At 38.8% G+C, this 288,358-nt stretch overlaps 5 protein-coding genes across 5 annotated transcripts; 2 read left to right on the top strand and 3 right to left on the bottom strand.

Moving 5' to 3' along the window:
• The first annotated feature begins 52,013 nt into the window (after window positions 1-52,013).
• Window positions 52,014-204,011, top strand: LOC137260909 (twitchin-like). Its single transcript, XM_067798445.1, has 98 exons — window positions 52,014-52,168; window positions 76,831-77,161; window positions 86,073-86,088; window positions 93,578-93,726; window positions 94,000-94,155; window positions 96,330-96,635; window positions 96,932-96,947; window positions 97,255-97,471; window positions 97,640-97,730; window positions 100,795-101,012; window positions 101,505-101,596; window positions 102,055-102,268; window positions 102,413-102,500; window positions 102,743-102,801; window positions 103,566-103,809; window positions 104,966-105,025; window positions 109,381-109,797; window positions 111,518-111,610; window positions 113,439-113,449; window positions 121,521-121,614; window positions 121,865-122,104; window positions 122,664-122,709; window positions 123,803-123,861; window positions 128,079-128,176; window positions 131,551-131,733; window positions 134,358-134,625; window positions 135,390-135,529; window positions 141,563-141,701; window positions 142,386-142,507; window positions 144,817-144,961; window positions 145,152-145,293; window positions 145,582-145,709; window positions 146,550-146,642; window positions 147,292-147,486; window positions 147,626-147,766; window positions 148,136-148,294; window positions 148,994-149,145; window positions 149,494-149,644; window positions 150,003-150,130; window positions 152,709-152,726; window positions 155,930-156,101; window positions 156,662-156,767; window positions 157,250-157,443; window positions 158,023-158,195; window positions 158,735-158,864; window positions 159,441-159,589; window positions 160,037-160,280; window positions 161,095-161,286; window positions 161,858-161,962; window positions 162,255-162,449; window positions 163,033-163,335; window positions 163,763-163,920; window positions 164,659-164,682; window positions 167,160-167,283; window positions 167,640-167,942; window positions 168,576-168,726; window positions 169,383-169,534; window positions 169,992-170,110; window positions 170,199-170,364; window positions 170,825-170,907; window positions 171,362-171,581; window positions 172,173-172,361; window positions 172,720-172,833; window positions 173,130-173,234; window positions 173,767-173,964; window positions 174,305-174,416; window positions 174,731-174,903; window positions 175,456-175,644; window positions 175,839-175,928; window positions 176,139-176,311; window positions 176,759-176,888; window positions 177,289-177,591; window positions 178,020-178,131; window positions 178,465-178,637; window positions 179,292-179,576; window positions 179,997-180,162; window positions 180,336-180,493; window positions 180,897-180,962; window positions 181,080-181,173; window positions 181,513-181,716; window positions 182,198-182,339; window positions 182,813-183,012; window positions 183,144-183,296; window positions 183,637-183,682; window positions 184,239-184,316; window positions 186,657-186,759; window positions 187,075-187,192; window positions 187,953-188,125; window positions 188,290-188,341; window positions 188,734-188,878; window positions 189,440-189,620; window positions 190,237-190,458; window positions 190,610-190,740; window positions 191,060-191,216; window positions 199,986-200,108; window positions 200,822-201,130; window positions 201,511-201,746; window positions 202,247-204,011. Exons 2-98 carry the CDS (start codon window positions 76,849-76,851, stop codon window positions 202,247-202,249), a joined length of 14,670 nt encoding a protein of 4,889 aa, XP_067654546.1. The 5' UTR covers window positions 52,014-52,168; window positions 76,831-76,848; the 3' UTR covers window positions 202,250-204,011.
• LOC137261962 (uncharacterized) lies at window positions 137,626-140,308 on the bottom strand. Its single transcript, XM_067799770.1, has 2 exons — window positions 140,240-140,308; window positions 137,626-139,839 (listed from the first exon to the last, which is right to left on the bottom strand). Exons 1-2 carry the CDS (start codon window positions 140,306-140,308, stop codon window positions 137,626-137,628), a joined length of 2,283 nt encoding a protein of 760 aa, XP_067655871.1.
• Window positions 204,012-205,433: 1,422 nt separating the features above from the next.
• Window positions 205,434-221,138, bottom strand: LOC137261690 (protein FAM199X-B-like). Its single transcript, XM_067799470.1, has 7 exons — window positions 220,910-221,138; window positions 218,503-218,598; window positions 217,240-217,430; window positions 216,113-216,455; window positions 214,761-214,912; window positions 211,960-212,090; window positions 205,434-209,176 (listed from the first exon to the last, which is right to left on the bottom strand). The coding sequence occupies exons 1-7, from the start codon at window positions 220,939-220,941 to the stop codon at window positions 209,003-209,005; spliced, it is 1,119 nt and encodes a 372-aa protein (XP_067655571.1). The 5' UTR covers window positions 220,942-221,138; the 3' UTR covers window positions 205,434-209,002.
• Window positions 221,139-229,768: 8,630 nt separating this feature from the next.
• Window positions 229,769-238,408, bottom strand: LOC137261989 (protein Hikeshi-like). The gene is made up of 4 exons (XM_067799793.1): window positions 238,246-238,408; window positions 236,187-236,316; window positions 234,414-234,518; window positions 229,769-233,255 (listed from the first exon to the last, which is right to left on the bottom strand). The coding sequence occupies exons 1-4, from the start codon at window positions 238,273-238,275 to the stop codon at window positions 232,933-232,935; spliced, it is 588 nt and encodes a 195-aa protein (XP_067655894.1). The 5' UTR covers window positions 238,276-238,408; the 3' UTR covers window positions 229,769-232,932.
• Window positions 238,409-282,644: 44,236 nt separating this feature from the next.
• LOC137260862 (uncharacterized) lies at window positions 282,645-283,217 on the top strand. Its single transcript, XM_067798415.1, has one exon. The coding sequence runs from the start codon at window positions 282,645-282,647 to the stop codon at window positions 283,215-283,217; it is 573 nt and encodes a 190-aa protein (XP_067654516.1).
• Window positions 283,218-288,358: the final 5,141 nt, after the last annotated feature.

Below are 288,358 nucleotides of genomic sequence, written 5' to 3'. Positions count from 1 at the left end.
TGTCCGCATGTTGATTAAATTGTCTCCATTCGATAAATATGCAACGGAAAATTATACAGAAATTATGTGATTGTAGGTAAGATGACTCCCCACAAATGTGCAAAATTTAACTTGGGTCTTACGAAAACTATATTCATGAAAATTATTCATGCTACCCTAAATTACCATGTAAGTCTATGGAAATTACGTCAAGTGTCGGAATATTTTTTGCATGGGTCTGTAGAACAATTCTGTCAAGGATACGTCAGGTAAGGAGGGAGGTAATTTGAACAGAGTCATGCGTCAGACAATTATGACGTGACGTAATTTGTACGTAACTCAGAGTACTGTGGGTTCCTTTGATCTTTCAGCAAAGCAGCTCAGAATGTGTTATACTCTACTTTAAAAGAGCGGGCATGTGACTGATAAAGATACACAGAAAAAAATAGGTATTTATTTATATATTCCGAAATTGTTTTGTTCCTCAGATTCGTCCTTGTAAAAACTACGCCTCATCAGTCCATTATCAGCATCATTGTCGCATTGCAGACATCCTGGGGCGAGAAAACACACCATCAGCTTAATGAACAGAATGCGAAACCAAATGCTTCTGGTTGCTCTTTCTTACAGTTCTCGTTTCCCCAGTGACGGTTACAAGGAATGCATCTGTTCTGTAGAACGTGCATGTCATGTTGGTGCACGCGTGCAACCCGTGTAATACCTGCACACCTCAACACCTCAGACCTACTCACATGTTGGCGCTATCACAATGGCTAGGCGATGCGGCAAACACAGCAGCGTCTGTATCTGCGTCTCTGGGTGTGGCGTTCACAGCACTCAAGACAAGCACAGATTGGCGCTTCACTTAATGCGTTGTGCAAGGAAAATAAAACATTCCTTATCTTATTTGAAATCTTTTTTTAAAAGAATGTTTAAAAGATATGCGGTTAATGGCATAAACCTGATGTCCTAGTCTAAGTAAGTTCCCTCATGGCGTCTACTGGAGAAGCGATCTCAAAATACCTTATCTTTTACAAAATGCTTCAGTTTTCCAAAGGCTGCACAGAGGCTCTGAGACTTGGCTTGCTGAATGCGAGGCTTTATAAAGTCTTTGTCAGCTGCGTATCAAATGGTATATTAATGATCAGATATATTTCGGCAAACAGAACAACGATACGCTCTATCATATTAATTAGGACGGTAATGACTGTGAGGCTGTTTCCCAAGGTCATGGTTAAGCTGTATGGAGGTGAAGGTCAAAGAGCATTCACGATGCTAGAAGATGCTATCGTGTTCAAAGGTAAAGGAACTAAAACAGGACGTGAGTCAGTCGGATTTTGTGCCGCTTCTTGCAGTATTCCAGTGAGTGAGTTTAGTTTTACGCCGCACTTGGCAATATTCCAGCCATATAGCATGGGCATCGATTTGCGAAATTGGGAACAAGCATGGGTTGCTGAAGGCCTATTCGACCCCGGACCTTCACGGGGAGCAGTATTCCAGAACAAATTAAGACCGGAGATACCTTAAAAAGCTTTCATGCATTTTTCCCAGTTTGGAAATCGAATCCGGTTACTTGGCGCTTTAACCACGAGCGTCAGAGACCATTAGGCGCATTATGTATGTTTGTATTACGTACACCGCTTTTCCAGTTTCCAGGATGCATCATAGGATGCAAATTAACCACTAGGGACCATATTTCTGCAGTCATCACAGTGAGCAGGTATTCTTCTCTTGATAAAAATGGAAATATAAACTGACTATTCCTCTGCCATCAAGTATCGACAACAGCCAATCGTTACCGCAGATGGTGTAGTGAGTTTGACGCCGCGGTTAGCCACTTTCCAGCCGTATCATATCGGGGAACACTGAAATTGTCATTTTTTGCATTCTCCTCGAGTGGAGAGTCGAACCTGGATCTTCAGCGTGACGAGTAAACTGTATACCCTCTGATACCGTGGTGATCGAACATCAGAAAGACCTTCAAATGCCTACAATAAGGGTAATGTTAATTAAGTAATTGATCAACCACTCACAAATCATCGCAGTGCAGGTATTGTAGAACTGCACATAGAGAACTGGAACTTTCTGCGGAGTGAACAGGGCAAGCCTAAGGCTTCCTCACTTCCATAGATTCCTGTTTATTTTTTCTCGTGAGATGTGACTTCCGTTTATGCAGACCCTGATTTTGTTTAGCCATCATGGATGAAATTTGGGTTCACTACTGTTGAACACTAAGGGACAGTTAAATAGTGGAAACACACACAGTCTCTTCAAAGAACGCAGAGTCTCCTACATGAGCTTGTAACGTGAGGACATTTGTCTCCTTAGGTATCTTACTAGCGGTTTACCTCCAATCCTGCCAGACTGTTAACTGTCAGTATTTCCTATTCTGCTTTGGCAACTGCGGGGAAATGTGAGGGCTTCGAGTCGTGTAGAAATCATTACAGAAGAGTGGTTCCAGGACAATGTTCTCGTGCACACTTGCGTCGTCGTGGCTTTGGCTTTGAACTAATTTGAACATCTCCCGTCTTAAGAAGATAGACACAGTCATTTTGTTATCTCCTCCATGATTTGAAGAGACACCTTTTTGCAAACTTTGTGTAAATGGTGACGCCAGTTCTGTCATTGAGAGGAGACATTATTTGTTTGTTGTTTGACTGTGCACTTACCAACAATTCATTTATATGGTGGCGAACCGTAAATAATCGATCCTGGACCAGACAATCCAGTGATCAAATTGAGCATCGATGTACGATGTAGGATACTTTGGCATTGTGTCAATAAGTCAGCGAGCCTGACTACCTGATGGCAAGCGCAGGTTGCTGAAGACCTATTCTACCCAGGATCTTGAAGACAATGAAGATAAACGAGTGTGTTTGAGTCACATCAGTCACGTTGCTATACCTTGGGAAAATCTAATATGACTAAATGATGACCGGTATCACGGAAGGACGGCAACTGAAGAAAAGTGACAAAATTGTTCGACATGGGCATTAATAACAAATTCAGCCAACATCGGATGATGAAACCTAAACTGAGTCGCGATCTCTTTACCAGAACAAACCTGCGTTGGGGTGCTTGATTAGCGAGCTTACCACGTCACTCATCCTCGCCAGAATCCCCGATGATATTTATGCTTTGTCATAGTCTTGTACCTCGGTCTTCTGTCTTTCCTCCCACAATTTGATGAAGGGTTTTTTATTTATTATTTGTTTTTGTTTTTAAATATTTTTTATCTGTTTTTTAAAAACCTTAGTTATGCATGTAGTTACAACAAGCATGTTTTCTTCCAAGTATATACTTTAGTATTTAAAATTTACCATTCTATAAATACTGTGGATTAAAGATGATAAAATGGAAACGAAGATGCCACGGAGGAACCACAGATTATGAAAGGAAATGTAGGGAAAATGGGACAATTTATTCCAGTCCTCTTGAAATGTTACATCTATATGGATATATATTACTTGCACTGGCTAGTGGTATGCTCGAAAAATGGAATATCACCTATTTGTAATTTATATACAAAATTACTAGTACGCGATGCTATACTGCGTCTTCAGGAACATCGACTACCTCTGTCATGTAAGGCGTCGTTGTTTTTTGTGCACCCCTCAGGCACGCCAAAAACTGTGCTCATGAGTTCGAATCCCGGTTCGACTAAATTATGTTTCATGGATATCGTCAGCAAACCATTCTAGTGGGTTCATCAAAGTGGAATCGTCTAAAACCTCATATAACTGGAATGCTGTTCAAAGCGACATTACACTCACTTACTCACTCGCTCACTTACTCACTCGCTCACTTACTCACTCGCTCACTCACTCACTCGCTCACTCACTCGACAAGTATACGTTTGCTCTTTTACCTGTTATATCCAGTACTAACACGTACTAACAATAAGTACTAACGATATCAAGCATAGCCTATTTGTAATCAAAATATTAATGTATTCACAAATATATATATTTTTTTATTTATAAAGAATGGTTATTCAAATATCAACAAAAATAAAACCCCTTAAAATCATAATAGGAGTGTTTCTTTGGCTTGACTTCTTTTCACACTTTACACACGCTGTTAGCAGCTGTGATATGTGCATTCGGACACAATTTAAAACACATAAAAATCCTAAGATTTTTACCAGTGGTCTATATTTCCTTCACCACGTTCAGGTGCGTATAGACGCACATGCGAAAGGGCATAATTCTATCTTACATTTATTTTGAGGCCAGCTTATAACATGAATAAATATCACAGTATGTATCCACAATGATTGATAAAAAGATGACACCTGTCAGTCAGTTAAAGAAAATATCGAATTCATCTCTAGACCACTACTTTTGTAAACAACCGGAAGTACTATTTTCTCCCCTTTATCAAAGGAGAATTCCTCAAGGAAGGTAATAAATTACACAACCGTGTCACCGGATTGGTATTTTCACCTGTCAGTCGTCTCAAATTTCCTCGGACTCAGATGCAATAGCGCCCTCTCGTGGTGTGTTAGATGTTTGTAGGAATTACAGGTGTTATCGGCTGATAGCGGAAAGTTTGTTTTCTCAGGACGAAGCTTGTTGTGGAGTCACCATGTATTCCCTATCGGCGAGACTCATATGAAAACTTGGGATGAAAATAATCATGTTTTCATAAACACAGAGTCCACGTGAGCATCACATCATGAGAAATAACCTATAGAATTACATTTTATGAGTTTATTAGCCTCGTAGATATTGGATTGAATAGAGGGCTGAGTTTTTCACTCGGACACAAACGTATATGCGATGTAGACGGTAGATGCTTAATTGTATAATTCCAGTTATGGTTATCGTCTCCTCATGCAATGTGATAACCCTGAACAGTTTCTAAATATTGCCCGACAGGCGCCCAGGAATCATCCCAATCATCCCAATCTCAACATCGCTTCCAATTTAATTTGAGACCCGTTTTCATCATACATACCGGTGTATGTAAATGCTGACATACACTGTAAGGTTGCTCAATGTGGAATCAGACATTTACTTATGAATGAGTTGGGTTGTACGCCGCTTAACAATATTCCAGCAATATCACGACAGGAGGCACCATAACTTGTATCAGACATTGTACCCATGTGGGGAGTCGAACCCTGGCCGAGCGAACCCTTGAACAACTAGGCTACCCGACTGCCTCTTCCAAAAGGAATGACACGTTGATTAATAGTTTTATATAGCAAGTTAATCGCATTGCCTGCACAGGACTTGAATAACGAGGACATGGCAATTGAGGCATGTTTGATTTTGTCTTGAGTTGAATTAACTGTAAATATTAATCGACATGTCATGACATGCCAGAAATGGGCCTCTCACATCGTAGCTGTTTGATAATTTGAGTCCGAAACCTTCGCATGACAAGCGAACGCTTTAACATCAAAGCAGCCCCACCGTCCCCTGTGAATGAACAAACTTATCATCTTATGTTGTTTTGGCTTTTTTTTAAATTTCAATGTTTTTATTGTTTGAAGGTCCCTGTTGCACAGGGTCACCCCCAGGATAAGAGTGATTCTGTACTTTAGGTATGAATTGTTACTGGTGGACAATTTGACACTTTCTAAGGAAAACAGAAACTCAGTCACGATCACATTCATATCCACACTGTTGCGAGTATAAAATAAAACTGTTAGCTTTTACTATGTGTCTGCGTTCATTTACTTAAGTTAGACTAGTGAAACAGTATTATGTTTCAACTTGTAGTCCTATTCGTGAGTGAGTTTAGTGCTACACCGTACCCAGCAATATTCCAGCTAGATGGTGGCGGTCTGTAAATAATCGAGTCTGGACCAGACAGTCAAATGATCAACAGCATAAGAATCGATCTGCGCCACTGGGAACCGATGACATGTATCAACAAAGTCAGCGAGCCTGACCACCCGATCTCGTTAGTCGCCTCTTACGACAAGCATAGTCACCTTTTATGGTAAGCATGGGTTGCTGAAGGCCTATTCTACCCCGGACCTTCACGGGTCGGTAGTTCTACGGTGTCATGCAGCCATATTTTAGAATGGTGGTCTAATATAGGTAAACATTTTTGAATGTGCATTTGCAATGTGTGTGTTCCGTTCAACTTCATTTACGTATTCATCGACAATGGTTAAGCTCATCTTCAAATTAATTTGAAATGATGCATAAGGTAGCTTTTTTTACATTTTTAAATACATTTCCATGATATATGAGATATATGATGTATTTTTTGACAAACCACAAAACAGTCATTATCATCACACTAAAGACTCGTTAATTCATGCCAGTCTTTGATCAGAAGCAAGCATTTCTACTACACTGTGTGCAGGCAATAAAATGCATAGTTGTCGTCGTTGTCACTGTTGTTGTAGCTGTTGCTGTAGCTGTTGCTGTAGCTGTTGTTCTTGTTATTGTCAGATTTAAAAGCCGTTACAGCCACTTGATATCACATTTCCGTCGAACAGAAAAAGAGTTACTGTCCTCAACGCCAATATTTCTAGTACACTAGCCAAGAGTTGAACCAAATTACAAAAGAACGGATCGAAAGATAAAGATATCAGCAGTTGATATGTTCCGGCCTACCTATATGCCATTCTCCTCTTCAACAGGCAGTCTACCACATATCTATAGATACCTGTTGGGCTATATATATAATATTAACCTCAAACACAGTATGCCTATTTACCATTTCGGAGACAGAGACACACAAATATTTTTCAAAATGAATGGAAATGTAAATAATTTAATGTATTTCACTTTGAGTTTATTGTTAGTTATGCTATCTGTCGAACATCAGCGAACATTGTTTTGAAGTCAGCTCCAGTTTACACAAACACATAAGGAGGAGGTATGGAGATGCGAGTGTACTTAGACATCTTACAGGAAAACAGTTGAGGCACTGAGAGACTGATGAAGAAGAGAAACATTACCAACCTTCACTGTGATAGTATCTGTCGGCTAAGTCTCCATAGACTCGCGATTGTTCTGGCAGATCAGTCTGTGAGGAAAACACACAAGTAGCACACGCTATGTGGTTTTGTAAGCACATCCATTCCTGATTCTCCGCTTACTCGCATACATACCAGCAGACAGGTAATTTTGACAATGGTTATACCCTTCTGCCGGCCTACACATCTACCAGTCCGTGTTAGAGAAGCAGCGCAGAATGTACCATGCTTTCTTCAACGTTTACGGGTATTAAGTACGATACGTTTCTTCTTACAAACTGTATCTGTATTAAACACACTGACAGAATATTTTGAAGACATGACGGTGACCAGATTCATGATAATTTACATGAATAAAAAACTCCTTCATTCTTTACAGCGTCCTTCCAGAACACTAAATTAAATAAAAAGGTGTTTGTTGATATATTTGAAGCACACCCAGTATACGCTAATTAGGTGGGCTGTTCGTCTCTCCTAGTGACTGGATAATTTTGTTGAATTTCCATGGTTTCTTGAAGATTCTATTTTATTTTCTATGTTATTTCTTTCTTTTTCTCAAAGAGACTAAGTTTCTGCCCACAAGCGGTATGTATGGCTGACACAATGCCGATGCGACGTAAGACTCAAACATGTGATATCGTGTATTCACACTCGTGAAGATCTGGTCGAATTGGTCTTCCACCATGGTTGTCGCAAGAGACGACTGACGGGATAAGATGGTCAGGCTCACTGACTGGGTTGACACGTCATCGAATCCCAATTGTGTAGATCAATGCTCACGATGTTCAGATCATTGGATTGTCATATCCAGTCTCCAGTATTTACAGACCGTCGCCCTATCGCTAGAGTATTCCAGAATTAATCAACAAATAAACAACATTTCCAACTTCAAAATGACTTTGTTGTCGCTGTTCATGAAGGTGATCATAACTGGGTGACGTGAGTATTTACGTGGTTATGAAACAGACCTCATTCTGTTGAGCAATTTATGAACATGTCAAACTCTTGGTTAATCTTTTTCAGGCAGAGACTAAACAACAACCAAAGCAGTCACAAAGTGTATAACAGTTTCTTCCACCGCAAAAGGAGGTATGATCTTCTCCCACTTAGTTGTTCATTTCACAGCCAATGCAATAAGGATTCTTCTTCCGACAAGGAAGGTCTGGGGTTGCGATATCCCACTTCGTTGTTCTGGGAAACCTACTGGTGGGCGAACCCAATGAAATCCGATCCCCTTTAGTACTAACATTTTGTTTATATGTACAGGCAATTGCTTCAATATATCGGGGTAAAATGTCGTGAAAAGATCATTGAAGACTCTGAACATTCTACCGATTTTGCGTCGTCAGTGTTGCCTCGCGTAGATTACCACCTCGTCCCAAGCAAGCATTATGCGACATATGGTGTCGTCACGTCTCCTGTGATGAACTCTCTGCACCAAAATAGGAATCCATTCGCATCAATGAGAACCAGGAACTACAGCATCGTTGGCAAAAGTTGGGGAACCTTAAATGCGATTATATAGTAACTAGTCTCAGAACTGTGAGTCATCATTGTATCAACTCTGCATATTGAATTGCTTTGTGTTTCACACATTTGTTTCTTATGTGATTCAGCACCTGTGGTCTATTTCTGTTAGCTGTGTTTAAAGGGTAATTAATAAATATTATGTAGAACCCATTAAAGGAATCATTGTTGTTGAGTTCAGAAATCATTGTTTAAATTATCGTTAACAGAGGTGGAGCGGGATACGTCCACCTTTCTGCAAAGCGCTATGTCACAGCGATTCATAAACTCATACTCTTTCATCGTATCGCATGGTGACAATTATTGGAGTGAGTGAGTGAGTGAGTGAGTGAGTTTAGTTTTACGCCGCACTCAGCAATATTCCAGCTATATGGCGGCGGTCTGTAAATAATCGAATCTGGACCAGACAATCCAGTGATCAGCAACATGAGCATCGATCTGCGCAATTGGGAACCGATGACATGTGTCAACCAAGTCAGCGAGCCTGACCACCCGGTCGCCTCTTACGACAAGCTGAGTCGCCCTTTATGGCAAGCATGGGTTGCTGAAGGCCTATTCTACCCCGGGACCTTCACGGGTCGACAATTATTGGAATGTCTGATTCAGACACGATTTGTTTACAAACAAACATCATACAGCTGTTATACTGCTGAAACAAATGGATGCTCATGATATCGTCACAACTGTACAATCGACCCTGCTTTTGGTAGAGATTTCTTAAGAATGTGAAAAGAGTTTTGTCGCTATTTCCTATTTCTGAAACATAAATTTACCATACCTTTGTTACGCATGCCAGCACTACTGTTTTGAATGGCTATATATATAGAACTCATAATGCTGAGTATGTGACTTGCATTACTCGCTCGCCAGGTGTTCTGTATTAACAAGAGGAATCAGCAGAAATATTCAGGCATTGCACAATCTACCTGTTACCTGCTATATGGCGCTGTTTGTTTGCCCTGTCCCTACCACGTGCGGCCAGATGAACATACTTCTAGATCTTTTTGGAACCGGAACAGGAATAGGTTTGTCCAAACACTTCCTTGTTCTTCCAATTTCAGAAGTCTTGAAGTCACGGAATATCACAGGACGTTTCAGGAAGTGAAACTCCAAGGTATTTCTGTGTGAATAACGCAGTAGTTCTCTTGCTAGTCACGAGGAAAGGATTACAGGCTGCAGTCAACTGGACTGGATAAATGAAAATAGCTGACGCCGGTGAAGACTTTGGACAGAGTTTGAAACACTGAATGAGTCACTTTGTTTTTGCGAATGAATGTTTGAAGGCGCGCGCGCTCGCGCGTCTGTGTGTGTGTGTGCGCGAGCGCGCGTAGAGTCGCTGTCTGTATGCCTGTGTTTGCGTCAGTGTGTGTTTGTGCGCTTTTTCCTTTTGTTTTCTTGTGTTGATGCGTATATATGTGTCCGTGTGTGAGAGAGAAATGGATGTTGAGTGAGCATGGATACTCTGGGTCTACCTGTTTGTCTGTAATTGCGCGTGTGAATGTGTGTGTTTGTACGAGTGAATGTTCGTGGGAGGGTGGATTGGGCTTTTATGGGTCTCTGTGTGCATGTGCGTGTCCGTGTCCGTGTGCAAATTCAATCGACCAACCAATCAATTCATATGAAGACATTTCATTGGTTCGTTTTGTAATACGATTTCACCCAGTTAGTGCCATCAGCAATTCATGTGAAATGTTTGTTTCCTTACACGTAAATGTAAACATTTTGCATGAGTCATTAATGAGTATATTCGGTACGCATAGATATTAGCTGCCTAACGTCACCCTGATTATGATCCATGGTTTGAGAGAATCAGTGCTCAGCATCCGTTCGACCAGTGTTCGACTTCTACCTCGTGTATCATTTAACACTGACCATATATTAGTAAATATTTTGCCCAATCTGCTATTGATCTGCACATACATAAGAAGAATTATCAAAATTCATTGAGGCCATTCCTTTTATTCCATTTTTCTGGACTTACACACTTTCAGGGATTTTTATGTTTTAAAACGTGGAAGAATATCCATGTCCTTGTTTCTTTCTTTGTTTTGGTTTATTTGTTTATTTTATGTTGCTGAAGTAGACGTATTTATATGACCAGACACTCCTTTCTGACATGACACTCTACAGGTGTCTCGTTCAACAACAATGGGTGACTGAAGACCAATTCTAACATGCAGTTCGAACTAATGTCGTGTGTTTCCTATACACAACGAAAACGACTAACCTGTAACGAATGTAGGCGTGAGAGAATGTGCCTCACGTCACGGTCACCAAGGCAACGCGCATGTCCAGTACGACAGGAAGTAAACTATTTCTAGGCATGGCCTCTTTAACAGCACTTCGGAATGTGCACATTTTTATCGCTACTCAGGGGCGTATCCAAGCATCACTTAAACCTTGTTGATAAGTGCCATAAATGAAAACACGTATCTTTGTAGCGCTTCTCTCATCTGCTCTATTTGAAGGTACATCCTCCCGATCTTAACTGATCTTGGCCAGATGGAGACGTTAGTTTCAGCACTGTGCCTTGCATTGGTGATGTTGATGGGATTGTGGCAAGCTAAGCTCCTCTTTTATCCAGCCTAATTTATTTTCCTGCAATTAATTATTGCAGAAAACACTAACACCAGTATTAGATGTGACACTTGGAATGTCTTATCATTTGTTTTAATTACTGCCACTGTTTGTTCGAAATCTCGTTCCTAGTCTCGCTGTCGGCAGTGCTGCGGATACACTTGCCATGCTTGTTTTCTCAAGGCCATGTGGTTTTCAGGCTTGGTAATCTTGGTATTGTCTCGGTGGTTTTGAAGAAGTCAAAATATCCACTATGGAGGATGTTCTAAATGCGGTGTTGACTTTATCCGGAATCCGGAAGTGAGCGTGTCAGGGTGTGCTGTTTTTGTCAAAGAGCATGCGCAGTAACAACGCTATAGTATACGACTGGATGACGAATTTGCGTACGATGGGGAATTTAGTATCTTTTGGATTGTGTCTGATATGGAAGATTTTAAAATCAATGAGATTGTGTATTATATTTGGAAATGTATACGACATTAACAGTTTTAAATCTGTGAAAATCTGCATTTTGTATATGCAGCAAATTGCTCACGGTATGGAGCAACGAAATCGAGTCGTCGATATTATGGTAAACTGGCACGAGTGAGTGAGTGCGTACGGTTAGTTTGTATGCTATTACAGCTCCTTTGGCCCACTACACTGCCAGTGCGTATATGCATAAGTGAGAGCTGTTTTACGCCGTACTCAGCGATATTCCAGCTATATAGCAGCAGTCTGTAAATAATTGGTCTGTCTGCACCAGACAATACAGAGATCAACAGCATGAGCATCGATCTACGCAACTGAGATCCCATAGCATGTGTCATGACCATCAGATCCCTTCAGTCACCTCTTCCGACAAGCATGGGTTACTGAAGATCAGTTCCAATCCGGATTTTTAAGGGTTACACTGACGATACAGGAAAATATCATTTTGGAAGAATGAATTTTTCACTTAATTGACAAAAAATGTTTGCAGACTATATTCAGAATCTTGTTTGGTGATTATATAGACAGATAAACACTGTTAATCAGTAAACACTGTTAATGTACACTCACACACTGAATACGACCAATACGTATACCCACATGCATAAATACGGCCACGGTCCACTTACGCACATGCATAAGTCTTCCTTATACATTTTCTTGCTCACACCCATGCACACGCAAATTCATACGCCTACCTGTATCCATTTGGACTCCCTCCAACCTTAACGAGCACGCTTACATACATGTGTACATCGATTATCAGGGTAAATCACAAACGTACTGAACAAACTCAACAAAAACGCACCTATTTGTCTAGTTCCATTAAAACTTCTCACAATTACCCCCCGACTGTAGACCCATTGATGCAGTAAATCACCCCTATCGCCGACAATGCCCCTGTCTCTCCCATCTTCCCTCCCTGTCCGCCCCATGGTCTAGATACAGCTGCAGTTCCGCACGGTAACCTGACCCCCGGGAGATATAGGAAACACGGTTATGCCAATTACCTCAGTAATTACTGGGTTCTATGTGGTCTGGGTTAAAGCTGAACATCAGATGCAATCACTGACATATGTTTGCAGTCAATGGTTTCAAAATATTGTTTTTGCCATTTCCATGCGCGTAGATAAGAATTTCTTGTTGGCGGTAGTCACTGTTGAAAGGAGGTATATTGAAGTTGTTTATGTCAATTTTTATGCAATACAAACCAATTCCGTTGTACACCTGTTGTATTCTGTGCCCGTAGGGTTGGCTGGTAGTCACTGTTGAAAGGAGGTATATTGAAGTTGTTTATGTCAATTTTTATGCAATACAAACCAATTCCGTTGTACACCTGTTGTATTCTGTGCCCGTAGGGTTGGCTGGTCGTTCCACCCCATACTCATTAATTCTCCATCTATATAATTCTGTATATACCTGCAAATAAAGTTGTCCGGGCCAGATAAACCTGTGATTGAAACAATGAACGACGGTTCATGCTGGCACGTAGATGAGGTCTCTCCCCGAGACCATAACTGCATTGGTTATCCCTAGCTTGTCGTAAGAGGCGACTACCAGGATCGGGTAGTGAGGCTTGCTTAACTCATATAATCGTAACCGAATAAATAGGTTGATGCTCATGCTTTTGACCACTGGATTGTCTTGTCCAGACTCTTATTTACAGACATGTTGGAATATTGCTGAGTGTGACGTTAAACATCAAAGAAAACCAATAAGCCATCTATTCAACTTCGATCTTCAGACAAACCAGTGACTGAAATAATAAGCAACAAATCCATGCTAACAAATGTGATGACACGCCATTAAAAAGCATAATGTTCCATTATATCACACCTCACGACAATAATCGGGGTCAGATCGAACCTGGATTCTGGAAAGGATCAATTTATGCCGTACTATGTCAAATACACAGATCAATACATAACACACGTTATTCTGTACCAATACTGAAGGATATTTAATGTTTCACTGGTCTCTTTTTGCAGTCCTGAGTAAATATGTAGTACTTTACTCCATATAACTGAACATAGTGACCAAATTGGTTGATACTAACAGGCATTAGCTTGTTGTGTTTAACATGGTTTAGACAGGCGCGTTATGCAAATTGATTTGGGTTGACAATATAATCCATGTCTTCAGTCTGCGGCATATTTGTTTGTTATGAAAATGAAAAACGTGTTATTTTACCGTAACGAGATCTTTAACTGCTATAATTAGGCCTTGGCATAGCATAATTGGGTCAGCAGGTCCCTGGACGGATTACTGGATGGAGGGCTCCCCATGGCGTCCCTGTGTCCCGGTAATGTTAACGACTGTATAGTGTCGAACTGGACTCCTTAGAATTGTTTTGCTCTTTTAGGAACGTTTACGTATTGAAAGAGCAACTTAATGAACACGGGTTTGAAGCTTAATGCAATAGGGGGTTGATGCGCCACATCAAGATATCAAATATTCAAGAATAGACTAATGGTGACGAAAAACTTTATTGACTGCAACCTATTCGTCTCCCCTCGCCGCCATCTTTGATGATATTTATGCCGTTTCGGGATGGTATGGTTGCCGTTTTTGGATGTCTGTGACATTCTATGACTGCCGTTTTGTGCGCTCGGCGACCGTTCTCGGGCACTGTTGTAGCTGACATGAGAGTTTTGTTTCCATGTCAAACGATTAGTTTCCGTTACAGAGGGTTTGTTTCGGTTTTAGAGGACATTGTGGCAGTTTCTGGTGATGTTTGTTCTTTTTGGTGTATGTGAGTTTAGTTTTGATGATTTGTTCACCGTTTGTATGGTAGGCCCGATGAATAGGACTGAAAGCTTGTGTGAGTAGAGTGAGTGAGGGTGGTGAGTATTCCAGCAATATCATGACGGGAGACAACCGAAATAGGCTTCACACCTTGTGCCCATGGGAGAGAAATCAAACCCGTGTTTTCGGCGTCACGTGCGAACGCTGTACCTACTCCCACTAGTGTGGGAGGAACGCCCTGAGGGATGTTAAATATCCACCACGTCAATGCACAGGATTGTCCATAGACTAAAGCTTAGTCTCTGAATATATATAATTCGGACAGTAAAGTAATTTTAATTCAAAAGGAGACCAATGGAGACCAGAGATTCAGAACCTCAGGAAATCTAGACTTGCTTCATTTAAGGCTTTGCGACTACAGAGAAGGCTTGGTATTAGGCAAAATAATGTGGTTCAGGGACTGTGAGCCAGACTAGATTGTTCACGAACAAGGTCAGGAATGTATAACAACGATGTTTGCAAAGCAACAAGTAAATAACAGAGGAAGTACGGAGTAACTATTCACACGAAGAAGGGTAAAATACCAAACAGTCCTGAATAACAGAGGAACTACGGTAATATACCAAACAGTCCTGAATAACAGAGGAACTACGGTATAACTATTAACACGAAGAAGGCTAAAATACCAAACAGTCCTAAATAACAGAGGAACTACGGTATAACTATTAACTGAGTGAGTTTAGTTTTACGCCGCATTCAGCAATATTCCAGCTAGATGGCGGCGATTTGTAAATAATCGAGTCTGGACCAGACAATCCAGTGATCAACAACATGAGCATCGATCTGCCAAATGGGAACCGATAACATGTGTCAACCAAGTCAACGAGCCTGACCACCCGATCCCTTCAGTCGCCTCTTACGACAAGCACAGTTGCCTTTTATGGCAAGCATGAGTTGCTAAAGGCCTATTCTACCCCGGGACCTTCCCGGGCGGTATAACTATTGACACGAATAAGGGTAAAATACCAAACAGTCCTAAATAACAGAGGAAGTACGATAAAACAATTAACACGAAGAGGGATAAAATTCCAAACAGTCCTAAATAACAGAGGAAGTACGGTAAAAATACCAAACAGAGCTAAATAACAGAAGAAGTACGAAATAACTATTGACACGAAGAAGGGTAAAATGCCAAACAGTTCTAAATAACAGAGGAACTACTGTCAGTCTTGCCATAATCTTTATCATCGTTACGGAATAGATAACAAACTGTCGTTAAATATAGATAATACGGTTTAATTAAACAGGCAAAGACTGTGAGGAGACTCCAACCATCAATGTTCCTTGTTTCAAAGTAAGATTATTTGAGATCGACGTTGATATGAATTGTACGGTAGTTCAACAACATAGTTCTGTACGGGAATGTACCCATAAGTTGTGGAAGCGCTCTAATCGCCTGATCGTAGGGACCAGTAATTATTTCCGGCTGCCACACCTGGTTACGCCTCTATTCGCTCCATCACGTTTCACTACTAAACAACTGACTAATGAATGCTCCCACGTAATGTCAACCACTAATGAATGTTTTCAAGAAATATCTTCCTCCCTGCCTTAACCGCTTACAGTAGATTCACAGTGTAGTTGTACTGGATTAAGCAACCCCAAAGCAACAGTGAACCTTGTAAACATGGCACAAACACAGATAACAGAAACAAAAACTGACAAAATAAATCAGAAATACACAGTAAGGCTCGAGTTCTCTTGTCAGGTTCAGAAACACATGCACATTCAAACCCCAACACTGTCTTGCCTGAAGGTAGTGATGCTAGCGAGTGGATAAGGTTTTAAGCCGCCTTTAGCAAGGTTCCAGCAATATCATGGCGGGCCACCACTAACGGGCTCCACATTGGTGTAATGTGCGGATTTTTTATATTAAACAAGATAATTATGAAGTCCATACGCAAACGAATTTTTTTTAGAGACAACAAATAACACATAAATGTTATACAATAGAGAACGGCATCATAACGGCCCAGTCTTACAAATCAGTGCAACGTGTTGTTGATCACCGAATTGTCTGGTCAAGATTATTTACAGACCGCCGCGATGTAGCTACAATATTGCTGGGGGCGGCGTAAATCTAATCTCACTCACTTATGCATACATGCAAATGGCAGTATAGTGGCAATATATAGGAGCTGTAATTGCGACACAGTAGTCAAGCTTATGAAATAGTGAGTGAGTGAGTATGGTTTTACGCCGCTTATACCAATGTTCTAGCACGATCATAGTGGGGAGGGACACTAAGAATCGGCCTCACACATTGTACCCATGTGGGAATCGAACACGGAACATCGGCGTGACGTGCGAACGCTTACAGCACTAGGCTACCAAACCACCCCCTTACAGAATAACATAAGCTTGATATCTAGAGCAAAATCAACACGATTACTGGTTCTCCATTATTAGCACGAGCTTGTCCACTTTTATAGGGAAATACGTTCCAGATTCGTCCACAGACTTGATTGTTTTCATGAAAAGTTTTACCAAAGTCTAGATTATACGACACTAAAAGCATCAAAATGCAGTAACTTCCTCAGCACTATTTACATTTGATTGTTAAAAGAGAACGATGTGAATTTGTACGAAATCTCAAAAGAAATAATGCAATATAATTACAGCATTGTTGAACAATACACTACACTGTTGTACATGAGTCTATAATCGCACATTCTAAACAGTTCTCTCCCTTTCAAGTTCATGGCACATATATACACTCCAAACCCCGTGCTTTCGGGCCCTTATACGTATTTACACACTCAGACATCGCTTTAATCCACCCTCAAGGCTTATGATCTAACTCACTGGATTGTCTGGTCGAGACTCGATTACATACAGAACGCCGCCACAATGTTAACATTGCTGAATGCGACATAAACAACTAACAAACAAACAAATACGTTGCTAAGGTATCATAAACGTGCCATTTCTATTACACCGACAACCACTGGTCGACTGGCATTATTACTTCTATGTTTGTTAGAGCGATTGTGCGTTTATCCTTTACATTACAAAGTCATGCTAAACGTCTTTGCACTAATATCAACCTAAAAACTATTCAGTCCCATGGAAGAAGCTATCCAGGATTAAAAGCAGAACAGTTGTTAATGGTACTTGACAGAATCAGTTAATCACCGGCAAGCACATTTAACTTGGTATGACTGCAGACTCCAAGCGAGGTCGACGTAATGTTATATCAGACACACACGAGCTGAATCCGTGACCTTGACCCACAAAGGTCAGAGGTAGATAGTTGTGCCAAGAATGCACTTACAATGTGCACAAGTTGTCATATTGAATGTTCCTTGACGTTTGTCATGGTGATAAGTGACCCTTTTGGTGATTAACCGTTGGTTACTGATACCTTGCTGAAAACGTGCACCACTTCTGGGAAGACATCATATTGCAACCTACTAAGTACTTGTAAAGCAATCGCCCAGCATCACATGGTTTCGTGATACAGACAACCTGTAGTTCTTTTAACACCAAATGTTCCCAAGCACTGACTGCAGGCACTGAAGGGTTTACCGTGATTAAGCAGAGGTTAATGTGCCGAGGAACATCATTCTGCAAGGTTTGGATATTCTCAAGGTCACGCATACGGTAAACTATCTTGCTAAACCTGGAGAAGAACAAAAAGGTTGTTCAGTTATCTGCAGTTCGTCAGATTCCATTGGCTGTAATAGTGCTCATGAGGCAGCATTATTATTTACCCTGGCAATGGTTTATTCTGCTTTCGTTTGCCATGCTTAGGTCCTGAAGGCCCGAAAAAGATAATACCACAGGATCCTACCGGGTACCCATTCATAACTGTCTGAAAATATTTTCATGTCCGAGGAGACACCTCGTTTTATAACTATTCTTTTGCCTCATCCGTTACTCATACTGATAAGTAACGTCTAGACGAACTATTACGAAGAAACATTTACTTCGCGTGGTTTTCAAATGGATACGACCATCTGTAATCGGTTATCTCTGTGTTTCTCGTGTCGAGATGACATGTGGATATCGCTTCAGGCATATCAATTAGGGGAATATCAACCATGTAATACAGGCATACCTGTGTCAGGAATAAAACCCTTGTGCGTGACGGGCAAACGCGCTACCGCTATGCTACCATGCCCTGAGGATGATTATATATTTCAGGAATTACCTGTGGACTCTGTAACAGGTCTCAACGCGCTTGGTATTTGTCGCAGGAATGCGAGAAAGATCGTATATCGTACTTCGTGTTGGCAGGTACTGATGTACTTAGCCTGAACTCGATTAATTTCAAATTTGCATAACAGCAACAAAAACAATGATAACAAAGAACTAACTAGAATCACCCTGGAGTCTACAGAATATGGTCCACACCGGCCATATATCTCAGCTAATTTCCGTGGCCACATTACAGATCAGGAGTATGACAGGGTTCTCTGTTGGGAGCTTAGGACTTCTGATATTGTAGGACCACCCAACATCTCTGCGCTGAATTATTTTTAAATCTGCAAATCATTACGATCTAAACAACCACAAACCACAAACCACAAAATATCCCAAAGCATTACAAATCTACCAAGGTATAGAAACCAGAGAGCACTCGACTTTCTTCTCCAGCTGACAGACCTTAAAGCTTCATGTCCTTGAGAGGATGAAAATTTATTATCATTATTTTTTATATGACACCCGACTCGAAATTTTTCACAGTGCACGCAGCATGATGTACTTAACTGTGAAGCATTTCGAGAATTAAAATCTTGCATCCGCGCAAAGACACGGGTACCTGTGCATTAGCTCTCCATAGCTGAAGCTCTAGAAGATTTACAACCAGTTTACACTTTCATCCCATCGGGTACCCTTTCACTAGTAGGTGAACAGAGGCATCAGTACAAAGAGATGCAGCACACGCCTCAAAGTAGTTCATGACCAAAGAAAAGAAAGCTCTAAGAAGTCAGGCTGCCTAATACGGTCACAGATCGCAACCACCCTCCTTGCCTGTGTGTCTTGTGTAATAGGTATAATACTGTCAACTACGGCGACAAATTAGATTCATTCTGATCCATACATCGCTGGCACAGCCTATTGGCATGTTCCCACTGACAATTGACAGTAACATTAATCTTGCAGATAGCTGCATTGCGACATAACTGCTGTAAACGATACAACTGGCATTTGGTTTGTATTTGCCTCGTCCAGGAACAGAAGTTCCTTTGTTTCGCTACCACAAGAATTTGACTGGCAGCGACACCGACGTTACTGCCACAGTCTCAGGTTGGAGAATAAATTATTTCACAGTAAAGTTTTTTTCCAACTCCAGATGAGCACATCTATGACATTCAAATGATCTTGACGGAATACTTTCACCTATTCTACTGCGTATATATGTGTGTAGCAATCTTGGTATGCCTGTATTTTAAAAATACTTTGTACTGAGCAAAAAGCATCGTTACAGTCAAGTTCACTTCTCCTTCTGTTACAAAACGCACCTTCGTCTTCTCTGAGAGGAAGTTCAATGGTAGGATTTCCGGTCATGTCATACAAAACGACGGAATAATTTGGCACTTGTTGTTACCGCGTCTGAGGCTTGGTTTTAAATGGATGAAGTATATGCTGGTGGCGTTGGTGGGGATCAGGACATGCTGGATCAATCATGCAGCTTGTATGACGCTGATCAGTACATGATGTGATAGATATGACGATGGTAAATTATAAGATGCAACAGAGGTGACGCTGATGAATGATGTGACATGGTAAATATGATCACACTGAAGGACGATGTGTGGCAAAGGTGACGGAGATGAATGACGAGATGTGGATGATGTGACGGTGATGAATGATGTGATGTGGCAAATGGGACAATGGTGAATAGTGACACGTTTCAGATGTTACGATGTATAGTAGAGATATGTGGCAGAGATGACGACGTTGAATGTGAGATGTGATAATGTTGAATTGAGATGACGATGGTGAACGGAGAAATGTCACAATGCTGAATGGCAAGACGTGGTAGATATGACAGACATGACACATGTTTTTGGTAGGGTAGATGTGACGACGTTGAATGGCTAGATGTGGCAGAGCAAAAGACAGTGTTAAATAATGAGATGTTGGCAACTCTGACCGAAAAGTAGAATGAGTGTGCATGTGTGGACAGTGTATCCACGTGACAACCAGTCGTCATATAACAAAAATAATGTTACAAGCAACTCACTCATAGGTAGATAATAAATTCAATCATTAATCACCGTCACAGAAAGCACCTGGTGTCCACATTTACTGCCATGTTTCCATAGCAATAAAACAATATTCGTTCAGGTCAGTGTCCTTCAAGGAATGTCGAGTGAGTGAGTGAGTTTAGTTTTACGCCGCACTCGGCAATATTCCAGTCATATGGCGGTGGTCTGTAAATAATCGAGTCTGGACCAGACAATACAGTGATCAACAACATGAGCATCGATCTGCGCAATTGGGAACCGATGATCGTCAACCAAGTCAAGCCAAGCCTCCTACGACAAGCATAGTCGCCTTTTATGGCAAGCGTGGGTTGCTGAAGGCCTATTCTACCCCGGGACCTTCACGGGTCAAGGAATGTTGAACAAAGCCAACTGACATAACATCAAACTCAGATACCATGCCGAATATCAATCTATTGCACAATCCCTTATAACGGTAGATGGCGAAAAAGTGCAACCAGTGCTGGTGTGTGTGAAGAATGGAAAGCACGAGTAGCAAGTATTAAACTAATGCAAGATTCCTTGAGCTTGTACTGGTCCAACCAACCCAAGTATACTATATTAAATGTATATATAATCTCTAGGTCAGACCGTGTTGACATAGTGTGGAATGTAATCAGTGTAAATGTTACGTTAAATGGTGCAAGGACACATTAGCGGATTGTTGTAGCGTCGACTAGTACTGGGTTTCATTGCCATGTACTTGTATGTTCTAGACAGACACGTAACAGCGGCTTCATTCACCATTAGCGAAATCTTCACCAGGGCGGGGAACATATGTCTACAGCATGGCGACTAGGTTACCATAATATGTAATTATACGTGGAGATAATACGGCATACCAGTCATGCTGAATTTGGGGATTTATTTGGAGGATGAGGGTAACTTCTATTTTTTTAGACGCACAAGCGACTGGAATAACATCTTTATCCGTGAGTTCGAAATCCCTGTGAGTTCCCCTTCCCCTTTAGCACAAAGGTAGCGATCATCACCACAATTTCGAATGACGTCTTTTATACTGTGACCTCATTCAGACCTGACGTAACGCCAAGTTTCGAATGACGTCACGTGCAGTCAGTCTGACGGAAACAATGTAGAGATGAACGATAATACCTGCTCTTGAATACGCACAAGGTATATTTCTTTTGTACAAAGTCTTAACTATTCTTCGGGGGCAATGCAAAATAGAAACTGGTTCCTTGAGCGTTTCTAGTGATATTTCATTGGCTCATACCAACCAAACAGTAAAAAGGAATTCGAGTTGTCTTATGTTGTTTTTCAAATTCATATTGCGAATAAGCACAGCTTCAAATCTTCGTATTGTATGCAGTATGCAGGTATGTATTTGATGTTCCCCAAAATGCCATTTCCCAGCATCCCATTGCCGTGGTGATTGTAGCTCTTGCTCGAGTTGCAAGTAAACACCTGCTGTCATTTAAGTCGTGACGGAGGAAAGACAAAGTACGAAGTATCCGGGAATAGACATCTGTCGTGAAACTATTAAATCGCGAGGTCGGGGAATTGGCTTGCTTGGCAAGAGGTGTGACTATACCTACCCACACAGCACCTGAGTAAAACAAACAAGGAGTTTAATACACAGCAGTCACAGGATGACTTTTACATGATAAAAAACTATGTTACAATTATAGTTATTAATCAACTTTCAAAGCGTATAGACATCATACATAGATTCCTTATACATAGTACATCAATTACGATACACATTCAAAAGTATACAACATAGTGTCATTGTCTACACATCAAGCCAGAGGGCGTTTACACAATCTACATTGTGCACAGTTACAAACCAGCATTGTATTCACAATGCAATACAACGGATACAATTTACTAGACAGCCACCCCCTGATTTGTGACTGTCATTATATATCTATTCCAGCTATCGCAGATAATCGCGTTTACAGATAAAACCTCCGATAACGTTGTTGAGATTATGTCATTTAGATGGACCAAGGCATCGATGACCAGTCTTGAGTATGCCACAAAGGTATACGTGACACGCACGTGATTTGACCAGTGTGAGCTACAAACAGCCGTAAAGACAGGTACATGCATTGGACCTTGGTTCTGTTAGCTTTACAGATACTGGTCACGGATTAAGTCCGATGCTCGTGATCACTGTGGCCCTTAATAGGTTTCACATAGAGGAACGTGGTCAGTTGGTCTATAAATTTCCAGTTTTCAGTAACCGTTATAAAATATTCCTAAAACTTTGTCCAATTTTCCCGTGTTAATAAAACTATGCCTGTTCTGACAGAAGTCTGAAAGATTCGTGACATGATTACACAAATGCTGTGAAAAGAGGCCTCTTGATAATCTAGAAAAACTATTTCCTGTACGAATATCGGATCCCCGTACTTTTGATTGTTTGTATGTTTGTCATTTGTTTTTGTTTTTGACGCCGCACTCAGCAATATTCCAGCTATATGGCAGCTTTCTGTAAATAATCGAATCTGAACCAGACAATCCAGTGATCAACAACGTGATGACGTGATACAATGACACGTGTCAGCTAAGTCAGTGAGCCTAACCACCTGATCCCCTTAGTCGCCTGTTGCATGGGTTGCTGAAGATCAATCCGGATCCGCACGGGCCGCACCGTAAAAGAAGAAAGAACGTGAATTTCATGCGTTACGGGATATTACAACTATTCTAAAGCTTTCGTCCGAGGGTTTCACGTGCAAGGAACGTTTCGGGAAGCTAAAATAATTTATCATTGTCGTTGTGACAAACACAGAAATTCATTTTTCTCGTCATTCAAAATTGCTTCTGCCTTGAATAGACGCCGGTTGTAAGACGTGTTTATTCATGTATTTACGGTAAACTTTCAACAGTGTCAAGCACGAAGGCTGACATTTTCAGAAAAGAATTTTCACTCTTAGGTAACTGTTTTCAAGACAGAAATAATGCATGTTTGTTGTTAGACGTCGCTTGCTGCGCCTCCGGATACAACGTGCAGTTGACATACAATGTTTGCAATCTTAGGAATAGAACCCACTGTCTGTGGCGAGCAGGTTTCCTACCGTCCCACCAGGCAAGGAATCGTTGGAGAATCGGTACACACAAATGCAAATGACGTGCTTTCCTTTCTATTTTTACACAATGATTAGTTGATTAGCGTTTACGGCTATGCAGAAATCTAATCATTTTTTCATGTACTTCTTCTGTGTTCCGTCTTAGCGTTCGTCATTCATTTAAGGCTATTTCCTAGAAGATTAAATCTCATCTAACCACCACGTTCATTAACATCTCACCGGTGCAAAATGGAAGTGTGCCTTAAAAAGTGTAAAAAATAGTTCTATTGTAGCGCGAAAGCTTTTCATCAACAGCTGGCGTAAAGAGGTCCATCACACAGTTTTCCGACGGACTTCTTTCCGCCCAATTAAGATATTTCCGAAGCACTGAGGCGGTTGGTAGGATAGCTAGGCACACATCAGTGTTAAAGGCACACTGCCACACTTTATATATATCGGGGCAAATGTACTCTCTTTAGCTTCCTCTTGGTGCGACAAATGTCGTATTATCCCTTACGATCTGCCTGAAATAAACTAAAAGGAGAACGACTTCCAAACAGACAACACTCGCAATATATGGAACGTAAACCATTGCTCCGTACATCGACAGCTGTGTCGACGTGGTGTCGTCGGTGTTTGTCGAACTGGCCTCAATCACAAGTTGCGTTATAGGATATTCGTAAATAGGGCACCAAGGGACATAATTCGCTTGAAATAGAGTTCGGTCGATAGACGGCGCGGGAGTCGATTTGATAGAACGCTGCATTAATTCATTCCAACTAACGAGATCGGGTTGTCAGGACTTGGTTGGCATTGTGATCGGTTCCCAATTACACAGATCGATGCTCATATTGTTGATCACTGGTTTGTCTGGTCCAGACTCCATTATTTACAGACCGCCACCATATGGCTGGAATATTGCTGAGTGCGGCGTAAAACTCAAATCACTCACTCACCCCTTGGGGGATGGTAGTTCATATTTATGGGTGAATTGCATTGATATTTAGAGAAGAATGGCGTGCTAGCGTGCCTTTAAAGTCATCTAGAAGCTTTGAACGAGGCTCCTCAGATACTCGCCTGTAAAGGCGTCTACAGATAGCGGTTAACAAACAGCACTACATAGTAATGAGGTGAAGACTTCAGAGGTAGGTGGATGGTTATTGTTGTACACTCTTTGTCTTGGAAATCCAGGGCAGTTTCGTGTCGAGTTTCAGAATTTACGACCGAGAACATACATCTGCAGGCACGAGGTCAAGTGGGTGAAAGAGCAAAGGCAGTTGCTGTCTTCACGTAATTAACCGCGCGGTATTGACCTAGCAACTCCTCTAAGAAGACCTAAAAGCAAATACTCTTTGTGTCGTTATTCTGAAAGATACTACCGGACAAAAGAAATATACACTTCAAAATGGATGTGGCAAAAAGCCCCGAACAGACGAAATTTGGTTATCATTACAATCTTCATGGTTGTAATGTTTTTCTGAAATAAACCACATGGCACAATGCTTTAAACCTGTATTTGCCCCCCAAATAACAAATGCTAATTAGCATGAAGGTCCAAGATAGGGCCTCACAATACAGTATTAATTACCATCGTTGTTAGGTATGCTATTCTGAAATAAACTACAGTCGAAAGAAATATGCACATTTAAACCGGAAAGTGGCCTCAAAATAACTAACGTTATTTAAGATAAAGGTCTAAAACAAGGTAAAAAAATATAGTAGGTCTATGGTTTATACGTAAATCTATGTATCATCGTAGGTCCATGGTACACTCGTAGATCTATATGTAGTCGTAGGTCCATGGTGTACTCGTGGATCTGTATATAATCGTAGGTCCATGGTGCACTCGTGGATCTGTATATAATCGTAGGTCCATGGTGCACTCGTGGATCTGTATATAATCGTAGGTCCATGGTGCACTCGTGGATCTGTATATAATCGTAGGTCCATGGTGCACTCGTGGATCTGTATATAATCGTAGGTCCATGGTGCATTCGTGGATCTGTATATAATCGTAGATCCGTGGTGCACTCGTGGATCTGTATATAATCGTAGGTCCATGGTGCACTCGTGGATCTGTATATAATCGTAGGTCCATGGTGCACTCGTGGATCTGTATATAATCGTAGGTCCATGGTGCACTCGTGGATCTGTATATAATCGTAGGTCCATGGTGCACTCGTGGATCTGTATATAATCGTAGATCCGTGGTGCACTCGTGGATCTGTATATAATCGTAGGTCCGTGGTGCACTCGTGGATCTGTATATAATCGTAGGTCCGTGGTGCACTCGTAGATCAGTATATAATTGTAAGTCCATCGTGCACTCATATATCTATGTATAATCGTAGATCCATGTTGCACTCATAAGTTTATACATAAATGTAGATCCATGGTGCCTCCGTAGATGTCTATATAGTCTTAGATCCACGGTGCGCTCAGATGTATATACAGTCTTCGGTCCATGGTGCACGCGTAGATGTATACACAGTCGTAGGTCCATGGTGCATGCGTAAATCCACGAAGACGTGAATTCACGCCACAGCCTGCAGCCCAAAAAACTCCAACTTGCACATTTGCAATATACCTATCAGTACAGATTCTTTCTTCTTCACAGAATCAGTCAGTGTCGATTTTGCCTCTTGTGCAAGTTGGCAGTTAGCGTACAAAGTTGTTCACACTAAAACAGCCAGTATTTACACCAGCGTAATTAACAAACAAACATCAAGTCACAAATGTTTTAAACGTCTTTCCACGAGGTGACTCACAGTAGCCGCTACTTGTCAGTTACTTAACTAACTGTATGATGTTTAATTTCCAATATTTCTTCTCTTTTTTTGTCGTTTTCTTACCTTATTGTTTAATCTTCACTTCTTTTTTTCGCAGCTGGAATGTTTACCTGTCAGGAAAATAACACATTTCTTTGGCAAGAGATAATTTGTTTCAAATACCATCGCTCTAGCCTTTCGACAAGACCCTCGAAACAAAGTAATGCCTTAGAAAAAGATAGAACATCCGAATTTAACTACTGAAAAATACGTATTCTCTCTTGGCACTTCAGGGTCATTGGCAAACGAAGAGTAACAGCAACACTGTTGCCAAAGTTCTCTGTAACAGCTGCACTGTCAACATTAATCAGCTTCTCGCCTGCGGCTTATCCAAGTTGTCTTGCAATGTATCTGTTATACATGAACACTGACCTTTATCTTACCTCACACATAAAAGTCGCTGTCTGTTTGCGAATGGAAATCGATGGAAGGGAGATTACTCTAAATCTGTTTTTTTTTCTGGTGTCGTCCGCAAAATCTAGGGTTGGCCAAGAAAACATTTGACCCTCCAATACATAAACTGTGACAAAACGTTCAAATGTAGTCCCTGCAAATATTAAGAAGGGGAATTACGTCGTGGCGACTTTACTGAGACAATGCCTGCGGGAAAACACACTCAGCAAGATGCAAGATTCAAACCGTTTGATTCACACAGGTAGGCTGAAGTGTATGATCCAATACCCATGCTTCAAACAGTTCAAAATTAACATTGAAGTGTTCGCTTGAGGTACCCTTGTGGCCAGTGAACAACTTATATTGTCCAAGCCTTTACTGAACGGCACTGCATAGATAGTAATTCAATCCTCATAATAAACGAGTCTAGTTAAGGACGCCAGTCTCTTATAGGACCAACTTGTTCGTATTATTTATGTGATCTAGTCAATATGATTTAACCAATAATCACTCTGCCTTGGAGACTTCTGCGGTACTGGGATTGTCCCTTTAAGTAATACAAAGCAGTAGTGTCACTGCGGGATAGGAAACTGGCTCCGGTTCTAGGTCAAGAACGATAACCCGGGATAATACCTAACTTGTACAGCGTTATCTGTTGGAATGTTCTTGTTATGTTAACGTAAGGCAAGATCTTAAAGGTCCTGTGTTCGTGAAAATGAAACCCATGTTCGACGGTTCAATTCAGAAGGCATTACTGGAGCACTTGATTGCACTGGGCAAGTATAAAAAGCTACAGTACTGGTATTAATGCATGTATATCAGCATTTAATGTGTGTGGCACCAATAAGGTATACCGCACGCACGCGTTGTAAAACAGCATGTCAGCCATGATGTTTCGTCATAGGTGCTTAAATTATGCAACAGTTTTTTCACCAATTCACCGATAAGAGATAATAAAATTTGGTTATTGAATTGTCTTGTTCTTCCTAAAACAATGCATGTAAAACGATTCATGGATATAAATTAAGTTTAATTCGGACATGAAGATCTATATAATTGTAATCAATCGTAGGTTTTTTATGTTTGCGTTAGTTTTGTACATAAAAACTGGCAAAAGAAAATGGGCGATAGAAGGTATTTGGAAAGCATATTTGGTTTGGTTTCTTGTTTTGTTAACGCTGCATTCAGCAATTGGCCAGCCATGTGGCGGCGGTATGTAAATAGTCGAGTCTATACCAGACAATCCAGTGACCAGCAGCATAAGCATCAATTTACGCAGCTTGGATGCGATGATGTGTATCAACCAAGTCAGCGAGTCTGACCACCTGTTCATTGAGGTCCAAGTTGAAATATTTCTGAGTAAGACGTAAAACAACAAACAAAATTAAATCCTAAAAAACCAACAGCTTTAATATTAGGTATCAGTGTTTACTTCTTTGACGTGCGTGTGAGGTAGTAAAGAACGATGATAATTTTTATAGATATAAATAAAACTTCTTTCATTCTTTAAAATCCGTCGTTTCTCACTTGCTCAAGAGAAGAAACGTGGAAACGTCCCCTTTAAAAAATAAAAGATGTTGTATATCCATAAAAATTTGATATCAATGAAAAATGTCATCACTCTCTCGCTGCAGTTTGAATATTACGAAATCTGAAATCGTCTGAAATCGTACCAAATCTGTTCACGATTTTATGAGGTGATCTAGTAATCTTTAGATTGCAGCTTACATTTTACAACACCACCTTCAGTCTTGTGACGTCACCTTACACTATCTGATATCACACATCTGTGGTCCTTATTGTACATAAACAATGTCAAGAAATGTAAACAAACAAACAACTATGATGACATCATATAGGAGTTTCCTCAAAACGCGCAGTTTCACCTGCAGTTCAATACGGAGATTATTCTCTTCAGGACCCCGCAAACTGTCTTGACGGTCGTCTCTCCACCGATGATGCCGGGCAGGGTGAATCGTGTTTTAATTGATTCTGTAAAGAAACATATGTAGAAGACGGAAATGGGGATATTTTCGCAACCAGTTATCCAGAAAATGAAAACACGCTGGCGGTGTCCTGTTACTAGGGTAGAATTGATGGAGGCAACATGCTCACTGAAGGCTGCAACACCATAGGCATGGACGCTCCTTCATCGCATGTCAAAAGCATTTTAACAGTAACGGTTTTAGATTGTGATTGGTAGCTCTTTAACGCCTCAGCGATGTTCCATATATGAGAGTAAGACTAATAAGTGAATGTAGAGCAGATAATCCAGAAATCCAGATCATATGATGCAGTTATTTGAGGCACGATGGCACGCCATGAAGTCATCGATTTGAGCACAATCCTGTATTTTTAGTAAGACTTTTCACCGATGGTTTGCGTTACAGAGGACCATCTCAAGTCAGCACTTGAAGAACGTTGAGTCCTGACGCTACCTGTATTTTGTTTGTAGCAATTTTCCGACATTATCAGAATTGTGTTCATTTACCATTTTCACTTATATATAGATACATATAGGTACAGTACATGTACTCAATGTGTGACGTTGGTACAATTGTGCCGATATACAAGGTAAACAAAACAATCACTGATGTTTCTACAGGAAAAAGTCCTCAAAATGCCATTTGATAGCACCACTTACATACATACATACATACATACGTATTCAAGACTAGCGGATACTGATATCATGTAAATACAAACAGAGTGCCTTTATCTACTCATACATTGCCCTTAATCCTGAGCGAAAATATTCCCTTGTTTTTCAAAACTGGTAAAAATTGCTTGTTTCTCGGTGTTTCCACACGTTTTTGTTTCTCGTTTGTTTGTTTTTGTTGGGGTTTTTTCCACCATTGCCAGATTATACATAATAACGATGTATCAAAATGTCCGAAATGACATCATTACAGCCTACATTAGCGGTAACTGCTTGAAACTTTGGCATATAGAGAATGCAAGAAAACATAAATATCCTGTAAAAATATGCTAATGATAAGAACATCCCACTGTAGAGCCATGGAAAACACATGTTCGTGAACACGTCCGTGAACTGATGATAAAGACACACGTTTATAATCACTGCACCTGACCAGGGGGAGCAGTTCCATGTACTCCTGAAGGTTGCATGGCAGTTGCCCCATTCGGCACTGGTGGCGTCACTGTAAAGTTAAGCGTGCGGTAACTGCAAATACAGTTACTATCGCTCCTGGCACAGGTGTGGAGTTCACCTGGATATTTATTACACATGTCCAGAGGACTGGGTCGGGGTGGAATATTGCTGTTCAGTTTTGCCGTGGAGAACAACACCAGAGTCGGTTATTTGTGTATCAGATGTAATCGAGGCACCTCGACTGTATGAAGTTAGCAAGAGTTGCCATTTTGAGACTGAATGTTAAGACCTAAGTCGATAAATTCTTGCAAATACTTGTTCAACATAATTCTCTAAGAGGCCCACGCGGGTTCTGCCAGTGATGCTTGGATGTCCTGATTATCAGAATATATGAGTGGGTGAGCAATTACATCAATCCCTAAATTATTCAAGTCTTGGACATTTATCACTTTTAACATTACATACGAACTCAGGTATGGTTAGGACAAACCTAGAAACATAAACCAGCAGATCTGGTTCCGAACCCACAATCATACTCACAATCTGACGTGCCCGAGGGAGGCCACACAGCGCAGCGAATACTGGCTCCTGGGTCTCCAAGAGTAGTGTTAATACTACTCCAAGACAAGATCTACACACAAACAAAACCATGGAGGCAACATCGTTGCGATTCTGCGTGTAATCAATGGGCCGCAACTCTGCACAGGGAACTGAGCGACCTTTGACGACTCCGTTTCCCTTGACCCTTGGCGGACCTAGGGGCCAATGACGTAGATCACATCCCTATAGTAACGTTAAACAATCCCCTTCTTATGTACTGCTGGCGTGATCTCCAAATTGCATTGCTCTTCATAAAATGTTGATTTCATAACATTCATCCTGTGCACGGTATCTTACAGAAAGGGAGTGGATTAATCTCTGTTGCAAAGTCTCGAACTATCTCTGTGCATATAACCCCTAACTCACTCTTACTATTCATATCAACACAGCAGTAGCTTCTGTGATAACTTTAATAACTGCATTCATGATAAGATTCTCCACAAAGGCAATGTACTATCAATTACAAAGGGAAGCAGCACGATCCTTGCCAGATACCTATTTTCGCAATCCAAAGAAGTCGATAAATACGGAGATGGTCAATGTGTTGAAGCCCACAAGGACGCTTCATGAAGAGCCTTGGCGACAGACTTCGCTTGTGAAGAAGCACTCCTTTAATGAGTCTGCGTTGGAGTTAGTCCTTGCAGATGAAATGAAAACTGAAATTTTAGTAGTGGGTGTGAATTCAGATATAAGTGAGGCACAAGCTGTGCGTCAATGTACGAGTGTCTTGATGTGTTCACGGATACTTGGAGACACATCCACACATTCACATAAATGGTTTATCCACACAGAATGATGAGGTCATGATGACCTTAATCACAAATCGGTCATCTGACCAAGGTCATCGGCTATTTTTGCTCAGACACACGTCAAGTGTCTGTACATTTGCTTCTTGTAAACACAATGTAGATCAGCCATATCGGCTGCTATTATCCGACCAAACCTCCCTAATGTTGTCGAAATGCTACGTTTAAAACACCTTGTAAATTAAACAATGTATATCGGATAAAGGAGTTGATCTATTCAGCTGCGTGAAGTTTGAGAGGATGTTTACATGGAAAGCTTCTCACAAATCACAACGCTCGCAAGCCAGTAAATCCCTCCACACCCCTAGAACACAGGTAGCAGGCACCTGCACTGTGATCTCACAAAGATCACCTGTTGGACATGGGAATGTTCAATTGTTGTTTGTCTTATTAGGTCATCACAAAGATGTTGATTCAAGAACCCAAAAAAGATACAAATTTGTTTGATGTAAAATCCAGTGTTTTTTTTTCCTTTTCTCTGTAAAGAGTTCACGTATGTTCCCTGGATGGTTCCAGATCGGACCACGTCCTAATATGGATCTTGATGTGACTGCATGAAGGGTTCTGGAGAAACAGTGAGCAAGCTCTAAAGTCGAATGTCTGGAACTACAAGGGAGAAGGTTGGTGTTCTTAATATCAACCACTGGTTTGTCTTTTCCTGTCCTACGTTCACGTCCTCATGGACAGATTCTTAAGTTATGTTTTGTTTTGTTTTATTTTGTTTGTTTGTTTGATTTCTTTTTATTTATTTTAGTATTTGTATTGATGTACATTTTTCAAACAGTCTTGGTATCATTAAATGTTTCAAACTGAGGCCGGTTAAAATGAAAATATGATAAATTGAACTGCATGTGAGTGTTAAGCTTTCCTTATGGGACAATGCATTTGCTGTCTTATTACTAACACTGTGGGTGTAAATGGATGCAGACATCCGCTGAAAAGGGAATTTAAAAGTTCGCTCTCTTACTCGTCATGTCCCTTGCCGTGACCTGGGGCAGCGGGGTAGTCTTCACTTCTCATGCGGAAGTCCGGGGTTCCATTCCACAAATGGGTACCTATTGTAAACCCAACATCTCGCTTCCACCCGCGGTGATATTACCAGAATGTTCCTAAGAGCGACGTAAAACTCAATCACCGTTGCCGTGATACAAGTAGTCCTCGCGAAAGCATCCTTTGCTTTTACAAACGTTACCATAACTGACCTACAGCGCAGTATCAATGTGAACTATTGACATTTAACTTAACTTTGATAACAACTATACGCCTTGTGATCCTACATAACATTCAAGCCATATATGGTGACTGTGACATAACGTGTATGAACTGGTTCGCAGTGTGTGCATGATATGTTCGTAAATAGACACAGCTACCTACACCTGTTTATCTTTTTGCAGCTCACCTCCTCCTAATACCTATAAATATTTAAGAAATTTTTAAAGCACTTGTTTAATTTAGAAAGGGCGAACCCATCCTGTTTCCTTTTGTAAACGCCATGTCTGAGGCATTCCAAAATAGCTGGTTATTTTAACAAAGAAGCACTCATATATCTTATGTTCTCACCCGATGATGAATGAATTCAATTTAGAACGTCTAAATATTTTGCTGTTATCTAACGGATAATACAGCCCACGTGGTACAAACGACAAACACGCCATCGCCTGGACAGGATGCATTCGGTGCAATATTGCCATTTTGTGGTGGGATGCTGAAACATATTTAAAATTTGTTTTGCTGTTGTTTGCTGCTATTGTGTTTTATTTTTCGCGAGAAAACTGTGTCGTCAAATATTTGACTGGATTCAGAAGATGCTATTTGATGAACATTGAGATTTTTCTGGACTACATATTTTTAACACTTGTTTTACCTGATGATGGTGCCAAGAAGCCTTGAAACGTTGTAGTCAAGAGTAAAAAGATGTAACCCAGAACAATATATATGTTGAACAGTGTTATCATTGACTTTTAGTGAACAAGTTAAATAGTTTTCACTACTATTTCTGTCCTGTACACCAAACGAAATTGGTTTCTCAGGATAGTGAAGACAAGATAGTGATTCATTGCACTGATATTTTATCTATCGTTTTTATTTATTTACATGCTGACCTTTTATTCCTTTATCCTTATTCCTTATAATGTTCTGCTGTGTTTCAATTATTGTGGCGGTGGGATGGCTATTTAGGCTAACAACTAGTCTGAAATGTTCATATTTTACTGAAGATAGTTCATAGTAAAAAAATAACATCATGAAATCGAGCACTGAGACTTCCTTCACTTTCAGAAATCTAGATTTGCCACATTTTCTAGACTTGTGTTGGCTTTCTTGAATATATTTGCTTCAGCGTCTGAGCGACAGACTAGGTGGCTTTGTGGTCAAGGTATTCGCTCGTCAAGCCGAGTATTGCTGAAAACGAAATGGTGTAAAACCTCACTCACTCACTCAGCCACTCAGTCACTCAGCCATCCACCCACTCACTCACTCAGCCACTCACTCATTCATTCACTCACTCACCCACTCACTCATCCACTCACTCACTCATCCACTCACTCACCTACCCACCCACCCACCGACTCACTCACTCACTCACTCACAATATGGAAATGCACTACTGGGATTTGTAGTCTACAGGAAATGTGCATTGTTTCCTGTTGTTTTCCAAGCTAAAGGTCGGTTGTTCGTTGTTGTTCGTTCGTTCGTCATGCTGAAGATGCCGTTTCGTCTCCCTACATGGGTGAAATGAGTGAATTGTTATGGTTGGCACAGGCAGGAAAGTGCATAATGGTACTGACACATGTGACGAATGTGAGCCAGATTTATGGTCAATAATGAACCCAAGTTTAAACGAGCCGTAGGTGACTGAACTTCAACAGCTGAGCTACTTATGACTTCACGTAACAACGGGTTTCATAATGGTCAAGCATTTTGCGGGCATTATCAAGTTTTATAGCTAAAATGGATAGAAGTATCATAACAATTGTTCCATAAATGACAACACACAGCCATGAAAATATCGACTTGAAGTCTAACGTTGTTGATCACTGAAAACAATGGCGGCTGGTAGTGTGAGCAAAGGTCAAGGTCGAATGTCACCACTCTCAATAGTGACGTCATCTGTGTTGTTCTATGGTGTGTCTATATTTGCAAAATATGTGTCAGTGACCTCCGTCGTTTTGTTGTTGGTAGTAAATGCTTCTAAACCGATGCCGCTGTTTATATTCTTATTTTATTAAATATTCTATTCGTTTTAGCTATAATAACGGTAACGCTATTTTTCAGGGCATTGTCATTTGCAGAAACCTGAGGTCTTTCATTAACTGCCCAACGAAGGAGGGCAGTTGAAAAGACCTCGGGCTTCTGCAAATGACAATGCCCTGAAAAATAGCGTTCCCCTTATAACAGTCGCCCGCTCATTTCTGATGACGTGCGGTCGTTTTAATGATAATTCTATATACTTTAGCTACAATATAAAGTTTTAGTATCACCCTCTCTTTCGTTCGTTTGATAAAAAATCCTTAACTCGTTTAATAATAATGACATTACTCTGAAGGTCGTTTAGTATCCTGCATTTATCATCCAAAACAGTGTTCCACTGAAGATATTGCTTGTGTTGGATCAAACGATGTCCACGTGTCTAATGGCAGTACCGCAGTACAAATTTCATTGAAAAAATGGTTTTTGATGATGAATAGAATCTTTCCTGAGTGTTTCCTGAGCCTAGAGCATTTGTAACTTTATCAACTCGTGTTGATATAACTGATATCACTAGACACTTGGGTGAGATTCACTATGTTCAGGTGGTTTGCATGCATCAAGTTTGACTACGTGATTAGCTGCATCATGCATTGCAACAGCAACTGCGGCTCCAGACAGGACACGTGAGTGGCGATAGCGACGTTTCTACCTATAGCAACAAACAACATTCACACAAAACAGAATGCAAAGACATGTCAGGTTATCTGCTATCGATCGTGAGTTTCCAGTATACGGTATAGGAATGTTCGGGGGTTCAAGGCAGCACATTCTTCCCATAAAACCAGACCTCGCCGAGGAATTATTTTTGTGGTTTTGCTTTTATAGGATTACCACTCTAGGATTGCTTGCCACAAATACCTGGTTGTTCAGAAAATAAACAGGTATCGAAAAGATCGGGCTAGTGAAGTGTTCTGAGGGAAAGGTAAAGCTTCCGCTGCGGTACTTTGTATTCTCAAAGGGGTGTGTAGTGCGTTCCAGAGCTAGTTCAGCAGCAACTGATGTCGATATTGCCGGCTACGGAATCCTGCCTGAGTTTATTTATTCGCGTTTAGATGGTAATCCCATTCCGCTTGACTTTCAGATTGGGTTTTCCGTGCATTCCAACTTTTTAGTTCACCTTCAGATCGGAAGTGTATGTGAGTGACACGTAGATAGGTAAAAATACAGTCAAATCCGTCTGTTGAAGGGACTTACGTAAATACTTATGTTCGACACATCCACAAAATGACTAAACCAGGATTTGCAGGAGCAAAACTTTTACTTCTAGGCTGAATTTAGTAAGACATACTAAGAGAAGGTACTGTGCCTCATTGTTACGAAAATCCGACCTTTCGTTATTGTCTGTGGCGAAAGACGAGAAACTTTGACCGCCCTGTCTTTAAGAAGGATGGGGACTTTTTGAGCCAATCACACGTGTGTAATAAGTAGGACCTGCGAAGATCTCAGTTAGATCTTAGAAGTCGGATTGTAACTACAGCAAAATATGATATTCTTGAGATTCGACCAACGGGTGGTCAGACCAGGTTGATGTCTGTCATCGTATCACATTTGCTCATGATGTCACTCACAGGATTATATAGTCCAGACTCGTTTACTTACAGGCTGAAGCCATTGACAATAGTAGTGGTCAAATGGCTTCAGTCTTCATTCAACCATTTTTAAAAACACAAATATCAGCAAAGTTTTACAAACTATTGCATCAAATAGCAATGGTTAAATGGACACAATGCATAAAAAACTCAGTATACTTTCTTTTGCCCATTAGGATACTTTGGGGTGGCTCTCATAAACAGGATGGTGCTCGGGTTTGGTCTGACCATTCCAAGCCAGTAAGGACATTCGCAGACCCCGATTTGGCATTGTTTCTTCTTTAGAAGCTTGAGTATTGCACCGCTGCATTCACCATTTCTTTTAACTCACTGAAGACGGGTTCCAAACCACTTCTCAAAAAGAAAAAGAAAATTCTTCCCGAGAATGCTTATTGAACATAAAGAATGCATCTTAAGATCTGTTTGGATATATCGATAGCATTGTAGACTTCAGCACACCACCTGTTCCAGGTGGACATCTAGATGTGTAAGCAACGGCACCTCCAGCATCGCAAAAACACAACTTATGTATCTTTCCTTGCCAAAAGGAACGTTTGGACTTCAGAGGTAGGAGTAGCTTCAGGCTCATCCCATGATGGGGTCCAATGGCGGGGGTCAAGTCTGGTTGCATTGTGCTTACTCATATTGCACATCTGTTGGCTGTTTCAGTGCATCTTGCATTCTTTCACCACACAGAAATCCCAGGTTCGAATCCCACTAATTATACTGGAGGTAAATTCCGTCTGGGTGGTTCTTTACAACAGCGATGTTAAATCCACGAGAAGGTAAACGAAATATTGATACATGGATGTTATTTTGTCTTTTACGGTAACTGAGTCAAGGTGGTTCTTTACAATAACAATGTTAAACCTCTGAGAAGGGAGACCAAATATTTCTACATGAATGATTTAATATATTGTTTCAATTTCACATTTCACCGTTGTGAATACATCAATGTTTTCCTACCGTTTTAGGTGATGTTGTGTTAACTGACTTTGTCCCGTTGTTTCGCAGAGTTGGTATTTGTTTAAGCGATTCAGGGGGTCTTTGAAAGGTCTTGTTTCATCTACGTGAGATACAAAAGTCGTTTTTCAGTTAACTGTTTATTTTGGTTCATATTTTGTTTGTGCAATTACAAGTGTGTTCCTTTTGTAAACATATCATACACTTGTTCAGTAAACAGCAACGAACTGGCTGATATTGTGTTTGTGTTCCGTGGTGCGTGAAACTGTCACCCAGCCAAGTATGCATCTATGGTACTTGCATGAAGTAGACTTGGGGCAAAGGTTTGCTGGAAATGATCTTCTTATGATCTTGAATGATCTCAAACGTCTTATCAATTGGTAGGATTGAATTTATGTGAAAAAATGTTCTTCGTAAACTGTCGTGAAATTTAAGGGAGACAAAATGATGTGAATAAACTATAAATACTGCTAAACGTTCATGGGTTGTAGGCTGAAAACAGTGCATCATTGGATACATGACATATGGCTAATGTAAGATCCAAAACCGATCTATGATTGAAACACCATCGAATAAATAACCGATTTTGGGGTTTTTGTGGTGGGCTATTTTATGTTTCTGTTTTTGGGGTCAAGGTGCAGACGAGACAAGCCACTGGGTTAACGTGTTGACCAGACAAGCTGGGTCAATGGCGAGACAAACCAATCCAGTGGGCCTATGTCTAGACTAGACAAGCCAGTGGGTCAGTGTCTAAACAAGGCAATGCGGTGGGACGGTTTCTAGACGAGACAAGACAGAGGGACAAGGTCTGACCAGACAAGTCAGTGGGTCTCTGCATTGACGAGTCAAGTGAGATGGCAGACAACACGTTGTCCCATCACTGTCATCTCCACGTGTGTCCCCTCACACCAACATCACCAATCAGATAGCAGACAGCATCTCGTGCCAGAACTGTCACTTCTGCGTGTGCCCCAAGACGCTGACTCCAACAGATTGTCCCAACAGATTGTACCTACACTGTCACCAGCCTCATCATCGCTTCCCTCCATATTGTGCAATACGCCAGTCTTATTAAATACTATACCGCATGTGTTACTTGTGTGGCTGCCAGCATCGACGAGCTGAGAATACTAACGGAGATAGTATTTTGGCCATCATAGTTTAACATAGAGACGCAGTACCCATAGCTGAAATACAGAGTATCTGTTAAGTAAATGCTCATACGCAATTTGTTTGAATGCGTTGGTAGGTATTTCTGTCGGCCAGGGAAGGAATGACGTTGCTATGTTGATGGTGATTATCTAGATGTTAAATCTCGACAGTTATCAAATCATTGATAGAAAAATATGTAGTGTAAATGTGAAGCATATGTTTCAAGTAAATACACGAGGAAGGTCTAAGACACTTTACTTAGGCGGTGGGGTAGCCTAGTGGTTAAAGCGTTCGCTCGTCACGCCGAAGACCCGGGTTCGATTCCCCACATGGGTACAATGAGTGAAGCCCATTTTCTGGTGTCCCCCGCCGTGATATTGCTGGAATATTGCTAAAAGCGGCGTAGAATTAAACTCACTCACTCACACTTGTAATATCGTCATAGATGATTTTGTTCAGCGTTAGCAAATTGTGAGTTATGTGTCGACAGTTTTCATTTGGCCGTTTCTTCGACTTTGTCACAATATGAAGCTTGGAATCGAACCGACTGCCAGCGAATAGTGTAAATAGCAAAGGAATATACCTGTGTTAGGCAACATATCTTCATACACGACACTGCTCTGATGTTATCAATCATTCATACGTAAGTGAGTTTGGTTTAACGATGTTGTTTATGTGAAAGGAAAGCCCAAAATCCATATCTCAAGCATATAACAAGCCTAAAACACAGTCAGCGTGAATCAGGATTCGAACAAACGAACATAGATTCTGGGGGCAACTCTGCACAGACACTCCTCAAGAAACATTTACAACAAGATACAGTCTCTAGTCATTCTGCGTTATTAAGTTTGATTATGTACTGAACAGCAAAAGAAACGCGACGTTATTTTTCAATAGAAAACATAAAACTGAACGCTTACTTTCATGAGATTTCTTTTGGTGTTCACTAAATATCTGTTGACGTAGCACGAAGTCATTTAACTGATGAAGTGATGAGCATCGATTTAGACAATCGATGAGAAACGATGACACTTTAGTTACTGTGTCCACTAACCTGGCCATTCCAATAATCACCGGCTCCTGCTGGTACATATACACTTACCCGTGATAATGTAATCGGGGAGTTCCAAATGACATAAAGCTATTAAATTACAGTGGACATTCAATAGGTCCTGTCGTTTCTGGTCGAAATGGAAACAACACCCGAAAGGATCACCATGACAATTAGTCTGCTCATGAGGCGGTGGGGTAGCCTGGTGGTTCGCTGGAGGCTCGGGTTCGATTCCCTACATGGGGACAATGCGAAGCCTATTTCCGGTGTCGTTGCTGGAATATTGCATAAAATAATATTCATTCACTCACTAATCAGCACATTTGGATACAAGTCACCGGAACCTACCAGCAGATACAAACGTCGCATCTTTCGACAAGCACGCTGTCTATACTTCATAACCCAATACGGTTGTGTTATCATCCAGCAATATCGACTATTGGCAAGTGTGATAATGCCGATTGCGCAAGGGGCATAACTATAAGGCAGTGCCAGCATTCTGGAGCTCCCTACCTCATCAACAATGACTAATCGGCCTACAGTCAGATCATGGTGCGGCTATGGGAGTATTTGTAAAGCCTATACACAGTCAAGCTCCATGCATCGTTCAGCGTTGTGCATTGCAGTCAGATATCTGGAGAAGATTAACCCATGTGTGTTTGGTTTCTAAAAATACGTGGCAAAATACCAATGTCAGATATCTGAAACAAAGACGATAACACCCTTTACTTACAACTTCTGGAAATAATGTGTTGTTTTAGGAAAAGAATCAGCCGACGGAAATACTGGGTGCTTTTGATCTATATTTTTGTAGTGTTCATATTTTCAAATGCGTCATTGTACAAAAGTATTATTAGCGAGTGAGAGAGTAACTGAGGTAATATGGGTTCTCGCCCCTTTTAGCACCATGCAGCAATAATCGAAGTGAATGAATGAATCTGTTTAGTTTTACGCCGTTTTTAGCCATATTCCGGCAATATCACGGTGGGGGGCACCAGAAATGGGTTTCACATATTGTGCCGATATTTGGAATCGAGGTCAGTGTTTGTCACGGGTCAATGCTTTAACCACTAGGCTATACATCACAGTCCCGAAGGTATTGACAATATATAGCATATATATAGAAATTGCCATAGAATGTTGATTCCGGTACTTCTCATTTAGGTATGACAGGTGGCAGTGTTCGCATGAAATCAGTTAGCGTCTTATACTAGGCTAATCAGCTGAATTTTGACCTTGTAAATTTATAATCTGTTGGCTACATCCTGTTTCCAGATGTTGTGAAGAGCAGTTTGATTCAAACATGTCGAAATGAATGTCTATTTGTCTGCATATATTCTCATTGCGGCTAGACGTAAGCTCGCATTTACAGATCTAAAGTTAGAGGGTCGGTGGGATAGCCTAGCTGTTAAAGCATTCGCTCGTTACGCTGAAGATCCAGGTTCTATTACCCACATGCGTACAAGGTGTGAAGCTCATTTTTGGTATTCCCCGCCGTGATATTGCTGGAATATTGCTGAAAGCGGCGTAAAATCATACTCATTCACTCATTCCCCATGGCCTTGAATGTTGTAACTGAGAACACTGACACCTGCCGTGAATCAACACTGGATCGCATGTTGCTGTGGTTTTGCGTGTATCATCTTTACATCGGTTTGTCTGCTGCAGGCGAGCATTTTCGCCCTATACGAAAGGTTCGATTCCATGGCCACGATAGAGCAATGATATGTCTACAAACATGGTCAAGTTGGATCGTTCACTACGATTTGAGCCATTTCGGTCCTGTACATGACGACATTCTTGAAAGAATGATGAAGTTTCTACAGTGAGGGGAAAAGAAATGTGTTTACCCCCAGAAATACAAACATTAAATAATCCCTTTCCTCGTCTTTGATATCCTTCGGCAGACACTGCGAGATAGCATTTGTTTTCCACGCTGCCGGCGCAGATACATGTAAAAACAGTACAGCTATTTTTAACCTGTGATTTCGAAAGCCAAGACAACGAAAAGTGTCATCTTCCTGTGAGGATAACTCTTTTGTCAGTTTTTCAAAAGTGTTTCAATTTCTTCAAAACTGTGTAAGTATTTGAGTTGTGGAGATCTCATTTTCTGAAGTTACTCCTTCCGCGTTTTTCATTGTGTCAAACCATTTTAAGGTATTTACCAAGTGCGCATAATGTCACGAAAAAGCAACTACTATTTTGTATTCTTATTCGGAGAGGGAGGTGGAGAGAGGAGAGTGTAGAGAGAGAAAGAAGACAGGCAGGAGAGACAGAGGGAGAGAGGGGAGAGATAAAGAGAGGCGGAAAGACGAGAGAGTGATAGGAAAAGAGAGGGGGAGGAAGAGGAGAGTGCGAGAGAGAGAGTAGAGAGAGAAAGAGGAGAGATGGGGAGAGAGAGTGGAGAGAGGCGAAATACATAACTCTATATAGAGAAGGAGGGAGAGGGGGAAAGAGAGAGACAGAGAGAGGAACGGCTATTCTTCTATAGCTGCGTAGTGCAAAAAGCTTGCGATTCTTCACTTTTCTTGAAAACATCCAGATTAAACTGAAAATTAAATATTTTAAAAACCACTGTGTCCTTGAACTTTAATCGAAACATAGTCCAATGTCATCTAATCGTCGTACCTTTCATGGGCAGACAGGAGACGTCCTCAACAAAAGAAAAGGTAAGATAAATGCCGTTTCAGAATAATCACGTGGAGGAATTTCTCGTCACTGTGACACATCCAACACGCCAGTGTGTGACTGTGTACGTGTGATATGCGAACGGCATGTGCTCCTACTTGTATATATACTCCTAACAAACCTCTACATAAAGTGCATCTTGGAGATTTCTCAGAATATGCATGCGCATCAGGGAACGCGAGGCGTAACCTTCACATCTGTTGCTGCACGGCTGACCCGTGACCTCACACACGTCATCGCTGTGATCTAGAACAACCTCCACACTTTAAATAGATGGGCATGATTAGAGAGTGGTTGACTGGGTTTCTGCTTACCTTACGGCTCAAGTTGTTGCTTCACGTGTTGCAAGTAGGGAAACTAGTCTTGGGTCAGGTGGAATACCTAGCTGTCCGGTGTAGTTCATTAGCGTTAAGGAACCGCAATGTGGAGGAACCGGAGTTTGTAGGTTCGAATGCTTGTTAATTATAATCATGGTTGTTGACACCATACCTGCGCGCGTCACAATATGGTTAACATCTAACAACTGACACGCGGATTTTCTGCTTCAGAAAGACAGTGTACATCACTGCTGACGTAAACTGCAAAAGAAAGTGTCTGGATTTCGTCGAAACATTGAAAAATTTACTAGACATAAAACAGCCAGCTGTTGTGGGACTTCCACCAATAGGATGCATGTAATATCACTATACTTACATAGTTACGTGAAGGTATTAGTAGTTGAGAATGGTTTCATGTCGCTTTCAGCAATATCATGACTGGGGGCAGTGGACTTCATACATAATCATACATCGGGAATCGAACCCTACGAGCATACGCCTTATCCACTAGGCTACCCCGTGGGCCTTAAGAAGTCATTGGTTGATTAGTCTTGGAGCTGTCATTCAATCTGACTGATCTTCAGGAACCCATCGGGCACACAGATTTGACACGCAAATTTGTATGCAGAATTGTATCTTTTGACCCACACGGAAAACATCTGGTTTGCATCTGTAAATTGTCTAGGGCTCAGTAAAATGTGCTGAACGGCATCAAAGTTTCTTCTGAATCCGAACGAACAATCATTTTCCATCAAGTTTTGTTTTCAGTGTTAATAATAAGGAGAGGGGCACCTCATAGTCAAAGTGAATCGACCCTAGTCTTTGGCGGGACGAACGAATGCTTTAACCGAAACAGCATCAAAACAGCCTGAATGTGAGAGGGCTATTTGCTGCAGTCGTTTGAGATTGACATCTCATGTCTGTTAAGCCTGCTGCCTACTGGGATCCTGTATATTCACCTGTGAGTTTAGTTTTACGCCGCATTCAGCTATATTCCAGCTATATGGTGGCGATCGATTATGGTAATTAATCGAGTGTGGACCAGACAATCCAGTGATCAACAACATGCGCAATGAACCACGCGATGACATGTGTCAACCAAGTCACCGAGTCTGACCATCTGATCCCATTAGTCACCTCTTACGACAAGCATAGTCGCCTTTTCTGGCAAGTATGGGTTACTTAATTATGACAATGTTGGATAATAAACTTGAGTCCAAAGTACCCTATCGTGTTACATAGTCATACCCGTGACGATTCGGGTTAGAACTGATCTTCAATAACCCATGATTGTCGTAAAAAGACTGACGGGATCGGGTGGTCATGCTGGCTGACTTGGCTGACTCATGTCACCGTACCTCAGTTCCATAGATCGAGGCTCATGACGCTGATCACCGGATTATTTTGTGCAGCCTGTTGCAATATAGGTATACTATTTGCAGATTGCGGCGTTAAATACCTGATAAATATAAAATTTGTAAATAGTTATTATTCCTCCGAAAACTACACTGGAACACTGGTTCGAATCTCTGTATGGTTACAGTATGTAACTATGTTGTATTCTAAGTGAAGTACCATTGACAAAATGCTCACAGCTGAGTTACAGCTCACATGCTCATTTTACATCTTGCTTCACGTCACAAGTATACTCGAATAAGCCGGAAACGTTAAGCCGGCCTGCCGCTCTAACAAGTTATTGAGAGTCGGGTTATGGCACTAAACCGACAAGTATTTCATTGCCTGTATAAACGTACACAACGTCATGTCAGGGATAAACAAAATACACTGTGGCGTTTCCGAATGGTCTATAACCCAACGTAATCTCCGAGTGTTGGGCGAACATGGTGTATTGACATACGGAACGGGAATTTCCGATGTTTCGCGATGTCTGCGGAGGGATATGGCTCCGAGCTGATGCTCGTCCTCGACATGCATGTTGGCTTATGGGTTTCTCGTCTGGCCCTGTTGGCAGGTATATAGACGCTGTAAAAAGTTCAAGTTAATGAAGTCGAACATGACGCGAAAATACTGGAGACTTTCTTTGAATTGTTGTAGCGGCCGACATATGCGTCTCTCGTCTTAGTAAGCCCCATGTCTGTGGATCCGTCAGTAGCCTCACGGTCTAAGTGTTTGTTTGTTGCGCTGAAGTACTAGGTTCAAATTCCACATATGGACACTATAAGTTGCCCACTGCTCACGAGGGGGCCCTGGGCTCATGTACCCTCGGGGTTTGTTTATATTCCTCGAGCCCGCAGTACATGAGCCCATGGCCCCCGAGGGACCAGCGAACAACGTATTTATCTTACCGAACACCTGAATGTTAATTTTAAACTATTTGAAGCGCTTCTGTCGAATGCGAGGCGAATCGCCATTTTGCAGACGACACAAGATAAACAGATTTAGAGTTATCTCCCTTCCATCGATTTTCAATCGCAAAACATCGGTAATTTCCGTGCTTCATGCGTGATTCAATGTTATTCGAGACAAAGAAGTACTACCATGAAGCACCAGATGAGTTCGGAATTCCCAGCGGTGTACATTGAAAATAATACATCGCCTGTAAGCGGGGTACATTGGAAATAATAGAATAGAGCTTAGCCAATCAGAAAGCGACAATCATGTGTGAGGTAAGATAAAACATGTTGGACAGTGCAACTGTTATTCTGAACCACTTCTACATGTGGACACAACATGTTGGACAGTGCAGCTGTTATTCTCAACCACTTCCACATGTGGACACAACATGTTGGACAGTACAGCTCTTATTCTGATCCACTTCCACATGTGGACACAACATTGTGGACAGTGCAGCTGTTATTCTGAACCACTTCTACATGTGGACACAACATGTTGGGCAGTGCAGTTGTTATTCTGAACCACTTCCACATGTGGACACAACATGTTGGGCAGTGCAGCTGTTATTTTGAACCACTTCCACATGTGGACACAACCTGTTGGGCAGTGCAGCTGTTATTCTGAACCACTTCTACATGTGGACACAACCTGTTGGACAGTGCAGCTGTTATTCTGAACCACTTCCACATGTGGACACAACCTGTTGGACAGTGCAGCTGTTATTCTGAACCACTTCCACATGTGGACACAACATGTTGGGCAGTGCAGCTGTTATTCTGAACCACTTCTACATGTGGACACAACATGTTGGGCAGTGCAGCTGTTATTTTCAACCACTTCCACATGTGGACAAAACATGTTGGACAGTGCAGCTGTTATTTTGAACCACTTCCACATGTGGACAAAACATGTTGGACAGTGCAGTTGTTATTCTGAACCACTTCCACATGTGGACACAACACGTTGAACAGTGCGGCTGTTATTCTGAACCACTTCCACATGTGGACACAACATGTTGGACAGTGCAGCTGTTATTCTGAACCACTTCCACATGTGGACACAACATGTTGGACAGTGCAGCTGTTATTCTGAACCATTTCCACATGTGGACACAACACGTTGAACAGTGCAGCTGTTATTCTGAACCACTTCTACATATAGACACAACATGTTGGACAGTGTAGCTGTTATTCCACATGTGGACACAACATGTTGGGCAGTGCAGCTGTTATTCTGAACCACTTCTACATGTGGACACAACATGTTGGACAGTGCAGTTGTTATTCTGAACCACTTCTACATGTGGACACAACATGTTGGACAGTGCAGCTGTTATTCTGAACCACTTCCTCATGTGAACACAACCTGTTGGACAGTGCAGCTGTTATTCTGAACCACTTCCACATGTGAACACAACCTCTTGGACAGTGCAGCTGTTATTCTGAACCACTTCCACATGTGGACACAACATGCTGGGCAGTGCAGCTGTTATTCTGAACCACTTCTACATGTGGACACAACATGTTGGGCAGTGCAGTTGTTATTCTGAACCACTTCCACATGTGGACACAACATGTTGGGCAGTGCAGCTGTTATTTTGAACCACTTCCACATGTGGACACAACCTGTTGGGAGGTGCAGCTGTTATTCGGAACCACTTCTACAAGTGGACACAACCTGTTGGACAGTGCAGCTGTTATTCTATACCACTTCCACATGTGGACACAACCTGTTGGACAGTGCAGCTGTTATTCTGAACCACTTCCACATGTGGACACAACCTGTTGGGCAGTGCAGCTGTTTTTCTGAACCACTTCTACATGTGGACACAACATGTTGGGCAGTGCAGCTGTTATTTTGAACCACTTCCACATGTGGACAAAACATGTTGGACAGTGCAGCTGTTATTTTGAACCACTTCCACATGTGGACAAAACATGTTGGACAGTGCAGTTGTTATTCTGAACCACTTCCACATGTGGACACAACACGTTGAACAGTGCGGCTGTTATTCTGAACCACTTCCACATGTGGACACAACATGTTGGACAGTGCAGCTGTTATTCTGAACCACTTCTACATGTGGACACAACATGTTGGACAGTGCAGCTGTTATTCTGAACCACTTCCACATGTGGACACAACACGTTGAACAGTGCAGCTGTTATTCTGAACCACTTCTACATATAGACACAACATGTTGGACAGTGTAGCTGTTATTCCACATGTGGACACAACATGTTGGGCAGTGCAGCTGTTATTCTGAACCACTTCTTCATGTGGACACAACATGTTGGACAGTGCAGCTGTTATTCTGAACCACTTCCTCATGTGAACACAACCTGTTGGACAGTGCAGCTGTTATTCTGAACAACTTCCACATGTGAACACAACCTGTTGGACAGTGCAGCTGTTATTCTGAACCACTTCCACATGTGGACACAACATGTTGGGCAGTGCAGCTGTTATTCTGAACCACTTCTACATGTGGACACAACATGTTGGGCAGTGCAGTTGTTTTTCTGAACCACTTCCACATGTGGACACAACATGTTGGGCAGTGCAGCTGTTATTTTGAACCACTTCCACATGTGGACACAACCTGTTGGGCAGTGCAGCTGTTATTCTGAACCACTTCTACATGTGGACACAACATGTTGGACAGTGCAGCTGTTATTCTGAACCACTTCCACATGTGGACACAACATGTTGGGCAGTGCAGCTGTTATTTTGAACCACTTCCACATGTGGACACAACCTGTTGGGCAGTGCAGCTGTTATTCTGAACCACTTCTACATGTGGACACAACCTGTTGGACAGTGCAGCTGTTATTTTGAACCACTTCCACATGTGGACACAACATGTTGGGCAGTGCAGCTGTTATTTTGAACCACTTCCACATGTGGACACAACATGTTGGACAGTGCAGCTGTTATTTTGAACCACTTCCACATGTGGACAAAACATGTTGGACAGTGCAGTTGTTGTTCTGAACCACTTCCACATGTGGACACAACACGTTGAACAGTGTGGCTGTTTTTCTGAACCACTTCCACATGTGGACACAACATGTTGGGCAGTGCAGCTGTTATTCTGAACCACTTCTACATATAGACACAACATGTTGGACAGTGCAGCTGTTATTCTGAACCACTTCCACATGTGGACAAAACATGTTGGACAGTGCAGCTCTTATTCTGAACCACTTCCACATATGGACAAAACATGTTGGACAGTGCAGTTGTTATTCTGAACCACTTCCACATGTGGACACAACACGTTGAACAGTGCAGCTGTTATTCTGAACCACTTCTACATATAGACACAACATGTTGGACAGTGCAGCTGTTATTCTGAACCACTTCTACATATAGACACAACATGTTGGACAGTGTAGCTGTTATTCCACACGTGGACACAACATGTTGGGCAGTGCAGCTGTTATTCTGAACCACTTCCACATATGGACACAACATTGTGGACAGTGCAGTTGCTATTCTGAACCACTTCCTCATGTGGACACAACATTGTGGACAGTGCAGTTGTTATTCTGAACCACTTCCTCATGTGGACAAAACATGTTGGACAGTGCAGCTGTTATTCTGAACCACTTCCACATATGGACACAACATGTTGGGCAGTGCAGCTGTTACTCTGAACCACTTCCACATGTGGACACAACACGTTAGACAGTGCAGCTGTTATTCTGAACCACTTCTACAGACCCTTAACCTTATTACTGGTATGGTCCTTATTTCCCTAAGCTTCAGCTCTAAATGAAGAAAGTTGAGACGTTCCATGTCAGTTTAATTGCTGCCTCAATTGGTGCTCTTTTTCAGTGTTAATGTAGTTATGTTTCTATCGACATTAGAGACTAAATGTAACTTTAGTAGAAGTAGAGTTAGGTCAGTGTGTTGGAACATCTCTCGTTTGTTTGTTTCTTATTTCTCTTGATCCATGTGTTGTTGTAGTACACAAATCGCGCCATGATGCAGCTGTTATAGAGTACACAGAATAACTGATTTCCCACCGAGTTTAGTTTTACGCCGCTTTAAAGGTGTGTGTGTGTATGTGGAGAGAGTCTCAACGAGCTGTTATCATCTGCAAGAAAACTAACTTATTTTAGGGGTCAATATACAAAGTAAATTCTGAATTTCCCACTGGGACTCCTCTTCAGTTTAAATGTGTTTATTTGTTACCACAAAATAATATATATTCAGAGACGAAGCGTCAGTCTAGGGTCCATGTTGTAGTGTTGAGTTTTAAAGTGGTTGTAAATGCGACTATCACATTAACGGCCGAAACTTGATCCGACCCAAGCACCAGCAGATAAAGGGCGGTGACTTGTACTTCTGAGATTATAAGTGAGTGATAGCTCAATATACATGAATCTCACATTAAACTGGATATACAAACATTTGAGATCGAATTACCCTCGGCCACAGCACGGCCGACAAAGCGTCAGAGGGCGAAGTAGCTAGACAACAGCACTCTCGTCAGTGCATCACATGGTACAGGCAGTTTACTCTGGATATGTAATTAGGACGCGCTAACTGTGCCGCTAATTACCGTGTTTTCCCGGTGTATTACCTAATATTACTACGCTGATCATCACTGCTGATATAATTGCACCGTCTGATGTGGTCATGGAACAATCATGAACTACCAGCTCAATTTAGTTTGAAGATGATGTAACATTTCAAAATAAACATGATAATTATATGTACTTTGATGTACTAATTTAGAGCAAAGGCAGAGGTTAATGTGTTGGCAAGACCATGTTATATTGAGTGAGATGGATATACGTTTTCTTGCAATGAATGTCTATTCTTGTACCAGACAGGTAAAAATATCAAATCAAATCAAATCAAACAGCAGAACCTTATGTTCTTGTACTCTCGTGAAACACGAGATATCAACAAAGATGGCGGGCGACGGGCAACAAATTCCTATGAATATTTTTCTTAATCAACACCTATATCCACTACATGTTCCCGTATGATGCAAGACTGTCGGGTAGCGTAGTGCGTTCGCCCGTTTCGCAATAAAACCGGGTTCGATTCCCATTGTCCTCCATGATGTTCTTGAATTATTAAACCTTTATACTAAGTATTAATACGTAAAAGTAAAAGTACATACTTCCCTACTCATTAAACGCAGTCCATCTTTATCGAAGTGGACGAAGGCTATTGGTTGTTCTTGTCCGTAGAACGGTGCTCATGATGTTAATCACCGGTTTGTCAGCTCAAATATAAATTATTTACAGATCGACATCATTTGGAAGTTTACCTATTAGAAAGAACGTTCTACAGTGAGCAAATCCTATTTAAAGACATGTTCATTGGGATAGTCATATTGGTAACGAGTTTGATCTTTGCATCGGTTCCCCTGGTTTAATTCCGCATATGTCTTGCCTTACACCGTATTCAAGTCGTTGAGGCACACCGTCTGTCGTACAGGCAGCGCAGAATATCAGCCTGACTCAAACATGATTACACGTATCTCGGTGTGCAAACTTGTATCCCGTTATCTTGAAATACGAGAGATCAAAGTAGCATGTGAATAAACAAAATACATATCATCTAGTCTTTTAATTAGTATTCTAGTAATTAGAAATGCCAGATTTGGTAGCAATGATGAAAGTTTACTATCTGAAAATATCTAATTTTGACTAAAATATGCTATTGAAAATGGACCTCGGTGAAATCGGAGATGCTGAACCCTTGAAAAATACATTCTTGCTTCATTTAGGGTAGTATAGTAAGGGCTGGGCGGAGAGAGAAATAATATAGTACCGCGTGAAGGTTATTGCAACACTTCTCAACTGTCGGGTTATGCCATTCCTGATGTTCCTGTAATATTGCTAGAATATTGCTAAAAGCGGCGTAAGATTCACTCGCTCACTCACCCGTACTATCCGCAGGCAACGTCACTCATCTCAACAATAGACGTTGTATGTGTAGAGAATCTACAGAATCAGAGCAGATGTAATTCAGTGGACGTTACGAAACAGTGATTCTATCAACTTCGAATCCAAGACTGACAAAACTATAAAAAAAATAATAACAAACTATTACACAAGAAATAATCATAGACATAAAATTTGATTGTGGAACTAAAACAAGAATAATAAGAAGTAAGTACTGTCCACGGAGCTAGGATAGGCGACAAGAATATAGCTTGTCCTTCTGTATTATTAGTTGAAACGGGAATGCGGGAGGACGGCTTTGATGAACACATATCACGAGTGGCGTGCATCTCTGAGCCTTACGTCCGAAGTGATATGTTATGTTAGGAGCATTATTACCCTGGTTTATGTTCGAACTGTTTTTTGTATTGGAGTAGTCTGTCATACAGATCATGAAGCAAATATATATGTATAAAAACCTGCATGTCTCAATTATATCGCAAGTCTAGATTTCCACAGATTCGGAAAATGAAGAAAGTATGTTGCATGGCTCCTTTTTATTATATTTTATGATTTTATTATTTTAATTTGAGAATGGTTTTTCTGTAAATTATGTTCATTTCAGATACAAGATATTAGTGTAGTATTGGAGCTATCAATAGACTAACGCTTAGCCTCTGAATATGTATATTTTGGTACCGAAATAACGGATTCCGGTTAAATTGAAAGAAATAGCTTGTTGAAAGTTGAAACTGAACCCGTAGGAGATCCAGCCATTTATAATATGAGCTTTTATTGTTACAGTAAGGATTGGGATTAGCGAAAAATAATCTGGTTCAAGGAACATGAGGCTGACTAAGATGGCAGTGGCATCGTTTCTACGAAAAGCGAGGATTTCAGCGCTTTAATTTGAACCCTTGACATGTTTGTTTTGTCAGTGAAGAGGGTATATTGCTGCTACGAATAAACTCTGACATCTAACAAAGTTAATCCCCGGCCTGAACAGGTCTATCCAAGACTGACGTTTCCAGTGACCCACATCAAGTAGTTTTTAAACAGACAACCCTACAATGCTGAGAGACCGATTACAAACATAGTCTGGAGAATATTTAACCGAAGAGGTCTCGGTGTACGCGCAAGTGTAAACAGATCCTTCCAAAACGCAGAGTGTCGTCTGCTCGATCCATCTCGTCTCGCTACGTCCGTCAACAGTCCTTGCAAACTCTCACACGCGTTGAAGTTGTTTCTCACATGGAACGCTCCGTGTCCTAGCTCGTAGAGATGAGCACTGCACTGCACATGTGTGTAAAAGCTTGCTCCTCCTAGGAAACCGTTATCTCTCCCTATTGGCCGAGCCCGTCTCTTTATATGGAAACGGGGTGCTATGCCCTGTCTTTTTATTGATCAATGCTGCAAGGAGTGCTGGTTACATATATGGCGAGCGTGGAGCTAAGATTCGGTTTCCCCAACTCCGTACGGATTTTTTGCATATTTGTAATATCTCTTGCTTTGGAGGCTATGGCCGACACTCGCGGCTGATCAACGAGAGACGCGGAGATTTGTTTAGTTCTGTTCTATGGGAATTGCAGCTATCGTGTTTTAGGTAGGTGACCATTTGTAACATTTCCACATTATATGTCACAGTGGGGTCATGAAAATATCATCCATTGAAAATTATTTGCAAAATTACAGTTTTGTTACTAAACCGCAACCAAAGTCGTCTGCTATAAGCTACACCGGAAGCGCCCCACGCGTGACTCCTTCCGTTGCTGTGCCGTGCGCATGAATGCCGGCACGCGACTATCAGACAACTACAAACAGACGACATTTTATCAATCTTAACCAAATGTCTCCTCTGAAGAAAATTTGCCAGATGGCGGGGTATTTACCAACAAAATCTGCGTTGCCTCCCATATATACCTCTTGACCTTCATGGCACGCATCCACGTGGGCCCCATACTGTGGGCAGACGATATCTATTTACCGTCTGATTTCTTCCAAATTGTATAACCCCTACTGACTCTAAAAGACAATACAATGGGTCAAATGACAACATTAGTGTACGTATTGTTACAGTTCATGTGTGATGAGTAATGTTTGCATAACTGGTATTGTATTTCACGCACAGACAATTGCTGTATGATGCCATGTAACTTTGGACAACGAGCGGCAATTAATTTACATGTTATAGATGTAATTACTTAATTACCGACACATGGCCGTTAATGCTTGCGTTATGGGAACAATAACCTCTTAAGTATGTTTTACCATAAAGCATATGCAAGAAAGGTAGAAACCAATACAAAGTATAGTTGCACACTGGAAAATTAGTCATCTGAATGTTTTTTCTCACTCCTTGCTTGCTTTTTACTAAGGTTTATTTCTTCGGGTTAAAGATCACGTTACAAACTCAATAAGTATATTGTTAATTGATTTCGTCAAAATTTGCAGATGCTTGAAATTGTTAATCAACAATGAAAAATATACGTATTTTTTATCATGTGATGAATATGCCAAAGAGTATGGATTTCCTACGTTTCGAAAGAACAGAATAGGTGTGCTCTCGTCAGTAGTTCTGTTATTGTATTCTAATTAGCCTGTTTCAATCACGGTGATATGCAACACGTTGTATCTGACGCAATTCAGTATTTTCTCATAAGAGTTTGGTGTATTTTTTTCAAAGGAATGTTAGAAAACAAGTCATGATATTTCTTCGGACTTGGACATAGATGTATGTACAGACACAATTTACGAATGTACGTTTTCGAATATGTATGTCTTAACATGGAGTGGATCGATGGGTGCATTATGTCGGTAGTCAGAACTGTGTTCAAAATAATCGTCCCTGACATCTGAATCTCCTGACGTCATCACGAGCACCTGTTGGATCTGTTCCTCCAAGGTCAAACAGAACCCGACATCTTTGGGAAAAAACACTGACATTGCATTTTATGAGTGCCCCTTAGGTTTTCCTGGGACCTAATTTCTGATAAGGATGAAACTTTATATTCGACACAAGGATAATAGATTAATGAATAAAATGCCTGTATTGGTCATGATGTATGATACAGAGGACTGGTATTTGATTAAATATGAAAATAATAATCACCATAGTCATCTTTAGGACTGTTATAGTTACTAAAATTGTTAGAATTACTGACTTCCTGGGAAAGGGCATTTATAAAACAATTAATTAAAATACGTGAATTAATTAAAACATTAACGGTTTATGTCCTAAGACTCTTGTACGTATGAGGATGATGTCAGTCGTAGAACCAAACCCCGGAGAAAACAATATTTCTTTAAGTTTACATTTTCAACATTTACCATCCATTCTGAAAACTAAGGCTGTAAAGGCCACATGTCGGTATATGTAAGACCCCCAGCAGATAAATATCATTAAGTAATTTCTAATGATGTACCCCCTGCCCACCCGGAAGTTAGCCACGGATGAGCACGGCATCATGACGTCACTGCACGTGCGCACGCGGGTTATGTAATGACTGTAGTATCCTCTAGCCTCCACAACCGAGACCCACACAATCTCTCTACCGTCTTGCCAGTTGGATTACTTTTCGAGCCACGCTTGTTCAGGAAAAGGTACGTTATTTATAGCAGACATCACCTTATACATTCAATAGTGGAGCTATTGCGGTGGAGACCGCTGCCTGTTCTATGACGACTTGGTTCATGGTTGATAGTGTGCTTTATGTTCTGCCTGGTGTTCTATACGATTTTGTACGGGTTGATACGCTAGATCGACAAAACAGTGATCTACATGTTTTTGATGTTTCTGTCCTGTCAAAGATGATGACGTTTCATTCGTACACACGTTTCAAAGCACCCCTTCATTTTTCCATATCTGTCATTGCTGGGTCCTGCATCTTCGGTACCATTATCCTTGTAGAAGAAGCCTAAATCTTTGGATGTCATTATTTGTGGGATTATCACATGAAGGAAACCCAGAGAGCAGTAGGAAGCATTTAAGGTGATGATCTTCAGATTGTAGCAAGCATTATAGGCAAACTGTCGATTAACACAGCGAGAATCCCTCAGATTACCTCCTTATCTACTTCGACCGTTTTGCAATAAGAAAGATAAGCTGGATTCATGTTCAAAATTTACGATCACGAATCGCGGGGAATCTTCGAAAGGTTAACATGACCTACCTTAAAAACGAAATTTATGTACGAGAACAAGCAGAAGTTGGCGAAGAGGAATGTTTGCACAGCATGTCTCAAAATCATCTGGCTTTTATCAAACAGATATTCATTTCTAATCAAACGTCAGAGAAATGAGTAATCAAATATCACACAGTGAGATCAAACGCATTAGTTAGCCATCACAGGTTGGGTCTGTGCGTGATATGGCCATCAGTAACGGTACTCCAGGGGCTTTTATGCTTTTAATTCTGATATCTGTGAAAAGCAATTAAGAATTATATAATGAGAAATGGCAGGCCCTATGGACTACGAGATATCTTTCATTTTCTAATGAAGAAGAGATTAACGAGATTAAACGATGTTCAGGTGGGTGTCGTACTCTATTTATATCGTACGATTGTACTGCCGCGTCTCGAGATCAGTACTGACTATTGTCAACATGGGACCATATTTAGTGAAAGTTCTACTGTTTACCATAGACTACTGTCAACATAGTGTTTAGCATAGACTATTATCAACATAGGGCATAATGCATTGTAGGTCCCAGTGTTCCCTACGGACTTTTATCAACATAGGTCATGTGCACTGCAGCCCCTAGGATTCTTCATAGATCATTGTCAACATGGGACCAATTACTCTGCAGTCCATAGTGTTCTTCATAGATTATTGTCAACATGGGACCAAGTACTCTGCAGCCCGTGGTGTTCTTCATAGATTATTGTCAACATGGGACCAAGTACTCAGCAGCCCGTAGTGTTCTTCATAGATTATTGTCAACATGGGACCAAGTACTCTGCAGCCCGTAGTGTTCTTCATAGATTATTGTCAGCATAGGACCAAGTGTACTGCAACTCCTAGACTTCCTCATAGATGATTATCAACATAGGACCAAGTGCATTGCAGGGCCTATTGTTGTCCATAGATTATTGTCAACATGGGAACAAGTGCGCTGCAACCCCTAGCGTTCTTCATAGATTATTGTGAGCATAGGAACAGGTGCACTGCAGCCCCTAGTGTTCAGCACAGTTTGTTTCCTAGATAGGACTATTAATCCAGGGTTCCCAGTTTTTTCTGCATGGACAACGCATCTTTGCAATCGTTGAAGACAAACTTTGAGCTTTATTGGATGGTTCCTATTAACAGCTTCAACAAACACAATCGATCGCAGGTTTGAGAAGCATCATTGGACATATGGTTAGACAGACACCCATAGCTGTAAAATAGTGTCAAAGATCACCAAAGGCTGTGCTGTATCACCCATACAGGATTAAGTTTTGAACAAAACAGATTTCATCCAAATATTCCGAAAGGCCATGTGGAATGCTTGAGTCCAAATCAGGGTCAGATTAGGCAGAACTTTGCAACTCGAACAAGGTGTGATAAGATTTTGAAGTCAAATTAGGAGCGACAAGGAAGATAAACATCCCATGTTGCTTTTCTGTCTCTCTTCTCGCGCAGGTAGAGATAGAAAAGATAAATAGTTTATCATGACCAGAGTAGGTCACTAAATTGATGTGCTCCAGCGTTTCCTTCCATCAGGCAACGACCATAGGAGATACTGAACAGAAATGCCCATTAATCCCAAAGAACTAGGTCTTTGAACAGGTTGCCCTAGAACTTAGATCACATAGGGGAATAGGTATTTGAAGTATGTCAGTGTGACCTATATAAGCTACAATGGACAGCTGGATTTAAGAACAGCCAAGAGAGGTCATTGAACGGCAGCTTTATCAGTACAATCTGGACATAGATCTGGATACACCTTGAGGTCCTGACAACAACCCTTTATTTATGGTAAACACAACTGCTTCTCGTTCTCTAATTTGCTCCCAGAATGCATCATTCCAGTTTTGTAGGTCATGGACCAGGTACCATATGCTAGATTGTATGGCAGTATGAGCACCAAGCAACATTGCACCAAAACAAGGTTTAGTTAGGAAATATCAGAAGGCACCTACGGGAAACAACATATTGACGATGTCAACAACATTAAAGCCACATTTCACCAAAACAACGGCTTAGTTAGGAAACATTAGAAGATAACTATGTCAAACAACATACTGACACCATCAACATTTAAGTAATAGGTCACCAAAATGATTCCGTGGTATTTGGTTTTGTTGTTTTACGCCGCGCTCAGCAATATAACAACTATATGCTGGCGGGCTCTAACTAATCGAGTCTGGACCAGACAGTCCAGTGATCAGCAACATGAGCACCAGTCTTTGCATTTGGGATACGATGACATGTACCACCCAAGTCAGCGAGACTGACCAACCGATCCCGTTCGCTGCCTCTTCCGGCAAGCATGTGTTACTGATGACCACTGCTTCACGGGCCGCTTCCATTGGGCAATTCCGTTAGAAGGCAAATACTCATGCCTATTCTTTTCCAGACAATGATGTTTGACATGATGTTGTAGTCAGCCTCTACTTTTCTATCCGGAAGTGTATTGTCATGGAGTTTCTGATAACATTTCTTTAGATAGAGTGGTTTTATCAAGGTTGTGTACCGGGTACATATACAATATGATCTTCAGACAGACAATATCTAGTTATTTCTTCTTAGATATAAAGAGCTGGACTTAAATATATCATGAAAGTATATCTGGAAAAATGGACCTACGGTCATATTTAAGTCAAGTCTGTTTGAAGGTATATCAGCCTAATACATTTACTACGGTTTACGTTGATGCAGTAATATATATTCCAGTTTATAAGAAACTTCATGCATTAGTCAAGACGTGCTCTAGACAATTCTATACAAGGATATCTGTCTCCTTTGAGAATGTTAATAGCAGGAACATATGGAGACTGTTGTCTTATTTTCTTGTTTGTAATAAACCATCACTTTACGCCAAAGACAGATCATTATACAACCTGGTTGGGTCAAACCCTAGAAGCTTTTAGCGTGCATGTCATGATGTAACATGTCTGCCTTAACGCGAAAGGCATACAGATTATATTAACGTCCATTTAAGCAAGGGGGGGTGGGGGTGGGGGTGGGTCGATTAGGCGTTTAAGTAAGCAAATATAAGGAACGAGTGGTATACACAATGTTTCGTCGGTTCATACCGGATTGTAGTTTAGACATCACTGGCTGTGAAGAGGTAGAATGAAACAATAAGGTGTTATTGTTTTCACGTTTAGTGTATCTATGCACAGGCTGCTCATGATAAGATAAGGGAATACGTTTTGCAAATAGTTTAAGAACAGATTCAGTGTGAAGAACAGGATACGTAAAAAATAAAGTAACATTCAATAAGGAATAAATGCAAAAATTAAGCGATGAAGACGTAGATATGAAGATATATGATTTAAATCCAGAAATTGTAAACATGAAACGTAATAAGATTGATTCGGGTGATCATATTCTTTGAGACGATATATTAGAAAGGCTACCTTTGTTGAACAGTTTATTATTGTAGCGTGGAGACATATTCAGCTGATTTATTCCCTCTCTGGCAACCTGGTGCACTATTACGAAACAACCATCTTCCGTGCATACCTTCCATGGTTTGGACTACACAAATACAAACGGTATTAGAGGTCTATGTACACTACACGTGTACCGTCAGTGGGGGGCGCCATAAACATCTGCAGATGCAAGCAGGTCAAGCAATGCACGGTTAATGGGGGGCGTGAAACCCGACCCTGCCTTGACCATCGCTGGTCCTCCACCCAGACTTGGCCCCCTGCTGCTCAGAGCTTTTAGTGAGTGGTCAAACACTTCACAGACATGTGTCTGGAAGAATTTATCATCTTCTGCTGGTATTTCGTGCAAGACAGAAGAGAAACAAATTGCTGCACTGATCGTTCTACCATTCGCAATGCTCTCTGATGACCATTGTGGGACATGATGGACACCAAGGATGTGAGAGCGCCCGTGTGCCCATATAGGTCATGCTTCTGTCATTAACTGCTGAAACATTGTGTCTCCCTGTCGATTTGCAAGTTTACTGATATACACTTTGTGTATTATGATGTATACACAAAGTTCTGTAATACACACACGTTCCCATATGTACGTCGGTCGATGTGTGATGAACTTGATCAAGACTCGAAATTCAAGAAACAGAGTGATTGTGCTCTTGCGTCCTGTTCATGTGTTGATTTAAAATACATCTGTGCTTTTGGCTTATTTGGGTATATTCTGTTACGTAAAGACCAATAAATGCAAAGACCTTCAATTACAATGAAGAAAAAGTATTTAGACAGGCACTAAACGGCAACAGTTGACCAGAGTATCAAATATTGTTGGACGAAAAAGCTTAGATGGACAAAATGTTATGTCTGATAATGCGGCACCAAGCGAAAGAGTGCATCGCCATCAAGGTCAAGGTCATGGAACCCGATACACCACGTGACACCTCCCTCATTTTGGCTTCTGTCCACCTGGAGACAACGAACAATACCATTATATGCTTGGAACTAAAAATAGTGTCATGCGCAATGAAAGTCCTGGGCATGTGGAATTTTCTTGTAATAATCTGCAGGACTTTCAGCACGTATCTGCTTAGAAAATATCATATGTTCAATACATGCAGTGCAAATACAACTGAAACTGTACGCTTCATGTATTATCCAGAGTTACTAATTCATGACACAATGACCTTGGAACCTGAAGGTCAGGCACATTAATGAGTTTCACAGACATGTAGAGTGATAGTTTTTTTCACTGACGCTGTATAGCTTACATTTCATTTGAACGTGCAGTTAAGATCGTTGTTTGTCTTAGAGATTTTGAATTCCGACATTGTGAATGTGCACCATAAAATATTTGATGATGCTTAAAACATGAAAGGTCATATTACTAACACACACGTACGTTAATATACTTCTCATATGAAGCTAAGAAATAGATTCGTTCATATTTCGATTGTTCACAACTTGTATGATAGGCATGTGTTCCTGTCACTCCAGAACAGATTACCCCCAGTGATGTGACAGAATGGGTTCCTAACTTCTTAGTTAGTTGAGCATCTCTGTTGAAGCACTACTTTCAGAATCAGAACGTCTGGTAGTTGATTCTTTGTGTACCGCTTACATTAGAGATCAACACTGATTAAACTCTGTACTTTTTACTATTGGTTAAAATGCGACCATTTACCAAAGAGAACAACAATATGGTATGTGTTCTGTTGCTACTTACAATAAATGAGGTGATACTCCGACAGCGCCGTAGAATACATCGATTGGGTATTACTAGTATTCATTAGCACCCCAAAATTTACATTCAACCATATCCTTTCGTTTTTCAGACTGAATACAGTTTTAAAACATGGGTGTTCTGTAACTAATTTTGATGAGAATATATCATATGTATATGAGATCTGGTTGTAATGAAAAGTCTCTTTGTACTTGAAGGATAATGATGCGGAATTATACAAATAATTGCTTCTGGCACTGAAACAGAAGCTGGATGTTTTAAACCACACGCATGGTTAAACGGAATTATGTTTCGTGTTCCAAAATCGGTACATCGAAATCCTCCTACAGTAATTGGTTTGAATCACTAGGCAGATATGTTAAATAACTCCTTCATATTCAGTTTGGTTATTTCTAGTGTGGAAGGTACATATAAAGCCATCTCATACACCACCAGTTCTTGAAGAATAACTTGGAATATAAGCAAGAATACTAAATTATATTTATTTTGGCATTTCTCTGATAACACTTATCTCACTGCTGAAGTATAGTGGTTTAGTAAGTCACCGTATTTGGTATTAACATGGATTCCTACTGTTGGTATGTCTCTAGCAAGATTTATTCCATAATGTTAAAACAATAATAATCACACCGTGAGCAGTCACTTCTCCTCGTTAGCCTGGAACGCTCAACGTTGGATATGATCATATCATCTGTGTGTATCTACCATTCCATGTACATGGCTTGTATTGATTGGAGTTATCACCCGAACGCAGCATGTCTCCTTCTTTGATGCACATCAAAGAATTTTCATATTTGTAGCATTCTCTTTGATTGGTGTACTGAATCCTTGCCAAGTAAAACAAGGAAATGTCTCCGACGCCATCTTGCTTACTCTCTAACCAGTTGCATTTTGGTTATTATATGTAAGCAATGTGTAACAACAAGGGGATCGTTGACTCGTTTGGCACCAATGTAGAAATGTGCTGATTCAGCAGATTTCTTGGCAAACCTGCTCAAACAGTTCATACATATGTCAGTATATATGTCTGTTTGTTTATTCTGAATATGAAGTGATGAAGTCATTTTCCAATTAGTAATTTTTTTCCTTCCGAGTGTAAGACCTACAACAAAATATTTCAAAATACAATGCGACACAATGGTCCCTTAAATATCAGTCTCCCCGATTGTGTCTACTCGTGTTATTTCTTTGAACAAAATTTGGTACAACACAGAAGATAGACGCAGAGACTGCTGGTGGGACCAATTAGCGCAACTTATCATTAAGATCTAAGTCTCCACACACCAAACCTACAAGCAAGGAGTCAAGATAGACGTCCGGTAGGAGTGCTCACGTTTTAAATCTTCACAAGAATCCCATTACCATGGGATTCGTCAAGACAGAACAGCAAATTATTATAAGCAGGTACAAGAGGAGTGAAGTAGTAACATATAGCTGCAGCCGGTGCAGATGTATATCTCAGTCAGAGGAATGCTGGACTTAAAGGCATGGCTAGAGTTACCTGTAGATGGAGGTGTACGTTGACCTCCAAGAACGCGAGTAGGATCTTCTAGGTTAGTGGTAGGCGATTCCAGGCCGGACCTCTCCAGCGGATAATTTTCGTGTCGGCGTTTACTTTGAGAGAAGACTGACGTGTTCTCTGTACCTTGTTCCAACTTTTATAATGCTTGTTCTCGAAGCTATTTCTTCATTATCAGTGTAGCTAACATGGATACTGTTGTAATACAAAGTCTGGGTCTCGAAGCTATTTCTTCATAACCAATGTAGCTGACTTGGACACTACTGTAATACCTGTTCTCGAAGCTATTTCTTCATTATCAGTGTAGTTGACTTGGCCGTTGAAATTACGATTACGCTCTCTGAAACGATATGGTAATGCAATACATATCAGGTATCTTCAGCAGACACTTCACCACAATCACCCATCTCAGAATATTTAACACTCACTCTCCTTGAGATGTATGAAGCCGAATGATCACAATGTTTAATAAACATGAGATATGTTATCTTCTACAAGATACAATTTAGCTATGGTATGGAAACCAGTCGTATATCGCTTCAGGTAAATATATTTTATAAAGCACAGTCAAGATGATTTGTTTAAGGTTTCAGTTTTCTACAGCGTTTTAAACATTTTTTGAAAGCTCTTCAAGGTTGAGTCAACACCCAGCTGCTCTTTTCCCCTCTTCATCACCATTACGTAAACATTTTGCAGACCTTATCTGCTCCTGTCTTTTGAGCCTAGTAGCTGTAGGTTTTTACGTTTCTCCCTGTGCCATCTGATTGTTGAGGTTTCCCAGACACAGACCAAGGGAACCCACAAAGTGCTGAAGATGCATCTTAGCGGCGCAGGCATGTCAATTTATTCGCATTAAATTGAAATATTTTCTCTAATTGAGCTCTGAATACGAATTGTAAATTTTCTGACAGTCATCTTCACTGGATGCGATAAGTGTGTTTGTTGACGCATAGACATTTGGGCCTTTTTCCATGTACCGCAGTGATATCGAAAATTAACATGTCACAATGCATCAATCCGGGAACCAGACCCCTTGACATTCTTCATATTACTTCAGCAACTCGACTACCCTCCAAACAGTAACAACCTGTAGAAGACTCTTCGGGCCTTGTTCGCAATGTCCCAAGCTAGGCCATAGAGACATTTACCATTCATTACTGGCATCGTATTATCAGGAACTCTTGTGAACTTATCTGGAACTTTGGAGTATAATAGTTCACACTGATGTCCATCATCAGCAAAATATTGAATAACAACACACTGGTGGTTTTACATGTGGCAAATGCCTGTATTTTGCTGTACCACTATGTGATATGTTCCTGGTTGAATAACTGTAGGGACTGCTATGGTGGCACAACACATCATGGCTACCCACACGAAACTCCCATCCTCCCCACAACCAGAAATACCTCATCCTGTAGGGTTGTCAGATTAGCGCCCAGCTGGATTCATCTTTTAACACGTGGTTTCATTTCTCATGTGATAATCCTATTGTGATCACATGACTGAAGGCTGATACACAATGCATTGAAATGGTCAATCTATTATATAAAATTATCCATTATCATGGTACACATCTATGGTGTTAAGACCTGAATATGATAATTCGTGTCTACGTCTGTTTCCATCAATTTCATCTTCATGACTATACATTGGTAAACATGTCAGATGACTTCAGTCATTAGTCTCCTCTCAAAGGATGACGTGTATCGGTGCTCTCAAGAGTGATGATCTCAAGATTGATGAGGCTCTCGTAGTACCCTTTTCCCGCCGTGTACACCTACCAGAACCTGCCTATGGGTATCTGCACCATTCTTCACTTCATCATCGTCCCATCGTCTACACACCTCAACGTGGGTCGCGTTCAGAAAGTGACTCAGGGCTGGGGATTACCCAATGGCCGATAACGTATACCACGTGTGTCTGTGTGTCGGTTGTATCGGTTAGTGTCACGCTACAAATATCATCCTAGAGGTAACCCTGGAGCTATCCAGTGTATCCCAAGTCTGTTTGCGGACTTCTAGGCTTCAGGTGTCTCTGTAAAGGTCAGTGGTTATTTTGGTGGGTGTTTGGTGGCACTGTTGACTCATATTAACAACACATCCAAAGGATATGACTAGATTTGTGCACCTTGGTGGAATTTGGGGTTATTCTTGTGGTTAGGAAATATTTCATGAAGTTCATGTTGGTGTATTGAAAGCGCCATTCCTAGGAGCCGCAGTGTTGAACAAGAGAGTAAAGTTGTGTCTCTTGCTACATGACACATATCATATCATATAGGGCATTATCCCAGTCATGAGATGAATTCATGTGACATATATCGTTGAAATATGCAGCAAGGTTGTTCATTCTCTACTTAATTTGTTAGTGTTTGATTATTGTTCATTAACGCCCTGCTCAGCAATATTCCAAATGAATTATGACGGTTCTACAAATTAGTGCATCGTAAATTAGAATATGTTATTTCGTTAACAACTCTAGTGTCACGACCTTCCATGGAAACGTGTTCGCTTTTGTCAGTCGCTTCCTCAGTGTTTGAGAACATACGAGTCACCAACGCGTGTTTATTCCTAGCGTCGAATGCAGCAACATCATTGATATAAAAGCGGTCTGCATATATTCTACATAATATCTTTGGGCATTAAAGTTCTCCCTTTCAGAGGCAGCATCTACAGGTGCATTTGAGTGCCAGAAAATATCAGAATATTACAATGTTACAAGGTTCTTGGCAACGTATGGGTACCTTGGTCATTTCAGTGACTTCGGTGAGCGTTGACACATCAGGGCTACATGATATTTTTGACACTATCCAAGAATGACTCACCGTTAGCTTTTGATCACATAATCAGTTGATGATTGCAGTATTTAGTGCGATGCATATTCTCACTAAAGATTTACAAACCTTTTTTTCCGAAACGAGGATCTGAGGACTTTAATCCAAACTAAAGCACAAAAACGTCACTTCCGATATGACAAAGCAATGTATTCTTCGTTCAAGTCACTTTTCCATGCTACTGTTTGCGCAGCACACGTCGTTTGAACCTGGGTTAGTTTTTTTGTGTCAATAATTGGAGTTTAATTCCGGCCTCCCCACCAGGGGGCGCTGCTCGAGCAGTTACGTGTCAGTCTGGAGAGGCAGTAAGGATTAGAGCAACGTTCTTTTTTCTTTGAAATTATGCAAACTGCTGCAGCAGCTCTTGCCTCATCAGTACTGATAATGATGCTGAAGGGGCAGTTGTAAATTCAGAGGGCCCGTTTCATATTTCTTTCAATCTCACCAAGATTCCCATACTCTATATTACACCGTGTAATGTTGTTGTTCCTAGACATATTATCTCATATCGCCTGGCATAGCGCAATTCTTCGGCCCCACCTTTCAGCACTAGTGAATAAAACGGATCTTTGGCACGATGGCCGGGCAGAATGGCATGGGTATCTCGATAAACTTACTCAAATATTTGACACGGAGTTATGATAAAATATTTGATGTTTTTAACATATGTATGAGCTATGAACTGTTGGGAAAATGATACGGCATCCCGCGGACTGTCGATCGCCACGAGAGACTGTCATTTCCTTGCCTACAACGTACATACAATACCATATATTCTCGGAACCGTATTGAATGTTTCATTTCGAGCGGCATAAACGTACTTAAGGTCTGTGTAAGGAACTAGTTTCATGTAGACTTTGGCAAAGCCATGATAGTACTGATAGTCTTTAAAAGAGGTTCAGCATCTGTGTATGCAGTTTAATGTACAGCTTCTCATATATCTGATTATGTCTACAGCTTGGGCCAGGCATTTGACAGAGTATACAACTAGCACTCTCCCATAATTCCATTTTTGCACCAGTGGTTCAGACCAACCAGTGCGTCTACATCACAGTAAGGTCATCCGCACGAACGCCGGAGGTAAAATTGCGTGGGGAATGACTGTACTATTCTTTTCCGCGGCTTGACACAGCGCATATGCTTGCGTGTTGGCGGAGGAATTCCCTGGCAGTAGTCCCGGTTCCTTGGAAAAGAGAAATGTATTCATTTGTTATGATATGGGTGATGATTGACTTATATGAGACAACGCTTTCTGACATTTTCTGTAGGAGTACGTGTGTACGTTTGGAATAGTTTTATTGTAACAAACACAACCTTTAATAGGAATGTCAAAAAAGTATAGGAGTATCAAAGAAGACCTATATTGTTTCATATAAGCCATGAAAGGAGACACTAGAGAGAGAGAGAGAGAGACTACAATAAATATTATTAAATACGGGCTATAACGAGAGAAAGAGAGAGGGAGAAAGAAATATTAACATACTCACAAAACACACACACACACACACACACACACACACACACACACACACACACACACACACACACACACATACATACATACATACATGGCAGGGTATTTGTTCACTTGGTACGATAGTGTCCCCGATGTTAAGAGCTGCGTCAAACCATGCTCACTTACATGTTTGGAATTCTATGAATTTACATGTTGATATATAGTATAAAGATTATAGACGGAGAGAAACAGATAAATGAGTGTATATATGTACATCAACGAAAGCAGGTTACCTCTAGAATTCCGAAGCAGGTTGCTAGGCAGTGTGTCATTGATTTGACCTCCAGGAGAGTCTGCCAGGCAGCTATTGATAGATTAAACAGTCCCAAGCATCTGTAAACCCCCCTCCCCTCTCCATCCTCGATCCGGCATATCCAAGGTCAGTCATATCAACCTGTATAACAATAGCTCGTACATCTGCACTCTATCTGAAGAAAATAGATTCTACCTTTAGTGAACCAGACATTGATATGTTTCCCGAACCTTCAGTCGAGTTGAGCGCTGTCCGCCATGATTATTTTGCTCTGTGTGGATGATACTCATTCAAACCAGCGAATACTCAGCATATCTGTATTCGCTGTTTCCGTATTCGCCGGAAGTTATGTTTTTTTATAAACCCGATATCACGACAAGATACCTTCACTGATAATGAAACCAATACTCATTGTAAATATGTTTACATGGCGCAGGAACATTACTTACTGTTTGTTTAACCATCGAGGAACATTTGATCTGACAAACAGCTATAAAACAGCTCGAAATAATTATATTTTTACTTCGTTTCATAAACATTTTTACTGCATTTGCATGTTTTAAACACAAATATATGTTCTAGATATTTCTATTGGACAATGCAGCAGCCACGATCCCTATGAATATGATCTCGAGGCAGATACCACCTGTTGAATACTAGTATATACCATTCAAAAAAGTGGGTGATATTCCAATTTGCGAGCATACCGTCATCCAATGCTAATGCACATATGAAAATTAATTAATATATATATCCATGCATATATAATCACTTTTTTGCAAATAGACAGTTTATATTCAGTAGAAATGCCTTCGCCAATAATACAATCAGACTGACATATTCAGTAAGTGCGCAAAACAGCTCTGCAGCTCTATGTCCTTGAGCTTAAATATCAATTTCTGCACATAGTATAAATTTAGGCCAACATTGCATATAACAGCATCATTCTTGCTTTGCAAAAGATTCATAACAGAGTAATAAGTAAGTGGTTCTTTAGTAAACTTTGTTATGTATATCGTTCTAAGTGTATCACAGGCATTACAGATAAATAGTATATGCTATTCATTTTCGTATGTGATATTCATTTTCTTTGAGTCCTCTGCAAATTTCAGTTTTACATTCCTATCCGATTCTGTTTATGCAAAAAGTATTTTGCTTTGAATATCGGTGATGAATTCATAGTGTTTTCACTTCCGATATGATCACTCCACCTTTGGGTATATTTTTGAGTTTGAGGTATTTCCATACATAACATGTGTCATTTTTTGGTTTTATACCTCTTTTTGAAAACGTTTCTATTCTAAATAGTTCATGTCTGTAAGGGGCGTCGTTTTGCATGTCTACACTACATAAAATATGCATTTCTATTTCTAATTTTGATAGTTAACACATGCAAGATGGGATCGGTTTGCATGTTTTTGCTGCATAATATGTGTATTTCGGTATAGACAATTCAGATTGGCCAGAAACCAAAATTATGCCAACGCCTTTCAAAATATACTCGAAAATTATTGGTTTTGTTTTGATGGATAAGATTTTAGATATCAGTTTCCAGTGATTTTTACTTAAACTGCCATATTTGTTCTTTGAAATTCTGGCGTTTTACACCTGCTTGTCTGCTTTGGCAGGCTGAATACGGGGGCCGAAAATATTCATTTAATGCTCTTTCAAGGTAGGGGCTTTGTATATTTGTTGTCAAAACTATATTATCAAACAAGTGCTTACATGATACCTTTTAAATAATCAAACTTGGAAACTGTAATGGGATCACATAAACATCTTGTCGTAAATATGTATAATGCTTCAAACTATAATTGTTTATGTACGATGAGAATGGTTTGTTGAATTTTGTATTAATTTTGTAGTTTTTATTGAACTGTGCAGTGATATCTTATGAATGGAATCACAGACTACAAATACCTGACACATTTCAAAGCGTGGAACTAAGGTAGAATGCGTCACATAAGCCAAGTAGAGTTACGATCCTTCATGCCAAGAGACCCATTGTCGCGTTCGAATCACGCTTCGACCCCTAGCACCGTGACCTAGCTCTCTTAACCTCTCGCTTACCATTTTCAGCCGACACTGTAATAAAACTGTTCAAAACAACATTAAACTAAAAAAAACCTCAAGAGTTTTCTATGTACTCCATGAAGAAAATTAAAACGATTTCACATAAGCGTGTCGTAAAAACAAATTAGATAAATGCGTCAGGTTGTTTACAAATCAATTACACACTGGAACCGTTCGCAAAGACACCGTATGCCCAAGTGGTATCAGAACATTCTTGGGGAGTATAGCACCACCTCGAAGATGGTCGTGCAGGGATGGGTACCAATTCCATCGACACGAGGATCCAAAGTCTTGTAAATGTTATTGTTCTAAGATAAATGTGCCCATTTTGCTAACTGTGTATTTAGGCAGATAGCATGTGGGCGGGATGGGAAGATGAGGGAGAGGTGGTCGCTCCTTGCTGCAGCCGAGCCTGATAAGATATCCAGTCAGGTGTTGAGACGGGAATTAGCCAAGGAATTCGAGAGCGGGGTTAACACCCAAGGAAGATATTGTTTCCTATGCGATACGTGTTCTTACCATACTTCATCTCACGATTTAGAGAAGCGAGAAGGACATACACGCTTCATGGGGAGATTAGGGTTTGTACCTTGTGTCCTGGAAGCTAAGGATCTTGGCTGACGTACTAAGGTAATCACTTAATGCTCTAACTGAACCCAGTCTATTTCGCTCTGCAGGATTACACATTTTGCATGGTCCAACACCTGTCACAATGCTGTGACCACTGATGAGGACTTTGGAAGGCTACATTCCGTTACGTTTCATACCATTTTCAGATCCAATGTTCTTTCAACGTACCTTCAATTTTTCTTTGATCTAAGTTATTTCTGCAACAACCACGTCTAGTGTATATTAAAATAGGGGCGGTGGGGTATCCTAATGGTTAGAGAATTCGCTTCACCGAAGACACGAGTTCGATTCTCCACATCGGCAAAATGTGTGAAGCACATGTCTGGTGTCCTCTGAAGTGATATTGCTGAAATGTTGCTAAAAGCAATAATAGCAGTAAAACCAAACTCAATCACTCACTCAGATTTAAATACGCAATATACTAGTGTTTTTTCATTAAATACTATTGTCTCTTATTTCCGCCTACTGAACTGCAGGGGTTTGGGAAGATCTATATCCAACAAAGTAACCCATACGTAATATTATTAAGACACCACTAGTCCTGTTTCCTTCGTATTGGTGTAGGTCAGGTAAGATAAAGCAGGAGGTTAATGGATTCACTTTGGTTATTGACTAAATCCGATTAGTACAAAGATGCACTGGTCATATTTTAGACCAAATTTGCAATGCACTTTTTATTACCCAACATGATAAGGCTTCTGAATTCTTGCAACATTTCTGACGAATCACCAGCTTCCTTTACCTTTACTTATAACTCCCCCAGGTCTTCATGCAACGTAACCCTAGTGTGTATCAAACGTGGAATCTTCTTTCGCCAGTTTTACAGATGTTTGGTCACACTTGACTCGAGTTCGGCCTCAACATCAGCAGGCTTCAAATACACAAGGGTTTACCCTGCTGCCCATCCAAGGCAAGCCCCGGGAAGACTCGTCAAAAACTAGGTTTTATGTGTCACCTGACACCTCTTACAGATACCAGTATATAATTTATTTTTGAAGTTTCCCCAAGGGGCGGTCACCAGAACCACCATGCCTTGTCCAACCACTCTTGCTACGCGTGTTCTCACTTACTCACTCACTCAGCCTCAAGACAAAGTCCAGACTCGTCTTACTGTCTGCCACCCGTTCCCATCGTCACTCTTGCCCAGTTTATTTCCCTAGATGTAAGCTTGACTGAAATGATCGATAATCGGAAATACCGTCGATAGAAATTTTTATTCATCGTTATCGATATGGAAATTGGGTATCGTTATTTTCGTGCATTAACTTTTGTGATAGAATAAAGTTTTAGTTTACTCATGCAATATAGGAACGTATGTTTTTGTTCATGGGCTGTTTTCAAATTTTGATTATGTTCTCGACACTGTTTAGCTAGAAATGCATGTATAAACGTATCGGGATCGGCTGCAGCAGAGACCACCTCTCCCTTATCTTCTCCAAACCGATCTTCCCATAGCACCCACATGCAGTCAGTGATGAGAAGTATACAAAAACACAAGTGTTTTAATTTCATTCAAACGCTTTGAACATTTTCGCCCAAAGTTACTTCTCCGATAGTTATGGATAATCGATCGATATTTAGTTAACGGATATCGATCTCCACGATCGACAGAGATAGCCAGTTCTACCTAGAACCATAGCAGCAACCTACTCCAACAAGTCTGACCTGAAACACACGGAACCTCCCCTCCCCAACTCAAACCCCTCTCCTCCCAGCTGGCACTGATGAGCCTGGGGATTAACCGAGATTGTATCCTGTGATGTATCTCCATGGACTAGTGACGCGTGTTATTGGTGCTGGGAGCACAAGCCTCTTGGTGATGCCTACACGCAGATGCAGTCCCGGTGAACCAGATACACAAGATGGCCAGTGTTCCGTCTCCAGATCGCTGGAAGTATGTCAGCACTGGTGGTCGTATATGTTGCTTCTTCAGAACTCACGTGGCACATCTGATAAAGACGTCTTCCCCATTAGCAGTTGTTATAGAGGGGCACGTGCAACGGGTTACACGTTTTATGGTAGTTGAATCGGCAGCTACAGCAGCAGCAGCAGTAGTAGTAGTAGTAGTGGCAATGGTAGTGGTAGTGGTAGTGGTGGTAGTAGTAGCAGCAGAAATAGTTCTGACGGCGGGGTGCAAATAATGGAGTCTGGACCCGATAAGCCAGTGATCAACAACATGTGCATTGAATTGCGGTACGATGACATGTGTCAAGCAAGTCAGCTAGCCTAAGCATAAGATCTCGTTAGTCGCCTCTTCCGACAATAATGGGTTAGTGAAGACAGTAATAGTAGTAGTGGCAGTAAGTGACTGAGTTTAGTTGTACCTCACACTCAACAATATTCCAGCCATATGGTGGCGGTGTGTAAATAATATCTAGACCAGAGAATCCAATAATCAACCGTATAAGTAGTAGTAGTAGTAGTAGCAGCAGCAGCAGCAGCAGCAGTAGTAGTAGTAGTAGTAGCAGCAGCAGTAGTAGTAGTAGTAGTAGTAGTAGTAGGGGAAGAGGAGGAGGTTTTGAAGTACTAGTAGTCTTCACGTGTACTTCCGCCATATTCCACCCCAATAATTGTGCTCTCAATATATTCGAACTTTTTGACACTCTTCTCCTTTTACAGGCACCTTCTTGGAGTCTTGTGTTATAAAAATGTATTTGTGTGGATTATCCGACAGTGATTAACGCTTCAGATTTCAGTAGGAGACCATACTAAAATATCTTTGTTTCATATTTTCGGAGACCCTTAAAGGTTGTTGGGATGCAATTATCATGTTGGGCCGATTAGGTAAATCGCGGATATTTCCTACATGTTGTAGCTGAGAATAGTACTTGCAAAGCTTGGAGAGTGATGATGTTACAATATGAACACAGCGGGCGTATAATCCTTAAACCCTACCAATTCCAAGACTGGTGGAATTGCAGGTACTCAGTCCGCACCATTGGTGCCGATGTTATACACAGTTGGCTCCGACTCTGACTGTTGTGCTGTTATAATTATATAGGTATACACAGCGTGAATATAATCATGATATTGCGCACACTGTGGATGGTTATGGAGAACTGCAGGGATCGGCAATGCCAGCAGTGCTAATATTGGTAAGGTGTAAGTGGTCTTCTGGTGCCCTGGAATTGGTTGATGGTCACACCAGATCTTGGTGGGCCACTGTTCGTCAGTGATGGGTGGTGTCACCTTACATGTGTGGGCGTTGCGTCGAAGAATGATGGATCAAGTTATTTCGGGTACATTCCAAACGGCAGGTGCTATTTTACCACGTCGTCACTCGCTCCTCTTGGTGAATGTTGAATGCTTCCATATGCAGGTGAATTAGCCAACGCGGGATCTTGGCCTCTGGTAGCGTACTCCACTTTTAGGATCTAACGTAGAATGTCTTCGACATTTCATTGCTTTAGAGCAGGGTTGGGTAGCTGGATGTTCAAGCCTGTTTACTGGGTCCATTGCTTGTTGGTGATGTTGTTCATGCAATCCATCACTTTTTTAATTTGTCCACACTCAGTTATGCATTTATGTGGTGCCGGTAGAATAACGTTGCGGAAGACAGCATAACAAAATGCTGAAATTTCTGAAAATTGCCAACCTATGCATTTTCCCGTGAAATAGGTTTTCCATTCCTGGTCTACATTCAATAACGATCATTGTCAGGAATCACCAATATTCTTCTTGTATAGAGCCAAACCTTTGCCTCTTGCATCAGCACGCTAACACGTGAGAACACCTACCGCCAAAGACGCATTCGGGAATGCCATAACACTGAGCAAAACAGCTTAGACACAGATTTATTGGAACCTTAACATGTGTATGATATCTGTAGTTATTGACGTGCTATTTCGGACAGCTGTTACTGAATGGAGATGTGTATTTAGTCTGGAGTAGAGATTTACTATTGTACGATGGAGTCACGAGGGTGAGGGGGTAAGAGATAGTCAGTCAGGGAATTGTTCCCAGTTGAATTACAAGATGAGTGTCCATGGAGGTAAACAGAAGCACCTAAGTTAACATCTTGGGCTCCATAGTTCTTTTCTTATCTCATCAACATACACCACACAAGCCAAGGGACTTAAACCAAGATCACATATACCCGGGTTTAGCAGCATGTTGCTCATAACAGAGGCTAAAAATGAAATAAAACATATCCTGCATTTATAAACGATCCTGTACCAACACTAAACCTATAAGGGTTTGTTCTCTAGAGTGACCCTTGGCCTAGCCAAAGTCCTTCTTGACCTATCAAATGTCAAATAACTACCATAATGCTTCTACAAAATGTAAGACTAGTCTAGTAACGGTCTTGAGCAGCAGCCACCCTCCTCCTCTTGACCTTCTGATTAGTCTAATGAACTTGACATTCAGCCATCAGGAGACATACGTTGTGAAGAGGCTGTTGCAGCAAGCACGTCGACACTCCCTTGAGAAGGAGCTCTTGGTGTACCTAAGTAGAGTTGTTAGTGGAGCATCCATCTGCATCAAAGGCTACTCCTGGTGGGCACAGTGAGGAACATAGAAAGAAGAAATTGAATTTTAACTGCATAACATCTCGGAAAGGATATTATACTTTCGTGTGGTGAGATAATGTGCTCTCCTAATTAGCCGAGATAAAACCCTGACAGTCGTGTCTGATGAAGATTTAAAAAGTCGTCTACTATTTAATCACTTCGGCGTCTCTGGATTTGCGTGGGTTTGTGAAATGGAATATTATACAAACTGAAAGTATATATGAGAACAGAGCAGCATGGGTTGACGTTCACTGATACAGAAGATAGAGGTTCTAATGTCAATACTTTGTGTACTCTGGACTCTAGCACGGACCCTGCCTCCAATAAAGCAACGTGAAAAACACTAAATTTTATCTCCGTCTTCTGGAAGTAACCTGACACATACCATCTCCTTTAGTGAGCAGTTTTATGGGGAACATACATGGTTGATGCACTCAACATATTGCCATCGGGCAGAGCAGTAGTCACCCTCAGTGTGTGTTTTGATTGTATATCCGAAAGAAACGTTTTATTCAGTTGTAAGTAATTGTGATAAGATAGGTAAATTTTATCACATTAACGACCCATCTGTTATCGTCAAATGTCACGGCTCTGCATATGTTCAGAGTAGTAATAAAATACCTATATCCATCTGAGAATCCTGAGAAGTAATCTCGAAAAGTATCCAAAGAGATAACCAGGCAGATGGTGCGGAGTCATATAGTAAGACCCTTGAACGAAGCATCTTTCCTCCTTAGTCTCCCTGGTTGTGGACTACAATCAATTACCATTGGCAAAAAGACTGTGTTTTTTCTGTGTTTTACAAAAGACCATGTCAAAGCGTTCCAGCTATGGTGGTTCCAGGAAACATTCCTCAGGGTTTTGGCAGAGCAAGTGACTCGGCACACGCTTCATCTACTGCAGCAGACGATACTGCAAGCAGACGACTCCCTTTTCCATTCGCCCGCCAAATTAGTCAGCTGCTGTGCGTGCATCGTTGTTGCCGAGTTAGCACTTTCTACCTCAGCCGGTACCGCTCTGAACAAATAAAGTCAACGTAGGAAAGCCACGGTTGGCATTTCATGGTTCTTATGCGATATGTCTTTGGTTCTTGTAGACCTTGCCCGAGGCATGTCTGTAGGTGATGCATGAATCTTTTCCACGGTATCCAACAGGCTGTCATGTTTCATTATCGGAATATATTGTTAACGTTCAGCTGAACTGTCGTCTTCCCGTTGTCTGATTAACTACCTCAGTTTCTTGGGTTACTATGTCGTTGTAGAGTCTGAAGCAAATATGGATCGTGGTGTGTTTCTTTGTCCGCTTGATGACAAATAGTAACACTGAAAACATACTAAATTTGTTCTCGCGTGTATTTTCACACTGTTGCATTAAAACAACATATGTTCAGATTTACTTTCTGATTCCCATCGAGAATCACCTTGCATCTTATGGCGTCAGTGCAGTTGGCTGAGTCAGCGTTTTTCCCCGCCATTTTGTTGGAAGACCTTCAGGCAAACGTCTTTAGGTTCATTTTGTTTGACGAAATGCAAAACGGTAATGTGTTTTAGAAAATTCTACTTTTTTAATGGAATACCTTTTCAATAATAGTTTTTACTTAGAATGCAATCCACACAGCTTTAGAAGGGCGTGTTGAGATTCTCAAAGATCTCAAGGAAGGTAAAAGAGATACGTGTGTTCAAGTATAGTACGTCGAGGGAGTATCATTAAATAGCGATAAAATATATCTATGTGACGTACAATCTCATAAATACACAAACCAGAGTTTAATTGGGGCTATTTGGAAATCTTCCAAGGTCACTGCCAGATTTGATAATGGATAATGGCATGCTACTCGTTCACCCTGTCTAGTGTTTCACTGGCATGAGGCTAGTTTTATCGTGGGTATCGTGATCCTATGTTGTGTTCATTCTTACAATTACCAATCTTTTGTCTGTGTATTTAATTATGTTTTCTTTGTTTACCTTCCGCGTATGAAAAACCCCTGAGTTAATTCCTACTTCACGTCAAGTACCTTATATCTTTTGGACTGTTTGGAAGTTTTGAATGGATGACGCCAATTCTGCACCTGCAAGCTTCAAAAATGTGCATTTAAATCTTAGTTTGACGGCAACACCCAAACATTGGCCGACATGCCTCTTCTGAAATAATGGTTTTATTCATTTTATGTTCGAAGTTTGTCTAATGGATGGTATGGGTGGGTCTCAAATGGACATTCAGTTGGAACGTCGTCCACCAGCGTTCATCTCAATTACCCGAGTTCCAGAATGACTGGCGAGATGAGAACAATTGATGGTACATAAACAGGAGTTATCTGTCCCGGAATACAATCAGCAGGGCATTCGTGTGGGATCACCCGCCGGTTTAATACGTGGATTTGAAGGAGACTCTGTATTACTGTCACTCACATTGCTAGTTATAGGTGTACCTGCTGAAGAATGGATGATTGTTTAGAACTGTCTGAAGCTCAAGCAGGAAATTACTTCTAGGCGTGACAAGTTGTAATACTTAATGGCCCGATAGGTTGAAGGGAATTCGCTTGAGAATGCCAAATCATGTGGAAAATTCCATTTATTAATGCTTAATAACCGGTTATAATCACATTATAGTAATCGACATTCTCCTTTAAATTATCACAGCTCGTTTAACATAATTATTGTTCATTATAACGCTCTAACGTGCGGGATCTGATGACACGACGATCGCGATTTCAATACTTAAAACATTGTTTTTTTCGAGTCGGAGGACATGATTGATAGGTACTCATAAACAGGGGCTAGTGATACAGTTCGACTTGTAACGCCGACTCTGTTTTTAGCAGACATTTCATTTACACCATGTGATCTCAGTTTTTACAATCATTAGTATCATCATCAGTTTTCAAGACACTGGTCTTTAGATATCCGTAGAGTCCTCTTCCATGGAGTTCAAGGGAGGTTGCTGCACGCTGTATAGTACGGAAAGAATCTCCACCGATCCCATTATACAAGGCTCATCATGGTTCATTTGTTCGGGCACACCTATTGCGATGTTGAAATATTCTTTCACTAACCTCAGAAGAACATCCTTCGCAGTATCCACGTTTTTTTTGTGTCTTTTATGTTAGATTGTCTTTCTATACACATGTGCAAACAATGTTCAACATACAGTTTAAACTGTGTTAGGAATCATGTTGATATTCAACTTCTCAATGTAAAATACAAAGTTATGCTAGCATCTTCTTTTCTATAACCGGGTTAGAATTGACCCAGTGCGTCATAAAAGGCGACTAACGTAAGTGGGTGATCAGGCTCGCTGACTTTGTTGACATATGTCGCCGTATCCCAATCGCGTAGATCGGTGCTCATGCTGCTGATCACTGGGTAGTCTGGTTCTGAAGTGATTATTTACAGACCGCCGCCATATAGCTGGAATAGTGCTGAGTGGGGCATGAACCAACAAACCACCCGACCAACTCATGACATTGATCTCTGGATTGTCTGGAAAAGACTGAATTATCTACAAAGCTGGAATATTGTGTGGCGTTAAACAAGAAACGAGTATCATATTCCAAATATTCTGACATTTACGATTTTAACAAACCCTGTCTCTGTTCCAGGTAGCTAGCGGGCGATATCATCATGGGGGTGGGAGACGACGTGGCCCCCCGCTTCACTCAGAAACCGTCACTAAGACAGGCGGACAATGGACAACGACTTATATTTGAGTGCGCCCTGGAGGCTTCTCCTAAACCGGACATCTCCTGGTTTCGGGGTACAACAGCCATTACAGGATCAGACAGGATTAAAATGCGGGTAGACCCCGCCGGTGGAAGTGCATTCAAAGTGATTATGGAAATAGTGAACGTGACACAGGGAGATGCTGGTACTTACAAGGTTGTAGCCAAGAACAGACTGGGAGAGGTCTCAGCTTCCATAAACCTGAATTTCAGCGGTAAGGTACTTTGTGCTTCTCGTGTGATAGGGGGAATGTTGTGTCGGGTACGTTAGTGGTTAGAAAGCTCGTCGACACGTCGAAAACCTGGGTTCAATTCTCGACATGGGTACAGTGATTCTGGTGTTCCCCGCCGTGATATTCCCGACGCTTAATGTGTGTGGGACGTTTTACATCGGTTTTAGCAAATTTCCAGCAGTACAATGGTGCACCAGAAATTAAGATTAATGTGTTCGCTTGTCATGCTATTCATCCCAAAGGTACCCCGCTGTCTGTACACGACACCTTAATATTGCTGGAATGTTGTTAAAAGCGGTTTAAAATTATACTCACTCACTCTTCGTCTGAATATCCGAGTGTGGCGGTATGCATTTCCCAAAATTACGCACGTTTGGGGAGAATTTATTCACACACTCTTACGAACGTGATACGATTCTTCTCAAATGTTGTTTTATCAGGGTTGCACCTTTCACATTCTTAGACAGCACTTGTTTTTGAACGTCTTTGAAAAGGATACATTGATCTTTTCACGAACACTTGGTGTCATCACATCCTATACATATTCATGAACACATGTGTACTGATATGTATATATAAAAACTGAAATATCCTGAACAGCAAAAAACGCAACTCTGGCTTTTTCTCAAGTGTTTAAACAGAAGACATAAACATGAACGCTTACTTCTAAGATTTTCATTTTTCATTGTTTCGAAAATTGCATTTCTTTTTGCTGTCAGTATACTTGATCCGCATCCGTTTCAAAGAAATTAGTCTTGTCGTGAAAGAGACAGAAATTCATGAAATATCAACAATGATATATTTATGCCAATGGCGTTTACTCTGAATTGACTTCTCTTCTTAGTATGCTATTCCGTATAGCTCTGCAATGCTCAGCCTGAAATAAGAAGGGATGGGTATTATTATCAGTGATCAAGACAAATAGTTATTACTGTAGTTTAGTGTAGTTAGTGGACAAATGTAGGAACAAAAAAAAAACTAAATCACATTCGGCTCATCGATCGCAGTAAGTCTTAGCGTTAACCGGGAGCAGTACCGCATTAAATAGAGTTTTACGAAATTGCGGACTGTTTTTTCCAGTCTTAGTGGTATCCTATATTTACCAGAAAGTATTACAAAACTAAAACTGAATAAATCACTTTCGGCTCATAGATCGCATTAAGTTTTAGTGTTAACAGGGAGCAGTACCGCAGTAAATAGGGTTTTACGAAATTACGGACTGTTTATCTCAGTTTTGGTGGTATCCCATATTTACCAGACAGTATTACAATCAACTCAAATGGGGATGTGCTGCAATCTGTGATGGTGTATGGAACGTCGTCAAGGCTTTACGTAATGTCTCATACAAAAACAGCGCCAGTGTTTCGCGTGAGATGTATCGGGTGATAGGCGTCTGGTATATGTGCTGGGCTCATTGCACGAAGCATCTTACGACTATCGCAAGTCAGTATTAGGTAAAAGAGTTACGAACGCCTTAGCGTCAGATCGCTTTGTGGAACGCCCCTTGGGTCACATAAACAGAAAAACGTCAAGTTTTCTCGAGCAAGCTGGAATAATCAGCGGGCAATGGCGACTCCCGTTCACCGGAAATGAATCAAATGATTAAATTCGATTCACTGCCCATCTGTGTTATCGCGCCACGCAATACCGCCAAATATGACAGAGAGATATCTATCATGGTAATTGCAAGACTGCGTTATCTGACGTTATTCCTGAAGGGTTAAAAACATTATATACATGATAATTTGGCCCATTGCCAGCCAACAACAGCTGTATTTTTTACGACGCTGCACAAATTCCTATCGCGAATTGTTTTTAGTATCGTCTGTCGGCTCTGGTAGGGTGTTTTTAACCGGAAGCCGTCTGCCACGGTTATGGCGCAGTTTTATAGGAACCTGACGTAACAGAAAGCATATTTTTATGTTTCGTCAACCTTGCCCTTCATAATAAACAGCAATTTAGTCCCTCGGAGCAGGTTTATTGAATAATTGAACCGTGTTTACTCGTGGATATATAAACACACACCACGCCCAGTATGGAATTATGAGCTTGCACATCGTTGTGGATAGGTGTGCAGCCGTGTTGTATATGGTGTGAAGGACACGTTATCAACGCTGCAAGTAGCCAAAGTGCTAAGCGAAGTGATTAACCAATCTTTTGCCTTGGCAAAAAAAGCCCGAAGAGTTTTGATACTGAGCATTAGCAAGATTCAGATCGTCCCTCCCGATCATTTTCATGACATGTTGACAGAATTAATCTTTCGATATTTATTGTACATATTCCAAAAGATACAGGCGATGAAAGATCCAAATGAATGAAATCAAGCAGGATTTCTTGCCAAGACAAGTGCGCGCAGTATCAAGGCCATCGACGAACTAGGATACCCATACCGTTATTCAATAGACCCGTATCCTTGACCAGACTGGTTTTGTACTCCCACAGGTTAATTGGTTCAGATACTGTCGACCCTTGAAGACGGCAGGCTTTCGAATCTTTAAACTTGCAATGGGACTTAAGTACTTAGCTGCTTTAGGAGTCTTGGGGCATATGTTTTGAAGTGTATGGATGAAAGAGGATCGTAACCAGTTAAGTGATGTACCGAGCACCTGCTGCGTTTGGTTGAAAATCTGGCTGTGATTTGAAGCTGCTGACCACAGTCGTGTGGGTTCTCCTTTAATAAATATATATGCGCCGTCTTTGTATCATGAATAAAACACTTCCAAGTAGATTCCAACTTAAGTTTCTTACCTTAACCTAAGCATGTGCTGATGAAATATTCACCAGTAACACCCGTCAAAATGTGAAATGCAATCATGTCACAACCTTAGTTCCCTTTGTCTTCAAGAGGACTGAAACACGTTTGTAAATCTGTTTGTTTCTGATGAATACTTTGGCCTTGGTTACTTGTGAAACAAACCTTTGTAACACGATTTGCTAAATGCGATCACCCCGCTGAAACATGGTATGTTACAAATGTCGTGGACTGATGGAAATGAATTAATGGATGGATGGTTGGATGGGTGGATGGGTGGGTAGATGGATGAATTAATGGATGGATGGATGGAAGGATGGATGGATGAATTAATGGATGGATGGATGCCTTAATTTTCTGAAACACGACCTGGAAATAATATAATTAGCTGATCGTAACCATAATCTTAAAGCACAAATGTAAACATCTTGAACCCATGCTCTAAGAGAATTCATGATTATGTACACTCGCGACTCAGATAAAGACATTATTATCCAACAGCATCTTTGACTTATATTCATCACTTCAATATTCCCTTCAAAGAACTATTGTAAGACCTCTGATTGTAATGATGAGAATTACTGTCAATACAAATAGGTCTGAGTTAGAAACTGATCCTTGGCACTGTCTAATTCACCTTTAAATAATGAGTCTCGTAACGTTAGCTCAAGGCCTTCAAATTCAAAAAGACGTCACAGTTTAATAAGTGCCAGATATTCTTCGACATCCTAATTATCTTCAACTACACAAACATGTGCCGGTGTATGTAATATTAGAGAACTGTTTACTAGTGTCCCGTAACGTGGTGATTATATGTGCACATGCCGCACAGGACGTTTGCCTCGCGCGAAAGTAAAATATTTTATACGGCTCAAGAGTAAATCTTTGATGACAAGCGATCCTTTTACACGTTCAGCCACTCAGTGAAATCTGGAGGCCTTTGATAAACGTGTATCGGAGAAAGCAGTGTTGCAGGCCCACCTAGACTTCTCGATAAATCTTTGTAACGATAGCCCAAGAACAACCTCGTACATAGCTTGAATTCTCAAACGGATTGGCAAGTGGATTTTAGGACAAGCTCCGCGCAGTGTCAAACTCCGTGCTGCTGTTATTTATGATGATGTTTCGACCATGTGTAGGAGCTTGAACTGAACGTTATCTTTGCGGCGTTTCTCCCGACAGGAAGATAGATGGCACCATGGCCCACCACCCATATACACTGACCCTTCGCTGATAAATGATGACAGTATTTCTGTGTTGTCATTACACCCATACTACAGTCCCTGTAGTATTTGTGTAGAGTGGTAGCACAGTGGATGACGCGTTCGCTCACAACAGAACATTCAGGTTCGATTCCGAAAAGGGTGCATTATTTATGTCCATTTCGGAAGTCCTCATCCCCAGCTGGTGATGTATTGCTGAAGAACCCGCTCCCTAAAGTACAGGTGTAGATGTGCACTTCAAGTACTTGTGAACGGCATTATCTGCTTACTCTGGAACGAGATCTTTAGATCTTCCGTTGTGAAAATATATTTAACGAATTTCCGACGCACGTGACAACAGAAATACGAAATTGGATGGCTAAATAAAAACGTTCGAAACTTACTTTACTGTAAAATGTATTTTCGTTAAAGTAATTTATTGTGTTTTTCTTACTTCCAGGTATATTCCTTTAAAATTATTTGTGATATATACTCGTATATTCAATTCCAACGCGCCTGCTAGAGCATGAAATATAAACTTTGGTAACCGACACACACCCATGGGTAGCATTGTTAGGTAATCTACTTCATTTTGAATGCATTGCTTACTAAATATCTTATCTCAGAATAGGTGATTGCAGAAAGACAATTGCATCTAAAATATGAATTCGCTTCCAAATTGGAAATCAAAGGTCTACCACATGTGTAATTATTAAAAAAACATCTTACGGGCACCTGTTGCGCAATGCCAAGTACGCGGAAGAAACGTACCGTCTCATCTTGCAGAGTATCTCAGTCGGATGAATAAACAAACCGCATCCATGAAAACTCAATTGTTAGTGAAAAGTACACATTGTTTAAAGGGGCACCTGTTCTTCTGACAGGATACAGAGCTCTGCAGTACACTTAGTGTATTTACACTAACCGCTTGAGGGTTTCCAGAACACTATAGGCATTTATACTCAAACTATGAGGTTAACCCTTAGTCTTGGAGCCAAAGATCTCAACAGTCTGGTCTATGGCCTCGAAATTTACTTTGTGTTAATATGGGTTAAAGTGATATTATTTGTATAATTTCGATTCAGTCTTCAATGACTAAAGAAAATTATGATTTTTCTTAAATGTTTTTTCGTTTGAAATGTGGCTTTGGTGCATTTTCAAGGGACATGGGTTATCCATGTGCTTAAAACCATCGCTCATCACGCCGATGACCCTTGTTCGATTCCCAATATGGATGCAGTGTGTGAAACTGCTTAGTGGTGTCCCCAGCTATGATCGGGCTGGAACATTGCCATAAACGGCGTAAAACTAAACTCACTTATTCTTCATCTGAATATTAGAGTGTAAGAATTTCCCAACACGTGTTAGATACAACGTGTGTACATAAAGTACACGTGATAAATCGTTGTCATCGAGTTAAAGAGATCATTACAATACAAAAAGAACGAACAACTGTATCCCGGAGGAATTAAACCCGAACGCTTGCCATAAATGCCAAACCTCAAATCACAATAACCATAACTCGAGAAAATCCTTGCGGAACCTTGTCTTTGCAACATATATAAGTAAAATAGCCATAACTTGAGAGAATTCTTGTGGAACCTTGTCTTTGCAACATATATAAGTAAAATAACCATAACTTGAGAGAATTCTTGTGGAACCTTGTCTTTGCAACATATATAAGTAAAATAGCCATAACTTGAGAGAATTCTTGTGGAACCTTGTCTTTGCAACATATATAAGTAAAATAACCATAACTTGAGAGAATTCTTGTGGAACCTTGTCTTTGCAACATATATAAGTAAAATAGCCATAACTTGAGAGAATTCTTGTGGAACCTTGTCTTTGCAACATATATAAGTAAAATAACCATAACTTGAGAGAATTCTTGCGGAACCTTGTCTTTGCAACATATATAAGTAAAATAACCATAACTTGAGAAAATTCTTGTGGAACCTTGTCTTTGCAACATATATAAGTAAAATAACCATAACTTGAGAGAATTCTTGTGGAACCTTGTCTTTGCAACATATATAAGTAAAATAACCATACCTTGAGAGAATTCTTGCGGAACCTTGTCTTTGCAACATATATAAGTAAAATAACCATAACTTGAGAAAATTCTTGCGGAACCTTGTCTTTGCAACATATATAAGTAAAATAACCATAACTTGAGAAAATTCTTGTGGAACCTTGTCTTTGCAACATATATAAGTAAAATAGCCATAACTTGAGAGAATTCTTGTGGAACCTTGTCTTTGCAACATATATAAGTAAAATAGCCATAACTTGAGAGAATTCTTGCGGAACCTTGCATTTGCAACATATATAAGTAAAATAGCCATAACTTGAGAAAATTCTTGTGGAACCTTGTCTTTGCAACATATATAAGTAAAATAGCCATAACTTGAGAGAATTCTTGTGGAACCTTGTCTTTGCAACATATATAAGTAAAATAACCATAACTTGAGAAAATTCTTGTGGAACCTTGTCTTTGCAACATATATAAGTAAAATAGCCATAACTTGAGAGAATTCTTATGGAACCTTGTCTTTGCAACATATATAAGTAAAATAACCATAACTTGAGAGAATTCTTGTGGAACCTTGTCTTTGCAACATATATAAGTAAAATAGCCATAACTTGAGAGAATTCTTGCGGAACCTTGCCTTTGCAACATATATAAGTAAAATAACCATACCTTGAGAGAATTCTTGCGGAACCTTGTCTTTGCAACATATATAAGTAAAATAGCCATAACTTGAGAAAATTCTTGTGGAACCTTGTCTTTGCAACATATATAAGTAAAATAACCATAACTTGAGAGAATTCTTGCGGAACCTTGTCTTTGCAACATATATAAGTAAAATAGCCATAACTTGAGAGAATTCTTGTGGAACCTTGCCTTTGCAACATATATAAGTAAAATAACCATAACTTGAGAAAATTCTTGTGGAACCTTGCCTTTGCAACATATATAAGTAAAATAACCATACCTTGAGAGAATTCTTGTGGAACCTTGCCTTTGCAACATATATAAGTAAAATAGCCATAACTTGAGAGAATTCTTGCGGAACCTTGTCTTTGCAACATATATAAGTAAAATAACCATAACTTGAGAGAATTCTTGCGGAACCTTGTCTTTCAACATATATAAGTAAAATAGCCATAACTTGAGAGAATTCTTGCGGAACCTTGCCTTTGCAACATATATAAGTAAAATAGCCATAACTTGAGAGAATTCTTATGGAACCTTGTCTTTGCAACATATATAAGTAAAATAGCCATAACTTGAGAAAATTCTTGTGGAACCTTGTCTTTGCAACATATATAAGTAAAATAGCCATAACTTGAGAGAATTCTTGTGGAACCTTGTCTTTGCAACATATATAAGTAAAATAACCATAACTTGAGAAAATTCTTGTGGAACCTTGTCTTTGCAACATATATAAGTAAAATAGCCATAACTTGAGAAAATTCTTGTGGAACCTTGTCTTTGCAACATATATAAGTAAAATAACCATAACTTGAGAGAATTCTTGTGGAACCTTGTCTTTGCAACATATATAAGTAAAATAGCCATAACTTGAGAAAATTCTTGTGGAACCTTGTCTTTGCAACATATATAAGTAAAATAACCATAACTTGAGAGAATTCTTGCGGAACCTTGTCTTTGCAACATATATAAGTAAAATAGCCATAACTTGAGAGAATTCTTGCGGAACCTTGTCTTTGCAACATATATAAGTAAAATAGCCATAACTTGAGAGAATTCTTGCGGAACCTTGCCTTTGCAACATATATAAGTAAAATAACCATAACTTGAGAGAATTCTTGCGGAACCTTGCCTTTGCAACATATATAAGTAAAATAACCATAACTTGAGAAAATTCTTGTGGAACCTTGTCTTTGCAACATATATAAGTAAAATAGCCATAACTTGAGAGAATTCTTGCAGAACCTTGTCTTTGCAACATATATAAGTAAAATAGCCATAACTTGAGAGAATTCTTGCGGAACCTTGCCTTTGCAACATATATAAGTAAAATAACCATAACTTGAGAGAATTCTTGCGGAACCTTGCCTTTGCAACATATATAAGTAAAATAACCATAACTTGAGAGAATTCTTGCGGAACCTTGTCTTTGCAACATATATAAGTAAAATAGCCATAACTTGAGAGAATTCTTGTGGAACCTTGCCTTTGCAACATATATATGTAAAATAACCATAACTTGAGAAAATTCTTGTGGAACCTTGTCTTTGCAACATATATAAGTAAAATAACCATAACTTGAGAAAATTCTTGCGGAACCTTGTCTTTGCAACATATATAAGTAAAATAACCATAACTTGAGAGAATTCTTGTGGAACCTTGTCTTTGCAACATATATAAGTAAAATAACCATAACTTGAGACAATTCTTGTGGAACCTTGTCTTTGCAACATATATAAGTAAAATAACCATAACTTGAGAGAATTCTTGTGGAACCTTGTCTTTGCAACATATATAAGTAAAATAGCCATAACTTGAGAGAATTCTTGTGGAACCTTGTCTTTGCAACATATATAAGTAAAACTGATCTTTGAAACAGGTGGGGGCGTTCAATCACTTACACTGCAATGCATTTCTGCATTTAAACTGCAATATATTTTCACACTTAGGGTTTATCCCTCCATTTGACAGTTTAGATTATGTACTGGAAATTCAGACAGCATGGCGATGAGTTATGGCTCTTCTTCCCTTTTGAGCAAAAGCATACGTGATAATTGCTGAATTACACGATGATAGAAGCATTAGAGAGCAGCGTTATGTAATAAGACACCAAGTTCTTTCCATGTTTCCTGGATGTGTTTGTGTTTATGTGAAATGGCATTTTACGTCAGAAAAATCAGAATTTTGTGGATTTTACTAAAACTGTATTTTTGTCTTTTTCAGCTGGTCAGCAAAAACAGTAAGTTTTTTTCACTCTTCTTATTTCTTTAGATAGTTGCCGGCGGTTATCATAAAACCCGTCTTAATTAAAAACGTTTGGTTCTTTTCCCTCCCACTTTACCACTTTCATGTTTGTGACATCATATGACATTCGTTATTGCCCTTACATCAACCAGTCCCTCGGCCAACTTTCATACAATTACTGCGTACGGCTTGTGTATATTGCTTTCTGAGAATTATCCCGAGGGTCTATGTTCCTCATGCGTACATGCAGTGTTTCAGCTGATGAGAATAACATTGCGCATTTGTCTGTGCATAAAGGTGAGATGCAGAATGAAATCCACATGTATATATGTCGTCGGTGTTCATCTCGGCTGATGTCTTATATTCGTTCCCCTATAGATGGTTGTGAAGGTATTTAGCGAAGACGAACCCAGGGAGTCCTTAGGTCAATATGTTCTGCACCTGTTATGAACTGACCCCCTACTCCTCGCCCAGCACATAACATACGCTTACAGTCCATTTTGATTGGATGTAATACAAGAAAAACAGTGTTTGTTTCATACGAGGGGCCATCCCAAAGACTTCTAGAAAGGTCATCGCTGGAGAGAGAAAAAATGAACATATATGAGCACATATCCGGCACGAACTGTTATCTGAACAAACCAATATCACCTGAAACACAAAAACGGTATTTTGTCAATGTAGTCGGATATTTGAAAGATTATGAGAGTTTTAACACGTTTTTTTTTAACTTTTAAAGCAAACTCCACTGCTTGCATCTCGATGCATATCATCTTACACTTCCTTCACCAGAAAGTCCTTGGTATCTACAGTTTTAGATTTTTTCTACCCACAAAAAGCTACCGGTCTTAAGTTGAAGTGGTGATTATGCCTCAGTAATCCCGTGCTGATTATGTGCTTTTGCCGAGGTGCGCGGGCAATAGACAGCCTGTGCGCTGTACTATCGCGTATCACCTTCCCTTCTACGGTAAGCGGGTCTCACTGTCTGGGTGCAGGAGCGAGGCTTGCAACGAGGGGAAAGAGGTAGGGTAATTGCTCCACAGCTGAGCTCGCTCTCTGTGCATTTACCAGGTGCAGTTGTTGTAGATGTCGCTCACACCTCAGCAGGGGTTGAACGCTGCACATGAAATGTGTTGATTGTAGGTGTCGCCTAACCACACAGGTTTGGCCTGTAATATGTCTTAAGTGAAGGTGTGATGTATTGTGACGGAACATAAAGTTTATGTTATATGAAGGTGTTGGAGGGATCAATTAATGAGAATTGATGAGATCAGTGTACTTACTTGGAGCATGGTTAGTTCGGTGGGTTATGTGCACAGTATCGCAAATTATCAGAGGGGTTTTCATACCTGCAGTTATTTTTGTCACATGAATAAGGGAATGCACATATGCATTCTGTTAAGTAGATGAATATAAGCATATGATTAACCGGATGGGTGAATAAGTAGGTGACTATCAGCATATCATATGGGTGACTATTAACGGAGCACGAAACGATGAATATTAGCATAACATGAAGACGGTGAATATTTGCTGGAGTTGAAATAGTGAATACTAAAATAACATGAAGATGGTGAACATTTTTAGGACTGAAGATTGAGAATATTAATATGGCACGAAGATGGTGAATAATAGCCGGACTTGAAGTGGTGAATATTAACAAAACATGAGGGTGAATATTAGGAGGACTGAAGATGGTGAATATTAACAAAACATGAGGGTGAATATTAGCAGGACTGAAGATGGTGAATATTAGCAGAATATGAAGTGGGTGAATATTACCACGACTTGAAGTGGGTGAATATTACCACGACTTGAAGTGGGTGAATATTACCACGACTTGAAGTGGGTGACTATTATCATAGCATGGAGTGGGTGAATTAACATTAAATGGACGGATATACCGGCATCATAAAGTAGGTGGATATCAGTACAACATTAAAAGGAATATGAGCCCAGCATCGAGTGGTTGAATATTGGCATAACGTTGAGAGGAGAAATGTGATCATACATGTGAGTGGGTGAATATTGCCGTAACATTAAGTGGATTGATGTTGGCTTAGGATTAAATGGGTAAATGCGAGTAAAGAAATAGGATTATCATTAGCGTAGCATTGCGTTGGTAGTATTAGTGGGTAAATAATTTAAGAACATCTGGTAAGACAATAGCCATATAACGTCATGGGGCTAATATAAGCATAACGTTGAGTGGTGGGACATTAATGTACCATCAAACCAATGAATCTTTGAACCTTTGATCATTAACTCGAGGAATATTATCTGAGAATGTGAATATTAGTATTACATTAATTGGCTGAATATCTTTACGGGATTATATGGACCAACATTTATATGCCGTTAAGGAGAGCCAACTTATGCATGGCATTGGGGGGCAATATTTACATAACATTAAGTGGACCAACCTTAACATTACATCAAGTGGACCAACTTTACATGGCATTAAGGGGGCCGATATTTACATGACATTAAGTAGACCAACTTTACATGACAATAAGGAGACAGGTATTTACATGACATTAAGTGGTGAACACCACCTATTATGAAGCGGGTGAACGTAAGAAAAACACCCGGGGGATAACACTGAAGTCTAATATTACGGAAGTACATGGGCGTGTATAAAGCAAGGTATACATATTCACAACACCATACGGCCAAGAAGATTACTGACGTAATGTGACAGGAATGCATACGATAGCAAAAAACAAATATAAGCAGCAAATATACACATCAACTGATGGTACGGCACAGTTGTACAGTCCTGAAGACACGAATGCAAAGAAACAAAATAACATGAATATTAACAGGATTTTCAAACAAAATCTTAAGGTTATGTGCATAAGCAGTTCAAGTACGTTTTTCACATTTTGATCGACAGGCGAGAAATTGTAAAACATGTGTTCGGTTCTTATATTACAGGAAATGGGTTTTTACTTCGCGGACACCAAGGTCACGTGACACGTAAACTCTTCTTTAACTTTACTGGTATGCAATATCCAGTTAGTTCCCTCCCTAAATATGCCCATATGGTTTTACTGCGTGTTCTCCAGATGGGAAATGAAAAATAATATGTTTTTGTTGATCCTGTTTGCTTCGAATTATTTCCACAAAACTTGTAAGAACCAACCAAAATACGTTCTACTGTTGCTGTCATAAGATCTGAGAGAAGAACAGTTTATCTCTTTGCATTTGCATCACACGTTTAGTAAAATATCTGTGTGTATGGGTTTCATACAACATTAATGCTAATTATACATGCGGAAAGAAAATGTTCGAGATATGCATGTGTGTATGTAGTAAACTGGTTATAACGAACTAAGCTGGACCACTCATTTTAGTTCGGCATATCCGTAGTTCTTGTAGATAGATAGGTAAAGGTATATATCCACATAGATATACAAGTGACAGGGACTGAAAACAGTTCGATATATCTGTCAGTTCGACATAACGGTAATGCTTTATAGGTATATGCATGTTTCGACATAGACATACATGTACATGTGGCAGGGACCGAAAACAATTCGATATATCCTTCAGTTTACGTTGTTAAAATGGAATGGAATATACTTCATAAGCATGTTCGATATAAACGGAGATTACTATACGCTCTTCAAAATATGTCTTAGTTTAATCCCTGAAACATATAAATGCTATCAACATCACTGAATGAGCCAGTTCTCAAGTAAGTCAAGGATCTGACAGTGACACGTATTATCAGTTATCAGTGTTATCAATGGTAACAGGTTTTATCACGGCATAAGCACCTGTCTGTGAATCAACCGCCCCCTTCAGACAATCCCAACACTATAGAGAGCAGCATGTGCTGTTGCCTCAGATACAGACCCCCTCTGTCAATGTCATGGGTTGGGGCTGGGGGGTAACGTGGGTGTCGGCAGGGGTCCTACAATATCTTATCACCCAAGTTGTATGGTCATCTTGTAAATATGAGTGATATCGCCGAATGAAAGCTATTAACCCCCCAAAAGTGATATATGGTTTGTTTTAATAGACATCACGTCTGCCTAGCTGCGGGGTACATGGACGTATATGCCACACCCACTGCATGTAATTATATCAGTTTTCAAGTCTATTTCGCATGATGCCAAGATTGTCTAATTTACTTGATGTGATTGTAAAGAGAAGTTTAAAATATCATGGGTTGGAACGGTTTATACAAACAAACAACCTTTGAAACTGATTAAGGATAATTCCTCTGTGGGCATTTTTAATAAATCTATTCGTGGACTCACGAACAGCATTCCTTTTCCTATATTTTGACCTGTTTTTGAAAGACAAACTTGAAAGACTAGATACAGATGAATAAAGAGTGCGACTAACAGAATCAGGCCAGACTTGGTGACATGGGGGATATCATTCTTTCCCAGCTACATCCCAAGATCATGATAAGCACTGGACTATGTACAGACAACCGTTATAAGAGGAGTACTGTCAATGTTAAAAAACAACAACAAACAAACAAATAAAGAGATAAATAAGTTGAGACGTACGGCAGGATTACAGTAAAGATTTCGTCAATAATTAAGCATATTTCGTTGGAAAATGTACCATGACAGTATGACTGAACAGAAAGAAAAAGAAACGTAATTTCAAAATCTTAATATTGTGATTTCGTTTAGTCATTTTACTCAGTGCTTCAATCAGCACCACCACCTTAACATCTCTAATGTTCCCTGCACATACCTTGGAATCTAAACTGAATTTGAGAGTGGCGCTTACCCACTGAACTGCCTAAACACTAGAATTGATTACAAGAACACTCAGATGTAGTATTGATGTAAATTACCAAAGGAAGGTTTAAATTTAAACCAATTCAATAGCGGGCAGTCATGCCTGCTGGAAGAGATAGCGTCCAGATCCCATCACGTACATGCCATCATAATGTTTTTCAAGACAACTTGTAGCAACAGCAACATCGAATTTATTTATCTAGTCATTGAAACAAAATTCACAAACAACATCCGAGTGACAGTTTCGCCATTTGCTTCACAGATAACTTAATTAAAACAGTAGTTGTTGGTTTAATGTCAAACACCTGTCTGAAGGTAAATAAATGATCTGAAATTAAATTACATCTGCTGTGGCACTTTTCCAGTGCAAGTGCTCAATGCGAGTCAAGCCTTCAACGCCAAGTCATCCTTCAACACTCACTAACTGCTTAATGCGAGTCGTTCTTTCCAATCGAAATGATGCCATCTTAATGATTATGTGCAAATTAGTTTTCGTGTTTATTGTAAGTCAGTCTGTCAAACCCTGATCTCATCTAATGTAAACTTATGTCAGTGCTTACTGCAAGTCGATCCTTTAAATCCTTTGACACATGACTGACAGTGTTGTTTACAAGTCAGTCCTTCAAATCCTGATGTCATCTATCATAAATTAATGTTACTGCTTACAGCAAGTCGACTTTTTATATCCAGATGTCATCTTAAACACATGGCTGACATGCTGAATATAAGCCTTTCAAATTCTTGTGCCACCGCATACATTTAATATACGAAGGTTAGTAATCGTTGTGTTTCAACATTTCATCCTGACGTCCAAATTCACAGTGTTAGAGTATTGGAATACAGGTCTACGAACATATGAAATGGAACCAAACGTTTGAAAAAAACAGGCAACAGCATTGACAGAACCAGAGCTTATTCCATTATGGCAATATGCAATATAAATCGGTTCACTATAACATAAATTTCAAAGATATATTTGAAATGCTGCACAGCAAGGAGCCCAAGGCCGGATGTCTAGAATATTGGCCACCTGCTGGAGGTAACTTGCACTCGTGTATATCATGGTCAAACACTGGCCAAAGTCGAGGTCCTGCCCACAGGGCACAGTGTACCTTCAACTCGCTCTTGGAATTCCTAGGACTCAGACCAGGTCTTGTTTCTGTATATAGTTAACATTCTGGCATATGATACTGGCTCTCACTTTGACGAGTAAAGGATAAACTTTGGGACCTGACACCTTCTGAGAAGGTCTTCATCCTTACACGGGATCAGTTACGGTCGATGAATGCTTGCTATGGGTGTTTCATGTTGACCATGATCTTCACACAGAGTAAATGTTTTCGGTAGAAAGAAATATTTCTTTCCGTTTCATGGACGGAAGCGTGATTACTTTGGTTGAGAAATGTGAAGAATACATCGTTTCAATTGGTTTGGATGAAAGCTCTCAGGTTTGATGGTCACTAAAATTTTGATGCGGCTTGACCCTTAATTGTTGAAAATTGCAATTGGGCAAACCTCCACCCTAAGTTAAATAGGTTCCTTGCAAAAGCAGTCTTTTCAGTTCCTAGATACCAGTGAGTCCGAGAGGGCTGACGTTTTGTTGCCAGACGATTGACCAACTATATGTACAGGGTGTATGTCTGTTGATGTGGAGTCACCCTTCAGCACAAATTAAAATATATAATGATTCACATCTTCCACCTTCAAACAATTTGATCATTATCAACCAGGATCAGTCTTCCTGTCTCATAAACCCCAATTCCCATGTTTCTCGTCTGTCCCTTAGATTCTTCCCACTAGCATCATTCATCATCTTTACTCTAACTAATCCCCGACCACTACCATTTCAATCTTCCACCACCCTCCCTCTTTCAACATCAAAGCGCCAGGTGCTCACCCAGTCATGTTGGCCTTCCAGAACATACAAGAAAACAAGTTTACATATGTTCAGTGAAGGGATATCTCCCGGCTCATCTTATCTAGACCCCACAATGTAAAACAACATTTCTTTCCGAAAATTATGTTTTTGTCTGTGTACATTCTTCAGTGTTGGGTTTTTCGCGTGATTGTGTGTTGGTTACCTATTGGGATTTCAAACGTAGACGTTCCCAGCTGTAATTTCACACAGGGTGATAAGACATGAAGTGTGAGTACTTTTCATGAGTAAGAAGACGACAGTTGGAGATCTCATTAGGGGGTGCTTTTAGAATAGGAGAATCTGCGTAGGAATTAGGGATTCTTTAGTCTGAGCCAGCGTCTAGAGAAGAAAGAGGAACGTAAACAAGATCATTGTTTTTCACATGATTGAAATAATTGTTGGCAACGATTGATGGACGTATTTATTACAAAAGCTATTTGTTTCTTATCAGTGTATTGTTTCCAAATCCATTAACGAATTCAAAAATAATTAATAATTTCCTTTGTTTATTTGATGTAAACAGGTTTTGATCATAAATATGTTTTCTCTATGAAAGTGCAATTTAATATTTTATGAAAATATTCTACTTCTTCGAACTGGTTCATGAAAAGCAAAAAAGGGAAAATATTGGTATCTTAGAGATTGAATTTTAAACGGCTAAATAAGATAAAAGCCAACAAAACAGCCACAGCAACTTATAAGAAGAAATGTATGTATATTTAAACAAATAAACGTCTCTTCTGAATCCAAAGCACCAGTGTTTTGCAAGGAGCTTCAAATTGAGACATTTTCTATTGCAGACAAGAAGGAATAGCTCCAAACTTCACCCAGAAGCCAGTAACAAGACAGGAAAACAATGGACAGAAGTTGTTGTTTGAGTGTCTTCTGACAGCTGACCCTGCCCCGGCTATCAGTTGGTTCAGGGATTCAACGCCCATCCAACAAGGGGGTGGGTTTTACACGTAAACATAAACACAATAGTATATAAGACGATTCCAATGAAGAACAAATGTTCCTGAGACAGATGGTTTGATGGCTGATTGTGATTGGTTTATGAAAATATGACATAATCGTACATTCAGCTCAGTACAATAGGACATTTTGCATGAATATTGAATCAGGTAAACTTGCTTTGATGACCTTTGTAACTTTGGTCTTTGTCACGCATAGCTGATACTGTATAATATGACTGATGTTAAAAGCTGTGTGACTGTTGTTTTAGGCCGCTTCAATCTGAAGACTCAGCCCAGAGACAAGAAAACCTACTTTGTTGTACTGGAGATCAACGGAGTGTCGGCCCAAGATGCAGGAAACTACAAAGTGACAGCCAAAAACGCACTGGGCGAGAGCAATGCCACTATTAGACTTAACTTTGACAGTAAGTTGTCACTTTTCACTTTTGTATTATTATCTTTTTAGATACAGGTTTCACTCATTACACAACGAAGCAGGATGTGTTGAACCTGTATCATCACTGTTTGATAGGGTTTCATACGCACATGCATGTGATATAGCAAGAATCGTACCAGGACTGTACGATTAACGTTGAAATTAAATGATATACAAGAATGGACACATACATTGTAACATTAGGTAACATATCCTTGTTATGATCCTGGGACAGAGAAAGGTATTCGGCCATCGACACTGAGTTCTTTATTGGTTAGTGACAGTGGTTTGTGGTTAATGTATTCACTTGTCACGCAAAAGACAAAGGGTCGCTGCCCTACATTGGTACACTATCGTTTGTTCCCTGAACTTGATATTGCAGGAATGTTGATACTCACCCATAGTCACTCCTAAACACTGTTGGTGCCCTCTTCACTGACTTCACTGAAATATTGCTAAAAGTTATCCTATACTCGCTCATTCACACTTTTGGTGCCCACTGTCTTCAGGCTGCTGGAATATTAGAAAAGGTTACGTCAACCCATATCCACTCATTCGCTTTAGAGAATTAAAATGACGTCTACGGTTTTTGATAAAAATGAATGGCCAAGAGAAGGCAAACCTTATTCTTAAGTCTTCCTTTTGCATAACACATGATTGATGTATTTCAGATCTTAAACCAGGTAAGTAGTGGAGTGCCCGCTACTCGACTTACACCACGTGGATAAATATTATTACTACAGTGCTTCATACAATACACTAACACTCATTTTCATCTTTTTATCACTAAAAGATCATGTTGTGGCTGACCTAGGATAAAATTAACTTTAACTGTAATACTGTTATTTTCTGTCTTTTTATTTTTTAAATATTTTCAAAACGCAATTAAACTGTGTACCAAAGGACATGTAAACTTTATTCGATTTATGGTCATTCCATTTGGTTATTCTGTGCAGAAATATATATCATTCAATCACAGGAAGTATGTTTTAATAATTTCGTTTTACTTATGAATTTGTTTAGGTCCATCCTCTTCGGACATGTTTGGAAGTGTATTTATTTGAACCGAATCCATATGAATCATTTATCACAACTGAAAACATCACGTTATATTCACTTGGTAGCAGATTGCATTTCTCATCTCATTGCTTAGATGTTCTTTTCTTGCTGACAATTATTTTGCTGAGAAATAATACTACAAAAATGCAAATGAACTGTGTGGCAAATTTATTCATTCAAATTCCCTTGTTTCTTTCTTTCACATTTTCCAGCTGCTGTTGACATTTTGCAATAATATTTGCTTTGAGTATTTTTGTATGATTAGCCATACATCTTTTATTTTCTTCAGTGATAATAATCTTGGTTTCTTATACAAATGTGTGTGTTTTCTCGATGTTTAGGTAGACACAATGTATATATTTTAGTTGAGATTATTTCTTTAGAATTTTACCTTGTTTTCTGAAGTCTGTGTTGTGATAAAAACATCAGTAATGTATCACAGAAGCAAACATTTTCTCACAATTCTCTATTTGTTGTTTCCTAACATTAAAACCGTGTATACTTAGACATACTTTGAAACCGTTAACGTAGTATCAAGAAATTGTGTGCAAGAAAAATCGGAATCAGTCATTTAGTTCTGTAATATGACATAGCACAGGTTAGAGAGTGAGGGCTGATGTCGTTAAATTATATTATTCTTAAACATATTTCATTTAATGATTTAACCGTAGAATCTTTTAAGTATATTAACTACGATGATGATGATGATGATGATGATGATGATGATGAAGAAGATGATGATGATATAGATAATGAAATGCGACATGGTGTTACGATGGTGTCTTCATCAAGTGTGATATAGAAAGTTGGGACATTGAACATTGAGTTAAAGTATATTTTAAATGAGATTATGTTTGTAATGAAGTTCTGTTGTATTCAGTAAAAATGTTTGTCGTATAATCAAATGGGTCTAAGTAAACGAGGTGGGGGTGGAAGGTGGGTTTAGGATTCGTCATGAATGTGTTACCCATTCGTAGGAAACATCACTCTTGGTCATTATGAATGGCTACATCTCATTACTGTCATTTCACCATTCATATGTGTTTGGCATCGGTTCCAAGTTCAAAAACCATGTTCTATAACATTATGTTAACCTTTTTTCAGTTGAAGAACCCGGAAAAGGAGGTCGCCCAGTGTTTACACAAAAACCATCAATTCGCCAAGTTGGGGATAAAATAGTTATAGACTGCAAGCTCACTGGTGACCCTAAGCCTACCATACAATGGTTCCAAGGGGGGAAGGAGATATTCCCCGGAGGAAGAATCAACATGATCCATAATACCACCGGCAATAACCATGCTGTGTCCCTAGAGATTTCTCAGGTCGGAGCACAGGATGGTGGTGAATACAAAGCCATTGCTAAAAACAAGCATGGAGACGCCACAGCAACAATTACCCTCAACTTTGAAGGTGAGCTTCAGTGTCTTCAGTTTTGTAATCTGTTAAGGATAATGATTGGTCAAGATTTCATCGAGGTGTACGTTTCCATTATAGGACAATACGATTATAGTCGAAAACGTCTCCGTTCACTTTGTATTACACTTTATGATCTCTTGTGTATCCAGTTTTCTGATACGAATGTTCGATTTTAACAATTATATAGTTTCTTTTGATTCAAACATCAGAAACTGTTCTTATTACTAGTTTATTGTCATCAATATCATGAAAGCATTAATGTTATTACCATGTTTCTATTCTCACTGCAGGTGGAAAGAAACCAAAGTAAGTATAATTATTATCAGTAACATTAAAAAAAGGTTAAGGTGTCAACAAAGTTTGCAAACAGCTGTAGAGAGGCTTGTGGGTTTAGGATATATACAAGTAGTTTTATGGCGTTTTCCCGATTGACATTCTTATTTCATAATTCATTATCACTGATGGATATTTGTCTCTTTAAGTTTTTATTTTTCTTTGTTAGCTTCAATAAGGTTCATCGGGCCATAGAGCCATCTCAAGGTGTCATGCTACTGTGAGTATTGATGGCGAGAATGAGTAGAGAATGAGTATAGATGATTTCCAATGGTTTCAGACTGCCAGAAGGAAAAGCACCCCACTTTCTTCAGAAGCCATCCATCAAACAGCAAGCGAAGCTGTTGGTGATGTCGTGCCTCCTGGAAGCGAAGCCGACACCCCAGATCCGCTGGTTCCAAGACACGAAGGAAGTTGGAGAGGGGGGACGGTTTAACATCACTCTAAACAGGGAGGGTAGCTCACCCGATACATACCTCGCTGTTCTGCAGATCAAGGTAACAAATAACGCTAAATGACAATGATTAGTAGTCCCTAACCTCACGAACATTAATACTGTGGCATGCATAAAGTTACAAACCTATTATGGTCTGAAAAGTATCCAACGATTCCGTGCTAAATTTGGGCCATTTTCCCGCTGATGAAAAAATCTTATTTTCGTCTAGGATCCCACACTGAGCGATGGCGGAACGTACAAGTGCACAGCCGCCAACGATCTAGGAGAATCTAATGCTAACATAACACTGAACTTCCAAGGTAGGTCCTCTAAAGATCAGCACTGGTCTCATTATACATGTGCTGAACATGCACAAGGGATCTGTCCAAACACTCATTGCTGGTCGCACTGCATCGCACTGCTCTGCACATGTGCACCATTGCACATTGTTGCACTTGATTTTGGATGAAGTGAGGCACAACCCTATAACTTCCATCCCCTTCAAATTGCTACCGCATGAACCCCGATGATGAGTGGACCTTCTCTACGGATGGAGATATACTGAACAGCAAAAGAAACGCATGAAAAGGAAAAATGAAATCTCGCAAAAGCAAGCATTCATGTTTATGTCCTCTATATAAAACCTTGACAAGAGCCAGAGTTGCGTTTCCTTTAATGGTCAGCATATCTCAAAGTCAGAAATCAGCAGGAAGACTTGTCAGTATCTTTCATGCAGAATTTAGTGGATTCAAATGAACAGTTAAACCTTTTTGTATAGATAGATATTATAATGAATACATATGAAACTTTTTTTTTATGAAAACGGCATCTTGAAGTGTACACGACTTTCCATATTTGGTGCAAGTAATATATTGACAATACAATTAGTTTCAATTCCATGAGATTGGGGGTGTCTAGTAGCACCACGTCTCTTTTCTACAAAGCCGAAGTAGTTGGAATTACCTGCCAGCCATGTTTTCTTCCTATCCAGCAACAACAAATCTGTCTTAATATTCACTTTTTAACAAGATCACACCTGTCACATTCAGTGTGAGAAATGTGTGTTTCAGCATATGAAGCTCTTATTATTCGTTGTAAGCATTTTCAGTGGTATCATGTTATTCTTCAAGTGACAAAATATTATTTAGCACAATTCTGTCGCTGGTGGTAGCATTTTCCAAATACCTCTGCTTCTCCTTTCCAAGACACTTTCACAACTGACTTGATGTATTTCAGATCTACAACCCGGTAAGTAACATGTTGCCAACTTCTATTGACCAGTCAGGCAACAGTGTTAGAATGGTGCTAATGTTTGTTTTGGACTAATCTAATATAATTCAAACATTTGTTACAATTTGCTTTAATGTTCAGACAAACGTAAACATTTTAAGATCAAGCGGAAATTGTTCTTAAAATGTCCGTTCAGTATTATACGAAAGACTGATACGAATATATACATTTAACTAGTATTGTGACGTCATTGCGTTCATGACGTCATAGGATTGTCAGGGTATAATACAGAGATGTCGCATGATCTCTCACAAGCAATATCTCCCGTTGACCACAGGTATGGATTCTAAATAATCTGAACAAGTTGATACATATATTATAGAAAACATATACCAGTGGTGATTTCAGCTCAGGATACATTACACACACACACACACACACACACACACACACACACACACACACACACACACACACACACACACACACACACACACACACACACACACACACACACACACACACACACACACACACACACACACACACACATATATATATTTGTTAAAGTTACGAATTTGAAGAAACCTATGTTTATTATCAAAATAATATTAACAATGGTTTTCGAATGAATCAGCATTGTGAGGAACATGTTTGTAGAAGCAGTTAAGTGCAACAGTAAGCAACGTACTATTTCGGTTCACTTATGCAGGGATTTCATTAAGTAGACACTAACGAGACGCAGCTGAGGGTGTCACTTAGTGCAGCAATTATTGTCTTCATCCTGTGGATGGTGATGCATAGGTCGATTCATTTGTCTAGACATTATTTTTCTCAATTTGGATTGTCAGAGAATATGTAAAAGAAGTGAAAACAATATATATTCTTTCAAAATATCTTTACATTGTAAAGCACATATATCCCGAAATACTTTTAAGTTTAAGATTGTCTAGAAGAACTTATGTCAAGTAGAACTGACATATGCATAACGAAATATTATTAAGTTACCAGTTACCTGTAAATGTTCCCTCACTGTTACATGTGATCCTGAAAGTATGTCATTTATGAACCAGTAATTGAAAAAAAAAGAAATACGGTATTTTGTATTTGAAATGACAATTTTATGTTAAAAGATTTATAAATGTTTATAATCTAACTCACACTGTTACATTAAAACTAATAACATATTTCGAATCATAGTTCTATGGACTAAAGTTTTGATAATTCATTATAATGTATAGATTATGCTTGAAAGTTTGTTTCATTTATGAAACTTGATCATTTCAGTTTTGTTTCTTACTAGTTGCTTTTCAGTTGTTGATGCTTTTAGCAAATCTTAAAAGTATTTGTAAATCAACAATCATGTTTGATAGAAGTTAAACTAAACCTTTTAAATTATACATCTGGCCTATTTTGTTGGTACATGACAAATAAGTACTGTGTATTGTTATCGTTGAATACAGTTGAAAACACAATGTCTTTTGGCCATGGTAGATAATATTTTGCTTAAGTGATTCTTTAATTTGACAGTATCTAGACATTTGGAATCAACATCTTTTGCACGACGATCCCATGCTCTGTCGAGCCCTGTGACTCTCAAATCCGACTATATTCTTGTTTTGGTCGAGTCAACACAGTACTTGATTAGTCATAAGAGCCTGTATAAACAACTTGGGCATTACAGATTAAGTCATACAGTATGAGTGACAGACTACTCTAGTGTTTTCATTGTGTTACAATTATCACAGATATAGTCATTATTTCATAACATGTGCTCAAAGTCGAAATCAGTGGACTTTAGTAGATATCCTTTTTATACAGAAATATTTTTGTGTTAAAGTGAACTACCCGAGGAGGCATCTTGGTGTGGACTATGCTTGCAGGGTGGTGTGAAATATTCTTAGGACAGTAAACCGTACGAGGAATTTAGAAATATTTATATGTATGATGTACCTGTTTCTCTTTTCAAATGTCATTATTCATCTGCACCGATAAACTGGAATGTGTGTGTGTGTGTGAGTGTGTGTGTGTGTGTGTGTGTGTGTGTGTGTGTGTGTGTGTGTATTTGTTTAGCAATATCTTAATTTTTTTGGAGTGAAATTGTTCTATTTAGTGCCAATGCTGTCTTGTGATACATATGTATGTGTTTTGTAGGGGGCGAGAAGAAAGCACCTGGAATGGCACCAGTTTTCAAAGAAAAACCAAAGGTCGTCCAAGAAGCTGGTAAAATCGTCATGGAATGCAAGTGCACAGCTAGTCCAAAGCCCGCCATCACCTGGTTCAAGGGCACACAACAACTGGCAGCAGGACCTCGCCACAAACAGACTGTGACTGAAAACGGGAATGACTACACTCTCAGAATGGAAATTTCAGTAAGTGCTCCTTGTCAGCTGCAAGTGTAACACAGCAAGGAATGAGTTAATTGTATGTTGCTTCAATCTCCAACGTTATCACTGTATAGAAATCCTTTCGAGTGAGTGATGAGTGATTTAGTTTTACGCCGGTTTAGCAATAGTCCAGCAATATCACGACAGGGGACACAACAATCCTTTGGACATTGCAAGTGTGAGGAACGGATGTCATCAGTCCACTGACAAGAATATAACTAAAGGATATAAGGAATGATTTTTTCTCTTGATTCGTCATTGCCAAACTCAGGTCATATTGATTAAGAACACAATTCAAGCAGCTCGACATGTTTTGCCAGAAAATGATCTTTTCATAGATGCAGGGAAGAAAATAAAGAAATATGGTCTGCTTGGTGTAGTTATGCAGTTTCTGACGAGGTTATGGTATATCATTGCAAACGTAGTAATAAGTTGATGAAGTTCTGCTAACGTTTTATTGGCCTGTATTTTGTACAGAACTTTACCAAAGATGATGGAGGTGTGTACAAAGTCACGGCCAAGAATGAAGCTGGAGAAGGAAGCGCCAACATCACCTTGAACCTGGAACCGTATGTGACAATATTAAGTTTAACTAAACCTTATTGGATATTTAAGAATATGTACTGTTTGTGTGTTGCACGCCAGCAGATATTGTCTGCATGAAGACACTTGAAGTCTTTCAAATAGATTGAGAACAGATAAGTATTGACTTCTTTAATGGGCATTTTAGAAGCTGCGTTGATGAAAAATTATGACAGTTTTATGGATATACAGCTTCTTTTTCATCTTTTATATGTCGCCTTCACAGAATAAAAAAGGTTGTATATCCACGAAATTGTCATATGTTTTTAGATTTGTCATATTGACAACTCCTATTATCTGGTAGCTATGTATCCAGTCATACCTCAAAGCAGTAGTTTGATTGCCAAACATTCTACCATTCCTGATCCCGTTGCATTGTTAATATTACCCAAAACGACCATTGACTTTGACCATGTCACAGACAACTTGTCCCCAACTGTTTCAGACCGAAGCCAGCACCACCGAAACTTGAAGGGAAACCTTCTATCCGTCTTGAGGAGAAGGATCAAGTGATCGTGATGGAACAGCCCATCTCCTCTCCCGTCAAACCCACCGCCATGTGGTACTTCAACGGCCAGCCACTGAAACCAGGCGGCCGTTACATTATGGACATGCCCGAAGAAAAGGGACTGTACTATCCCACCCTCGAGATCGAAGATGTAAGTTCGATCTTTCAGAGCTGCTGATTCAAAGTCAAAAGATTTAAAGAGGCACAAGATTCGGCCAAATGGTAAACCGTGTTTACTATGGACACCAGGTTCCATTTAAAACTAATAGTGCTGACTGTATGATGTTTGTTTCAGTTCAATGACAAGGACTCAGGTAACTACAAGCTGGTCATACAGAATCCTGGCGGTGAGATCAGCGTGCCCATGGCTCTCAATGTTGCTGGTGAGTCTCCAGACACAGGAACCATTGAAAACAGCGACTTTGGTTTAAATCAGAACCAATCGCAATTAGTATTTGGTTTGTTTGATTGGTACATTGGACGCTGAAAAGACATGATATATTTCTTTCCTATTTTATTTGTTGCCGGGTGAAAAGGGTTTCATTTATCCAATGGAAAGAACTAAAGGTATAGTTCATAAGTGCTTACATATCAGAAATTTATCTTTATGACATGTCCATTTCAGCCTTGAGGCCAAAGGTAAAAGGAGAAGCACCAAAGTTCACACAGAAGCTTTCTCCCAAGGTGAGACGAAGGATGCATTTTTCCTAGTCATTTAACTACCGCAAGATTTCCTTATTACTAAAACATTCATGACACTTGACTTGCCTATTCGTGTATTTCTGATGATATTCACCGATGGGGCAAGGAATACTCACCTTCTTCCTGACTGCCTGGTATCGTCAATTTGACAGCGATTCATAAACACATCCTTCTAGTATAGTCCAAATCGACTATTGCTTATGGATTATGTTTGTGTACATTAAGAAGAAAACGTTGTATTACTAATATTAAACATCAAACATCAGTGTACTCGGAAATGAAAACGTCTCACCGAGCATCTCATAATGCACGACAGTGGAGGGGCCATACTGTTCAACCGTCTTTGTGCAACAGGCTTATGCCGATCTCGGGGGGTACACCGTGCTTAATGACTCTTCTTCACTGTTGACATTAGCACGACGCCCCGTCGGGAATATCAAGGCAACAGAGAACTGTGCTTGTAATATGGCGAAGAAGGATCGAAACGCAGGAAATCTAGCAACATGCAATGATTGTTTCAAGGCTACCCATGAGCACTGACCTCAAGTGACCCCCGCCTTGCCAAGTCGTTACACCAAACATTTACGGGGAAACTGGAGGCGGTCCGTGATTACAAAACCATGATGCAACTCTGACGAATGGCAGTTTTTCATCTGTGTTCTATGTTTAGGTAATAAATGAACTGACTTACCGCCAAATCTATGTAACTGTGAAGAAACAATAACATATAACTCTTTCCTTTTCAGACTGCTATTGACGGGGATGCTGTAGACTTTGTGGCCAAAATCACTGGCACCGAGCCTATCACCACGACGTGGTCGAAGGACAAGAAGGTGCTGAAAAATTCCGAAGTCCACAACATCACCTACGATAAAGGAAACTGTAGGCTATACATTCCTGAAGTGTTCCCCGAGGATGCCGGAAACTACAGCATTGAAATAAAAAATAAATTTGGCTCTGCCAGTTCAATGGCGAGTCTTCAAGTGAAAGGTGAGAAAAGCCTCAATAAAGAACAATATCACAAAGCAGTTAGCAAGTGCCATATTTTCTGAAACATTTAATTTCCTATTTCAAAATTATCAAAAGGAAAAGTGCTAAAATAAACATTTGAGTTGAATGAAAAAGATGTTTCGACCTTAGATGGAAATGCTTTTTTCACAGAGACAAAACAGAACAAGAAGTTGCAAACTATCTCTTGGAAAATGAATATTCAAGCAACCAATTATACGTGTAGTCATTACTTAGAACATTATGAGTTGTATTTGATAAGGCGTACCCGTTCAGAACACGGGTGTCTACCCTTAAGAAAACCTTAAACAATCATTCTGCAACCAGCCACTGTGTATGACGCAAATGGAACAATCCTCATCTCAAGTACACTGAACATGCTAGCCTCCAACGACTGCTTCACAATATATCACATAAAATGTGTTAATGAGAACTCCTGCCTTTCTTCAAGGACCCATAAATCACAAATCAAATCTCTCAGGTTAAGAAACCGATTTATAAGTATCTTTATCAACACCGGTGGACGTATTATTGCCACCCCTGGTTATGGGCAAAGATACTAAAATAGCGAAGTGAATGTTAACTTGTTTAAATGATGGTGCCTTGGCAATAAGGCCTAACCGAACCGGTATATGATGAGGATTCCGCAAATGTTTTACCTCCTGGTCCATAGAAACGTCTACCTCAGCTATATTAGGTGCAAGCTCCATTTCCTTGCTTACTCGGGTCGGTGGCATGCACTGGGATGGGTTGGCTTCTTTAAGGAGTCGAATGAAATCTTTCGAAATTAAAGTCAGGTGTTAGGATATGCAAGACCGGTGTTTACGATTTCGCAAAAGACAAAAGTGATTTGGAAACGGATGCAATGACTTTCTTGTATGTGCTTGAAATGGAGGGGAGCCCTTTTTGTGGACTTACTGTTTCGGTTCAGTGCCATGGTGGATGTTATGTGTATGTATGTGATGCAGTGAGTTTATTATCAACAAAATGATTCAGCTTCAACTTCATGAACTATGCCTTTGCAATGATTTTTTTCAATAGATGTTTTGGCCTTTTTTACTAAGAATCGTCACCAATACCATCGTGTAAACAATCAGTCTTTTTGTCCTTTATTTATTGAATTAAGTGATTATTCCAGAAAACGAGAAAAAGAAACAGGAGATGAAAGTTGAGGAGAAACTGGAACAACAAAAGGTAGGTGTCAAATGTTACAGTAAAGGCTGGTGTAATCAGTGTTACTGTAAAGGCTGCCAGCTGTAACTAATGTTTCTGTGAAGGCTGTCAGCTGTAACTAATGTTACTGTGAAGGCTGTCAGCTGTAACCAGTGTTACTCTGAAGACTGCTAGCTGTAACCAGTGTTACTTTGAATGCTGCCAGCTGTAACCAATGTTATTGTGAAGGCTGCCAGCTGTAAGCAGTGTTACTGTGTAAAGGCTGTCAGATGTAACCAATGTTACTGTAACGGCTGGTGTAACCAGTGTTACGTTACACACTACCAGTTGCAACCAATGTTACTGTAAATGCTGCCTCTTGTAACCAGTGTTACAGCTGACACTGTAACCAGTGTAACTGCAAAGGTGGTTAGCCATGACCAGTGTTAAACCGAGGTTGTCAGCATCTGTGATAAGTCTGTCAGATGTAACCTGTGTTACTGTCAGTCTGTTACCCCAGTCCTCCAGTGTCATGACTTGGTGGTTTGTCTGGGATTGTACGAACCCATTGTTGTTGGGAAAATGGACGGTGCGAGGATTTGCCGATGATGGGGTTGTGGTGCTCAGATGGTCAGCCAAAGGATTGTTTCTTGTCTCAAATTGTGTAAACCAATCAGTCTTTGGGTCGTATAACATATGGATAACATATATACAAGTGTGCACCCAACGGTGTTTACGGGAAGAAAAAAATGACACAGTTTGGCCTCCCTAAATAATTGTAAGAAAACACATTACCTCTTCCAATACTGAGTAGTTAGGAAAATACTCCCTGAACTCATATAAAATTGCTCTGGGGAGGGTGGAAATGTAGAAACACCCATTCCATTTCATGATACCTAGTATCTCTTGGCCATGTTCACAAGAGAAGATGAACGTACACCTCCATGGAATGTGTACATCGGTATATATCTTGCCACCGTCACTATTCCTTCTCGAAATAAATCAACTGCCAAAAATATATTTATCTTTACATTATGATCTTTTTACCCAAAGTGTAGGGTAGGAAAGTTTTGAAACATTCCATCATTCTGCTGGATGAATCATCTGACTGAGCTTGTGAGCTGTAAGACGGCAGTGTTAACAGTAATGGGCCCAGGATCATCTTATGTTAGGCTTAAATGTAGCGAATCATTGCTTCAGAAAGGTACCTCTGTACAAGGGATGGACGTTGTAGCACAAACTAGAACCACAGTGACGGTTATGGAAATTCCGGTGTCAGATGCAGATGTGTTCTTCCTGTCTGAGCAATGCATGCTGGGTATGGGAGTGACCTTGTTCGCTTCCCTTGTCAAGGTCGTTTGAGATAGCGTTGTGTCAGAGGACATGGACTGAACCTGTGATCTGCGTTTGTTTAAGTGAGATTTGAGATTTGAAACACCCAGTCATAAAACTCTACACAGGACTATGTTATGATTTAGTGTCGGATAGGCAGGTGACATGTTATCATTGATTTTGTCTGAATATGGAGTGAGTAGGGATGTTGTCTTTCGTGGTAACATATGGTATGTAAGACGACTCTTAGAAATGATTGGAAATATGCCTAATCGAAGATATTTATTATTTAGGAAGGTGTAATTGATGGGATGAGATGCATTGAGTTTAGCTTCTCGCTATATGAACGACATTTTCTGATTGTGTGAATGAAAGAAATTCCATCTACCATTAACGGTTCAAAGATTCAAAGATTCTATTAAGAAGTTAACAGCGATTGCTTCTGTCGGAACCATAAAAGACGTATGTTCTTGAGACCAGTTCTTTGAGTCTGGCATAGATGCAAAGAGAAGCTATTTCAGGAACCATGAATTCTCTCGCTCTCTTCTTCCAGGCTTGCAGGGTCATTTGAGCCAAGTTAGTAATGCTTACTTATAGATAGCAATTTCATATGGAGGCTTCAAAACGCGGAGGCATCACTAGGATACGGAGAACTAGGTGATGCAGTTTTTGCCAAAGGTTCTTTCATTCAGGATTTCGACTTTTTCCAAGTCTCTTCTTTGGTCTCAGACAAGTTTTTTGTGGAATAATTGATGAATGCAGACACACAGTTGACTTGTCCGAGGATATCCGTACTGTTGACGTAGAGTATTAAACATAACCAGCTTCCTTGTAACATTGTGTAAACTGGACGTATAATGAATGTTGTCAGTTACAGGATTAAGGTGTACTATGGTGTCTCGGCAGGTATAATATGAGATGTACTAGGTACATCATGAAAGGGTCTTGATCATGCTCTAGGTTTTCATTTACCCTGGTAACCATAGCAGAATGTACTTGGAGAAAGGATACCGTATGCCTCATAATCTCTGAGGATATTCTTGTTAGTGGTATAGTCAGTGAGTTGTTGATTTGTTGCTTTTCATTTTGGTAAGTGGCAGGTGCGCTTGTGTACAGATGTGGCTTGATTGTGGTATCTGTGCAATGGAAATTCCAACTTCAGGAATACCTTTTGTCATGGATGTCAGCACTGCGATAGGATCCACTCTTCATTTTGCGGAAACTCGGTGTCATTATTTTGTGATGGTTCATAAAACTGAACACGTAAAGGCTAGACAATAATCATTTTCGATTATCCACCCAACAGACTCCACGGGAAGCCAAATATGAAAATTACACAAAGGCATAACACGATTAGACATGACACTGGATGTTCGGGAAAGGTTCATGCGTCCCGTCCTGCTATTAGCACCCTTCATTTCGAATCTTGGAGATCAAACAGACGTTTTCTTGATGAAAAGAACCAGGATCCCCATCCACTAAGTGTTCGCATCGTTACGACCTTCGGAACTCTATAGCTTAGTGCGACGAACGCTTTGAGGATCGGGCTCCAGGATGTCAATGTCATAACCTACCTCTATACAAAACGTACTTGTCCTTGGCCTAAGGCTTGAAGCGCACAGATTTGATATGTAACATTGAATTTAATGTATTTTCAGTAATTGTAATACTAACATATATTTTCATGTTCTGTTTCAGAAACAAGCAGGTATGTATTGGAGGTGTTTCTTATTCAAGCGTTTTGGGTGATATAATTTAGAGAATTAGAGCACACAAAATTCCCGAGCACACAAATTTGAGGCAGTTTACCCCGAATTCATGATACTACGTCTGTACTTCTAATCATGTACAGGACAATGCATGTTACTGTGTTAATCTGCTGTGTCAATACAGAATAACTATATCAATATGAAAAGCTTGAGTCATCCTCAACTTGAGAACATAATTATTGGTATAGTTGGTCAGGTTGATCGTGAGACACAATCTTCATTATCTAGTATTCGATAACTGTTGTCATTAAAATAATTGTGGAAAAGGAATTGTAATCTGAAATTTGAAGTTGTTAATTTTCTATCAAAGGGACCTTACTCTTATTACACATTCGAGCTATTTTTTTGTATCTGAAAAATGTTCAGAAACATAAGCCACATTTTTTTAAAAAAATGAAAATGTGACCACGCGTTTGTGAAGAAGCTGAGAGTAAAAGAATTATGAGATTATTTGGCAACACAACTCTTTTTCCTGAGGTGTGAACTCTTGCTGTATGGAGAGCAAATTACTAGCATATTCTGGTAATTATCCTAATTCATAAGTGCACTTACACTGTATAATTAGGAAATCATTATCCATGAGGGGTATCCTGTTTCATACAACCAAAGCAGGTTCGGTTACCGAATTTGTTTACTGCATGTCGAGAACTCAAATAGATGCCCTGACAAAATGCATTGTCTTCCTTGAAAATCATAATAGTTTGTGTGCTGTGTAAAATAACTTGTAAGTTAGCCCTTTACAGAAAATGCCTCTTGGTAACATCAGTGCTTTAGCTTTGAAAATGGACAATATTCTTTGCTAAGATTGCAGTTTCCCTCATATTATAGAGAGAGATTAGATTACTTCTGACCTCTGTAGATATTTTAGTTTTTTAATGAATCATCAAAATGTTTCAAAAATTATTTTTACACTTTCTTTGTAATATTTTCAAAGAATTATAAACATCTGTCTGCTAATTCTATAGCATTTCTGATGATTCATCTACATAAATGAAGTAAACAGCCTTTGGCAAATTGTGGTGTATTTTGCAAATGCAAGTGCTGAAATAATTTAGTTTCAAGAAGGATTTATTCTTGAAACTGTTTATTTCATGGACAACTACACTTTGCCAAGAACAGTTCATTTTGCAGACAAGCAAAACCTGTGGCTGGTTACTATCATACCCTTTTTGACAAAGGAGCACGTTGTGCGTGCTCTTTAGTATAGGACTGCTTCAGCCAATATAATGGCTTCTGATAGATATATCCGTAGACCTTGACCTTGCACCTGTAGTTGACCTCTCTCTCCCAACCTGCACAGAACCCAAACAAGAACCCAAACCACAACCCAAAGAAGAACCCAAACCACAACCCAAAGAAGAACCCAAACCACAACCTAAAGAAGAACCTAAGCCTGAGCCCAAAAAAGATCCTAAACAAGAAGCAAAGAAAGAGCCAGAAAAGAAGGAGCCTGCTAAGAAAGTCGAACCTAAACCTGAGGAAAAGAAAGCAGCTCTCAAAAAGGAACCTTCTCCTAAAAAGGAGCCCTCTCCTAAAAAAGAGCCTCCCAAACCTCCCACTATTGTTGAACCTGAAGAACCCCAGAAGAAAGAGGCCAAAGGTAAAAAGGAAGACATGAATGACACAAATAGTAATAATAGCCCGAGTAGGAGTGGAAAAGCAGGTAAAGGAAAGCAGCGCGCTTACCAGAAGAAGCCAACAACCATTCTTGAGGAAGGTGAGGTATTGCGGGAGTTCTCTCCCCTACATGTTGTCACGTTCGGTCCGCTCGTCTTATATCCGTATATACTGACAAAACTTAAACCTCGAGGTCCCAGTGAAAAATATGTCAAGAGAAGTCATTTGAGTGATAAGTACGATCTCTGTGCGTCACGGAATTCAAAAATAACTATTCTGCCACGAACATCAAGCGAACTGACGATTCATTCCAAATAACTATTGGTACCAATGATTGGTACCGGTACAGTCATTGGTACATATCTTTCTTCCATAGTGGCGATCGTTGTCTTAAAAGCTAGATGGTAACAAGGATCTGTCAGCGTTTATTGACCATTGTTGCCAATTTGTCTTAAACAACTGATTGAACCCTCTCGATCCAGAAACTAGGAAACAAAGTGTTGAGCAGCCTTGACAGTCAAACCATGGAGAGGTTCATTTATTTACCAAAACCTGTCCCACTGAAGACATGATCCTTACGGTTAATATGAAGTGTCCATGTTTTGACTGTCCTCAGTGTTGTCTCCCGACGTATACTGAGGTGGTAATCATTATAACCAGCTGTACACATCTAACACAGTTCCTCACGAAGCTGTATGTGGCTGTTGCATATTTCACTGTTATACCTCAGTCTACTGCAGGAGAGTTATCTTGCCTTAACCACGTGTCTGTCTATGTTGTCCATCACATGTCTCAGATTCACTTCCTGAAATGGTTAAGAAGTTTCAAGGCATCTCCCTTTTTGATAACCATACTTTTATTGGTTAATGCGAGATTTAAAAAATAGTTTGTGGACGAAGATGAGTACACTTGTGAAAATTGTTGGCTTTTCTTGTATTTGGTTTCGCATACTTTCACAAAATTCCAAACAATTATTCAAATTGGTTTGAGACATGTTTTTGTGTTGTGTATTGTCTTCAGGCCAATAACTTGAACAGATATAAAAAAATTCTTAAATCATTAACGAATTATTCAAATATTTCTAACCAACTCACCCAAGCACATTCAACCACTTGTAGACATCCCATTTTACACAGTGAATACATGAAACTCACAACCCTAGAACCTCTAACTACCTAGATTTCCAAAATTCCATCGGTGTATCATAATATTGTATTTGTACAATTATTGTCATAGCAACGTCCTCAACACAGCTGTGGCATTCATTGTAACATGTACTTAGCCTCCTTTCTCACAGAACTACTGCAAGCAACATAATTGTTTAATAAACATAATTGTTTAATAACTTAAAACTACGCAAATGTACCTATATGTGGCTAACATGGCATAACTCGGCATAACATATTACAACTAATGTTTTGAAAGCTCAGATTTGCATATATGTGTGTCAATGCAAACATTTATATTTGTATTAACTAGCTTCGATGTTTAGAGTAACAGTTTTTACACTATAAATGATTTTTTCTTGTGACACAGATCCTTTAAAGAATTATCCCTACAAAGGATTGATTGTACAAGGATTCTGCCTTTAGGAATATGAACATTATTTCTGTCGGTGTCATCCCCGCACTTATGTATTCACCATATGAATACATGTGTAATTTATTATGAAACTATCTCGATTTCTTGCTTCTTGTTCTGTGTCTACACTTTCCATATCATTTCAACCTGCACACAATTTAAAGACACACTTCTAGGGTTGGCCATGTCTATGTGATGCATGCTTCTGTTTGTCTTCATGTCCTCTATCCCATTATAAGATGATGAAGAACACAAGGATGACGGTTACGAAGCTGATGTTGATCGTCCCGTTGCCCCGGATATCAGCATAAATGACTATGATGAGGATGATGGTAGGTTTTTACAGGAAAACCGTTTCACAGAAAAACGAAAAAAAATCCTTGCAACAAAACAACATTTCTCACAAAATTGTCAATTCTAATTGGATCTGGTTCTGAAATTTCATTAAAATGACAATATTGTTTACATTATCAAACATTTAAAACATTTTAAAAACATTTTAAAAACTTACATTAATAGCTACATTTTATAAATTTCCTATAAAAGGTCTCATGAAAGTAAACGTTTGATTGCGGCATTTCTTTAATTCTAATTTAAATTTGGATTCATGATCTATTTCTTAATGTACTTTCTGTATGAACTAACTCATGTGATAAATTGTCAATGACATGATCTTAACCTTACGAAATTACATCCTTTAACCTTCTGCATGCACCACCATTGACAGGTTTTCATGACTACTGAAACTAAAGTTAATGCACTATATATTAACAAATCTTCAAAACTAAAATAACACTCTATATAAGCATAATTCAACACAAGCTAAACTCTAAAACTCGAGGCAGGTAAGAGTGTTCTGTTTATTGAGAGAGGTCAAGACACTGAGTGGAATTCCTATATAAAAGGTAAGTCTGTTACACGATGAAGCTTTCCGGGGAATGAAAAATAACTAATTTGATACTGTTTGATCCTGTTTTGATACCAATTTGATGACACTATTTGAAAACTATCGTGATATTACTTTGATCCCTCACTGTCCTATTTTGAATCTGAATACTACGTCGATGCTATTTTAGTCAGTGTTGATACAGTTTTGTTTTTATTCTGTATGAAAGGAATACCAGTATATCATAAAAGATGCACCAAGAATATTTTGCTCAAGTGAATTTTGCTGACGAGAAAAGCAGAAAAGCACAAAACTATAGATTTCATAGGAAAACTGAACTGATGTTCAAGTAAACAAGTTCAATATTGTCATAGGCAGTGCGATTTGGTGTTGTACAAGAACATCGGACAAATATTTTCACAAGATGACAGATTTGGCGTTCAAAAAGAACCCAGACCTGGCTCGTCTTGCTTCACCCATATGTAAACATCGCAGATTACTTTGTCATTCCTCAGAAGGCTTTGTCGGAGCCGGTGTATACGTAAGTTGTGAGGTGTCCATGGTGACGTGCTTCACCCAGTACTGTCTTCAGCACCGTGAGCTACTATTGTTTACCAGTGCTGTCGTTATCTGCTGCTGTTACTGCTGCTGCGTCAATATACTTTTTTTCAGGTAATTCATTGCACCTGAAGGACATAAAAATCTATTAAAAAAATTCCAAAATCGAAGATAAATCCCTTAAGAATAAAATGTCTCACGTAGAGCCAAAAAATATATTCGAGCAATGTCCATTTTGACATGCATTTCACTAAGAGTGCATTTCCTGATACTTTCACATGTCCTTCAGGTGAGGTGGTATTCTTCATGTGTCTAATATTTCACTTCATTTTCAGCACAAATTGTTCTTCTTGCACTGAACACCATAGCATGGTAAATGTAGATAGATAGACCCGTAAAGCTTAGTCAGCGTTAGCTATGCTTGGACTAGTTGTAGCTTGTAGATAGTAAACATAACTGAAGACGATCAAGTATTTCTACAATATTCATAAACTTTTCATATTAACCATATTTTAATGCACATGCTATGCAATACTATAAAACATTAATTGATTTTATGAGCATGTATGTAACGACTCTTAAGGTTAATAGTTTCCTGGTTGACATTAATTGATGCTTTATGTGTAGTCTAAATTTAACACCAAACAATAAATAACTTTAATATTATCATGTCTACCTCTGAAACTAATCATGTTCTTTTTTCTCTGTTTTCACAGGAAAAGCAGCGGTAAGTGATTTCTTATTACCCATTAATTGTATAATAATATGATCACGTCCTCCTTAGAAACGTATACACTGAATAGAAATAACTTATAATTTGAATACTGTGGATTTAGTAGAGCACAAAGAGAAAAGCTGAAAATTGTTATGAAACTGAATATACTAACAGACCGACCATATGTCTTTGATATCAAAGGTAACGAACGACTCATCAATCGTTTCGCAAGATGAAAAGAAATCAATGCAATAACGAATTATTGTAAATAATAGTTGCGCTGTCACCATGAACGCAATGTTAAACAACAGTTCACCTGCCCTTTCATTAATAATACAGAAAATAATATTATGTCATTCATGATGACTAGCTGTAAAATTAACCCAAATCGTATTACCTATTATTTTTTAGTTGTAAGGGATTCTCAATACCTTTTCTTTCATTTTCTCCTGTTTTAAGCAATTCCCAATACCGTATGACTATCATCACCACCAGTAATATTACTTATTTGTTAATGGTTGTAAGGAACACACGTTTTACCCATCACTAGATGTATAGAATAACCGATGTTCTTTGTGAGAATGACCATACTTGGTCTTGGTAAAACAAACATTGGCAACCGTTCAGCATTAAGCATTTTTTTTTTTCAAACTGGGGACTTTTACAAACTGATATTTCTCCATGCTAAGGGAGAAGATATATAATCCTGCAATTGTGTGCCATCTCCTTCAGTGTTCTCCAACTTCAGCCAGTGTTGGACATCCACGGATTCTTCTTTCAATTTTCATGGATTCAGTGTTCAGGTTTCATGGATTCATCAGTCAGTTTTCATGGAATCAGACAATAGTTTACATGGATACAACAGTCAATTTCACGGATCCTCAATTCAGTCTTCATGGATGCAATATTTAGTTTTCATGGATTCATCAATCAGTTTTAATGGATTCAGTAGTCAGTTTTCATGGATTCATCATTCACATTCATGGATTTTCATTTTCATGGAACATTCTTCATACGTCACACACCATCCTGCACTAAAACACCGTGTCCCAGGAAGACCTAAGCCCCTGCAAAGGGCATAGTGGAGCGCATGCGTGCCTTACCTAGCTATGATGGCAGCTGCGATAGGTGCAAGAAGATCGCAATACAATCAGTTGGCACGTTATTCAAGACTCAGCATGGTGATAATAACTGACTGTCTATGGAGAATCTCGTGCCTTGCGTGTTGCCGTTGCCAGATAACATAAATGATTTGAACTTTTTCTCCTGCAGTGTGCAATAGTAATTGAATATTTCTGAAGATATGCTACTAATCATCTGAGTGTCAAGTTTTGAGACTGTAATCTGTTTAGGTGTTTTAGTTTTTTGTTGATGTAGGTTATTCTCGGTATCTCAATTTGGCAGATAGTGATATAGTTATACCAGTGGATTCACCTGCACAAAACATGATTTCATTCAAAGTCACCAATACATTCCATTCAGCCAACATAATGCAGTGGTGAAGTTTCATTTTCGAGACAGGAACTATATTTATGAGTGAAAGGAGACAGAAATACCTTTGGCACCACGGGTAATTTCATATTTTGTATATTTCCAGGAGTCCGTAGATGTTTTGGATGGCATCATCATTTACTAATTATATGTTTAAGGACAAGTGCTGAGAACCCTTTCTGAATATTCTAGTCAAATGATTGCTATGGTTTAATCATAATTCTAATCATCCACGCGTATTTTGAAAATGCATCATTAAAGACAAATCCTGTTTCCTTTTGTGTATCCCCTGACTTGGTAAAAAAAGGTTATCTCAGCGATACAATTAGTTGAGCAATACATTTATGTGCGGCAATAGGACAAGACCTCTTCACAATCCATTAAGGATACATTAAGGAACTTCACGCATTTGTTGGATGTGTGACTATATTTGTTGCTATTCATCACCAGTCGTCTTAAAACACCAACAGCAGACAAGTACACTTCAGAACAGATGTTAAAAGGCGTGAGTTCACCATCGTGAAAGTTTAGAATATAGCTGCCATCGGGTTGTTGCACATTAAAGCCTCTCAAAATTACGAGTATGTTTTAATACAGTGTTTTCCTCCGTTGACGACTGTTCATGGTGCAAGTCATTTCTATGAGGTATTCTCGTTATAAAAATGAAAGTTACGGAACATGAAAATATAAGAAGATGGCAGAAACCTTTCAAACCCATCCATCAATGCTGATTTTTGTACCTCAGTGACGTAATTACGTCAAGAACTACCGCTATTATATCGCTGCTTGAGATAACTTATTCTGCATATTTACATCTTGTTCAGAAGCACACATAAGACATGAAGAACCAGATCTAAGGTTTAATTTGGTAGCTCTAAATATCCTCATTGCGAAGTGTCTCTTAGTTGCATTGTGTCAGGATCCTCACTGAAAACACACTGGATACACAACTGCCGTGACTTGTATATTATGCATCGAAGTACACACACATATGATTTAAGTGTTACCATGACACACAGCTTTAATGGCTTGCCTAATATCTAGAAGGTGCCACACTTACACGATGGTGTTCTTTCTTTGAACTTAGAATTTGTTGTCATGGTAACACAGACTAAATGTTTGTTTTAAGCGAAAGAAAACAACTCAATCATTGAAATACCAAGTGCCAAGACAAGGGACTAAAATATGAAGGAAAGGATCGCCAATATGTGTTCTTTGCCTGTCGCCATAAAAGATGAACTTTACATTTGTGACGTCAGAAAACAGTCTCTTCGTCCAACATCTATACTCGGATCTTTCACACACTCGTAGACAGACGCCTCTTCTATGTTTCCTTTAGTTCCCGAACGAGAATAGTGTCTTGAAAGAACTATCCTTCGTAGTTCATCCTTTCTGTTTTTAGTCCAGTTCCTAAAGGTCTACTTGCTATTTTCTTAGGTTTGGATACCTGTGGGTGTCATCCACTCTTGTACGACCATCTTGGATTTATTGCCACATTGAAGCTACCTGTGATTATATGATGGGTTTCGTGATGAATGAAGATACCTGTATCCTGTCATCTTGTTACTGGCGTAAAGTGTGAATTGTTAACGTATTGGAGTATTGTGTTGCCAAGTGTTACACAGACGGATCGTAACTGGATGTATTCCATTCTATAATTGCTAGACAAGAAGGTCATTTCTACTGGAATTTGTCTCAGTGTTAAAGAACCGGAATATTTCATCCAGTCAGCATTACAGCAGCACTGTAAGAAGATGTACCCACAAATCAAAATTCATCATGTTCAGGTAATGTCTCTTTTCGTTTATGAACCTGTCCTTTTTAGGGTAGACTTTTATGCTTGAAGCTCTTGAAGAAGCAGAATAGGAGCATTGCCTTGTTTCTCAATGGATGTACGCCACACTGAGCAAGTGGAAGATGTGGATACAGAGGCATCTGACCAGTGATGTATGCAGTCATTGACCATGCAATCAATCATCGTCTTCAGCATGACATTTGCTTAACACGTTCATTGTCACATAGAACTAATTCTTCTCAGTCATCTAGCTCTTTTGCAGTTCAAAGATATTGTGCCAACTCACTGCATAATGTTGAATGATAAATTCTGGTTGGTTTAGATCGACTTGTCCATATGTGGCCTCCATACTTTACTTCTTTCCTTTCGTAAATAAAACAAGGAACATCAGAAAGAAAACCATCCCTTTATCTTATGGCATCTTCAAATTAAGACCTCTTGGGTCAACAGGTCTAATTACCTTTCGTATCTGATATCATCAGAGTATTAAGTCCTTTCGTACATAAATCAAGCAACATCAGAAACAAAACCATCCCTTTAGCTTATGGCATCTTCAAAGTAAGGCCTCTTTGGTCAACAGGTCTAATTACCTTTCGTATCTGATATCATTAGAGTATCAGGTCCCTTCGTACATAAAACAAGGAACATCAGAAAGAAAACCACCCCTTTAGCTTATGGCATCTTCAAATTAAGACCTCTTGGGTCAACAAATCCAATCACCTTTCGTATCTGATATCATCAGAGTATCAGGTCATTAGATATTCACCCCTACGTGTATGGTGTTCTAAGACTTTTACCATGCTGGGACAACGGGTTCCCTCAATGTTTGTATATGGTATCTTCAGACTAGGTCATCAAGTAAGCTCCTCTTTTGTGTGTGGCCCCTAGGACTAAAGTCTACCTGACATTCCCTCTTGTACTATATTAACAACATACTTATGCTGACTATAGGATTTCTTTAAATTCTGGTGTTTGAATCCTTGAGAACCTTCTTCAATCCCTGGCCCTTTTGTAGTTCCTGCTCATTCACCCTTCATGTGCTCGGCATAGGCATTGTCAGAAATTTAAGCACCTGTGGATTGACAACTGAGCAGAGAATGGGTTAATTCATCTGAGAAGGGTCTTCCTTGGCCTCAGTGAACCTCAGGAACAAAGCCACTTATTCCAGCAGTCATTCGACAGCATTTTCTCTTAATGGATCATAAATGTAATTTCTTGAAACGGCTCGGAGTAACATAACACCATCCATATATGCTCCACCGTAGGCTTGGAACATGAGATGGTTCATTGCAGCTAGAAGGGCATATACATCCCTGGCTAAACTCCCTCATCTAATGAGGAAGACATATTCTGGTGTTCTAGAACAGTTTGGAAAATGGGTGTTCTAAAAAAGTCTGTACCTCAGTCTTTCTCGGTACAAGTGACGCAGAACAGTACCCAAGGAATGTGGTTCCATCTGAACACTGAAACTATCTTTGGATAATGTTTGAGTTCATCTCAGTTCCAATTACGCCTGGCAGATTGGGGAAAAAACATGCTTTTAAAAAGATGAGGACTTGCGTCATATTGCATCTAGTTGTCGATGTTAATCATGATTGTTTGGAGTGTTTGGCAAGGAGCATTTGGACATATTCATCTATATTTCCTTCGTTGTCATTAACGTATCCAACCCTGACAAAGTGATATGCAGCTTAGCAATGACGATTTCAGGGATTAGGAACAACCCAGTTTATAATGGGCTCTTTCAGTGATAAATATTAATGACATCCCTAAGTAGTGAATAACTGCTGAGTCAAGGATTTGTTTAGGTCATGTTGACCCAAGTGAAAAGTACTTGTATACCTTACCTGCAACATGAATTAGAAAATTGTTATAACAATACATTATATATGAGATACATCCAGTCTAAACCTGTTTTTGTTTCTAGACCATCTTTCCGTAATTATTCACTCTTTGGTCATTTAATACGGGGTGTTTTTAATTAATGATTCAGATGCTATAAACGCTCATTATAGTTGGGATTTCAAATGACTATAGAAATGTGTTTGCTGTGTCGCTTTTGCAAAATGATAGGGACTGATTTATATCTGCACGAATATATCAAGAAAATAGTGTCTTATCAAATGACTGCAAAACACTTTTAAGCCAAAACTATTAAATATTTTATTCGCTATGCATACTTATTGGATCAATGTACTGGTTAAGGAACAAATGCAGATAACTTAGTTTCTTGATCTTTATCACATACATGAGTATATGGTTTCCGTTTATCTAATAACCTAATACGATTACAATATCACTAGTATTTCTGTATATCAACTATGTATATGATCGGAATAGAAAGCCTGCTGGTATGACAAGGATTATTGGCCTGGGAATACTATAAATGACTGTAACTCCCATTCTCCAGCATGGGCTAAGATAGCCGTAGTGCTAAGATCGCTTTGTGCACCTGGGCCCTGTTTAGTTTCTACCAAATCTACAAACAAAAACACCAGAAAAACAAAAATATAGGAATCACGAAAGAACGTCAACTTCCATAAGTATCGGATCAATATTAGTAAGTGGAGCGATGGATAAAGCTTTAGCCACCTTTCGAATGTGTGAATTTCCATGTTACATCGAAAGGATTAAACACTAACTCGTTGCCACTGAAAACCAGGCTTTTGTGCAAAAAGAGGAGTTGGTGGGTTGAGAAAAAATGATAAACCATTTATTGCTTTCAGCAACATTAGGTATTGCTAATGACATGTTTAGCCATCGAGATGAATATGTATGAATGGAAACACTAATTAATATGAACATAATTAAGCTGGCGTTATAAGGAGGCCATGCATGCAAGTGTGTGTGGAGTCTGTGGCTGTTCTGGCTTGGCTTCAAGAATGCGGGCGCTTGTGGTCTCGATCAGACTATATCTGTCTTGCCTTCACATCACAAGTACGATTTCTTAACAAGGGAAACATGTGCTACCTTCCTGAAACCAAATTATTCTTGACATTATAGACCTGAAATGTACTAAATGATACCTAACGGGGATGAATAATTGTTAAACTCTGCATGCACAATTATGTTGATGTAACAATAGTGACGTTTTGTTAGGTAACAGAATAAAACGGAACTGAATGTCAAAGCATCATTGAATGTGTCAGTGAATAATGATGCAAGGTTTGTGATGTGAAAGACCAAAGTTAGTGAAAAAACACAATTATTCCCACGATATTAAACTGTTATCATGATTACTTATAGTGTGAAATTCTTCCAGCAAAGATTCATCAAAAATGAATAATGTAATCATGTTTCTGTGTTATAATTAGTTTAAAATTCTCAGCCTTTATTTTTCTAAACATAGGACTAGTTGAAAGCTTTATGGCATTTTAGCATTGTTTTAAATTCTGTGGCCAAGAAAAAGGTATTTTGAAGCTCTTATGATCCGTTATGTTGAGAATGTTGTTTGTGGGATGGATGCTTAACAAGACGAATTAATTAGTCAACACACAAGCCTCTTGTGGATTTTAGCTTTCAAAGAAAAATATGTTTTTGATTACTTTTGCACCCACAGACTTCACTGCCTTTTACATATCCTATTCCAGAAACACTACTCTTAGTAACATATAAGCAAACATTGATACGATTTGGACTTGTGCCCAGCTGGGGTCCACATAATTCATTTTACAGATATAATCAGTTCTTAAGAATATATTACCAATGGTTTGTAGGAGACCAAAATGTCTGTCTCACAAAAACTTCACCAATCATTTAGATGCTCCAATCTCTACATGGCAAAGTAGTCGATTTTCTCAGCAATGTTCTCCACGCTGGTTATAGAATCAACAAACCAAATGCTGCTTTCCTGCCAACGTCTTATAGGAGTATCAGTTACCTACAGGTACCAGAAATATCTCGTATTTTCCACACAACTCCCTTCACAAATACCAAGACTGTTTGTCAAAGGCTCCAGTTCCATGCGGTAGTTTTTGTAAGGTATGAAAACCCATATATATATTATTTTATCAAGCATTAAATGTGAAAGTTGAAACAAGATTTGTTTTGCTTTTGTAAAGCACAACAGAGACTGCAATAGGTATCAGATCAGTGAGGGTTTTTTCATGTTAAATTCCCAGTGCCTGTCCTTAAATGCTTATAATTTTGACAATAAACTGGCCCATATTTTTCCTTGTCATTTATAAGCAGATAATGACAAAACTCTTACAAGCATGAATATCTCAGGTACTAAAAAATTGCACTGGACATAAAATTTCAGTGAAGACAATTTGTTTTTAACTGAGATATACTGTACTGCATTAGGCATAAAAATCAGTAATGTTGTGAAAGAAACTGAATGTTACAGATGTCATGTTTATGTATTTTTTCATTGTGACACCAAAAAATAGACTTGCAGTTATTAAAAGAATTAAATTATTTTCAGTATTTAGTTTTTGTTTGTGAGAAAGACTAAAATTCATCCGTTATTATGACTATTAAATAAGATCCATTTATCACAAATTTCCATACGGAGTGTCCATTGTTTGCTATATAAAGTGTTGTAAGAATGAGCTTCATAATAAATTTTCAGCTTTTCTTCATATTACAAACTTTCCCTACAATACATATAACAGTTGAGGGGATAATCATTTTCAATAACTTCACAAAACAAAAGGTAATTATGACCATATGATCATATTCTGAATGCTACCATGTAACTGAAATATTGCCAAGTGCTGTGTTAAACAACAATATGTATGATCTTACTGAAGAAAACAGTTGAACTACAGTGTGCTTTGTTGATATCCATAATAGGAAGACGATGGCCGGAGAATGTCCAAATCTACAAAAGGGAAAGGCGATGGCCCATTTCTTGCAGAGAAGCCTGGGAATGTTGTGGTGCAAGAAGGTTAGTATGGCACTGAAAGAACTCATTTGACAGCAGTGATGGTAGATGTATCCAAATTAGGTAGATTGCTGTTAATGCTGTTGATCACTGGATTGTGTGGTCCAGACTCAATTATTTACAAGTACCACCATATACCTGAAGTATTGCTGAGAGCAGTGTAAAACTAAACTCACTCACTCATACATTTAATGCTACCAAAAATGTACATCAACAATATGTAATCCCACACTATATTGACCTTCTTACACAGGCAAGGATCTCAAGGTCAATTTCAAACTGGACCTCCAAGGGAAGCCCCAACCGAATCTGCGTATATACCGTGCAGGACGAGAGGTCCGCGAAGACACAAGGACCAGCATTGTGACAGAAAAGGATAACTGTTATCTTGAGATCAAGAAGACTCGCATCCAGGATGAGGCTAAATACTCTGTTGTCCTGGAACAGAACGGGATGAAAACTGATGAGGCAACATTCAGTGTGTTCATTAAAGGTAAGCTGTTTTACAAGTGATGTCATTATGTTTGTTTGACATGCGATGTCATTGTGTTTGTGATGTCATTGTGTTTGTTAAGGGTAAACTGTTTTACAAGTGATGTCAGTATTTCTGTTAAGGGTTAACTGTTTACAAGTGATGTCATTGTGGTCATTAAGGGTAAGCGGTTTGCAACTGATGCCAATATTGTTTCTTAAGTGTAAGCTATTTCACAAATGATGTCAGTCTATTTGTTATGGGCACCAGTAAGTTATTATAAAATTGAGACTTTTATGCTCTCATTTATTACTGTAGCTTCAAGAGCATTATAAACAGTGAGCATTTAAAATATATATGTTTCATCTGATTTCTTATGTAAATTATACTCAAAGTAATCTGGTTTTGCAGATTATGGAGGCTGGTTTGAAGTTTTATGTTCACAAGATGCCTGTGACACATGAGTGTTATGATTCTCTATGGAAGTGGAGAAATCAATGTCAAATTATCAACGATATTTAGGAAGTACTACATGTGTATTTACTTGTTTTATTTAATTGATTTTATTGTTTTATTGCAGATCCCAAGGATTCAGCCCTGGATTTCCGGTCTCTGCTGAAGCACAGGTAAGTCTGAAGGGAGTAACACTATAAGTTGCCCAATGAGTGAAACATGGGTTGGTCTACCATCAGTGTTAGAATATGGCTGAAATATTGCTGAGATGACAAAATTTTAACTCACTCTCCCATTCTGTGTTAGATGACATTCCCTGCTTCACCTCTTAACTCATAGGTGGGGTAGCCTAATGGTTAAAACAATCACCCATAAAGCTGAAGACTGGGTTTGATTCCCCACATGTGTACAATCTGCATAACTCATTTATGGCATCCTCCACAAATTGCTGAAATAATGCTGAAGTGGTTTAACTAAACTCACTCACTCTTCTTGTATATATAGGATACAGCATATTTATATAGCCCACATAGCCATGCACTAGTGCATCCTCAAGGCACTGGTATTTTTCCCCTCGATAGCTGGATGTTAATCTCAGTGGCACGTCATATTATCAGTCTCAACTCCCTGGGGAGTGTACAACTCTTGCAGCCACCAGGCCCACTGAGCTTTTGTGGCTTTCTCATCTTAACAAGGTACCCATTAACAGCTGTGTGGACTGGGCCATATAGTCACAGTACTTTGTCCAAGTTCACTGCATGTTGCTGTACCCACAACTAGGTGTTTGAACGTGTTCATGTGGCCACCATCTGGTTATATAGCAATGGATTTGTGGGTTCTTTTAAGTGCACGGGGTTGTGTACTGTACACTAGGCGTTGTGACAACACTGTCTGCACATAAAGTTGACTCTAAGGTTGTTACACCCAGTCACATGTGGGCTCGATCCCAGCACCTCAACATCACTGGATCACTAGCCTGGCGCCTTGGCCACCACGCCTACTGTGCTTGTAGGCTTCACTAAAGTGATAAACATCTTAGATCTGCCTAACTTCAAACTTTTCTGGGGCTGTGGGGTAACCTAGTGGTTAGAGTTCACTCATCATGCCAGAGGCCCAGGTTCAGTTCCGTCTGTGAGGCCCATGTCTGATGTCCCCCACCATGTTATTGTTGGAATATTGCTAAAAGCTGTGTTAAGCCCAGCTCAATCAGTCATGCTTTTCTGATATTGATAGAGATGTGATGGCTGTTTCTCTGAATCCTTTCAGAGACACAGGCAAGAAAGAGGAGGAGGATGATAGTGTTGACTGGGGAAATCTCAAACCAGGTGAGTTCCAGTACCTTCATGAAATCTCACATTATACAGTGTTGTTTCCATGAAACTCAATTACGGTTTGTGTCTCACCATCCGTCTTGTGACATACTTCACCTCTCGTGGACACCTGGTGTCATCAACTTTAAATCTTCCATCATACTTTCACAACTTCTTTACCTTTTGGACCCGGTTTAATCTGTTTCACGAGATAATCAACAATGATTATTGTCTGAGATTTCGAAACAGCTATTTGGATATATGGATCAAGTACTATCAATTCTAACTAAGATGTAGCTTTATATTGATTGCAAGGTGATGTCAGCTTTCAGGACACAAGCTATGAACTCTTTCTTTCCATTAAAAGAGTCTTTGAGTATCCATAACAATATTTTGCTTGTTTACAAATCCAAATTTCAGTTATCAGAGGAAAAGAAAATAAGCCATTGTAAAGAAACTCTTTAACAATTTTAATATCACTGAATTCTTAATATTATTCTTCCTTGCCAGAGTTATATTTAATGCACACTGGTTTGGTATGTCACAAATTCATCATTCACAATATCAGTATAAATGTATTTGTACATCCTTTACCATGAACATCTCAAAGGTTTTCATTGCCATTTGTGTCCTTAAATGTCCACAAATGTATTTGTACTATTTGTTTATGTGTCTGTGTGTTCAAAACATGTGTTATTCATGTTCAACATAGTGTGTTTATGTTAAATAAAATGTGTTCATGTTCAACACAATATGGGTGTTTGACACAAAGTGTTCTTTTTCAACACAATATGGATGCTCAACACAAAGTGTTTATGCATAGCACAGTGTGAATGTTCAAAACAACATGTGCAATACAATATGAATGTTTAACACAATGTTTTCATGCTCAACACAATATTATGTATGACACAATGTGTTCATGCTCAATACAATATTAATGTTTAACACAATGTAAGTCATGACACCAGGCATTCAAGCTTAAACCACATGATCACATTGAACACTGTGTGATAATAATAATAATGAAAATTGTGAATTTATTCAACACCATATATTCAACACACTAATAGCAATCACAGAAATTGTCATGCTTTTTGTTTCAAATAAGCAATTTTTGCACCTGTACTGTTTCACCAATGCACAAAAATACATAATATTTCATTTGTCTTTTTCCTTTTTCCAGAGGAAGGTATTTATCTGTCTGTCTGTCTGTATGTTTGTAGCTTATATGTATGTTGATGTATTCAGTTAGCTGCGATTTCAGCCAATATTTCTTTTCTAAACGTAATCTGATAACACCTCTTGACAGCCCTATCTCTAACCATCTAAACCTGGACATTTCTGTGCACTATCTTGAATCTCATCTTCTCAAATCTTTTTAATCTGCTAAATATTCTTGACATCTCTCTCTAACAAAGTCTACTAATAAGTCTGATGTTATGACTCTCATTTTCTCTTTAGAAAAATAGACCAAATAATATTCTTGATTAGGAAAACTGAATGCAATATCTTTCTTACATTTGAATAATTTATAACGTATGCATCAACTATTCAAAATTTATAATTATGAAGTTACAAGAAATTGTAATTACACCTTAATCACAATTGCAAATTATTACTCTTCTAATTTTAAAGGTGTTTGATTAAAAATAATATTTCTCATCTTTTGAAAATAATATTGAATGACTCTGTTATCTACCTCCGATAAAAACCTCCCTCCCAGCTATTATAAGCTTATTATCTGTACCTTCTGCAGCTGACAGGTTCTGTATGTAATACACGTTGTATGTGTTATCTGTGTTGGTGGTGCTAATGGCAATATGCACTATTATAACTGACTATTGTCAGTTGTCCATGTAACACATCAGTAATGGTTACAGTAACCATGTTGCCAACATTGAATAATTGTTACCAATTTTAATGTTACACTGTAACAAAGTTGCCAACACTGATGATAATGGGTGGTCAATCTTAATGGTAATCTGCAATGTTGCCAACATTGGTGATAATTAATGATCAGCCTTTGTAACAAGGTTACCATCTTGCCAACATTGGTGATCAATCTTTGTTATACTGTTGCTGCAATTGGTCATCAGTCTTAGTAACATTTTTGCCATAATGCCAAAAATGCCTCACTGAAAAGCATGTACTTAATAGAGTTGAAGTACAACTTTTAGAAAGATATGAAGTGGGCAACAGCTTAACCAGCCAATTTCAAAAGTCCTTGTCATGATATGAAGTGGGCAACAGCTTAACCAGCCAATTTCAAAAGTCCTTGTCATGATATGAAGTGGGCAACAGCTTAACCAGCCAATTTCAAAAGTCCTTGTCATGATATGAAGTGGGCAACAGCTTAACCAGCCAATTTCAAAAGTCCTTGTCATGATATGAAGTGGGCAACAGCTAAACCAGCCAATTTCAAAAAGTCCTTGTCATGATTTCTGCACAATATTTTGATCCTAGTATCAGCAATCTAACGGACTATACCATTGGAGCAGATTGTGCTTCCAGGTGTCATGTCTTTTTGTAAATACATATTTGTGTTAAAGTTGAAATCGTGCAATCTCTGTTGCTCGTGAAAATGGTGATGTCACTTGTTTTATATATTTAAATCTCATAATAACAGTCAATGTCATATTGGCAATGATGTTGGCAACATCAGGTTGTAACCATATTTCATATACTTTTGTTTTGTTGTGTAATCTCATCATATCATTGTCACGTTGTTCTCCATAGTGTCTTCTGTTCACAGTCTTCATCCTTGTAGTACTTACATTGAACAACAACAAAGAACACTGACTTGGTCAGCCATGTTAATCGTAAAAATCCTTGCTAGATCATTGCATATGAAAATGAAGAAATTATGTCTGATTGTTGTTTCAACATCATTGATCTGTGACTTCTAGTCTAAAGCCTGAGTATAGTAGAATTCTTTTCATTCTTTTGAACTCAGAAAACAGTAATCCTTTTAGAAAAGAATGCTTAGAATGATATTTTGATATGTAGATTACCAGGTTTAGGGAACAGACTGTTTCAATATTATTCAAGGTCAACCTGAAAAAAAAACAATTGAAAACACAGTTTCTTCTTACTTTGTATCCTGATCAAACATCAGACATTCTTCTGTTTGGAATGAAGTATTTTAAAAATCAATTATTTCTGCATCTGGTATATAAAAAAATCCTACCTGAATTTGGGGAAATATGATAGTCAGACTTGTGGTAAAAAAAGCAAAAAATGCTATTCCATTTATCAAAATATGTTCAACACTGATTGTCCATTATCTGTTCTTATCGTTACATGTCTGTTTAGTCCTTTGCACCAAAAGGTTCTATTTCACCAGACAGTAGAGTCATATTGTGTTTATATTTAGTTTGGTATTTAAGAATAGCAATGCTGTTGTATCAAATATTTTACTCATGACACATTTAGGAAAGAATGACACAACTTCCTTGGGCTTAGCTTGCCCAAAAAGTACTTTTTCTTATGACATATGCATAAATGACCTTGGCCCCTTGACCACAGTGACCTTGACATTTAGAAACATTTTTCATCATGCTATCATCCATCAATTAAACTAAACAATCATTCCTCCCATAAATTATTTATCAAATCAATTTGCATAATCCTTTCAAACCATCAGTATAGACCTTCACATGTCATCCCATCCAATTCAATTAGACTAGTATTAATCATTTTTATCCCTTTTCAGTGATTTATTTATGCTGGTTCATTTGCAATAAAGTGCTTGACCATTTTGCTTTCATGACCTGAAAATATTGACCAATTATTGAAGATGTTATGACAATATTATGTATATTGACAAGTTCTGAACACCACTTTGTATGAAGAAAATTAGGGACTGAAATGTTTATATTTCACTCTTTTCCCTATTAATTCTGTCAGTAAGCATGGTTACGCAATTGTATCTCATAGATTTAGACTAGTTAAATCACTAGTTAAATTTAGTTCATGTTAAAACATGTACTTAATTAGTACAATATACTTATTTTACTATTGAATATATATGATTTTTTGGTACAAAGAACATATTGAAAGTTATATAGACAACAGTTAAGTGTGTTTCATGATTGAATATACTTGAAAGTTTAGAAAGGTATATGAACAGTTCTCATGAAAACCTCTCTTTGGCCATTGTTAGCTAATAGCAATTGTAACTTTAATGACAAGTTGGATTGTCACTAACTCGTGTAATTGTTTTTGACTAGTGGATAAGAAGGGCCGGCGCTTGTCTCAGATTGAGATGATGAGGAAAGGGCTGAAGAAGGTGGAGAAGGCAGAAGGAAGTGACAGCGAGGAGGAGAAGGCAAGTAGTCTGATTGTTTGCAGTTTGGGATTCAGATTTGCTGTGGATCCAGATGTATCTTCCGAGCACAGATGCTTAGCACTGGACCTTAACATCTTGTTGTATTTGTTGCCTTCCTCAAATAAACACAGACATGCGTCATATGGTGTTAGTTTGAACCATAAATGAAGATAACTGATTAATTTCATATCAATATGTGTAATTATTATTCAAATTATCTGAAAAATATTGAATGCCTCAATTAAATCCAAAAGATTTAGACTTGCATATCTGTTGGTCTTGTAGTTTTTCAGATTGTTCACAAATTTTTTCATAAGTACATTTTGGAAAAAATAGTATTTCTTATAGATTTTTGTGATATATTTATTAAAGAGTTGTTTATATCATGTTTTGGTTGCATTTTAATTGTCTCATGGATGTGACTTTCAGATGTTGAAGAAGGTGATAATGGTATAATAATTTCTGATGAACGTTGCTCACCTGGGTTATATTTTGAACATTATATCAGCCATCACTTTGGTGAAATGCAATATTTGAACCCTTTTTCGGTTATTTTGAAAGTTTGTCAAGATAATAGCCACAGATTTTAATATATCCTAGTTTGTCCCTAATAAATTTATCATATTTAATACTGATTCCAAATTTGCTGTGTTAAGAAGCTGGCTGTGATATGCAAAGTTGTTGAATTGAATATAGTATTGTTGAACCAGGGGAGCTACAGTTCTGTGGCAATGGCCACCAGATTACACATGAAACATAAATTTACTGGTTGAGCAGTACGCAACATGCAACCTGTTCAACAGACTTTCCAGGTGAATATCAATGATGGGAGCTTTGCCTACATCTAATAATACGTATCTCTCATGCTAGCAGATGTTGTAATGTTGCAAAGACCAGAATGTGCAATGGAATCATACTTCCCTAAAACTAATAATAACATGAAAATAATGATAATGACAATTTTTGGGTTTTTTATGTTTTATTTAATCACAATTTATGGGTCTTCCTGTTTTCAATTGAGAAAAAAAGACAAACTTGGATTAAGTATTAAGTTTTTTGTCCTATACTGTATTCCATAAAACAGTCGTAGCATGACGATGATTGTAAGCCAATATTGAATCATAAAGTTACAATCACCTTGTCGCTATCGTGTTTTTGTGAAATGGGGCATTAGAAGACAGCAGCAATTTTTAGCTGGTCAAACTAAAAATGTTAAAATAGTTTTCTTCAAATTGATGTTATAACGAAAGGTTAATTTAGTATTAAAGCAAGATTTGGTCTGAATAATATTCAGGACCATAAGTTTGATTCCATTCCACAGAATTAACATGCTATATCACATTCCATTTTTCTCTGTGCAGTACCATTAACATGTCTTATTTCTCAATATCGGTCATATTCCATTATTTTTTCAGCCTTTGGTTTCATTTATGTTCTTGTTGCCTATCTTCCCTTTGCATTCCAGTTACGTGTCCAGTCTAACCTCCCAACTGTGATACCATAACATTTGAATTTTTTAACATTTCCATTATATGATTTTTAGTTATGCAATTTTACATTTTAATTTTTCACTTGGTTTTATGTGGTTTATTCACTGTTTTCATGTGCACATCACCCTTTATTTCAGTAAGAACTCACACTTTAACAATACTTTCACCTTCATTAAAAATCAGAATTCTTTTTCTTTGTTTTTCTCTACTGCTTTTTTGTAAGAAACTATTTTTGATCAAAGTTGGAAAATTAATCATTTCTGTGGTTTAAAACCGACAAGATATCTATTCATATATTATTTTAATACTCTTGTCATACATAATTTGTCATACAATTTATTAATATTTTATATTGCCCTTGCAAGCTGCATCAAATTAGAAATTAATCTTAGAAACTGAAAAAGAAATATTTTTCAAAGATTTGCATGTGTTTCAACTATGCAGCAATGTTGCCATCATGAGCATCTGTGATTCTCAGCATCCAAAGAACAGTAAAAATTGAGATCTTACATACAGATCAGATACATTAATAGATATTACTTGGTTAAAGAGGGTGGTGAACTAGCCTGGTGGTTAAAGTGTTTGCTAGTCACACACAAGACCGGGGTTCAGTTCCCACATGGGTACAATGTGTGAAGCCCATTTCTGGTGTTCCCTGGTGATATTGCTGGAATATTGCTAAAAGCAACGTAAAAGTAAACTCACTCAGTTTTGATGCAGCTTGCCTCTGATATCACTTCCCACACCAATGACACAAAGCTCCCAACATATTTTTGTTTTCTTTCAACTCTGAAAGGAGCGCTATGAAAGAGAAAGGTTCTCATACACTCGACGTGAAAAAGTGGAGCGGATAGAAGTATCAACTGAATATGCTGAGCTAGACAAGGTTAAATCTAGACTAGGGCTACATGTTACCTAGGCATTTAGAAATGTTGGCTTTTCATGTTTTTAGCCCAATTTTGGCGTGTGATCATATGATACGTGTGTTAGTGTTCTCTTTTCCTAGAGTGCTTGGCCTAGTTGAAGGGCATACCTCTCTTTGGTGTGTGGCCTTGTTATAATATGTGCACTATCGTTTTGGTCCAAACATTTTTCTTTCAGGAAGCCCTCATTTATGAGGGTTTCAGAAACCCTCATTTATGAGGGTATACAAGATTCTTAAGCTCATGCTTTAAAAGGATGTGCTGATATTTCAGTTCAAAGATATAAAAGATAAATTTTTGTCGTATATGATCAAGTTCTGGTCAACACTGTATATCTTGATCAGAATACCTTTCATGAGAATCAGTTGTTTCTTCATCTTTCTGTGTGAGCGAAAGAATCCTTGTATTGCCATGATGCTGATGTCTAAAATGACATCCTCAAACCCTCAATTGTGAGGGTGCAGCAGTAGCTATTCCCTCATCAGGGATGACCTCTAACCTAGACATTTTGACGGGTAATAGGGATGTAGTGTTGTAGATGCATTAGAACAGAAATATTTGTCATTTAGATCGTTTGTCTGTTTGTCTAAAATGTAAGCTTTTAGAAACAGCTAGAATCATCCTGTAGAGATTTCATAACTCTTTCTTTTTCAGGATTTTGAAAAGAGTATTTGAAAACTATTTTTAAGAAGTATTGAAATAACTTTTGTTGTGATAAAATTTAAGTAATTTGCGCTGTTCATCTAAATTTATGCAAATAAATTTGAATAATTTGAAAATATTCATATAAATTGTAAACAAACATTGCTGCAGCTGCTGTTATAAGATGCCCTTGCGCTTCTTGCATTTCAGGATAACTAGCTGAAGAACTTTCAAAAGTGAAATTTACTAACCCAGCTCAAATGAGCTCAAACATGCGTGATAATGAAACGTAACCAGATTGTCTTGTTAATATCAATAGCAGAAGGAATCGGCTCGCAGACAGTCAGTTGAGCTGGAGGCGCCTGTAAAGAAAGTATCTGCTGAAAAGCTGGAAGCCCTCGAACAGCAGACGCGTAGGGCATCAATGCAAATGCGTAGGGCATCGTTAGCAGAATGTATTCCTGACTGGCCTACGCTGTCAAAGCGACACGTCATTAAAGAGGTATAAATATATCGATGAAATAATTAACATATTTAGATACTCAAAAACTAACAGTGTATTTTAAACTGGAGAAACTTCCACAATATATATGTCGAGAAAGCTAACCTAACAACCCCTTTGCACCCGTACACAAATTCACGGTCAAAGACTAACTGAACTTGATGTTGTCGGCTGTTCTGATTTCTTACTATGCTGTTGATGTCACCAGCTTCTACCACTGCACATATAGACCCTACTAACATATCCATAAATCTATTCCTTCGTCGGGACATCAGCTTCATCACCAAGAGATGAAGAGATGTGTGTACAACGATGATAGTAATAAAGATTCTCCATTGCTTTTTCGTATGCTTGACATGTTCGAAGCATACAGAGTAAAGTTCAATCAAAGGCCTTGGATGGGTCGAGGGAAGTTCTCACAAGGTGGCAGAGTCATGAAGTTTGCGGGGAAGATATTATTAATAATAGTAATCATGAATCTCCTACGCATGCATGGTAAAGACAAATTTCAGTCAAAGGTGTTGAGGATGAGACTGGCCGAGGGAAGTTCTCAGAATGTTGCAGAACCATGAAGTTAAAGGGGAAGATGGCAACATAAGAGAACGGTCATGGTCCATAACTGCTTAACTTGAGTTTAAGATTAAATGAAGGCTCAAGATGTAGATTTTCAGTAGGGGGAGATGGAGTTCAGGGTTGCAGAAGATCGCAGAAATATAATCAAGCTGTTTGAAAGTTCCACAGAATGGTAAAATAGACATGAGTCAATGCACTGATGTACTGGAAGCCAATAAGATAACTTTGGAGTCAGTGCTAGATGAAAACTGACCACTTGATGCTCTGCTTACTTTCTTCTTCTGGAAAAGACTCATGTATTCTGCCTTTGTTTCCTTACCAAAGGATGACTCATTATGTCCATTTCTTTGGATAAGTAAGTATAAGAAACAGCATGCAGCTACAATGTTTTATAATTATCTGAATGAAGCTGCCAAGGTTTATGAAGTGTGAAAAGGTTTTTGCATGAACAGATTGAACTGTGCATGGATGAATGCGTTATCATAGTATGTATTGTATATGGTGTAGTGTATAAAGTATATATTGTGTATTGTATAAATATATGCACAAAGAGTTCTTTCCCTTGGAGATGGAGGAAGTTGTTTTGTATACAAGGTAAGCACGATCAGATATACCAACCTTGCTTAGTACACTGTGATTCAAATGCTTCATGACATCAATAGCCCGAATACTCCAGGTGCAATAGCTCACCTTACCGAGTTGTTTAAACTTTTCACAATATATCAAACCATCAAATCCAATTTTAAAATATGACTTACTTATGAAAAAATTAGTTTTAAACGATATCTTTCCAAAATTTGATTGGAGAGGATATGAATCTGGAACAAGTTGAGAATTTTTTAATTTAATGTTAAAACATGACTGCAACTGTTTTTGAGACTTGCTCACTAAATACCATGAAAATATTGCATTCAGCTTCACATTGCTGTAGTTTGTGGTGTCTTTTATGCAGGGTTGGTAACTCTGTCACACATGTTTGTATATGTAATAGATTGAAATGTACTTAGGAAAATGATTTTCAGTTTTAGAATGCATGTTGGTAAATAGTTAGATAGAACAAAGCTTTTTTACTGTAAACATTTACTTTCAGCTTCTATACCTTCTGGTTGTAGAAAGTATCAAATTCCTGATGCACAGAATGTTGTCCTCAAGCACATGAGAAGTGAAATATTGCAAAATCAGTCGATTCTCATTAAGTAGAAACCATGTAATTAGAAAAATATGTGAAGAGAGATATGTTATTAAGTTCTTTGTCAACTGAATAATGAAACTGAGAAAATATGCTCCTGGTCCTTTGAATCATTAATAATGGCACGTTAATCCAAACAACATTTTATCCCTTATCAAACAAACCCAAAGACATGTCCTATTTGAACACACTGAATCATAATTGCTATTATTGCTGATAAGGGGTGAGTTGGATAGCTGAGTGGTGAAAGCATTTGCTCATTAAGCTGAAGCCCTGGGTTTGAATACCCTCATGAGTACAATGTGTGAAGTCCATTTCGATGTCCCCTGCCATTATATTGTGGAAATATTGCAAAAAGTGTTGTAAAAGTAAACTTAATCACTTTGCTGATAATCACTTATATTTTGAGTTTCTTTGTAAACTCATATTTCAAAAAGCTGTACATTCATTTTAACTCTGAATTTCCATATTGTTTTAGATTACCTTTGGCATGCAACTTAATGAGTGTTGACTGCATCGAGTTTGTCATATCTTAAGAACCACAGCACCATATCACAGTGATACCTCATTTCAAATTTTAAATTTCAGTTTTATGTAAATCATTATTTTGAAATCACATCGATTAAATTTAACATACTTTTATGGAAGATGCAATGACGTGTAGTTATATAATACTGTATGGTTAAGAATATCATATATTAAACTCAGCTGTTGAAATTTTTTTTCTGAAAATTTAAATAGAAAATATTTGGCTTCACCAGATTACAGTAAGACACATTTTAACTTGGACAAACAGCATTCATGTTAGATACCATTATAATTTCAACACAATGAACAATAAAACCTATTTTGATGACAACAGGAGCCAGACAAGTTCTTAAAAGAGCTGGATGATGTCAAGTGTATTGAAGGGAAGGACCGCATTACCTTTTCGTGTGAGTTCTGTAAACCAAATGCCAAGGTGCGATGGTTCAAGAACAAGATGGATATTTTCCATGGCCACAAATACCATTTGACAAATGATGACCATGAATACAAACTGGAGCTGTATAATGTGAAGCCAGAAGATGGTGGCAAGTACACATGCCAGTGTAACGATGTTACTACATCTGGCTGGTTGTATGTGGAAGGTGAGAACTCTTTGAAATATTATTTGGTAATTTAAAGAACTAGTTGGAATAGTATTTCTTTGGTCATCAATGTGTGCAGATAGTTCTGCTTAAATGACGCAAACATATTTTTCATTTTATTCAGTTTAAATTTGAATTGAACTTGATGCACCAAGATTTTGATCAGAATTTTAGACCTTTCTCATTGTGGACTACATCTCATAATAGCTTGCACAACCTCAATGCCGTTTAGTAGTCTTGGGCTTGCAGGCCAGTGTAATTTTTGAAAGCTGGAGAGGCTTTACCTATTGACCAGCAATGTGTTGGTAACTGTCACCAAAACTGTCATTGATATTATAGGTCAAATGAAACTTTTTATCTTACAATATCAAGAAAATCCTAAACTGCAAAAGCATCTCCACACCCACTTAACACTTAGCACCATAATGTAATATTGGATTATTTTCCAAAAATTTTATATTTGAATTTATCCCATCAACAAGAAAGGTCATTTATGAGAGATTATGATGCACAAACCTAACTCCAGGGTTATCTTGAATGAGACAACAAACACATTTTATGCCTTGTGGAATTATTTTTGGTAGATATGAAGATAGGTCTGGCAAGACTGTTAAATATTTGCCCCAATAAAAACCCATTACACACATCGAAAATAGTGATGAGAATATTCAGCAGCTTTCTCTAAATTGAAGCATTCTACTAACTTAAAAAGTGTAAAAAGAGAGATGCTTTCTGATTTTCTAATTGTGGCATTAACCTTGCAGCCAAGGAGCCTGAGTACTACTTCACACAGAAGTTGCCACAGCACCATGAGATCACCAGGAAGAAGGCTGGCATGTTGGAGTGCTTCATCTCTGACCCCAGGGCCAGGGTCAAGTGGTACAAGGGAGATCAAGCACTGGAGGTAACATTTTGAATACCACTAAAAATTTTATGATGACAGTGTTTGGGTTGAAAATGAATAATTCATTCAGATCACTTTCATAGTTTCAACATTACTGGAATATTTCTAAGGGCTACAAGTAAACAGGAAACAAGTAATATATTTAAAAACACTGTAATATGTTAAATGAATGGTCAAAAAGATCACCATTACTGATAATTTAAGGCCATTCAGTACCATGACTGTGAGTGCAGTTTCACTGATGATGTAGGTTGGGTTTTATGATTTGACAACACTCTGCTTTTATCCCAATGAAATATTTTCAATGTGTTCAATAAAGAAAGACAATGAAAGAAAAGGGGTTGACTGCAGAAGACTTCACTTGAAGTATTTTCAAGTCATTTTTCCTGTTGCCATGATGACTGGTGAATAAAAAATTTCAATAATTTGGGTTGAACATAATTATCCATTAAGGGTTTTTATGCCCTCATCGTGTTTATTATAGCATTCATGCCATGTTATCTTGGCTGATAACAGTATGTCTCTGTTATGTTTGTCGTTTAATGCTGCACTCAACAATATTCAAGCTATATGGACCTACTCACATCTGGACCAGACAATAATGTGATTAATATCATGAGCAATATCTATGCAGCTTAGATACCAAGGATGGGCTTCATAGCTAGCATCCATTTTGTCATGACAGGCTAACGCTTTAACCACAACACCTGCCCCTGAGATTTTAAAACAGTTAGAAACATTGATCTTACAAATATGCTTAATAATGAATTGTATGAATAATATATCCTCTTTGATTTACACCCAGTCATATCATAATTTTAATACATTCATCATTTAATTATGTACATATACAACCATGACTAATTTGCCTATTTATTTACATTTATTAACATGCTATTTACATATTTACTATTCAGATAAAGGTAAGTACAATGTGAATATCTAGATGTCTAACCTCACACTGTTCACAAGTTTATACACACGAACATGTTTTTCATTCACGTTTTCCACTCATTTTCCTGTTCACCATCAAAGACTTGAGTTTTTCAACACAACACAGAATCTACCACTGGTCATCTATTTTGAAAGGTTATTGGAATCAAGCATGCATAAATAGTTCCCCTTTTACATTTCATGAAATACAACTATCAACAGATTTGACTCAAAATTCAATTTCAAAATGCTTTTTTTGTTTTCATGACATATGAACCTAGAGTAATCATTATGGATATTGGTACAACAACACTTTTGTTTTGCATGTTTTTTGTGTGAATTTGGATTGTTAATTAAGATTGTTTTCATCCTAGTAGTATGTTTTGACTGGCAATAGCCTTTCCAATGATGACCACAACAATACGTTGTTTGTAATCCAGAACACTTCCTTCGGCCAGTAGGATTCATTCACAAATTAACCCAGTTCACATCTTGCACATATCATAAAGATGTGTTGTTCCAACATTTCTTCGGACCTTGCACAATTTGATATTCCCTGACTAACTAATGGGTGAATGAGTGAGAGAAACAAGTTGTTTTCTGCACCACTGTTTGCAATATCCCAATGATGTCCTGCAGGACATGCAAAGAATGGGGTTAACACTTTGTAGCCATCACACAGGACCGATTTTTGTGAATGGTAAATTTTTTAATTTAATTATGCCAACTGAATTTGGAAAGGAGGTAAGATGAAGATCCACTGCCTGTTCCTGCACAAATACAGACACAGTCACATTCATAATGGTTTGACTTGGATGTTTTGAAATGATTCCTGGCAGTGCATAATTACGGGCAATGTTTTACGCACTCCTGACATTTTCTTTCCCTCTTCAAGATCAGCAGTTGGTGTGTATTGTCCTTCCATTTATCTAGTTATGTTTTCATCATCAAATACTTCAAATTGGTCATAGTTCTTCAACATTCTTCTCACACTGAGATGATGATGGTCACTAAACAGAAATGAACACCAAGTCCACTCTGAGCTGATTTCCCAACCCACCAATCCAATCCTGATTATGATTCAAACACAACCTAAGCACAGTGTTTCAGGAGACTCTTCAAGAGTATGCAACAGATGTGATGGTGTTTTTCTCAAAATTGGTTCAAGCATTGACCATCAATTTCCTTAAGTGGTATATTTCTTCCTGACTTCGAGGAGCCATCAACTTTTTGTTCCTCCTCTTGTCAAAGCTGTGGAACCACCTAGGCTGCCCATGAGCTCTTCTCTTCAATCTCTTCCTCTCATAGTCATCTGCTGACCCATGACCTTTGTGTTTCCTGGTATGTTTATTCTTCTGTTTGACTGACTCATATGATGGAAAGAGCTTGGCAGGGTAGGAGAAAGATCTTCCCTTAAGTCTGTCAAACAACCGCTCCTTTTCATAGAAGATCTTCATGACAGGATCTGACTCTGCCTTCAGTGGTTTGTATGGGTAAGTCTGTTCAAAATCTTCCTTCCTCCTGTGCATCTGTCTAATGTCATCCTGCAGATCTTCATAATCTTCAACCTGTCGCGGATGCAAGGATGCAGAAGGATCAACAAAATGGTATCCTCTAGGAGCTACAGCTTTTCTTCCACCATGAGCAAATGTAGGGCTGCTTCGACCAGTGTAATACCATTGGAGGAATGTACCCACAGAAGCTAGAGCTCCTGAAGGGAGAGCCATCTCTTTCCACAGGAGCTGTTTGATATCTCTAGCTTTTGGCCTAGGAGGTACTCTTACCTTGAGAAGGTAGTTGTCATACAGGATGAAGAAGACATCACAGTGCAGCCTCGGCCTAAGGAACAGAGATGATTTGATTCCTATTTTGGTATCAAACACAGCCTGCTCATCTCCCTCATCAAACTCCTCACCAGCTAATGTTAGTTTGTAGTTCGAGAGAGACAGCCCTGACTTCATTTCTACTCGTTTCTTGAAGGCTGCCACTGTTTCCTGAGCATACACATGCATTTTGTAGATGACATTTTGAGCTGTATGGATGAATACTGGATACTGAGTCAGTTTGAGGCTGACGTGAGAACTGAGATCCTCCACAGCTGTGACTATTTTATCTCTATTTGAAAGTTTATAGTCACCAAGGTACATATCATACACAGAAGCATTAGGGACACCGAGCTGTTCCAAGATAGCTTTCACTGATCGGACAGATCTCTTGGATGACACTTTTAGAATCTCAGTCACATCATCACCCAGCTTGAATTTCAATGAGACACCATACAAAACATCCGGGTCAGCATTTGACAGACTTAAATCCATCGTGATAGGAGGTGTCCTGTATGTTTGTTTCTTAAGTGTTTCAGAAAAGTCTACCTCTTTGCCGCCTCTGTAGATGCGGATCAGATTCACAGACACTCCAATGATTCCATGCAGTTTCAGAGCAACTGTAGACCAACGGTCAAACTGGGACACTTTGACCGTATGAACCTTGCCTGAATCATCAGTAATTGGCATTTTCTGAACACTCAGCTTGTGGTAAAGACCAATGGTTGATAGTTTCAGTGTATCATTGTCATCTATACGGTAGTATCCAAGGCAAGTGCTCCAGTTGACTACCTTTCGCTTGTGGTATAATACAAGGGTGTGTTTGGGTAGGTACAGGTCAAATAGGGACATGATGTCTGGGGTGTTCTTGGTCACTGTTCGTCGTAGCACTGTCCAAATAACATTCATTCCAGTCATACATGGATCTAGATACAAATGGTATGTGGTGCCCCAGAAAGTCTCAACGTGGACTAGCATATCATATAGTATATGCACCATGACGAAGATAGTTGAACTCTTTCCTATCCTATAGTTGAAGAGGTATTGTCTATTTTCTAATGGCTGATCCTTGAACAGTAAATCAAGCCTCTCCATGGCCAAACCTCGTTCCTGCTGGAGCCGAAATTTTAACTGAAGAACTGTCATCAATAATTCAACCTCCATCTCAAATTTCATATTCAGCTGTTTGATTTCAATGCTGACCTTCACCAACTCTTTAGGCATAATCAAGATGGCTGCCCCAGGTTCCACCTTGTAGAACTGGGAGATGTCCATGGGATGGTTGGTTCCAGGTTTCAGCATCATCAACTTATGGCTCCTTTGGTCATACTGAAGAGTCTCCTTGGTCAGTCGTAGAATCGTTGACAGATCATCGCTGATGACCGGTGTGTACAGGTTTAGTGTATCTGGGTCTTTGTATGACCACATGACCAATTGCTGACCCAGTACACCATCAAGGTCAAGGCCATCCAACAATGAACTGTGATCTAGCCCATCATCACTGTCATCATCCCTTTGTAATGCTTCCAGTTTCCTTTGTCTCTCTCTCCTCTTCTGTAACAAGCAGATTCATTCTTAACACTTTACATCTAAATAATAGAGTCAGAAATTTCAAATAATTGAGTAATTCAAGAAAAGTACATTAAGATGTGTTTCTATTGAAATCAATTAACTCACTTTCAGTTTTGAAATTTTAAGCATAAATTACCCATTAGTTATTCTTGATGTGGTCTATTAATGAATGTGTGAACATCAAATTTGTGCAGTTTTGTATAGAGACCCAATTTACTGAATACATTACAAAGTATGAGTAATTTTGTTAGGTAGGCCTCTGAATATAATCTTACACAACCCAGAACAGTATCAAATACAACCCAAAGAATGAATCTCAACATTCTTAGAAAAATATGAGAATTAATTCTTGAAACCAAATACAACTTTTACAGTGACTTACCCTTTCCTTCACCCTCCTTCCCCGAGGGTCTCGGAGCTCAAGTGGATTGTCGTGATATATTCCATACATTGTTGTTCAGTCTCAGCTCATTTTACCTCAGTGTCTTTCTTTCTAAATGAAATCTTCTCAGATTATTCCATGTCCTCACAACTGACTCACTTTCTCAGTGATTTGAGAAATTGCTGTGTGACAAGACAGTGACTAGCTGTCGGCCATGTTTGCCTGTGTTGCTAATACAAACAGTGAGGTAGGGCCTGGACGCACTTAAACTGGGTATACGCAAACATATTCCTTATTCCTCCCTGTCACCTAGCTGTCATTTCACCAGTCACGCTTCACTGCACCGATCACTTTATCTTGATTTCAATACAAATAATGGAAAGCAAGCAGACGTTTCAATGGCCCATTGACTTCAGGGGAACTGACTCTGACGTAGGTTCACAAGTATTTGCTTTGTTGGCTTTTCAATGAAAAGGTCGTATGATCTTGTATATTAATGTACAAGCATTACTGCAACACAACGTGAATATATCTCCATTGGCTCGTCAGTGTTCGAGACATATAGATATTGTCTTGTATGAGCTGATAGTGCTGTATTAAGCTGTAAGATACTCTGATCATTCATAGAGAAAGTCACATAAAGCAATATAGGCAATATAAGCAATATAGCATGATAGAAGTTGCAGTACAAAATATTAAATTATTTCTTATTCATATTTGTTAAAATAATATTGATGATTCATTTTAAAAAATTGAAAATGATATATTACATGTTGATTACTAGTAGTTATTTTTAAATGAAAGTTCATTAATCTATTTATTGTGCTGATTTTCAGAATCAGTCATTCATTAATGATTATTATTGATTATTTTTGATCCACTGATAAATATGTCTTCTCTTGTAAATATGACTGAAAATGGCACGACATAACCATACAGTTAGAATATGGTTATTGCATTGTGATCCTTTATCTATCAGAGTTTAATTGAAGATATTTTGAAATTATGTTTAAAAAATTCAGGTTTTCACATAGAAAGTCAAAAAATCAAAGAAACTGCTGATGTGGTTTCACAAAAATATAAATACATTTGTACCCATCATAAAATTACTATAACTGTGTATATGATAGAAGCTATGATTATGTTATATTATATAATTCACAAGAATCATCATCAAAGTAACATTGTCTTTCACACGTACTGAAGCATATATGTACCTTCATATTGTCTGTCATCTGTACTTCTGTAATTCATCTCATGTAAAATAGTTCCCATGATAACATGTTATCCTGTCTAAAATATGAAACTGTGTTTGTTTTCCAGTATACCCCTGGTGTATATGAGATCCAGAGGCGAGAAAACAGATGTATTCTCAAGTTCCCCAATGCTCAGTCTGACTTGGAGGGAGAGTACACGTGCCGTTGTGGGGATGCCGTCACTAGCTGTGATCTCTATGTAGAAGGTAAATATATATCTCCTTGAGAAATACATCATCCATTGTTGATGCCTTTTCACCTATCTTGGAGAGTTCGTTTTAACGAAAGAGATTCTTGGTACAGAGGAATTGAAGTACAGCATCCCTTTTTCTATTATGGGCAAAGAGTCAGGAACATATGAAATGACTTATGTCAGATCAGACTAAAAAGAAATAATGATTTTGTTTGGGGGATAGGCTTTCTTGTTGTTGTTTTATACTGACTTTTGACAAATTATTCAGGATAGTTATTCAAAATAACTAAAGTCACACTTTTGTAAAGTGCCTGAAAGTCAAGAACTCTTTGTCTTTTAATCTACACATTTTTTCCCAAAATTCAGGAAGTGAAGTTTAAGACACATAAAATTACAACTTGAAACACTGTATATTACTGTGTATAAGTCAACCCCATAGATAAGCCAACCCCCTAACTTGACCCCTAAATTGTCCTCTTGATTTAAGTTTTTTAGAAGAAAATACTGTTTCTATTGAAAGTAGGAGTAAGTGTGTTCTTCTAATATTTGATATTTTTCTGATAAGTGACATCAACCTGCAATATATTGTGGTTATTTTGTTTCATTCAGTTTATATTTGGGGAGAGAATAGATGAATGGTGTATGCTCAATATGCACATATTTGCGCATGTAAATATCAATGTGATCATCGTATCAGAACCCGAGTGGGAGTTCATGAAGAAACTGGAGGATGTAGAGGCTGTAGAACGTGAAAAAGCCATCTTCACCTGTGATGTCAGTGACCCAGAGGCTGAAGTCAGCTGGTTCAAGGATGACAAGGTAAGAGTTATCCCCCTTTTCTGTTTTTTGTGAAAAGATGTTTACATTATTATTTCAAAGTTTTTTGTTGGAGGTGCAAGGTCATTTTTATTGTTTTTGCAAGATCTTTCTTACCAAAACCTAACTCTCTCATGTGCGCAAATGTGAATACCAAACCTCAATGCAGCAATATTTCATTCACCCCACAATTAATATGCTCCATGTTTACTGAAATTAAAACTTTACTTTGCACCTTTGATAATTTCTACAAGCAAGTATAACCTAACATTGATGTTATTGGAACCTATTTTTATTTGTGATATTTTTGTGATTTTTATAATGTCACATGTTGCTGTTACATTCCAGACTCCTGGTACTGAACTCTGAACTAATGTCTAACAACTAACACACCATGAATAATTCAAAGTACTAAATCCTGTTCACTTGTTTTGAAATATTAACACAAATTTTAGCATAACACATAACTACCTTCATTATTTATGTGAAACTTTGAGTTTTCATTAAGAAACTAAGTTGTAATGTATTGATTATTATATTGTTGTACTTATTGTTTTATATTGTTGTATTTGTTGTACTAATTGCTGTACTGTTGAATTAACACCTAACAGACAGAGACGGGCGAAATTGTTACCATCAAGCTTAACACTGAGGAGGTATAACTGTAGTCACTTAGCTACATAGTCGTACCTACCTACTTGACCCTATAGCAGTCCATCATGTTGTATTACTTACATAATACATTGTACATCTTGTATGTAGCACCCTGTAGCACCTCATTATAGTGTTCCCTGTATCATACATTGTTTCGCTTTGTATGTGGTACCCTACATATCATGTATGAAACACTCATAATATTATCCAGTACTCCCTATATCAGACATTGCTCATCTCATAAGGTTGGTTATCTAAAGCTTACAGAGATCAATAATCATAAGCTAAATATCAAGCAATTATCGTTAAATTGTCATATTTGTAAGTTTGATAATACAGGGATAAAACTCCCAAAGAAATTGTGTTATTTTACGTCACTTGTGAGTGGTGATACTTCCATAAAACAAATCATAAGCATGCTTGAGCACACTTCAGAAACACCCTTTGAATTTAAGATATAATGTGTGGAAATTAAATTTTAAATAGAATTTATTTATTATTTGTCTCTACAGTTTAGGTATGAAATTCTTTCTATCGACCATATTTCTGATTATTTCTTTCCAGCTCTACCACATACAACATTGTAGTCTCATCCACATTGTTACAATTTGTACCCTGTTATTTTGACTTTACAGTAATGTTTAATTCATGGTCACCTGATTAAATCTCAGAAACTAAACCAACTAATGTAAATCCTGTTGGGTAACTAAGGCATTATGTTTTTTTCAATTTTAATTTTTCCGAGGTGTTATTAAATGAGTTTTCTGAGATTCCACTATGACATCACTGTAGTATCAGTTCCATGAATCCTTCAGTTCCCTTTCCTTTGTTGTTTCCACACTTACAAGTGCAATACCCTTGAGAATTCCATACAGACAAAATACCAAACACCATTAGTGGTATGCACATTAGTCAGCTCTCTGTGAGCATTCTCTCCCTTCCCTCGTATCATTCATGGTGGTTCTATAAATGTGTGTTGATATATTAAGGTTTGCTGTTAGAAAAGTAAATATACTTGTGTACTTTATACACAAATTATAGGAAAGGAGTTCTCTTCCTTTTCAAATTCACATTCTGAAAAACAAATTTACAAATTCAAGAAGACAAATATAATGCCCAATGTGGTCCCAGAGATCATATAATATATGGTTTCTGTTGGCCCAAAATGTTCCACATGTTCATAAATATTGCACTTGTAAGCCTGTGAATGCTTTGTTAGGTCTAATTTCCCTAGAACAGTGTAAGTCTTCCTGCATGTAAATTTTTATATATAATTCTTATTTTTCAAATTAACAATCATTAATGCAAATTTATTCAGACTATATGTTTCACTTCACTACTTGTATAATTCTTAACTTTCTAATAAAGAATATTTTCAGTTTTGATGACATTAACACAATCATTAATAAAGATTTTCTCAATCTAACTATACCCTGCATGTTTTAGTTTTCTACCTGAGTAATTTCTAACTGTCAAATGAAGAATATATGCAGAGTTTTAATGATATTAACACAGTCATTTATACAGATGTATTCAGTCCACTGCATGTTTTATTCTATACTTGTGAAAGTTGACTAATGAGGCTAAAAAATTGAAGGTAGGTGTTTTTCGTAACTGTAGCTTAGAGCTGACATTGACTTTTTGAATTTGACCTTCAGGAACTTAAAGCAGGCGGTAAATTCCTGTTTGAGAAGGATGGCTTGAAGCGCCGTCTGATTGTGAAGAACTGCAGTATCAAAGACGATGCCAAATACAGCTGTCATATGCTCAACCAGACCACATCTGCTGATCTGTTTGTGTCTCGTAAGTGATCGTTTAAGTACTGCAGTAATGTAAAGTTAAAATTTCTGTAAAAGTTACCGTGGGACATTTGAGCTCATTGTGATCAGATTTTACCTCTGTCTGTATGCTTTCTTTCATTCAGAGCTAGCAGGCTAGGGTTGAATTGCTTTTTCTGGTTGATGCAGTGTTAACCTTAAGTCTGTATTCTTAGCTGATGTCCGCTTCATGAAGAAGTTGGAGAACAAGACCGTGAAGGAGGGTGAGAACCTGGTCTTGGAATGCAAGGCAGCCAACCCTCACAAACACCCAGTGAAGTGGTTCAAGAATGGAGCACCTATTGGAGATGATGTTAGGTCAGTATCAAAGTTGTCTCCCCTTGTGTTACAGTTGTCTCCCTTCACTTAGGGGAACACAGGGTCATCACATACGTTGATTCGGAGAGAACTGGTTTCAAATTTTAAATTGTAGATAGATGTTGAGAGTCTATATTGGCACCCAAATATGGTCAACAACTAAATATAAAATATCAATGAACTTAATTTTGAAGTTTGGAGAAAGAATTTTGAAACTGCAATTAAAAGTAAGTGATAGTCTCTAAGGAAACAAAGCAGGGGTTACAGGTGTATTTTCTCATTTGTCAGGATTGACATCACACAGAAGGGAGAATCCTTCAAACTGACCATCAAGGGAGCTAAGCCAACAGACGAGGGTGAATACAAGCTTCAGATTGGTGAACGACCAACCAAGTCTCAGGTCACCGTTCAAGAACGTGAGTAGCAGAATGACTTTCATACACAACACTGAAATATTGAATTCAAAGGAATCATGTGAGCAGGAGACATATTTGTCATTCTGGGGGAGTTGGGTAGTCTGGAGGGTAAAGTGGTTTCTAGTCATGCTAGTGACCCAGGTTAGATTCGCCATGTGACTACATTGTGTGACATGCTTTACTGGTGTCCCCTGCCATGATCTTACTGGAATATTGTTAAAAGTAGCATAAAACTAGATTTCACTCATTGGTTATGCTAGCTCTCATAAAAAATCAGGTGAAGCCAGACCAATTTTCTTTCTTGTTTTATGGATCTACCTGTCCTGTTTTTACTAGAAAAACAAAAAAAACAAAACAAAAAATTAATAATCCGCACTCAAAATTTGAATGCTAACTTTTTGTTCACAAAAAATGTGAACTAACACAATTGTGTTTTTACATTGTTTTTAATTTGCCCCATATATGCTTCATAAATTGCCAAAATACTTTGAGTGTTCAGAAGGAATATTTCATTCATTGGTGATTTTATTTGTATTTTTTTCTCTCCTGCCCTTATCTTTTCTGAGGATAAAAATCTAAAAAGCAAGAAATAAAATTGGTCCGGCCTGGGAAGAAAAAACCTCGCAAGATGCATAGTATTTACTCTAGCAGAAGTATAGGGTTAATAAAAGTCATTTACCTACTCAGTCACTCAGTCAGTGTTCCGTTTATCTTGAATGTTGGTATATGTTTAACAGACACATACAATCATAATTTTAATCAATGTACTTGGTGACAGCGAGGCTGATCAAAATAATAGTGTTAATTTGAGACCATAATCCATATATGTATGTTTTACAGAGCCCAAGCCTCCCAAGATTGACCCCAATGCTATTCCCAAGGAGATCTTTGTGAAGAAAGGAGAGAGGATTGAACTTGACATCCCCTTCATTGGTGAGTGGTGATGACAGTACTGGAACATAAACACTTGTCAGAATAGTCAACGAATTATGTTGTATTTTTACTGTTTCATGCTGAATTGTACACTAATTTCGCTATTTGTCTCCAGTGTGCGAATAACAAGAACCAGACAATCCAGTGATTTAGATCATGAACATAGGTCTACCCAATTAGGAAAAGATGATATGCATCAACCTAGGTAAAAATCCTCCTCATCAGATAGGTGTTGCTTATGGCCACCATCAGTTGTGGAAGATAAGATTCCTATAGGATCTTCACAGAGGTGCCACACTTCTATGGACTCTCAGTAATACGTTGGCCTGTTCCAAGTTCTGAAATTATTGACCATTACTGTCAGTGTTTGCCCTTAACCCTGAAAAGCTGCAGACCATAAGGACCTACAACCACATAAAGCTGTGGGTCCTGATCAGAATATGTAGACCCTATATTTTAACATGAAAATAATACTCTTAGTTACTGGGGATGAAAAAGCTGTCTGCCTGAAGGACCTGCATAAAAAGAGAGCTGTGTGTCTGAGTGGGCTTCAGGTCTAAAGACTGACATTAATTTTGAACATTGATTTTTGTCTTTTTGTGGAGCTCTTACAAACATAACTTTCTAACTAAACTTCAACCATTTCCAGGCGCCCCTCTTCCAAGAGCACAGTGGGCAAAGGATGGCCAGCCTCTTAGTGAAGCTGACCTTGACATTGAGACATCAAAGGGCCATACCAAACTGATCATCCCTGATGCCCAGCGAAATGATACTGGAACATACGACCTGACTTTGACCAATGAGGCTGGTACTGACAAGATCCCAGTCAAGATAACTGTTATGGGTGAGTATTTTTCAAAACTCTGAACTTATGTGACCCATTATGAAAGCTATGGCTTAAAGTTTATGGAGGTAGCTTAAAGTCCATTGACCTAACTGACCCATGAATTTTTTTTATGCTAAATTTTCCTTACATTTTTCAGACAAGCCTGGCAAACCCAAAGGACCTCTGGATGTGACAGACATCTATGCTGATCGCTGCGCCCTGTTATGGGACAAACCAAATGATGATGGTGGTGCCCCAATCACTCACTACCTTGTCGAGAAGATGGACTCTGCTACTGGTAAAATTTACTCATAGAAACAAATAAGGGAACACATGAAGGAACAAATGTTCCTTTACTTATTTACAAAATTTCATTCACAGTCCAAAACTTGGAAAAGAATAAAGAAATACTTTTCATGTCTTCCTTTATTTGTTTCAATGAGTATAGATCCATTTATATTTTATGCTGCTTTGGTCCCATATGTACTTAGTGTAGACGAGCAATTCCATTTCCCTTAAAAGAAAACTCTGTATCTCAGAGTATCATCATCTTATTTAACCAATAAGAAGAAACATAAAAGTAATGGTTGTCTGGAATCATGGAATCATTGAGCAGTATTTCACAATCTTAGTTCCTGTTGGCCATCATATGTCTTATTGGATTCAGGCAAATGGGAGCCAGTCTGTGAGACAGATGACCTTGAGGTTGATGTCAGTGACCTGACCCCAGGTCACAAGTATCAGTTCCGAGTGGCTGCTGTCAATTCGGAAGGCGTCAGTGAATATTTGCCATCAGACGGAGAAATCCTTGCCAAGGATCCATGGGGTATGTCCTTGTATATTTTCAATTTCATCTTCCTTCTGAACTGATACAGTAATGTGAAATATACAATGTCTGTCTTTGCAAAAGAAAGTCACTATCTCTGGAGATGATCCAGCAAGCTTAAGGTGCCAGGATGTACACCAGCTGTGATCGGTGTAAAAACCTTGTAGTCATCTTTATGTGAAGACTCTTTCAGTGTTGTCAAAACCCCTATTATACAGTACAAAGCCCTGTGCACACAAAAGAATCCTTGAATCCATTGGTCTATGACCTGATGGTGGTCACATGAATACTTGCAAACACGCAGGATCGGGTACAGCAACATGCAGTAAACTTGGACAAAGTGTTGTGATTATGTGTCCCAGTCCACCCAGATGTGAATGGGTACTGTGTAATGATGGGAAAACCACATTAATTTGGTGCACATATAGTGGCTGCAAGAGTTGTATGATCCCCAGGGAGTTGAGATTGCAAAGTATGATGTGCCACTGAGATTGACATTTAATGATCAAGGGGAAAACAAAAGATCCCTGAGCAGCTGAGTTGAGCTAGATATTGGCACTACACAAATATCATGTAAATATAACAGGCATGAGAAATAGTACATTTAATACATCATGCAGCTGCACAAAGCTAGTCCATGGTGATGCAAGAGTGATTGTGTGGACATATTTATCCAACTTTTGCTTCCATCTCTTCCAGATCCTTCCGATCCACCAGGAACTCCTGAAGTCATTGATTATGACAAGGACTATGCAGAAATCAAGTTTGACCCACCCAAAAAAGATGGTGGCGCCCCCATCCAGAGTTACGCAGTGGAATACAGAGAGAAGGGAACAGATGAATGGAAGAAGGTAGGTGCACTAGTAGTGATGAAGCAAAGCTAGTTCATGAAGCCAGAAGAGGAGTCATATCAGGAACTCTCAGAAATCACTTCAGTTCTAATCCAAACTGAAATTCACTAAAATGCAACTTTTCTATCTGAAGAGAAGTGTATGTTCATTGTTCTATGGGTTTGTTCTCAGGGCACATGGCCACAGCGAGTTACTTGGAGGCTGCCATTTTGTATTCTTATAAAACATGAACTTTTAATAAAAAAGTTGGAATGGTAAGCGGAACGTGATAACGAAAGCAGAACAAATTCCTTCATAACACTATGAGATATATTTGTATGGTCCACATGTTGTCGTCTACCGCCACAGGGTACTGACGTTCCTGGTTCAGCTGACACTGCAACTGTGGAAGGTCTTAAGGAAGGCAAGGAATATGAGTTCCGAGTTAAGGCTAAGAACAAGGCCGGATTATCTGAGGGTAGTGAGTGCTCTGGACCTGTGTTGCTCAAGTCAAGGAGAGGTACTGCTATTGCTATTTTAGCTGTTATACCCTTTACATTTCACCCCTTATATCCTTTACAGTTCAGATGATATATTCTTTACAGTTCACACTATATATCCTTTTTGGTTCATACTCTAAACATATCTGGGTTTTGAGGTTATACTGATTTGATATATTTAATTAATGAACAGATTGTAGTTAACTTTAAAGTAAATGTTTTCTTTTGACTTATAAAAGAACAATACAATTCCTTCAAAATTGAATTTTTTAAAATCTCTTGAAAGCAGTAAGAAGAAACTAAGATGTCATTTGAAGATGCGCAAGAACAGCAATATTAAAATGTGATCATCCCTACATTATTTGTGTTCACTTGCAGTTAAGCCACGTATCAACCACCAAGATGTCACCAAGAAGATTCAGATCAAGGCAGGGCAGCCTTTCTCTATTCCTGTCACCTTCATCGGTGAACCTGCACCCAAAGCAACATGGACTGTCAAGGGACTGGTACGTTTCTGCCAACAATAGAATCTTTCTTCAGATCCATGACAGTACGATATTGCCTTCTGGATGAAACACATTTGCCATACAGTTGTTTCAACAATATTGTACAGTAACCAAAATTATTCTGGTAATATTTTAAAATTTGATTCATATTTAAAGTCTCAACTCAAAGAATGAGGACGCAACATTTAACAACAATGACTTATGTCCAGTTTCTTCAAACAATCAAGAAATATTGAAATAATTTCTAAAAGAATTCACATCAAAACAAATATAAATACGTCTACTGAAACGTTTTTGCAATATGTAATCCAAATGGCATATCAGCTTTTAATGGTTGAGTGTTTCTGCAGTGGATGTGTGTTGCCATGGTTGACTTCTTCAAGTCACCAACTCTGAAACCCGTTTTCCTTTGGAAATAGCTTGTTCTGTAAATGTGTTCCGCAATATAAGCCTGTATGGCCTATATGTTCTGTTTTGTGTTGGAAACATGTATTTTCATGTCTCATGATCATATATGTGCTGTATATGTATATACCCTTCCATGTTGACTGAAGTGTTTTAATGCTGTTTTGAACAATTTGACATTAGGCCAGAACCAATTTTATTTCGTGTTTTACGGATCCGACTGCCGTATTTTAAAATATGTAGGAATAAGAAAGTCTTGTTTTAGATTGTTTTTTGCCCATAGAGACTTCATAAATTATCAAAAGTAAAATACTTTGAGTACTTAAATGAAATGTTACATTGATTGGTGATTTTATTGTTATTTTTTTCCCCCTCCTGCTTTTGGGTTTTCTGAGGACAAAACCCCGTAAAACAAGACACAAAATTGGTCGGACCATATATGACAACATGTCAGAATATCAGGAAGAAAGGTCATGTGATGCGTACCACAGATGCTTACTATTTGGAAAACTGATGAAATTTACTCTTTTAATTTTTTCAAACAAATCTAAAAATTCAAGTTTAAGAAATATGGATTATTTTTAACAATTTTAACCATTAGTATTTTGAGACTTGGCAAGGTCCCTTTTGGAACTATGAAGGTAATTCTGCTTCTCTCTTTGTAAATTGTAAATATTCATAAACCGGATTTGGAATATTATTTTCTTATTTGGGTGAAAGGTATAAACTGTTAAGAACCTTGAGGATTTGAGTTTTCCTGTTGTCATATAGACTTGCTCAGTGTAAACCTGCATATTTCCTGTCGGGTAGGCACTAGGTGTATCTTATCCACTGTGTGTATTTGTGACCACTGGTATATTTTTGACCATACAGAGTGTATTAGTGACCACATAGAGTGTATTCGTGACCACACAGAGTTTTTTTGTGAGCACACTGTGTGTCGTGACCATCAATCACACAAACCATTTTCTCTGTCTTTAAATCATTGCTTCAAATCCCATCATGTCATGCTGAATGTTCCATCACTTTGTGTTGAAAATGCCCTGATTTCACACTGAATGTCTCATCTATCTGTGCCTTTTTGCCCAACAGGATGAACCGGTAAGTGCAGCTGTAATGTGTTACATATAAACATGATATATCCTAGCTTAGAACTACATCTATAGTCTAAACCTGTCTATATATATAGAATGTCTAAACCCTGTCTGTATGTGTTGTCTAATTGTGTTGTCCATAACGTGTCTGAATGTAATCTGTCTAAAACCTCTGTGTATGAGGATATGTTGTTGTAAACATGTTCTGTTCAGAAGTAACGTTGTGTTACTGTGTTTTTGTTCAGATGTAACATTGTGTTACTGTGTTCTGATCAGATGTAACATTGTGTTACTGTGTTCTGTTCAGAAGTAACATTGTGTTACTGTGTTCTGTTAAGAGGTAACATTGTGTTACTGTTCTGTTCAGAAGTGACATTGTGATACTGTTTCTGTTCAGAGGTAACATTGTGTTGCAATGTTCTGTTCAGAGGTAACATTGTCTTACCATGTTCTGTTCAGAGGTAACATTGTTGTGTTACTGTCTTCATTTTCTAACAACTGATTTTCTTTACAGAGGTCTTCTTCAAAGTGTGTAGACCTATCACAAACTGTCGTGAATAATCTTCTTGTTACTTTGAGAAATTTTTGTATACTTTTTGACACAAAACAACACTGATATTGAAGCACTGGCTGCAATGTTTTAACTTGATCAAAATGATAAGGAAATTATTTTGCAATCATATGATCCGTGTTTTTTGTGCTGGGAGCACTGACATGGTTTTAGACTGATGACAACAATGTAGAGGAAAAACAATTGAACCCCCAAATAATCTTGAGGTTTGACACAAAGTGTTGATAGCTTAACTCGAGGCAAGATTGAAAACATGTAAAAACAATACAATCCTATGAAGACAAATGACTGAGACAGTGGCCTTACCTTGACCTTTAAGCATTTCCAAAATGTGATTTTCAAATATTGACCATCTAGATTATTTTTTGACTTCCATCAATTTGGTATTGTCACTGACAGTGCAAGTCTACACACTTTAACTATCTACAGTCTTTCCTAGTCTTTCTATCCCCACTCCAGCCAGATTATGGCTCAATCTTACTCTCCAGAGTTATCTGTAAACTTTCAGATGGGACCTCCTGGTTCTGTAAGTAACTTACACCATGATCCCCCCACTCGCTCACCCAACATCACCCATCCCTCATCACCTTGTATCACCTCTGACCACAAGCTGGAGGGGTTGAATGTAAATAATCCAAACAAATAAAGCATGGCATTTTGCTTTATGAATTATTCATATTCAACAGAATTTGGGTTTTTAAGCCTTTCTGCAGCTCTGTATAGGTTGATTCAGGGGCAGTGTGAACTGTATGGCCCTAGACGATAAAGTCTTGGAGTGTTAGATGTTCATGTAGGTTCTGGTAATAACATTCTATGGTGTGAATAGCGACTTCTTTTTTTCTACTTTTGTGACATTTTGGTGCAGATACAAATACCATATTTAACAATTAATCTAATCTCATAAGTTTGAAAATTAAATGGAATGAAAAAACTCTTCATAATTTTGTTGAATGGTTTTATGATTGGCTGGAGGATAAAACAAATTATTAACAAAAGTGTCACTTTGAGGCTTTCTTTATTGAGGGTTAAGAAGCTAAAAAATATATGGATCTACTTGAGATATATGCCAGATTTTGTTTGGAACTCAACCAAGAACAAAAGAAAAAAATCACAATTTTCAGTTTAAAGATATGTGAACTATTAAACTAGATATACATCTGAAGTGGTGCTATCTGCCGAGAAGTGTGGCACATGTATACGAAGTGGCTGGGCATACCATTGCTTGTTATGACCTTGACCTTGCATGAGAAAAGACCTATGATTGACATAGCTCCAGGTCTCAGAAAAAGACGTTTCTGTGTCTGGCCAAATGCATTGAAGTTAAAGCACCCTAAGGGGCATCTTGTTAGGGGCAGGTTAGTCAGTGCCAAATTCTTCAAAGTGATTCCACTAAAATAATGACTACAAATCTTTAACAGAGACTAATGCAGCACTAAGATCACTTTGAAGAATGCGGTCATAACTTATGTCCATTCCATTGCCCTGTTGTAAATTAAGTCACCAACAACCAGTGATGCAATACTGTTATCAAGTACACTACATACTTTGAAAAATCTTAAACTGACCTTTCTCTTCAGTAATGTCCAATTTCTCGCTCAATTATTCATTCACCTGGTATTCTGCAGTTTCTTCTTTTTAGGTCAAGAAAGTTCTTCTTTCAGTTCAAGGCCATTTCTTACTCTGTGAACAATGGTGAAAAACAATCACTTTTTGCTCATTTCTCCTTTTCATTAAACATTATGTTGCTGTTGAACTGTTAAGCATCTTTTAAACACTTTAAAATAGCATCCTTCCTCATACCTCCTTCAATGGAAATTATCTATCTATATATTCCTGCCTGAAATCTGCATCTGTAATCTTTGTATCATAGGGAAATGTTATCAGCATCTTCTTGCATCTTTCTCTAAGCTTGGTCCATTAAGCTTAGTTCATCATTTGTGATGAACTGGAATCTTTGTATCCTAGGAAAACTTCATCAATGTCTTCTGGCATAATCATCCTAGAAAATGGAAGTCAATAATCATTTTTTATGGACCTTGATCACTCTATCAGTACCTGCCTCAAACCTGTTGGTACCTGCTTGAAACCTGCAACTGGAATCTTGTATCTGAGGGAAACTTCATTTCTGTTTTCTTGCATCTTCATCTTCATCTTAGCTCGATCTTTCTTGATGAACCTCATATTTTCACAAGAGCCTTTGACCAACTTCAGTTCAACCTTCTTCAGTTGGTCAATCTCAGAATGATATGAATACATCCCTTCCTAAGCCCAGGCCCTGTTCATATGTGTTCTGCAGAGGTGCCCTTCATCATGGGCAATCCAGACACAGATGTGTAATGAAACAGTAGCCGTGTTGTTAAACCTGCCAAATATAGAACTTGAACTACAAGTATGATTCCATGTAACATGTTATATTTGGGGTTAGACTTACTTTGTAAAGTACAGATTCAGGTACTTTTGTGGGGTTGAGTCCCATCTGGGATTTGAAACTACATCTCAGAGTCAGGTACTTAATCGCCAGCACACAAGGTCAGGTGCCTAACTCACTCAGGGGAAGCTGAGTGGGTTAGGTGCCTGACTCAGAGGGTTTGGGTTCGAATCCAGTATTGGACTCAAATGAGCAAAAGTACTTGAATCTGTACATTACTAAGAAAGTGTAATCCCAAATATAACATGTGATTATGATTGCATGATGTGTGGAATGGAGGATCATATATGATCCCAAAGATTATGATTCAGATTAACATGTTTCTATAACACATCAATGGATGTTTAAAATATTAATTTATTTATAATATTTCCAACTTAATATGTACAATTACACTCAATAGTTAGTATCTAACTGTTGTTTTCTGGATGAACACTATATTGATCATTATTTCATAGTATCAGGCATTAAAACATTTTATGAAGATGAACTTATCAAGCATTAACTCACAGCACTTTGTTTATTGACATGTATCTATTTGGATTTAACACATGTAACCTTGAAAGCACTATGACAAATTTAACATTTGTATATCTAATGTTTGTAACAATTGGAAAATAACATTTATAAATATGGGTATATAACGTTTATAGCATTCGGTATTTAACATTTATAACATTCAGTGTATAACATTTATAACATTAGGTATGTAACTTTTGTAATCTTTATAACATTTGATATATAATATTTCATAATAATGGGTATATAACAATTACCACATTGGATATATAACATTTATAACATTGGGTCACCAGAATAAACATTTTAAATACTTGCATATGTGACATTTTAAATTATGGATGTAACATTTATAACACTTGGAATGTAACATTTATAATCTTTAGAGTGTAATACTTATAACCTTTGGGATATAGCACACTAACTTCTCTTTTCCAAATACAATTCATATCATAAAGACACATTAAATATCCATTTCAGTGGCTTTCATGACAGCTTCTAAGAAGTGAAACTTGAATAAAGGCGTGTACATGTACATATAAAATTATCAATTGTCTAACTTGAAAGACTATTCTGTTTCTGGGCAAGGAAAGTCTTTGTCATAGATAGATGTCAAGTTATAGAGGTCATGAGGGAAATTACTGATGTCAGAATTATGAATCAGATTAACTTAGTGTGCAGTTATATGACCAATAGACAATTTCATATCACTTAATTAGTATGTAAATCTTTGTTTTTATGGTTATAAGTGGTGTTTAATATATATTGTGTGATACTTGTAGGCTGGAACTGAGATCCCTCTAGAGCCGTCAGAGAAGGTAGCTATTAATAACGAGCCAAAGAAGTCTACAGTTGACAACAACAAGAGTGTCAGGAAAGACACAGGTCTCTACACTATCACTGTTGCCAACAAGCATGGCCAGGACACAGAAACAGTGGAAGTTGTTGTCCTTGGTGAGTACTGACCTTCACCTAGGGGAGATAACTCTTAAATCTATATACTTTTAATATACTACCCATCAATAGTTTTTAGACTCACTTAAAGTGCTCACTGTATGTGTTACATCAAAGATGAATTTATCCACTAACTTGGGGGAACCAACTGTAAATCTTATGCAGAGGATGAGGATCATCCATAAAATTGCAGAAAAGCAAGTGCAAATACAGCTCATATGAACAACTGCATTTTTGTGTGAACATATGTTAAGAATTCACCAATTTTCACTGATTTTTATCATTTATTGAACTCACTACAATAATCTTTTCAAACATACAAATTTGTTTTACAATACATCAATTCATGTGTAAACAATACCTTGAGCAGTATGGAATATTTTGCAAAATCCAGGATAGAACAGTTGCCTGAAGTAGGTGGTTGCGTTTATACTAATGAGTCTAAACATCTGATGGGTAATATAATAAAAATCAAGGGAAGCTCTTACATATTATGAATTTAGAATGGTATTATTATATTTCATAAAATGCACATATATATGAGCTGTTCTGCTTCACAGGTCCCCCATCTAGACCTTCTGGTCCTTTGGCTGTCAAGGATGTAACCAAGGACAGTGCGACCTTGACCTGGAAACCTCCCCCAGACGATGGCGGCAATGACATCACGTGAGTTGAATAAACTCTTGTCAAGGAAAAAACAAAGCATTTCGATGAATACATCAATGTATAGATCTAGACTCATGATGCAGTCACTGGATTTTCTGGTCTACATTTGATTGTTTACAGATTCTTGATACAACATATGGTATGTTTCGGAGTATACGTTCTCTGATTCTAATACTTTTGGGAGGTTGAGTCCCATGAAAAACATTCAAACTCAAACTCTCAGTCTTACACCTTATCACCAGCAGACAGAGTCAGCCATCTAACCCACTCAGCAAATTCAGCTGTCCCAAAATGGATGTGTGACAAGTGGTAGTCTAGACCACAGACTTTGTGTACCCCTCTGACAAGTGGAAATTGGCAAAATTTTACAATTCCAATGGCCAAAGCTATGAATACACAAGACCCTATAGAGATATTGCGGAGATAGTCTTTAAACAACAAACAAAATATAAAAATTCATCTAAATGTTTATATCTGTGCAGCAATTACCGCGTGGAGAAGTTTGATGTGAAGAAGGGCAAGTGGGAGAAAGTTGCAGATGCAGTTGGAAAGAAGTGTGTTGTACCAAAACTTCAAGAAGGCCATGAATACAAGTTCCGTGTTATTGCCGAGAACCGCAATGGAGAGTCCGAACCCCTTGAGACTGAGGAACCAATCACAGCCAAGAATCCATTTGGTATGTGTTTTCAAATGTTTGGGAGTTTATTATGTCTGAGATGTAAGTATTGTCTGCATGAATTCTCTGTGTCTAGAGGCGAATATTTGTCCAAGAAATAGTGTGCCTGCCCAGGGATGGTAGGGTCAGTGGTTCTCCAAGAGGCAACATATGGGAGCAAATCTTATACATTGTTCTTGGAATATCATGTTGGCGTGGTGTCTCACACTGCCAATGTCAGTTGCCATAATCCAAGCTGTGACATACAAGTACATGCATTCATACATGATTGAAGTAGTCTCTAGTGCTACCCATGAAGATTGGATTTGGATTGATCTTCAGTAACCCTTAATTGTTGTAAGAGGAGACTAACAGGCTTGCTGGCTTGGTTGACACGTCATCTTGTTCCAGTGTCACAGAACAATGCTCATGCTTTTCACAGGATTGCCAGGTTCAGACTTGATTATTTACAGACCACAGTCATATTGCTCTCTTGCTGAGTATGGCATAAAACTAAACTCACTCACTTGATCACCAGTGCAGCTGTGATCCCTGTTTCAATGAACTTGAGCCATGATGTCTCTCTCATTTGTCCTCCAGATGAACCTCTACCTCCTGGTCAGCCCCAGATCACTGACACTGACCGCAACCACATCGACATGAAGTGGGACCCACCAGAGGATGATGGTGGTGCCCCTGTCACAAGCTACGACATTGAGAGGAAAGATCCCAAGTCTGGTCGCTGGGTCAAAATCAACAAGGCTCCAGTGGAGGTAAGTGTTATCTGGGATAATAATCTGGTAGACAGGAGATAGAATATGTTACATCTTAACTTTGATCATAACCAGTGCGTTAAGAATGGGCTTTAAATGGTAGGGCTACAAACATTTCGAGAATAGCTAACCTGTGTCCAAATTAGCATTAAATATTACCGTCCTTATCAAGTCTCATTAGTAACATACAAGTGTACTTTTCAGAAATTTGAAATTTGAATTGCAAGGGTAATAAAGTAACATTTAATCGTTGAACATAATCAAATGTCAAATTTTGCTTCTCTGAGAAGATATTATCCATATCATGGTATTGATCTAGTTCTGAATATAATTCACCAATTAGTGTACAAACAGACTGACAGAGTAGATGACCAAGATCATGTGACTGCTCTTCATCCACATCTCAATGTGTTACAGCATAAAGAGGGACATTTTAAATGAAGAAATGAACATACATTTTCAGTAGCCGTCAGGGCTAAGCAAATTAACATTGTTTTGTTCCCTGCAGTCTAATAATGTATGCATATGTTCGTGTCCAGGGCAACACATACAAAGATGACAAGGTGTCTGAAGGCAAGGAATACGAGTACCGTGTCATCGCCCACAACGAGGCAGGAGCGTCTGCTCCCAGCCATGCCTCTAAACCAGCCATTGCCAAGCCTACCAAAGGTTAGTATCAGAACAAGTGGTGGGGTACCCTAGTGGTGCAAGCCTTCGCTCATCACTCAAAAGACCTTGGTTCTGTTCCCTACATAGGTACAATATGTGGAGCCTATTTCAGGTGTCTGAGGTGATCTTTCTGGAAAATTGCTAAAAGTGGTGTAAACCAAACTCACTCAGTTAAATCAGAACAGTCAGGCTCAGAACACAGATGCCAATGACATACATGTATATCTTCTTTTTTGCTTATTTCTGTAACCTTAAGTATGATGTGTAGTCATGTGGGTATGGTGTTTGCAAGTAATATCTGAGTTCAGTTCCTTTAATGTGTTGAAGACATAAAACCATTGAGTCAGTTGATGAAATGATGAACCAAAACTTGGTGGTTATCTGAAAATGCAAGAATATCAAGTAATTTAATCCTCGAAATACCTTTGAGTGAAGTTGCAATGTGCATTATAGATTTCCCAATTCAGTTATTCTTGACATTCTGGAATTAAGTAATGATATTTAACATCCATCCATCTGACTTCTTAAACATGTTGTGCCACAACATAACAAAATGCATGAAACATGTCCTTACAGAGGCACCCAAGGTGAGTCTGGACAATCTCTTTGGCGCCAAGGAGATTCGTGTGCGTGCTGGAGAACCTCTGGACATTGCCCTGGGAATAACAGGAGCACCTGCCCCAACTGTGGAATGGCTCCGGAATGGAAAGCCTGTTGGAGATAGAGTAAGTTCCCAGTGCCTGTCATGAGAAATATGGTTTTGTAGCCAGTCAAGATATCTTATTCTACCCTTGTTTGCTGTGAAGGATTGCAGATTACAGGTGAAGGAAGACAATGACCTTGTGATTCCTACTGGTATGAAGATAACAATTATAATGATCCAGTTGTGTAATTTTAACCCCAAATGACATATCAAAGCTGATACATGTTCCAAACAATTCTTGTGTATATTATTATAAATGTTTATACCATTAATGCAATGGAAATATGTTAACAGAGAGCATAATGAACTTATTTTCAAATTGAAATATCAAAATTAATATCAGTTGCTTTTTAAAACAGTTTATGAAAGCAGTGTTTATTATCCTTGAGTTTGATGAGGTGAATAATTCACTACACAATATCCATCATTCTGAATCAGTTACTATCAATGTCTGCATCTTCATCTACAGGCAAGAATGACCAACACTGAAACTGAGGCCAAGCTGAACATTCCTCGTTCCGAACGTGGTGACACTGGCAAGTACAGCATCAAGGTGAAGAACGCCCATGGAGAGGATATTGCAGATGTCAACGTTGTTGTCCTGGACAAACCAGCTGCACCTGATGGACCTCTGGAAGTGGCCGAGGTCACTGCTGAGACCTGCAGACTAAAGTGGAAGCCACCAACAGACAACGGAGGCGCTGAGGTCACAGGTACATGCTGAAATTAAACAGACTAAATCTTGTCATGGAAAATGTGTTTGGGCCAAAATGCATGGAACATTACTGCATTTTACCATAGATAAGCCGAATTTTGAGGACCAAAAATGCAGAGGTTGGTTTGTCTGTGGAACATACCATTGTGATACTAATTTTAAGGGTCAAGTTAGGAGGGGTCAGCTTATCTATGAAATCAGCTTATCTACTATATGAGTATATAGTATTTGTTTGATTGTCATTCCAGTAGTTGGTGGGCCAAGAAATGAAAACTGCAACTTTATAGATGACATTTTCTTGTTTATTTTTCTTGTTTATTGCATAGAATGATGTTATGATGTAATAACAGTATAAGAATTTTCATTGCAATGGCATTCTATGCAATAAACAAGAAAAATAAACAAGAAAATGTCATCTATAGTTGGTTGTTTCAGTTTTTGAATGTGGATAGTGGAGGAGAGTCAAGTAATACAGAATAGAGTAAAGTAGTGACTACTTTAAATATATGTTTTCACGATGACATTATTTCTTAGATTTACTGATGCCCAGTGTAATCAATAGACATACACTTACCATTAACAATCCAACACTGCAAGGAAATTAGATTAATTTTTCTGAATTTGTCAAACAGTAGTCAGCTAGTCAGGAAGAATTACATTATAATTCTGCATATTTAAAGATTTACCTTAATTACTTCCTTAAACAAATACATACACTTATACATGACTGTAAGTTCTTGAACCTCTCCTCAATTTAACTTGTGGTAACAACATTTTTATACCCTCACCCCCTACATCTCTTTTTCCCCCAGGGTACATCATTGAGAAGTGTGAGGAGGGCAGCACTCTGTGGGAGAAAGTGCCCGGACTGCCCACAGGCACATCCCATCTGGTCAAGGGCCTCAAGGAGGGAAAGACATACCAGTTCCGTGTCAAGGCTGAGAACATCTATGGTACCGGAGAACCTCTTGTTGGAAATAAGGTTCTTGCCAAGAATCCATTTGGTAGGATACATGTTTTCTTTATTTTCATCATCATTTTGTCTTTTATGCCAAAGGGAGCTTGATTCCTGAACATTTCTGCTCCTTCAGTCCTGCCCCACAAAGAAGCATTCATGAAACATGTAGTCTCACTTTAGGCATGTGAGTTTGTTAAAAATTGCCTCTGTTCACCTGCTAGTAATCGAGTACTCAGAGGGATAAGTCATGTGACAGTTAACCTTCTAATGCCTTACAGGCTCAATGGGTTTTCCAGGGTAATACTGTCAAATACTATTGTTATCTGTCATTATCAAACTGAATCTTTTTCAACATAAAACCAAGACTGATTACCTAGAGGTGTTGTTGTTATGTTTACACATTGAAAACGTATAGATATTTCCTGTACTTTAAATCTTCAAATAAACAGAGGCACTCACAACTAAGTACATAATAAAACTATTTACAAAATAACAACTTAATCCAAGATTTTAACTTAGTGACATCAGGTAAATAAGGTTAAACATGCTTGTTTTTCATTTTTTGAATTTTCGCATATTGGATGTATATTATTAAAAATATCAAATTGTCTCTGCAGACCCCCCAGATGCTCCCAGAGACCTGGCTATTGCCAAGTACGACAAGTTCTCCTGTACCCTGGAATGGAAGCCACCATTGTCTGATGGTGGAAACCCTGTCACAGGTAAAGACACCATTCACTGGACACATGTGTTACATTTGCTCTGATCCATGTGTGATTCTGCCAAACATATGGGGTCATGATGGCCTTGACAGTGCCGTAATTCACTTTACAGACTTGCAAAGCTTGTGTAAGCGAGATATATCTAATACTGGTATTGATGGTCCTGTCAACAAATATTTCATTTGTGAGATACATGGATGGTAGGCTGTTATGGACTTGTTTCACATCTATTGCTTCAGAGAAGCTGTCCGTCCATAAAATGTGATCCTCTTTGACATGTTTCTGTTTGTAGGCTACGTCGTTGAGAAGAGGGAACGAGGTCGTGACTGGATCAGGGCCAGCTCCTTCCCTGTTCCGGACACTTCCTTCACTGTGCTCAACCTGAAAGAAGGCAATGATGTGGAGTTCCGGGTGATGGCCGTCAATGAGGCCGGTCCAGGCAAACCCAGCAAGTCAACACCTCCTCACACTGTTCGGGATCCCATATGTAAGTGGACTGTGGGTGATGTGGGTTAAAACTGGTCTTCAGTAGTCATGCTTGTTGTAAGAGGCAACTAAAAGGATTGAGTCGTCAGGCTCATTGACTTGGTATACGCATATCATTGTATCCCATTTGCATATATTCATATTCATGCTGTTCATCACTAGATTGTCTGATCCAGACTCCAATATTTACAAAATGCTTCCATATAGCCAGAATATAGCTGAGTGTGGCTTTAAACAAACACCCCACACAGTCAGTGGTCTAGCTGACAACTTACTCAAAGTGAAACATGAATGATGTCAATCAAGGGTGTTAAACTCAACTCTCTCACTTTCATGGGAATAGTCTTGCAGTTAAAGTGTTTGCTTGTCATGCCCAAGGTTCAGATTGATCTTCTCACTTGGTTTTCATGTTAGAAGACAGTTTTCTGCATACAGCATTGTGATATTGCTAAAGTTTGTGCTAAACCTTGCTCAAACAACCAAGTGTACAGTTCCCAAAGTGGCAAACCGTATTAACACAAACTTGTAAATAGTCTCCAGATTGATAGTATCTTTTCAATTATTATACATGTTTTTTCCCCCAGTCCCTGCCGGTTCACCAACTCAGCCAAATGTGGACAAAATTACCAAGAACTCTGTGGGCCTTTCCTGGAACAAACCAACCAGCGATGGAGGCAGCAAACTCACAGGGTATGTTATTGAGAAGAAGAAGAAGGGTGAAGACGACTGGACAGAGTGTCTGACTCTTCCGGCTACTGCCACACAGGGAACTGTGCCTAATCTGAAAGAGGGAGATGAATACTCATTCCGTGTCCGGGCTGTGAATGGTGCCGGTCTTGGAGAACCCAGCAGGCCAACAAATGTGCTCACAATTGAGGATCAACCAGGTAAAAATGATAATACAACATTTTGACCATTTATGGATACTTTAATGGAGTAATGATCAGAATCTGCAGATTTCATGGAATAAGCAAGAAGCTCTGATGATTCCTCATAGGTTCCTGATGTCATGATATTAGTTTACTATATCTCAGTAACCAGATACACTGGGTATCACAATTCAGTTTTCTGAAAGTAAATTAGTCATGGTATTCATTTCATGCAGATTTCAAAACATTGTACAAACAGAATATGATATATTTTCAAGAATTATTGTACTAGTTTTGAATTTTTGATAATTTTCTTACCATTACATATAGGTGTTTCTTTTGAGTATCAGTAGTTCTTCAGCATCATATTTTGGATTAGATTGTTTCAATTTATTGTCCTTACTGTTGATATGGTTCCATGCAATGAAACAATCTTACTTCACAGAGAAGCCCAAGATGGATATGACTGGTGTGAAGGACATCACAGTCAAGGCTGGGCAGGAATTCCAGATCAAGATCCCCTTCGTAGCCACGCCCAAACCCAAAGCTACATGGAAGCTTGGTGATGATGAGGTGGAGGAATCTGCTCGCACAACATTCAAGGTGAGGGTCATTTGTTAGATCAAAAGGAAGTAACTTGTGTGCAAGAACAGAGGACCAGTAGTAAATATATGAACTGCTTGGGTTCATTATATGGATGCTTAATGTAAATTGTACTGAATTGCATAAACAAAATAAGAGAAAATTGCTTTTCTGATTTTTATCTATAAAGTTGAGTCTGCACTGATTGTTGGTTCATTTTTTGTGCTGTTTATATGCAATATATATTTTTAGTGTGTATGCAGTGATTGTGTTTGTAGAAAAAAAACATCTGTAGCAGTTCTGAGTGCCATAGAGTAGGCCAAAATTGTCAGAGTCTCTTCTTACCCTGTGCACAAATTAAATATGAATTTCTTTCCGTTTTGAATCATTAATAATGTGTGTTAATTAGATGTACCACATACTAAACATTATCTAATAAATTTCATTCTAAGACAGATTTAATTTTTTAATTGGACACTTGTGATATACCTGAATATTCACACCTGTTATCTACCTGTAAAATCACACCTGTGATGTACCTGTAAATTCACAAATGTGATTTACCTTGATATTCACATATGTGATAAACCTGTAAAGTCACACCTGTGATCCTTAGTTAATTCACATGTGTGATCTACCTATACATTCATGATGTGATTTACCTATATATTCACATGTGTGATCTACCTGTATTTTTACCTGTCCACACCATGTCACCTACCTGCAGTACTGAGAGCACTTTGTTTTGCATGTATTTAGATTCTAGATGGTAAAGGTCCCAAGGTCAGTTCTACAGCCGTGGAATGAATGTATTCTGTATATGTTCTGAGTAGCTAGAACCAACACCTGGTTTCTTAATGAACATCGTCTGTATCAATAACATATCATATTTTCAGTTGAAAGAAAAAAAAGATTTATCCAGGAAATTTTACTTGTTTGACACAAAAAATTATTTCTAGTCATATAAGATTGGTTCCCAAAGCGAAAACGATGCTTGTCTGGTTGATCGTGGCAGTAATCAGACACTTTTCTCAAACTCAAACCATGTTTACTTTTCTTAAAGTGATTTTGAACATGGGGAAGTGTTACTTCTTTGAGTGGTACTGTAGTAATTTGGAAGCACAATATTGACAAATTTATGGATCTCACTCCACTCACAAAATGAAAGAAGTTGTTATCCATAAATTTGTGAGTATGGTTAATTATGAAATGAAAATTTCACCGATGTTTTGAAAAACATACAGCCAGAATTTTTTTTCTCATAAAATCTGGATAAGCCTTTTCAAATATTGTTTCAACTCATGTTTTCAGTTTTCTCATTTTTCCATCCAAACAAATCACTTTGTAACTAACTCTTGTGTACACTGTGATCTAGGTATTAGATGTGTTATTCTTACATTGTTTGCATCGGCGAGATAAGATAGTTTCAGTTTTTCTATTTTACTATTTTCATATAAACTGCCAGGAAAAAGAAATATACATCCATGGTGATGCATTTAGTACAGGTATCACATGGGTGTCTGTGTTATATCACTCTCAGAACTGGTTGTGTTTGGGATCAGAAGTTTAGTGTTTTTTGAATCTTTGTCTTCATGGGAGCCATGCCAATTTATACTTGTCACAGTGGAACATAAAGTACCTGATCTAGACTACCAGTCACCAGTCTCCAGTCACCAGTCACCAGTCACCATTTTACTGGAAGGCATGGTGGCTGAGTGGGTTAGAGTGCTGATTTTGTGTACTGGTAGTCTGGTGCCTCACTCTGAGAAAGCAGGTTTGAATCCTGATTCTCAGGATTCAAACCCCCAGACACTTAAAACTTGTACTTTATGAAAAACTGTGATCCCAAATTAGCATGTGTGATGTTTGAGCAGAGTACTGTTTGTAATTTTCTTTTACCTGTCAGTTTACATCCATCTTGAAGTACATGTGAATACCTTTCATGTTATTAAGGATTTTGCTGCCTTATGACTAACAAAACAAACCTAGAAAAGTATTTCTGATTGTTACTACCCGAGCCAGACCAATTTAGTTTCAAGTATATCATATGAACAATTCCAGTATGTCGATCAGACACCATACTATCAAAAGAACATTATTACAAGATCCTTGTTTCAACTGACTGTGGCCTCGTGTAGCCCGGTTTCCAATGCACTGGCAAGTATTGCTGCCCTTGGCTAAAGTTTTTTTTTGTAAATTGTGTTTGCTTGTTCCACTTCCTGCCTGATGACAATTCTTTTTTGTAAAATATTACAAGAAATTAAATGGTATGGCTTCGTCAAATAATCCTAATACACTGATTTTTTTTAGAAGATATTTTAATTAAGATGTGAATTAGGTTGACAATGTAGACAATTTCTTCAGCATCTAATAGCTAACATCCTTGTTTAATTCTGATATTGGGATTTGTATGTATATGCAATGTCTGATCTATAATGGTATGTAGTGTACTTTCTCTTTCTCTCTCTCTCTTTCTCACTCTTTCTCTCTCTCAATAAACACATATATACTTATATAGTTATGTAGTTAAGTCAGTCAGTGAAACTATTGTATTTACCATTGTAAGCACCCTTAGCACTTACTTTATGAAAGAGGACACCTGTTTATAAAACCTTGTTCTGGAAATTAAAAAAATATCTGGCATGTAAGATTTCCAACTTGCCTTATATATTTATTAAGATGCAAGCAAAGCTTTCCAACTTGGCATTTATTTAGATATGTACAGACAGGTCTGAAGGTTGACCAGAGGGCGCTTATTAGTGCAGAGTTCTTAATATGGTAAATATGGTAGTTAGTGCTGGGTGACAATAATAATGAATGTGTCATTATGACTGGATTTTATAGTATATGTGAGTGAAATCCTTGTAGAATCACATAGACCTGTTTGTAGGTGTGAAATCACAGATATATAGTGTGTGATGATAGACTTTTACCTGATGAGAGATGATAGTGGTTTGTGTAAACATGAGTAGACATAATATGTGTGATAAAACTGACATCTGCAAAGTGATGTAGACAGAAACTCATGGCAACAGTTTGTGACTTTTCTATTTGTATCTAACATCACCAATAGGAGCACTTAGTTAAGATGCACTTGGGCAAGATGCACTTAGTCAAGATGCACTTAGTTGAGAAACAAAGAAACAATCTTGAACTAATATGCTAGCCATTTGTTGACAAAATTTAGATACTTAGTGTCAAAAATGGCAAAATTGTTACATATTCATAGAAAATTCAGTGTGAATGTTCTGACCTTTTAGCTTGGAGAAGATCTCGCTGTCCTGGCTGTAGCCAAGTCAAAACGTGAAGATGCTGGCCGATACTCTCTGACTCTGAAGAACCCGTCTGGATCAGAAACCGTGCATCTCAATGTCAACGTCCTTGGTGAGTAGATGAAGAAGCTGAATGGTCCATAAAAAATCGCGAAAGCTGAATTATTGAAGGAGGTACCCATTCTTTTATGTGATACAAATCAGAATTTCCACTGATGTGATTTTTAAATGCTAATTCTTACCATCATTCTCATGATCCTTTTTTTCAGTACCATATTCTTTGTAAGTGTCATGAGTGCTTTGACAATGAAATTTTGGTTGGTGTATTCAGTCACAGGTGACAAATGTTTTTTTACTGGATATTGAGTAGTAGAGAATCAATTTTGTTTTTCATATTGTAATGAAATAATAATCTCACACAGAAACAAAGACGAGAGTGTTAGTTTTCATGCCATGTACGTGCTTCAGACAAACCCAAGCCTCCAAAGGGACCTATCACCGCATCAGAAATTGATGGTGAATCCATGACCTTGAACTGGCAAGCTCCTGTCGACAGTGGCGGTGAGCCCATTGCCAACTACATCGTAGAGAAGCGCAAAGCCGGCAGCAACCGATGGCAGAAGGTGAGCAGCTTCGTGTCCAGCCCCAAGTGTACCGTCAGGAATCTGGAACCCGGGGAGAAGTACGAGTTCCGCATCATGGCCGAGAACTCTCAGGGTGTCAGTGAGCCACTTGAGACTGATGAAGCTATTCTCTCCAAGCTGCCATTTGGTAAGTTGTGATTTTATGATCAATGTATTCATGCTTTATTCTAACATGTTTGTCTTTTGTTCAAATATTGTGAAGTACAAGCACAAATCAAACAGTAAATTTTGTTACACCAAGGCAGTGAATTATTTATCTGAATCTATCCTTAAATACACATTGACAATTTATAAACACTACTTAACTTGACTTAATATTGCAATACTGAGCAATATTGACATTCCATTTCATAATTAAGCATGCTTTTCTCAAGTCTTTTACAATGAGCAAACAAACATACTTATAACTAAATATACTTTTTGTCTTAGTATTCAAAATGCATTAAATGAAGAATGGTTGTAATGAACTGTCAGTGTCAGTGTAACCCGTGAAGATCTGTGTTACAATTGATCTTCAGTAACCTATGCTTGTTATAAGCAGAACTAACAGGATTGAATTGACACATGTCATGAGTTCCCATTTGTACAGATCAATGCTCATGCTGCTGTTCACTGGATTGTCAGGTCCAGACTTAATTATTTATAGACCATAGCCATATAGCTGGAATATTGCTGAGTGTGGCGTAAAACTAAACTCACTCACTCAGTATCAATGCAAGCTCTGTCCGTGTCAGCTTCTCACGGTGGGATACATTCACAGATCCCCCTGGAGCCCCCAGCTCCCCCAAGAGTATTGGAACCACCGAAGACTCCATTACCCTGTCCTGGAACCCACCCAAGAGAGATGGTGGCTCCGAGATTCTGGGATACCAGGTGGAGAAGAGAGAAAAGGGAGATAACAAGTGGACCAAGTGAGTGGCGTAGATGAACAGTCACATGACATATTTCCTGACAGACAGCTTCAGTGCTGTGCTTCTGACATAGACAGTGGTATATTAGCCATGCAATATGATATAAGGCTTAGAATTCACCAAAACAAATAATTGGTAAAATTATCCTTTATATCAGTGTTAAGCTATGGCACCTGTAACAGTTGCAGATCACTTATTCACAAAATTTTGAGTCAGCATTGACATTGTGGTTTGTCCTATCTCAAAAATCCATTTAAAAATGTTTGTGGAGATGACTTTATCAATGCTTCTTAAGTTGAGGTTCAGTGTTGTCCATCAGTTTCATCATGTAAAGAAACAAGAGGTGGTGGGATACCCTTCTGAATAAAGCATTTGTTCGTCATGCCAAAGACATGGGTTTGATTCCCTTCAGGGGTACAATATGTGAAACCCATTTCTGATGTCCCCACAGTGGTATTGCTGGAATATTGCTGAAAGAGATGTAAAACTAGACTCATTCCCTCTCACGCATGTTATAACGACAAATAGATGCCAGTAAATATACATAATGCCTAAAACCAACATATGCTTTGACATGGCCAGTAATACTGTGTTGTCAGTGGTGATTCTGAGAGTATAGGGTTATTAACTCTAACTGTGCTTGTTGTGTCTTGCAGAGCCAATGTGTCTGACATCAATGACACAGAATACACAGTCAAAGGTCTGCAGGAGGGCAAGGACTATGAGTTCCGCGTGTGTGCCGTCAATGCTGCTGGGCCAGGTGAGCACAGCGAGTGCTCCGACGCCATCAAGGCACAACCACCACCAAGTAAGTCAGTGTGCTACAAAGGTGAGGATTCTACAGAATCCTGATGATGTGCGGATCTGATCTTAAGTGGAGATAATCTGCTAGTCTAAAGAAAGTATGCACCATTTTTAATGCTTAAAAGTAATGAAATATCAAATAGTTAACTGATAGTATTGCAGTTGATATGGTCGGATATCTGTGCTCTACTCCTTTAGTTTGCAGCTGCGCTTTGGCAACTTTTTTCAGCCTTTTCAAGTTGATAACATATTTCTTATAATAATACTTTTAACAAATTAAATTTTGAAAAGTGGACTTTATTTTGTCCAGGTGTTGATTTAAACTCCTTATCTTGGGTAAGCTTCAAATGTAAGTCTTTGTACATAAACTCACCCCCCTGACACCCTGGCCTTTGTGTTTTGTTTTCTCTACCTCATGTGGTGAAAGTGTGTCAAGCCATATGTATTTGTTTTGTTCCCAGTGGCACCAAAGGTTAACCGTGACTTTGCAATTCGTGACATTGTGGCCAAGGTTGGAGAACCATTCAAGATATCCATTCCATACAATGGCAGACCGACACCAACTGCAGCCTGGACTCAGGTCAGTCACTGTACACCAGCTTAGTGAGAAATGATGATGATGATGATGATGATGATGATGATGATGATGATGATGATGTGTGTTGCAGGGAGGTCTCACAGTACATGAGACGGATCGCGTTAAGTTCCAGAACGATCCCATAGAGATCTTGTTGATAAACAAGAAGGCTGAGAAGGGAGACACAGGCAAATACACTGTGTTACTGACCAATGAGAAGGGAAGCGACTCAGTCTCGCTCAATGTCACTGTGTTCGGTGAGTTTACCCCTAATTTACATACAGTAACCACATACAACTCTGAGAGCTACCCAAGTAACAGGAGACTCTTATTATCACAACAATATTAATAGTTCCAAATTGAGGTACTTTGACTTAATAACATAGCAGAATATTTCAGGGTACCTACTATCCCTTTAATTTCATTATTTAAAGTTAATTATTATAAAGATAACGTAACTCTTCCTTTAAAATGACTTGGTAGGGTGGTACAGTGGGTAGTGCATTTGCTTTTCCAGCATAAGACATGAGTTTTAATCTTCTGCTGGTAAAGTCCATGCTTACTTACTTCTCTGATATGGTTGCCATAGTGATCGCATAAACAAACCAAGACTCTGAGGATGTCTTGAGTAGCGGTACTTTTATTTAACTGCTGGATACAAGACCTGCTTTATCTCTAAAGTGAATGTATCACATAGTGATTTGTCTTTTTCTTCAGATGCTCCATGTAAACCTGAGGGACCCCTGGACGTGTCAGAGGTCACACCGGACTCCTGTATTCTTAAATGGTCTCCACCAAAGGTGTGTGATGATTGGTTGGTTTTCCACCTCACACAGCAATATTCCAGATATATGGTAGCGGTCTGTAAAAAATCAAGCCTGGACCAAAAAGTCCAGTAATCAACAGCATGAACATCTATAGAGATACGATGATGTGTCATCCAATTAAGCAAGCCTGGCCACCTGATCCTGTTATTCTCTACTTATGACTGGCCTGGGTTACTGAACCATATCAGTTCTAACTCTGATCTTCATTGGTCGACGTGCAGGGGAAGTACATCACCCATGAAGATCTGATGGGCTTTTCATTAAGGATGAAAACTGTTTAGTTTCTTGGTTTCTTTGTAAAGCAAACTAAGGATACATATATATATTTTGGATGCTTGTCAAAGCATGTTTGATTTAATCCAGATTTCAAATATTAAAAGATAAAAAAATAAAGAGAGGTATAATTCCATATTTTTCTTTGGTACAGGATGATGGCGGCAGCCCCGTCAGCAACTACATCGTTGAGAAACAGGACAAGAGGACAGGCAAGTGGGAACCAGTCACCAAGTTTGTCCGGGGAACAACTTACGAGGTCATGGGTCTCACTGAAGGTCATGAGTACAACTTCCGTGTGTCAGCCGAAAACGAACATGGCGTCAGTGAGCCACTGGAGACGACCATGTCTATCTGTGCTCAACACCCATACAGTGAGTAGAGTTGATTGTTCATCTATTGTTTCAAAATTGTCTATCTAAGTCTAATACCTGTAGGACAGTAGCATGGGTTATTCATCTAAGGTATTAAGATTGTCTATATGGCAAGTTCCTGTACAGTAGCTTCTGCATGTTATTCATCCAGTGTGTTCTGCACTGTTCAACCATAGGGTGAAAACTAGTTTTAAGTTTGGCGAAGCATGAGCATTTTTGAAAGGGTAATAATCAATCAGGCTAAATAAGAAACAGCTACTGGAACTGTCACTATCAGACGTCAGTGACTATAATGACTAGTTGAAAAGATATAAGATCTTCTACCCTGTGTAAGGGAACCAAACTTTAAGCCCCAACAGAACTAGAAATGAAAAACTCATCTCCTACCTTAAACAATGTACAGTAGCCATGTAATGGGAGACAATGGCCATGTAATGGGAGACAATGGCCATGTAATGGGAGACAATGGCCATGTAATGGGAGACAATGGCTTTTCCACATAGTTCAAATAACTTCACCTTCCATCAGGATTTAGCATTTTGGAAAGACGAAATAGGAAAGTAGTTTCATAGTTGTGTGTATTGTCTCTAGCTACCCCTGATCCACCATCTACACCCGAGGTGCTGGATGTTGACGATGGCAGCGTGACTCTGTCCTGGGCTCGTCCCAAGAATGATGGAGGCAAGAAAATCCAGGGCTTCGTCATTGAGTACAAGGAGCCAAGCAGTGGCAGATGGAAGACCTACAATGATGCTCCTATCAAGGAAACTACTACAACATGTGAGTACACAGGGTGGGGCGCAGATCAGGGGCAGGGGCAGGGGCAGGGCATGGCGCTTTCAGAACTGGGCAAGGTTGTACATGTTAGTATATACAGAGCTGAACAAATAAGGGAACACCACTTCATGGTGGGTGTTCCTTTATTTATTCACAGCACTGTTGAAAACTGTTGATGAAAACTGGAAAATATTAAAAGAATGTTTGAATTTTTCTGTTCGTTTATTTGTTTCTCTCAGTATATTATTGAATGCTTCAACTAAGTGTTGATGGTTATGTCATATTACCTTGCCTGCTATGCTGATGTTGGTGATGTTGATGATGTTGGTGATGTTGGTGATGTTGGTGATCGTGTCCCCAGTGGAAGGCCTGAAGAAGGATGCTGAGCTTGAATTCCGAGTGAGGGCAAAGAACAGTGCCGGTCTTGGAGAACCCAGCAGCTCAACAGGACCCGTCTTGATCAAACCAAAATACAGTAAGTAGACAAGTAAATCTGTTTTCTCTGACACTTCAAAGAGTCTTGCTTTCTCTTGTGTCATATCTTATAATGCCCACTGAGGTTGTGTGTTAGAATAGATCTCCTATACCCAGAGATGCTGTCATATGCCAACGGCATTTGACTAAGATCATATTTTAAACCATCTGACCATGACAAACAAATAAAGAGACGTGTCAAATAAACACATCCATCTGGACATTGCAAGTGAAGCATAACTCAGGAGTCGTAGTCATCTATCCATGTTCAACTATTCCTGATAATTCCACTTCCAGCCAAACCATCGGTGCCGGGTGTGCCATCTCCTGCCCATGTTGGCAGAAGCTTTGTAGAGCTGAAATGGGACAAACCCAGACTGGATGGCGGCAGCAAGATCACAGGTATGGGCTACACGTTTATTCCAACAACTGTGTACCATAAGGAATCAAAACAAAATAATCAATACTTTACCACCCTTGATAATTATTTAGTTGCAGGTTTCACCAGGCTTATTGTGTCAACATGAAGATTAAGGGTGAAAGTTAAAGAATTATCAAAGAAGCAGATAAAGACATTATTTCATTTAATGGCATACAAAGTCAGAGAGGGCAAACCAGAAATATTAGAAGGTTTGGGTTTTGTGGTTTTTGTAGTTTTCTTTTGCTTTTTGGTGTTTTTTGAGTTTCCTAAATGAACCAAAAAATGCACCCCAAATGAATGGTTCCAAAAGATGCAATGTGTGTAGCGATGTTGTGTTTTTCAGCTTTGCAGACATTTGGGAAAATAAGTCCTCCTGAAGGAGCTGTTTAAAAAACTTGAGTCCTTGTGAATCCTTCTACCTGGCCTGTGCAATGTTGAGGTAACATTAAGACAAATAGTCCAGTGCTGTGCTTTGATGCCATATCTACATGTCACACATTTTGTATTTCCCAGGCTACATTGTGGAGAAGCGTGAGAAGGGCTCCACCTACTGGACAAAGGCCACAGACTATCCATGTATCGACAATGAATACACTGTAGCTAACCTGCCTGAGAACGCTGAGTTCGAGTTCCGGGTTATTGCTGTCAACGCAGCCGGAAAGAGTGAGCCAAGTTTGGAGTGTGCTCCAATCAAAATCAAGGAGAAAATCGGTATGTAAAATGCACTTTCAATGGCTGAATGGTTGCTTTTTCCCTTGTGACATTTGATTTACTCTTATCATTATTTTGTTCATGAAATTTGATCATCAAATTTACAAAAAATGAGCTCAATCATGTATGTTTTGTCAAAATGGGATAGAACAGATCTCCTCATTTTATGAATGTCAAATTTAGCAAAAAAGTCTAGTGTCAGACCAATGTCAAGGTCACACAAAATGTTTCCATAAATCAATGTCCTTGACCTACATTATGATTACCTTGAACTTAAATTTTTACAGATTTTTTTCACTTAATGACGGTATTCTTGGATGAGCCATGTTCTCCATTTCAGTTGGATCTGAGCCGGACTTTATCAAGAAGCTACAGAATGTCAAGGCCGCACTTGGTGGTGAGGCCACCTTTAGCGTGGAGTTCAAGGGTGAACCGAAACCAGAGATCTACTGGTGTGTAGACAAATTCTAGTTTCTATATGAAAGCTTTGACTTGGTGTTCATTAAACAGAAAAGCAGAACACCGGTGTTCATTAAAATGAAAAGCAGAAGACAGGTGTTCAAATCCCCTCAAATGTTTGAAGACCTTTTCTGGTGTCGCCAGCCATGATATTGTTTGAATATTGCTAAATGTGGCGTAAAAACCAACTCACTCACTCACTGTAGCAAATCTTTTTGATTTACTCTTTTTAATCCATATCCAATCAGATTCAAAGAGTCTGGGTTTTTCTTATTTTCCTTCAAGTTAATTGTATTTTATTTAATAGGTTCAAGAACGGAATTGAAATGGGTTCATCAGGACGTAACCGTATGCGTATGGATGGCGATGTGTGCACATTCACCATCGGTGAGGTGTACGACAAGGATGCCGGTGACATCTCTTGTGAGTTGGTGAACAGCCTGGGTCGTGCGTCCTGCTCCTGCAACCTCGCTGTGCTGTGTAAGTATATACATGTTGAAGAGACGGTTGCAAGTCCACATAAAAGTATTGATCATCTTCGCACTATGGTCATGTAATATAATGGACCAAAGCATGATGCTCTTTAACAGTTTTATTGTGAAACATTTCTTTACCTGATCTCACAGCAGTTACATAGAATGAAATTTGAAACTTTTTTATATTATTAAGATGCTTGATGATGAAATATTAACAATAATATATGTTTTATATTTGTTTAACTCTAGAGTTTCTGGGGGGGTTCAATTCCCCACTTGGATACAATGTGTGAAACTCATTTCTGGTGTCCGGTGATGTGATATTGCTGGGCTTCTGCTGAAAGGCATTAAATCTAATGGTTTCACTTATGTTACAGATATGTTAATTCTTTCAAAGGGCTAGTCAGGTGGTTAATGTGTGGACAGGTCTTACTAAGGAGTTCTTCAGGACAAACTAACAATGTGAATTATTGGTGTTGCGACTGTCAGTATGTGACTTGAATATACTAAAACAACATAAAATCCCCTCACTCACATGAACTATTCATAATCACAGCACCTCCCCGTCTGGAGAAGGATGTCCGTGACCAGAAGGTTGAGAAGGGAGAACAGTTCAAGATCAAGATCCCGTTCAGCGGAACCGGACCGTTTGATGTCAAGGTCAAGAAGGACAACAAGGAGGTCCCTGAGAGTGACCGGGTCAAGATCGCTGTGTTTGATGAGTACATGACGCTCACCCTCAAAGGTGATTATTATTGATTAAAGTATTCACTCAAACTCACTCACTCTATCATTTTCAAACGGCAGATTCATGAGGTCAGGAGTGCACTTTTCTAAAAGTCCTATGTAACTTTTGCAGTTACGCAAACCTTTTTTGAAAAGAAAAGAAAAACACCACAGTTTCACAATTTTTTTATGCTGTGATGTTCTTTGCTCCAGACACTGACATTGACGACACTGGCGCCTACAAGGTCGAGATCAGCAATGACAGCGGAACATGTACTGCTCCATTCAAGCTCAAAGTCGTCAGTAAGTAATTTTAGAATACTTATATGAAGGTGCCTCGCTGAAAGTTTCTATTATAAATGCTGTTTTTTTATTGACTGTTCACAGGTACACCAATATTCCACGCAGTAACACAGATGAAATGTTTAATTATTCAGAGCAACATTTTGACAAAAAAATTCTCATAGATTAGTTATGATTTAAAGAGAATAACTATGGCGTCTTTTGTCATAGGCCCTCCATCTACACCAACTGGACCCCTCAATGTGTCTGACATCACTAAAAACACATGTCGCCTTGCCTGGAAGGCACCCAAGGAGGATGGTGGCGCCAAGGTGACGTCATACGTTGTGGAGAGACAGGAAGTGGGCAAGCCCTACTGGGTGACAGTCTCCTCACAGTGCAGGGTGAGCCAGCTGCTATCTTCATGACAACCAGTATTACATGATGCAATGTGCAGCAGTCATTGTCTATACTCTTGTTAAGATTCTGTTGTCTCTGCAGCAATCTTTGTGGCCAAGGTGTATTCTAACACTATTTTTGCTGACTGCCTTCAGACCAAACTGTCATGTGCAGTTGGAAACAAACATTATCAGGGAATCTAATCTGTACTCAAAATAAAACCTTACCAATCTATAAACGGTGTCCAAATGAATGTTTAGTATAAATTTTAACTCAAACTCTGAAGATGGCATGTGTCACTGGTTGGGCAGAGGATGCTTATCCTTGAGTACTTAATAGTGAACAAGCCTGAAACATGTTAGTGTCAGACTATAAGGGGATCTTGTTGAGGTTAAGTCAGTGGGGTTGACATGTTGTTGAAATTGCTCAATATGTTGTGTTGTCTTTGTCAGGATACCTCCCTTGACGTGCAGGGTCTTTATGAGAACAGCCAGTACCTGTTCCGTGTCAGCGCTGTCAATGAATTCGGACAGGGAGAGCCACTTACTGCTGAGGGCCCCATTGTTGCCAAGATGCCATTTGGTAAGTACCAAACAAATGAATGAACTATGTATTTACTCAGTCTCCATTCAAATTAATGGACCTTGTTTCAATTTTACGAGTAGAATTGGAGCCCTATATCCCATACCTGTGATCAAGTTGTCACAGAGTCTTACCTGTGTGGCATTACAAATATGATATGATGGCTATTTATTTATAATGAGCTTGATTCCTGAATTAGCGCATGCTCAAGGCACAAGCACATTATACCCTGATAACCCAAGCTGTCTGTGAGGCGCTAGGAGGTTACCAGTCATATGACTTACCCACCTTGTACCCACCTTGTGTCTTTCAACAGCACATCTCTGACATTTTCACATCACATTACCAATGATGAGCAATGTGTACATATATGTTTTCATCAAGTTGTTTCAATCAACAGATGCTCCCCAGTCCCCTGGAACACCAGAGGTGACAGAGGTTGGAGGCGACTTCGTCAGTCTCACCTGGGAAAAGCCCAAGTCTGATGGTGGTGGCCGCATCAGTGGTTACTGGATCGACAAGCGTGAACATGGCACAGAGAACTGGTCACGTGTCAATATGTCCCCCTGTCTCACCAACATGATCAACATCCCCAACCTCATTGAGGACCGCAAATATGAATTCCGTGTGTTTGCTGAAAATGAGGCTGGCTTGAGCAAACCCTCAATGGCCTCCAACAGCGTCAAGATCAAGGATCCTAAAGGTGAGAGTGACATCTGTATGAGAAGACATCCAAAGATGATAAACTGTCGTGAACGGGTTTGTAATCTTGATAACGTCTCTTGTATCAGTGTCGTAGCTGTGGTAGAATTAATGGTTTGTTGATGCCAGTGTGCAAAACAGTTTCCAAATTTTGAAATTTTCTAGCCCACAAAATAATTCACTAGACCAAAATTTGAATGAAGAACTAAACAAAAGATTACAAAAGCAAATTACCATAAAAAACAAATGACCCAATGAAAACTCACAAGCCAGACAGACCACTGAATGTGGAGATTTACTGGCCCTACTGGATTTTTAATAGCCACAAACCAGCAGGTTGATGTCCATGTTGGCTCAGTGATCCTGATGAAGCCTCTAGAGTCAATGTTGTAGGTGATGTTGTTTTGATGGTTATTGATGATGTTGCAGCTGCTGTTATTCCCGAGTTCAGCAGTGGTCTCCGCAAGGTCCAGGCAGTCCAAGGCAAGACAGCCCGCTTCGAGTGTGAAGTGTCCGGAACACCCAAGCCAGATGTCCAATGGTCAGTATAACCTGTAAACCATTCACCTGTAAACTATTTCTGCATTCACCTTCATCCCAATCCAGTAACATCTTCACCATGCCTTATAGTGGCGGTAGTGTTGCCTAATGGTTAAAGCTCTTGCACACTGGTTCAGAATGCCTGGGTATGTTTACCTTCAGGGTACAATGCATGCAGCATATTTCTCGTATTCTTTTTGGTAATATTTTCAGAATACTGAAAAAAAGTTTTAAAACAACACTCATTTGACACACATCATGTAGTCTTTCAAAGTCCTTTCTCATGACGTTCTATATTTTAGGATGATATGTATTACCTTGACCTCATTCCCAGGTTCAAGGGCGTTCGTGAGATCTATGACAGTGACAAGTTTGAGATCTTCACTGAGGGAGACAAGCAGGTGCTTGTTGTCCATGATGTTTTTGGTGAAGATGCAGATGAGTACACTGTCCGCGCCACCAACAGGGGAGGCTCACGTGCTTCACGTGCTGAGCTCGAGATCAGATGTGAGTGATTGCTCAAGGCCATCTTCTACTGCAGTTTTTTTTAGAATACACCATCAATTGACTTCTAGGGACTAGGCTATATCATATATACTGAAGGGATAAAAAAAGTTTACATAGTTTGTTTTTGTGTAATGAGAATAAAAAAAATGTAGTTAAGTCTCATATATTTGTTTTAAATCAACCATTACCCCTGCAACAGTATGTTAATATATCCTGGTTTATTAAAGACTGGGGTTAGATATGAACTTGCAGTGATATATCACCTGCATTATTTGTAAATCAGTAAAACAAACTTGACTTTATACGAAATGATATAAACATTATTTTTGAATTTTTCAAAAGTTTTAAATCAACATAGATCTTAATTATAAAACTATTTAGACACATTCTTTGGCTGCTGACCAAGAGCCAGTTCAGTTCACTTTTTTTAGATGATATATCTAAGATAGTTTAAATTGAAAATGAAACATAGAGTATTGTCAAGAGAGCACACTAGCAGTATGATTTGATTTTGAAAGTTCAGTGATCATTTAATGTATTTCAGGCTGTGTGTAAAAATATCAAAAGATTTGGGTTTTTTATCTTTAGGTCTCTAACATTTCTATAAGCATTTATTTCTGAAATGTTGCATAAAATTATTTTTTATTTAATCAGCACCCCCCAAGATCAACGTACCTCCACGTTTCCGTGACATCTGCACATTTGAGAAGGGTGAGACCTGTGTTCTGAAGATTCCATTCATGGGCAACCCCAAGCCTGACGTCAAGTGGATCCGTGATGGAGAGGAACTGCGCGGAAGTCACTACAACACTGAGGTGACCGACCGCCACGCCATCCTCACCATCAAGGATGCAACCAAGAACGATGACGGTCCCTACAGGCTGCAGCTGGAAAACAGCCTTGGCCAGGACTCGGCTGTAATGAAGCTACAGGTTAATGGTGAGTCATCATGGTGATTGTGGGGATAGGAATATGGACAGGTTAAGCATGCAGCATTGTATCATAGGAAATGATGATGATGATGATGATGATGATGATGATGATGATGATGATGATGATGATGATGATGATGATGATGATGATGATGATGATGATGATGATGATGATGATGATGATGTGGAAACGATGATGTGGAAACGATGATGGTGGTGGTGGCGATGTTAACTCTAACAGTTGCAAGCTAATGACATAAAGAGGAGGAGGAGGGGGATGATGTTGTTAGTGCTGGTGGTGGTGATGAGGATGATGGCAGTGCTTGACCATTCGAAGATATAGAAATGTTTATGAATCACTGGTTATAATTCTCTGTGTTTTCGTGCCAGGTATGTTGTTGATTCAAATATCTCCACCCTATTTCAGATCACCCTGACTCTCCACGCTTCCCCAAGGTGGAGAACATCCGTGATGACTCTGTTGTGTTGTCATGGAAACCACCACTGAATGATGGTGGCAGCTTCATCACAGCATATGTTGTGGAGAAGAGAGAGCTACCATCCAACAAATGGATCCGATGTGCTTCCACTAGGTAAGGCACACAGCAGCATCTTAGCAATTCTCAGGTCGGTGAAAGTAACCTCCCTTTGTACTGTTCCCCCAAACCAATTGAATATATGTGTCTGTTGCTTACTGAATATAGCACTGCTGACCAAGAAAGACCACATGATTTTTAGATATCAACAACTGCTCTCTGTTTTCTAGGTTTGAGTTCCATAACGTCTCAGGTCTGTCCCCTAACAAGGAATATGAGTTCCGTGTCGTGGCTGAGAACTTCTATGGCCGCAGTGAACCATGCGAGCCCACGACCACCATCAAGACCGACGAGCCAGAGTCCGTCCGCAAGAAGAAAGAGATGGAAGGTGAGTGATCTGGCACAGCTGTATAATGCCTCCTACATTTAATGACGGTTGCTCTGTAGGGTCTCGCTCATTCATTGTTGGCTCTCAGACTAGTCACTATCATGACCATTGAGATATCCAAACTTGCATATTCATGGGAATTTGTCTACTTCAATGGTCATGGAAGGCACAGTCATATAAGGTGCCAGTATTTGCTGTGCAGAGTTGCTTCCCTTTGGCAAGCCAGGAATCTATATTCATGGGTTCAACTCCCAGGTGGATTGATTATGCTCTTCAGCCATCCAAAGTGGTCAGCATCTGAGACTTTCTGTCTGTTAATCAGTAGGCAATAATTAAGTAGTAAGAATTTGATTCAATATCATTGGTTCTAAAATAATTAACTGTTTATCTTCATTTTTTGCAGATGAGTTTGGCAGGAAGGTCAGAGGCAAATATGATGGACCAAAGATCAATGACTATGATAAGTTCTGTAAGTACTGCTTTTCATCTACACTGCTTTCAAATTGTTAACTGTTTTAGTGACTAAGAGACTGTAGTTGTAGAGTACAAGACATGCTGTGTACAATGTCTATTCTATGTGCCACAGATGATGACATCTGGAAGAAGTTCGTGCCACAGCCTGTGACAGTGAAACAAGCCAGTGTGTACGACTACTATGACATCCTGGAGGAACTTGGAAGGTAGGAAAATGTTTCTTGCTGCCAGAATATGAACAGTTCAGGGCATGAACTCTCATCTTAAAGTGAGATCATACCCAACTTGCTGCCAGAACATGAATGGCTCAGGGCATGACCTCTTACCTTACAGCAAGAAGTTTCAGCTTACAAGATCACACACAGCCCACATGCAACTGACATCATGAACACTCACAGCACACAGCACAGACCTTACAATACAGTCCTTCTCATTACAGCCATTGGTTATGTCTGTTCAAACAGTCAAATGATAAACAAGCACTGAGGTAGTCAACTTTTGACTTTTTGACATCTCTAAATTGTGATTCCATACCAATGTTCCAGTGGTGCCTTTGGTGTTGTCCATCGCTGTGTAGAGAAGGCAACAGGCCGTGTGTTTGTGGCCAAGTTCATCAACAGTCCCTACCCCTTGGACAAGGCCACTGTGAAGAACGAGATCAACATCATGAATCAGCTCCACCATCCCAAGCTCATCAACATGCACGACGCCTTTGAGGATAAATATGAGATGGTTCTCATCCTGGAGTTGTAAGTAGCTCTTCCATGATGGCTGCTCAGAACATACCTTACAGAGCTAAAATGTTGATCCCCTTCAGAACTAAAATGTTCATACCAGCCAGTTGTCATTATCAGTTTGGGACAAGCTACTTGGTATTGCCTTGCACAGCTTTCATAAGCAGATCAAGGAATTTTCAAATGGGAGATTCAAACTACCCATCAAATATGGGATAATGTTTATCATTTTGCTTTAGTATCATTCACTGAAATAGATATGTTTCTCCTTCCATCACTGACTTTGTTAGCAATGGATGGGTACCAGGAAGGGTCAGATGGTTAACCGCATTTGACAGTTTGATTGCATACTCCTGAAGGAATTGAGAATGTACTCTGATTCCATAACCAGGCTGATATTGGGCTTTGAGTGTATTATTGAGATGGAAATGGCACAATGCCAATATTTTGTGATCATTGCTGTTATGATTATTATGATGACTGTTTGCATCCACAGTTTGGCTGGTGGTGAGTTGTTCGATCGTATCGCTGCTGAGGATTACAAGATGTCTGAGGCAGAGGTGATCAACTACATGAGACAAGTCTGTGAGGGTCTCAAACACATGCATGAAAACAGCATAGTCCACCTTGATATCAAGGTATGGTGAAGTTTAGTTTTTCTGAATGTTATATATTTTTAATTAACATTTCAGCATGAAAAAATCAGTGTACATTTCACACTCTGTGTGTTCAAGGTGTTAATGTTACAGTGCTGGTTCATTATTGCTAAGTTTAAGGTAGATTCCCTATACGCCAACAACATGTCAAGACCATTTTGGATGTAGTTTGCCATGTTTCAAGGAATTAGCATGAAACTTGCTAATTCTGAATTCACTAGATTCAGTTTATTTAGGGTTCAGCTTTAATTAGTATAGAAATATCCTAATGATATAGGGCGATTGGGTAGTCCAGTGGAAAAAGCACACCAAAGACTTGGGTTCAGTTCCTAATATGGGCATAATGTTTGAGGCCCATTTCTGGTGTTCCTTGACGTGATATTGCTGAAATATTGTTAAAAGTGGCATAGAACTCACTCAGTCCGTCCTAATGTTATGTTATTGATTTGTTACAGCCTGAGAATATCATGGTTGAAACCAAGAAGAGCACAAATGTCAAGATCATTGACTTCGGTCTTGCCACCAAGCTCAATCCTGATGAGATTGTCAAGGTTACCACAGCAACAGCAGAGTTTGCAGCCCCCGAGATTGTGGATCGTGAACCTGTTGGTTTCTACACCGACATGTGGGCAGTCGGTGTGCTCGCCTATGTTCTGTGAGTATCATGACCCATTTAGATAAGAAAGAGAATGACATTTTCTGAAGCTGTCAAGATGATATTTGTTTCATGCTGCATGAATTGCACTGAAAAGTAGTTTCATATCATTTGTCTGCTTTATTATCCAGGTTGAGTGGATTGTCCCCCTTCGCCGGCGAAGATGACCTTGAGACTCTACAGAATGTGAAGCGTTGTGACTGGGACTTTGATGAGGAAGCGTTCAGCAATGTCTCCAAAGAGGCTAAGGCTTTCATCAAGGCCCTCCTGGTCAAACAGGCACCGTAAGTAGCTTTCAAGTCTGTCTTGGTAGGGTGTGAGTAAGTAGGAATTGACCGAGTCCCCCTTTCAGCTGACACCCTAAGTGGCCTTCAGGAAATCCCTCCTAATGAATGACACGGCCCTATTACTAGTAGCTGTAACAACAGCTTTAACAACAGTTACCGTTACATCTTCAGAGTTTTTAAACTTTGGCAGCTTTAAGACATAAGGATGAACCTTCAGTTACTGATGTCAGTTCAGATGGGTTTTGTCGATATTGAGTTTTGGGCTTGAAGCAATAAACGATTAGCCATTCCTTGAATTCAAAACACAGTCATCCTGTATCTTGTTTTGTCATTATAGTAAGAGGATGAACGTCCACGATGCTCTGGAACACCCATGGCTCACTGTAAGTACACTTGTACCTATGCTTTTCCTTTTATCTTTTGGATGGAATTCCAAAGAACTGGCAGTGATAGTTTCTCTCAGCTATAAACACTTCATTTATATAACTGATTTAAGCAGTTCATGCTACCAAAATGGTATCTTCTGAAACCATCAGTTAAAACATGGCAGCCATGTGGTTAAAGCACACACAGAGCAATCACCAAGATTTCATTCGCAGTGAGTATTCAGTGTGTGAAACCTATTTCTAAAGTGATTTGCTTTCACAGTTTGGGAACTCCTAAACCTGATTCATAATACAATGGCAATGTGATGATATGGGTTACAGTTCAACTTCAGGAACCCATTCTGGCTTTTGGAGGCAACACATGTGATCAGGTGGTCAGGTTTATCCCTAATGTGAAAGTTGATGCTCATGATGTTATTCACTGGATTGTCTGATCCAGACGGGATTATTTACAAACTCATATGTCTGGAATATAAATAGTTAACCAACAAAAAACAAACATACATCAACTCAACTGCGATACAGCTAACAAAACCCATCCTCTTGTGTACAGGGTGACCACAGCAACTTGACAACAAGGATCCCATCTAGTCGCTACAACAAGATCAGACAGAGGATCAAGGAGAAATATGTAAGTCAGGCGACACAATGTGGACACAATGTGGACACAATGTGGACACAATGTGGACACAATGCACCTGGAAATGTCTGCTGTTAGTTTGGGTTCATGACTGTCAGATCAGACAAAAGAAGTTCTTGTCTTACAGATTTAAAAGACCAATATATGTGAACAAGTAAATGCATAACAAAAATACTTTTATGAAAACAGCATAAAAGATGATTTCATATTACTGTAAATATCTGTTTATAGGAGTATTTTCTATTACTTTCCTTTAACACTGGAGTGATATATTAGAGTGTATTGAAACAGAAATGTTTAATTTAGCCACATTGGGTTGTTTTTCTCAATATGGGTAAGAGTGATGAGATTATGAGTAATGCAGGAACTGGAACAAATTGACTGATCTGAGCCATCAATACAACGTTAAAGAGAATTCATTCCTCTCTGCCGAAACACACCAACAATGCATATTCAGCTTTTACTTGAAGTGAATTGCGAAATAGTTATTTTGGTACGCCATGCCAAGGTTCTGTATGCATCACAATACACAGATCATGGTTCAGTACAATAATGTTTGGTTCATTAACAATAAAATTCAATAGAATAAATGTTCCCTTTGAAAGACACTGTCTGTTTCAATAAAGTTAAAAATTGTGACCCAAACGAAAGTGCCTTTACACGATCTTGTTCATCCAAATGAATTACCATGAGCTGCTGACAGTTGCTGCACAGAAACATCAGAAATGGTAGCTACTTACATGAAATATTTATGATGACATTCCAAAAGGAAGCTGCGGGAGGATGATGATATTTTCTGTACAACAATCGAACGTAATGTATTTTCAAAGTGGTTTTGGTGTAGTGAACTGAAAACAAAATACTATGGTGTACCACTTCACGCCTACCAGTATTTTGGCAGTACAATTCACATGAAATATGATCCCATATGGCAACATTGTCGTGTTGGCTCAGTCTTGTTGAAATACCGGAAGATTTTTAAATATACTTTGGGGCCACATTGCTAAACTGAATATGTGTTTTTAAGGTGTGTCTTTGTGAAAGCATGAATGTTCATTATCTAAGCAGAAATAATAGTTATTGAAAGCATGAAGGCCAAGCATGAATATTCGAATGTATATTGATTTGAAACCATTTGCATAAATGATGTTATTCTTTGATAATTTGTGATTGGTGTGTTTAACACTAAAACTGATATGATATAGAGCTTTTGCATCAATGAGCAGGTGACATCTGTAGTAGCTATTTAATTATTTATTTATTTATTTATTTATTTATTTATTTATTTATTTATTTATTTATTTATTTATTTATTTATTTATTTATTTATTTATTTATTTATTTATTTATTTATTTATTTATTAGGTGCACAGCTTATATTCCCTTGATCATTAGATGTCAATCTCAACAGCTCCTCATATTATCAATCTCAACTCCCTGGGGAACACACAGCTATCAGTGTCAATGTGATTGTTTTGCATGTCTTTGTTTTACCAGACCTGAAAAACAAATTAAGGTACAGAACATTGGCCATGCACTTCTCTCCCATGCTGAATTTCTACAAGTGCTCTGTGTAAATCAGTGCTCACAATGTTGATCACTTGAGTCTCTATCTATTCACAGACCCACATGGGTACACTGAGAACTGTTCCTGGTGTTCACCAAAATACTCCTTACATCGACCACTGGTCAATATTTGCATCTAGTGTAATACCTTAGACTTGTGTCTTATGTTAAGCAATTTGGAAAAATCAAGACATTACTTCACTAAAAGGACTCCATTCTTTTGACTTATTATTTTCAGTGTTTGGAAAAAATCTGAAAAAAAATGAATGTGCTATCAAATTGTTTCTGGAAATAGCTGTGCACACACGTGTTAGAAAGCATTCATTTTCCACACTAAAATACTAGAGAACCAGTATAGTTTGTATATATAGCCTTGGATGTTTTGAATACAAGCATGGTTTTGTTTTATGCACAGTTATGATGGTTGATGGATGTGTTGTTTTTCCTCATCACTACTAACCGTTTGTTACCTCGTCATGATTGTTCTAGCATGGTTTGTAGCACGGAGATGTCGGCTACAGTTACAGGTAAATATATTGTACCTGCACAAATATCTGAATCTTCTAAATTTGAAACGAAGCAATATGTTTTGAATATAGGCCATAACATTTTTTTAGTTTGTTTTATGGGTCATAAAATTTTACAATTTTTAACTTCAAATTCAATTGAAATCAGAATTTCTTTAATACTGACAGGAGTAAAAATTGCTTTGACAGTAAATTAAAAATGAGCATTTAGATTTGACCACCTTTCCCTTGTGTTCAGGCTGACTGGCCCCAACCCATGCCTGCCATTGGTCGTATCGCCAACTTCTCATCGCTCAGGAAACACCGACCCAAGGAGTACCAGATCTATGACAGCTACTTTGGTGAGGACAGCAGATACACCAAATATAAGAGCATTGATGGAGACAGTTTGTTTAAACTTGGGACAGATTGGTAGACAAGTGGTCAAGGCACCTGGTTCAATACCCCACTTGGTTCAATGTGTGAAGGCTATTTCTGGTATCTCCTACCATGATATTGCTGAAATATTGCTAAAATCAGTGTAAACCAAATTCACTCACTCACTCATTCAAACATACATTGTTGCATACATCATCCAGTAAACATTAGATAAACCTGCACTGAATCTTAATAAGATATATAAACACTAATTGATTGTCATTGTTATGTTATTTCAGATCGCAAAGAGGCTGTTCCAAGATTTGTGCGCCGCCCACGTAATGCCACTGTTCCTGAAGGACAGACGTGCAAGTTCGACTGCAAGATCATAGCTGCATCTCCACCAATCGTTACTTGGTGAGACTATAGTTTGTGTCATACCTCAATCTTCCAATCATACATCTTCACAAGTATATGGACTAATCATATACTGAACAACAAAAGAAATGCAACACTTGGGTTTTTGTCAAGTTTTTAAATGGAAGACTTATGAGATTTCATTTTTTCTAAACTTGCATTTCTTTTACTGTTCATTATATTTGCTTTTAGCTCATCGAGCTAGAGTTGTGAAAATTAATGGATAATATATGTTACTGATTATTCATTCAAACTTTCTTCATTATCAAAACAGTGAGATGACATATTTGAGATTAAAAGACGTGATTCTTTAGACAAAGAGTTATCTACCTTGAGGTTCTTTTTCGTTAGTCAATAAATAAGCTATTTACACAATACATCTCACAGAGTTATCTCACATCAGTTGTGGAGTCATCTCATAGACGGCATCCTTGCCTTGTCATTAAGCTGATAGGGTTCAGTCATTGGCCGTGTGAATATTTAGGCTGAGCTCAGACTTAGTATGAGAATCCCGCCATGATATTGCTGGAATATTACTAAAAGGGGTGTAAAACACAACTCACTCACTCTATCGGAAGGACTTAGATTCAAATTCCATCAAGGAACTCAAAACTTTTTTGATACTACATTGGCATTCAAATTGGGGCTTAAACCATAATCGCCTGTCTCTATGACACATCAGATAAATGTCGACAAGGATTGCGTTTTCACACCTTGATGTCACACCCTGACTTCACACCCTGACTTTCAATTCCCCCAGGTACAAGAACGACAGTCTGCTGACACAGAGCATTAAATACATGCAGAAATACATGGGCAATGAGTTTGAGCTGAAGATCTCTCGCGTCAAGATGGAAGACAAGGGAGAGATCCTTGTTCGGGCTGAGAACTCTTTTGGCAGGAAGGAAGAAAAGTGCAAACTTAACATTGAGCGTAAGTTTCCTTTTTATCCCAAAACAATAATCAGGTTCTATGTGATTTTTTAAGTCAACAGTTTACTAATTAACATATCAATATCTGGGTAGGTAATAGCTGTACATATCCATCCTAATGATGAAATTCTTTAATTTTGATTGTTGACATCTTTTCTCCTTCAGCTGGACTGGATGCTTTCAAGCCTCCAAGCAGAGAAACAACTCCCATGAGAAAGTAAGACATAGCTTCATTCATCTGATTTCCTTTCGATAACAGTAAACCATTAAACACTGATTATGATCAACTGGTTTGAGAGGAATGGGGTAACTTAATGGATAAGGTGTTCCACTGCAAAACAGAATACTCAAGTTTATTTCTTATTTGGATCAAAAAGTGTGTTCTACAGTTTTTTGACTTTGCTGAAAATGGTTAAAACATCACAATATAAGATTTTATGTCCAGATATTTTCACGTCATATTTATTATGTTTGTTGAACACAGGGTAGCCTGGTGGTTATATTGTTTCCTCGTTAAACCCCAATTTGTGTCTTCTGATTTGTTTGTATAACACCAAAACCTGCCTTCATAAGTTATGTCTCATTATATATGTATTTATCTCTTCCAAGGAAGCGGGAATACGAAGAAATCCAGTTTGAGAAACCAAAGGAAGATGAACCACCAAACTTCAACTTTGACCTCCGACCTCGTACTATCCAGGCTGGTACAGAGTTCAAGCTCATCTGCTGTGTCAAGGCTCATCCCCCACCCAAGGTGCATACCACGGTTCATCAGAACCAGATTACACTGATGCTGCAGTGAAATTTGATAAAACCACACAAACATGCAAATTGACATAAGAATTTCTACAGAATGTTTTCTGGATCCCAAACCAACATGGTTTTGACAAATAGTGTTTCAAAGATTCATGGTCAGTATCAGTAAGAAGTTGTTTATGATAATAATTTTTAAAAATAAAGGACATTTTATATCTGCCAAATAAATTCCTTGAGGCATGTTCAAAATGTACAATTTCAACATGGTCAGTGGATTAGTGTGCGCTTGATTTTCATTTTCAACTTTTAGGAATCATACAACCCAAGCTGACTGTGAGGAACTTGAATATTAATGCTTAAATTACTATTCATTACCACTGGGCACCCTTTCGCTGGAACCAAGGCATAATTTTAGTAAAAACACTTGCCTACAGAGATACCATATGTGCTCTTTGTGCTCCACACAATGTTTTAAATTTGCCATATAAAAGTTGTGAAATAGTTAAAGTTTTAAAGAGATTCAATGCCAGTGTCTCAGTGCATTTGTCCACACTTCCAGGTACAATGGTCGAAGGATGGCCGTGACCTGTCTGACGGCGACCACTACAACATTACCTACTCTCACGGTGTGTGTACTCTCGAGATCCAGAACGCCCGCGTTGAGGACACTGGCAGATACACATGTGTGGCCTCTAACCCACTGGGTGACCATGAGACCAACACCCGTGTCACAGTTGAAGGTGAGACAGACTCCAGTCTGATGATTAAGAAACTGACATTACTAGGCCTCTACTAGTCCTTGTCATGCTACCATATAGTTTTATGTTGAAGGATCAGAATTATAATTGTCTCAGTTCAACATGCTGTTTATGAAGGGCTGGGGTAGCCTAAGGCTTAAAGCATTTGCTTGTCACACCAAAAACTGAGGTTTGATTTCCCACATGGGTAGAAAGTCTGTTTCTGGTGTCCCATGCTTATATCCTAAGAATATTGCTAAAAGGAAAACTATACCCACTCCCTCACTTTGTAGAACAGAACCCTGTTCTGTCACTGAGCTGAGAAACAATTTGTGATGCTTTTCACAAATATTTGTCACCTTCACCTTGATATTTGCTTTTGTCAGGTATGAAGCCGAATGTTCGATCACACAAAGTCACATACATGCTGTCAATCCTTGCTTCAGTATAGCATCCAGTGCACAAACAGTTTTGTCGAGAAACTGCCACTTACTACACTAAAACAAGACTTTGTACCCAAACCAAAATGTTTGCTCAACTCTCTTTATGGAAGAACTGAATTGACTCACCATAATTATTTATCAAACTGTAAACTCATTTTGTTTGTACCTGTCTGCAGACCGTGTCCATGCTGGGGTGAAGGACAGTGACAGCAGCTCCAAGAGAACTGTGTCCCGTATGGCACGCCGGACCAAGTCGGGCGTCAACATTGAGGAATACGAAGAGTCCTCCTTCTCCACATCTTCCTCCTCCTCGTCCTCCAAGACACGCCGCTTCCAGCGAGAGGAAGTTACAGAATCCTCTTCTTCCTCCTCTTCCTCACGGAGAAAAGAGGAAAAACGTAAGTTGCTAATTGGAATAGTCAGAAAGCAATGGAATAAATTAGTTTATCCTTTCTTCAAGAAGAAGAAGCCATTTCTCTTTGCGTAGGATGATGCAGTAGCTCACTCACTCACTCACTCAGTCACTCATATTAATGAATGTTGTTTCAGCTGTGGAGGTGGCGCCACAGTTTTCTGAAAACCTCTCCCCCGTGTCCTTGACTGAGGGAGAGCGACTAGCTCTACAGTGCACCGTGTCCGGCAAACCAGAACCCAATGTTGAGTGGTACTTTAATGGACAGGTGAGTTACTTCCTCCTAAATGATGTCAGAATCGATCGCTTGATCGATCGTCTAAAGCCACAAGCCATCTTGCAGCATCTGAAGAATATTTTCTATAGAATCTAAAGCTAGTACCTATTCTAAAATGAGAACCATTTCTGCATATTGATCAATTAAATGTCTATCCCAAAATATTCCTTGTCAACACGTTCTTTGCTTGTTTAAGACAACTGTCTATCAAGCTCTGGTTTCCTAGCACCAAGCCAAGCTACATATGGAGAACTATCTGATATTCAAGGTCACATATCCACTATTACACCAGTTTCATCTCTTGTTTCAGATGCTGAAATCGGACGATGTAGTATCTCTAAGTTATAGCAATGGTGTGTGTAAATTAGTTATTTCGGACACAGTTATAGACGACGAAGGTACCTACGTATGTAAAGCTTCCAACCCCGCAGGTGTCGCATCTACCAGAACCAACGTTACCGTTAAAGGTAGGGGAGATAACTCTTGTCATGTATAAGTGTATATTACTCTAATTTAGCATGGAATGACAGGCAGATTGGGCGTCGAAATAATCATATGTATTAGTATATGTAATAGTTTCTAAATTGATATTCTTTTCTTTTTCATCATATGGTCCTCGTTTACACTGCAGTAAAAATTTCAGTTTCTATAAATGTATGTTCCCCATTCTGCATTAGTGACACTAAAGACAAAGTGGACAAACTGAAAATTTCAACTTTTCAGCATTTACTGGGGAATTTTGAAATAACATATAGGCTAAAATACAAACAAGAATATGCTTCAAAACTTTAAAACAAAACTGCCATATTTCTTTATCAGAGGGAGCTTTTGCAAAATTTCAGTTTAACTGATATGCAAAACAAGAAACTGTTCTGATTATCTAATGACAGAAATCGTGAATATATTTTTGGTGATATGTCTGTGAAATTGTGCACTCAGTCTTCAATACAAATAATGTCCACAAAATGGTCATGATCCCTAACTTTTTTTGTTAAGCATAGTTTGTTATAACCTTACAAGAATCAGAAATTTTGAAATTCTTGTTGTGACCTTCACAATGCCTGTCATTCCTTTGTATACATATGTACCGTAGATTGTGCTCTTGTATTAACATCATTATACAATGTACAATGTATAGTCTGTTTCACCATGTATAGTCACTTTCTCAAAGTATAGTCAGTTTCACAAATTATACTGTTTCACAGAACTAATCAGTTAGCATGCATGTTGTAAAATTAATTGTACAGTTGCTAATTTGTTGGAAAAAAGTGCACTTCTAACTGACAATATCTCATGTAATCTTTGACACATACTCAAAAACAGAAAGCACTTTATTCCACCTGTTGTAGAGTAGATATCTTTTACGCTATCAGTAGATATTAGTTCTAATCTAGGGTAGCATTATAACTCTTATTATTTAACAATGATTTTAGGAGCTATTTATTTATGCTCCCTGCAAAAATGGATTCATCTAACCTTGACCTTTTGATGACCTGGCCTTGACCCCATTGTGTTCCAGGCAAGGTCACTCCCAGTGCTCCCAAACCAGCGGCAGCTCCTGCTGAACCAGAAAGTAATGAACTTGCTTGAGTTTATTTTGCTTTTTGGATAAACTATTAGGGTTATTTGTGTGACATGCTTTTTTAATTAGAATTTTTAATTAGAAGAATTTAGAAACATAGAAAATTCTCTTTTTCAGATTCATCCATGTATATATTTTCATTATATTATTTATTTTGAATTGTACATGTATTTTCCAGTTTTATTTATATGTAATATATAGATGTGTCTGTGATATTGTATGTGTTTTAACATTCCTTTGTAACCATGACAACAGTAGATAATCCTGATAGCGCTAACTGACAATTCATATATCGCTTTCAACACTGCCCTAATGACTGTGTATCCTACCAGTCCCAACTGTAGAATAAGCTTGTTGTTGCCATGATAACAGAATCATGTAACAGTTTTGGTGAACATTTTGTTTTGTGTGACAGAAACAGATACTTTCTGTGTGTATGACAGTGATAGTGTGGAAAATAAACTACAGTTGTATTTTGGTAATTGTTTCATGAACTGTTTTGGGAGTTCTATGTTTTCTTGTAATTTGGAACCACTTTATATATGTGATTGATTGAAACTCTTAAGTGGCTTTGACAACACATGTAACATATATCTATTTTTGGAGAATTCAGAATTAAACTGAAATTCTATGTCATTAAGTTGAATCAAACCTTTTCAAGTCTTGTCTTGTGAACAAAATGCAATCTTGTTCTTATTGTCTTGGACATTTGTTTTTAATTTTTGACATTTTTCACATTTTGACAAATAAAATAACTACGTGATAGTGATGATTGTGAACACTCTAAATTACATGTGGAAAATTGTGAGTTTGTGAATAAAAATGAAATCTTCATTCATCATATTGTGATTGTGGTATGTGAGCTCACACAGCTCAGAGTGTGGCCCCTCTAACATTCTGACCTTTCACACTGAGTGGCCTTGACCTCAAGGGTCCTAGTAAAACTGTCATTTAAGATATCAGACAGTGTGGAATTTTGAAAGAATGTAATAGTTCATGGAAACATGAAACATGAAATTGTTTATCCATGAAGTTAGTTCTGAAGAACAAGATGGCTGTAGTGACAAAACTAAAATCAGTGTCATACACAAAAATTTTTAAAAATTAAAAAAGAATGAGCAGTTATGACATTTGAAAATGTACAAGATATTATTCTGTTCAGTTCCAAAACAAAATGGTTATTCTACAAGTATGCTACCAGTAGAGCATTACCTTGTGTCTGGCTTTTAGGAATGTTATATAATGAAAAGACATAGAGACTGACATCCTACTGAACATCAAGATACAGAGAAGCCTTGTTACTTTGATCTTCACTGTTTCCATATTTCATGGAACAGTGCTATGTGCTATAGTGTTATGTTAAACAACAATGAAACAAACAGATCTAAAACTGGATCATGGTGAAATACATACTCCCCTGTCAGTAGAAAACATTCATCAAGTTGATATATCAGAATGTATTTTGGATCAAACACAAGGTATAAATTAATTTGATCAGCTGAACAGCTAGCATTTCAGTGTCCAGTATATACAGTCATAAGGTTACTGAGCCCAGTGACCATGACATGCATTGGAAATATCTTGCTGAGTCTGCCCCTATCAGGAGCATAGCTACCATTATGAAAAAAGCCAGGCTTACACATGATTCTTAGTAAAAAAGTTGCGCAAACCCTCAATACTACCTCAAATACAAAACTTTGTAAACTATCGGTCTTACACGAAAAAAATTGGAATCAGACAAAAATTTCATAGATGTCTACATCTTCATTATTGTTTACACAACGTTTCTGGGCTACTCCTTGCCACTTAATCAGATGGAAGAAACGATTGGCTCGCTACTTGCCTGAGTATTAATGTCTGCTCCAAAGATCTCAAGCTAACATGGCTTCTCTGTATCAAGTGATGCTAGCTGCTCCAGTAGATAATGCTGCTTACATTGTGTTCTCTAGGCCAACCAGAGCTTGTAGCGCCCCTGTCTCCAGCAGACATGTCCGCACCTGCGCCTGCTCCAGAAAGTAAAAACTATCACTAACATATGTAAACCTGAGCCAAAGAAATATATCAAATTCTGTCTATCAGTAGCAGTTAGATGCAATATGATAATACACAAAGGAAAATTCCTGGGGTTAAATTTTTAGGAAACTCAAAATGATATGTCCCTTCTCAGATTAATATTCATATGCTGGTTTTCCTATTAGGACATATGGTCTTTGCATGGAATAACAGAAATTGTCCCTACATTTTAGAAATGATCAACTTCTAAAGCTTCTTAACTTGAGTGATAAGATATAGCACATGTCACTTTGTTAGTTCAGTAGACAATGATGTTGATCGTGTTCTTCCCTCAGGCCAGCCAGCCCTTGTTGAGTCCGTCCCCCCAGTGGACACACCTGCACCTGCTCCAGAAAGTAATTAACATGCGTCTTTTGGAATATATCCACACTGTCTTTTCAAACTTTCCTGGTCCAATCTTACATGTGATAAAATTCCAAACTGATAGCTGTTTCATGAAACCTCATTTCAACACAGTTTCTTTGCCTTTTATTCTCCAATAGTACTTAATACTAGGATCATTTATTGTACTAACTATGGTGCCTGTATTAACCAATCCCTGTTTACCTTCCCAGCGCCTGTTGAGGAACCAGCGGTGCCTGAGACCGAAGCAGAATCTCAGCCACAAAGTAATTAATATTTGTTCAGGACTTTTGATTTTCACCTCTCTCTTGTCTTATTCTTTTCCTCGGCTATGTTTTCAAAGCACCAAGTTCACTCAAACTTCTGAAAGAATTGGTCTGTTTTCACTGAATTTTCATGTTCTTATGAAATGAATTAAGACAAGTGATTAATGCAAAATGACTTTTCTTGTCTTGATTAACCAGTCTATTGAAACCAGCCCAGAGATCAGAAAGACTCAATGTTCACCTGCCTTTCTGATGGAACAATCAAAGTGCAATAAGAAAAATATTTCAATTCTTTCAATCTCTTTCGCTGATATATATATAAATATGCTCTTAACATGAGCAATTTGCAACATATTACATTCTTATTGGAATGCATTAGATCTTTAGAGAGTGCTTTCCTGAAAACTATTTCACCTCACTACTATGCTGAATTGTCATATCAAGCAGATATATACTTAAGTTTAAAAGAGTAATTGATTATCTATGAGTAATTTATATCTAATATGAATACACTACAACATTTCTGTCTGCTTCTGTCAGATCAACCAACAGAAGAATCTCCTAGTTCCCCTCCAGAACCAGCGACTCCTTTACAATGTAACTATACTAACACTCTATCCTAATCCATAGATAACTTTAACACTTACTTATACTCAACTCGTAAACTTACTTAACTCTAATGTATTTTTCACATTAACAATAATGAATACTAACATGAAAATAATGAATTTTTTCATCATGTGCATGAGAGTATTTGACATTTTTAGAGGACACTGGAATTCAGTGAATGAATTTTCATGGAGAATGGTATACTGAGCTGTTCTCTACGGAAGTAACATGCCGTATGCATTCAGCTGATTCTAAAAACGTCAAATATTGTGTGATCATTTTCAGAGACGTAAGCTTTATTAAATAAATTATACACTTCTGCAAAAGTTGCAGACATTAGAAGTGTAACAATGCTTTCCAATTTCCTGAATTGTCTCCTGTGTGTCAAGCAGTTGACTCCCCTTTCTGGGAGTTGTCTCCCATGTGTCAAGCAGTTGTCTCCCCTTTCTGGGAGTTGTCTCCCATGTGTCCAGCAGTTGTCCTCCCTGTGTCTGTGCCGGTATTCCAAGCTTATTCCTCCTTTTCCTCCCAGCTGAAGAGAGTGCACCTGCACCTGCACCTGCACCTGCCCCTGCCCCAGAGGCTGAGGCTCCCGCCCCTACACCAGAGGCTGAGGCCACACAACCAACAGGGGGAGAAGAAAGTAATGGACAGTGTTGATTGGAGTGTTTGGTTCACACTGTTTCTTTCATTCTTCTTAGGAACTTATGTTTCTTTACCTCTCTACACTTCTTCAGGCATATTTCACTTTGAATATTTTGGTTACCAAAAGTATATGATTGAATAAGATTCCCATGGATTACTTATGAATATGATTATCCCCCAAATATGATTTTGATCACAATAGAGACCATGAATATGTTGAATCAAATCAAATGAAATATGCCAGTGCTTCATCTCCTTTCCTTCATGTTTGCTTTGTCTTTCAGTTTCTGGTGAATGACATTCTCAGATACCCTTGGTATTTAAACTGTTTAATTGTTGCATATCCCTCACAGTCTGGAAACAGTATTGGCTGTTTGTTGGTCACAGTACCAACAAAATGCATAGGCCATGCTCTACATCCACCGACATGCATAAATCATGCATTTTGACCAACATGCATAGATCATACACTGTGACCAACATGCATAGATCATGCACTTTGACCAACATGCAGAGATCATGAAAACACTGCATCCAGCATGCATAGCTCATGCACTTTGTCTAACATGCATCAATCATGCACTGTGACCAACATACATAGATCTTGCAACATGTCCATCATGACTAGATCTTGCAATCGTGTTTCCATCATGCACAGATCATGCACAGCATCCAATGTGCATTATTAATGCACTGTGACCAACATGCATAGATCTTGCAACATGTCCATCATTCTCAGACAATACATTATGACCAGTATGCACTGTGTCCAACATACATGCATTTTAACTCTGACTCATTCACCCATCCTGCACATGAACAGTGTGTGACATTGAATTGGTAGATCAATGCTTATTATGTAAGCTACTAGACTGTCTGGCCCAGAGAGTTTTCATGTAGTGAAAACATATCTGAGCAAGCAATTTAAATCTCAAACAAGCAGAACTAGGTAAGGGCAGGCAACACTGAAACAAAATACTGGTGTATGGTCTTAAGTCATATTAAACAGACTTAAATTCTAAAAAAACCAAACATACCCTGGGTGATGAGAATGACATCTTTTACCGTTCTGTTTCATCTTCTCCTTCTTCAATTCTTATTTCTAGTTGGTTTTATCTTGTTTTGTCTTGTGTGAATTTCATCTTTTTTCAGAGTTTGACGTGTGAATTTTGCTGACCATGCTGATAAATCATATAATGAATGCATCATTGTGTCTTTCTAGCTAGAAATAAGATGACACTCCTTTTTATAACATGCCCACAATAGTTGCAAGGGTGTGTGACAAGTTTAGTTTGCTTGACTAAATTGCACAACTTAGTCGGGTACATTTGTCAATGCCATGTGTTGTAGTACTTTACAAATGTCATTTACTTACTATGTTCTACTCTTTCATTTGTTCAGAAGTAAAACAGAACTAACGTGAAAAAGTATAAAAATAAGTAAGGCGATACTTTTTAAATATAAATTATTTGGGATTTAAAAAGTACAAATTGAAAAAATGACTCAGGGAGACGGTACTGAAATTGTTTGTGGTGCCATTAAGACTTGAATAAAAAGGTTCCACATGGTTCTTGTTGTTTTGACCTTTGATGCAAGCTCCTCACAGCAATAAGTCCATTTGCAAAGCTCTCTATTCTTTGACACATGTGTTGTGCACTGAGTTGGAGCTTGCTTATCCAGCCAAGGGAGGCCACTCTCATTCTTTATCTCCCGACTCATTGCACATGTTCAACCACAAGTACCATATGAAATTGACTCTTTTGAACAAAAGAAATAAAAAGTATCGCCAAACATAAAAGTTGATGTAAATTTGATTGCTCAAAATAATGTTTCTTTGTTTTCAGCTGAGCAGACTGCCGAATCTTAAGTCAGCCCATTGTCCTTCTCTACCTTAAGACCCCCCACTCAATGAACACATATTATTTTTTTATTTGTTTTTTAGTCAATTTTGAGTTCCCACAAGGCTTCAATATAATCTTGTCATTCATGAGATTGTCAGGTTTACCATAAAATTTGAAGTCTATTTACAAGATGAGATGAATCAACATATTCGAAGTAGTCTGAGCGAATTGTTAAAACAAATATTTTTGTAATGTATACATGACTAGTTGTAGTGTAAATAGTAGTTGCATGCCTAAGCATGAATAGAAATATATTTATATTTATATTCGTATTTATATTTATAGAATCTATAACATACATATTTTGAAGTATATAAACAAAAATGTTCTAAAAAGTGTAACAGATCCAAATATGAAATGGTCCAAAAAGTGTAAAGACATTCAAATATATTTAAAAAAAGAAATGCAAGCAACAGTTAAATTGATTCAAAATTTATGGTAACATTGATCATCTGGATACCATTCATGACATTTTTATATTTGCGGTCATTGGTCATTTCATTGATATGATTTTTATGAAGTCAGTTTGTTCAAAATATCTACAATCAAAATCAAACCCATAGATTAATTTTCCACCCACCCACCTCACAGACCACCCTCTGTATCCAAACAACCCTACCCACCTTCACTAGTCAACCTACCCCTGTATAAAAACTTCCTGCACTCTCAACCCAATAACTCACACCAGGGGAGTGAATCACTGGCTGGAAGCCATTTTGTTTTCTCACCACGAGAAAGCGTCCTGAGTGGCTGACACACAAGTCGTTGAGTTATCCCCCCCTTGGGATTGACTGCATTGACCAGGGAACTTCTCTGAATGCAACACAAGACCCAGGAATATTGCAGGACTAATTATTCAATAAGTTGAGAGTGCTTTGGGAGTCTCACTGCTGCCAGAATTACCATACAGGTACAATGGAGAAAATTTTATTTGCCTTTGAGTAAAAAGAAAAATTTTCATCCATTTTCACGAATATAATATGGGCAAAACATGTTGTTTTTTATTATAAATTTTATGATGTAAGATATATCAGTAAGTTTTACAGGAGTAGTTTTGAAGGATTTTTTTTTCATATTTTCAGCAGTTATGTCAGATGATTTAACAGTAAATAGTATATTTGTGTATCGTACGTAACGCATGTTGTTTAGCATTCATGGTGTAGTAGCTTAGACAAGCATGAGCACAAGATGGCACAATTGATTGTGGATATACACACACTGATGTCACACTTTATATCCTTGTATGACATAATTAAACATTTACTTTCAGCTGCCATTGTCTACATGATAGAAAAGAAATATATTTGTTATTTCTTTTTGTGATCGCTAATGAATGAAATATTTTTATACTTTCTTCGAAAAAATTTGATCTTTATCTTTACTAGGTTATATTGATCATCCATGAAAAAAGTTTATTAATTATATCTATGACATCAGAGATGGTAGTTGTCCGTCAAATAGTATTTCTGAAATTTTTTGGTCAGTACTTATGTTTTCTGTATTTCAAGTATGTCAGTGACAAGAGACGAAGAACAAATATTATTATTACGGAGTATATTTTGGTGTATATTTTCCTTTGAAATGCACCTCCCTTATCAAATGATGGTAGCATTAAATCTATCCTGATACCATTGAAATATAGAATCTACATGGTTTGAAGTACCTGCAGTCAAAGGATCATACTCAGTTAAGTGATTGCTAAATTAATGGAAATAGTTATAGTAGTAACATGTGCCAAATTTTCGCTTTTTTGTCTTTTGAATAATAATCATATAAATTTAGAAGTCACGTTCAGTGTATCTCCAATCCATATTTTAGAAGAACCCGTTGCCCCTGCTCCAGGGAAGAAATCTGACATTGAAGGCCCAAGTTTCCTAGACCAAGTTCAAGGTCAGATTGTGCTAGATGGAGACCAGGTGACCTTCCAGTGCAGGATATCAGGTAGACATAGTTTGATATCATATTACACCGACAGATATATAGTTTAGACCATGTTACACTTACTGAAAGATATCCAGTTTAGACCACATTACTTACAGCTTGATGGAATTGTAGTTAATACCTACTTACATACACTGACAGATGATGTTTTATACCATTTATAACATTTATACCAGATGATAGTAAATGAGAATCTACCCAGATTCTTGAAGCCACTGAGATGCGTAAACTTCACAAACATTATACATCAGAGTTCTTGCAGGTACAGATTAAGGGCAGTCTCCTTACTTTTGAAATAAAAGCTTCAACATACTAACATAGCAAGAAATATTGGGGTCAAACAATATTATACATTTCACACATGTGCACAGTTCATTCATCAGAACAAATACTGTGTTCAGGCCTCACTACTGTTTCAATTCATAATATTTCTGTAAAGGTATTGCACAAGCATTGTCCTAGTACTGGTTAATATTGTCCTTGTAGTCTGTACTTTCATTGGCTGTATGGTGTTGATTATTGTAAAAATGTTGTCCAAGTATTTTCCTAGCATGGACCTGGTACTGGTCTAGTATTGACCAATAATGTCCTTACTCTGTCTCAGGGCAGGCCTAGTATTCTCCAGTATAATCACAGAACAGGCCCAGTATTGTCCTAACACTGCCCCAGTATTGTCATCAGACAACAGACTCTAACAAGTCTTGTTTGGCCAGGTAACCCTGAAGTCCAATGGTTACGGGACGGCAAGACAATCAAGGACTGTGAAGACTTCCAGTACGAGAAATCTGGTGACACCTACAAACTAGTAATGGCTGAGGTGTTCCCTGAAGACAGTGGTGTTTACGAGTGTGTCGCAACCAACGCTGCCGGATCAACCTCAAGTGCTGCCTCGCTACTCGTACAAGTTCCCGATGAGAAACCCGCCGGTCCTGTTTTCGTCACATTCCCCAAGTCCCAAAACGCGGACGAGGGGAGTTCTGTCAAGTTGTCTTGCAGTGTAGAAAGCCAGTCTTCACCTACAGGTATATCACAATCGGCTTTTGTCACTTATAAGTCTTTTCCATCCAACATTCTAATTTCTATCTTCTCTTTTATAGTAAACACTTTTCTCAATTCTCCAGAAATTAGCCTTGAATTTAGAAGAAAAATATAAAAAATTATCATTATTATTAAATCATTATTATTAAAAATCATTACAATATAGATAAGAGGATGAGATGGTTACAATAGAAAACAATCCCGATTTGCATGGAAGGAAACTGAGTGAATGACTAGTCCGCTGTGCACCTACATAGGAGAATGGTGTGTTTGAGTGAAAGTTTTCTGTTGTTCGCAAACAACAGGATGCAAACATATCAAACAGATCTGAATCTAATATGTGAAACGTATACCATTGTTTCAGTTTCCTGGAGCCGCGCCGGCCGAGAAATTGAGGATACTGGACGGTTCAAATTCACCCAAGATGGCAAGAACTTCACTTTCGAGATTCCCGCCGTTTTGTCCACTGATTCTGGAGTATACACAGTGAAGGTCAAGGACGACTCCGGCAGTGCGACATGGGCGTTTTCTTTACATGTTGCCATTGATGAATCTGCAGGGGGTGATGTGGACGTTCAGCAATTTCTCAAGTCAGTCGCAGTAAGTAGTCGCTCACTCAAGTGGAAAAGTGTCTTCATATTTCATTAGGGTGTTGATTAAAGCTGCAGTCAGCAATGTTCCATCATGTGGCCAAATAAGTCAGTTTTTGTTTGTTTGTTTGTTTGACCACACTCAGCAATATCCTAGCTGAATAACTGAGTCAAAGCCAGTCAACATAAGAAGACGTGTCAATGAAGTCAGCAAGCCTGACCACCATATCATGCTAGTTGCTTCTTACAACAAGCATTGGCTGCTAGAGACCAATTCTAACCCAGATATTCATGGGTGTATTTAACCAATAAAATCAAGTCAGTGACTTTATCACAAAATTTCTAACAATTACTAAAGACTGAAATTAGTATGTTTTCTTTGGCAGCAAATACCCCTAAATGATTGATTATAAATAAAGTATGGTAATCGGTGTATAGTTTGTGATGTGTTTTCAGGAAAATAGTATCCAAGATGTGTTTAGTCATCAGGAACTGTCCTTTGTATTTCAGTAATCCAGACCCTGCCCATAGCCTGCCCGATTCCTCATGCCACCTCTATCGACCTGAGGCGTAGTGCATGATTGATTTACTGGACAGACTGATTTCACTATCGTCAAACTGTGATCCATCATCTATAAATAAGTATCACCATCCGAACTCCACCCAAGACAAAAAAATCAATAAAAATATGACCTGGTTTGGCAGAGTTTTCAACTCTTTCCACCAAAGCCTTGTCACACATTTGGAATATAATGTAAATTTATGCGGTGACCCGATTTTGAAGATTTGTATAGCGTGTTGTACTACAGGTCATTTGCTGAATTTGATTTCCTTTTCTATGGACTGTTAATATTATTGTGAAGATATTTAAATACAAATTCTAAGTTATTGGCAGAAATGCTAGATTATAGAAGAACATGACTTATGTTTTTGAAGAAGAATGGTCAATCTTGATCTTTGTTCCTATATATGAATGAACCCAACAACTTTTTTTAAAAGATTGTTAATGTCATATTTTCACTAATTATTAACCACACATTTTTGTTAAATATTGTAAATTTTGTTTTGGAGTACTGAATGAATGAATGACGAATGTTTGAGGGTCCTGATGGGGCAGACCAGAAGTCAAAAGTTGGTTTCTAAATAATTATTCAGATCAGGACAGAATTGGTATCGAGAAAAGTATGAATATAAAGATAGCTTTAAGCGAATGTTATATTGTAATCATGCCTAAGTCTTTCACATGTAAACTTTAATTCCACATGTTGTTTCATTGTTAATGGGTTGTACCAAACATTATCCATAGAACATTTATTTTTGGAGATATATTTGTGTAAATTATAATTGTAAATGTAAATTATGTAAAGCAAGATTATATCATTTTAGTTTAGAAAAATTACTAGTTAACTTTTGACTGCTGATACCCCCTTCTGTCCCCTCTGAAAGAAAGTGTGTATTTTCACTATACTGAGTAGACGCTGCTTCACAAACCTCTCAGCAGGTCGTCCCCACATCCTCATTTGAAGCTGACAAATATTGATGCAAGACCTAATAAGTCAAGTATTTCAAATTATTAATCAAGAGATTGCATGTTTGGAATGTAAAATAATACTTTCCCAACAAATTGCATTCAGTGTATCAAGATTTACACTTCATGAGGTGCATCTACATTTCTGAAAGTGATCATTCTGAATTTTATGTTTAGTTTCGGCTCACTAGATGTGGAGAGTTTTTTGTGTTCATAAAGATTTCATAGTTTTCATCTTTAGTTTGAAGTAGTTGTTGAAATTATCTGAGAAACTGCCATGGATCATACTGTATCATCAACACAAACTTGAGATGAAAACGGTCAAGGGAGATAACCTAAATATGCCTCTCAAGCAACCTAACTGCTGTTTCATTGTGAACACAATCTCAAACATTCATATCAATGGAGTCAATGAACTATAACCTTGTACTGGTTTTGACTGGAAAGTTAGTGTGAAATCCAAATAAGAAAGAACTGCAAACTTATGAATAATTATAGACGACAGCTTCAAATGAGCGTCTGTGGACATCTTGTACAGCCTGGTACCGTCAAGTACTGTTGTCAACTGTTCTCTGTGTGGCCTGGCTCTCTGCAACGATGTGTGCGAGTGTGTGGTGCGCACGTCGTGAGCGAGACACAGCCCTCTTCAAGCTGCTATGTTGGATTGAGTTTTGTTCAAGTTGGACAATGGTGCTGCTTCCCTTCCCGCCTGTATCAACCCAGAGTTCAATAAAACATGGAAAACAATACCAGTCTCATGTCACTTTTACTAGTTTGCTTATTGTTTAACATCTCACTCAGCAATATTCCAGCTATACTGTGATTGTCTGTAAATAATTGAGTTTGGACCAGCAATCCAGTGGACAGCAGCATGAGCATTGATATATGGGATCTGACATGTGGCCACCTAACCCATAAGTCGCCTCATATGACAAGCATTAATTGCTTAAGAAGTTTGTGGGTGTTATGTTGTACTGCACACTCTTTCAAGTACCTGTTCTACCATGCTCACCAAGCCATATGGCAGCAGTCTGTAAATAATCGTGTCTGGACCAGACAATCCAGGGATCAACAACATGAGCATCGACTGCGCAATTGGGAATCCATGACACGTGTCAACCAAGTCAGCGAACCTGACCACCCAATCCCGTTTGTCGCCTTTTATGGCAAGCATGGGTTGCTGAAGGCATATTCTACCCTGGACCTTCACAGGTCTCTGTAAAAGGAAATACATTCATTTGGAAATTTACCACTTTGGTGGATCTGATGCTGGCAACAACATCCTGATTATAGTCAGACTGGCTCAAAAACACAGACGAATTTGGAATCGAACTAGTAAACGAATAAACATAAAATGCTCAATGAAACGCCAATTATTCTGAAAACATCATACCAACTCTGAGGTTTTTGAAGATTTTTTTGTCCTAAACATGGAGAAAAGTCATCCAAAAACTATCATTAAAATATTGACACAGTTCACTATTTGTTACAAGGGAGGAGTGCAGAGAAAGAAACATTGTTTCGTTAGTTTTTGAGTAATATTGCAAATCACTGGTTCGCTTTTGAGTGACTATAGGATAATTTCCTGTGACAAATGCGTAAAGACGTTTTGCTCTTTGCTGCCTCTCTGCAGCTTTTCATGGTAACCAGGGGTTGCAAAAAATAATCAGATAATACTCTGCTGAAGAAATTGAGGAACCAGACTGGGTCACAGACTTTAGGTGTCAGTGACTGAACCACAGGACAGCCAGTGTTGAGGTACAAACTTGTTTCACACCTCGCCACTGTTGCAAAATGTTCCCTGCAATATACAGGTGACAAGGGGTTAAGCTGCACCCATTTTTGTGATGTATCATACTAGGTACGAACATTCTTGACCTTACAACAAATCAAAGACGACAGCTTCAAATGAGCATCTTGTAAGACCTGGTACAGTTAAAGCACTGTTTTCAAGTGTTGTGTGTGGCCAGGCTCTCGGAAACTGTGTGATGTGTCAAACTTGATAGAAAAATTCATGTACTTTTTATCCAGGATAACACAAGACATTAGAAGAGTTGTTTGCTTCATGCTTATATTGTACATTGGTAACAAATGACAATTCGATCAGGATTCATGTGCTGTTGTGAGTGCCAGGATGCATCATTTGTCATTATGAACAACAAACACAGATTTCATATCACTGTTTTATTGGCTGAATGTTGTAGCCAGAGATGCAGACTCGCTACATCAACAGGTTGGCAGCTATCTTAGAAAGCTGGTTCTTCTAACAAATATTGATTTCAACTGTCAGACACATCTGACGAAGCTCACAAGACAACAGTCTTCAGTTTCACCAAAACACTCAATGTGAAAGCATAGTCTTAACAAATTTAATTTCATCTTCGGCTATTTTTGGTAGATAATTACATAGTACGACAGAAGTACAGTCTTTAAGTGAATTTTGTGTATTTGTCATAGTAATCTTCATCACTTAGAATTACGCTGAATGAGTTCACGGTGAATCTTTACTGAGGGAATGAGTATAGCTTTTAGCAATATTCCAGCTATATCACAGCAAGGGATACCAAAACTGGGATTTACTGAACAAACCTAAAGTGACTCACTGAACCTGTCGGCCACATCAAGACTGATTTCCTCTTCACAGATTAAAAATAGTCTCAGGCAAATAGTACAACCAAATACAACACAATCCACTTAGTGTCTGACCACATACATAAATATGCATCTTTCATTCAAGAATAAGTTAAGTTAGTCCATGCAACTTAAACACACTGATACAAAAATATAACATCTGTCATAGTGTCATATGTTAGTTGTGACCTCAATTCTAAAGGGAACACCATTCCAATTTAATTCAGACTACTTTGATGTCAACTGAAGGCACAGAAAACAATATGGTTGAGAGGATCAGCAAATATCAAAATTCTTATAAATGTGAAAAAACTGACTGACACCCAAGTCTCCCTGCTCCAGATTTTGGGAACAGATACTGATCTACACTAAAGGTGTTACAGCATAGGGTTCAGCTAATTGTTCTACGATACCATTCAAAATGCGCATGATTTAACACCACGCTTAGCACCATTCTAGCAATGTAACCACTAGCGACATCAGAAATGGGCGTCACGCTTTAAACCCATGTGGGGAATCAAACCCAGGCCTTCAGTGTGACAAGTGGACACTTCAACTGCTAAGCTACCTACCTATGATTCAAACATTTAAAATTGCATCTGATTACCACAAAACACTAACACAGTATGTTTGGTCTTGTTGGTCAAAACAGGACGAATGTCATGTAACAAAGTTCACTCACTGCCTTCAAGTTCCATTTTCATCACACCTGGTATTAACTGCCTATCAGTTTCATCACATTCAAATTTCAAGTCACAGTCATGGTTACCATGGTAACAGCCTTGCTTTGGACATCCTACTTGCCTATGCATCAACTAGTTCTCCTGCACACATCCAAACACAGATCTGTACCGAAGACATATGAACTGTGTAAGAAAAAGATTTCACTTCCTGTGACAACAGTATGATTGGTGCATTAACAGGATTACTGAACTGTATCATAAGGTCTATGGCTCATTTCAAGCTTGAAAATTAACCTATATTTTCACGTCCTGAACTAACTAACAAGTGGATGATATCACAGCTTCTCAGGCGCCACTACACCAAACTAACAATCATTCCTACAAACATTTGCCACCACCATATTGACAAATTAATACCGACCACCTTGACAAAATTGTTTACATTTACTGCATGAGGTCCATCTTTAATTGTCACTTATATTGCAGTTCTATTATGATCAATAACCATGGTCCCACTGGCATCTGAGCATTTCCAAAGGATGTCACTTTTCTCGCATTTTCTTATTACATCTAAAGCCTTTTTTTGGATGGCTATTCATAGCATCATGCAATTGTCATCAGAGCACAATATCCCATGGTTGGTTAACAGAGGTAGGGTATAAATCAACTTAACAAAACAAAGTAACTCAATATATATTTTCATCCAACCAATGTGGTATTTACAAACAAATATAACAGAAGAAAACAAATGATGGCATCAAGCGGAAAATCTTAAACAAATTCTCAAATTTTAAGGGAACAAAAAAAAAAGAACATTTGGAAAATATATCTCCTGAAACAAACATATTATGACAGCTAGCCATGCCTGAGATAAGGATTTTGTCTGCTGTATGTAGTGGGAGGTTGAAAGCTAACAAGTCTGTAGAATGTGCATCTTATTTCATAAAATGCTTGTTTGTAAAACATACCAATTTGGCAAATCTAGGGTTCAAACTCATGAAAGGGAAGCAACTCTTTGAAGCACCATGTTTAACAACCTGGAGAAGCACTGTGCACATGTATCAGTGCGGCAGAGTTTCTTCTTTAAGTTTGCACAAAAAAAACCAAAACAGATCCATAAAGACATGAAAATAGTGCTGATCAATATAACCAGTTTAGACATGAAAACCTGTGTTTAGACTTGCAATTCGGAAAACTTCATAAAACTCATTTGTGCCAAATATTATTTACATTTTTATTTTGTCATGACTTAACGTTGTTATTAAAGCTTGATCAAGCATAGTGATATGGTTGTGTTTTGGCTCCATAAATCAAGCATTTACTCATTTGTAAGTACTTTCTGGATAAAAATATCTTGCAATACAATCCAACACTATCACAATAGATCCTTTCCATTCATAATAAAGCGCAATATGAAAATTCTCCGCAACACCCACTCCTACATACATGTTCAACAACCAATGTGGCTACAACAATCCAAATTCATTTTAGGGCTAAATAGTAGGAAGCTTTGGTCAGTCAAGGTGCACTTGCCTGACAAATCCATTATACAAGAGAACTATGTGCTGCAGAAAATGATGTAGAAAATATCAACAATGTCAATAATCTTTTATTAATACATTCAGATGACACTGTATGACCAAGTTTTGTTGTTTCAGACCTAGTTAAAATTCAGTTCTGTAACACGCTAACCACTAAGAATGATGATGATGATAATGATACAAATTCAGACAGGGGAGACAACTCATTTACGTCATACTAGTCTACCATTCACTTCAGATGGGTTTCAACATTGCACAACTAGGGTAGAAAACTGGGCCAGTGAACTACAAGTGTGGGGGAAAACTGCCAAGGCAACCATGGGCGTAGTCAACATAACGTAACATGGACACCCTAAGTATTTCACTGTGGACAATGTGATCATCCACTCTGTATTTAGCTCACAAGCATCACATTGTGCGCCAGGGGTGAAACGGTACGATACATACTGCAGTACAAGGCCTTCAGTTTGTCCCGTTTCGGTTCAGTATGATGTGATCATAATGCAGAATTTCGACGTGAACCAAAACTTACTTTGTTTAATAGCATGGGTGAAAACATAACCATCTTTTTTTATTTTGAATGAACAAAACAGTCACTTAAAAGGATTACCAAAATAGCATTACCTAATCCGAAAACACCAAATTTTGGATTGCATTATGGCATTTTCAACTAAAGGCAAAAATGCCTAGGTTGTAGTGATCCCATGGTATACCGTTTCCTCCCTATTACGCACCTGCTAATGCTATACATCCTCACAGAGCAGCAGATAAATTTCAGAGACAAAACACAAGAAGCACACCAACTTTCCCAAGACAGCAGCCAATAGATAATTCTCGTAAATTTGATGATAAATTAACTGTATTTATCTAAACAAGACCTGTATCACATGAGGATGTCCACGTCCTCTTCTGACGGGTCAGTGTGCGTGGACAAAGCTAACACTTCCTCCTTCACAAACAGACCACTCCGCTTTTCTTTCATCATTTGGCGATATTCCTTCTGCCGCCGCTGGCGGATCGCTTTCTGTTGATTCCTCCGATCTTGGCATTTCTGTTTCTGTGGGAATGTAGGAAAATTATCAATGACAATGTCTGTGTGGAAGTGAAGTCATAACAAGACATCCAGGTATGAACAGCACCATAATAACAGAAGGGAGAGTTTATCAGTGGCCACAGAAGCATGACAGAAGCATGAGCAAGTTCTGCACAACAAGTCTGGTTAGTGAGTGAATCTAGTTTTACGCTGCACTCAGCAATATTACAGCCATATGGCGGCAGTCTGTAAACAATCGAGGCTGGATCCGACAGTGATCAACAGCATGAGCACCGATCTGCGCAATTGGGAACCGATGACATGTGCCAGCCAAGTCAGCAAGTCTGACCAGCCGATCCCGTTAGTTGCCTCTTACGACGACAAGCATAGTCGCCTTTTACAGCAAGCTTGGGTTGCTGAGGGCCTATCCTACCCAAGACCTCCACAGGTCTCAACATGTCTGGGTTGAACAGCTGACACGAAACCATGAGACAGCTTAATGTAGAGAGCAAGTCTGGAGTGAAATCTGGCTTAAATTCAGTGACTTGGGATTCTGTAACTTGGAAATGCTGCAATCTTGGATAAAATTCAGGGCATTGCAAGCATGGGATCGAGATGATAGCATTGAAATCTGAGACACAATTTAGACATCTGGAAAATGGTCAAATTCAGGGACTCGTATTCCAAAACTGAATTCTTCCTTAAACAACCTAACCATTTACAGGCACTACTGGAAGTCAGAAATGCGGTGACACATTTATGTTGACACAGTAAGAAGATAAACACATCAGACAACCATAAGCATAACACCGTCACAACCCAGATGTTGCACTTTATCAACCACAACATCTGTTCTGTGTATACCAGAAATGTCGACCAAGGTTTACCAATGTTGGTACATGAACCACAATGGCAGTGACTTGTTCTTTTCTGTTGCACAAGCATAAAATGTCTAACGCCAAATGGAACAGACGAGACATTACTTCAATGTGCTAAGTACAAAATTCACAGGAACACATTGTTACCAGAAGTAAAAAAAAGACTCCTTCACCTTCCAAATACAACTCAAACCAAAATTTAATTGCAACTACCCTTCATTATTTATCATTAACACTTTCTGTTTAACTACAAAATCTTCCTTTAGGCATATTAAAAAACATATGTAAACAAAAATTAACTAGTAATGTAGAATTGCTCTAGACACCCTAGCTGTCCATAAGGCATCAACAAAACTACAGATCAACTTGATGAGTCATTCTTGGCAGTCACGTCTGAACAATGTGACATGTTATATTTGGGATTACACTACACTTTCTCAGTATAGCACAAATCCTAGTACTTTTGGTGCATTGAGTCCCACCAGGGATTGGAACCACCAAACACTGAGACTCGGGCACCTAATCGCCTGCACAGAAAGTCAGGCATCTAACTTGGTTAAGTCACTGTGGGTTCCACAAATATAATTAACCAGTTCTTTCTAAACAAGACTCTAGGATAGATTGTAAGGGCAATCTTAGACTGACTTGGTCACAAATCAAAACCAGTTCCTGTTGATCAAGGTTTACCATTGCTGGCGTATGACCCAGAATGGCAGTGACTTGTTCAATTCTGTTGCACCTGTATATAATGTCAAACACCAAAACAGGCATGACATTACTTCAATGTGCAGACTGAACAGAGTTCATTCAAAAACTGGCTGTACAAAAAGAACACAGACCAGTTTTCAGAATCCATGTTCCAACTATGCATAGGCTAGTTCCTCTGACAGAGCAGCAAGTACATTGTGTACATCAGATAAGCATAAACTGGCACCTCTCCCACTGCCAAAGCTAGTAAAACAATTTATTTGGCGTTCAAATGCAGCAGGTTACATATGGAAATACAATTTTTGTGAATTAAATTTTTACCAAAAACCCTGTTATTGTGGGTCCTGGGACTCATACTCTTTATTTTCAGAGGTTCTACACAGCTAAATGGTTATCCAAATTGTATTGTGTATCATGATCTTTACATTAATTGTTAAACTTAATTAAACTGGAAATAATACCACAACCCAGCTAGCAGCAAACTCCATGGTAAGTAATCGTTACTTGATTGGAATTTTTACAAAAAGTATGTTAACTTTTTCTGTGGATGCACTAATAAACTTTGCTGCATCCATTGTCCAATTTTATTAGTATAGGACACAGGAATTTGCCTCCTGTAAATCCCTGCACTTAACGAATAAAGTGACGACGGCAGCCATGGCAGTTGTCAGACATCCATATTGTGAAAGCCAAGGTGGCTGAGTGGGTCAGACTTTCTGTGCTGCAATTAGGTGCCTGACTTTAAAAATGGGATTAAACCCCAGATGGGACTCAACCCAACATAAATACTGGAATCCTTACTTTACTGACATATATTTATCCCAAATATGACTTATATATACATTGCTCATCGATCATCTTCACATCTGACGCATTCCCAAAAGTCACATATTTTACAGAAAACAGTGTGACTCATGAGTTTTATGACAAGGTCTGTAATATTTTGTGTAAGTTTCAATTTACGTAACATTGAATAAACAAAGGACTAAAAATATTCAGATGAATAGCAGTACTTGCCCGAGATACTGGCTGTTTATGGTTACACATGTTAAATGCCATGGAACCTTCAAGCCCGGGGTAATACTCGGTATTAATACATGTAGACAAGAGGAGCCAATTAAGTAAATACCTTTTCAGATTACTGAACCTTGGATAAGAAGTACTTACAGATTATCCTTCAATTTTTACAACTGTATTGACCCATGAAAATATGAAAAGTACCTTTGTTGTTTTCTTCAGCGCAGAGTTTGGACATTCCGAACACAAATCTTGTGATGGACAACTGACTGGAACATTGCGCTTAATGTAGTCTTGGATTTTTTGTAGCTTTGTGTCATCTATTGTTTCCAAATCTGTCAAACAGAAAATCCTCATCAGTTACAAGCCAACCCAATAAAAGCCATGGACCTATTTGCTATCCCAGCCTCACAGACTGAGTTGAATGCCATTTGAATGCCAGATACTTGTTCTGAGGACCAAGTTCATTGATACTCCTATAATGTAACACAGGTGTACAACTGGCGAAGCATGAAGATACCATTTGGGGAAATGCACATCGGAAAGTAACATGTCCAATTATATTGATCCAGAAACTGAGAAAGCATAAAATAACTGATACCTGCTTGTACATTTGTGCCATATTCACGGAAATCTGCATAGTTTCCAGTTCCACTATGTATTTTCTGCACAAAGGTGGTTTTGTCAGCATGGTTTAGATCCAATGACCACATCAGATCAGTGGGAGTTATGACACGCTGCGATATAATCTGGCATTCTGTATTCACCCCAAAGGTCATAGTGACACCAATGAAGCAAACTTAGAATGCTGGGGATTCATGAAGAATTGCAAACAAAACTTAAAATAATCAAATGTTCCCATTAAAAGCCCTATTAAATATTGATGACTGCAATATACAAAGTCGCATCTTGTGTCCAACAAGCCAACTTATCAATGTAGCCTGATACACAACATGGCTGTCATGCGGCATGTCCTTACACCACTTAAACAAGTGTTTGCCACGAACATGGTAATGTCCCCCACCACTAAAGAAGAATGAAATATTTAGAACATTTTCAGTACTCTTTACTTTTTGCTCACACACAAGATGCGTGAAATGACTTGTGTCTGGATAATAACCCAACGTAGGCTGTCAACAAAATGGAGGACATTGGCTGCAATGTTTTTTGGAATATTGCATTAAGGTAAGTTAGAAAAGTGGACAAAGTGTTGTGGTCATATTGAAAATAAGATCATGGTAACCCAAATCGGCTGGTGTTTGCATTATTGCCTAATGTTGACTCATCAAATGAGTGTTGAGAGTGTCATAGTTTTAAGCTCAATGTCACCAAAACTGCCTAGTGCCTGGATACTCCGCCAATGTAGGTTGTCACCAAATTTAAAGATATTGGGTACAATAGTTTATGAGATATTGCATTAACAAAAATCTGAATCGTGGTGACGCTGAATACATAGTTCCCCGCCCCGCACTGCAGCAGGGGACATCAACAGTCAAAATTGAAAACCTGAGAATAACGATGGCCATATCAAAAGGCTTGCGGTGATTCGGTTGGTTTCATCGAAAATCTAATCTGATACCAAATCCCAACAAACATTATCACTATTTCGATTCGAGATTTGAATATGCATTCAAATTATGTCCACACAGCTTGAGCTAAAATTTCACTCAAACTTGATCAATTCGGGTGCTGAAATCGGGCAAAGCATGATGTCTTGATTATCATGCAATGATAACTGTTTAGATACCACCAAATTGATGATGGATTTCATGGTAAAAAGCTGCCTCTGGGAGTTACATAAAAATCTGACGTTTGACCAGAATGAAGAATCGAATTGAAAATGATCAGATCAAGGCTTTTATATCAAGCATAAACTGAATCAAGGTCTGGGTGAATCATTGCAGCCCCATTCATAAGTATATCTATGAATATACTTGAACTTTTATATATGAGTTTTTGTACTCTGGCATCACACCCACATGTAGCATCTGCAAGAAGAAACTTCAACAGGGACTTGTTTTTTTCCTCCTTCCACAGTTTCACAAAAAATTACATGGGATCATGTCTTTTGAAACATGGAGGACATGTTTAGTGAACCCACACTAGAATTCTAAAGGTAAATGTAATATCTTGGCACACAGAAAATGAAAAGGAAACAAATCCATACCACAACTAACTCTCTTTTGTGCCACATGATTCAATGGGACATTTGTCATAGGACTGTGCAGTCATGATGCTACACAAACTACAGAACTTTATCTATATTAGTTTCCTATTCCAATATGTATTTTCTGAACAAACTAACAAAGTGATTCTGTCAGCATGGTTTAGATCCACTGAGCACTGCAGATCAGTGGGAGTTATGACACGCTGGGATATCATCTGGCATTCTGTATTCACTCCAAAGGTCATAGTGACACCAATGAAGCAAACTTAGAATGCTTTTCTTCCACAAAGTGCCCACAGCTCCTTTTAGCTCACTCCTTCTTCAATAATTTCCTTCTCAGAACTGACCTATTAACAATCTGTATCATTACAATACAGGTGACTACTGGCCAGAAAAGTGCATACATCACAACCATTGTTTTCCCAGCACACACCAGACAGGAATTTGTATATAAAAATATATTACCATGGAAACAGGAAAGGAAAGTGAACCGTCATGCATGCAAGTCAAAAGCAGTATGTGACTGAACAATATCCCCATCAGTTTCAATGACCATCAAAATTTGGACAGTAAACATACTGATGGAAACTTATAGGATGCCACAATCAAGTCTAGGTGGAATTTCTAGTTTTTAGAAGAAAGCATAAGCCTATTAAGAATTCGAATCCAATGAACTCAATGTTGAGGAGTTGGACTCTCTCGAGGGTGAAGAGAGTTGATTCTCAATGGTGTTAAGAGTCACTCACCTCTGAAAAACTCAGCATGGGACGGGGGTTTGGGGTGAGGGTAGGGGAGGGGTTCTGGCATCGGATCAGGGTGGAGAGATGTAGACACTCACCTATGACGAACTCTCTGTCCGTGGGGGAGACATAGGCGTTGGGGTTGATGATGCGGATGATGTCAAGCTGTTCCCTCATCCCCAACTCACTACTGATCACCTGACTCAGCTCCTCAACCACTGACATCTGCTCCGTACACGACAGTAGACTCCTGGAAACAACAGCTTCACGCTGTAGTCACCATCATACCCTTTTTCATGTAACTGTCAAACAAGTATCTTTAACTCATGCTTCACAAAATGCAAAATATAATTTCTTGAATTTCCATTTCTGACTGCATTTTAACTTTCCAGCATCGTCATGACGGGTGACACCAGAAATGAGCTTCACACACTGTACCCGTATCAGGAATCAAACCTTGGTATTCGGCTTGACGAGCAAATGCTTTAACTACAAGGCTACCCTACCACCTCGTATAGAGGAAGAGAGAACTAAGATCTGGAGTTTATTTTGACTAAGGCGAGGTCAGTGTTTTTCCTATGGGACAATTGTATCATGTCCCATACTGGCGAAATGCTTTCCGTGTAAGAGGGAACATCTATACAAATTATAATCCCATAAAAGGTGAGCATTTGGGATCACCTGTGAAGTTCAACCTTATAAAGTCTATTATCAACACAACAAAGTGTCTGCACAGAAACCTTAGATGCACCTGGAACATGGTGAGTCTGTTGCGTCTGTACACTTTCTCTTAGCACTGATACAACCGAACTGGATGATACACCAGCTAGGCTACTTCAATGCTTGTATGGCAAACCGATATTGAACATTTGATTTCAGTCCCTCTTGATATAACCTTTCACCAGAAGAAAGAACAAATTCGAGGTAGATATCAAATATTCATTTCTACATTGCTCTTAACTTTTCAAAGTTACTATTAGCATCTATTAACAATCTCATATCAAAATACCACATGAAGCTCCATTTATAGCATCTCTCTGCACCTTTCTATTTGGGCATCACTGAAATATGAGAAGAATGACACAAAACTATGAAGAACATCCATGTAAATGCATTTTATAGAACACCTTACTTTCACTTACCTCCAAGAAATGTACTACTTGTAATAAAATTGCACAAACTGGTCATCGAGTGTTATTGAAAAAACTGAAAAAATCCTCCACACTTCAGGTTCAGTTTGCAACAATTGGCAGCTCTGATCTGATAAGAATGAGCATCTCATTAGGAAGAAGCAGTTCCTACTGCCGTAAGTGACACCAGAAATAGGCTTCGACCACTGTTCTTAAAGTTGGGAATTGAACCAGGTTATCAGTGTGACAAGCGAATGCTCTTACCATGGTCAAGAGTGGACAGACTCTTAGTCCACCGTCCAGAGTGGACAGATACTTACCATCTTTTACCATCTGTGCACTGAGACTTGTGCCTTTTCTTGCCCATCTGAGGAGACGATTGTGCGTTGTCTTCTTCACTTTGGCTGTTTTTATAGCAGCTCTTACTGCTTTTACTTTTAGGACTGGGGGTTTTACTTGAGTTGTTCTTGGCACTGCAGCTCCGGCCACTATTTGAGCTGGCTTGACTAGCGCTACAGCTCTGCTGACTACTCAGGCTGGACTGACTGCTACTGCTTATGCTGCTATATCCTGACGTCGTAGACTGATTGTCTGTGTCATGGGATCTACTGGACACGCCCCAATCTGCGTCTGCTAAGTCTATATTATCTATTGACAGGACATCTGAAACCAGAACGAGTCAGTTTCAAAGATCTGAGTCTTTTCATTTTCAATGAATCATGTTTCCTTCAAATAATTCTTATGACATTACCTTGTCTAAAAGTGCTTGTTTGCTGTTTAACACTGCACTCAGCAATATTCCAGCTACCGCAGCAGCGTGCAAATAATTTAGTGTGAACCTAAGCATCCAAAAGTCAACATTATAAGCACTGATCTACACAAGTGGGATACAATGACATGCATCAATGAGGTCAGAGAGTAAGACCACCCAATCCTGTTAGTCACCTCTTACAAGCATATGTTACTGGGGACCAATTCTAATTATGTTGAGATAGTAATAAAAATACACAATACATTATTACTGATCCAATACTGATCTACTTTTACTTACAGATTAAATATTGGACCAATGTGAGGAGAGGGATACAAACATTTATATCTTTAATAAAAAAGTGACTAAACGATGCTGATGATCATCAAAAAACAAAAGTAGGAACAATCATCACCAAATTGTGGTACAAGTAGGGGAGATAATTCTGCACAGAACAAAACAGCTACAACACTTAGACAACCCAGAACCTTTCTCTAACATGAGAAACTTAATCTATCAGTGAATAAAAGACAAGGCAACCATGTAATGAGACTATGCCAAAAATATCTCTCGTAATAAAACAAGATAAGATCAAGCAACCATTATGTTCAGCAATGGGTGCCTTAACGTAACCGAAGAGAGATATGCACTGATGAATGCTTATAACTACACATAATAAGTCTAAAAGACTCTTACTTGAATTTGTGCCATCATCTAAGATGTTCAATATGGATGCTTGCAAGTCACAAAACAAGGCTTCATCCCCGTCGACATCGACATACAGATCGTCACTACACTCGGAACTTGCAACACTAGCATCACAAGACACACTGTTCAAGAAGGAATACATGTCCTGTTGCAGCTCTGGCTTTGGTTGTCTGTGAATTCTGTTGAAATACGACAAGGTGATCTGGGACATATTCATCAACATACAAGAAATGTCACCTATTTCAAAACAAGTAAAGGACAAAATGTATGGGTGAATTCTTTTGGATGTTTCATAGTTGATGTTTTATTAGAGCTGTGATGATATAAAATATCGATAATCATGATACTTTATCGGATGATAAATATACCAGTACTTTTTTGGGTATCGTGATGCATATTGTTTACCTTAAAATTGTTAATTTTCACTAGAAATTGACAATTATTTCAAAATGAACACTGTTAGTGTTACTTGATATCAAAATATACTTCTTGAAAGAAAATAACTTAAGATAGCATATCATGATATGCATCGAACTATACCTTTCCAAGATATGGCAATACATATTGTAATTTGTATCGTGACATTTCTGCACTGTCACACCACTATATTCAACATTCCAGCTACTGGTCAAAGATCTGTAAATATCAACTATGGACCAGACAGTCCAATGATTGATAGCATGAGCATCAACCTATGTAAATGGGATACAATGTCAACCAAGTCAGCAATAGGCTATTCAATAGGCTATCCAACCACCCTACCTCCATTCAGACACAGGCATTACTTGTTTACTTAATCCTAATCCTTATGTTCTGCTGAAAGGCTGTCTAATGGTAAATTTTGAAAACTTTTTCTGACAAGTACATTCAATCATCTTAAAATCTTTGATATCCTTTATGAAGGATAGGTACTTTACAGATCACTCAAAAAGTGAATTAATAATTTCACCTTGCAAAACTTAACCCAGAATTGTCTAAGAAAATCAGTTAAATAAGAAACAGCTACAGCATTCAAACCTAGAATTTTAGTGGAAATACTAAACACATTTCCATATCCACATGGTCAAAGATAATTCTTCTGAGAGAAATGGTGTAACCATCAAGTATCAGTTGGAAAATTATGCACAAAACTCCCACAAACTTACACAAACACGTCATCATGATCAGTGTAAAAACGTTAATCCCTTGACGACTCCCATACGCATTCCAAGACTTGAGGTATTGAAACCTTTTTTCAAGTTAACCACTCACCTGGAAATTTCTGCTTCAAACGTGTTGATATCTAGATCCAGGTGAATGTTATCTATAGGTACTTCACCGATGTCGGAGCCGTCCGAAAACCATGGGCTGAAATGTGTACAAGACACTTGTAACAAGAAGCTGAATTTCAAAGTGTGAGAAAACGACAGTGGCATCTTCATGGGTTTTGATAATAATGTTGGGCTGTTTATTTCAAAAGATATCAGTGAATGATACAAAGATTGAGTACTACCAAATTTCTGCTTTAACCACTTGGCTAGCCAACAACCCTTCCAGATGACAAACTACAATCATCTCCATTTTAGTTCTATGCAGTAGTATCAGTTACCTCCCTTGAACGAATGTGAATGGCCTGCCAATAAATACAAACAAGTTTCTCTTTCCAAGAACTTTTTGCCACATTACACAGAAATTGACAAAAATTGTCAAGAATAACCCCATGTTGTTGTATTCTTTGAATATTTGTGATTCTAGTTACCTACAGTTCAAATGTAAACAAACGCCCACAACAAATGTTATTATTTAAGACCATATGCGTCTTAACACTTGTGTGGAGACCAAATGCGATTCAATGTCAAAAACTCCTTGATCTGAATTCCTACACAATGCAACTTGAAAAGTTGAATAGAGACCTCAGTCACAAATGAAAGAAGGAAGTCCTACTGATTGATAGAAAACACTTAATTTTGTACAGTGACCTCTAGTGTCTAATCTCCACAATCAAATCTCCATGCCTCATTACATATGTTAGGTCAGCAATATTCCAACTATGGCAGTGATCAACATCATCAACATCAATGTATGCAAATTGGGATACAATGACATGTGTCATCCAGCTAAGCGAGCTTGACCACCCAATCTGTTACAAGCATGCCTTACTGTAGACCATTTATAACCTGGATCTTCAATGATCTTCAGTACATTTCCTCTCACTACTGCATTGGGCTATACAAGGAAAACCCAACAATCCGGTAATTTTCAATACTTTTCAATAACTTCTACAGAATATAACTACCTTCCTGAAAAGCAGATGATAGGTAATGCCTCAGTGTTCTTAACTACTGTCCCACAGTCCCTGAACAATATTATTTCCCCCACTGCCTAGCCCTAAATGCAATGGTCAAAGCCTAAAAGAAGCAAGTCTAGATTCAATCTGATCTCCCTGAGTCACCTTTTCAGTTCAAATGAGTTTGTTGTTATTATCAAAATCACACATCTTCAGAGTTAGTCTATGTTATCAATTTACTATATATGGAAGTAAATCACTGTCTAAACCAGTGACTGACATTAGGAGCTCGGATATGTGTAATACTATGGCATAGCAATCTAAACCTGAAAAGTGAATAATCAATGTAATTGAGGTTTTACCTGAAATTGTTTAATCCTTTCACAATTAACAAAATCAAGGATTTACAGGACGCATATTCCTGCTTCCTATACGCATAAAAAATTGATTGACAGTGGACGCAACGACACAGTCTAGCACATCCACATGGACAGAAAAAGTCCACATACTCTTTCCAAAATGTTGATTAAGTAATGATAAGTTATCACTGGGTCTGAAATTAGCCGAGTTATATCATTTGCAGTTGAATTACAGTGATCATGATACACAATACAATAACAGTCTGAATTGCTACAATATTTTAACATAGTAGTAATAATATTTATCTAAGTGTCTGGGACCCCCAATTTGTAATCCAGGATCCCTGAAATTTAAGAATACGGCTCAAAGGAAATCCCTGAGAGTGATAAACTTTTCCTTGGTGGGCCTGGATTTTTAAGTGTGTTGGAAGTAGAGCATGGGGCAGTAAAGGAGACACATGTGGATGATACTCCAAGACTGGAACAATTCTGGGGGGAAGCTCATGAAAACAAAACTTTGCACGGTGAAATATATTTACAACCTACAGAAAAGCCCAAGTGCAGTGCTTTAGACTCGATGCATATACGTATCTCAAACTGGACATGCATGCGATCAATGCAACAAGTGCCCTGCACTGCAGGAAACTACACTCTGGCTGTAATACAACATGCGTATCCCTTGCGCAATGTTTATTAAGCACGTGAGAACACTTGACAAGCAAAAGATAAGTTCAAAACCTGCACATGTTGCACGTGTATTTATCAGACGGCGTGACGACAAAATCTGGCAACCTGCCCAGACCAGCCCCCTACACAGCGTGACTAGCTTGGTTTCGGAAACACGTGTTCAAACTCTCCGTCGAATAGATACAGATCTTTGCTCGGCAATATATTTTCTAATAGATACAGCCAGTTGGGTATTTCGCTACATGAACTAACAAATCAGCAGATGAATCATTGGTGTGAATAATTCCGGTTTGACGATCGTATGTCGTTTCACTGTACCAACATGGATTCCACATGGCAAACATACCTGCCCATCGTTACGGCCGTGTCGGCGATCATTCTCGGGGTATATCGGTTCTTACGCTCCTCAACTTATTTGTCGGTGGTATATGCATATACAAATGTTACAAACACAAATGTTTCAAGAATTCCTGAAGCGGTCCCTGCTTACTGAACTGATTACTCGCGTCCACTTGGCACAACGTGGACACAATGATGTGAACTACGTCACCACACTTTGCCGCAAAATTATGAAACGGGGTCTGTGATTGGTCGATCATTATTTATAACTTTCTCCACGTGATCACATTTGATGACCCTGCCAACAAGCCCAGGAAGTCTGAGGCTTCAGTCTCCGACTGGAAGGTTGGGGACTCTGTGGTTTCTAAAACGTATTTGAATTACAAACTTGAAGTGAAAATTGCATCATGTTCAGAAATTAGAGCCTGTTCACTTTAAACGTGAGCTTCTGGTGTCGACGTTCCATGAAACATGTGTCGCGGAAGTAGGTGCAGGTCACGATGAATATGTTATTGTAGTATCCAATCAAAATGCGCATTCGACAAGGTAGCGGGAAAGAAAGACATGTAAACCACGTGGAAGTGTTTAGGGTGATAGTTCAACCATTAGTCAGCGATCTGTGTTTGGAAACAGGAAATGGAGAGAACATGGGTTGACTCAAGCACTTGGTTGACTATATACAATACAAGCAGACGAGCCTATTTAGTTCAATAAATAATTCAAGCTTGTGTAAGTCTTTGAGTTTGCATCTAGCTCTCTCATAATTTTACAAGTTATAAGCTACTCATTAACTGCCACTGGTTTGCTTTCACCGGGGAGACTATATGGAGAAGGAGAAGAAACTCCCCGAAAAGCCCCTGAACTATTTTGTCACTTCAGTTTAAGTTAAATAATTGGTATTAGTGTCAGTACTAGGACATTAGATTTGTAGTAAAGTTTCAAGTCGGTATGTTATAGCTCACAAGCTTCCATTCTCGATTCACCGCGAAGATAGACGAAATCGTGCCGATAATTAAGATCACATCGCCGATCTGTTCTGATCCGCCATTGAATTGATACACGCCGTTCTTTGATTGTTTCTAGTTATTTCTTCAAAAACATTTTTCACATGTACCTGAGAGGGGGATATACTATCAGGTGAAATGTGTTTGCAAGTAATAGTGATAGTTTAATAATCTAAAACAAAATGTTAGGATGTATTTGAGGTGTGTGAAAAATATGACACATTGCCGATCTGATCTGATTCGCCATCGATGCTTGAGGGTTATAGTTCCATAACTTCTTTCTTTCTTGTTGATCTTATTATTTGACAAAACTGGAAAGGTGTTTTAGAACGCCTTGTGACAGTTTTACACTCTATTTTTGAGGGCGCTGTGCTAGTGTCAGTTAACATTTTGTTAATGTCCATTCCATTCCACCCATGCAAAAAGATATCGAAATTAATTATTAATGTAAACAAAAATGTCACAAAGTAGATTTTTTTTTAAAAGCTGATGTTAACACGTGTTCTCGCGATACTTTTGCGTTCTTTAACATGTTTTGGGAGGGAAGGCCGCGGTGTATTATTTATTCTTTCATTTATTCACATATGTAATTCTCTATTTTATTCTTTTTCTTTATTTCATTCATTCACGTAGAATTCTTGCTCATAATTCTTACTATAATTCATTCATTCACTCATTGTAAAATTCCGACTGATACAATAAACTGGATGAAGTTCTGTTAAACAGCTGAAGTTACGCTGGGAACGAGCCAAGTCACTGTGTGCGCTGAAGCATGACGAGGCACACGTTAATTAGTACAATGGTAAAGAAAGCAAGCGAATGACCTATCCCTGTTGTAGATTATCTCTGCTTTCACTGAGTCGAGCAAAAGATTATTGAGAAAAGATGAATCAGCCACAGATGTTTAACTTTCATTTACATTAATATCATGTGTGTCTCGTTGTCGCGCAATGTTAACGCCTTTTCACATATTTTTTAAATACTGCATGTTTTATCAAAATTCGTCGTATCGTGATTTTGTTATTTATAAAACATTTCTCTTGTTTGGGAGTGAGGAAAATCATCACGTGGCTGTGAAGAAAGCATTTTCGTTTCAAGTGACAACCATGATTATTTCTTCGTGATTCATGTTTGATTATGTTTTCACCATTTTGTAATGGTTCGTCAGGCATCTATGCTTCACGAGATGCTTTGTTTATTGGCTCTTTGTTGTTTATAATATCCGGTCTGTGTGACAAAAGGCTCTAAATAATCGTATGTTGGCCAGGCAATCCAGTGATTATAAGAACCGATCAGTCTACATATACCAGGGATAATCTCCCTTGTATACGTAGTTGGGACGTTAAGACAAGCATCATCCTCCTCACAGAGTCTGATCAGCTGATCCCAAAAGACATTGATTATATCAGTGATACTCTACCTCTATAAAGGCTGCCTGATTACTAGTATATTTTGTGTGACCATACTAATATGTTTCACTTATCTCCAATTTCAACTTCTGAGAGGACGGACGGGAAAGAATCAGTAAACATTAAAGAAGTGTTCTTCACTAATGTTATGACTGAGAGGACGGACGGGAAAGAATCAGTAAACATTAAAGAAGTGTTCTTCACTAATGTTATGATTGAGAGGACGGACGGGAAAGAATCAGTAAACATTAAAGAAGTGTTCTTCACTAATGTTATGACTGAGAGGACGGACGGGAAAGAATCAGTAAACATTAAAGAAGTGTTCTTCACTAATGTTATTACTTACTTTTCTAAAATTCAGATTTCAAGGTTATGGTGATGAACGAATTATAAGTAGACTGTAAGAACTGTGTTTTCTTCGGAAATAACTTTTTTGGTGAAGTTATGGAGATGAATAAAGACCACGTGGACCTGCTTTTTTTATAAGTGTGCAAGGATATGGTTAGTTTGCTTCATATCCGGGCAAACAATTTCCACAACGTCAGAGGAAAATATTGTGTTATTCACTTCGGTCATACGGACAGCCTGAGTACCACCACTAGAAGGCGCTGGTTAGTCATATCAGGGCAAACAATTTCCACAACGGCAGGGAAAAATATTGTGTTATTCACTTCGGTCATACGGACAGCCTGAGTACCATCACTAGAAGGCGCTGGTTAGTCATATCAGGGCAAACAATTTCCACAACGGCAGGGGAAAATATTGTGTTATTCACTTCGGTCATACGGACAGCCTGAGTACCATCACTAGAAGGCGCTGGTTAGTTATATCAGGGCAAACAATTTCCACAACGGCAGGGAAAAATATTGTGTTATTCACTTCGGTCATACGGACAGCCTGAGTACCATCGCTAGAAGGCGCTGGTTAGTTATATCAGGGCAAACAATTTCCACAACGGCAGGGAAAAATATTGTGTTATTCACTTCGGTCATACGGACAGCCTGAGTACCATCACTAGAAGGCGCTGGTTAGTCATATCAGGGCAAACAATTTCCACAACGTCAGGGAAAAATATTGTGTGATTCACTTCGGTCATACGGACAGCCTGAGTACCACCACTAGAAGGCGCTGGTTAGTCATATCAGGGCAAACAATTTCCACAACGGCAGGGAAAAATATTGTGTTATTCACTTCGGTCATACGGACAGCCTGAGTACCATCACTAGAAGGCGCTGGTTAGTCATATCAGGGCAAACAATTTCCACAACGGCAGGGGAAAATATTGTGTTATTCACTTAGGTCATACGGACAGCCTGAGTACGATCACTAGAAGGCGCTGGTTAGTCAGACTAGTGAATCACCTTCATGAAAGGCTCACTGTACATAGACGAGGGGTGGCTTGCTGTTCTGATGTTTACTATGTAGGACGTTGGATGTATCATCAATACATGGCATGCATGATGTACAGCAGTCCTCGCGTGTGAGAGCTCTTTGATGATGCCTCTACCTTCGCTATAGGAAGCTGTGGCAACGGAGGTAACAGTAAGAGAAAGTCCCCGACGATGGTCCAACACCAGGAAGTCTTTTAACCACTCAGAAAATTGGTATGACATGTATACACATGATCGATGACTGCTGGCACCGCAGGTAGCCAGTACAACATTTATCTCGCAAGGGTATGAAGAGAACATTCCTGGCAATAAACTGTGAATGGCGATGCCTTCAGCATGCTGGTTTCCATTGCTCCTGATCCTGATTTGGTTCCCTCGGGTTCTTTATCAGCTGATTCAGGATTCCATGGTCTCTGGTTACTGATTTGATTCCCCAAGGTCCATCATCACTTGTAACGGACACAGCTGATTGTGGTTTCCATGGTTCCTGATTCCTGATCTAGTTCCCCAAGGTCCATCGTCACTTGTAACGGACCCAGCTGATTGTGGTTTCCATGGTTCCTGATTCCTGATCTGGTTCCCCCAGTTCATCATCTCTTGAAGGAGACCCATCTGATTCTGGTTTCCATGGTTCCTGATACCCCCAGTTCATCATCTCTTCTAGCAGACACAGTTGATTCTGGTTTCCATGGCACCCTGATTCCTGATCTAGTTCCCCAAAGTTCATCATCTCTTGTAGCAGACCCAGCTGATTCTGGTTTCCATGGTTCCTGATTCCTGATCTAGTTCCCCAAGGTTCATCATCTCTTGTAGCAGACCCAGCCGATTCTGGTTTCCATGGCTCCTGATTCCTGATCTAGTTCCCCAAGGTTCATCATCTCTTGTAGCAGACCCAGCTGATTCTGTTGCACAACTTGAAACCATGCATTACCGATGTCAAACTGACACCACACAACAGTCAAGGCCCAAGAAAAACGAGGAAGAAGTAAATCTGGCAAAGTGATGACTTCAGTTTTCTTGGATTCGGAAGAAGTCATAATTGCAAACTACCTGATGAAAGGTCATTTCTATTACGACTGTGTCAAATTGCATGGGCAAGTAGATTATCAAGACTAAATTGCCGATGGTAGCATTATCAAAATTCATTGAAGATGTGTGTATAAACATCTGAATACGTTCATCCAGAATAACTTCGGAATGTCATCCATAATGGACATACAACCACATGACTCTGTTCTTTTATAAGAAGAAGCACCTAAAACCGAACATTAAGTGACATCTCTCCTTGTGCCTTACTGGTTCAACTATCTTCCGATTTAATGGACATACAACCACATGACTCTGTTCTTTTATAAGAAGAAGCACCTAAAACCGAACATTAAGTGACATCTCTCCTTGTGCCTTACTGGTTCAACTATCTTCCGATTTAATGGACATACAACCACATGACTCTGTTCTTTTATAAGAAGAAGCACCTAAAACCGAACATTAAGTGACATCTCTCCTTGTGCCTTACTGGTTCAACTATCTTCCGATTTAATGGACATACAACCACATGACTCTGTTCTTTTATAAGAAGAAGCACCTAAAACCGAACATTAAGTGACATCTCTCCTTGTGCCTTACTGGTTCAACTATCTTCCGATTTAATGGACATACAACCACATGACTCTGTTCTTTTATAAGAAGAAGCACCTAAAACCGAACATTAAGTGACATCTCTCCTTGTGCCTTACTGGTTCAACTATCTTCCGATTTAATGGACATACAACCACATGACTCTGTTCTTTTATAAGAAGAAGCACCTAAAACCGAACATTAAGTGACATCTCTCCTTGTGCCTTACTGGTTCAACTATCTTCCGATTTAATGAACATACAACCACATGACTCTGTTCTTTTATAAGAAGAAGCACCTAAAACCGAACATTAAGTGACATCTCTCCTTGTGCCTTACTGGTTCAACTATCTTCCGATTTAATGGACATACAACCACATGACTCTGTTCTTTTATAAGAAGAAGCACCTAAAACCGAACATTAAGTGACATCTCTCCTTGTGCCTTACTGGTTCAACTATCTTCCGATTTAATGGACATACAACCACATGACTCTGTTCTTTTATAAGAAGAAGCACCTAAAACCGAACATTAAGTGACATCTCTCCTTGTGCCTTACTGGTTCAACTATCTTCCGATTTAATGGACATACAACCACATGACTCTGTTCTTTTATAAGAAGAAGCACCTAAAACCGAACATTAAGTGACATCTCTCCTTGTGCCTTACTGGTTCAACTATCTTCCGATTTAATGGACATACAACCACATGACTCTGTTCTTTTATAAGAAGAAGCACCTAAAACCGAACATTAAGTGACATCTCTCCTTGTGCCTTACTGGTTCAACTATCTTCCGATTTAATGGACATACAACCACATGACTCTGTTCTTTTATAAGAAGAAGCACCTAAAACCGAACATTAAGTGACATCTCTCCTTGTGCCTTACTGGTTCAACTATCTTCCGATTTAATGGACATACAACCACATGACTCTGTTCTTTTATAAGAAGAAGCACCTAAAACCGAACATTAAGTGACATCTCTCCTTGTGCCTTACTGGTTCAACTATCTTCCGATTTAATGGACATACAACCACATGACTCTGTTCTTTTATAAGAAGAAGCACCTAAAACCGAACATTAAGTGACATCTCTCCTTGTGCCTTACTGGTTCAACTATCTTCCGATTTAATGGACATACAACCACATGACTCTGTTCTTTTATAAGAAGAAGCACCTAAAACCGAACATTAAGTGACATCTCTCCTTGTGCCTTACTGGTTCAACTATCTTCCGATTTAATGGACATACAACCACATGACTCTGTTCTTTTATAAGAAGAAGCACCTAAAACCGAACATTAAGTGACATCTCTCCTTGTGCCTTACTGGTTCAACTATCTTCCGATTTAATGGACATACAACCACATGACTCTGTTCTTTTATAAGAAGAAGCACCTAAAACCGAACATTAAGTGACATCTCTCCTTGTGCCTTACTGGTTCAACTATCTTCCGATTTAATGGACATACAACCACATGACTCTGTTCTTTTATAAGAAGAAGCACCTAAAACCGAACATTAAGTGACATCTCTCCTTGTGCCTTACTGGTTCAACTATCTTCCGATTTAATGGACTATACTGTGTGAAGGTTATGTCATCCAATCTTTTCAATGAAAATATTTATACCGCGCCTTTTCCATGCTAGATAGCTAGCTCAAAGAGTGCAACTCTGTTACGAGTGTGTATTTTCTGTATGTTTTGTTATTAATTAAGTAATAAGTATTATTTGGTCACAACATTTGGTGTTTTGAATATTAAATATAACGGGTCACATTTCGTTTTTGATAGATGGTCAACACTTTTAGGATTCTTGTTTTCCGGAATTTATCTGCTCTTAGATTTCTATGTGTTTACTTCCGGGAGACTTATTCGAGGGTATTCTACAGAGAACACGATGGCCGTAAGTAACCGAACTTTCAGGAAATGGCTGTATATATCTAAAATGGCTGGTTGCTGTGTTGAGGACGACACTCATTCATATTAACTGGAGGATATATTACAGCCACCGCTTGATCATCAAAACCCGTCAACGCCTGACCTACATTATCCGCTTTCAGACCGATCGCTGTGTTGACATTCTGCACAGTTGATTACCTCTCGTACTGAGACTTTGGTGAGTTTGATATATTATATTTTTGTGACCCATTGACTTAGATTTTGTCAAAATGTGTATTTGTAATCAGCACTGCCAAATTGACTTTGTATACCTTGCTCTCGTTGCATGATAATATATAATTTGAACGTTTATGACTTGTCTTTGTTCTGTTTTGCTGGTTCACGAGGGGATTTCTTACATAGCTTGTCACGGTAAAGTCTTAACCGTAACAAATTTGATTATTATTACCCCGGATAACCGTTAATAGTCTCACGACTTATTTCATTGGGTACCCATTTCCTGCAGGGTGAACAGGCAATCTGAAACAAGCTCACTAGCCTAAGGTGAGAGATCCGTATATCACATGTGCCTTGTATCACACACCTCTACCAATTTTAAATGTACGTCTCCATGCCAAAACTATTGATGAGAGCAATGAGAAAACTGACATCACCACTGAAATGAAGCAATGTTGGTAAGTGTATGTTGAGTCAACCCATCTTCTCCCCATTTCCGTTTTTCATAACACAGATCGCCGACTAATGGTTGAACTATCAAGCTAAATATTTCCAGGTGGTTTGAGTGCCTTTCTTTCCCATCACCTTGTCGAATATGTATTTAGATTGAATACCAAACTAACACATTCAATAGATCTGCATCTATTTCAGCATCACATGATCAATGGAACAACACCTGAAGTTTGCGTGGTTGAGTGAACCCATCTTCTTGTTTCTGAAAACAGATCACTGATTATTGGTTGAACTATAATGGGAGAGGTCAGTGTAATAACACAGTGCCAGGTCATATAGTCAAGACATGTAATCAGGGAAGTTGAAATTCTATTTACCTCTTAATTTCAAATAAAACAAAAAAACACTTACTAGTGGTGTTCCAATTAACTGAAATACTCAAGGTTTTGTCATAGAGACCAAACGACCAAGCATTTGATCCCATTTTCTCATAAACGAACACAAACGATTTTGAAACTTCAGTTTTAGGTTTGAAACACTTGACAATGGAACACATCCCTGAAGTTGTCAGGGTCTGAAAACTATTTAATTCTTAGAAAACTCACTTCATTGACGGAAAGGTCATGCCTGAATATTTCTTGAAGACTCCAGGAAGTTTATGGTCATGATATATTGGTCATCACTTCAAAGTATCAAGTTGCATCATGTTATACTTATCTGCAATAACAACCTGGATAGGAAAATCTGAAAAATTACTCTAATTTTTGTAATGATTCTTTGTTAGTAATGAAACAATCATCAATTGAGAGATTTCAACCAACTCCCATACCACTTACAAGCCACTACACTATGACACAACATAGAAAAGGCCTTCAAAATGGTATGAAAACATTTTATTTATATTAAAATATGGCTGCACAAAATATGGTATACATTCACATTGATTTCAAGTCAAATGCAAGAGAACACCTGCCAGATGATGGCACATACATTTGTGTTCAATTCAAGTACAATAGCAGATAGAAAGCATAAAACAGTGAGGAAGACAACACCTGAATGATCATATCATAACTAAATACTTGTACACTACTATTTCTTTGGTTCAAACTCATTTGCATGTCAAGATTATTATCTTATGAAATAATGTAGCTTAAACTCGGTGGCAAGTTGTTTTTTTTGTTTCCACATCCTTTTTACCAAATGATTACAAAATAATTCTGTTTTAATTACAAACAAACATAACTAAATCAAAGCCTTCAAAAGACATAGACTGAAATCATCCAAGATTTTCCTTCACTTTAACCTTGCCCAAAGCTTCATCAAATTCTTTGACTAGACATCAGAGTCATAGCAGTAACCATGGTTACACACCTACCCCAAGCAAACAGTAAACAGTAAACATTCATCAGTTAGTTCAGGTGAGAATTCAGACCAAAATAAATTACAGGCAAGGAGTAGGATGGTGATGGACAAGCTTGACACCTGGAAGTATTTAGACTAGGTCATGTAATGCATTGTCATTCAAACACAGGAGTTCCATTCTTGAATGCCTCATCCTCCACATTGATCTCCAGTGAAAGTAAATGTGAAAACGTCCAACATCCCTATCTAGTGAACAGGAAAAGAAAGGCAAGTTAAAAATGAAATCTCACAAAAGTAAGTGTTCATGTTTACGTCTTCTATTTAAAAACTTGTCAAAAACACAAAATTGCATTTCTTTGCTCTTTAGTATTATCTGTTGTAAGGTAACAAAGACTAAATACACTTGGTGTAACAACATCAGTTGTGATGTGACCAAAGTAACATCGATCGGTTTTGGTGTAACCATGGGAACATCACATCTGGCATAAGTTCTGATGTAACCATGGTAGCATCATATGTGGCATAACAACATCTGTTATGGCTTAACCATGGTAACATCGCTTCTGGTGCATAACATCATTCTGATGTAACTACATAACATCATTCTGATGTAACCATGGTAACATCACATCTGGCATAACAACATCAGTTCCAGTGTAACCATAACATCACTCCTGGCATAAATCAATTCTGGTGTAACCATGGTAACATCACACCTGGCATAACAACATCATTTGTACAGGAATACACCTGCAGTGTGTTTTAACCATTTTCAGGATTTAAATCAGAAAATAGTTCCTAAGCTTCTCTAAAGGAAAGCTGTCAAAGGTGATCCAAAACCTTTATTATGTGAACTCTAAAAAATGACATAAATACTAAGACTTGTTTCATACAAGCAACATCATACAGCAATAATACTGTAAATTTTGCTCAGTTCGTCTTGACTTTTAGTTTAGCAGAGATATCGCATGGATGTGGAAAGGGTTTTGTTGCTTCTTTTGTGAAAACACCACTGCGGTACCTCCAAAAGAATATTTCAAAATTGTGATAATGACTTTGAATTCAATTGAAAAACTGAAAAATTAGGTGGTACTCCAAGAGACAAATGACCATTAATCATGTAAAAAGAGTTGAAGATCTGCGAACCAAAAACCAGGATTACTGAGGTTTGCAATTTGACCTTCAGTTTTATAAGTAAAAGTGTGTAGAAAGAGATTTCAGATATTATTTGATTCCATTAACATTTTAATGTCACTAAGAGGTCCCATATGTCATCAGCAACCCATGCTTGTCATAACATGATCGGATGGTCAGGCTCGCAGACTTGGTTGACACGTCATTGGTTCTCAATTGCGCAGATTGATGCTGTTGATCACTGGATTGTCAGGCCTAGATTTGATTATTTACAGACAACCGCCATAAAGCGAGAATATTGCTGAATGTGGCGTAAAACTAAACCCATCCATTCAGCTCCCTGTTGGAATTCTGAGATAGAACTGAATGTCAGCTCATGGGCAATTCCTGCATCCTGTTGTCAACATGAATCAGTGCTCATAACATTGATCACTGGTTTGTCTAACTCTGACATTACACAACAAAACAACAAAGTGGATGGTATATTCACTGCATTCGATGTTAGAACTGGTCTTCAGCAACCCAGGCTGGTCAAAAGAGGTGACTAACAGGACTGGGTGATGAGGCTCACTGACATACGTCATCATATCCAAATGGCCTATTGTATGTTCATGATGTTGATCCCTGGATTGTCTGGTCCAGGTTTGATTATTTACAGACCACCACCATATAGCAGGAAAAATGCTGAGTGCGGCATTAACAAACAAACATTAATCAGAAGCAGGGTGATAGATTTGATTGCCAATGGAACATTATAGAGAGTTACAATGGTTACTGCTGCCCCATAGAGTGTATATGATGTTTTCATACTTCAGCAGACTAAAACATATCTTTTGAGAATTCAAACAGAGTCTTTGCCAAAAACTTTGACAGACTTAAAAGCAGCATTTAATTATGAGGTCACACAAATGCATTTACTAAATTGTTTTGTGTTCTTATATAATCTGACACAATAAACTGGTGGAGGCACGTGGGTCTGGGTCTCGATGTGGGTATATTTGTGAGTGTCCCTGTGCAAGATACTTAGATCCACATTGTCTCAGTTCAGTCAGGTGTAAAACGGGCACCCATGAGGATGTGCTGGTAATATGAATAATAAGTTCATTTCGCCTAACAGGCTGCAGCATGGCTGTATGATGACACTATGGGTAGGGAACACCAGATATAGGCATCACACATTGTACCCATGTGGAGAATCGAACCCGGGCCTGCTGCATAAAGAGTGAAAGCTTTAACTAGTAGGCCCCTGGAACCCTCAAGGTATAGTGCTGATTTACCTCAGACATAATCAGGGGTAACTGGAATTTGAACCCATGATCACAGATCCCTGACATATCAAAGAGAGGTAACTCTGAAGAGCAAATGGCCTAGACAACTACACTACTTATGCTCCTGCTATATTAAGGAAGAAAACTGAGAGAGACACAGAAAGCTAAGAGGTGATGTGCTTTCACAAAAGCGCACAAGAATCTGCATTCTTCACACATGACATGAGATGCATGATCATCGGACACAAGTCTCTTTTTGACCAACGACAATCTCCATCAAGACCTCCAAAAATTGGGGTTTTGTTCTAAGCGTCTCTGAAAATTTTCAAACCACTTTTGTAATGTGCTGATGGGTACGAATGTCTCCGATGGGTTTGGTGTCATCTGAGACTGGGTGACTGCAAACGAGGAGGCAAAATTGAAAAAGTTCTCCAGCATCTTCCTTGAATATTCTACAAATGCTTCCACACTGGACACATTAGCTTGTGTTACTGGCGTCTGCTGTGCAAGTTGAGACAGTGGCTCCACAGATATTCCTATCTGGGCATTGTGGGATGCCTGTTGACCAAACATGTTCTGTTGAAATGAATTACCTCCCCCTGGAAGAAATACAAAAAGCAAATTTGAAAAAGATTCTTAGCAACACTGCTTCAAGTTCTGCTAGAGCACCTACATGGGATAAAATCTGTAGGTAACTTGTCGACAGGTACAAATGAAAAAATCACTGATTATTATAAATATTTCTATATGCAAGTGACTTAGCAGAACTTGTAGACCAGAACATTATTGAGAATCTTCAGGGAGATCAAATGGGCATGATATTTTGTATCAATTGTCTGTCACACTCAGCAATATTTGTTCAAAATAACAGCAATAAGTAAATAATAAAATGTGGACCAGTTAAGCGACTGATATCATGAGCATTGATCTTTGCCTACATCAATCAAGCCATCAAACCTGACCTTCAAAACCATGGGGTCTTGAAGACAATCTAACTAACAATGTGTCTATCATGTGTCACAATGAAATGAACAAATCAAACCATTATTTCAATTTTACTGTTATCACTGTAACGAGGACCCATTCATTCTTAATTTTGATTACTCATAGATAATGAATAATCAGTTCTGGACCAAACATCCAGTGATCAACATCATGAGCATCGAGTTAAGCAACTGTGATACGATCAAATGTGTCAACCAAATCAACAAGCCTGACCATCCGAACCAGTTTGCCTCCTCTTACAAGAAGCATAGTCGCCTTTTGTAGCAAGCACGTCTCACCGCACGATCCCATTATTTGCCTCTTACAAGCATGCGTTAAGGAAGACCAGTTGACAAATAGGATCCAGGCTTGAGTCGATTATTCAGACAGCCGCCCTAAAGCTGGAACATTGCTGAGTGCTGCATAAAACTAGACTCACTCACTCAGTGAATTAACCACACAGGTGTGAATCAATATCTAATCAATATATACAAATCCTGATGATCCAGAAATGTACTAGTCATGCAAGAATGACCAACCCTTTAATAGAATTCCCTAGCATTGTGAGCAAAATAAAATTCAATGAAATAATTCAAAGGAGTATGAATCAAAATGTCAGATGTTATGAGATAACAAACGGTTTCTTAAATGAACTAATCCCAATCACCATGAAAAGTATTAGTCCAAAAAGTTAAAGTTAAACCGTCACTAATCCTTTAATAGAACTGAGAACTGATTTGATGAGCAGCTCTAGACATGAACGAAAGACCAACCTGTTTTCAGTGAAGATATCTTAAATATCGTGCTTGGTTTTGCATTTGTTAAATGCCCCAACAGCTGCCATGAAGGGCCATCTGTGCTTGGCCAGGAGAAGTACACTGTAACAGACATGATTGTTTTATATTCATAGTAACTTACTGAGCACTGGTATGCAGACATAATCTCAACGCTTTTCAAACTACATGTGTTACACAATACTTTTCTGTTATTGGTTAAAAATTACCAAAGTGATGATGAGTTTTGGCACTATTTAATGCCCACACTCTACACAGGAATTCATTCTCAAATGATATTTCTCATTGAAATTAAAAGACAAAATGGCAGAGAAGTGACCTTTTCTCTGGCCAGCAGCTGACCATCTTGACTTTGACATGTAAGTAAATATTTACTTTACTTTGTAGAAAATAGAATCAGTAAGTACAATTAGTATTAATTACTGTCCAATACTTACAAAATATAAATATAATATGTATCATAATACCACACAAAAACAATAAAGGTTCCTGTCCAAAAGAAAATTGCATTAACAGTAGGTACAGTGAAAGCCCTCAAAACCAGCAGCCCTCCAGTCCGGCATGTTCCCAATATCAGAGACTAGTTATTTATAATCATTTACATGCCTCAAATCCAGCCTCCGTCTGTTCTGTATCTTGGCACAACAAGGACTGCCCAAAATGACAGTTTGTATAGTAATTAATGTTCTCTAAACCGGCATCCGGTACCTCACTTCTGTTGTGATTGGTGAGTGTGCATTAACAATACAATCCAATACCATTGCATTAAAGGTCACAAACAACCAAAAAATCAAAAATAATTATTACACAGTTCATAATATACAAAATGCATATAAAACGCAATACGAAAACCCAGTCAGAGCGGGCGGGTGTGCACTCAAGTGTAATGAAGCCTTTTCACTGGCCACTGGTTCATCTGCCGATCCGCTTAGTCGACTCTTTGTTTAGTCGACTCTTTGTTTAGGGCTTATAAGCCCAAGAGGTGTTAATTTCAAATTAGATGTGGTCAGTGATGGAAGTTGTCATTAGCAGACAGGCAGATTGGCATTTAGGATGATTTGTTTTGGTAAGTACATACCAAAAGGTATCAGAATCTACAAAGTTGTGTCTTATGTTGCATGTGACCTTTAAGCTCATTGATGCTGCCTGAAAACAGTAAATATATGCGAAAACGTTCCGTCCATACCCCTCTCTTTTAACACAGTAAAAAGAGAGTCCTGTCCCAGAATAATGTTTCAACACTGAAATAAGTTCATTTATTGTTTTTACACCTGTTCTAGTATATTGAAAGTATATTTAGGGTGAGGCATACATGTCAGTTTTTAATTTTGGTTTTTGATAGGGTCAGGGGTTATGATGGAACTCCTATCTATCTCTGCGTAGATAAGGCAAATTGGTGAGTGACACATGTCCCATTTGTGGTGTCACAACGTGTCACAATTTGTCAGTCACTCAGCATGTAAAGATGGCTAGACCAGACAAGCAGGCTATATTGGAATCAGCCCTTAAACTGAAAATTCAGTTGATAAAAGATCTGGATGCAATTCCTCGGCCTACTCAAAAAGAGTATGTTGAATGTCAACATGTTGTTCAGTTGTATTTTACAGCTCATGGATGTCATTCTCAGGCTGTAAAAAGAAAAGTTGTTGGTACCAGCAAAATAATGCCAGTATAGAAGTTATGACGGTTTAGAGGGCTTCCACTGAACATCCAATAACTATAATGCAGATGAGAGTTTTAAGTGCTTCCTACCAGCTCCTCCAAAGCCTTCAGGGAATGGAGTCTGTCCCGTCATGAAGAGGACGACGTGGTTGATGTTGTCGGCATCAGTGATGTTGAACAGAAATTGAGTCTCTGACACCTGCTGTAGGTCCGTTTGTACCTGAACATACAGAAGATGGTACATGAATTCAAGAAAACACCTTGATACACCTTTGGGTTCATGTTTGTTTGTTGTTTCAATTAATGCAAGGAAATATTCCAATCTACAAATGAATTATATTTGGAGCTATTATTAAATAACACATTAATAATTTAGTTTTTGACAGATAGTCTTGTGATTGACATCATGAACATTATTTTTTGTGACTGAATAACATGAGACGCATTAACTATGTCAGCAAGCCTGACCATCTAATCCTGTCTGTATCCACTTCTCACAAGCATGGGTCAGTAAAGACAAAATCTATATAGGGAAGTATAAATGTAAAAAGTAGTGTGTATGCATGGTGTCATTCTCTTTCCACAGAGGTTACTTGTCATATCTTCCTACGAACCTCTGTTCTAATATGGCTCTTTCTTGGTGCGATTGTTCCAGATTCGTGATTGGTTGCCATCTGATTTAGTTGTGCCATCAGCGACGTTCTTTCAAAAGTAATCATTCATAACATCTCGGTAATTTCCTTATGCATCGGGAAAACTAGAACCTCTTCCCCAACATGAGGCACAAATGTTTCTTCCAGATAGAGCACATTCATGAAATGGCAATTCAATGGCGTCTCCATTGCCCTCATTGACAACTAGCTATTAAACTTGTGTTTCACAACAACACAAGTCGCCAACTTGCTTAGGTTAGTGAAGCTGGATTGTAAGTCGATATATCATGCATTCTGATGGGATAGAAAGAAGGGAGATACCTTGAGTTGCAATTATTTGCCACTAGGGGTTTTATGAGAACCAGCAAATATGGCCGAATTAGAACAGACGTTCACAGGAAGATGTGACAAGTAACCTCTGTGGAAAGAGAATGGCATGGTGTGTAAATCTATTTAACTCTGGGATTTATGGTCACGTCTGGCGGTGACAACTGTGTGGAACAGAACACTGAAAATTATGAAAGCATCAGAAACAGTTGTGACATAAGTATCATAAGCATCTTAACTTACAAATGCTTATTCAACTCAGACACACACTAAAATCTTAGTGTGAGTTTAGTTTTATGCCGCATTCAGCAACATTCCAGCCAATCACGTCTAGACCAGACAATCCAGTGATCAGCAGCAGGAGCATCATATTGCACGACTGGGATATGATGTGTGAACCAAGACCAAGATTTTCGAAGTTCTCTTGTTGCTAAGAAAGTCGTAAGTGCCATACGTTAACATTAACTTACGACTATCTTAGCACTAAGAGAGCTTAAAAAATGTAGGCCCAAGTCAGCAAGCCTGACCACGCAATCCTGTTAGTGGCCTCATACAACAAGAATGGATTACAGATGATCATGTGTCTAAAATCTTAGAGGACTTATATAACTTAATGTTATCAATGAACTGCAACAAGATTCACAGACATGCAGATCTGCTGAGTTTGTAGGCTTGATGATCTTGGTACTGCCTATCCTGCCAACTGATCACAAACTTGAACTGTGAATCCAACATTCAAGGCCTAAGTGATTAGCACAACACTGTCAACAGTATGGATCACACTATGTAAACAAATACTTTTCGCATTAGTTGGATGAGATACATTGGATCAGGTTGTTGCTTCCAATTTGTGAACATAATACAAATGACAATGTGTCTGGCATATTGCCCACATGCTTCTGCAAGTCTTCCAGCCTTGTGGCGTGGCTCGATGACTATCATAGATCGGTTAGAATTATTCAGTTGCCATTTCCAGAACAGTTCGATGATGGAAGCAAACTATCATGACACATCAACCTAAGCATGACACACAATACGAGGAATCTTTAATAACCGTTTGCTACAGGATATAGGTATAATTCAAGGCCAAGCTCTACTCGGAAGCCCAGGCTAACACTCTTAGCTTCCTCTCGACTGATTTTCCGAGCTCGTTTACACTAAATACTTACAAGACGGCCTGAAATTATTAGCCCAAACATCTCTCCGGTGCGTTAGTAGCTAAACAGAAATATGCATTCCAAAATTGCTGTTAATACGCGCCGTATATTCCTCACTAAGCTTCAAGAACGTTCTTGACTGTCCAGAATGTAAACACCTAAGGGGGGTAATTATGTAGTCAACAAAGGGAGATAATAGCTGAAGGCTGAAACTTCGCAAAATAATTGTTATTAAGCCAAATTCACGTCAAACTAGCCCCAACGCCACAAACTGGAATCTGAGTAATACGTTTGCAGACGCGAGACAAAACGTGGCTCTTTATTATTTAACCAAACGGTTTGGACTTACTCTTCAAAAATAGATCAAATGTATATTATTTAATTACATTATAGATTACATAATCGAAAAGCGAACCCAGTGGAATGGGAGGTTGAGAAAATAAAGAAATCTAGACTAACTCTATTTAGGGATTTGACAATGCAGAAAGAGCTTGGCCAAAGGGGAAACATAATTCATTAAAATCTACTGCGTTGTTTGAGTGTATCTACTTATTCTATAACTTCTTTCACATGCACCTTTAATTTTGATGAAGGAAATGTACCATCAGGTGAGAGGTGTTTGCAAGTAATAGCAATAGTTTTATGATTTAAGAAAATTGTTAGGGCGTATGTGATGTGATCTGATCCGCCACTGATGCTTGTAATGCTTGAGGATTATCGTTCTTATAGCTTCCTTCTTTCTTGTTGATCTTAATATTTGACAAAACTGGAAAAGGTGTTTACAACGCTTTGTGATAGTTTTAAACTTTCTGTTTTGAGGGGTGTGCGACAGTATCAGCTGGTTAAGATTTTGTTAATGTCAATGCCATTCCTCACATGCAATAACATATCTGAATTAATTATTAATATAAACAAAAATGTCTCAGAGTATCATTTCTTCTTTCATTTCTTTCGCATATGTACTGATTTCTTTTATTCTTTTCTCTATCTCCTTCATTCGTTCGCATATAATTCTTGTTGTGTACGTTGGAGCATGACAAGGCACACTTTGATTAGTACATATGGTAAAGAAAGCAAACGAGTGACCTATCCCTCTTGTAGATTATCCCTGATGTAACCTTTTGTCAAAACCTCACCTGTGTTCACTTCCCCAACTTCCACATCGGGCTCAATTCACAATGCTGTTTTACATTGTATATTAGTGTATTGAACAGGGATAATCTACTATCTCTGTATAGGCTCCCTGGCTGAACATACCTTGAAACAAATATATTCCATATGTCAAATGTGACGTACAGCAGATTTCTAGGTATCCACGGTTACAGGTGAAGTATGTCTCTTTTCAAAGTGTTGTGGAAAAAAGTATGTTTTTTCTGTAAAATATTTCTATCGATTTGAATCGAACAATCTTCATTGTTATTACCCACGTGGTCAACGTATGGGTAGTTGCATACTAATCTCGTACGTCACACGAGTGTCGTATCACGTTGACCTGGGGCCTGTTTCACAAAGCCCTCTTACCGGCCCGACCTCGTAAAGCAAGTCGTAGACCACCTCGTATTTTTTAACCCCGTTTCACAAAACCTCGTACATTTACACGTACTGTGTCGTAAACAGCCGCAAATTTAGGACCCCGACTGACCTGTCGTAAATGCTTTAGGGGATTGTTAACACTACTAGTACAAAGATGGCGTCAACGACTATGGTACAGCAAATGATTAAAACACGCCAATATAGGCCTAAGAAATTTTGAGGTCGTGATTCAAAGCATTAATTGGTGTACAGTATAATTTCAAATGTGAAAATTTGGATAATTACTATGATTATTTGATTTAAAAATAACATGCTAACGATCACTGATATCAGTTTTTCATGTTATTTCCAATGATAAATCTGAAACGCAGCCGATGAACCTAGAGTCGGTTGGGATGCTTTCGAAACTATACTGACGCGAACGCCTAAGTGCGCTTTCCGCCATATTGGATAGTGTTTACAAAATCTCGTTTCGCGAAGGCCGGATATTAGACGCCTATTACATCACGAATATTCCATAGTCAGCTGCGACAAATGCATCACTGAATTACCGACACATGTTAACATGATATTACATCTGGCCCTTGCCGTAGCACTTAATTAACAAATTCCGACATCCAACCGGCTCTCCATTTCTTTGAATGGCTCAATACCTGTATGCATAGAAAGTGCATGATAGCAGTAAAGATGAAATTAAAAACAGATACAAATCAAAGATTTGATACTTCATAAGTAATTGTCAAAGTTTCCGTGCAGCGTGACGCCATAACTGAAGCAAAATCACGCAGAACAACGGAAATTATCTGTGTTTCTGGCTCCTTCTCTTACTTACAATGAAAACATATAACAACACACAGATAGTCAGAGTCATTCTGATTACTTACATATCATATTTATGCTCAAACGATCCCTGAATCGAGGGAAGAGTCCTCGCAAAGTCCCGTGTACCCTTTTCAGCGAAGCTGCCATTTCGTAAGAAATCGGTCATTGGTTGTGATGTCATATGTCAACATTGTTGTACATATTAGGCCATTTCTTTGAGATGAAGGTCGGATGGACAAGAGCAAACAAAAAAGTTTCCGATAACATTTTCAGTAAGTACTAAGAAGTATATTTAGCGTATGGTCCAGATATTTTTTTCATGAAACCAATTTCAGTATCTACCTTCAGCCTTGTTCAATGTCACATCAAACGTGGATATAGGGTATACGTTTTCATGCTTTGAAAGTTTTTGATTGATTGAATGAAAGTTACGAAAGAAGCTGACACACTGAGAGTAGCGGACAATATTTTAACCCTTACATAAGTGTTAGTAGATCAAACGTAGTCATAACGGAAATATGCATTTTAGTTCCTCTGATGTACAATATTCAATACACTGGACACATACTGCAGTATTATATGAACAGGTTAATGGACAGCGATTATTTCAAACCTTCTACTTAAGCAGATAATATTAATGGAAATTATTCATACATTTTATCTTGTAATTTTCAATGGAATTTAGTGAGAGAATCCAATTAACCCGTACCTTCAATTAAAAACATGACATTTGCATTGTTACTGAAACTGTGTTTCTAATTTGAAATACTTTAGGAATAACAAGACACGCAGATGCCTGTTTGGTCTCGCTGTGTGCGTTGCTATGTACCTTTTAAACGATGTACGACATGGATGTAGGACCCCGTGGTACGACATAGATACGACGTCTTTGTGAAACGGTCGTAAAGGAGGTCGGAAGGAGGTCGTAAAGAAGGGCGTATGGGCTACGACCTCCAACATTTAGGAGGCTTTTGTGAAACGCAGCCCTGTGTCGTAACGACTTGACCAGAGATTCTAACGATTTGATTGGATAACCGATGACCTCTCAGTTACGTCACGTTGTGACTGAACTTGTTTCCATTCATAACAAACACGTGAATTCTACAGTTCTACAACTGGGACATTATATCCGTCGAAAAACTCACGAAATATTTCCACCAGTGATGTTAGATGACTGAAGCCACTGCAAACCCCCAAAAGGGGTTCTATGGAGTAGTTTACTCTAGGAGGCTGTTCAAGGCGATGAAAACTGACATGCATGGTGACGTCGGTTTTCATGGGAGCAGACGTAGTGACGTCATTACAGTGTGACATCAAGCCAAAGTATAGAACAGTGCAACATTCTTCCGCAACGTTTTTTTCTGAAACCGGTTTCGGTTTGAAACCATAATAATAACACAAATACGCTATTTTGTCATCTTAATGCATGTAAAACGTGAGTAATAAATATAATACCACACTCGGTCTCATTACATACGAATTATACGAAATGTTCGCTCGGTCAGATACCATAGGAAGGACACTGGTATCGAAAAAGTCGTATGTAATGATACATCGTGTAGTGTTCTCCATTGACGTCATACGTCTAGCGGTATTACACTAGTGTGATATTGCCGTAAAACTGTCTTCCACGGACGAGTAATAGCGTGTTTTACTGCACAAAAGTACATGGATAAATTGATGATAAAGAAATTAATATACTCGAGCAATTGTGTGAAAGTCACAGTCGTTACGTATATATGGTACAGGATATATGTATACTCAGTAAATATGTATAATTATTACATGTACTGAAAGTTTCAGTAATTACTACAGTGTCTGTTTCCCTCAGCGCCATGATCCTTTCGAGCTGTTCTCAAGTCTTGGATTTACGTCCATAAGCTCGATGTGTGCTGTAAAGTTGAAGTCTTTAGAGATGATTGGCTTCACTACGGTCCCTTGGTGTAGCTCTCTGGCGCTTCTGCTGGCATTCAACACACGAGGTCTCGAGGTGGGACAATTGCATTTTTTTTAATTTTGGACAGGGATAATCTACAATAATCTCTATACAGGCTCCCTGTTTTGGACCGTGGACACTCAGCGAACATTGCCGTGTCGCTGTTTAATAGTGATTCGAGCTGAGACATTTATATATCGAAAAACACTGACGTAATGTTTCCCCCAGGTGCCGAGTGAAGCAGTTTCAAACCAAGAAACGACTGCGAAGGTGTAGTATACTGTAGGAGGCTGTACGAGTCGATGACAACTGACATGCATCATGGCGTCGGTTACCATGGGTACGTTTGACGGACGTAATGCAAAATACTGTGTACACTATCGCCCGATCAAGGACTGTCGGTCCCTTAGATCTTTTAGCATCGCATCTTACAATGTAAATATATATTAAAGAAATTGCACTATACTGATTTTACGGGTAAGACTTCATACATACCCCTCTCTCGGGCTCTGAAATTACAAATATTCTGACAAGAAGATATTGGCTTGGAAATATAGATATATACTATTTGGCTTATATTAAAGGACATTTACATGTTACGCTCTGATTGTTATATACGATATTTAGCTTAATTGTCAGGTTTCGTCGAGTGCACATAGGTATCATCCCTATGTTTAACCAAGTTGCACCAACCTTAACTAATACTATTAGATTACACAGAAAGTAATATCGTTGACGTATAAACACCTCATTTCCCAACCAAAGTACACGCACATTCCTCTCAGCAACGTTGGAAAACTCAGTAAACAAGTAAACACAGTAAACAAGCAAATTGAAAAATGCACACCATTAGAAAACTAAAAGAATAAAAAAGTGATGAGTCATGAGTTTCAGGATACAATAGTACTGTTGGGTATGACCCACAGTGAAACATGTTAATGTGATCCAGCGAGGTTGAATCGAGCCCACCTGTGACCGGGTGTTAAAACCTTGGAGTCAACTTTGTGTGCAGTCTCTTTAAGTGTTGTCACAACCCCTAGTGTACAGTACACAACCCTGTGCACTTAAAAGAACCCACGAATCCGTTGGTATATGACCAGACGGTGGCCACATGCTGCGAGTACAGCAACGTGTAGTTAACTTGGACAAAGTACTATGACTATGTGTCCCAGTCCACCCAGCTGTGAATGGGTACCTCTTCAGGATGACAGAGCCTCAATAAACTCGGTGCGCCACGTCGCAGCAAGAGTTGTATACTCCCCAGGGAGTTGAAATTGAAATACGATGTGCTGTTGAGATTGACATCCAGTGATCGAGGGGAAAATATCAGCGCCTTGAGCATGCACTAGTGCGTGGATATGTGCGCTATGTAAATATCCTATATCTATCTATCTATCTATCTAATGTCCAGCCCAGCAATGGTTACAAAGGAGATCGTTCATGAAAACTTGAAAACTTGAATCATTAACTTTGGGAATGGAATGTTTATGGAAAAAGGTCTGGCTAAGAGGCGATGCAAGATTTGGCCACACTGGCACACGCGAACGCTCGTGCGTTCACAAGAGACTAAGTTTAAATTGACATAATGTATATGAGACAAACCGACAGTTGCCTTAAGTCATCACGTGATGGGCACTGAATGAGCTCGTTCCCGATTTGAAATTGTCCATGCGTGGGAATCAGCAGTTTCTTGTTTCTCTGAATTTAATGTTTTCCACAATGAGACATTAACATCACGTGATCAATTATCTCAATGATCAGCTGAGAGAAAAAAAACCAAACCAGTGGCAGTGCATTAGTTGTAAAATTGGAGCGACTAACAGCATCGGGTGGACATATTCGTTGACCTCGTTAAAGGACGAATAAACTCAATACTCTTTTAACCATTCGCCCCCTTTCTCGCTTCCGGGACAGAAAATGCTATTGAGATTTGTTTTCATCGAGTTATAAAATTACTACACATTTTGCATGACCCTAACGGTTTCTTCCTCGGAAGCGAGGTTGCGGTAGAGGTGACAATATTATTGTAAGTAATATTAAATTGACCCTGAATCTCTTCCAAGAGTGAAATTGTCATATTAAAAGCAATGTCATGCAAAATCCTATTGCCCATCAATCAAATACATATGTTACTATCAGAACAATCATTGAGATTATGGTTTGTTTTGAACAAGTTAGAAAATCAAAACTACTTTCTACTGGTAGTTAAATATGTATTTGATTCATGGACAAAAGGATTTTGCATGACACAACTGACATATGGGTAACATGCCATCGTATTCCATGTCATACGATGCTTGTGATGTGAATCACGTGAATGTTTGGTCCAGGCATGGTGATACAGAGAAAGACGTCACATCGCTGGAATATTGCTGTTGATACGAGTTCACCCTTCCGGACTGATGTAAAACATTTCATTAAACGGCGTTGTGGTCCGGATTACAAATTGTCCTTAGCAACGCATACTTGTCCTAGATGGCCTAGTGGTCAGGCTCACTGATGGCTAATATCATCTTATCACCACTGCCTAGATCGTTGTTGATCACTAGATTGTCTGGTCCAGACTCGAGTATGAGCAGGTTCCATATCTAGCCGGATTGTTGCTGACTGTGGCGCTAAACGACAAACACAACAAAAAACGACAACCTTACTATACGAAGATAGAAGACATTCATAGGAGCGACGGTGATGATTAGACAGAAATGTAGCTTTGTCCTATTACCACCGACAGGTCCACGGACAACATAAACTTTTCAATAAAACACACTCACTAAAAGAAGAAAACACAAAGATGGTCCTTGAATGATGTGTAGGACTGAAACGTGCCGTGGATGTAGAGGGTATCTAGCTCAATGCAGGTGCAGATGGTCACATGAAGCGAAGCATGTCATCATCTTGCAGAGGAACGGATGCCCATCCTGGCACCTTACGCTCCATGTCCACTCTACTGTTCAGTTTGGTTGTTGTTTAACGCCACAGTAACCATGGTAACACTCTGTATAAGGTTCCAATGGCAACCAACTGGATGACCCTGCTTCTGTTTTACATAATTTGTTTTTTTACGCCGCTTTCAGCAATTTCCCCGCTATATGGCAACGGTCTGTAAATAATCGATTCTGGACCAAATAATCCAGTGATTAGCAGCATGAGCATCGATCTACGCGAATGGGACACGATGACATGTGGCAGCCAAGCGACCCTGGTCACCAGATCGTAAAACGCCTCTTACGACAAGCATGGCTTACTGAAGACCAATTCTAACCCGGTTCCTCACCAGGTGTAATATGAAGGTACTGGACATGCAGTAGACAGGGTATATAAGACTGTATGATTCTGAAAACAGAAGGAGAAACGTAACTCAGTCACTGCGATGTGCTCTGTCACTGTTATTCCCAGTATACGCCTGGCACGGTATTGTTCGATCCGGAAAGGGACGAGTAGTTACGAATGAACTCGCATATTATGAAGACTGGTCATTTTCTCTATGCTGCGCAACCCAACTTGCGCTACAGTTTGCCTGTGTTTGATCTAACCGCTCGTTCCTTGCGTTCAGACAATAGGACACAAGACGTTGAAGCTTCTGTAAAATCCAACGGTTTTCTTTCTTCCAGTAGCATCTTGACCATATTTCTGTCTGATAACTTGACAAGTAATGATACGGTCTTAGGCAGCCCAGGGTGGTCGAATCCATTGTTGCAAGTTCATGTATTGTTCTCTCCTCTACAACAAAATGTACAGATTCATTATCACCGTTTAAATTAAAGTAACATGAGAAAACAACAACAAAGTTCCAAAATATATTCTGTGTGGTGAACAAACAAAAATACTGCGCACGAAGATATTTGTATTGTTCATTATATGCAGATGTTCTTCCCGTTAATTCATGAGAGAGTAAAGCTTTGCAATTGTAGTGCTCCGATGGAAGATACTAGCCATTTCTTTTGAAAATATCTAAACTTTGTCAGCTGCCGTTTTGATCTGAAGCAAGACTTTTTTGAACTGACGGAAGTTCACTTAGGCATTGATATCATTCTTTACGGCAACCCTACGCTGCCAAATACTGTTAATGAGAATATCTTTAACCATGTGCATAAATACATTGTATGATTACTGAATAATTTGACTTTATATTATTACGTCCATTCATTATTGGTCATGTTTCTGATGGGAGCGGACGGTAATAAGTTACACAGCATGCGCTCAATCCCTTTCAACTTTGAATGAAATATGTTCCAACAGTTCGTTGAACTGATTGCTGCGTATCACCGTATGCCAGCTGCAGAGATCGGTGCTATTGTTGTAACAATAGTGAGATCGATGCTCATGCTGTTGGCCGCTTGGTTGGTTGGTTCTGGCTCGATTATTCTGAGTTCGCTGTCATATGACTGGAGTGCAACAAAGAAACAAAAGAAGTGATCTTGTGCCGTGTGATTAAACAATATAGTTATATACCATAGAACTTTGATGTGCATACGGATCATGTTTCAGCGAACACCCTCAAACCAGGTACCTACTGCACAGTTGTCTCGTAACATTCAGCAGCTGTGGTTGGTTCGTAGGTAACATCGCAATCAACAATATCCCAGCTACTTGGGGCGGCTTGTAATCGAATTTGCACCATACAATCCAGTGGTCAAGAACTTGCATAAATCATACGATTGGGAAACGAAGACATGTGTAAACCAAGTCAGCGACCCTGACCACCAGGCTAGCTATTCTCGAACGTTCGTAGCCCTACGAACTTCTTAGGCCTATTCGTAACACATAGGTTACGAATTCTTAGGGCTACGAACGTTGCGAGAATAAGAGTCCAGATCCCGTTAGTCGCCCCTCTTCAGTTAAACATGGGTTACTGAAGACCAGTTCTAACCCGGAGCCTCAGAGATGTCAACATGAGATAATATGGTGAAGAGACGGCTCAGACTCAGGAACAACAATTGATGAGATCAATGAGTATGGTTTAACGCTGCTTTTAACAACATTCCAGCAGCATCACAGCAAGGGACACCAGAAATGGACTTAATTTACACAATGAACCAATGTGGGGAGTAGAATCAGAGTGACGAGGCAATGCTGTAACCACTAAGCTACCCCACCACCCCCGGGGCGGTGGGGTAGCCTAGTGGTTACAGCGTTCGCTCGTAACACCGGAGACCCGCGTTCGATTCCCCACATGGGTACAATGTGTGAAGCCCATTTTCTGGTGTCCCCCGCCGTGATATTGCTGGAATATTGCTAAAAGCAACCCATGTTTGCCACAAAAGGCCACTCTGCTAGTTGTAACAGGCGACTAAAGGGATCGTGTGGTCAGGCTCGCTGACTTGGTTGGCACATGTCATCGTTTCCCAACTTCACAGATCGATGCTGTTAAGCACTAGATTATCTGGTCCAGACTCGATTATTTACACACCGCCGCCATACAGCAGGAATATTGCTGAGTGCGTCGTAAAACTAAACGCACCCACTCACTCACCCATAACATCCTGTAATGCCCATTACAGAATATTTCACCATTGGATTTATGAGATGACAACATTATTTTAATTAGTTATAAATTATAACTTATTTTATACTGTCCCAGAAAGCAAAAAGACTCGACTCTATGAAAAACAGCTTAACATTAGGCAAGTCCATAACCCCTGAAGATTAAATTTTTCTTGAAAAGACAAAGCGTTAATGTCATTCATATGAATATATTTAATTACACATCGCGATTTTGAAAAGCGATTTTTCGTAATTCCTAATTCTCATTTTTTGTTCAACATTGGCATCAGGTTACAAAAGCCCAAACACATTCTTTGTTTATTACTAAATGATGCAGTCTCGTTGCTACTCGTCAGATTTTAGCCGATTTTGATGAAGCGCGTTGTGGGATGCTTTTAAGATGATGTTTTTCCGAAGTCTCCAGACGCAAGAGCGATACAACGTTAAACAACGTTCAATGACCCAGCCATATCTTTTTTCAAAAGTGTTTCTCTAAAATGACAACTGGTCTAATCAGGACGTTTACATAGTTGCTATTCCAGTCGGCCTGAGATAAAAGTCCCAAAGCATACGCCCATGATTCTGACAGCACAGCTATTTATTTGATTACTTTACATGTCAAGCTACTTATATGTGGATGAAAACGTTGACTCAAGGGACAAGTTCTGTTCACATCAGTGAGATAAGAGGTTTTTTTAATAGTAAATGTCACGTGTCAACTTCATGTGTGAGTGGGTATGGATTTGTGATATTTTGGGCACTATTCTAGCTATATCACGTCGGGGACACAGGAAATTGGCTTCAGATATTGTACTTATGTTGGGAATCGAAACCGGAACTTGGCATGAGAATCGAACGCTTACCCACTGGGCTACCCTTGTGTGGTAAGTGAGTGAGTGAGCAGGGATTTATACCGCATTGGCACTTTTCAAGAAATATCACTGCAGGGGAAACAGGACGTTGGTGTCACACATTGTTCCCATGTTGGGAATCGAACCTCGAACTCTGGCATGACGCGCTAACGCTTAATCCACCGAGCTGCTGCCTCTTCCCTGGACAGAACAGAATGCTGTTGATCTCTGGATTGTCTGGTACAGACTCGATTATTTACAGACAGCCGCCATATAGGTGGAATATTTGTTGAGTGCGGCCTTAAACTCTGCTCACACATTCACTCACTCCGTGGACAGACCAACGTTTGTGAAAGCCACTCGTGACTACTGGTTGTTAAGTGATTCTTGTCTGGGATTCGAACGCACGATAAGCGGAAGGACGTACCGTTAAATGTCTTACATCTGTAGATCGTCTACCGTGCATGCCGTGTCCCCGGTATCCATGATGAAGGACCGTCCATCCGGTGCCATTGACGTGCAATTCGTCACTGCCCTTGCAACCCGTGCTTTTGGTTACATTCGACTAATTTCCACTAATAGGATAGAAAATATTTTCCCTGTGATAACAATTGATACAGACATAGAAATGTATCTGCGTATTCCTCAGCGAGATGACCAGACGCTGTCTTTAACCAATAAGGTATAAGATTATATGTACTGGGCTAATTCACTGGCGAACTCCAAAAACCGGACGGACTCATAACGAGGCTCTTGAGACGACCGTCATGGGGGGTTGTTCCGTTGTGGACAAGTTATTTCTGATTGAGCTTCTTCGACAGGCAGTTTCTGCATTCGAAAGAATAGTTCATGGGTGTCCAGTAGTCGTTCAGACCATATCTTTGTATGGGCAACATAACTGAAACAGGGGCACAAGTGGTTCAGTGGTTTTACGGGGTCATTTAGCTTTCACGATTCCCGTGTTTTTAGTTCGTGTCCCATTTTCTTACGGATTATGATCCTTGGTCTGTCGGAGCCATATCTGTGCATGAAAACATAAGGTTTGCTCTTATCTTTTGTGTTGAAATTGAATTTAGGCTGTTTTTCATAAATAAACGAGTTTAACAAAATGAAGCACAATTTCAAGCACAAAAACTGACATCATCGTTTCTCAAGTCGTGGTACACCTGAGGTAGGACCTAGATTGTCTTAATTTAAGTGAGGGTAGCGTAGTGGTTGAAGGGTTTGCTCGTCACGCCAACGAGCTGGTTCAGTTAGCAAACGGGCACAATAAGTCCATGTCTGGTGTTGACCGCCGTGATATCGCTGGGATATTGCTACAGACGGCGTAATGCTATACCCACACATTTAATTTAACGCCAGGCATTAAATTCCTTTACATTCCTATACAAATATCACTCACTCTCTTTCTCTCTCTCTCTCTCTCTCACACACACACACACACACACACACACCACCACCACCACCACCACCACCACCAACAACAACAACAACCACCACCACCACCACAACAACAAGAAAAAAAAGAGAAAAAAAAGAAAGAAAGTGAAATTGGAAAATGTGTGGCTGCTAGTGTAGGTGTAAGGGCACAACATTCGTCCGTCGTGCTCAGTAAGAATCTGTAAGGAGCAAATATACAATTTATAAGTTTAGACGACAGGTCAATGTAAACTTTTTAGAGCTTTAGTATTGCAAAATAGACTGTGAAAATAATGCTGTTTATGGGCTTTGAGATAGGCTACTCATTTCTAACGCCTTAATGATTCATGATCTGAAACATTCTACTGTCTCCCGTGTGACCATTGCCGAGTTGCAACCACGCAATTGCTGCTCTACGACTGCAAGCTGTAATCCATCACTCACCGTTGTGCTGAAACTAATACAAATTTGGTTTTCGTTTCAATGTTACGGAGATGTATTTTATTCCCTTTTCTCGTTTGTTAAAGTCGCGCCTGAGCAAGTAGTGTTTCCTTTATTCATGGATTTAGGATTCAGTGTAAACACATTTCAAGCAGTGTTAAAACAACTCTAAAATAACACGAGCAAGCAAGATTGGTGTTGCTGGTACATGGAGTCAATAAAACCACTGACGCTAAATTTAAATCAAACTTCTTGTGAAATAGACACTGTTTTCCGTGCTGACAAAAGGGCACCACACACAGCATCCACGTGGCGAATCGAACTCGGGACGTTGGCACGACGAGCAAAAGCTTTAACAACCGGGCTTCTCCACCGTACCTAGACGTCTGTCTCGTTATTATTGAAGGATAATTATATAGCGCAGAGATGCAGGCATTTAGTACATGCTCAAGGCGCTGGCACATATTTCCCTCGAACATTGAGATGTCAATCTCATCGGCTCATCAATCTCCACTATCAAACTATCAGTCTCCCCTCCCTTGGGAGTATACAACTCTTGCAGCCTCTAGGTGCACCGGGTTGTTTGTGACTTTCACAGCTCGGTGGACTGGGATACATAGTCACAGTGCTTTGTCCACGTTTGCTGCACGTTGCTGTACCCGCAACTAGGTGTTTGCACGTATTCATGTGCCTGAATTCATCTGGTCGTGTACCAACGATATCGTGGGTTCCTTCAAGTACACACGGCTGTGTCAACACGGGGTTGTGACAACACGGAAACAGTATGCACACAAACTTGACTCCAAGGTCTTTACACCAAGTCATGGGCTCGATCCCGACACCCCAACCTCGCTGGATCACTAGCTTAGTGCTTTATATTCAGCTCGCACACTGCGCCATATCAGACCAAAGGCCATAATCGGAATGAATCCGGGATTACAACCAGCGTTAAGCGGGTAGATGCACGACTGTCCACCCTACAGATGAACATCGATTGGAATATTAGTCACGTTCACAATGTTTGTCCATCTTAATGGGGCACAGAGACTGAATGGTTTCTAAAGCTCATTTATGACACTAGAGCTCTGAGTAGATCGATGCTGATGATATGAATCACTGGATTGTCTGGTCCAGACTTGATTATGTATTGATCTTGAATGTTGATGCGTGCGTCATTATACACAGACAGACGGACTGTTGTGTTCTAGGCAGATAAAAGTGTTAATCAACTTCAGTCTTGTTGACATTACTAGTTTTTTTTAAGTGTTTTCACTATCCACACTTTCGGAGCAAATGTGCGCGAAAAATACATTTTTGTATCCAGCCTAAACGATGGCGTCACTCGCCCCTTTCCATAACCTGAAAGATAGGAGCTTGTCCGAAAATATCTACGACTTGATCACTAAATGCGCATTTTCAACGTTCTCTGAACCATATTATTTTCCTTTCATCTCAACACTGCCTGTATTGCAAATATCCAGCAGTAAGTCTAGATTGTCCTTTAAATCTCCCGTCGCCCCGAATCGTCTTTGTAATTCAAATGGAATTATCTGTTTTTGTCAGAATTATATACTTTCAGATACTAAGCGTTAGTCAAGCTGACCTATAACAGACAAGTTAAATATCACGCGGTACATCGCGCTGGGAACATCCGTTCTGAGCTCTTGATTCCTTCCTCGTGAAGCGACAACCACTTCCGGCCCAAGCCTGACAGGCACCAATTTAATGGCACTTTCTCCCGTACGCTGAGACATGAACACTTAATACAAAGCTGTCCCTAAAGTGCATCCATGTAAGCTGCCGAGCAGAGACAATTACCTTTGAAAACTAAAACTAAATAGATGTCATTAAAACCGTGGCTGAAAACAATGGCTTTAAAATATTAAGGTTTAAACCATACGCATACCTGTTATATCTATCATGGAATAGCTATATGCTGAGTACATGGTACATAGACAACCACCATAAAACATGTAGTGTATACCTTCTTTTGTCCGTCAGTATAGTCTGTACGTCGTTTAAAGAAGATAGAGAATGGACGAATGAGTTTGGTTTTAGCAACATTCCAGCACTATCACGGCGGGGGGCTTCACTCGTTGAATCCATGTGGGGAATTGAACCCAGGTCTTCGATGCGAGCGCTTTATTCACTAAGCTACCCCATCGGTTCTATAGAGACTAGAGGCATTTAGAAGTTGGAGTACTAAACAAGGATAGTACATATAGATGATCAACCTTGATATTACAATAGGTGCGGCATTTCGATTCAGATTGTAACACCACTGTCAGACAAACAATGTACAATATTACGGCGGGAGGTGGGAAGGGTGGGAGGGTTGGGGGGTTAGGGGGGAGGGGGCGCAGAAGTGGGCTTCAGACATTGTACAAGAGTCCCAGTCCCAGGTTTTCGGTGTGACGAGCGAACGCTTTAATCACTGGGCTACCCTACCAACGGTTAGATCAAACAATTCCGTGCCAGACATAACGGTGTTGCAGCGCGGTGACCGAGTTACGTTCCCCTTCCGTGTACTGAATCATAGTGCATATAATCTGTCTTCATCATGTCCAGTGCCTTCATGATACACCCACGTGAAGATCCGAGTGAGAACTGGTCTTCAGTAACCTATGCTAGTTGTATACAGATATGAAGGATTCTCTGCTCTGTTGTTATCTATGTATGCCTCCCTACACTACCCTGTTACCCTGTATCGGCGGTTTGGTAACAGCGTTAGAACCTACACCGAGACGTTGTTCCTCAATGTCACAAGGATGTTCATCCATATACCATCTTTACCTGCGAAGATTGCATTGATGTGTTTTTTTGTTTGAAACGAAAATCATATTGTCAACATCAGCATTACGAAAATCAGGTATTGCATCGATGTAAAACCATTTAAAGAGGATGCCCTGCCTTGCAAAAAGTCTTGGATTTGATACCTTCAACACATGACCTCGAAGGATAGCCAGTTCTTACGTTGATGCACTGGATCACACTTATTGTACCTTGACTATTATTTACTGATCGCGCATTACAGTGAGTGAGTTTAGTTTTACGCCGTATTCAACAATTACTCTGTATCCAGTTATAATTATGGCGGCATTCTGTAAATAATTGAGTCTGTTCCAGACAATCCGTTAATCGACAACATACATATCGATCTATGCAATTGGGAACCGATGACACGTGTCAACCAAGTCAGCGAGTCTGACCACCTGATCCCGTCAGTCGCCTCCTACGACATTATGGGTTACTGAAGATCAATTCTAACCCGGATCTTCACGGGTCTCGAGCATTATAGCTGAGTGGGGAGCTAATAAACAACAAACAATATTGTATTAATGTAACGGGGATGGCTTGACAACAGAAAACCAAGCTCCGTTGAGGCTGTAGTTCGGATTTTATTTCAGTAGTTGACTAATAACGCAAGTCTGACACAATGTATGTGGATATATAAATCTCCGTCAAAGTAACCATTTTTATCACATTCAAGTTACAGCACATTGTTCAGATAACAACGGTTCCACTACCACTGAACATTTAAAAGAACTCAAATATATGGACAAAATATATCACAAAATTAAAGGTTCAGTTACACAAGATTGTTAGAAGTGCAATTATGGAACACTTTTGGCATCTCCCAAACACAACATCAGCTTGTCTTACCATCTATGGGACAACTTGCATCAACTGATCATATGTTGTGAGGCACCAAAATTATACATCATCCAAGATAAGATATATGTATGCCTTAATTAGCATGGAAATGCTAATTCTCACCTGAAAAGTAAACCCACAATCTGTTTGGACTCGAATATTCAATCTGAATCAATTGTAAGTGAAATTGACAACTTTAACCCGGAGTCAAAATATACCTTCACTAAATACATAAATTCAGCTACAATAAATACTGAATCAACCTTTCAACAATTGAACACATTTCTGTAGTTTATTTGTAGTAGATTATTTATTGCAGATTTTCTGTAAAATCTAATATAACGAACCTGAAATCCACCAAAGTCAATATCCTCTTCCCATGACTTCCAAACCACCTTCGATTCCCCACATGGGTATAATGTGTGAAGCCCATTTTCTGGTGTCCCCCGCCGTGATATTGCTGGAATATTGCTAAAAAGCGGCGTAAAACTAAACTCACTCATTCACTCACTCCAAACCACCTTGACCAGTTGGGAGCAAGACAGCAAGTGAACAAACTTCACACTTCCAAATGCAACTAAATTCAACATCCAATCAAGATGCTGCACATCTTCAGCCAATGAAAACCAACAACAAAACAGCAGGCATGACCTCATTAAAACTTGGCTAATTTGCATAGGAACTACTTTCAACCTATGAGCCAGTGACTTTGAATACATCATGGACTTGTGACAATGTAAACCTTTTCAATAACAATTGTATTATTGTTCAAGGTTTCTAAATTGACCCCAAACAGATAAATAAGACAAGACATGTTAAAATAGTTTATCTTTCCAGAACACTTTCACCATGTGTGTATTTTGTACTTGTTATGTATTTTGTTCTTGTTATGTATTTTGTTCTTGTTATGTATTTTGTACTTGTTATGTATTTTGTACTTGTTATGTATTTTGTTCTTGTTATGTATTTTGTACTTTTATGTATTTTGTTCTTGTTATGTATTTTGTTCTTGTTATGTATTTTGTACTTGTTATGTATTTTAACCTTGTTATGTATTTTAACCTTGTTATGTATTTTGTTCTTGTTATGTATTTTGTTCTTGTTATGCAATTTGTATTTGTTACATTAAAAGAAACGTAATTGCTGCATTGTACAATCAATTGAAGACCACCCCAGCACCCACCCTACCCCCTATCCCGTATCCCCGTCTAACCAATATCCCTTTCACACCCAGGGAAAGTGTGGTAAACTCGTGGTTAAAGCGTTCGTTCGAAGACCGGGTTTGAGTCCCCTCGTGGGTACAAATGTGTGAGGTCCATTTCAGGTGTCTCAAAGCCGCGATATTACTGGAATAAAAGCGGCGTAAAACCATACTCACTCACCACATCGCCTTCATTATAACAAACTCTCTTCAATGTTTACCTCAAATCACAAACATGATAATGACGAATAGTCTTTTTCCAACAGCCTGTAGATAATCTAGCAAAAATATTCTTGTTAGCAACCGCTCGTCAGTCCACATCTAAACAGTCAACGCTACAGATTACTCAATCTCGGTTATCAGTGTAAACATCGAGAATCAAGGGAAATCTGGTTTTAAAATACATGTTGATTGTTAAGTCTCAGATTGGCTGAAATCCTGGCGAGGTGACTTAACTTAACTCTCACACATATTCATCCAACACAGTGACCAACGACCTGGCAAATAACACCTTGATTTATTCATGACTCGCGCTATCTTTCTTATAAATTATAAAATCATTCATCATAAGACGTGCTGAAATCAGTAATATCATTTCCTGTTTCATATTTAGGTTTTGTAGTCTTCGTACGTCCTTATGTTCAGATGTGAAGACATTCTGGACAAGAATGAATGAATGAATGAATTGCCTGTTTCATTGTCCTTGTCGCGATACATTAGCCATGAGAAGCAGTCTCGTACATGGCACAGTATTTCTGGAGTATGATAAGTACAAACATCCCATTTCAGTCAGACATTGTCTAAGAACTACGTCGAAGAATCAGAATTCGCATGCTGCAGCTTCGGACGATATTCAGAGAGCAATTCTCATGAGCACCCAATGGCAATCTATGTGTGTGTTATTAGGAAATTTACAATTATTAATCTGCTAGGTATTCTTGATTAAATTTCCATTACAAGCGAATAGTTTTAAACTTTAAAGTTATGTATTCTTGAGGAAAACAAATCACATTTGCCAAAGAACGTATGTTATCTTTGTACAGTTCTTATTATGGTGTTGTATGTGTACGTTAACACCCCTTCTTTCTCCCTCAACCCCACCACCCAACCCCATCCCACCCCAACTCTTGGATTACTGTGATTTATCTGTGTGCATTCTCCCTCGCGCTGTGCGTTGGTCATATTTTATCTTAATATATTCACTGTATGCACTGACTCAGCATTCACACGATGAAGGAGCAAGGATTAGCTCCGAAACGTTTTACAAAGAATAAAATGAAGTTTATCCATTAAACCAGAGATGATCTACAGCGTCTTCCATTCCCCCTGATAAAAAACGTATTGAACATATGTTACACGTTGTACACGTTACATTCATTTTATGCACATTCTCGGCAAAATATGAGCAATATAGCTTTTCCAAGACACATTTGAACATCACCACACGGAACCATTATGACAGCAATATTTTTCCACCTATCAGTCAACAGATGTCTTTTACAGTTACCAGGGGGGTGAAAAGTGAGGGACTTCCCTGGACATAGTCTGTCTCACAGTCCCTGATCCACATTATTTTACCTAGTGCCAAGCCTTCTCTGCAGTGCTAAAGCCTTAAATGAAGCAAGTCTAGATTCCCTGAGGTTCAGGGATCTCCGGTCTCCCTGGGGCTGCTTTCCGTTTGTTACTACTAACATTACATATATTCAGAGACTAAGCCTAGTCTACCCTGGACACTAAGCCTTAAAATTCGAAGTGTTACTAAGCACGGATTATAACAGAGCTATTGTCATCCAGTCAATGTGGCATACTGTTGGTGCACGTTTAATACGATAGGCATATTTATCTTCTCCACGTCAGAAAATGCTGCAGGATGGAATAAGCTGGATCTGACAGGGCTGACGAAGAAACATACGAAAACCTAACGGTGCCACTCTGGTAGCATAAATCAAGGATAATCTACAACCCCCTGAGACTTACTTAGAGTTTCCCTGCATAAATGTATACATTTAAATTGAATTATCTCGTTATTCCGTAATTTTAGAAATATAACTTATCTCTCGTTCATTTCATTAAAACTTAAAATATTAGTATATGTCATATTTATGTGAAAAACTCAGTATTTCGATTTTCTTTCTTTACTTCAAATATTTCTATGTTATCTTTGTTTGTTCTCGAAATTTTGAGTTTCTTCTGGTTACTTCGAATAAGTCTTCGTAATTTCGATTTGTAAACCTTTAGTCAATCTGTCTCACAATCCCTTAACCACAGTATTCCCCTGCTGCCTTGCCGTTCTTGAAATGTTGAAGCTCTATATGAAGTAAGTCTAAATTTCCCCAGGTTCGCAGGTCACTGATGCTTGTTTTCAATTTGAATAAGTGTACTTGTTAATATCAAAATTATATATTTTCAGAGAATAAGCGTTAGAGTTAGATAACGTCCAAATTCCGAGAAAGTAATCGACACTACGAGAAAGCAATATTTCTCTTACATAAAATCAAAAAGCAGTAAAAATAATTTTGGATTAAGGAATGATAATGTCGCATTTTTGAAAAAGAATTCCAAATAACAGAAATTTTGAGATATTTCGTCATGGAAAAAAAGAGAAATTCATGCTCGAAAGTGGCACAATTAGGCTTTCGTAGAAACATGTATGAGTTCATAATTACGACATACTGTAAATACCGCATACTGAAAAGACGAGATGCAAGGTTTCGGATGTCCTGGGTGCAAGAGTGTGTAGATAGCTAGATGTACAGATTGACGTCAAGAACTGAATATAACAGCGCCTAAGTCCTCATATCGGGGGTATTTCTGGACAAGCGGACAAATCAGGTCTGAGAGTGATAAGATTCGTGTAGTTCTGACTATCTCATCAAAAGGAGTTCGTGTTTACAATCTCTCGACGGCAGAGACTGTCGTCTTTGTCGTCGTGGTTGAAGCATATCTGTGTCTACGACGCTGATTCATGGTGGCAGGAAATTAATTCTTGGAAACCATCTGGCAAGTTATGAAGACGAGAGATGCTGATTTGAGAATCGGAGATAGGTCATGATTCTTTGTGGTTTACCTCTTACAGCCAGTGGTCGACGAGCGTCGTAGATGTCACAGACTGAACACAGATTTATGCTTGGGATGCCAAATTAGGACTGCCATCGGTTATTTTGGAATTGGTCTTTTTAGAAAGACAATATCTGGATTAAGACAGGAATAGTAATTCGATTACATGGGAGCCTCCAAACAATTACATGGTTGGGAAATAATTGCATTTTTTATCCCTCTAAATTAAAACAGATTCACAAATTATTGAAGAAGGTTTAATGCACAGACGATCCAGTATAGGGTTGTAGTTTGTTTGCTTCACAGTCAGAGGTAAAAGGTGAAAGGCCAATCAGAATTGTTTAACCAAAGTTTGGTTGAACTGTATGTTAACTGAAAGGAGTATTGGTTGAAAGGTGACAAGATTAACAAGGACATTGATTACACAATGTATTGAAAATATTTCAAGGGGATGGATAATTATCTTTTGAACTTAAAGAGCACTATTCCAATTTTGGTCTTGAGTTCTGAGACAAGTAGAGATGCAGATTAGATCCAACCTTCAGAATTGACTAATGTGATCAGCTGACAGGCTGGCTGACTTGTTTGATGTAAGTTCCAGTGATTGCAGTTGTATATATCAGTGCTCATGATGTCAGTCACTGGATTGTCTGGATGTTGGAATTTACATACTACCATCACATAGCAGTTCAACAACGTTAAACAACAACAACAACAAAGCAAATGAGATGTAACATTACAAGTATTATCACAGATAATATTCTGGAATTTGTAAAATACACTTAGTTAATCAAACAGTAAAAGATAATTTTCTGAGATAATTTTAATGCACTAAAATGATAAATTTAGACAAAAAGAATGATAAGAGAAAGAAATTTTGTGAATGATCTTTAATTTTCTATTACCCATAAGACCATATTTCTTAAAAAAGAATTAATTCTTCATTCATACCAAACAAAGTATTGTGTCAAACGAGATGGAAAATTTGATAATGGCACTGGCAGAACAAAGGTTCAACAACAGAAGTTAGTGGATTAACAAACATCAGTGAAATCAAGACTTTAATAAATCTATTCATGAAACATCTATGCATTCAAGTTGTATCACAGACAAGTAATTTTTAAAAATCTTGAAAAACAAGCCTGGTTGTAGGTTAATTACCTTCAGCGCTCTAATGGAATTTTGGTAGCAACTTTGAGGGAACTGAATTCCTAAATTGATTTGGACAGGCCTTTCAGATTGATGAATGCTAGCTACCTAATAGTGCCAATCAGATTGATTGACAGATTATTCTGTGAATAACAGCATTTAACCATTTTTTGTAAATAATGTGGCAATTGATAGTGATTGCAAGTTATTGAATTTTGCATGAATGATGCAGGAATAGGATCAATAATCCTAAAACTACTTCTAAGAGCAAATTCTTGAAGCTGACTGTGTTAAGTTGGACAACATAGTACCTGAAATAGACAGTCTCTAGTTTATTTGTCATTTAGCTGTGGTTTAACAAATTGGTTGAACAGCTCTAGTTTGTCATTATAAACTTTTTACATTTTGTTTCATATTGCTTAGAGAGCATGAGTTGCCAGAATCACTAATAGGAATGTTAATTGGTTGACTGAGCAGTGATGGACGTATTACTATGTAAGATGTCTAGCTTACAGTTCTGAGGCACTGAACATTTCAAATTCTTTGTGTTGTCAGCAACATATTCTTCAGCAGTCTCCATCAGTCTCTGTCAGTCTCTATCAATCTACAACCTAATGTTCTCAGGGAAAAAGAGAGTTCACTATTGTCAGGATACGATTGTTGTCTTTGAGGCAGTAATGTGATAATAAAGATCCATTTTGTATTGTTGTCAGCTTTAAAGAGAGTAATGGGGCAACCTAAAATTTGTATCAGCTGAAAGAAATATGTATATGATGACCTTAAAGTGAGTTTAAATGGAAACTGTATATTTAGAAACTTGTACCCCTTGTATTGCCTGATCAGTTTTAAAGACATTTGAAATTGAATCTAAAGGACAATTAAACAATGTGACATATGCTCCTATTTTACCACAACCTAATTTACACATACTTATGGAAAATTTTACAATGTCCAGTTGTTTGGTTTTATGAAAGCAGATACATGGTTGTCCTTAGGTCCTTGATTCCAGTTGAGGAGTTTTGATGTAGCCCAGTGGTAAAAGTATTTGCTGATGACGCGAAAGATTCGATTCCCCACATGGGCCAAATATGCAAAGCCCATTTCTGGTGTCTCCCACCATGATATTACTGGAATATTGCTAAAAGCTGCTCATAACTGAACTTACTCAGTAACTTGAATCAGGTTGACAGATACCAAACTGAATGGTGACAAATGTGACTGTTGGAATCTGATAGTTATTGCAGATGGTATGTATGGATGTTATTTTATCATTTACTACCCCATTCTGAAATATTCTAGTTATGTGACAATAATGCCAATAATTAGGTCTTGGCTAGACAATAAAGTGTACATAAGTGCATCAAATATTGCACAGGAGGGTGGTCATGTGGTCAGTGTGTCCACTTATCGCAACTATGTTCTGGGTTTGATTCACATCATGGAAAACAAAGTGTTGTAAAGGACAGTTGTAGCAGGATCTGCTGATCATGTATTTCAATCCCAGACTCACCCCAATGAGGATCCAATGATATTCAGCGCTATACCATTTAATGGAATCAGGAAGCACTAACATCTTCAGACTCTGATATTGGGCTTTTATTTCCCATGAAGCTAACACACCATTATATAATGGACAATCTATTCTAAGGACTTAAAACCAACTCAAACACTCAAAGAAAACTGACAGTACTATCAAAACACACCAATGAAGTCTGGATTGTGAACCCACCCAGCTATGCAGTACAAGTGGGTCACTCAAAAGAAACTAGCTGTATCATGAGGTAATGCATTGACGGATACTGTTTCAATGGACAGAATCAGAACCGATTCCATTGAAGACAACAAGTTTAAGGTAAGAACCCTGTATTCATTCATCTGTTGCAAATGGGATGCAATGACAAGCTCTTATCAAACACATACATATCCATATATATAGATCAAAACACTGCTGCCGTTGATTTGAAAAAATAACCTTTACTTACATACAATTCTGTTTATGTACATGCTCATCTTAATTGGAATCAGTTATTAGATATGAGGGTGGTGTGTGCTTAATGGACTGAGAAAGGGAAATAATTTGGTGGTTTTGATAACAGATTTCACCACATTCTTCAGTTTGTGGAGGTCATAGACATGTAGCCACAGAGTTGAGTGTTTGTTTGATAAAAAATGTAGGTTTTCACTGATAAACATAGACTGTATCTTATCTATATTTCTGTTTCATACATCATCTGTCAATGTAGGAAATAGGTGGAAGTTTGTTTGGTTTTATTAATCTGATTCTAAGGTTCTGAATGATTATTTTATTGCAATTTATCGATCTGTATTATATTTAAATTTTTGTTTATTTTATAATGCAAGTAAGTCAATTATTGATGACAGATGTAACCTTGTTATCTAACACAATATTTTGTTGAGTGTAGTTACTTCCCTTTGTTAAGACAGGATACACTGGGGGAATATACTAACTTGTATGAAATTTAGAATTTTTTATTTTGTAACACAATAACTCATTATTAATGACATCGATATCTGCGAAACATTTGTGACCTTTTTATTTAAGACATTAATTTGAGCAGTATAGTTATCTCCCTTTGTTGTAACAGGATACACTGTGAACCATAGATTTACTCCATGTCCTTTGTCCATCAGCACCCTATCAATGCTGGTGTGGTTACATGTCTGCACCAGTCTTCCTCATTAATCAAGCTGACAAGCTGAGATATGAAACAGACGCTTTGAAGTTACATTTGCTTCACTCGTTTGAAAAACTACCGACCAGTATTTTGAATTCCTTGTCAGAAGCACACCTAATTTTCCGATTTTTTTGTGTAATATTTTGAGGAACGTGAAACAAGTTATAAACTGTCTGTTTGATTGGCATTTTAGAAGCTGATGACTAGTGAGAAAGGTATGATGCCTTATGGATGACAGAGTCTTTATTATGTTCCAGACAGCAAAGGTTTGTTGGGCTAATATTGGTGTATGGTTGGTCAAGGGGTCGTTGTCGACATAGGTACCACAGAAATAGACCCAGGTACCTTCCTGTATATATATGTACAGAATCCTACCCTAGGATGATCCCATGCTAGGTTGCAATGAGCACTAAACCGGTTATTTGAACACATACTTTCATTCTAGCCTTTCAAACCACAGAAAAATTTGACATGGCAGCATGTCTTCATCAGGAAGAACCATATACCTTCCTTCTGTCATTTGTGAAATATCAGACAATCGATTTCTCTTGAACATGACAACCCCTGTAGTCCGTTTTGCTGAAAATTGAAACTCTTCTTATCTAGGCTGTCTACAATGGGGGTGACATACTTCGTACACACCCAGTGCTGTTCTCACAGGAGCGAAATTTGTATAAGTTTTGGATGTCTGTTTCCAAATCGTTCCCACCAACGTAAATGAACATGGAAAACCATCATCATCTTCTTGATCAGAACCCTCATACTGTTGTATGAGCTCCAGATTTGATTGCGCTAGAGTACAAAGTGAATACTGGGCAATGCAATGAAATTACTTGAAATCAGGCCATCTGAAACAACACCACAAACCAGTTTCGGTTTCAGCTTGAGAAAAGTGAACACCTATGTCATTTAGGGCACCAGGTACACTTCTGTACATTTACTTTGGCTAGGGTACATTTTCTGTAAACAGAAAAGTACCTGGGGTACATATCTGTAGTACCAGAGACCATACAATAGACATATGATATGGTCTCTGGTAGTACATGTGCCGACAACGGCCGCCTCGGCATCATTTGGCCTATAGTTTGACAACATTGGTCTGTTACTTAAAAGTCTTTGGACACATTTGTCTAACAATGAGACAACATTTGAAACACCCTGCCTTTCCCTGATCTTATATATCTATTTCACAATGTCGGCCCAATGTAGTGAAGAAAAGAGTTGTCTGCCCTATTCCCAGTGAACTCGTCATAATTTGACCATGTTTTCGTATCAAGGCTTTAATGAAAGTTGAAGTGATTACACAGAAAAAATGAAAGAATCTGTTTCCCTATTCTTCAACAATGAGGTGGTGAATTTCACAGCCTTTCTTTTTTAAATTGAATACCAACCTTGTCTTCTTTGATAGCTTCACCTTATCATATTCACAGAGCAGACGACACTACAATTCTGGAGGCCTTCAATTGGTAAATACGTATTGTTAGTTTTGTAATACTGAATTGTGAATATATTGTGAAATAATTGGTTTACATCATCATTTAAGTTAAGCAAACTGACTGAAGTGCAATTGAAAAAGCAGATGAAAAAATTAATTGACCTTTTTCTTTAGGTAACATGTTTTAACTACATTGATAGATTTTTTTCATTTCATTTTAGATTATTTGAATATATTGTTGGTGCAGTTTTGTTCCATCTGAGTGAATGAGTGAGTGAGTTTTATGCCACTTTTAGCAATATTCCAGCAATATCATGGTGGGGCACACCAGAAATGGACTTCAGATATTTTGCTAATGTTGGGAATCAAAGCCAGGTTTTTGGCATGATGAGCAAATGCTTTAACCACTAGGCCATTCCACTGCCCCAATTCTAATAATTCTCTGGCTATTCCAAACATGCATTTCAAACAATCAAACATAACATGGTTTTATTTGGTTTATTTACTGGCATGATAGGAATCTTTTGACTTTGGAATAACAGAGTGATTTCTGCATTACAAAAATTATCTCTGTGCTTGTAAATATCAGAAATTCATCCAAGAACCTTTTTCACACAAAAACAGTTGATTTTTTTCTGAAACTTGTGTGAGTAGCAGGTGCAAAATGTAAAGCACGATATGATTATCCAATTCATGCACATCTAGTGTCGTGATTACTTTATAGCAATCCATATATTCTATTTTAGCTTTTGTGCCCAATGGGATTGATTTCTCTTGAAAATCAATATTGGTTATTTTCTGACTTTGTCATGCCATGTCTGTGTTCTTTCTGTGGAACCAAACAAAATATGATATTTTTTGTGACTGGAAACTGACAAATTGTGACATTTTAAGTGGAGCTTCATCTGAGAACCACTATTGTTATTTTAAGTCAATATAGATGTTTTGTACATTCAACACTGATTTAATACTGAAGTACTATGGAATGAATCTTGAATTCAAATACTGTTAACTTGTTTGTTGTTAACTAACATTATCAAAACGCAGTTATCACTTATTCATGACATATAATATACATTGCTGATTGTGAAAAGACAAATAAACAAAATTATCAGCGTACAATATCAAAAGTGCAATATGTTGTATTTGGGTTTGCTTCTTTCGCAATGAAGCACATTAGAGACCGAACCCTGTCAGAGCAGATGGGTGTGCTCTCAAGTGTAACGGAGAGTTTTCATTGGCTGATTCATTTGCTGATACGCTGAGTGTTTATACTGTGTATGTAGAGATGATCTGTGTGAATGGCATTGTAATAATAAAGTAAGTTTTTTATTGTGTATGATGCAATGTTTCAGTAATGATTCATATACCGTTGTCAAACCCGACCGATATCAGTGTAAGAATCCATGCCAAAACATTGCATCATATACAACAGAAGTTGTTAATCCATGAAGAACGTATATAGAGATGTTGGAGATGATGTTGCTCTCGGCCTTTGCGTTTGATCCAGTCAACAAATACTGAGATGGTAAACTACTGCATGGCTGGAAACTGTCGTTCGTGTAAAGCAGAACTTGAAACTAACAGTGTGAGTTTGTATTGGTTTCTGTCCAATCCAGTCATCAGAAAAAAGTGGATGCAGTTTGTTTGCAACCCAATAGACAAAATAACATGTCATGTGTACAAGTATCACACTTGCCTGTCTGTGTAATTATATAATGTGACAGAAACAGACCTTGGAAGCATAAATCAGTGTATTTTATTTGTGATGTATAGCCTGATAGGTGCTAAGTTTAGTGAAGTAAACTTGCATGTGGTCAGTGAATGAATTCGTGTATTGCATATTGTCTTTAGAAGACAGGCAGGCAGACACATAGGTGTCAATAAACAGATGTTGAGTTTTGTCTGTGACAGAGACTGCTCCTCACAATCAACATATTTCTATATTATTCCAAAGACATGTATTAAAATGGTTCAGTTTTCAAACTGAGCAATTTTTAGTCCTGATATTAGTATTTCTCAGGCTGCACATGAAATCTGCAAGTATGGGACCCTAGTCTTGTTTTTACTGTGCAGACCCAAGGTGCTTGTGATCACAACATCTCTTGTGGAAGTTGCGGTGGCCAAGCGAGCTAGGCGGCTGACATTGTGTGCTGGCGATTAGGTGCCTGACTCTGAGGGTGCGGGTTCAAAACCCTGGATGGGACTCAACCCAAAAAAGAGTACTAGAATTTGTACTTTATTGAGAAAGTGAAATTCCAAATATGACATATGTTATTGGTTCAAGCCACACAAACCTAATCACTGTGCATACACTGTGCAGCACAGCTGTTGAAAGCAGATTTTCTCCAAGCACCGGGGGAAAATTAGTGAATCGTTTCAACTCTGATTTTGTGGGCTTTTTTTATTGCATTATTTTCAACTTTTTATGTTGAATTTGCATTTTTGATAATTTGTTACTGCAAGTCCAAAAGAAATCAGAAGTTGTGTTTTGCATTGCATGTGACCTTTAACACTGCATCCAGCAATATTCCAGCTATATGGCAGCATTTTGTAAATAATCAAGTCTGAACCAGACAATCCTTTTTTCAGAGGTTATGAACATCAGTCCATGCACTAGGGATACGGTGACACATGTCAACTAAATCTGAGAGTTTGACGTCCTGATCCCATTAGTCTCACTTACAAGCATGGAATGCTCATGACACCAATCCTAGTCTGGATTTTCAGGGTAGAAATACAAGCAATACAAATGTAAAATGGTGACAAAGTTACAATCAGAAAGTGAAAGTTGTGTTCATAAAGATGCTCTTGTTGTAGATTAACAACTAGTCATATATTGCAAAAAATGTTCATAGTATAACAAAATAAAATATACTGAAAAGGAGCCCTGCAACTTTCTTCATTATCAGAATCTGTCCAATTCAAGACTTACAACATTTTCTAGCATTTTCTGCATGGGGTTTCTTGGATATGTTTGCTTCAAGGCCTGTATAGTAAATTACTGTTATTGAGATATAGGGTAGATGTTAGTTCAAAAGCTATTTCACTAAATTTGGTGTTCTTGTAAAAACAGAAATGTTTCCACCAGTTTACACTTCTCTGATAACAACTATGTTATTGTGCATCATATTACCTATAAGAAGTTGACATGTGCGTTCTTTACCTGTCTGTGCACCTATTAAATCACATTCTTGATGAAATATATATTTTCAGCTGTCAATGTTTGCGGCTGAATAACATTGCTGTAAATTACCTTGAAAATTAGGTAATGTTAATGTCTTTTTTACAAAGTAAATGAAATTTCCTAATGTACTTTGTGAAGTTGAGGAAATTTATTTTCTATGTTTCCTTAAGATATGTACTCATAGCAAAATTTAAGGGAACACATGAAATAGCTGTGACTTTTAATCTTTGAATCAGTAGTTCAGACAGATGAAAAGGCTTATGTCAAGTGATGAAAATCAATATCAGGTGTGTCCCCCATGTCTCTGGAGAACTGCTTTGCATCGTCGTGTACGGATGGTACCAATCAAAAGTCTACGCCATTTTTCCTGGAGAGCCACGAAAAGTTCATCCAAATTGTTGGGTTGAACAGGTCTGTCCCGAACATTGCGGCCAAGAACATCCCAAAGATGTTCGATGGGGTTAAGGTCAGGACTTTTAGCCAGCCATTGCAACACCCGGACACCTGCAGCCCTCAGCCTGTCCCGACAAACATGAGTAATGTGAGGGCGGGCATTGTCATGCTGGAACTCGAACATTCGACCTGCTCTACGCGCAAAGGGGATCACAATTGGGTTCAAGATCTCGTCATGATATCATACACCTGTTATCCTGCCATCGACACGCACAAGATCTGTTTTGTGGTTGAATGTAAACCTACAGCACACCATAACAGAGCCCCCTCCATAATGATCATGCTGTTTGATGGTGCAGGCACTGTGATGTTCCCCAACGCGTCTCCAAACTTGAATTCGACCGTCATTATGGTCTGGTGTGTACCTGCGCTCATCACTAAACATGGTGTTTCTCCATTGACGTACGGTTCTTCCTCCATGGTTCTGTGCCCACTGCAGTCTCAAGTGCTTGTGTTGCTCAGTCATGATGATTCCAACAAATGGATGGTGGCTTTTTAGGCCAGCCGATTTCAGATGATTATGCACTGTACGTGAACTAATTCTGATGTTTGTTCTTTGCCTGAATTCCATATTGATTTTGGAGGAGGATTTGAACCTGTCTCGCAGAGCAGTAAGGCGTAGGGTCTGGTCATTTTCTTTTTCCATCCCTGACCATGTCTCATTTTGACGTCACCGGTCGCTCTATAGAGATTCCGAAGTCTGGATATCATGCAAACAGACTTGTGAAAAGTTGTTGGAACCTGTCGTAATGAGCTTCCACCATTAACCGTGCCAATTGCCTCCCATTTCTGTGCCAAAGTTAAGTACTGTAAGTACTGCCATGTTAACAATGTTTTTAACCGTTGTGTTTACAGTGCACAAACATGTAACGTGTAAATCTAAGTGCATGTAACTTCACTAGCTTGTAGTGTATGTGCAGAAAGCGTTATGGTGAGTTTGAGTGAACTGCTTTTCACGAAAACGATAATACACGGTGCTGAAGTTAGTAAACAGAAATTTTGAATTGCCCTAAGAAACATGCGTTCCCTTAAATTTTTCCATGAGTACATGTATATATGAATCAAGTGATGGCAGTTAATTTGTTAATGTATTTTAAACATTATGAGGTTCTTGTAAATGTTAGGAGAATTTATGCATGTGAATGTCACATGCTTAAGCTGTTAAAACTTGATATGCTTAAGCTCGTGCAATGGGTGAGATCATGCTCTGTGACAGGTTGTTGGGCAGGGGATGCTGGATGCCAAGAGGGGCTGATAGTCTGCAGTGTGTGGTAGGAAAGACTGGCCAGAGGGTGTAGGATATGTTGATGTGTGGATATGTGGAGACGTCTGGGCCTGTTTTGCTGACGTATTTAGTTAAGTTATATGTGAGATGAAATTGGGTTTGTAGAGATTGTGTTGAATATTATTAAAATAATTACAATTATAGTAAAGTGTGTGTGTGAGAGAAAGAGAAAGACAAAGACAGAGAAAGAGAGAGAGAGTGAGATGGAGACTTCAAGGGTATTTGTATTGTTGCATTCAGTAATATTCCAGCTTTTTTGTTGTGGTCTATGAATATTCAAATCTGGACCAGATCTGGACCAGACAATCCAGAAATCTGGCAACCACGTTATCAAGTTGGTCACTTCTAATGTTAGCCGCCTATTACAACAAGCATGGGTTGCTGAAGACCAATTCTAACACGGATTTTCACTGGTAGGCTAAATTATTTATGAGTAACCTGTCTAATGTCGTGCATGATTTTCGTCAACTTTCTTGAATGCTATTTGCGATTCAAAACCCAAGGTGGTCTTATGTGAGAAGAGTTTGGATCATGGAGTTTATTTAACAGGAAACAACAGCTACATGTTAGATAAACTGGCAGGTGTCTGATACCATGCGTATGGTTTAGTGCAAGATTGGCCATTTTATCTTCACTTCACTTTAGCTTGCACAAGTCGTTCACTTATTTTTTCTGTTTTTCAGATTTTAAATACTCCCACAATTTGACAAAATGTAATTATTTGAAATATATGCCTTGTTTTGCATGATCCTGACAGACATGTTGTACACAAATCAGATCAGCTGTCTCGCAGACATGGAAATGCTGTGGCAGGGTGCCTCCAATTTGTCCTTATCTTCTGACAAGGGTTTAGAAAGGCAGAAACACAGACAATCTTCTTCATCTTCCACTGATCTAATTAGGACTTGTCTCAAAATGAGGGAGTGATTTACACTTATTGGCCGTATAGTGAAAGACAGTGTGTACTTACTCCTCATTTGGGGAAATAGGCTTGGATGTGCTCTTTTATGCCACACTGTTGGACCTGTTCTAGATTTGGGGACATGGAGCTAGATGTGTTCCAAATCTGGAGAACGTTGTGTGGACTTATGCTAGATTTGGGGACATAGAGCTTGATGTACTCCAGAAAAGGAACACAGTATGTGCTCCAGTTTAGGGAACATGTTTGGACCTATTTTAGATTTGGGGAACATGGTTTGACCTATTCTAGGTTTGGGGACATAGAGCTGGATGTCCTCCAGATAGGGGAACACAGTTGGACCTATTCGAGATTCAGGGAGATAGAGCTGTATGTGCTCCAGTTTAGGGAACATGGTTGGACCTATTTTAGATTTAGGGAACATGGTTGGACCTACTCGAGATTTTGGGACAAAGAGCTGGATGTACTTTAAATGGAGAACACAGTTGGACCTCTTCTAGATTCGGGGAGATAGTGCTGTATGTGCTGGAGATTGGGGAAATATGGTTGGACCTGATCTAGATTTGGGGAACATGGTGGACCTATTCTAGATTTGGGGAAATACAACTGGATTTGCTCTTGAGTCACAAAAATAGTGCTGGATGTATTCCAGAACTGGGGAAACAGAACTGGATTAACTATTGTTTGAAAAAATATAGCTTGATTGACTGTCTACTTGAGGGAACAGTCCTTGACTGACTATATATAAGGAAACAACTGGACTGACTATAATTCTGAGGAAACAGATTTGGACTCAGTCTAGATGTGAGGACACAGAGCAAACAGACTTGATATTTGCAGTTGCATGTTTAAATATGCTGTAGCAAACACAATACATATTTCCATTTCAGTATTACTGTCTGTTAGTTCCATTTATAGATATTTTTCGATCAACAATTTGATTCCATGAAGGAATTAGATTCTTTTTGGCCAGTGAAGCCTCAGCTCCTGGGAAGTGCTCTTCCATCAGCTGATATGATATCGACCGTCAGGATGTTTGTCATTTTCTCATTTCAGCCATCTTCCCTTCGAATATCAATTCTTCAAACATTTATTTTCTAAATCAAAATATTGGTCACTTGATTAGCTTGGCTGGCTTTGCTATTTACAGGCCACTATCACATAACTGGTAATAGTTTGTGCTCATGATATCACTCATCAGTTTGGTCCACACATGAATAGTTTCCTGCCGTGAAATGGTTTCATTATTGTTCACCTTAAATGATTACATTTGCATGTGTTTGACTGTGATATTTTCTGCAATTTTTATTGGCTAATGTTGAATCAAAATATAATATGTTTTGATAACAGGAAATCAGAGACTTTTCAGGGGGTGTTTCATGGTGTTTACCTTGGCAAGAGCTAGTTTCAGTATAGACTCTAAAAAAAGAGAATTATATGGGAACTCTTTTCCTGCACCCTCGAGATTTACCCCATACCACACACATATCTTTGCTATCGCTGATACTTTTCACTGACAAATGCATACATTAAAGCAATTTTTGTCACAAGACATTTATTTACTTATTACTATTTATTTACAAAAACAAATTGCTACTTAGCTGAATCAAATTTGCTGAAATCCTGATCATGCAAAAATGTGGTTCCACTTGGACATTCATTCGTACAGAGACCAGGGATTTCATTATCAACTCACATGAATTCCTTTGAATTTTGATGGTATTCAACTCCACAATTTTATACAAAATGTTACTATTATCCTTCGATAAATGCACAAAAAGCGTAAAACAATCCTTAACGCAAGTTTTCTCCTTAGGGCTTTAACCATGGCCCACAGTTTCAAATTCAGTGCAAGTATTTGACGTGGAAGTATGTACCAGATGAACTCAGGTTAAGATTAACGGTGTAAGAAGACAGAGGTTTTAATTATCTTAACCTTTGATCATGTTAGCAGTACTTGTTGAAAACAAGTGTTTTTTTCTTTGTGATAATTTAGTTGACTGGTGCAGTGTAGTTTCTTTAGTCAAGTGGCACTCACTTCACACCAGTTGTGCTGCTGTATTAGACAGGCAGATAATATGTCTGGCAAATTTTCAAATTTTCAACATACTTATTATTAGATCTAGCTGGTTTAAATGGCAGGCCCACCTCCACAAAGCCTACTTAACTCTAAGGTTTTACTCCTATACACATACTTATGACGGTCATATTGCCCAATCTCTTTTTCTCTAGTCGTCGTTAGAGACTGTATTATGTCTGAAAAAATTGTTTTGGTCCAAAACTAGATCCTTGACAGCTCAGTGGCTGTAAGTGACAATCAAGCCCTGTGAATTGGTTGACAGCATCAGGCATTTATTATAACATCAACCACTTGCCTAAATGTAGATCCAAAGCTAACGTGTCAAAATGCAGAATTTGTTAATTTTTACGAATATTACTGATCTAAACAGAGCATGAATACAACCTACAGCCAAGCATTCTTTCACTCACTCATTCTGAAAAGACCCAACCCACATGCCAACCTCCCAAAAAACTCTGCAAAGTTGGGTTGTGGGCCTACCAACATATGACAAATTTCAAAAATTCCATGTTTCTTATTAAACTTCACCATCCCTGCCATATCCTGAAGAATATCAATTAAATGAGGACGTTTTTGAAGTGACATTACACAAAATGCTTCAACATTTTTATCACCTCAATTCATGTCTCAGATTTAGGTCTTCAGGTCGTACTTTTAAGTTCTAGAGGGGTAACCTTCACATGTGTCTTCTCTTTTATGTTGAAAAAAATATATGTCAGTTACGAACAAGAGTCTCGGTTTCAAATGAGTTTCGTTCAAGAGATGCTTGTGTATTTCCTCTTCATCGTCTCTTGAAATGTTACAACTTCTCTGTCTTGTATTTATTCCTGTTTTATCTGGCAGCCACAAGCTAAAAATGAAAACAGTTTTCAAGTTTACACATCTCGAGTTGATCCAATCAGTGGTGACATATCCTCCATATCTCTACAAGACATGTTGGCATATGGAACTGTGTGTGTGAAACACTCCTTTCATATTCTCCATCATCTGGTCACAGAAACACTTCATTTGATGGTTTGAAGTACCTCATGACTCCAAGTTCAAAATTTATGAATCGTTTTGTTGTGGGTCTTTCTGTTTTTCATGCAGATTTTTTAGCCAGTAAATTGTTTCAGGAAAATCTGATGCGGCTGCACTGGTATGTGAGTGTGTTTTGATTTTAATGGCCCACCCTTGTTGAACATGTGAGATGTCTTGATGTGTTTTTACTTCATCTTTCTTAGCAATCCAGCTGTTAGTAATCCTGTTGTTAGTAAGCCTGTTTTTAGTAATCAGGCTGTTAGTAATCCTGTTGTTAGTAATTCAGCTGTCAGTTATCCTGTTTGTAGCAATGCTGATGTTAGTAATCCTGTTTTTCGTAATCCTGCAGTTAGTGATTCCTCTGTTAATAATTCTGTTTGTAGCAATGTTGATGTTAGTAATCCTGTTTTTCGTAATCCTGCAGTTAGTGATTCCTCTGTTAATAATTCTGTTCGCAGTAATGCTGCTGTCAGTTATCCTGCTTTTCGTAGTCCTTATTTTAATAATCCTGCTGTTGGTAGTCCTGTGTTTGTAATCCTGCTGTTGGTAGTCCTGTGTTTGTAATCGTGCTGTTGGTAGTCCTGTGTTTGTAATCCTGATGTTGGTAGTCCTGTGTTTGTAATCGTGCTGTTGGTAGTCCTGTGTTTGTAATCGTGCTGTTGGTAGTCCTGTGTTTGTAATCGTGCTGTTGGTAGTCCTGTGTTTGTAATCCTGCTGTTTGGCAGTCCTGTGTTTGTAATCCTGCTGTTGGTAGTCCTGTGTTTGTAATCCTGATGTTGGTAGTCCTGTGTTTGTAATCCTGATGTTGGTAGTCCTGTGTTTGTAATGGTGCTGTTGGTAGTCCTGTGTTTGTAATCTTGCTGTTGGTAGTCCTGTGTTTGTAATGGTGCTGTTGGTAGTCCTGTGTTTGTAATCTTGCTGTTGGTAGTCCTGTGTTTGTAATCCTGCTGTTGGGTAGTCCTGTGTTTGTAATCGTGCTGTTGGTAGTCCTGTGTTTGTAATCTTGCTGTTGGTAGTCCTGTGTTTGTAATCCTGCTGTTTGGTAGTCCTGTGTTTGTAATCCTGCTGTTGGTAGTCCTGTGTTTGTAATGGTGCTGTTGGTAGTCCTGTGTTTGTAATCCTGGTGTTTGGTAGTCCTTTGTTTGTAATCCTGCTGTTGGTAGTCCTGTGTTTGTAATCCTGCTGTTGGTAGCCCTGTGTTTGTAATCTTGCTGTTTGGTAGTCCTGTGTTTGTAATCCTGCTGTTGGTAGTCCTGTGTTTGTAATCCTGATGTTGGTAGTCCTGTGTTTGTAATGGTGCTGTTGGTAGTCCTGTGTTTGTAATCCTGATGTTGGTAGTCCTGTGTTTGTAATCCTGCTGTTGGTAGTCCTGTGTTTGTATTCCTGCTGTTGGTAGTCCTGTGTTTGTAATCGTGCTGTTGGTAGTCCTGTGTTTGTAATCGTGCTGTTGGTAGTCCTGTGTTTGTAATCGTGCTGTTGGTAGTCCTGTGTTTGTAATCGTGCTGTTGGTAGTCCTGTGTTTGTAATCGTGCTGTTGGTAGTCCTGTGTTTGTAATCCTGCTGTTTGGCAGTCCTGTGTTTGTAATCCTGCTGTTGGTAGTCCTGTGTTTGTAATCCTGATGTTGGTAGTCCTGTGTTTGTAATCCTGATGTTGGTAGTCCTGTGTTTGTAATGGTGCTGTTGGTAGTCCTGTGTTTGTAATCTTGCTGTTGGTAGTCCTGTGTTTGTAATCGTGCTGTTGGTAGTCCTGTGTTTGTAATCTTGCTGTTGGTAGTCCTGTGTTTGTAATCCTGCTGTTGGGTAGTCCTGTGTTTGTAATCGTGCTGTTGGTAGTCCTGTGTTTGTAATCTTGCTGTTGGTAGTCCTGTGTTTGTAATCCTGCTGTTTGGTAGTCCTGTGTTTGTAATCCTGCTGTTGGTAGTCCTGTGTTTGTAATGGTGCTGTTGGTAGTCCTGTGTTTGTAATCCTGGTGTTTGGTAGTCCTTTGTTTGTAATCCTGCTGTTGGTAGTCCTGTGTTTGTAATCCTGCTGTTGGTAGCCCTGTGTTTGTAATCTTGCTGTTTGGTAGTCCTGTGTTTGTAATCCTGCTGTTGGTAGTCCTGTGTTTGTAATCCTGATGTTGGTAGTCCTGTGTTTGTAATGGTGCTGTTGGTAGTCCTGTGTTTGTAATCCTGATGTTGGTAGTCCTGTGTTTGTAATCCTGCTGTTGGTAGTCCTGTGTTTGTAATCGTGCTGTTGGTAGTCCTGTGTTTGTAATGGTGCTGTTGGTAGTCCTGTGTTTGTAATCCTGATGTTGGTAGTCCTGTGTTTGTAATGGTGCTGTTGGTAGTCCTGTGTTTGTAATCCTGATGTTGGTAGTCCTGTGTTTGTAATCCTGCTGTTGGTAGTCCTGTGTTTGTAATCCTGATGTTGGTAGTCCTGTGTTTGTAATGGTGCTGTTGGTAGTCCTGTGTTTGTAATCCTGATGTTGGTAGTCCTGTGTTTGTAATCCTGTTGTTGCTAGTCCTGTGTTTGTAATCCTGGTGTTTGGTAGTCCTTTGTTTGTAATCCTGATGTTGGTAGTCCTGTGTTTGTAATGGTGCTGTTGGTAGTCCTGTGTTTGTAATCCTGATGTTGGTAGTCCTGTGTTTGTAATCCTGCTGTTGGCAGTCCTGTGTTTGTAATCTTGCTGTTGGTAGTCCTGTGTTTGTAATCTTGCTGTTGGTAGTCCTGTGTTTGTAATCCTGCTGTTTGGTAGTCCTGTGTTTGTAATCGTGCTGTTGGTAGTCCTGTGTTTGTAATCTTGCTGTTGGTAGTCCTGTGTTTGTAATCCTGCTGTTTGGTAGTCATGTGTTTGTAATCCTGATGTTGGTAGTCCTGTGTTTGTAATCCTGCTGTTGGTAGCCCTGTGTTTGTAGTCCTGCTGTTTGGTAGTCCTGTGTTTGTAATCGTGCTGTTGGTAGTCCTTTGTTTGTAATCTTGCTGTTGGTAGTCCTGTGTTTGTAATCCTGCTGTTTGGTAGTCCTGTGTTTGTAATCGTGCTGTTGGTAGTCCTTTGTTTGTAATCTTGCTGTTGGTAGTCCTGTGTTTGTAATCCTGCTGTTTGGTAGTCCTGTGTTTGTAATCGTGCTGTTGGTAGTCCTGTGTTTGTAATCCTGCTGTTGGTAGCCCTGTGTTTGTAATCCTGCTGTTTGGTAGTCCTGTGTTTGTAATCGTGCTGTTGGTAGTCCTGTGTGTGTAATCCTGCTGTTGGTAGCCCTGTGTTTGTAATCGTTCTGTTTGGTAGTCCTGTGTTTGTAATCGTGCTGTTGGTAGTCCTGTGTTTGTAATCGTGCTGTTGGTAGTCCTGTGTTTGTAATCGTGCTGTTGGTAGTCCTGTGTTTGTAATCTTGCTGTTGGTAGTCCTGTGTTTGTAATCCTGCTGTTTGGTAGTCCTGTGTTTGTAATCCTGCTGTTGGTAGTCCTGTGTTTGTAATCCTGCTGTTGGTAGTCCTGTGTTTGTAATCCTGCTGTTGGTAGTCCTGTGTTTGTAATCATCTTGTTTGGTAGTCCTGTGTTTGTAATCCTGCTGTTGGTAGTCCTGTGTTTGTAATCTTGCTGTTGGTAGCCCTGTGTTTGTAATCCTGCTGTTTGGTAGTCCTGTGTTTGTAATCGTGCTGTTGGTAGTCCTGTGTTTGTAATCCTGCTGTTGGTAGTCCTGTGTTTGTAATCTTGCTGTTGGTAGTCCTTTGTTTGTAATCCTGCTGTTTGGTAGTCCTGTGTTTGTAATGGTGCTGTTGGTAGTCCTGTGTTTGTAATCCTGCTGTTGGTAGTCCTGTGTTTGTAATCTTGCTGTTGGTAGTCCTGTGTTTGTAATGGTGCTGTTGGTAGTCCTGTGTTTGTAATCCTGCTGTTGGTAGTCCTGTGTTTGTAATGGTGCTGTTGGTAGTCCTGTGTTTGTATTCCTGCTGTTGGTAGTCCTGTGTTTGTAATCCTGCTGTTGGTAGTCCTGTGTTTGTAATGGTGCTGTTGGTAGTCCTGTGTTTGTAATCCTGCTGTTGGTAGTCCTGTGTTTGTAATCCTGCTGTTTGGTAGTCCTGTGTTTGTAATCCTGCTGTTGGTAGCCCTGTGTTTGTAATCCTGCTGTTGGGTAGCCCTGTGTTTGTAATCCTGCTGTTGGTAGTCCTGTGTTTGTAATCCTGGTGTTTGGTAGCCCTGTGTTTGTAATCCTGTTCTTGGTAGCCATGTGTTTGTAATCGTTCTGTTGGTAGCCCTGTGTTTTTAATCGTTCTGTTGGTAGCCCTGTGTTTGTAATCCTGTTGTTGGTAGCCCTGTGTTTGTAGTCCTGCTGTTGGTAGTACTGTGTTTGTAATCCTGCTGTTGGTAGTACTGTGTTTGTAATTCTGCTGTTGGTAGTACTGTGTTTGTAATCCTGCTTTTGGTAGTACTGTGTTTGTAATCCTTGTAGTAGTAATCATGTTGTTAGAAATCCTGCTAGAAGTGACCCTTGTGTTAATTCTACTTCTTGTTAGTTGTGTTGTTAGCAATCCTCTTTTTAGTAATCCTCGTGTTAGTAATTGTACATTTGGCAGTTCTGCTGTTATTGATCCTGTTTTTTTGCAAGTAATCCTCTTGTTTGTGATTTTTGCTGTTGGTAATCCTGCAGTTTGTGATCCAGTTCTTTGTAACTTTCTTGTTAAAGACTGTATAGTTAGTGATCCTTTGTGATAAATCCAGTTGTGTGTAGTCCTGTTTTGAATAGTCCTGTTCCTTTGTCATGCATCATCTTGACTACATTCTTATCATGGCAAGGAACATCTAGCAGTGCAAACAATTGTATAATTTTTTACCATAAACAGCAAGCACATTAGCCAGTATCCCCCACAAAGTGTACGGCTGCCAATAACAGTTCCTGGAAAATGGTTATTGAGAACATTTTAGGAGCAGCAATACATGGCTTCCCAGAAATCAATGTGAAACAGCCAGTTACGACTTCACTTTAGTGGGTGTAACAGCTGTTATGTGACTGGATTTGCTACAAATTGCTCTCCTGTTGTTTAAATACTGAGGGCAGGCTGTGAGACTTTAGAAGCATTGAACACAAGTTGAAGCCATCAATGCAAAAACTCACTCACAGATTACGGTGACACTTAATGGGGGACAGGGTGGGTGTGGGCATTTTACAACTTAAACGAAACAAATTAAAGAAACTTAATCCCAAACTTAATTAGACCAATTTCTTTTAATCTGAAATGGTTAACTTTTACGAATTAAAGAAAATGAATGTTACACTACCATAAATATCAAACAAACCTTTCACCTTGTCATTAATCTGAAGCCTCACATGCTTTGTATTTTCTTCTCTTGCCATTGGAAACACCATATAAGAGCTAAGAGAACAATGTATACATACGTCTTACTTAGCCTGTCTCACAGTCTCTAAACCACATTATTTTCCCTACAGTCTAACCCTCCCTGCAGTGCTATGGCCCTAAATAAAGCAAGTCTACATTTCTGTAGGTTCACTGAATCTCTGATCTCCCTGGGTCTCCTTTTCAATTAAAATGGGTTTGTTTGTTTGTTTCTATCAAAATAATATTTGAGACTAAGCCTTAGTATAACCTGTTACTGTAGACTTAGATGAACATTTACATATTAAAACATCCTGTTAAAACAGATGAAGATACAACTGAAGAATGTTTTTAAATCTTCTTTTCAACCTGAAAGGTTATTGTATTAAAAAATCTATTAACTTAGGATACAAAGGTTATTGCCTTTAAAGCTGGTAAGCATCCAAATGTGAAGAAATATTCATTTTGACATTCTGTCTTCTTGTCCTAAGGCTGTGGAATAACCCTCCATTTTCTGTTCTTGTCAAATAATCAATTATGTCAGCATGTTCTGGTATCAGTTTTGATCTTGGAATGAATGGTGCTTCCATGTTTTGTTTGTCTTGCACTCTTTCTCAAGGATAGCTAATTGGTTAAAGTAATCCATGATATTGTAGAAATATTGGTGAAGGTGACATAAAGCCATATTCGTTCACTCTCTTACTACATGTTCTGTGATGCATTTTGGTCTTGGAAACGCTAGTGCTCTTTAACTGTTTTGGTCTCAGAATCAATGACGCCTACATATTCCATTTTGGTAATAGAAACTGTGATATGACATGCTCTGTGTCGGTTTTTTTTCTGGAATCAATGGTGTCTACAGTCTTTGTCATTGGTTTTGGTCTTGTAATCTATGGCTCAAATATGTTTTGTGTTTAGTTTAAAACTTGTTTGGTGCCTTTCAAACCTCTGTCTTTTGTGCATATGCTTCTAAAGACGATCACATAAATATACTACCCATCAAAAGTTTAGCATAAGTGTAGTCACTTACTTCAGTCAGTTGTTCAAAACTAGACTTTGCTAAATATTCCAAACCGTTTAAAGATCTGCTTTACAGATGAACTAATGTATTCTAAATGAAATTATAAAATGATGAAACTGAAAATTGGCAAATTCTTAACCAAACATTACACAAAACCCAGCTGTTCACATGCACAATATTTGCACATGCTTTTCAGCAATTTGATACACAATCCTTCAATTCATCTGCACAAGGTTTGCATTTGGTTCCACCTAGTTAGTGGAGAAATTCATATTCGATGTAACCACATGTATATATATAGCATATAGTGAGTGCTTTGAGTGAGTCTAAACTTTTGATGGGCAGTATAATATGCTCTGGTCCAATGAAATAGTGATTTTTGTTCATGACACTTTTAGCAATATCATGACGGGAAAATGTTCCAAGATTGATGATCTCTTGGCTAACCCATTGCTCCTAATGGATGTAAGGAGGGGTGGTGGGATAGCATAATGGTTAAAGTGTTCACATGACACTCTGAAGAACTGGTTGTACATGGGTACAATGTGTGAAACAGATTTGTGGTGTCCTTTACCGTGACATTGCTGGAATCTTTCTAAAAGTGGCTTTAAACCACCCTCACTCATTCTGAACAGCTGTGCAGGTGTGTCACATTTGTTTAACTGTTGATAATGTTAATGACCTTATCCATGTCCAATGACATGTCGGCCTAATGCTCCAAAGGGCAAAGGCTTCACCTGTAGCGTTTTAAGGGTCCAGCAAGGTGCTCTGGTTCACCAACACAGCAACACGATCACTACTGAAGTACCTTCCTTCTTGAATATTCTGGTGAAAATAAAACATGAATACACCACAAACTACCAGCACTAATTTTGTTATCCTTAAAATGTGTCATATATTTGCATGTTTGGCCAAATGGTAAAGGCCTTTCAATAGCATCATCTATTTTCAGTCTAAAATTCAATTCCTTTTGACCTTCACATTCAAGATATAAAAAGAAATATTTAACTATATTCCCACATTACATAAAACTCAGACAATAAAATGGTATTTGTAGACAATGTCTTTTCCGCCTTGAACTGAAACACAGTTTGAGATCAGTCAATGCACGGAAGGCAGCTTGTTAGAGTCTCCTGAAAGCTGTAAATGACCATCGTCGCTGTCATGGCTGTGTCAATGAAGACAAAGCTGTAGTTGGTGATGCTGGTAACTCTATTTGTAGCCGTCCTTGTTAACAACCCTGTGGTTTTCTGTACATAGGGTGACAAGGTTACTATCTATTTTCGGTTGAATATTTGTAGATTTCCGTCCTGGATCTTTAGGAGGCAGTTTTATGTATTTTGTCATTTGTGAATCTACATCTTGGGGACCAATGTTGCTTCTAAAGGTAATATCGGTTTGTTTAATCACCCTTTTGATTTTGTTGAACAGAAATCATTTTGGGTATTGCTGTTTTTGATTCAAGGGGGCCAAGGTTATGTTTATCTATTTATGGCTAAATAATTTTAGAATCCCTGACATGAACTTTGGAGACTTTTTCCAAACCTTGGTTCATTAATTAACATACTTGAATCAAATGATACTGAAGACAAAGTTTGTGTTTTGTCATTGATGTATTTATAATATTGCTAAGTCTGTCCAAAGTATACCATATGTCCCTTGTTAGAATTGGCCTTACCAACCCATACTGATCATCAAAGAGGACTAACAGTATCAGATAATCACATGTCAATTTTATGAACAAAAATAGAAGAACAGGGGGTGGACACAAACAGCCAGCACAACCCTCAGGCCTGAGGGCGAGAGCTATCCTATGTTGGGAGAGTCTATACCCTCAGCCGAGAGGATTGTACCGACTCTCTGTAACCACCCCATGTTCTTCTGTTTGTGAAAATTGTGATTAGCTTCTTGTGACTTAGGACTCTTTGCTGAGTTAATTCCACACAACCAAACCAGGATGCCAGTTAGAAAAAGGTTTCACCAGGAAAACTCATTGGTACCCAAGACCCTTATCATAATAATCTTTTAATCTAAAGTTAGGCTATATATCTGTTGAAAGGCCATGTTCAACAACTTACTATCAGTACTCAGCATACTATTGTGGATGATATTTGCAGTAAGAAAAGCAGGATGGGTGTCAGTTTTTGTTGTTGTAAAAAACGTTGTTTCAGAGTGCATGCTTGCTCATTTACTCAAATTAAAGAAGGTGACATCCATAAATCTTGCTTTTCTTATCCATTCCTCTTCTAAATGCCGCTCAAAGATTTAAATTTGTAAAAGTTCGTTAGTCCTAATTTTACTTTCATAAAACAGAAAGAATTCCATTATTGTGAAGAATTATATTTAGGACAGTAATTGATTTTTATGCTTTCTGCAAATGTATGACGAAACGTACTCTGGGTATTTGTCATCGGCTTAAAGAGTATTTTGTTATGTGTTATTTCCTCTTCTGATGTCATTTTATAGGCATCTTTTCTGTTCTTTTGGTAAAACAACATGAAAAAGATTCACTTTTAGCACAAATGAAAGGTTCATGTTGAGAATCTGAAGTAATCTGCTGTGGCACAATTGGACCACAATCAATATAAGAGACGTAACATGAGGCCACACTGCGGCAAAATTAGCTGGTTTAAGGTGAGAACACTTTTGAGGTGCAGACCTTGGGTTACAAAAGTTAGTGAAGCAGATTATTTGTTTTTGTTAAGTCAGTTTTCAAAGTATAGGAGAAAACGCACCTCACAGGTCATTGATGGGTAATTACAATGTAGAAGATTATTTAATGAAGCTACATAACAATAACTGAAGCATGCGTAAAATCAATTTAATGACAGTAACAAAAAGTATGTAATTTTATCCCACCTCATCATTGGTCCGGTGGCCTTATATATGGTAGAGCATCTGTGTACGAATCTGTGATTTATGGTTCTAATCCCCCTTGGAAAAACATTTGCATTGTGAGTTTAATCCTGAAGGATATTCTTCAATTGATTTCAAGCACTCATGTATCATTTCAATGTTGATGTTCATATAAAGTTAGGAAAAGTAAAACCTGGGAAGAGGTCTTTCTAGCGAAAAGTAAAACCTGTCCCTTGAAAACAAAAACCTCAAATATATAGTGAGAAGGACACTTTATGTTTATATATGTCGGTTGTATCACATTACTATTATGTCTTTGTGACCATCGTCCTCTGATTCAGAGCTAATGTAGCTAATCCCTAATTTTGGGGACTGATTATTTTGTTATATCTTGTATTTTCCTACAATAACTGAGTCTAATTTTATTTTGGACATACTGTAATGGCAGGGATAAACAGTTATGTTAAATTTTCCTGTTTGGTACAATGCCCTCATACAATAAATAAAATCCACTGCCATGACATGATCAGGTCCCAAAATCACCATGTCATCAGGGCCCCAAATCAACATGTCATCAGGTCCCCAAATCAACATCAAATCAACATGTCATCAGGGCCCCAAATCAACATGTCATCAAGGCCCCAAGTCAACATGTCATCAGGGCCCCAAATCAACATGTCGTCAGGGCCCCAAATCAACATGCCATTAGGTTCCCAAATCAGCATGTCATCAGGGCCCCAAATCAACATGCCATCAGGTTCCCAAATCAGCATGTCATCAGGTCCCCAAATCAACATGTCATCAGAGCCCCAAATCAACATGCCATTAGGTTCCCAAATCAGCATGTCATCAGGGCCCCAAATCAACATGCCATTAGGTTCCCAAATCAGCATGTCATCAGGGCCCCAAATCAACACGCCATTAGGTTCCCAAATCAGCATGTCATCAGGGCCCCAAATCAACATGCCATTAGGTTCCCAAATCAGCATGTCATCAGGGCCCCAAATGAACATGCCATTAGGTTCCCAAATCAGCATGTCATCAGGGCCCCAAATCAACATGCCATCAGGTTCCCAAATCAGCATGTCATCAGCATGTCATCAGGGCCCCAAATCAGCATGTCATCAGGTCCCCAAATCAACATGTCATCAGAGCCCCAAATCAACATGCCATTAGGTTCCCAAATCAGCATGTCATCAGGGCCCCAAATCAACATGCCATTAGGTTCCCAAATCAGCATGTCATCAGGGCCCCAAATCAACACGCCATTAGGTTCCCAAATCAGCATGTCATCAGGGCCCCAAATCAACATGCCATTAGGTTCCCAAATCAGCATGTCATCAGGGCCCCAAATGAACATGCCATTAGGTTCCCAAATCAGCATGTCATCAGGGCCCCAAATCAACATGCCATCAGGTTCCCAAATCAGCATGTCATCAGCATGTCATCAGGGCCCCAAATCAACATGTCATCAGAGCCCCAAATCAACACGCCATTAGGTTCCCAAATCAGCATGTCATCAGGGCCCCAAATCAACATGCCATTAGGTTCCCAAATCAGCATGTCATCAGGGCCCCAAATCAACACGCCATTAGGTTCCCAAATCAGCATGTCATCAAGGCCCCAAATCAACATGCCATTAGGTTCCCAAATCAGCATGTCATCAGGGCCCCAAATGAACATGCCATCAGGTTCCCAAATCAGCATGTCATCAGGTCCCCAAATCAACATGCCATCAGGTTCCCAAATCAGCATGTCATCAGGGCCCCAAATCAACATGCCATCAGGTTCCCAAATCAGCATGTCATCAGGGCCCCAAATCAACATGCCATTAGGTCCCCAAATCAACATGTCGTCAGGGCCCCAAATGAACATGCCATCAGGTTCCCAAATCAACATGTCATCAGGTCCCTGAATCAACATGTCATCAGAGCCCCAAATCAACATGTCATCAGCTCCCCCCAAAAACATGCCATCAGGTCGAAAAAGCACCATGCTATCAGGTCCACAAATCACCATGCCAACAGGCATGCTACAATTTTAGCTACATTCAAGGCACACATTGATAGTAACATCAAGCACTGATTAGTCTTACAAACAATTCAAAAAAGAACTGTCAGTATCAGGTTTCCCTTGAGCCCAATATTCTACCTTAACCCTCTTCTACATGGGAAAAATAAAAACAATAGTTTTTTTTTTGAAACTAATATACAAAGCTAAGCTCTTCTGAGCACCTGAGCTGTATATCAGTGCTATGCAAATATTAGAATAATAATAAAAATGTTTGAAGTAGATTTCTCATGTCCCCCACCATGATATTCCAGGAATATTGCTTAAAGTGGCGTAAATCTAAACTCACTCACTCACTCACTGCCTCAGGTGTAATGATCTGCAAGGAGAGTGGACCCAATTGTGCAGAATCGCAAGCCTGATAGGATGATGAAAAACATTATTGACTTCAGCCTGTTCATCTCCCCTCGCTGTGTTTTGTTTCCATTTCAAACGATTACTTTTCCGTTACAGACGGTTTATTTCAGTTTAAGAGGATATTATTGCAATTTTTGGTGATTTTTGTTCTGTTTTGGTGTATATGAGTTCAGTTTTGATGATTTGTTTAACGTTTTTATGGTAGGCCTGACACTGACATCTCAAACCTGCTTCCTTCCTGCCCCAGGCATGCATACCTCCAAGACTGCCCCCATCGCTTGTTGCTGGAGCTTTAGCAGGAGAAGCAGGTGGTCTCAGTGGCAGGATAGATCTAGCTTGTATCCAAGGCAGAATATCAGGAGCTCAGCTGACCCCAACGCATTCCATTAAGGGAATTCACTTATCAAATACTCGGTATCAAGAGCGGAACTGAACCCACTCATTAAGCAAATTGGTATTAAACATTCGCAATGATCAGTGTCTCTGAGCAATATCCTTTGTAGTTGGCTGGCTGCTAATAGATGACCAGCCACCCCACGTTAAAGAACGAGTAAACACATTTTTTTTACTCTTTTACCCATTACATATGTAAGACTTGTGGTTAGTCTTAAGCGGAACAGCAATTTTTTTTCTTAAGAAATGTGTGTTTAATTAATACCTAGTGATTAAAAGTCGCCAAAAAGCTGGCTCCTTCCCTCTCACCCATTAAGGAAACCACCAACAGTTTATGTAACTCTGTTGCCAGAGCCCTGCAGTGATGTCATATGAGGAACAATTTTCAGTTAGTTGTATATAAGATGAGTAACAAGCTCATCACATGCTGAATCGTAGCGGTCAAATGCTCCTAGGTGTTGGGTGATGGTGTCACCATACACAGATTTCCACAGGACCCCTCAGCTGGCACAGTATAAAGTATGGAATGGAATTTGGAATGGAGTTTGGATTGGAAATAGATGGAATATACTCATCTTACACTAAACAAACCAGAGTTGTGATGGCCTCCAAACCAGTTCAGGAGACACTTTCCCTCCCGCTTACACCCCTCCAGATGGACAATAAGGCTAGTGGCAAACAGAGTTGTGGCAACAGCCTGTCTCACAGTCCCTCAACTGTTTTATTTTCCACTATGTTCACTTAAAAGCCTAACACAGGAATCACATACACTATATGTAAACCATTTTAATTTTGGACATCTTGTTCTTATTATCTACATAACCTGGAAAGTATTATTTAAACTTGTCATGTGCCTTCGAGCATGTGGTGGATGGGCCATGGCTGAAGAGAGAAGCTGACACTCATGTCTTCTAGCTCCTATCAGTGACCAACTGTTAATAAACTGTCTCAGCATATTTGAATGAAGACTTGTTTACAAAGAGCAAATTGTGTCTCTCCAAACTCCATTCCAAACCCCATTCCATATTTCATTCCATCATTCCAATCCCAATTCCATTCCATAATCCATTCCATACTTTACACTGTGCCCCCTCAGGTAAATATGTTGTCTGTGAGTGCGAAATGAGTGTTGTATATATGATGTCGGGTGGATGGACAGCTACCTCGCTTCCAAGATAGAAGATGCTATTTAATTTGTTTCCATTTCTTATAAAAATCAAAACTACTTGCTAGTAAATGATTGATAACCAAAAGAATTTTGCAGGACACAACTTGTAACAAGGAGTTCATCCTCTGAAGCGATCAAGGTTTTGATCAACGTGAAAGTAATATTGTAAGTAGTATTATATTGACACCCACCTCACTTCCAGGAGTGAACTTGTTATCTTATAAGCAATGTCATGCAAAATCCTATTGTCTATCAATCAAATACATATTTTACCACCAGTAGAAAGTTAAGTGCAGATTTGTAACTTTGTGTAGACAATCCTAAATAGCATTTATTCTCAGACTGGCGGATTTTCGCAACAGATTGCAGCCATTTTTCAAAAATGGTCTCATTGTCTAAAGTCAGTTTGAGAATCAATTAGATTATGGTTTGTTTTCATCAAGTTGAAAGATCAAAACTACTTCCCACTCGTTGTTAAATATGGTTGTGAATCATGACCAAGAAGATTTTGCATGACACCACTTGTAATAGAATGATTTATATCCATTACAACAACAAGCGATTTTGATAGAATTGTTTATGGAAAAAAGTTGTGTCTCAGAAAATAGGCAAAACAGGTGACAAAATTAATTGGTAGTAGATTGTGAAAACAAAAAACTTGATTTTTCAAAACAGTTGTGATGATTGCAGGTTTAGACAAACTTATAAGCAAGGTAATCAACCTCCTGAAATGTAGATGAATACTACAGCAGCCCACATAAGTATTAAGTCAAGGAGGCACACTCCTCTGCTTGGTGGAAATTTCATTTGTGGGAGAGAATTGTGCACTGTTGTCAAAAAGGTCGATTTAAGGTAATTAAATGTTGAAATGAGTTGTTTTATTGATGGGGTTTCATTTATAACAATGTCAGTAAATGATTTGTATGTATTTGTACACCTCTAGAGTATATGTGATCTTTAAGCTTGCACTTCCTTGCCAATATATGTCCAGAGGATCAAACAATAACCCCAGGCCAGCTGAACACATTTGGCCAAGTCATTACAGACACCAATCTCTACATTATGTTTGTAACTTATAGCATTCTTTTGCAAAACAACGAATTTTGTGATAGGAAATTATATCTTTCACTAGTATAATCATGCAAAGAAAAACAGACAACAAAATGTGTTCAGTGAAACTGAAAATCAATTGGAAAGAGGTGACTAACAGGATTGTGTGGTCAGGCTAGCTGACTTGGTATAATCCCATCTGCATAGACTGATGCTGTTGATCACTGGATTGTCTAAACTCATTTATCTGCAGACCACCACCATATAACTGGAATATTGCTAAGTGCAGAATTAAACAACAAGCAAACATTCTTGTTGGATGAAATATGAAGTTCATTATGTTTATATGGGCGATAACGTTTGAGAGATTATTCTTCTATTTCGTCATGGAAACAACTCGACAGTTCAAGAACGTCATATGCTTGTTCCCATCATGTTGAAAGGATATTTTGTGCTCATTACTCAATAACAGTATATAAAAAAATCTGGTTAATGTATTGTCAGTATTGGGTAATTAAGTCACTGCTGAGTCAGATGTGATGCTGTCATCTGTGACACAAAACAACATTCACTCACTCTGTCTTCATGAGCAACACATCTTACTGAAGGATGGTTGATGGTCAGCATTAACATAGTTTATAAATATTTTTAAAAACGTTTCATGTTTGAAACCAACTACGTGAATGAAGAAAGGAAAGGGGCATTTGTTAACTGCCTCTTCAAACTCGTTTTGATAGAGGCATGATCAGAAAGTTTTCGCTTCCTTAGAAACTTTGTTTCATAATGGTACCTATGAATACTTTACATAAATTACATTATTGACATAATTCTTGTATTTGATTGACAGTACTTCAGTAAAAGTTTACGAGGTGATGTTTCACCTGTCTTTAACATACACAACTACTTATGAATGTGGGATATTGTTAATGGCACAACTGATTATAGAATGTAGACCATCAAAAGGACTTCTATTGAAAATCAGTGAGTTTTACCCTGCTTTTAGCAATATTCCAGCAGTATCACTGTTGGAGAACCCAGAAAGGTGCACCACACAATGTAGCCATGTGGGGGATCAAACCCCTTTGACTTGACAAGTGAATGCTTTAACCACTAGACTACTCCACATCCCTTAAAGTCATGTTAGTTCTAGACAGTGATGTTATCCACAGTGGCACTTATGGCAATGATGCTTTGGTCAGTGGTACTGATTCTCAGATGCTGTAAATATTAATATGAATAAAACATACATCAAAGGGAAACACCCCGATAACAAAATGTT

Source organism: Haliotis asinina, chromosome 14, assembly GCF_037392515.1.
Source record: "Haliotis asinina isolate JCU_RB_2024 chromosome 14, JCU_Hal_asi_v2, whole genome shotgun sequence".
Taxonomy (NCBI): Eukaryota; Metazoa; Mollusca; class Gastropoda; order Lepetellida; family Haliotidae; genus Haliotis; species Haliotis asinina.
The sequence above is the reverse complement of the archived record's forward strand: the minus strand, read 5'-3'. Positions and strand labels throughout refer to the sequence as shown.

Coding starts and splice junctions, on each gene's coding strand:
- LOC137260909 (XM_067798445.1), top strand. CDS start 76,849: ATGGGGGTGGGAGACGACGTGGCCCCCCGCTTCACTCAGAAACCGTCA. Junction 190,741..191,059: donor AGTGGTACTTTAATGGACAG/GTGAGTTACTTC, acceptor CTCTTGTTTCAG/ATGCTGAAATCGGACGATGT. Junction 191,217..199,985: donor AACCAACGTTACCGTTAAAG/GTAGGGGAGATA, acceptor TCCATATTTTAG/AAGAACCCGTTGCCCCTGCT.
- LOC137261690 (XM_067799470.1), bottom strand. CDS start 220,941: ATGATCGCCGACACGGCCGTAACGATGGGCAG. Junction 217,431..218,502: donor TTTGAAGCAGAAATTTCCAG/GTGAGTGGTTAA, acceptor GTATTTCAACAG/AATTCACAGACAACCAAAGC. Junction 216,456..217,239: donor AGATGATGGCACAAATTCAA/GTAAGAGTCTTT, acceptor TTCTGGTTTCAG/ATGTCCTGTCAATAGATAAT.
- LOC137260862 (XM_067798415.1), top strand. CDS start 282,645: ATGTCATCAGGGCCCCAAATCAACATGTCATCAAGGCCCCAAGTCAAC.
- LOC137261989 (XM_067799793.1), bottom strand. CDS start 238,275: ATGTTTGGGCTAATAATTTCAGGCCGTCTT. Junction 236,317..238,245: donor TAATAATTTCAGGCCGTCTT/GTAAGTATTTAG, acceptor CTGTATGTTCAG/GTACAAACGGACCTACAGCA. Junction 234,519..236,186: donor TGAAGGCTTTGGAGGAGCTG/GTAGGAAGCACT, acceptor TGTCTGTTACAG/TGTACTTCTCCTGGCCAAGC.
- LOC137261962 (XM_067799770.1), bottom strand. CDS start 140,308: ATGTATGGAATATATCACGACAATCCACTTGAGCTCCGAGACCCTCGG. Junction 139,840..140,239: donor GAAGGAGGGTGAAGGAAAGG/GTAAGTCACTGT, acceptor TGCTTGTTACAG/AAGAGGAGAGAGAGACAAAG.